The sequence below is a fragment of the Rattus norvegicus genome, chromosome 10 (genome assembly GCF_021556685.1).
Source record: "Rattus norvegicus strain SHRSP/BbbUtx chromosome 10, alternate assembly SHRSP_T2T, whole genome shotgun sequence".
Classification (NCBI taxonomy): Eukaryota; Metazoa; Chordata; class Mammalia; order Rodentia; family Muridae; genus Rattus; species Rattus norvegicus.
Window position 1 is genome coordinate 61,141,718 of NC_141543.1, and position 274,382 is coordinate 61,416,099.

At 48.6% G+C, this 274,382-nt stretch overlaps 19 protein-coding genes, 3 long non-coding RNA genes, 2 other non-coding genes and 2 pseudogenes across 77 annotated transcripts; 14 read left to right on the forward strand and 12 right to left on the reverse strand.

Moving 5' to 3' along the window:
- The first annotated feature begins 941 nt into the window (after positions 1–941).
- Positions 942–7,344, forward strand: Tm4sf5 (transmembrane 4 L six family member 5). Its single transcript, NM_001107015.1, is given in 5 exon segments — positions 942–1,167; positions 5,951–6,031; positions 6,399–6,535; positions 6,751–6,934; positions 7,025–7,344. Coding segments are annotated over 5 exon segments (591 nt in total). The 5' UTR covers positions 942–993; the 3' UTR covers positions 7,040–7,344.
- A 2,202-nt stretch (positions 7,345–9,546) lies between these two features.
- On the reverse strand, positions 9,547–10,632 carry Vmo1 (vitelline membrane outer layer 1 homolog). The gene is made up of 3 exons (NM_001191823.1): positions 10,441–10,632; positions 10,214–10,329; positions 9,547–9,900 (listed from the first exon to the last, which is right to left on the reverse strand). Exons 1-3 carry the CDS (start codon positions 10,630–10,632, stop codon positions 9,603–9,605), a joined length of 606 nt encoding a protein of 201 aa, NP_001178752.1. The 3' UTR covers positions 9,547–9,602.
- A 3,036-nt stretch (positions 10,633–13,668) lies between these two features.
- On the forward strand, positions 13,669–17,649 carry Gltpd2 (glycolipid transfer protein domain containing 2). Of its 4 annotated transcripts, XR_015630903.1 has the most exons (5): positions 15,063–15,100; positions 15,336–15,400; positions 15,595–15,761; positions 15,850–16,439; positions 17,055–17,649. XR_015630903.1 is itself a non-coding variant. In XM_087573663.1 (4 exons), exons 3-4 carry the CDS (start codon positions 15,676–15,678, stop codon positions 16,385–16,387), a joined length of 624 nt encoding a protein of 207 aa, XP_087429789.1. In that variant the 5' UTR covers positions 14,918–15,100; positions 15,336–15,400; positions 15,595–15,675; the 3' UTR covers positions 16,388–16,695.
- A 3,121-nt stretch (positions 17,650–20,770) lies between these two features.
- Psmb6 (proteasome 20S subunit beta 6) lies at positions 20,771–23,097 on the forward strand. Of its 2 annotated transcripts, none has more exon segments than NM_057099.4 (6): positions 20,771–20,895; positions 21,285–21,352; positions 21,694–21,825; positions 21,946–22,075; positions 22,644–22,788; positions 22,902–23,097. In NM_057099.4, coding segments are annotated over 6 exon segments (717 nt in total). In that variant the 5' UTR covers positions 20,771–20,796; the 3' UTR covers positions 23,045–23,097.
- Positions 23,098–28,373: 5,276 nt separating this feature from the next.
- C10h17orf114 (similar to human chromosome 17 open reading frame 114) lies at positions 28,374–35,119 on the reverse strand. Of its 3 annotated transcripts, none has more exons than XM_087575112.1 (2): positions 35,045–35,119; positions 28,374–28,634 (listed from the first exon to the last, which is right to left on the reverse strand). In XM_087575112.1, the coding sequence occupies exons 1-2, from the start codon at positions 35,049–35,051 to the stop codon at positions 28,471–28,473; spliced, it is 171 nt and encodes a 56-aa protein (XP_087431238.1). In that variant the 5' UTR covers positions 35,052–35,119; the 3' UTR covers positions 28,374–28,470. The 3 variants fall into 3 exon arrangements, with proteins under 3 accessions (XP_087431238.1, XP_087431237.1, XP_087431239.1); XM_087575111.1 differs by lacking the exon at positions 35,045–35,119 and adding an exon at positions 33,845–34,477; XM_087575113.1 differs by lacking the exon at positions 35,045–35,119 and adding an exon at positions 29,089–29,339.
- Tomm7-ps4 (translocase of outer mitochondrial membrane 7, pseudogene 4) lies at positions 35,090–35,256 on the reverse strand (annotated as a pseudogene).
- A 2,484-nt stretch (positions 35,257–37,740) lies between these two features.
- Positions 37,741–39,773, reverse strand: LOC148002942 (uncharacterized). The gene is made up of 2 exons (XR_015631770.1): positions 39,502–39,773; positions 37,741–38,795 (listed from the first exon to the last, which is right to left on the reverse strand). It is a non-coding gene; the product is annotated as an uncharacterized LOC148002942 (long non-coding RNA).
- Positions 38,198–56,220, forward strand: Pld2 (phospholipase D2). 6 transcript variants are annotated; one of them, XM_087569901.1, is made up of 26 exons: positions 38,198–38,370; positions 38,619–38,779; positions 39,013–39,122; positions 39,218–39,348; positions 39,452–39,594; positions 39,963–40,068; positions 40,149–40,214; positions 40,510–40,568; positions 40,687–40,779; positions 40,872–41,024; positions 41,996–42,145; positions 47,889–47,972; positions 48,095–48,173; positions 49,259–49,369; positions 49,630–49,800; positions 50,353–50,479; positions 51,049–51,167; positions 51,252–51,365; positions 51,516–51,620; positions 51,815–51,903; positions 52,005–52,118; positions 52,285–52,334; positions 52,547–52,681; positions 52,858–53,011; positions 54,257–54,371; positions 54,585–56,220. In XM_087569901.1, exons 3-26 carry the CDS (start codon positions 39,014–39,016, stop codon positions 54,807–54,809), a joined length of 2,802 nt encoding a protein of 933 aa, XP_087426027.1. In that variant the 5' UTR covers positions 38,198–38,370; positions 38,619–38,779; position 39,013; the 3' UTR covers positions 54,810–56,220.
- Positions 56,221–60,379: 4,159 nt separating this feature from the next.
- Positions 60,380–113,078, forward strand: Mink1 (misshapen-like kinase 1). 16 transcript variants are annotated; one of them, XM_087571924.1, is made up of 34 exons: positions 60,380–60,660; positions 94,750–94,815; positions 96,752–96,808; positions 96,892–97,017; positions 99,426–99,536; positions 99,771–99,861; positions 100,301–100,431; positions 100,829–100,883; positions 101,044–101,122; positions 101,358–101,533; positions 101,778–101,847; positions 102,533–102,743; positions 105,015–105,131; positions 105,596–105,682; positions 105,885–106,145; positions 106,349–106,522; positions 106,766–107,029; positions 107,371–107,456; positions 107,620–107,730; positions 107,866–107,984; positions 108,199–108,287; positions 108,434–108,457; positions 108,586–108,749; positions 109,068–109,173; positions 109,253–109,390; positions 109,588–109,696; positions 110,211–110,378; positions 110,487–110,630; positions 110,873–111,007; positions 111,134–111,234; positions 111,315–111,464; positions 111,556–111,715; positions 111,802–111,941; positions 112,239–113,075. In XM_087571924.1, exons 1-34 carry the CDS (start codon positions 60,604–60,606, stop codon positions 112,320–112,322), a joined length of 4,161 nt encoding a protein of 1,386 aa, XP_087428050.1. In that variant the 5' UTR covers positions 60,380–60,603; the 3' UTR covers positions 112,323–113,075.
- Positions 91,442–99,442, reverse strand: LOC148002943 (uncharacterized). Of its 6 annotated transcripts, none has more exons than XR_015631771.1 (5): positions 99,225–99,367; positions 98,710–98,811; positions 97,982–98,051; positions 94,106–94,796; positions 91,442–93,991 (listed from the first exon to the last, which is right to left on the reverse strand). It is a non-coding gene; the product is annotated as an uncharacterized LOC148002943 (long non-coding RNA). The 6 variants fall into 6 exon arrangements; XR_015631776.1 differs by lacking the exons at positions 91,442–93,991; positions 94,106–94,796; positions 99,225–99,367 and adding exons at positions 96,670–96,887; positions 97,494–97,613; positions 99,378–99,395; XR_015631775.1 differs by lacking the exons at positions 98,710–98,811; positions 99,225–99,367 and adding an exon at positions 99,378–99,442.
- Positions 113,079–113,506: 428 nt separating the features above from the next.
- Chrne (cholinergic receptor nicotinic epsilon subunit) lies at positions 113,507–128,254 on the reverse strand. Of its 4 annotated transcripts, none has more exons than XM_087571096.1 (13): positions 128,151–128,254; positions 120,998–121,167; positions 117,369–117,511; positions 117,252–117,296; positions 117,041–117,150; positions 116,786–116,941; positions 116,239–116,339; positions 115,766–115,966; positions 115,574–115,688; positions 114,283–114,397; positions 114,022–114,208; positions 113,832–113,941; positions 113,507–113,752 (listed from the first exon to the last, which is right to left on the reverse strand). In XM_087571096.1, the coding sequence occupies exons 1-13, from the start codon at positions 128,198–128,200 to the stop codon at positions 113,597–113,599; spliced, it is 1,659 nt and encodes a 552-aa protein (XP_087427222.1). In that variant the 5' UTR covers positions 128,201–128,254; the 3' UTR covers positions 113,507–113,596. The 4 variants fall into 4 exon arrangements, with proteins under 4 accessions (XP_087427222.1, XP_087427223.1, NP_058890.1 ...); XM_087571097.1 differs by having other exon boundaries at positions 113,832–113,938; positions 128,151–128,251; NM_017194.1 differs by lacking the exons at positions 120,998–121,167; positions 128,151–128,254 and adding an exon at positions 117,740–117,826.
- Positions 114,540–115,495, forward strand: C10h17orf107 (similar to human chromosome 17 open reading frame 107). The gene is made up of 4 exons (NM_001145538.1): positions 114,540–114,628; positions 114,723–114,923; positions 115,017–115,295; positions 115,377–115,495. The coding sequence occupies exons 1-4, from the start codon at positions 114,563–114,565 to the stop codon at positions 115,473–115,475; spliced, it is 645 nt and encodes a 214-aa protein (NP_001139010.1). The 5' UTR covers positions 114,540–114,562; the 3' UTR covers positions 115,476–115,495.
- On the forward strand, positions 125,742–126,143 carry Rpl36al-ps2 (ribosomal protein L36A, pseudogene 2; annotated as a pseudogene).
- A 6,840-nt stretch (positions 128,255–135,094) lies between the features above and the next one.
- On the forward strand, positions 135,095–137,961 carry Gp1ba (glycoprotein Ib platelet subunit alpha). The gene is given in 2 exon segments (NM_001109654.1): positions 135,095–135,179; positions 135,370–137,961. A coding segment is annotated over 1 exon segment (2,154 nt). The 5' UTR covers positions 135,095–135,179; positions 135,370–135,375; the 3' UTR covers positions 137,530–137,961.
- A 1,776-nt stretch (positions 137,962–139,737) lies between these two features.
- On the reverse strand, positions 139,738–142,589 carry Slc25a11 (solute carrier family 25 member 11). The gene is made up of 8 exons (NM_022398.3): positions 142,332–142,589; positions 141,655–141,807; positions 141,363–141,569; positions 141,099–141,189; positions 140,915–141,005; positions 140,731–140,830; positions 140,602–140,653; positions 139,738–140,466 (listed from the first exon to the last, which is right to left on the reverse strand). The coding sequence occupies exons 1-8, from the start codon at positions 142,424–142,426 to the stop codon at positions 140,311–140,313; spliced, it is 945 nt and encodes a 314-aa protein (NP_071793.2). The 5' UTR covers positions 142,427–142,589; the 3' UTR covers positions 139,738–140,310.
- A 193-nt stretch (positions 142,590–142,782) lies between these two features.
- Positions 142,783–147,075, forward strand: Rnf167 (ring finger protein 167). Of its 4 annotated transcripts, none has more exon segments than NM_001008361.1 (9): positions 142,783–143,478; positions 143,555–143,635; positions 144,767–144,892; positions 144,991–145,078; positions 145,241–145,331; positions 145,511–145,616; positions 145,727–145,820; positions 146,409–146,489; positions 146,573–147,075. In NM_001008361.1, coding segments are annotated over 9 exon segments (1,050 nt in total). In that variant the 5' UTR covers positions 142,783–143,394; the 3' UTR covers positions 146,872–147,075.
- Positions 147,076–147,410: 335 nt separating this feature from the next.
- On the reverse strand, positions 147,411–150,115 carry Pfn1 (profilin 1). Its single transcript, NM_022511.2, is given in 3 exon segments — positions 147,411–147,785; positions 148,307–148,499; positions 149,867–150,115. Coding segments are annotated over 3 exon segments (423 nt in total). The 5' UTR covers positions 149,999–150,115; the 3' UTR covers positions 147,411–147,687.
- Positions 150,116–152,706: 2,591 nt separating this feature from the next.
- Eno3 (enolase 3) lies at positions 152,707–158,094 on the forward strand. 3 transcript variants are annotated; one of them, XM_087569941.1, is made up of 12 exons: positions 152,707–152,798; positions 153,384–153,470; positions 153,705–153,800; positions 153,930–153,988; positions 154,135–154,204; positions 154,603–154,736; positions 156,211–156,433; positions 156,550–156,747; positions 156,943–157,144; positions 157,519–157,627; positions 157,770–157,828; positions 157,944–158,094. In XM_087569941.1, exons 2-12 carry the CDS (start codon positions 153,386–153,388, stop codon positions 158,011–158,013), a joined length of 1,305 nt encoding a protein of 434 aa, XP_087426067.1. In that variant the 5' UTR covers positions 152,707–152,798; positions 153,384–153,385; the 3' UTR covers positions 158,014–158,094. The 3 variants fall into 3 exon arrangements, with proteins under 3 accessions (XP_087426067.1, XP_087426068.1, NP_037081.2); XM_087569942.1 differs by having other exon boundaries at positions 152,707–152,778; NM_012949.2 differs by having other exon boundaries at positions 152,717–152,765; positions 157,944–158,092.
- Positions 158,095–159,421: 1,327 nt separating this feature from the next.
- Spag7 (sperm associated antigen 7) lies at positions 159,422–165,601 on the reverse strand. The gene is given in 7 exon segments (NM_001107016.1): positions 159,422–159,936; positions 160,034–160,190; positions 160,293–160,382; positions 160,484–160,568; positions 160,684–160,772; positions 160,974–161,041; positions 165,380–165,601. Coding segments are annotated over 7 exon segments (684 nt in total). The 5' UTR covers positions 165,465–165,601; the 3' UTR covers positions 159,422–159,826.
- A 45-nt stretch (positions 165,602–165,646) lies between these two features.
- On the reverse strand, positions 165,647–183,668 carry Camta2 (calmodulin binding transcription activator 2). 9 transcript variants are annotated; one of them, XM_087570475.1, is made up of 23 exons: positions 183,599–183,668; positions 182,076–182,170; positions 181,808–181,911; positions 179,884–179,951; positions 179,667–179,802; positions 179,077–179,163; positions 178,700–178,853; positions 178,302–178,436; positions 176,791–177,731; positions 175,629–175,755; positions 174,235–174,369; positions 172,120–172,235; positions 171,243–171,427; positions 170,854–170,932; positions 170,495–170,717; positions 169,740–170,041; positions 168,054–168,250; positions 167,625–167,808; positions 167,209–167,280; positions 167,096–167,116; positions 166,741–166,928; positions 166,518–166,592; positions 165,647–166,426 (listed from the first exon to the last, which is right to left on the reverse strand). In XM_087570475.1, exons 2-23 carry the CDS (start codon positions 182,104–182,106, stop codon positions 166,363–166,365), a joined length of 3,624 nt encoding a protein of 1,207 aa, XP_087426601.1. In that variant the 5' UTR covers positions 182,107–182,170; positions 183,599–183,668; the 3' UTR covers positions 165,647–166,362.
- A 403-nt stretch (positions 183,669–184,071) lies between these two features.
- On the reverse strand, positions 184,072–196,804 carry Inca1 (inhibitor of CDK, cyclin A1 interacting protein 1). Of its 3 annotated transcripts, none has more exons than XM_087572920.1 (7): positions 196,129–196,804; positions 192,193–192,277; positions 186,457–186,570; positions 186,215–186,254; positions 185,775–185,968; positions 184,873–185,032; positions 184,072–184,464 (listed from the first exon to the last, which is right to left on the reverse strand). In XM_087572920.1, the coding sequence occupies exons 2-7, from the start codon at positions 192,234–192,236 to the stop codon at positions 184,321–184,323; spliced, it is 696 nt and encodes a 231-aa protein (XP_087429046.1). In that variant the 5' UTR covers positions 192,237–192,277; positions 196,129–196,804; the 3' UTR covers positions 184,072–184,320.
- LOC120095492 (small nucleolar RNA U3) lies at positions 193,548–193,762 on the reverse strand. The gene has a single exon (XR_015632441.1). It is a non-coding gene; the product is annotated as a small nucleolar RNA U3 (small nucleolar RNA).
- On the forward strand, positions 196,494–225,887 carry Kif1c (kinesin family member 1C). Of its 5 annotated transcripts, none has more exons than XM_087569295.1 (23): positions 196,494–196,694; positions 198,421–198,600; positions 198,821–198,953; positions 199,342–199,418; positions 199,753–199,932; positions 200,534–200,599; positions 200,962–201,140; positions 201,233–201,344; positions 201,696–201,773; positions 201,917–201,982; positions 202,072–202,147; positions 202,700–202,778; positions 202,959–203,104; positions 204,678–204,844; positions 205,016–205,095; positions 205,187–205,262; positions 213,328–213,407; positions 214,786–214,880; positions 220,082–220,165; positions 221,083–221,269; positions 221,394–221,466; positions 222,128–222,742; positions 224,594–225,887. In XM_087569295.1, exons 3-23 carry the CDS (start codon positions 198,848–198,850, stop codon positions 225,269–225,271), a joined length of 3,300 nt encoding a protein of 1,099 aa, XP_087425421.1. In that variant the 5' UTR covers positions 196,494–196,694; positions 198,421–198,600; positions 198,821–198,847; the 3' UTR covers positions 225,272–225,887.
- On the forward strand, positions 204,119–204,221 carry LOC120095361 (U6 spliceosomal RNA). Its single transcript, XR_015632535.1, has one exon. It is a non-coding gene; the product is annotated as a U6 spliceosomal RNA (small nuclear RNA).
- Positions 225,888–243,799: 17,912 nt separating the features above from the next.
- LOC148002944 (uncharacterized) lies at positions 243,800–246,582 on the forward strand. Its single transcript, XR_015631777.1, has 2 exons — positions 243,800–243,920; positions 246,149–246,582. It is a non-coding gene; the product is annotated as an uncharacterized LOC148002944 (long non-coding RNA).
- A 14,301-nt stretch (positions 246,583–260,883) lies between these two features.
- On the forward strand, positions 260,884–269,123 carry Zfp3 (zinc finger protein 3). Its single transcript, NM_001109034.1, is given in 2 exon segments — positions 260,884–261,595; positions 267,385–269,123. A coding segment is annotated over 1 exon segment (1,512 nt). The 5' UTR covers positions 260,884–261,595; positions 267,385–267,392; the 3' UTR covers positions 268,905–269,123.
- Positions 269,124–274,382: the final 5,259 nt, after the last annotated feature.

Sequence of the window (274,382 nt, forward strand, 5' to 3'; positions counted from 1 at the left end):
TGGATACAAAATGGCTACAGTTATGTTCAAAGGAGCTGGCCTCAACATGGAGGAAAGGGTTTGCTCAACTTATATTTCCATATCACAGTCCACCATTGGGAAAAGTCAGGACAGGAACTCAAGCAGGGCTGCAACCTGGAGGCAGGAGTCGATGCACACGCCATGGTGATGCTTACTGGCTTGCTTCTCCTGGCTTCTTCAGCCTGCTTTTTTTTTTTTTTTTTTTTTTTTTTTTTTTTTTTTTTTACAGAACGGAGAATCATCAGCCCAGAGATGGCACCACCCAGCATGAGCTGGGCCCTCCCCCACTGATCACTAATTGAGAAAATGGATCTCATGGGGGCATTTTCTCAACTCTTTCCTCTCTGATGGCTCTAACTTGTGTCAGGGTGTCGCATAGCCAGTACACCCGGGCAGGCCTCAAACACACACTCTTCCTGAACAGCTCTCAGTTACCAGTGTGAGCCCCTGCTTGGCTCCACTGTAGTCTTCTTAGTTTCTTTACAGAAAAACCTCTCCCTGTGGGACAGAAATCATAAAGCCACCGTACATCTGTCCCGCACTTCCCCGTTGACAAGTCCTTAACTTGTCCCGTCCAATCCTTATAAACAGCTCTCTGGGCAAGTGGCTTCAGCCAATCTTTCTCACAGATGGAATAACTGAGACTTCCAGAGGTGAATGGTTCAGCTGAGTCTTCAAGTAGATGATAAGGGGCTGTGGAAAGGTGTACACAGACCAAGGAAGAAGTCGCTGACCCCAGCCATCTTCCCTTGTGTGACCAGCTCCCACAGCTCCTATTGCCACACAGCCCCTTCGCCTCACCTGCTGCAGCCCCTCTGCCTCCTCAGGGCCTCTCTCTTATCACTTCGATTCTACCTGTTGCTGCCACTCCTCTCCTCAGACCTTTGCTCCGAGCTCCAGCCTTTTTTCCTCCGGAGCCTGGTACTGCCAGCTCACTTTCACTCCGCACCTGCCTTTCCGGACGCCTCAGGCATGTGTACTGGAAAGTGTGCTCGATGCCTGGGGCTCTCCCTCATCCCTCTCTCCCTGATCTGCATCGTGGCCAATGCCCTCCTGCTGGTACCTGATGGGAAGACCACCTGGACGGATGGCAACCTCAGCTTGCAAGTTTGGCTCATGGGCGGCTTCATTGGAGGGGGCTTGATGGTGAGAGCTGGAGCCCTGGCCAGGGACCTGGGTACTGAGTTAAGGGACAGTGGCTGGAACTGAGAAGAGGGGGAAAGAACTCATTTGCTCTGGATGAAATGGCAAGGACTTGGTGGGGACTAGGGGGTCTGTCCGTCTGCTCATATACAGCAACCATTCTGTAGAAGGTCCAGGAGGGGCCCTAGGGTCCTGAGTTGAGTGTCTGAAGAGTGGGAGGAAGGAGGGGTTGGGGATTTAGCTCAGTGGTAAGAGGCCCTGGGTTCGGTCCCCAGCTCCGGAAAAAAAAAAAGTGGGAGAAAGGGAGGGCTTCCCTACTAGGGAGTACTTCTCTGAGCCCCTCCTTGCCTCTACTACTGAACACATGCTTTTTAAAATAATCATTATGAGGGTAGAAGCTAGTTGTGTGGGAAGTTTCAGAGCAGTGTCACAACTCACTGGCAAGGGTGGGTGCCCAGGTTGATATCTCAGATTAGACACTGCACCAGACAGTTCCATGTCGCTTCCCTTCTCTTTCCACAGCTGTTCCTTCCCAGCCTGTCTCCTAGGATCCCCAGTCTCTACTAAGTTAAGCTTAAGGATAATAATCCTAGACCTAGGTCGGTATATTAGAGTAGATGTCCCAGTCTTCCTGCGGACTAGGGAGGGAAGAGCCAGTCATTACAGTGCACGCCTTTAGTCCCAGCACTCCAGAGGCAGAGGCAATCGAATCTCCGAGGCTAGCCTGGTCTACTGAGCAAGTTTCAGGACAACCAGGGCTACCCAGGAAAAACCCTGTCTTGAAAAACCAAAAGCAAGCGAGGAAAAGAGAAACACAAATATTCTATCTAGATTTCCCTCCTCCTTCCAACTCCCTCCCATTTAGAGAATTTTCTTTTTCCTTTTTTACTTTTTGTTTGTTCATTTAGAAGCAACATCCCAATTGTATGTCAGGCCAGCCGGGGACTCCTTATATAACCTAGGTCAGCCTAGAACTTGAATTCTTCCTGCCTGAAGCTCTCAAGTACAGGTGTGTGGTACCATGCCTGACCATTTGGGAGGACTTTTGGATGGTTAACCTAGTGTATCATCTCCATGGGATAAAGAGATCTGCCTAGCATGGTTCCCCACCTTTAACACAACCGACTGTTGAACTTCTCTGGGTGAAGCTACACTTTGGTCCCCTCTGCTGGTCACATTTTTGTAAGCTGAGTGGAGATACCTCTCCCTTAGCAACTCCCTTCCCTTGCCCTCTGACATCATGTTTTCTACTCTTACTGGGTGAGATCCTGACTGGCCTAGATGTCACTATGTAGACCAGGTGTTCCGAGATCCATCTGCAGAGGCAGATGTTCGCCACCACCCCCTACACAATTTTTTTGGTTATTGTTATTGTGGTTTGTCTTTTGTTTTGTTTGGGGTAGGTTTCACACCATCCTTGCCTTGCATGTGAGCATGTGTAGATGAGGACAGACTTGAGCCCAGGAAGCCACTTCCCTCCTAAATGCTGAGACTGCAGCCATGCATCTCTAGGCCCAACTTTTTTTTCTTTCTGGTTTTTAAGACGAGGTCACATGAAACCCAGTATGCCTTGAACTGACTCTGTAACCAAGGAGGAGGTTAAAGCCCTGGATCTTCCCTTTCCTCCAAAACACTGGAATTGTGAGCATACAAGACTGTACCTGGCTCTCAGCTGTCTGAAGACTACAGCAGAGCTGAGAGCTTAAGCCAGCCTGTGTAAGAGGCAACACAGAGACCCTTCCTTTAAAAGGAGAAGAGTGCATGGGAGAGATGGCTCAGTGGTTAACAGCACTTGCAGCTGCTAGATATGGTGGCACACACCTTTAATCCCATCACTTGGGAGGCAGAGGCAGGTGGATCTCCGAGGCTAGCCTGGTCTACTGAGCAAGTTTCAAGACCAGCCTGGTCTACATATTGAGTTCCAGGGAAACCATGGCTACATAGAAAGACCCTGTCTCAAAAGACAGACAGACAGACAGATAGCCAGACAGACAGACAAGTACTTCCTGCTCTTGCAGAGGAACCAAGTTTGGTTCCCAGCACCCCTATGGAGGCTTTACTGCCTACAACTCCAATTCCAGGCAAGGACGTGCACGCCAGGCACAGGTGTGGTACACATACATACGTAAAGGCATTCACACACACATAAAATAAAAAGAAATCTTTTTAGAATGTATGTGTATGGATATTTACTTACATGTGTGCCTGAGTGTCACACTCATGTCTGGTAACCACAGGGATCAGAAGCCCATCAGATCCTCTGAAATTGGGAATGAATATGGTTGTGAGCTACCATGTGGGTGCTGGGAATTGAACCTAGGTCCTAGACGAATAATCAGTGCTCTTAATCGCTGAGCCTTCTCTCCAGCACCCATAAATCTGAGACAGAGACAAAGACAGGAGAGGAGAGGAGGGATTTGGTGTCTAAGATCTGTAATTCTAGCACTTGGGAGGCTGAGGCAGAGAGGACTATTGCAAGTTCAAGGCCAGCATGGGCTACATAGTGAAGTCCAGGGCAACACAGGCTACAGAGTGAGACCGTTTCTCAACAAACAAAAGGAAAAGACATTGTTAAATCAAAAAAGGCAGTGCTAGCCAGGTGTGAGGCACATACGTGCCTTTAAATCCAGCACTCAGGAGGCAGAGGTAGGAGAATATCTGTGAGTGGGAGGCCACCCTGGTGTCTACCAATCAAGTTCCAGCCCAGCTGAGGCTACACAGTGGGACTCTCTCTTAAAAAAGAAAAGAAAAGAAAAGAAATGCAATTTTAGGTGTCTGCTCATGTGACATCACTAGAAAGGCAAGAAGGGGGTTGGGGATTTAGCTCAGTGGTAGAGCGCTTGCCTAGCAAGCACAAGGCCCTGGGTTCGGTCCCCAACTCCGAAAAAAAGAAAAAAAAAAAGGCAAGAAGGTGTCATGTTGCCCTTAGATCAGTCATGAGGCAGGAGAAAGGAGAGAGCACTGAGAAATGGATTGAGCTAAGCAGATCTCTCAGGTTGCAACTGATGGTGGGACTAAAACTTTCAGTCCTTTCTTTGGAAAAAGACGACCAGGCTGCTGTATGCATGTAATCCTTGCACTCTGGAGGCCAAAGCGGGAGGATCTGGTGTTCACATCCTTCCTGGGTGCTAGAGAGTGAAAACTTTGGGGCCGGGAGGGGAGGAAGATAAGAGGAGAGGACAGAGGAAAGAAAGAGAAAATGGTGGGGTTTGGGGTGTTGCTAGGAGACAGCCCGGGTACAGTGACTGTCTAGAACCAAGCACTTTGGAGGCAGAGGATCCTGAGTTAATGCCAACCTTGGCAATAGTAGACCTTGCCTCAAAATAAATTATTAAGAGAAAAATGGGCTGGAGTTAGGCTCCATGACAGTACATTTGCCTTCTGTGAGCAAGGCTTTTGGGTTCAAGTCTTAGAGTAAGACAAAAGAACAAAAAAAGGCAGCTGTGGAATTCCATGGACACGCTGCTAGAATGTGGTCCAGTGGGACTAAGGTACAAGGCAAGGGCAGTTGTGGTACATGAGGTTGGAGGCAGAGTAAGGGAGTCTCAAATGCCTTGTGAGTTCAGTCTTGGTGAGTTCTTGGATAGCCTGGAACTTGCTATGTAGCCCAGGCTAACTTGAGTCCCCACCCCAGTGTGAACTGGGAATGAAATTACAGGATGGAGAGCACACACACACACACACACACACACACACACACACACACACACACACACCAGCCTAGGATATCTTTGAAGATACCTCAAAGGAATTGGGCAGATAAAAGAATGATTAAACATGAAGTTAATCAAATGTTAGCATGTGCAATGGAGTCTGGGATGGTATGAAACATGGGAGTGGTGAGAATCTATTAGAGAAGCAGAGGACATCTTCCTCCTGGAAGGGGAGTGGGGGCTGAGTGCATGAAAGAGTTTAAAGGACTAAGAGATTCAGATGCTATTGAGGGAAAGTACAGGAGACTTGAAGTAAGGCCTCGCACAGGAGGCTCAAAATCTCCCAGCCTAGGTGAAACGATGGGTATTTTTCCACTGAAGAAGACAAGAAAGACAAAAGGCAGATGAATTTGGGGGCTATTGTGAGGTCGGCATGAGGCTTGCTGAGGCTGAGTTGAAACTAAGACAGTCAGATGAGCAGATCCTTCAGGCGGTTTAATATGGCTGCCTGGGTACCTGCAAGTGACTCTTAACAGGTGAGCGGTTACCTGGGCAGGTATGAGCTTCATAATAAAGGCCACGAGGGGGAAACAAGACAAGACTGACTCTTAGGAAATCCTGCGATCCAAGGCAGAGTCTCTGCGCAGATCCTTACACAGTGGACCACCAAGCCTGCTCATCGTACCCTCTAATAGCACTGTCCTATGGTACCGTTGAAGGTGTGTGTCAGCGTGGGGCATTCTCTCTGACTCTGATACCCTAAGAAAGTAATCAAGTCACAGAGAGGGTGAAGCTCTTGACTCCCTTTCAAGTAGGTACCTACCATAGGGCAGTATTTGTGCAGAATAGACATTGCCCCCTCTGACCCAAAGGTTTGGTGGCCTTCTATCTAAGATAGCTGTAGTGTATTGAACCCAACCCTCCAGGAAGCTATAGTCTGGATAGAGATAAGGCAGGCATATAAATAATTATACATTAAGGTTGAGTCCAACAGTGATTCAGAGAAATTTAGATAAGGTTTTGTAGTCCAAAGGGCTCAGGGCATCATGGGCAGCTTCCCTGAGATGCACAGTGAAGCAAATGTAGCCTTGTGGACCTAAGGGAACCTGCTAGCACCAGTTCTCATCCCACAGGTGCTGTGCCCTGGAATTGCTGCAGTCCGGGCCGGGGGAAAGGGCTGCTGCGGTGCAGGCTGCTGTGGGAACCGCTGCAGGGTAAGAACCAAAATCACAAGTTTAAGCCTTGGTTTTTGATGCCTTCCCCCACAGAACCGAAGCACTGTCTACATGCAGCCTCTAGGAGGTCTCAGGAGCCACCTCCCTCCCAGCCTTGGGTCTCAAAGGAACCTGACCAGAGGGGCCTAACAAGCCCCGTGAACCTCCACGGTAGATGACTTTTAGGATTCGCTTAGGCTCAAACTCGAGGTTTAAAGACAACTGTATTTTTAGGCAGGCTGAACAGGAACGCTGCAATATGCGGAAGGAATTGGGCATGGGTGTCTCTCCAAGGGCCTACTTGATGTCTACATGGGTGTCTTTCCAAGGCGGGCCTACTCACCTTACCTTTCCATGCCGGGTTTAGATGCTGCGCTCTGTCTTCTCCTCCGCCTTTGGGATACTTGGTGCTATCTACTGCCTGTCAGTGGCAGGAGCTGGGCTCCGAGTGGGACCCAAATGCTTAATAAATAACAAATGGGACTACCACTTCCAAGAAACCCAGTAAGTCCTTCTTTTTATTTGTATGCCCCGTTCTGTGCCTCTCCCCACCTGCTCTTCCTACGTGGTCCAGAAATGATGGACCAGACTGAGCTCCTAGAGAGTTCCTTCCAAATGGCCCATCCAGCCCTTTACAGATCTTAGTAAATCCTTGCACTGGGTGGTAGTGGGGCCTGCTGTGTGAGCAGCTTCTCTTAAATGACCCTGTCCATCCACAGAGGCGGTTACTTGCACAATGACACTCTTTGGAATTTATGTGAGGCGCCACCTCACGTGGTACCCTGGAATGTGACGCTCTTCTCAATTCTGGTGGTCGCCTCAAGTCTGGAAACAGTGTTGTGCGGAATACAGCTGGTGAATGCGACCTTGGGCGTGTTGTGTGGCGATTGCCGGAAAAAGGAGGTAGGACGGCTTGGCGAGCATTTCTGGGTGCACGGCTGAGAAATCTTGTTTGCTCTTGGCTTAGTCTTTACTCTTTCTTTTTTCTTTCAGGGCTCAGCTCACTGAGTTCCATGGGCCACCCCTAATACCTCATTTCTGGAAGTCGGAGCGGTCACCCACTCCCCTGGGTGGCTAGAAAAAAAACCTTAGTGGAATAAACAGCCCTGAGCACCCTTCCCCAGTTCTGGTTCAGCCTTCGGAAGGAATGTGCATGGGCCTCCAGAGATATGTGTCTAGGCTTGGGGTTTCTATTTGTACCCTACTCCATCCCCCAAGCCCCCACCCCGGCTGGTTATTCTCTTAACAACAACAACAACAACAACAACATATTATTGTTCTGGAAATAAAATTATGTGCTCTCAAGGAAATTAATGTGCCAATGATGAAAGTTGAGCGATTTTGATTTTAATTTTCTTTTTTTTTTTTTTTTTTTTTTTTTTTTTTTTTTTTTCGGGGCTGGGGATCAAACCCAGGACCTTGCGCTTCCTAGGCAAGCGCTCTACCACTGAGCCAAATCCCCAACCCTGATTTTAATTTTCTTTACATTTGTGTGTGTGTGTGTGTGTGTGTGTGTGTGTGCGCGCGCGCGCGCGCGTGTCAGAGAACCAACTTGTAGGAGTTGGTTTTCATACCATGTGTGTTCTGGGGATCAAACTCTGGTCCTCAGGTTTAGCATCAAGCAGCTATACCTACTGAAGCCCCACTTTCCACTGTTGGGTAATAGCCTCCAGTCATGAGGTCATGAGGTCATGAGGAATTGAGTCAAGCTGTCCTGGACAAATAGCTCCAAGCCGTAAAGTACAGCTTAGCCCCAGCCTGACCCTTCTACTTTACCGGCAGAAACGAAATATGCTCAGGTACTGAAAACAGCACATGCTGCTCTAGTCAAACCCCACCCTTCATTCCCCCCAACCCCTCACCCCCACCCACAGACATAATCCGTAATTTCCTGGTAGCTCCCTGTTATACAGAGAGTCTGCCTGCCCCTGTCTCGCTTTTCTTAAATCTACCACTGGCAATTTCTTTTTAAAGAAGTGAAGGATCATTTCAGTTGATGGGGAAACGTTCTCAAACCAGGGACAAAGGGTTAGCTGAGCTGCCTATTTAATATATCAAAGTGGACCTGGCCACCAGATTCTCCCAGCATCCTCAGTCCTTACCGTGTTATAGGGTACTGGGTGGCAGACCCTGCTCCTTACCCTACACATTTCCAGCCCAGGGGTTGGACTGCCCATCCCCCAGCTTCCCTTCCCTATTTAATGTAGCCATTTTGGTTACCTGCCCCCCCCCCCACTTTTTTTTACCTTCCTAGTCTCTTGGTCTGGCTTTCTCTCCCCTCTCCTCTCCCTACCTTCCTCAAATAGCCTGGCTCAGGGTCATGGTCACTCTGGACTTTCACAGATGTCCCTGCCTCTGGCCACACACCTCCCTTTTATCTATAATAAACCTTCTCCTCTGTCATACCGAGGAGCAGTTATTGTTGTGTTTTATAAAAAAGAAAAAGAAGTCAGGGATGTTTAGAGGTGCGGTATGGTCCAGGAGAAGGGGCTACCTCTGCAGACCCATGCTGAGGCATCCCTTTCCCCTGAGGTACCAGCCACATGAGTATGGTATAGAAGTAGAGTTTATTTAGGGCATGGAGAGGGAAGTTGATGGGATAGTAGAGACAGAGAGAATAGAAGAGTAGAGAAGTAGAGGCTGGCCATGAAGTGCAGAGAGAGAGGGGAAAGGGGAATAGCGAGAGAAGGGACAGAGTGGGAAAAGGGTAAGAGAGCAAGAAGAGAGTGGGGGTTGTGGGGGCAAGCAGCCCCTTTTATATTGTCAAGCATACCTGGCTGTTGCCAGGCAAATGTGGGGTGGAGCCTAAAAGGAATACTAACAGTCACGTCTTTCCTTTTTTATTCAGTAAACATTTTAAAAACCTGTTGGTAATGAGATACGTATTGGCTGGTGGAAGGAAATACTTGCCATGATAGGGAAAGCTTGATTTCTGAATATAGATAGCTGGGGGATTGATTCCAAGTAGAGAAAACAATGAGAGTAAGTCTTGGATGACAATTTCTATTAGGAAAGCCACTATTTGAAACTAGCAAGGTGAGGTGGGGATGAGACAGGTGGTAGAAACTATGGGAAAAGATTCTTTAGTCTCAAAGCTCTAAAAACTAAAATGTAAACCATTTGTATTACCATGCAACTAGGTATACTGGCTCTGTGAGCACCTCCCACCCACCTGGGGACTTCCAAACCAGGTGCTGCCAATAAGGGGTAGATTGGGTCTACTCATCCTGTCCCTCTGAGTACGGGGTTTGGGAGTGGACACAACTTCCATCCCACTCCTTAATCTGATGACACTGATGGTTTGGAAGGAAGACAATGTGGGCTCTTACAAGGGACATATTATCTACAGATGTCTTCAGAGAGCCAAGGCCCAGAAATTCATGTGTCCAAGTTCTTTGTTCTGAACTATGTGACCCTGAAGCCAAACCTGAATGCAGGCCTTGAGCCATGCCAGGTCAAGAAAGAAGAGGCAAGGAAGCAGGCAGCTTATTGTCTCTAAATCAAGGGACAGCAAAGCCAAGACCAGGAAGAAGCTTTAATAGTAAGAGGCAGTGCTGGCAGACTGACAGCATCAGCTGTTACAGCAGAATATTCTGACGTCATTAAGTGCAGTGTCATCTCGGAGGCCTCTAGGCTTCTGGATTTTGGTCTGCAAGCCACAGACACCTTTGGGACACGAGTCGCTCCACTCTCCATAGTCTCCCCAGTTCAGCCCAGGCCCTTCCAGCTCCACACCGTCCGAGCAACGGAAGCGCACGTTGTTCACTCCCGTGTTGTCCCCTGGAAACGTAAATGGCTCCACCCGAAGGCAGAAAGCCACTAGGAAGCTAGTGCCAGGGCACCACAGAGGCTCACTCCATGAGCCCCAGCTGCAAGAGAAGGAAGGAGTTGTAATGGCTCTGTGAGCACCTCCTACCCACCATGGCGACTTCCAAACCCAGCACTGCTGAAAAGGGATGGGCTGGGTCTAACCGCCTGTGTTTCCCAGAGTACTCGGGCGGACTTCCACCCCACACCTCTACAACCTTAATGGAGTTTATCTCAAGAAAGGGAATTAACAGAAGGGAAGGGGTTTACCTTCATACTAGGGAGAGTGTCCTTCCCATTGGAGAGTGAACCTAGAGCTTTACAAACACTAGATAAATGCTCCACCCCACTGTGGTTTTTAGTCCCTAATCTCACCTCCCAGACTGGGACTCCACGACATGGGTGTTTTGCTGTGCGTTCCCTCGAGTGCAGTGCAGCCGGATTCCATTCAGGGCTGTGTCATCTCCAGGAATGCCTTGAGGGGGCTCCACCTAGGTCAGGAGGGAAGCAGAAGTAAGGTCCACTGAGGGGATCCTCCTCATTTTCAGTTCTGCAATTTGTCACACCTTTGCCCTTTCCAAGACCCAACTCTGAACCTTCACCTTGACAGAGAACCCACTGGCAAAGTATCCATCAGGACACATCTCAGGCCAGGCCCAGTCACCCCAGGTACCACCGTTGGTCACTTCAACAATCGATGCATATCGTGGTTCTACGTGAATAAGTTTCTGTGCGTGTGCACAGCTCATCACCCACAGCAGCAGTAGCAGCCCAGCTTCAGCCTGCAACTTCATCCTGCATTACCTGTGAATCTGGTCATTTAGCTGGATTTATATCCGTCCTGTCCCCATCAAGATTCAGGTTGCAGCTCTATACCAGCCCTCTCCTTTCATGGCTCAGATTGCGGAAGAATGACCAAGATTAAGTGACACTCAAGACTAATCTGCTCCGATCCAGGAACCCTGAAGATTTGAGGCCCCCAGGAGTTAGGGAAGGAGGGGCAGTGGAAGCCACTGAGTTTAAATTAGCACTTACCGCCCTGGGTTCGGTCCCCAGCTCCGGGAAAAAAAAAAAAAGCACTTACCGAATACTTACCGCTGGTTGTGATAGGCACTCCGCAGGCATTTCATGTCATCGTCGCAATGATTATAAGATAGAAATTATATTTCCTAGCTAGTAGACGAGAGAGCTGCGGGTGACTTGCCCCCCAACCCTCCACTGCCCCAGTGAACTGAGGGAAATCCCAGCACCTGAGCCAAAGCTGGAGACTGCAGCAATCCTAGGAAAAATCTGCCAGGGACAGGATTAGGCAGGGGACAGTGTGAGGATGACAGTATTTACAGGACATAAAAAAGAATACCATTAACATAGATCACGCCTGTGAAGGATAGGGGCTGGGAAAAGGTCTTTTTTTTTTTTTTTTTTTTTTTTTCGGAGCTGGGGACCGAACCCAGGGCCTTGCGCTTGCTAGGCAAGCGCTCTACCACTGAGCTAAATCCCCAACCCCGGAAAAGGTCTTTTTAAGGCTGTGGCTGATTCCTTGAGAATCTTGGACACCAAATATACCCAGAGAGACAGGGACTCCCTCTGTAACCCAGGTTGTTCTAAAATACTGTGTGTAGCTGTCTTACTTAGGGTTTCTATTGCTGTAATGAAACACCATGACCAAAAGCAAGTTGGGAAGAAAGAGTTTATCTGGCTTACACTTCCACTGGAGGAACTCTAGCTTGGGAGGAGCCTGGGGTCAGAAGCTGATGAGAGGCCATGGAGGGGTGCTGCTTACTGGTTTGCTCCTCATGGATTGCTCGGCCTGCTTTCTTATAGAACCCAGGCCCACCAGCTCAGGGAGGGCACCACCCACAGCAGTCTGGTCTCTCCCCCATCAATCAGTAATTAAGAAAATGTCCTACAGGTTTACCTGCAGCCATATCTTATGGAGACATTTTCTTAATTGAGGTTCCCTCCTGTTAGATAACTTTAGCTCATGTCAAGTTGGCAGACAATCCAACACAGTAGCCCAGGCTGACCTTGAATTGTCCACCATCCTCCTGCCTCAGTCCTAGGATTATCAGCATGGGTCACCACATCCTTTGAGACAGGAATAATTTTAAGACTTTATGGACAGGGACTGAGGTGGCTGCTCTTCTTCTGCTTCTTGTATTCTTTAAGACAGAAGAAATGCCATTCACTATGTAGCCAAGGCTGGCCTGGGACTCTTGATCTTCTGCATTGGCTGCCTGAGTTCTGGTATTATATCCCCTTTACCTTGCCTTACTTAATAGTCTTGAATCTTTTCCCAGAATGCCTTTCCTTCTTTGACCAGCAGATGGACCCCTAATTCACAAAACAAGAAAACAAAACTTGGCTAAATTTGTTAGGGGGCACCACCCCTGATCTGCTGACCTCATACACATTCCTCTGTTTCTTTAACGCATATTTATTTACAAGGCATTTGGTTTAAGAAATATTCTAGGGCTGGTGTGATGGCTCAGTGGTTTAAGAGCACTGACTGCTATGAGTTCAATTCCCAGCAGCCACATGGTGGCTCACAACCATCTGTAATTGGATCTGATGCCCTCTTCTGGTGTGTGACTGAAGACAGTAACAATGTACTCATATAAATAAAAATAAATAAATAACATTTTTTAAAAAAGAAGAAATATTCTAAATGCCGACAAATGGCCAAAGAAAGTAAGGTGCCCGGCCAGGCCTAGTGGCTCAAGTCTGCCTATGATCACAGGGGCTCAAATAGCTAAGTCAGAGGATAGAAAGTTCAAAATCAGCCTGGGATATAGGGCATGATAATGCACGCCTTTAATCCCAGCACTCAGGAAGTAGAAGCAGGCAGATCTGTGAGTTTGAGGCCAGCCTGATGTATATAGTGAGTTCCAGGACAGCCAGGGATATGTAGAGAGACTCCGTCTCAACAAACAAACAAGTAAGTTAAGTAAGTGAATGAATGAATGAATGAATGAATGAATAAAAGAAACTGGGGCTATGTAAAGAGATCCTGTCTCAAACAAACAAACAAACAAACAAATAAATAAAATGAGTCAACCTGAACAGTTTAGATCCTGTCTTGAGAATAAAAAGGGGAAGGAGGAAAGGTGGGGTTTGATGACACTTACAACCCAATGCATCCATAAAGTCATGGATTCAATCCTCAAAGTACACAGAGGGAGAAAGTACCTGTCTTCACCACAGCTCACACTCCAGCACACAGGCGCACACACACACACACCACACACACAGAGAGAGACACACACACCACACACACACACACAGACACACACCACACGCCACACACAGAGACACACTACACACACACACACAGACACACACACACCACACACACACAGACACACACACACCACACACAGACACACACCACACACAGACACACACACACACACACACACAACACACACGGTATTGGGACTGAACCTACAGTCTTGCACATTGTACGAAGACACTCTACTCTGAACTATATCCCTAACCCATTTTATACTTTTTTCTTAATTTTTCACAGAACAAGGCTTGATTTTTATTTATTTATTTATTTTTTTGGTTCTTTTTTTTCGGAGCTGGGGACCGAACCCAGGGCCTTGCGCTTCCTAGGCAAGCACTCTACCACTGAGCTAAATCCCCAACCCCGATTTTTATTATTTTAAAAAGCTTGATATTTATTTTTCTGACTCTGTATTTGTGCCTTCAAAACTTACACACTGGTTTTCTGCTCCTCAATAAGGAAAATGCACTAGAACCTGTCATGGACACATTTAGCACAAGTGGGATCACCATATACACTGCTACAGTTTTGTTGTTTTAGGCAATGTCACAGGGACTTTAGATCTCAGAGCACAAACTCCTCGAAGTCAGCCTGGGCATGCGCCTTATGTGGATTTTGGTGCTTTCCTAAGTTTCTTTGAATAAAGATTAACAATTCTGTTACAAGGGTTCTGGATAGACATTTTTTGTTAAGAGTCTGTATTACAGGGTTGGGGATTTAGCTCAGTGGTAGAGCGCTTGCCTAGCAAGCGCAAGGCCCTGGGTTCGGTCCCCAGCTCCAAAAAAAAAAAAAGAGTCTGTATTACAGACAATGCTATACCAAATACTGGGCTGTGCTGAGCACCTCTAAACATTATTACTGGAGTTGAAATGGTCTTTTTTATAAAAATGTTTAAGACAGAGTCTAGATAAGTTACCCAGGCTGGCCTTGAACTTTTAATATTCCTACTCCAGCCTCCCAAATACCTAAGGTTACATGGGCTACTGTGGCCAGCTATGAGAATGCTTTTGTATTCTGGGGGGCGGGGGTCTACCATGGGAAAGTAACGATTGAGTTAATGAATGAAAGCTAATGTGAAGCTCAAAAAAATTAAATCATGACATCTAAGAATCGCTGAAGGGAGACCTCAGACTCAAATAGTATGCAAGGGCAAAGAGCGTTTATTCTGCAGAAATTACCGGCACGCAGGGGCCACGACAAAATGGCAACAACTTGAGGAGCTTGCGAGGTCCCCTTTTAGGCAGGTCTAGGGCAATTTTCCAGAAGGATTAGGTAACCTCTAACATGATTGGTAGGGCTCACAGTAGTAACATTAGTACCGTTTTCATTGGTTGCTGTTAGTTCTGCTATAATTGGTGAGACCTTGAGGAATTTTGGAAACCGGCTCAGTTCTGGCCTTGTTATCTCCTCCAGCTCGGTGTGTCCAGGAGCTGACTCAGCTCCCAACTATCCTACCTAAGTCAGGGCATCGTTGACTCAAGGCTCTTGGTCAGTGGCTCCCTCTGAGAAGCCCGGTATGCTTCCTGGGGAATTGCAATTTTTACTCCCAAGGTTTCAGGACCTCTCAGTAAGAATGTAAAAGAAGAGAGTCTAATGCCCCATCACCTCGCCTTAACCAGGAAGATGTGTTGGGCAACTGTGATCAGCTTTCCACTTGGAATGTTTTCACAGGGGTTAACACTTGATCCTCACATGAGACTTACAAAGACTCATTATCCGCAGTTTACAGTGGATTGGTGCCCAGAGTTTAAGTAGAACTCACAAGAGGCCACCTCTTACTACAAGCTAGCCCCACAGGTAAAGGCAATGCAGAGACCGGTCACACACTATGTCCCCCAAATCTTCATTAGGTCTCTCACCCCAGGATCTGACCTCTAGGGCAAAGGACACAGGGGAGGGGGCCTTAATAGATTAATTATTAACCCTCTGCACCTCTGGACACCACGGGAAGAGAAAGGCCACCACCTAGCTAGGTGAGGTGTGCCAGCATGGTCCTGGGGGTCTCACTGTCCCCAGCCCTGGGACGCTGGTTCCGCCATGCAATCCCTTTCGCTATCTTCACGCTGTTACTTCTTTATATCAGTGTATGGCTCTTCCATGAGTGGCCCTTTGAGTTGCCAGCTCAAAGAACTCAGCAGTCCGGCCTGTGGGAACTCAAGCTCTCTTCTCCTTCTCCAGCCCTCACCTCTCTGCTTCCTGTCACCTCAGGTGTTTTACCAGGCTGCAGGCCTGGGGTGCAGTCCTGCAATCCAGAGAGAGCGCTACCTTCCCAGGTATGTTTGAGTTTTAAGGCCAGAGTCTGGGGACTCTCGAACAAGGAAACTGGGGAACCAGACTGAGAATCTAATGATAGGAGGCTCTCTTTTCCCTTCCCCCTTCAGACGCGAAGAAAAACCAGGAGGAACCCCAGCTAAGTAGGCTTAGCAGGCTAGGAACTTTTCATGTATCTCTTATATCTATCTCCCAGATTGGCCCAGCATTGAGACCCCTAGTGGTCCCAGAGAAGGAAGAACCTCCCTGTCTGAGGCCTCATGGGTTGCTGGGTCGCATGGTGAGCCCTTTCCTGGCCTGTATGAGCCCTGAAGGCGATGTGGAGTTATCTCAGTATCTGGCAGGTTGGCGAGAACTACTTAGGTGAGTGGTCTCCCTCCCCCAAGCCCATCTTCTCCGAAATAATTCTATGCTCTTTCTCAAGTCATCTCCCCACTTCACTACCAAACAGGCTCCTAACCCCCCTTGGCTCTGTCTTCGCCTTTGCCACCAGCGAGGCCTCCAACAAGGTGACCGCCCTCGAGGCTCATGTGCACGGCCCCGATGCTTCACATTATACATCGCTGGTGACTATGGCGACGTGGGAACGGCGAGCAGTATTGCTAGAGCGTCCGGGGACCACACCCCGGCACCTAGCGAGGCCCTCCGGCTCTCAAACGCTGCTTTTGCTGCACCGCGCGTTGCGCTGGTCCCAGCTCTGCCTCCATAGGGTGGCGACTGGGAAGCTCGGAGGTCCAGAGGCTGGCGCGCAGTGTAGGGACGCCTACAGCACCGCCCTAGCCCCGTACCATCCATGGCTTATCCGTCAGGCCGCTCGCCTGGCGATCCTGACCCTCCCGAGCCGCAGTCGCTTGCTCCAGCTGGCGTGTCCTGGAACCGGAGAGGCGGACGCGCGGGTTGCTCTGGCCCGGGCCGCCCGCGTCCTGGAGGATGTGTACAATCGTACCCAGGGCCTCCTGGCCAGCCACGGCCTGCTTCAGCTGGCTTGATACCGCGACGACCTGAGACTGAACAGGAAGGCTTTTCTGGGGTGGGATCTAGGTACTCATAGTTACGGGCGGCTTGGATAGTGGTCCTCCTCCGTGACGTCACCACAATTAAGGCCCGCCCCCAACAGGGCGGCCCAAGTTAATGTACGAGGGCCTTTCATCTTCAACCTTGGGAAGCTGGAAGAAGCAATGAAGAATAAAGAATTCTGGAGCGATGGCTCAGCGGTTAAGAGCACTGATTGCCGGGCTGGGGATTTAGCTCAGTGGTAGAGCGCTTACCTAGGAAGCGCAAGGCCCTGGGTTCGGTCCCCAGCTCCGAAAAAAAGAACCAAAAAAAAAAAAAAAAAAAAAAAGCACTGATTGCTCTTCCAGGGGTCCTGAGTTCAAATCCCAGCAACCACATGGTGGCTCACAACCATCTGTAATGGAATCTAATGCCCTCTTCTGGTGTGTCTGGAGACAGCAACGGTGTACTCATACATAAAATAAATCTTGAAAAAAACTAAAAAAAGAAAGAGAAAGAAAATGTTTAAAAAAAGAATTTTCTAATAACTGTCGGCATTCGGCGTTGTGTATGGTGACTGTAGAGCTAGCTTAAGGGGGAGGAATGTGGGAATATGCCTGTTCTCTGTGTCTGAAAGCCTCATGTTCCCCTTGCTCGTTTCAGCTGCTCCACGGCTTCAGTTGCCAGCTCTATCCCAAGTCTCAGTCCAGATCTGCCCTCCACACAGCCAACGCAGCATGTCCGGCCTGAATTCTACCTTCCTCCACCAGAAGTGCATTTCCTTCTGCGTTCTGCTCCAACCTAAAGCCTCTCACCATCAGGCACTCCTCCACAAGTTTATGTGAAAGAAAGAAACCATTTCCTAGACTAACTCCCAAATTGTACCTCAAATCGACTTTCTTCTGAACTCCAGAACGCTATGTATCAATGGGATATTTGGCATTTCCATTTGGATGTCAACTAGGCATAGCACACCTGACAGGTTCAGACTGAGTTTCTAATGCTTTGTTCTAAAATATTACCTTCATTGTCACATTAGCTCAGTAAGGAATTCTATTTTCCAGGTCCTCAGATCCAAAATCTTGTTAAACTGACTCTCCCCATACCAACAATGAATCTATGGAAATCTGACTACTCCCCACATTTCCCAAGTTTCATTGTCTAAATGAGTCTTATGTATCTTCTGGATTATCTTTTCCTTTCTTACAATTGCACTGTCACTGAACTACAAAAAACGGTGATTCTTTTGTTTGTTTGCTTTTTTGGTTTTGTTTGTTTGTTTGTTTGTTTTGTTTTATTTTGGTTTTTTTTTTACACTGAGTTTTTTTGTTTTTTTTTTCTTGTGTAGCCCCAGATGTCTTGGAACTTGCTTTGCGGACCAGGCTGGTCTTGAACTCACAGAGATGTGTCTGCCTCTGCCTCCTGAGTGCTGAGATTAAAGGCATGTGCCACCACTTCCCAGCAAAAGGTGATTCTTTTTTTTTTTTAAGATTTATCTATTTTTAATGTATGAGTACACTGTAGCTGTCTTCATGCGCACCAGAAGAAGGCATCAGATCCCATTACAGATGGTTGTAAGCCACCATGTGGTTGTTGGGAATTGAACTCAGAACCTTAGGAAGAGCAGTCAGTGCTCTTAACCACTGAACCATCTCTCCAGCCCCAAGGTGATTCTTTAAGATGTCAACATTGGGGGCTAGAGAAATGGCTTAGCCAGTAAAGTACTTGAGGTGAGAACCAGGGTTAGGATCCTCATCACCCACATAAAAGTAGTGTGGGCACCTGGCGTGGTGGTCCATGCCTTTAATCCCAGCATTCGAAGGCAGAAAGAAGCTGTCAGATCTCTGTGAGTTCCAGGCCAGCCAGAGTTATGTAGTGAGTCCTTGTCTGGAAAACAAAATAAAACAAACAAAACAAAAAGCAGAGTAGGGCATAGCAACCTACCAGCAAAAGGAATGTAGAGGAAAGAGGATCAGGAGTTCAAAGCCAGCCTGGGCTACATATCAAGTTTGAGACGTAATGAGATCCTTTAAGACGAACAAAAACCAGAAAAGCCATGCCTGGTAGTTTGTAATCTCAGCTTCTTGGGAGGCTCATATAAGAGTTCAACAAGCCTGTGCTTGCCTAGGACAGTACCTGGCTAGGCTACATTAGTTCAGGGCTAGCTTTCGAAGTCTAGGGATTCCTTGCCTCAAAATAAAAAAAAATTAAATTAAATTAAATTAAAAAAAAGTCAAAAGGGCTGGAGAGATGGCTCAGTGGTTAAGAGCACTGACTGCTCTTCCGGAGGTCCTGAGTTCAAATCCCAGCAACCACATGGTGGCTCACAACCATCTTAATGAGATCTGATGCCCTCTTGTGGTGTGTCTGAAGACAGCTACAGTGTACTTATGTGTAATAAATAAATAAATCTTTTTTTTTTTTTTTGGTTCTTTTTTTCAGAGCTGGGGACCGAACCCAGGGCCTTGCGCTTCCAAGGCAAGCGCTCTACCACTGAGCTAAATCCCCAACCCCTATAAATAAATCTTTAAAAAAAAAAAGTCGGGGCTGGGGATTTAGCTCAGTGGTAGAGCGCTTACCTAGGAAGCGCAAGACCCTGGGTTCGGTCCCCAGCTCCGAAAAAAAGAACCAAAAAAAAAAAAAAAAAAAAAGTCAAAAGAAGCCTGTGCTATCACTTAGTGAGTGACAGAGTGCTTGCCTAGCATTCATGCACACGGTTCTGGGTTTGAATCCAGCAACAAAGGCAAAACAAAAACAAAAACCTTAGTAAGTAGTGTATCAATGTGGGAATTTGGGGTATTACTGCAGAAACAAAATCAACCAAAGGAAAAAAGTGAACAAATTTGGCTTCACCAAAATTTGAAGTTTTGTTTTTTTTTTTTTTTAACATTTGGTTATTTGTTGAGGGAGGGAAGGGTGCACTAGAACCACAGTGATTGTATAGAGGTCAGAAGACGACTTGGAGGTGTCGGTTTTCTCCATCCACCATAAGGGAGGAGCACCTTTACTGACTGAGCTATTTTATTTGCCTAAATTTTAAAACATTTCACTAGGGTCTGGAGAGATGGCTCAGCGGTTAAGAGCACTGACTGCTCTTCCAGAGGTCCTGAGTTCAAATCCCAGCAACCACATGGTGGCTCACAACCATCTTAATGAGATCCAATGCCCTCTTCTGGCATGCCTGAAGACAGCTACAGTGTACTCATTTATAATAAATAAATCTTAAAAAAAAAACTTTTCACTATAATCCATTGGTAGAAAAACATCTGCAAATCATATATCTGATGTTTCTAGTATCTAAAATATAAAATAACACAATATAATAATAAAACTCAGGCAATTCCTTTTTAAAATGGGCAAAACCCTTGAATGGACATTACTTCAAAGAAGATACACAAATGACTCACTAGTCATGGAAATATGCTTAACTAATTACTCGGGGAATCGAAAATCATGCGATCACACCTGCATGCACTAGAATAGCATGATTTAAAAATATAATACGGGCTGGAGAGATGGCTCAGTGGTTAAGAGCACCCGACTGCTCTTCCAGAGGTCCTGAGTTCAATTCCCAGCAACCACATGGTGGCTCACAACCATCTGTAAAGAGATCCGATGCCCTCTTCTGGTGTATCTGAAGACAGCTACAGTGTACTTATATATAATAAATGAATAAATAAATCTTTAAAAAAAATAAAAATAAAAATATAATACATTGGTGAGAACGCTTAAAGGTGGGAACCCTCAGATATGGCAGGTGTGACTGTCCAGGGGTATAGATACTCCAGAAAACAATTGTAGCTTCCTCAAAAGTTCCTGTGAGACTCGGAAATCAACTCCTAGCATACACTGCTTAGTATGGACCCGGGACTAATGAAAACACAACCTGACCATTCCAATTTGTACTCTTATCCTGTGGGCTTTTCGAACCAGGACAACAATCAGGTTACAGCGAATCCTACCTGTTAACTTTGCTACACAATGTTTTTATTTACAAAACCTTCATACTCCAGACTATATAATAGAGTTACAAAAACCAACAACAACAACCACACACACACACACACACACACACACACACACACACTTATAATGTAAATTAGGCTTCATTTGCAACTATACTTCGCCTCAGGGAGCCACAAGCCTCTGGTTAGGTACATCTTTAAGAGAAGAGGCTCCGCCCCGCTTTCCCCTCCCTATACCAGTCCTTTTTTTTTTTTTTTTTTGGTCGTTGTAATTTGACACACTGCCGTAAAGTAATCACTGTCGCTAACGACAGTTCTTTCCTCTGTATTTTCCCTTCTGCCGTCAACCAGCTTCGCTCCCAGAAGGCCGCAGAGACGTACTAAAGAGAGTGACGGAGCGCTTTACGACCGTTGCTTTGTGGCAGCTGTAGAAGAGGAAGATGGCGGCCGCCTTAGCTGTTCGTGGAGCCGTCTCTGCACCGGCCTTTGGGCCGGAGGCGCTCACTCCAGACTGGGAAAACCGAGAAGTCTCCACAGGGGTGAGGAAAGAGCTAGAGTTCAAAAGACATGTACTAGGCCCGACGAGAGGGAAAACATGAAGCCCGAGTGGGTTTGGACTTAGCGTGTTGGGGAAGAGGTGAAGAGTTGTTCTGCGAGAGGAGAGGGATTCCTTGGATGTTGGAATGGGGCGATACCTTTCGTGATGAGAGGTGAACAGTGGACTGAAGCATAAGATTCTGAATCCTGGGCTTTGGAGATTGGAGTTTTTATATTCTCTAAAGTGTTGAGCCCCCCATAAGATTTGATAGTAGGTTCGCGGAGTTCGAATCTTGTATTATAGAATCCCGGGTGAGGAATCATTGCGGTTGATCTGTGCTCGAGAATGAGATAAGACTCAGATTTACCCATTTTACACTATTTTTCCCAGACCACGATCATGGCTGTGCAATTTGACGGGGGCGTGGTTCTAGGAGCAGACTCCAGAACAACCACTGGGTGAGCTCAAAACAGAAAGCCTTCCTGTTTCTCCTACTCCATACGTACACCCCATTCCTGCCTGTCATCCCGTCCTTACCCTCCTCTGACCACTATGGCAAGTGAAGTTTCTCCTCTACCTAGAGATGATAAGGATTTCTTCCCAATTCTGTGGCTTCCAATTCCCCTCACCTTTTGGTGAACTACTAATAAAGGTCTGGTGTCCATTTTCCAGCTTCATTTGCCTCAAGAACTAATAGGTAGTAACAGTATTTCTATCCCTGAAGCTGGAGGGAGTAGGCAGTGATGTGGTGAAGGAGGACGGCAAATGGGCTCCTTCTCACTGTTCCGCCATCCTGCAGGTCGTACATCGCCAATCGAGTGACTGACAAGCTGACCCCTATCCACGATCACATCTTCTGCTGCCGCTCAGGCTCGGCAGCTGATACCCAAGCAGTAGCTGATGCTGTCACGTACCAGCTTGGTTTCCACAGGTGCTCGGGGGCAGGGGGAGGCACAACTATCCTAAGGGCTCTGGAAAATAAAGGCACTAGAAGGCCTGACTCCAGATCCTGATGTTGCTTTCTCTATGACCTTCCAACCCCACCTTCTAGTATTGAGCTGAATGAGCCTCCACTAGTGCACACAGCCGCCAGTCTCTTTAAGGAGATGTGTTACCGCTACAGAGAAGATCTGATGGCAGGAATCATCATCGCAGGCTGGGACCCTCAAGAAGGAGGGCAGGTCAGGCCCTCCTCACCAGAACACTGGAGTCACAGCTTTGATGCTCCACCCCCTCAGCCATGTTGTGTGTGTGTGTGTGTGTGTGTGTGTGTGTGTGTGTGTGTGTGTCTGTCTGTCTGTCTGTCGTCTGTCTGTCTGTCCAGTATGCACATAACTCTTGTGAATGTTTGCATGTAGTTGCAGGCAAGGGTGTGTGAAGGCCAGAGGTCTACCAGGGCTGTCTTCCTCTTGAGACAGTCTCACTGAAGATAGAGCTTCCTTTTAGCTAGGCTGACTATCCTGTGAGCTCTAGAGATCATACCCCTTCCACCCTTCTCCTAGAGCTGGGGTCACAGATAGGCATGCCTAGCTTTTACATAAGTGCTCGGGATTTGAAATCAGGTCTTCATACTTGCCTTAGCAGACCCTTTACCATCCGGGCCATCCCTAGTCCCCACTCCAGACACTTTAAGTCTGTCGTTACCTTACCATTAACTTTCCCCAGACCAAAATCAAAAGGGACAGGTGAATGTATACGTGTTGGGGAAGGGTGCAACTGGTGACTTTTCCTCTCCCTCCCATCTGGCAGGTGTACTCTGTTCCCATGGGAGGTATGATGGTAAGACAGTCCTTTGCCATCGGAGGCTCCGGGAGCTCATATATCTATGGCTATGTTGATGCTACCTATCGGGAAGGCATGACCAAGGATGAATGTCTGCAATTCACTGCCAATGGTGAGAATCTGTGCTTCTACGCCTGTGGACCTCAGCCCTCATTCCCAAGCCATGCCAAGATTCCTTAGTTTCAGCACCTAATTCCAAACCCAATCTCCCTGTTTTCTCTACAGCTCTTGCTTTGGCTATGGAACGGGATGGCTCCAGTGGAGGAGTGATCCGCTTGGCAGCCATTCAACAGTCGGGGGTAGAGCGGCAGGTGCTTTTGGGAGACCAGATCCCCAAGGTCACCATCTCCACTTTGCCACCTCCCTGAAGCCTAGGATTCCCATCCCGACGCACAAGCTAATAAACAGATTGTCAAAGACCTACCTGTGTGGACGTTCTCTCAATTTCACATCCATTCTCTTGTGCAAACTACTGCACTGAGCACAGTAGGAATTAGAGAGGCAAGGAAGGTTTATTAGTTCTCTGTTCCTTTATTATTACTATTATTGGATTATTTTGGGGGATGACTGATTGCATTCTCTTTTTTTTTTTTTTTTTTCAATAAAATAGTTTATGTGTACTGGTGTTCTACCTGCATGTATGTTGGTGTAAGGGTGCCAGATTACTAAAACTGGAGCTGCAGGCAGTTGTGAGCTGCCATGTGGGTACTGGGAATTGAACCAGGCCTTCGAAAGAGCAGCCAGTGTCTTAACCACTGAGCCATGCCCCCTTGTTCTTGGTTTGTGCTTTTTTTGGTTTTTTTTGAGACTAGATCACTTACAGTTCAGTTTGGCCTTGAACTTGTGGCAATTCTCCTGCCTTTGCTTCTTGAGTGCACAGATCACAGATGTATACTAATGTACTTGGTTGGGAGTGGTGGTTTCTGCATCTTTCTGTAGATGATATTTACTCTACATACCCAGGTATCTGAACGGCCAGTATGTGGTTGGTTAGGGACTGCAGCAGTGGCCGAAGTCCAAGCTAGAACCCAGAATTAGAATGGGGTCACCTCCCCTGCTCAGTCTGATGCTGATCATCATGGTGATTGCTGACCCAGAGATTAAAACTGTCCCCAGGCCAGCCTCGTGATCCTCTTTCCCTCTGTCACTTAACAATCTTACAGCAATGTGACTTGTCTACAAGTGGGAATAAATATGGATGATGAGTGGCAGAAAGCAGCCATAGGGAGTGCTTTTGGAGAGTTCTATAAATCACAGTCCTCAGAAGGCTGAGGATGGCCTCCAGCTCCTTTGCAGCTATCCCTATTCAAACCAGGGACCTAAAGGAGCTCAGAGGTGCCTCAGTGACTCCACCTTCCAGTCTTATTTCTCTAGTCCATTGGTCAGGGAGTCAGAAGCCGCATCTACACACTGTTCAGAGGGCAGAAAGGATGAGTCCTATGGGAGGAGGGTAGAGGAAGAGAAAACATCCTAACAAGCAACTTGGGGAAGGTTGATTACAGCTCAGTCTGAGATTATCACGGTGTGAAGCCGCTGGTTACTCTGTACCCATGAGCAGGAAACAGTGGATTGCACTGCTTGCCTCTGCATTTATCTAGAACTCCAGCCCATGGAACAGTGGAACCTCCATTTAGAATGGGTCTCCCCACCTTAGGTAATCTAGACAGTTCTTCACAGATCTGCCCAGAGGTTTCCTCCCACAGTGATTCTAAACACCAAGTTGACAGTATAAACCATCACAAGCCGTCAGGTGCTAATTAAGTGAAAGAGCAGAAAGGGATCTCTGTCTTAACATTTAACTAAGAATACTTTAGCTGTCCCGCCTAAGTCCTCTGTTGTACTTAACAGTTCAGCTCTAAACACTGCAAGTATCTAGTCATCTCTTCCCCGACCTCATCCATGCCTGCCCTTACAGAGTCTTTCAGCCCTAGAGCAGCCTCAGGGGTCTGTGTGAGGGAGTGTGAGCCACGCTGCTTCTCTGCTTCACAGTCCTAAGTGTCAGGCCAAGTGTACCGCTCACCTTTAATACTGGGCAGAGGCAGAGGGGTGTCTGGGGTCAGCCTGGTCTACATAGAGAGTTCAGAGTTAGCCAGGACTATCTACAGAGGCCCTGCTTCAAAACAATTAGTAACAACCCCCCCCCCAAAGACATTCCTCAATACCTTGCTGTTCCACCTAGACTAGTATACTACTGCTACTACTACTGCTACTGCTACTGCTACTGCTACTGCTACTGCTACTGCTACTACTACTGCTACTACTGCTACTGCTGCTGCTACTGCTGCTGCTACTGCTACTGCTACTGCTACTACTACTGCTACTACTGCTACTGCTACTGCTGCTGCTACTGCTGCTGCTGCTGCTGCTGCTGCTGCTACTACTACTGCTACTACTGCTACTGCTACTGCTGCTGCTGCTGCTGCTGCTACTGCTACTGCTACTGCTACTACTACTGCTACTACTGCTACTGCTGCTGCTGCTGCTACTGCTACTGCTACTGCTACTGCTACTACTACTGCTACTACTGCTACTGCTACTGCTGCTGCTACTGCTGCTGCTGCTGCTGCTGCTGCTGCTACTGCTACTGCTGCTGCTGCTGCTACTGCTACTGCTGCTGCTGCTGCTGCTGCTGCTGCTGCTACTGCTACTGCTACTGCTACTGCTGCTGCTGCTGCTGCTGCTGCTGCTGCTGCTACTGCTACTGCTGCTGCTACTGCTACTGCTACTGCTACTGCTACTGCTACTGCTACTGCTGCTGCTACTGCTACTGCTGCTGCTGCTGCTACTGCTACTGCTGCTGCTGCTGCTACTGCTACTGCTACTGCTACTGCTACTGCTGCTGCTACTGCTACTGCTGCTGCTGCTGCTACTGCTGCTGCTGCTGCTGCTGCTGCTACTGCTACTGCTACTGCTGCTGCTGCTACTGCTACTGCTACTGCTACTGCTGCTGCTGCTGCTGCTGCTGCTACTGCTGCTGCTGCTGCTGCTACTGCTACTGCTACTGCTACTACTACTACTGCTACTGCTACTGCTACTGCTACTACTACTGCTACTACTACTACTACTGCTACTGCTACTGCTACTACTACTGCTACTACTACTACTACTGCTACTACTACTACTATGCCTAGCTACTTAACCGTGACAGAAACAGCCAGACAGCTGCCCCAACTTTGACAGTCATCACTGGCGCTTTTTCTGTTTTCTAGAGTTTATGGGATTTTGTATTTAGATATTTGCCGGGTGGATTGTGTAATTTTTGTTTTGAGATGAGATCTGAAATGCTAGACAAGTAATTTACAACTGTATTACATCTTTGTCCCATTAATTTAGACAAGGGTTTTTTTCTGTAGTCCAGGCTGGCCCTGAGCTAATGACCCTTCTTTGCTGTCCAGAGTGCTGGGTTACAGGTGTGTGCTGCCATGTCCAGCTCCCCAAGTCTCTTAAGACATCTCACTCAGACTAGAGCTCACTATGTAGCCCAGGCTATCCTGGAACTTGTGGCAACACTCCTGCCTTAGCCTCCCAGTGTTGAAATTTTAGACAAGAGCCATGGTTGGTGCCTAGGAAAACTTATTTTTCATAGTATCCAAGGCTTGCTGCAGAACTGAGCCGAAGTTAGAGATTTCCTAACTATCGCTTGTCTATACACATGGGCGGCCTCCCTGACTATCAACGCCTTACAGCAGAGCCAGACTGCTCCGTTAGAACCAACGACCCACACTGACGCATCTCCGGCTTCCCCCAGCTGCCATCACCATGGTCTCAGCTCAGAGGTCACCTCATCAGGAAAGCCTTCTCTGATCTGACTAAGGAAAAGCTCCTGACCCCTGACTCATTCTCTGCCTTGTTTGATTTCCATCCTAATTTCTATTTCCTGTTAGCCTGCTTGCTTTTTTTAAAAAATTGCTATGACCTGTCTTTACCACAAAGTCACTGGGTACAAGAAGAAATTCTTCCTGATTCACTGATAAATCATCATCGCCTAGCTGGGAATAGACACTACATTTTTTTTGATTGATTGATTGATTGATATAAGTATACTGTTGCCATCTTCAGACACACCAGAAGAGGGCACCCGATCTCTGTTGCAGATGGTTGTGAGCCACCATGTGGTTGCTGGAATTTGAACTCAGGACCTCTGTTAGAGCAGTCAGTGCTCTTAACCACTGAGCCATCTCCCCAGCCCGACACTACATTTTTAAAAATATAAATTTCTTCCTTGACAACTTGCTACATCTGCACACTATGCCTTCATCATATCCACCCCGCACTGTGCCTTCTTTCTCAGTTCTGGACCCTCCCCAACATGTCCCTCTTCTAGTTTCATGTCATCTATATCTACACACACACACACACACACACACACACACAGAGAGAGAGAGAGAGAGAGAGAGAGAGAGAGAGATCACTGAGTCTCTTAGTGCTGCCTGAATGTAAATGGGTATGGAGCAGTCCACTGGAGCACTGGAGCATGGGAAACATACCAGGGGCCACACCCCCAGAGAAAACTGACTCCCTTAGCAGACCACAATTGCCAGTACCTTCTCCTACAACTTCTGTGGGTTCATGAGTTCAAAGACCGTGTCACCTAAAAACATCTCTCAGCATTCCTTCCTATTCTCCATCTCTTACATTCTTTTCACCCTTCTTCCAACATTTTAAAGGTTTTATTTAGTGAGAGAGAGCGGTACATGACATAGTACACATGTGGAGGTCTGAAGACATCTGTCTGTGTGTGTGTCTGTGTGTGTGTGTGTGTGTGTGTGTGTGTGACACATGTTCATGCCACAGCACACGTGGAGTTCTAGGACAACTTCTGCAATTCTCTTTTCCCTTGTTAAGGCCGGTCTAGCGAGTTTCTTGCTATACCGTGTACTGTCTCCACCTCCCACTTCTCTGTAGGAGTGCTGGGATTACAGCTGTGCTTTGGGTATCTGGCTTTTTACAAGGGTTTCAGTGATCAAACTCAGATCTTCAAGATTCTTCCCCCCCCCCCCCGGGGCTGGGGACCGAACCCAGGACCTTGGGCTTCCTAGGTAAGCGCTCTATCACTGAGCCAAATCCCCAACAGAATCAGACCTGTGGGGCACACACTAGGCCCTGTTAGTTCTTGGGGACTTTTTGCTGACTGCTCCCAGGGCCCCCACATGAGCATGAGGCTTTCTTTTTTTTTTTTTTTTTCCTTCGGAGCTGGGGACCGAACCCAGGGCCTTGCGGTTGCTAGGCAAGCGCTCTACCACTGAGCTAAATCCCCAACCCCCAACTCAGATCTTCAAGCTTATTCAGTAAGCATCTTTACCCACTGGGTCATCTCCTCAACTCAGCCCTAGATAAAAAAGACTCCGGGGTTGGGGATTTAGCTCAGCGGTAGAGCACTTGCCTAGCAAGCACAAGGCCCTGGGTTCGGTCCCCAGCTCTGGAAAAAAAGAAAATAAAAGGAAAAAAAAAGACTCCTTAATTCTGTTTTCTGTCCTGCCCACCCCCAGCCTCTCCCAGTTCACTTTCCTCACACTCAACTCTGAAGCCTGATTTCAGCAAACTTAACTTTCCTATCAGCCATACTTGGGATCTGCCTCCTAACCACCATTCCCATTTGATCAGACACTTTCCACCTCAGCCTTGTACCCCAGACCTGGTCTATTGGTCCCCAGTAACCCTCACCCAACACTCAAACACAACCCTTTGCAACTCCGAACAAATTTAATGAGGTTATGACAGACTTGGGCCCACTGAGAACGTGGTGTCCGAGGTTGCCAAGAGTTCTTGGAAGCTGAGCCCCTGGTTGTGCTTTTCAAATGGTAGAGTCATTTGCTGATGCCACATCATGCAGCTGGTGGCGGAAGGAGAGTCGAGCTTTCCGGCTTAAGTAGGCACCAGCCTCTGGGGAGGGCAGTTCTCCGGTCACATTGGGGGCTACAGCTGGACTAGGATCTGGAGGGGAAGCTGCTTCCAGGCCTAAAAGGGGGTCAGAAGAGGAAGAAGGGTTGGAAGGGGTAGGTCGGGATTCAGCTCCCCTGCACGTCCCACCACAGCCATGAGGGAAGCAAGAAAGGAGTGAACAGGTCCAGATAGCAAGAGGGTGGCCGAGAGGGAGCATCTGCAGTGGGGCCAGCCTCCCCAAGATAGGGCTCGAGCTGTTGTAGAGAAACCGCTCCAAATCCCTCTCCTGCTCAAAAGCACCCCATGCTTGAGGCAGTAATCTGCTATCACCGTCTTGAAATTCTCGCACTCTACCACAGGCTTCCATCTTTCCATTTTGCAAAACCTTCCGGCAGCCCTGAGGAGACATGAGATATCCACTTCCCACCTAGGTAGGCAGCAGGATCCTTCTCCTATCCTGGTCTGAGTGTATATCTCCCCACCCCCCCATTCATGCCAGTCTGCCCTTCCCCCCAGTATAACCCCCTACCTGTTTCCCTTTCAGTCTCCCGCTGTCTCCGGCACCCACAGCATGGGAAACACCAAGCCCCCTTCAGACCCATCTCAATAGTGGAGACTGGGACTTTGGGAAGGGCCAGGAGGGCCCAGGGGGAGGGGTGTGGTTTTCAAGTCCCCCCACAGTGGGCAAAACTACCACTTAGCCTCAGACCGCCCGGTGATTATAGGCGCCAGGGGATAGAAGGGGGGAGAGGGAGGGGAGAAAGGGTGGGGATACCCCATTCAAATACCTATATTTGGTGCCCTCTTGATTCGGGGTTCTTTTATCCCCATGTAAAAGGAGGATGTTGGTAGGCATTTCATGCCAGAGGCAGCCCAGAGGATGCCAGGACAATGAAAATCTGGTAGTGCGATACCCCTCAACTTGGGGTCAGGCTACACACTGCTGAGAATGGGAATCTGCCTCGTTCTGAATTTTTACCTTTGGTAACAGAACCCAGGGTCTCCTGTATGCAGGGCGAGATCTCCATCACCGAACTCTCTCCTCGCTGTCGCCATTTTCTTTTCTTTTTAATTTTTATTTTAGGATGCAAATTTAAAAGGCCCAAGGCATAAAAAAAAATACTAAGGAATACTAAGGTTTTAGCATGAGAAACTTTATCCTGAGGAAAAATGCATTCTCACTAAATGGCCTGGTGTCTTTTTTTTTTTTTTTTTTTTTTTTTTGGTTCTTTTTTTCGGAGCTGGGGACCGAACCCAGGGCCTTGCGCTTCCTAGGCAAGCGCTCTACCACTGAGCTAAATCCCCAACCCCAATGGCCTGGTATCTTTGTTTTTGGTTTTGTTTTGAGACAGGGTCTCTCGATGTGACTCAGACCGGCCTGGAACTCTTGGTGATACTCTTAGCCTCAGCCTCTCACTGTTAGGATCACAGGCAAACACCACCAAGCCTAGTTGGTTTGGCAGCTTGTCTGTGCTGTTTGTCATTTGTCATTGTTACCGTAGTACAGTGTGGATCTCGTAGTGTTGCCCCAGGTCTCTCTACAAGAGGCAAGGGCTCTCTACGGCTGCTGATCCTTGGAGGCGCTGTTACTATCCTGATTTTACAGATGAGGAAAGGGGGTCACTGAGAGAGAAGGTCTTTACAATTGTGTCAGATGCCCAAAACAAAGTGAAGATGCACAGTGAAGTGCACAGTCTCATACATCTCAAACCCCGTCTCCCTGTCAGTGATGTCTGTTCTTTATAAGACATATGTGGGTTTTGGTTTGATTTGGTTTGGTTTGGATTTTTGAGACAGGGTTTCTTTCTGTAGCCCTGGCTGTCCTGGAACTCACTCTGTAGACCAGGCTGGCCTGAAACTCACAGAGATTCACTTCCCTGTGTGTCCAGAGTGCTTGATTTAAAGGCATGTACCACTACCTCCCTGGCCTGTTCAGTTCTTTGAGACAGGGTTATGTGTAGCTCAGGCTAGCCTCAAACTCTCTATGTAGTCAAGGGTAGCTTTGAACTCTTGCTATTCTGCCTTTGTCTCTCAAGTGCTGCTATTATAGGTGAGGGATACCACACTGGGTGGGCGTCTTAGGGTTTCCATTGCTGTGAAGGGATACCAGGACAAAGGACAACATTTAATTGGGGCTGGCTCACAGGTTCTGAGGTCCAGACCGTTATCTCAGCAGAAAGCTGAGAAAGCAGTGTCGAGGTAGACATGGTGCTGGAGGAGCTAAGAATTCTGTACATCTTCGTCTGAAGATAACCAGGAAGAGACTGTTTTCAGGCAGCTAGGATGAGTGTCTTAAAGCCCACTCCCACAGTGACACACTTCTTCCAACAAGGCCACATCTCCTAATAGTGCCACTCCCTGGGCCAAGCATATTCAAACCACCACACATTGGGTTTTGTTTTTTTGTTTTTAAAGTGAGCTGACAGGGGTGGTGCATCCTTGAAATTTCAGCAATATTCAAAGGCTGGAAGCAGAGGATTTCTACCTCAACCCCAGCGTGGACTGTCCATCGAGACCTTCCTCCTACCTCTTAGAAAAGAACCATATTGAAACTAAGCGTGTGCCTGAGTATTTTTTGTCATTTTGACACAATTGGGAAGAGAGAATCTGGACTGGGAAGAGGCTGTCCCTCAGATTGGCCTGTAGGCAAGTCTGTGGGAGGATTTTCTCGATGGGTGATGTGGGAGGGCCTGGGCAAGTGGTCCTGGGATGTCACAGAAAACAAACTGAGCAAAGTGGAGGAGCAAGCCAGGAAGCAGTGTTCCTCCACGATTTTCACTTCAGTTATTGCCTTGGCTTCCATCAGTGGATGAGTCTCTGGGATGTGTGAGCCAAAGAAAGGTTCCATTTTGTTTTGTTTGAGACAAGGTCTTTCTGTGTAGCCCTGGCTGTGCTGGAATTCGCAATGTAGACCACACTGTCCTGTCTCTGTCTCCTGAGTGCTGGGATGGAAGCCATGCCATCCCAAGCTGCTTTTTTGGTCATGGTCTTTAATATATCAACATAAACTGAACTGAGACACTAAGTATGTACATCTTGAACACCCATATCTTACCATACAGTTTCACTGAGTTTTGTAATCAGACATTTCAGGGGTCTGTATGTGCGTGTGTGTGTGTGCATGTGTGTGTGTTTGTGTGTGTGTGTTCATGTATGTGCATGTGTGTGTTCATGTGTGTGTGCATGTGTGTATGTGTGTGTGCATGTGTGTGTGCATGTGTGTATGTATGTGTGCATGTGTGCATGTGTGTGTGCATGTGTGTATGTGTGTTCATGTATGTGCATGTGTGTGTTCATGTGTGTGTGCATGTGTGTATGTTGTGTTCATGTATGTGTGCATGTGTGCATGTGTGTATGTGTGTGTGCATGTGTGTATGTGTATGTGTGTGTGTTTGTGTGTGTGTTCATGTATGTGCATGTATGTGTTCATGTGTGTGTATGTGTGTATGCGTGTGTGTATGTGTGTGTTCATGTATGTGCATGTGTGTGTTCATGTGTGTGTGCATGTGTGTATGTGTATGTTCATGTGTGTGTGCATGTGTGTATATGTGTGTGCATGTGTGTATGTGTGTGTGCATGTGTGTATGTGTGTGTTCATGCATGTGTGCATGCATAGGCCAGAGGTTAACATCAGGTAACTCCTCTATCATTCTTCATCGTATTTCTAAATTACACTTCATTCTGTGTGCATGTTTGGAGGGGGAGGGGCGTGTGAGTGTGCTACCACATAAGTTTGTGTGAATGTCAGAGGTCAGTTTGCTGGAGTCAGTTCTCTTCTAACACCCTGTGGGTCTCAATGATTAAACTCAGGCGGTCAGGCTTTGTAGCAGGTGCTTCTACCCTCCGAGCCATCGCACTGTCTCCCCTCCATCTTACTCAGTAAAGAAGGGTCTCTTTACTGAACTTAGAGTTCTTGAGATCCTCCTGTCATTAGCCCCCAAAGTGCTGGGGTTACCTGCCACCATGCCTTGGTACGTATGCACACTCACTGACACCTCTCCCCAGGCCCCAGGCCTGGCCTTTGTGTGGCTACCTGGCCTCTGAACTCAGGTCTTCATGCCTGTGCTGCAAGCATTTTATCTATTGAGACATCATCTCCCCAGCCCCGGAACATTTCATTATTCTAGAAATTTCACTCATAGAATGCCCTTTTCAGTCAATCTCTTCCACATGCCCTGCCTCAGGTGACAACCGATTGGTCTGATTTCCATTGCTATCAGTTGCTCTCGTCTGTTTCAGAACTTGGTGTAAATGCAATCATACTCCATTACTCATTTGTTTGCTTTCTTTCAGCATAATGGTTTATCTATAGTAACGGTTTGTGTGGTTTATAGTTTATCACAGCGTAATTCAGAACATACATACAATTCACCCTTTTAAGACAGAATTCCATGGTGGTTTTGCTATATTCACACAGTTATATAACCATCACCACTAATTTTAGATTTTCCATTACCCTCAAGAAACCCTTGTACTCATTAGAAATCATTCCCCAATCCTCCTTCTCCCTATCTCTGACAGCCACTAATCTATTTCCTGTTTCTCTGTGGACTTTCTTTATCCTGAGAATTCCATAGTGTGATGGTTAGGCTTGTTGTTTTTGTTTGTTTGTTTGTTTTGTTGTGTTCTTTCTTTAGGTTAATCTATATTGAGAAGATACTTACCTGCTATGTTTTGAAGCAAATAATAATAATACAAAATACAGCTGGCTCATCCCCTTCCGTCTTTTCCCTGCCTACCCTCCCACCCCCAAATATGCCCGGAACAGGGCTTAGAGCAGTGATGGATAATTTGTCAATTTGATTAGATTAAAAACCACCCAGAGCAGGGCAAAAGAGACGGTTCAGCAGTTAGAAGCACTTACTGCTCCTACAGAAGGCCTTGGTTCAGTTTCTAGCACTCAGAGCAGCTCTCATTCCCCCCACCCCCATACCTCCAATTCAATCCCACAGACAACTGATGCCCTCTTGTGACCTCCTTTTCTTCCTGCTCTTGGTGTATGTGTGTATGACATACATCAGTATATATATCATGCACACATACAGGTATATATATCATGCACACATACAGGTATATATCTCATACACACAAACAGGTATATATATCATGCACACATACAGGTATATATCTCATACACACATACAGGTATGTATATCATGCACACATACAGGTATATATTTCATACAGACATACAGGTATACATACACACATACAGGTATGTATATCATACACACATACAGGTATATATATCATACACACATACAGGTAAAATGAAGAAAACTCACCTGAGCTTGTTGTGGTGGCGCACACCTTTAATTCTAGCACTGAGGAGACAGTGGCTGGTGGATCTCTGAATTCCAGGCCAGCTTGATCTACAGAGCAAGCTGTAGACCAGCCTCTAAACAGCAGCAGCAGCAGCAGCAGCAGCAGCAGCAGCAGCAGCAGCAGCAGCAACAACAACAACAACAACAAAACGCCTATGGCATAAATGAGCATACTTTGGGCAAGCCTATAAGGATGTTTCCAGAGATGGGGTTGGTTGGTTTGTTTGTTTGTTTGTTTTAAGGCTAGAACCTCACTTTGTAGCCCAGGTTGGCCTCAAACTCATAATGATCTTCAGTGGTCTCAGCTGAGAATACAAGTGTGACTCACGACTCTGCTGTCCAGAGACACTGATCTGAGGAAGATTTACTTATTTAATGTGTTTCTGAGGACACTGTAACTGTCCTCAGACACACCGGAAGAGGGCTGCAGGTCCCATTACAGATGGTTGTGAACCACAATGTGGTTGCTGGGAATTGAACTCATGACCTCTGAAAGAGAAGCCAGTGCTCTTAACCTCTGAGCCATCTTCCCCAGCCCCGATCTGCAGAAGAAAGGCCTGTGCTGAATGTGGACGGTCTCACCCCATACACTGGAGTCCTGCAGTGAAGCAAAGGGAAACAACAGGAAGCCAGCTTAGTATCAATATTCACCTTTCTGTTTTCTGGTCTCCCCAATGAGCAAACAGTCCACCACCACACCTTTCCTTCTGCAGTGGACTGTTTTCCCTTAAACCAGGAGCCAATAACTAACTAACTAACAACTAACTAACAAACTAACTACACACCTCCGGTGAATTGCTTTCTGCCTGTATTCAGTCTCATCAAGGAGGAAAGTAAAAAAATGTCCTGTGGAGTCTTACAACATGGCTTTTGTCTCTCTCACTGAGCTCAATCTTTTCAAAGTTCCTTCATGTGAGGAGTATATGCATCAATACATAGCTTCTTTTTTTAACGTTGTTAAAAATATTTATTCCAGGGTTGGGGATTTAGCTCAGCGGTAGAGCACTTGCCTAGCAAGCGCAAGGCCCTGGGTTCGGTCCCCAGCTCCGAAAAAAAGAAAAAAAAATATTTATTCCGATAGCCTATCATAAGTCAGTGCAGACTCCACTCTGCCACAGATATGTTGAGATGTCTCCTTTCTTATCCAGTCGGAGCACACACCTTCCATGTTGCATTGCGTCCAAATCCAGGTGACCGAACAGTCCTTTATCCCCAAAGTAGGCTTAAAACTGATGATTCAGGCATTCCAGAATCCGCACCCCTTATAAATCCCAGGTAAATCACGAGAGGAATAAAGCCCCAGCGGGTAGCAAACGGCTGGCCTTGAAGAGCTGCTGCAGCCTCTGTTTGGCTTCTTTGCTCAGCTTCACCATGGCGACAACTGACCAGCGGAACAATGAGCCCCCACAACCAAGACCGTGTACATAGCTTCTCTTTATGGCTGAATAGAGTGGTGCGTGGTTATATCTTCATCGGTGTCCATTTGTCTCCTTTCTACTCTCTTTTTGGCTTTTTCAAGATAGGGTTTTACTACGTAGCCCCAGCTGTCCTAGAACTCAGAGATCAGTTTCTTTGCCTCTGCCTCTGCCTCTCGATGCTGACATTAAAGTTATGCCCCACCACCATCTAATTCCTTTCCACTTTTTGCTTATTAGCAATAATGCTGCTATGAGCTTCTGAGTATACATGTTTTCTATATATATATTCTTATTTTGAGGGAGGTGGATCAAGACAGGGTCTGTGTAGACTTGGCTGTCCTGGAACTCGCTCTGTAGACCAGGCTGGTCTTGAACTCATAGACATCCACCTGAGGAGCTGGAGAGGTGACTCAGTAGTTAAGAACACTGGCTGCTCTTGTAAAGGACCTAGGTTCGATTTCCAGCATCTACATAGCAGTTTACAACAGTAAGACTAGTTCTAGGGTCACACCGTCTTCTTGCCTCCACAGGAATTAGGCATGCACATGGTGCACACACACACATGCAGGCAAAGTACCCATGCACATACAAAATAAACAAAGAAAAATAAATAAAGAAAGAAACCCACCTGCTTCTGCCTCCCAAATGCTGAGATTAAAGGCATGAACGACTACTGCCCAGCTGGATATATATTTTTTAACTTAAAAATACTTTGTGTGTGTGTGTGCGTGTGTGCGTGTGTGCCTGTGTGCGCGTGTGTGTGTGTGTGTGTGTGTGTGTGTGTGTGTGTGTAGGGTCTGGAGCCAAAGGTAACATATCTCTTCTGAGTTTGAGACCAGCCTTATCTATGTAGTGATTTCAAAGCCAGCCAGGACTACATGGGGCAGTAGTTCTCACCCTTCCTAATGCTGTGACCCTTTAATACAGTTCCTCATGTTGTGGTGATCCCCAACCATAAAATTATTTAATTATTTTCATTGGTATTTCATAGCTGTAATTTTGCTACTGTTTTATGAATTGTAATATAAATATCTGATATGCAGGATATCTGCTATGTGATCCAGGAAAAAAGGGTCATTCGACCCCCAGGTTGAGAACCACTAACATAGAGGTATCCTATCTAATATGTAGATATGCATATATGTATTGAGGTTTTTAATTAGGAAGAGATGAACAGATACTTTATCAAAGATACTTAAGCATATGTGTGATGGTTTGTATATGCTCAGCCCAGGGAGGGGCACTATTAGATGGTGTGACCCTATTGGAGTAGGTGTGGCCCTGTGAGTGTGGGCTATGAGACCCTCATCCTAGCTGCCTGGAAGCCAGTATTCTGCTAGCAGCTTCCTCCTGCACCATGCCTGCCCGGACACTGCCATGTTCCTGCCTTGATGATAATGGACTGAACCTCTGAACCTGTAAGTCAGTCCCAATTAAATGTTGTCTTCTTAAGAGTTACCTTGGTCATCGTGTCTGTTCACAGCAGTAAAACCCCAACTGAGACAATATGAAATGCAGTTAGCATCGCTAATATTCAGAGATGTACAATTAAGATTGCATGCCTTTCACCACCACTGGAATAGACAACGGTAAGGACTATGGAATTGAATGTGCAGCTGCAGCAGAAGTATCATACACTGGCTTTTAGAAGTGTAAAATAGAAGAGCCATTTTGGAAAGTTTTTTTTTCTCTTTTTCAGAGCTGGGGACCGAACCCAGGGCCTTGTGCTTGCTAGGCAAGTGCTCTACCACTGAGCTAAATCCCCAACCCCCCCCCCCCTTTTTTAAAGATTTATTTATTATCTAGAAGTACACTGTAGCTGTCCTTAGACACCAGAAGAGGGCATCAGATCTCATTACAGATGGTTATGAGCCACCATGTGGTTGCTGGGATTTGAACTCAGGACCTCTGGAAGAGCAGTCAATGCTCTTAACCACTGAGCCGTCTCTCCAGCCCAGGAAAGTTTTTTATTCTTCATTTCTTTCTTTATTTTTATTTTGTATGTATGAGTGTTTTGTGCGTGCAGTGCCCATGGAGGCAAGAAGAGAGCATCATATCCCCTGGAACTGGAGTGACTATGTATGAGTGTTTTGTGCGTGCAGTGCCCATGGAGGCAAGAAGAGGGCATCATATCCCCTGGAACTGGAGTGACTATCAGTGAGCAGCCGTGTGGATGCTAGGAATCAGACTCAGGTCTTCAGCGAGTGCTCTTAAGCACAGAGCCGCCTATCTCTCCAGCCCCAGGTTTTGTTTTTCTTGGCAGTGTTCTGTTGGGTAGCCTCAGCTGACCTCAATCCCCAAGCTTCACAATACTCTTGCCACATTCCCCCGCGCGCTGCTGAGCTACAAACTGCCAAGCCCAGGTCTTGACAGCATCCTGTAGGTTAAACATACATTTATATGACCCAGCAGAGAAATTAAAATGTAAGTCCACAAAAATCACAGGTACACAAACGTTTATTGGAAGTCCATTTCCAGTGGACAAAACCTAAAACAATTCGAATGCTGATTCAGTGGCAATTTGGAAGAAAAGGACAGCCTTTAGGATCTGGGGGGAAAAAAGTCTTTTCCAGACTTAAACTTACAGGCGATTAGGACTCAGGTTCCAAGACTGGTCTATTATTGTACCTCAATGTCTGATTAATCGCTCCTGCGAAATAAACCTTTCATGAATGAAGAATGTGATTTCTCATACAGCAACGAGCTTGCAGTCACTAGGCTTTTTATGCTCGTATTACCTCCCATCAACAAAGGCTGTCTGTACCGGGCCCACCGAGGGGATAACAGCAGGTCCAACCCAGGCCAGTTCCGCCCTGATCCTGGCAGCGCTGGGGACCAGACTACCCAATGGCCGCGCGTGCACGCGCAGTAGAGGAATGTGCGCTGCGTGGCTCGCACACTGCGGGGTGCTGGACCTAGCCAGCCAGGTGCCCCGAGGGCAGCCGGAGGAAGAGGACAACTCTGGGGAGTGGGTGGCCCTGGAGTGGGCGGCCTGGGCCCGGGCGTCTCTAACGCAGGGCGGGCAGAGGACGGCGGGGGCGGGACCCAGCTGACGCGACAGCTGTGGAGGTGAGCCCTGGGGTCCTTCCCGCCCCCGAGGGCAGGCTCTGAACCCCGGCCCCGCCCAGGTCCTCTAGGGTGTAGGCTCCTTGCTGAGTTCTGCTCCCTCTGCTTCCGAACCCGCTCGGGCGCCGGGGCCCGCATCCAAGGTGCTGGGCCCCGGACGTAGTGCCGCTGAGGTCCGGAGCCCCGGGAACCGGGCGGGGACGTTGTCAGGCTGGAGCTGCTCGGGCCTTCTGACTCAGCCGCTCATCCAGATTTCAGGATTTCTCTTCTGGGCGGGGAGCGCGTAACTTCCTCATTCCCGCCGGGACCCTCGCTTCCAGTCAGTCTGGCCTGACTTTGAGCCCTGCTGTCACCAGGGCTCCTCCCTTGGACTTAACCTCGCCCCAGTTCGAGGCCATCCCATCTTGGCTAGGTGCTTTTTCTGGACCCTGGATATGAAATGAGAGGCGGGGCTGAGAGGCTCTGGTTGAAAGCTGAGGGAGGGAATGGAGGTTGCAGGGGTGGGTGTTAGAGGGGCGTCGGTCTGCAACCCGTGAAGCTGAGAGTCACTGGGTAAGACAGGAGAGGACCGACGGGGGCGTTAGGATGGAGAAGGGGGTGTTTCTGTAGGGCGAGTCCCTTTCTGAGGCTTCCTCATATTCCTAGGATGACTGTAACCCAGACGGACCTCTTTCCCTATGGGGACTACCTGAACTCCAGCCAGTTGCACATGGAGCCAGATGAGGTTGACACTCTGAAGGAAGGAGAGGATCCAGGTACGCGGGGAGATGGCTTCCAGAGAGGGGAGGAAAGGGATCTGAGGCCTCCTGAGGTCTTTACACCCTTGGGCTTTTTTACCTCCCTGTCCCAGCTGATCGAATGCATCCCTTTCTGGCCATCTATGACCTTCAGCCTCTGAGAGCACACCCCTTGGTGTTTGCTCCTGGGGTCCCTGTTATAGCCCAGGTGGTAGGCACCGAAAGATACACCAGCGGATCCAAGGTCAGCCACCAGCTGATACCTGGGAGGGTGGGAGAGGGAGGCCTGGCCCAAGTGGAGGGCTGGGTTGGGCCGGAAGACATACTTCAGATTTTCACACCCCCAGGTGGGAACCTGTACTCTTTATTCTGTTCGATTGACCCATGGCGACTTTACCTGGACAACCAAGAAGAAATTCCGACACTTTCAGGAGCTGCATCGGGACCTCCAGAGACACAAAGTCTTGATGAGTCTGCTCCCTCTGGCTCGGTGAGTGGGTCTAGATTGCTTCCTGTGAAAGGCAGATGCTTCTCTTCCCATAGCAGCCTCCCTCCTGTCCACCTGTCTCCCATCCCCTAGGCATATTCCTTCCCCAGCTCTTGTTGCGCCCTCTCCCTTGTCCCTGGTTCCCTGGAAACTTTCCCTGTTTGGTTCTCCTTCTCCATAGTACTGTGCCAATATTTCAGCCAGGCCGGATGCCCAGAATGTCCTTAACAATCCCCTCCTCCCAGTTGTCTCATTCCCAGGATAGAGACCCTTTCTTCTGCCAGCCTCCCTCCCTCCAGGGCCCTGTCTCCAGTGTTTCAGGCACATAGCCTGCCAGCTCTTTCCTGAGCCTTCTCTCATCTCCTCTATAGCTTTGCTGCGGCCCATTCTCCAGCCCGAGAGGCAGCCAATGAGAATATTCCCTCCCTACCCCGAGGAGGTTCCGAGGGCTCTGCCAGACACACAGCCAGCAAGCAGGTACGGAGCAGGTCCTGTAGCAAGGTGTGCAGTATGCAGAAGGTTCTGGCTACATCTGTTTCTTCTTCACCTCCCTGCAGAAGTACCTGGAAAATTACCTCAACCGCCTCCTGACCATGTCTTTCTATCGAAATTACCATGCCATGGTAAGGTCTAAAGTCTATGGCCTAGATGCCTGGGGAGATCCTTCTTCTCTCTCCCTCCTTTTGTTTTTCTTAATAACAAAACAAAACAGAGTCTTACTGTAAAGCCCTGGCTGGCCTTCAACTTATTGAGTAGACCAGGCTGGCCTTGAACTGACAGAGATCCATCTGCCTCTGCTCCCCAGTGCTGGTATTGTGAGCCATCATACTCGGATCCCTAGGGGGGAAGGGGGCAGAGTTAGTAGGGCGGAGAGGCTGAAAGCCAAATCTCCCCCTAAGCTTATTTTTTCCTCTGCAGACAGAATTTCTGGAAGTCAGTCAACTTTCCTTTATCCCAGACCTTGGCTCCAAAGGACTGTGAGTGTGGGAACCCCTTACCCAGCCTTCAGCAGGCATCCATCTCCATCTTCCTGTCTAAAAATAAAGTGTGGTACAGTGTGCCTAGGGTCCCCAACTATCCTGGTTGTCCCTGTAGGGAAGGGGTGATCCGGAAGCGCTCAGGTGGGCATCGAGTTCCTGGCTTCACCTGCTGTGGTCGAGACCAAGTTTGTTATCGATGGTCCAAGAGGTGAGTGAGAAGTGGAGGTAAGCAGGGGTCAGTGGGCAGGAAGAGGGTGATCTGGAGGACCTGGATGATGCCACGAGGCTCTCCCACTCCAGGTGGCTGGTGGTGAAGGACTCCTTCCTGCTGTACATGCGTCCAGAGACTGGCGCCATCTCATTTGTTCAACTTTTTGACCCTGGCTTTGAGGTCCAGGTGGGGAAAAGGAGCACAGAGGCACGGTATGGGGTGAGGATCGACACCTCCCACAGGTAAGACTAACCTGGTTGTAAGAGTAGCCTATGGCCCTGAGGGGAGTTGAGGAGAGACCATAGGGGAAGAGGGAGGCTCTTCACTCCTTGTGCCCTGGCCCAGCCAGAGCTTTGAGTCAGGGAATTAATCTATCCATATATTTAGGATACTCCTAGAGTAAAGGATTATAGCACAGGTGCTTGGAATTAATAGGGATAGGAAACCTCCCAGTTTTAAAAGGGGGAGGGCGGATGCTAGAGAGAAAAGAGTGAGTAGCACTCTTGCAGAGGCCTTGGGTTTCACTCCCTACGCCAGCATGGGGATACCCACCTGTAACTCCAGATCCAGGGAGGCCGATGCCCTCTTCTGGATTCTGTGGACATCTTTATTTGCATGCGTGCACACACACGCACACACACACAAACTAATAAAATGTAAATAAAAGAAAAGCAGCAGAGCATGGCCATGCACACCTGTAATCCCAGCCCTTTGGGAGGCTGGGCTGGAGGAATGGCTCTGCAGAGCTTGACCTCCATAGTGAAACTGTCTTAAAAAGGAGTGGCAGAATAGTAGTGGTGCACATCTTTAATCCCAGCGCTCAGGAGGCAGAGGTAGGCAGATCACTGAGTTCAAGGTCAGCCTGGTCTACAGAGCAAGTTCCAGTGTCCTGGGCTATACACAGAGAAACCCTGTTGGAGGTAGGGTGGGGAAAAGAAGAAGGGAGAGATGGAAAGGGGAAGGGAGGGAGAGAGAGAAGGGAAGGAAACTAGAACTCTGTTTGTTGATTCAACAATAATGAGTTCCTAATACAGTATCGGTCACTGGGAACCCAACTAGGAATAAAGCAGATACATTCACTGTGTCTGTGGATTCTAGCTTAGAAGCTGATGCGGGAAGAAGGCAAAGGTTGTAGCCAAAAGGACAGGTTTCTGGGCAAGACTGTAGGCATGAAGGAGAAGGATTAGTGGTACAACTTTTTGTTTCTGTCCAGGTCCCTGATCCTCAAATGCAGCAGCTACCGGCAGGCACGGTGGTGGGGCCAGGAGATCACGGAGCTGGCACAGGGTCCGGGCAGAGATTTTCTACAGCTACACCAGCATGACAGCTATGCCCCACCCCGGCCTGGCACCCTGGCCCGGTGGTGAGACCTTTCTGTCCCTTCTGGCTTTCTTGCCCCCTTGACTGTTGTCTGAGTTCCTGACCCTCCCTTTTATCTCCTCTGACCTCATGACCCTACTTTTATATCTCTCATCTCTCTGACCCCATAACCTCTCTAACCACATTGATTTGCCTGCTTTCCTGATCCCCTAACTCGGCCATCTCCTCTGTCCTCTTACAGCTCTGATTCTTATGAGCATTTCAACCACGGGGAGCCTCTGTTGAGGAGCTCCCCAAATCCTTTTGATTTGGTCTCTCATTTAAATATTTAATACGCATTTGAATCTTGAGCATTTGCTATGTGCTCCAGCCGGTAGGGCAATAAGACACAGGCTTCTCTGGTTTAGACAGGGCGGTGATCTAATTATAGAACAATGTGAACTCGACACCCTGGTGGTAGCCATAGGGAAGGGTGCACAGAGGGGGCACCTGTCCCAGGGAGGATGTCAGGACAGGTTCCAGAAGGTGCAGCTCTCAGGTTCCTTTAGAAAGAAAGTGAAAATGGAGGGCACAGAAGCTTGGGGTATTGGTGAAGAAGAGGACTTGTTACTGTTGGAGTGGGGAGGAGCAGTCAGAGAATGGGTGAATCAGTAGCTCCGATGTGCTAATCTGGGAGATTGAACTCTACCAGAGGCCAAAGTGGGCATGAATGGAAATTTTCTATGAGAGAGTGGTATTTTTTTTTTAATTGCAGTGTTGAGTTGGGAATTTAGCTCAGTGGTAGAGCGCTTGCCTAGCAAGCGCAAGGCCCTGGGTTCGGTCCCCAGCTCCGAAAAAAAGAAAAAAAAAGACACATTTAATTGCAGTGTTGGGGGTCAAAACAGGGTGCCACATGTGCTAGGTAAGCATTCTACCTAAAACTCTGTGTGTGTGTGTGTGTGTGTGTGTGTGTGTGTGTGTGTGTGGTGTATGTGTATGGTGTGTGTGTATATATGTGTGTGTGTATATATGTGTGTGTGTATGGTGTATGTGTGTATGGTGTGTGTGTGTGTATGGTGTGTGTGTGTGTGTGTGTGTGTGCTGATGTGGGTGTGTACACATGTGTATGTGTGCACAAGAAAGCCAGAGGACAACTGAGATTTTCCTTGGTTACTCTTCACCATAGTTTTTATTACTTCTCTATTAGTTTATTTTTATGTTATGAATGTTTTATCTGTATGAATGTATGCATGCCATGTATGTGCTTGGTGCTCAATGATGCCAGAAAGAAAGGTGTCAGATCCCTTGGAACTAGGCTTACAGATGGTTGTGAGCTGCTGTGTGGGGTGAGTGCTGAGAAGCAAACCTGGGTCTTCTGCAAGAGCAGTGAGATAGCTGTCCAGGTCCAGTTCATTTTCTGGTCCTAGGGTCTCTCTCACTGAACCTAGAACTTACTAATTTAACTGTAGTGGCTAACACGCAAGCTCCAGAGATCCGCTTCTGTCTTCCTCCTCAGTGCTGGGATGATAGACATGTGCTGGGCCCGTTTTGTTCATTCATTCATTCGTTTGGTTTTCAAGACTGTCTTTGTAGCCCTGGCTAGCTTGGAACTCACTCTGTAGACCAGCTGGCCTGTGACTCAGAGATCCTCCTGGTTCTGTCCCCACAGTGGTAGGATTAAGGGTATGTGCCTCGCCACACTGGCTTTTTATGTGGGTATTGGGGATCTGAATTCAGGTCCTCGGACTTACGAAGGAAGCGTCATCTCTCCAACCCTTCTGGCTTTTACTAAACTTTTTTCTTTCAAAGATAGTGTTTCATGAAGTTGAGGCTGACCTCAAGCTTTTGCTTCTTCTTGCCTTAGTTCCTCTTGTAACGGAAGTGACACCGATACTAGACCTGCCAATTTATTACCCATTCATTTGTGGTTTTTGAGACTGGGTCTCATGCAGTCCAGGATTATGGTGTACTTAGCGATGACCTTGACCTTCTGACCCCTACCCCTGCCTCCACCTCCCAAGTGCCGGGATTGAAGGCATGTGCCACCGAATCTGGTGCTTACTTCTTTATGTGTGTGGCATAGGCAGGGTCTCACTGGGATGTAACCCTAGCGACTGGAAGCCAAAATGTAGATCAGGCTGGGCTTGAACTGGCGGTGATCCTCCTGCTTCTGCCTCATGAGTGGGGATTTTAGGTGTGCACCATTAGATCTAGCCTATTTATTTAAGACCAGGTCTGACTATGTGATCCCAGATGGCCTGGAACTTGGAAATCTTGCTTCAGTTTCCTAAGTACTGGGATTACAGATGCATGCTGCCACATATAGCTGCGATTTATTTAAGATTTATTTATTTTATGCTCATGAGTACTCTATTCACATGTACGTCTTCGTGACAGAAGAGGGGATCAGACAAAAAAGGGGATGGGATTCCATTACAGAAGGTTGTGAGCCACCATGTGGTTGCTGGGAGTTGAACTCAGGACCTCTGGAAGAGCAGTCAGTGGTTTTTTGTTTTTTGTTTGTTTGTTTGTTTTTTTCTTTTTTCGGAGCTGGGGACCGAACCCAGGGCCTTGTGCTTGCTAGGCAAGCGCTCTACCACTGAGCTAAATCCCCAACCCCGTGGTCAGTGGTCTTAACCACTGAGCCATCTCTCCAGCCCTGGTTTATTTATTTTAATACATTAGTAATAGACACTACTTATGCAGAGCTTACTCTGTGCCAAGAATGAACGAGTTTCACATATCGGATACTATGAACTCTACTAGGAGAGTACGGTTGTTATCTGGGGCTTTGTACACGAGAGAACAGAGGCAAGGCAATGCTGAGAAACTAACCCAGGGTCCTACAGCTGTGAACAGAGGAACTGGGATTTTCATGCAAGCAATGGGAGTCAAGACTGCTCTTTCTCACCCTCGGAGACTGAGAAGTCAAATGAACAGGTGGAGCTCAGTGGTAGGGAATTTGCCTATCGCCAGGGAGACCTTGCTCTTGATCCCCAGCAGTACAGTAACATATTAAATATAAAAATTCCAGCTGCACTTGGTGGTGGACACTGTGATCCCAGCAGCACTGGAGAGACAGATGGGAGACTGATACAAGTCTAAGGACAGCTTGGACTGTACAGAGGACTAGGTCAACCAGGGCAAGATTCTGTCTTAAAATAAAAGCAACCAGACACACCAAACAATTGAAATTACCACTCTTTACCTCACACTGTTCTTGTGTAGTCCCCTCTGATTGGTTGCATTTCTCTTTGCAGATGTAACCTTGGCAACAGTTTTGTGTCCTCTCTCACCAGCGGCACGTTTTTTGTACGCATGGGCACATGTTACTTTTCACTTTAACATAAATGGGACTGTCAACTCTTTTGTGCTTATTTTTCCTCTATTTAAAGATTTAACATTGGGGCTGGAGAGATGGCTCAGTGGTTAGGAGCACCAACTGCTCTTCCAAAGGTCCCTGAGTTCAAATCCCAGCAACCACATGGTGGCTCACAACCATCTGTAAAGAGATCCGATGCCCTCTTCTGGTGTGTCTGAAGACAGCTACAGTGTACTTATATATAAAAACTAAATCTTTAAAAAAAGAAAAAAAGTACTTAACATTTAGGGTGTTTTTCCCCCCTGGCTTAAACATAATCTTTGCCTAAGTATTTAAAATATGTATTCCTAGAAATGCAATTACTGGCTGGTGAAGTGGCTCAGCGGGTAAAGCAGCTTTGCCAAGCTCGATGACCTGTGTTCCATCTCTGGGATCCACACAGTGTAAGACGACTGAAATTGTCCCTGGCCTCCACGGATGTGTTGTGAAACATATACATCCAAAAATAAATCAATGTAATAAAAAATGTTTTAAAAATATGGGTCAGGTGTGATGTCACACACCTTTAATCGAAGTACTCGGGAGGCAGAGGAAGGTGTTATCTCTGGGAGTTCAAGTCCAGCCTGGTGTACATAGAGGGTTTCAGATTAGCAAGATGCATAGTGAGATGATGTAAAAAAAACGCTATATGTATTTAATGGTATTAAAGAGTAAGCATTGAAAAAAGTGGAGGTGGGGTTGGGGATTTAGCTCAGTGGTAGAGCGCTTGCCTAGGAAGCGCAAGGCCCTGGGTTCGGTCCCCAGCTCCGAAAAAAAGAACCAAAAAAGAAAAAAAAAAAGAAAAAAAAAAGAAAAAAATGGAGGTTTATGTGGGGCTGGACATGGCCGTGCAGTAGCATGCTTGCCTAGCATGTCCACTGTCCTGAGTTTTATCCCCAGCAGTTCAGAAAACAAACCAAAACCAGAGCATGTACTTTTTAACATTTTAATGCCAACTTAACTACTAAATAAGTCAGTGTAATCAACTGCTGCACATGGTGGTTTCAAGCCTGTAACCCCAGCACTCAGAGGCCAAGCAGAGTTGAAACTTCAAGGCCACCCTGGACTGTACAGTGACACCTGTCTCAAAATACCAGGAAAAAGTCAATAGCCAGTTACTGTGGTCTGTGAGAATGCCCACTTCTTCATGCTCTGACACTGTGTTAACAGATGCTTTCCCTTCCTGGTTTCTGGGTTGTTTGATTGAGACAAGGCCTCACTATGTAGTCCAGGCTAGTCCAGGCTAGCCTCAGCTTCACAGTAATCTTCCTGCTTTCGCCTGCCGAGTGCTGAGATTATAGACACAAGGCACCGAGCAGGGCAGAATGCACTGATTCCTTTTAAAAAGTTATTTAATTTCTTGTTTTTGTTTTTGTTTTTTTTCAGATAGGGTTTCTTTGTGTAGCCTTGACTGTCCTGGAACTAGTTTTGTAGACCAGGGTGGTGGCCTCAAATTTACAGAGATCTACCTGCCTCTGCCTCCTGAGTGCTGGGGTTAAAGGCATGTGCCACCACTGCCCAGAAAATTGTTTAATTTTAAACCAGGCATGGTTGTACATGTACTTGGAAGGCAGAGGCAATCCGAGTTCTGTGAGTTGGAGGCTAGCCTGATCTACACAGTGTTCCAGGGCATCCAGGACAGCAGGGCTACATAGAGAGACTTTGTCTGAAACATATCAAAAACCAAATGAACAAAAAGCTTATTTAATTTTCATTTCTTGGTATTGTATATTGTGTATGTGATATTGTGTATTATATATACATATGTGTGTATGTGTGTGTACTACACATATATGTGTGTGCATATATATTATATATTATACAGATAATATATATATTATATATATAATATACAGATCCCCTGCCTCCCTGTCTGCCGTCCAAGTGCTGGAATTAAAGGTATGTGCTACCATGCCCAGCCTTTTCTGGTATTTTGAGACAGTCTTACTATGTAGCCCAAGCTTGTTTCAAACTCTTAATAATCTTCTGGTCCCGGCCTGGGATTACAGGCCTGTGTGCCACGCCCTGCCCTAATTTCTTGTTAATTAGTGAACTGAACGTCTCAGCCTGTGACTGCCCGGCTCAGTATCTGCTCTGAGCTGCCAGTTCTCAGGTTGCTCATTACTCAGCTGCTTTCTGCTTTTTCTGTGTGTTTGCCCTTCCTTCCTGTTTTCTGGAGCTCTTTCATATATGTAGTAGTCCTCCCAATCTTTGGTCAGTTTCTTCAATTTATTGTGTGTCTTGTCATGTTTATTTTGCTCACCCTGGCCCATGGCGGGTGATTACTGAGTAATCCCACCTGATGTACTTGATGTACTAACCTCTCTGATCATCCCTGACCTTTGACCCTGCTGTCACCTCTGACCCATGGCTGTCCTCCGGTCTTCACTCTCCAGAACTTTCTGGCTTCTGACTCCCTGACCTCCTTGGCTTGGACTCCCCCCAGGTTTGTGAATGGGGCAGGTTACTTTGCTGCTGTGGCAGATGCCATCCTCCGAGCTCGAGAGGAGATTTTCATCACAGACTGGTGGTGAGTGAGGTCAGGTCCACCCAGGAAGGGAAGTGGGCGGCAGAGCAGCGCACAGGCCCGAGGGAGGAGGGGCTGTTTGTCTTCAGCATAGCTTGCTCCTTATCCATTGCCCTGGTTTCTAGGCTGAGTCCTGAGATTTACCTGAAGCGTCCAGCCCACTCAGATGACTGGAGACTGGACATTATGCTCAAGAGGAAGGCGGTGAGAAGTGGTTAGCGCTGAAGAGTGTGTTCAAGGCGGGGAAACGTACCCCTTCTGATTCAGTGTCTATCAAATATCACCTCCTGGTTCCCGCTTTAGGGTACTAGTCTAGACTAGGTTCCCACTACTCAGACCCTTCCCCCTGTGTACTATCTGGGAATGTAGATACTCATGTGTCTTTGCTAAGCAATGTCACAGGTTCCAGTACAACAGCACAGCACCTGTCATGCATCAAGCATTCATGAACGTTTTGTTGTTTTTTTTAAAGATTTATTTATTCATTTATTATATATAAGTACACTGTAGCTGTCTTCAGACACACCAGAAGAGGGCATCGGGTCTCCTTACAGATGGTTGTGAGCCACCATGTGGTTGCTGGGAATTGAACTCAGGACCTCTGGAAGAGCAGTCGGGTGCTCTTAACCGCTGAGCCATCTCTCCAGCCCGAACGTTTTGTTTTTAAGACAAGGTCTCACTAAATAGCTTCAATATGTAGACCAGGTTAGCCTCAAACTCATGGAGATCAGGCCTGCCTGTGCCTCCAGAATGCTGGGCTTAAAGTTGTGCACCACCACCTCACCCGGCATTTATGAATTTTGACAAGAGGAAGCTTCCGTAGATGATGGAGGATGAATGGATAGATGATAGGATGGGTGTGGTGGCACTCCTTGTAATCAGACCCAGCACTTGGGAGATAGAGACAGGAAGATTAGGAGGTGAAGGCTAGCCTTGGCTACTACTGAGTATTATGCCACCATGGACTAAAGACTGTGTTACAAAGGGGAAGAAACAAGGAAGAGGGAGATGGATGGGAGGATGTGAGTTGGGAAGGTGGAGGGTACAGGGAGGAATTGTAGACAGTAGTTAGGATGATGAGCAAATGGTTGGGAAGACGGCTGGGAGATTATGAAAGGTAGGTGGATAGATGAGTGGGCGAGCACATGTTTACTGTGAGCATCATTTTGGATGCAGGTAGGAGAGCACCCAGGTAGGGTGGAGGTGCACACAGGAATCCTCAGCATGGGAGCTGGATAGAGGCCACTCAGGGACAGGCACTAGGATTTGGTTTTCCCACTCACTGCCAGGAAGAAGGTGTCCGTGTTTCCATACTGCTGTTTAAGGAAGTGGAACTGGCCTTGGGCATCAACAGTGGCTATAGCAAGAGGACACTGATGCTACTGCACCCCAACATAAAGGTGATGAGGGCCTGTGTCCCTTCCTACATAACAGCCACTTCCCATCCCCTTCAACCCTTCCCTTCCCTAAAAAGTCTCATCCCCTGTCCTATCCTCTTCTATCCTTTCATTTTTTTTTATTTATTTATTTTTTTCGGAGCTGGGGACCGAACCCAGGGCCTTGTGCTTGCTAGGCAAGCGCTCTACCACTGAGCTAAATCCCCAACCCCTCTATCCTTTCATTTTAACCCGCTCCCATGCACTCATTCACCCTACTCTAGGTGATGCGACACCCAGACCTTGTAACATTGTGGGCTCATCATGAGAAGCTCCTGGTGGTAGACCAAGCGGTGGCATTCTTGGGTGGGCTGGACCTTGCCTATGGCCGCTGGGATGATGTGCAGTACCGACTGACTGACCTGGGGGACCCCTCCGAATCTGCAGATTCACAGGTAATTGCCCCAAGGCTGTCCTGAGTCCACCCCACCCCGCCCCCAAACCCAGGTACTCCAAATTTACACCTTTCCCGGAACTGCCAACCTCTAGGCTTCCTCAGTCTTTCAGAGGCTCCAAGAAGCTACTTTGGTTGTTGTTTCTGAGACAGAATCTAACTGTATAGTTCAAGCTATCCTCAAATTGGTCATCCTCCTATCTCGGCTTCCAGACTGCTGAGATTATAGGCACCTGCCACTACGTCGGTCAAGACTTACCTATCAAAATACTACAGCCATCTTGTCACATGGTTCACATCTGTAATTCCAGCGCTGAGGGAACTCAGGCAGGAAGCATTTCAAGTTTATGGCCAGCCTGGGCTACACCATGAGACCCTGTCTCAAAAAAAAAAAAAAATCTAAAACTCCCTCTCTGCCCTCATTTTTGCTGACTCTAACTGCAGTTGAAGAGGGAGGCTGAGGGATCAGACTCTCTGGTGCAGTGCACACGTCTTCTCTTTGGCCTGGCCCCATGACCTCACCTTGCCTGACTGTGGTGTACTCTTCATACAGACTCCCACGCCAGGTTCAGATCCTGCAGCCACTCCAGACCTCTCGCATAATCACTTCTTCTGGCTGGGAAAAGACTACAGCAACCTCATTACCAAGGACTGGGTACAGCTGGACCGGCCTTTTGAAGGTAAGGCTCCCTTCCCCCGAGGCCTCCAGGAGCTGGCAGCTGGGACAGAAGGTAGGATGAATTGGGTCAGGAACAGTACAGCCTTCCCTCTGGAAGGTTCCTCCTCTGAATGTTCTTTTCCTCCTTGTGTTAGTTAAGGTTGCCATGGTTCTGAGGAAACACCCTGACCAAAAGCAAGGTGGGGAGGAAAGGGTTTCTCTGACTCATGCTTCCACAGCACTGTTTGTCACTAGAGGAAGTCAGGACAGGAACTCAACCAGAGCAGGAACCTGGAGGGCTGCTGCTTCCTGGCTCATTCCCTGTGGATAGCTCGGTCTCCTTTCTTCCAGAACCCAGGACCACCACCCCAGGTGGACCACCCACAGTGGGCTGGGCCCTCCCACATCAATCACTAACTATAAATAAATGCCTGTCACGCTTGCCCAATCTTATGGAGGCATCTTCGCAATTGATGCTCCCTCCTCTCTGATGACTCTAGCTTGAGTCAAGTTTACATAAAACTAGGCTAGCCACAAGTATCCTCAAAACACCAGCCCTAACTTCTCCCTTGACTCTCCTGGGATTCCCAGATTTCATCGACAGGGAGACCACACCCAGAATGCCATGGAGGGATGTTGGAGTGGTTGTACACGGAGTAGCTGCCCGGGACCTTGCCCGGCACTTCATCCAGCGCTGGAACTTCACCAAGGTGCTGACCCCTCCCAAAGGGCCTGGAGGGAGGAGGGGCCAGGTTCAGGTTACCTTCTACTGACTCTGCTGTTCTTCATGGCAGACCATCAAGGCCAGATACAAGATACCTCAGTACCCCTACCTGCTGCCTAAGTCCGCCAGCACTGCAAACCATCTTCCCTTCATAATCCCAGGCGCGCAGTGCGCCACTGTGCAGGTGACAGTCCTGATCAGTCAGCTTCTTCCTTCCCTCCCATCAGCCCATCTTCTACCCTGAGAGTACCTCCCACTCCCCCTGCATCCAACCCTTCCCTCCACCCCTCCTCCTCTCCTGGACTTAAACACTATCCTATTCACCATGCCATAGGTCTTGCGGTCTGTGGATCGATGGTCAGCAGGGACTTTGGAGAGCTCCATCCTCAATGCCTACCTACATACCATCCGAGAGAGCCAGCACTTTCTCTACATTGAGGTCTGACTGAGGCAACAGTGGAGGGCTGGGGGTGGGGTGAGGTGGGAAGGAGGTCACAGGCCAGGGACTGAGGGTGGCAGTAGGATCAGTCTTTGAGGGCTGGCCTGGCTGGAGATGAAGCAAATGCAGGGTCTGAGGACAGAGCTAGAGGTCAGAGCCACAATGCTGATGTCTCTCTTGGATCCCTGCCCCAGAATCAGTTCTTCATCAGCTGCTCAGATGGGCGTACAGTTCTGAACAAGGTGGGCGATGAGATTGTGGACAGGATCCTAAAGGCTCATGAGTAAGGAAGGTGGAGGGGTTGGGAGTGGGGCACTGGTTAAGCCCAGATGGAGGGGTGGAGTTTGTTTTGGGGGGGACCTCACACCTCTATTTATCTCCCAGACAGGGGCAGTGTTTCCGAGTCTACGTGCTTCTGCCTTTGCTCCCTGGCTTTGAGGGGGACATCTCCACAGGGGGTGGCAACTCCATCCAGGCCATTCTGCACTTCACCTACAGGTGACCCACTCCCTGCCAGCCAGGTTCACCCTTTCTGGCTCCATCACACCACAGCCGGTCCACCCTGTCCTGACCCCTTCCTACAGGAACTTTAGGTCTGCCTCTCCCAGTTCTCCCCTTCCTCCTCCTCCAGCCTCTGCCTTCTTCACCCTCTCTTTTCTCTCAGGACCCTGTGTCGTGGGGAATATTCAATCTTACATCGTCTCAAAGCAGCCAGTGAGTGCTGGGGGCTAAACCCCTAGACCCCTGGCAGGGAGGCAGCTTGGGTAGCTGGAGTCCTGGGAGCTGGGGAAGGAAACTGTCATTCTTGCATGCTATTCAGACTACAGGTGGCTTTTCACTGCTGGGAGTGAGAGGTGGGACGGAGCGCCATCTACTCACCGAGGATACCTCTCACTTTGCTCCTCTCCAATCCCTCCTGTGTACAGTGGGGACAGCATGGCGGGATTACATGTCCATCTGTGGGCTTCGCACACATGGAGAGCTGGGCGGGCACCCGATCTCCGAGCTCATCTATATCCACAGCAAGTTGCTCATTGCAGATGACAGAACAGTCATCATCGGTTAGTGTGACTCCTGGTCTTCTGTCTAGAGCAGGTCTGGGAGGGCCAGAGATGGGTGATACAGAGTTGCAGGTGAAGCTTGCAGTAGGGGCTTCAGGCTAGTGCTCTGGTAAAGGGGATGAGGTGATGGGGAGGCCCCCCCTCGGCCCAAGCAGACAGTGTGCCCTTGAACCCAGGCTCTGCAAACATCAACGACAGGAGCTTGCTGGGGAAGCGCGACAGTGAGCTAGCCATACTGATCGAGGACACAGAAATGGAGCCATCCCTCATGGATGGGGTGGAGTACCAGGCAGGCAGATTTGCCTTGAGTCTGCGGAAGCACTGTTTCAGGTAGGAGTCTGGGAGTGTAGATGGATGCAGGGGCATTGGGAGGGGCCGCCTTTTGAGCTATAGGTGAGGGTTTCCTAGAACTGGTACTAGATTTCTTCCCAGACTAATTCAGTTAAGGTATCAGCCAACTAGGAATACACACACACACACACACACACACACTCACACACAAATACACACACACAAATACACACAACACACAAATACACACACACTCACACACAAATATACACACACTCACACACATATACACACTCACACACACAAATATACACACACACACAAATACACACTCACACACACAAATATACACACACTCACACACACACAAATACACACACACAGAGAACTTTTTTTAAATTAATGTATTTATTTATATGAGTACACTGTAGCTGTCTTCAGACACCCCCTGATAAGGGCATCGGATCTCATTACAGATGGTTATGAGGCACCATGTAGTGGCTGGGAATTGAACTCAGGACCTCTGGAAGAGCAGTCAGTGCTCTTAACCACTGAGCCATCTCTCCAGCACCAAGAAAAAAAAATGTTTCATGGTTTTATTTTTTTGAAACAAGAAGTTGCTATGTAGCATAGGCTGACCTTGAACTCTGATCCTCCTGCCTCTGGCTTCCCAGTGCTGGGATTATAGGCACAAGTTATCATGCCCGGCTAAAGTAATTGTTTTTTTTTGTTTTTTTTTTTTGGTTCTTTTTTTTTTTCGGAGCTGGGGACCGAACCCAGGGCCTTATGCTTCCTAGGTAAGCGCTCTACCACTGAGCTAAATCCCCAGCCCCAAGTAATTGTTTTTTAAAACATCAAAGTAAGGGCTGGGTGATGGTGGCAGTGGTGGCAGCAGCTGTGGACGCATGTAATCCTAGTACTTGGGAGCCAGAGGCAGGCAGATCTCTGGTTCAAAGTCAGCCTGGTCTACAAAGCTGTTCCAGGACAGCCAGGGCTACACAGAGAAGCCCTGCCTCAAAAAGACAAAGAAGGGGGTTGGGGATTTAGCTCAGTGGTAGAGCGCTTGCCTAGCAAGCACAAGGCCCTGGGTTCGGTCCCCAGCTCCGGAAAAAAAAAAAAAAGAAAAAGAAACACAAAGCCAAAAACAAACAAATCAAAGCTGAACCAACGCTCCATTAGGTGTGCCGACATTTACTGTTCTGTCTGTCACAGCTGTTTTGAAAGATCAGCTCCTCAGATTCTTTTAGGATCTTAATTTGGCCCACTGGGACCACTCTTCCATAGTGTCATTCTTGGGGCAAATACCTGGCCAGACCTGGATCTCCGAGACCCTGTCTGTGATGACTTCTTCCAGCTGTGGCAGGAAACAGCGGAGAACAATGCCACCATCTATGAGCAGGTGGAAGCTGTGGGAAGCTTAGCCTGAGGGATTGGTGGGTAACCCCGGGGAGGAAGGGAGATAAGGGACTGGGGAGATTTTCTGTTAGGAGCCTGTAGCCCGGGGGTACTGAGAGGTGGTGTAGGGAATGAGGAGTCCAGCCCAGGCAGCTCAGAGTCCAGGGGACATATTGATCCTAACCTCCCTTCCCTCATGTCCTCCCTCCCACCCCAGATCTTCCGCTGCCTGCCGTCCAATGCTACTCGTTCCCTGCGGGCTCTCCGGGAGTACGTGGCTGTGGAGTCCTTGGCTACAGTCAGCCCTTCTTTGGCTCAGTCTGAGCTTGCCCACATCCGGGGCCACTTAGTTCACTTCCCCCTCAAGTTTCTGGAGGATGAGTCCTTGTTGCCTCCACTGGGGAGCAAAGAGGGGATGATACCTTTAGAAGTGTGGACATAGCTGGGGCTTCCGCTCAGCGGCAGTTGCTAGCCGTTGGGCCCTATCGTGCCTGGATCCTTGCCCCACACCCTGAGTTCTGAGGGCAGTGCCCTTTGATCCTTGGGGAGGACATCTCTGAGGACTCCTAGAGAATCACAGAGGACCTTTACTTGAGAAGTAGCCAAAGGGAGCACTCCCAAGCCTGGCCTGGGAAAGCAGGAGAGAGTTCTAGAGAGGTTTGCCTTCTTGTCACCATGTTCAGACCACTATGCCACAGAACCCTAATCCTACGAGGAGGCCTGAGGTCAAGCCTTTTATTCCAGGAAAAGGGACTCCTGCCCTGGGTCGTCTTCATCTCACTCTTCCTCCTGCCCTTGAACCCCTACATGCCCTAGGGCCTCTCCCAGCCCGTTGCTGCAAAGATGGGGGGGGGGAGTATAGAGCCACTTTGACTGCAGTCCCCACCAGCGGTGGTGAGGACACCTTAACTGCCTCCACCAGCCTGCTGACAGACACTAACTCTGTACCGGTTCACCAAGCATTTCATAAATAAATGTGTAGAAAAGGCCATGCTTCTTCTTGGAGATGGATGTTGTCTTAGGTGCTCCCTGCCTCAGTTCTAACTTCTTTCTTCTGCTTGCATCTCTGTGCTTGCTTGCCCCCCCTTTCTCCCTCCCTCCCTTTCCTTCTTCCTTTTCCTTCCTTCCTCCCTCCCTTTCCTTCTTCCCCTTCCTTCCTTCCTTCCTTCCTTCCTTCCTTCCTTCCTTCCTTCCAGGGGGTGGGGTGGGGTTGATTTCCAAATAGAGTTTCTCTGTGTAGCCCTAGCTGTCCTGGAACTCTGTTAACAAGGCTGCCCTCGAACTCGGAGAGATCCACCTGCCTCTGCCTCCTAAGTGCTTGGACATAGGCTTGGGCCACAGCTCCATCTCTGTGCTTCTCAGCAGCTTCTGAGTTCATTCACCTAACTCCTGAAGATCTGGGCTAATTCTGTGTGTGTGTGTGTGTGTGTGTGTGTGTGTGTGTGTGTGTGTGTGCGTGATACATATCTTCATAACTTTTCATATGTCTGAAGTATTTTGCAATTAGAAAACTGCTGAACACAGATAGCCACAGAAGCAGGAAGAAAATAAGGAGAATGGAGAATTAGGAAGGCATCATAGAAGGCAGTGGGGGTGGGTGAGAATGTGACCAGAAGGTATTAGGTTGCTCTCCCATCCCTCTAGTTCTCTTGAGAAGTGAATTCTAGGGTTAGTGAGAGATGCTTCAGCAGAGGAAGATGCTTCCTGTTAGGCTTAACAACTTGAGTTCGATCCCCAGGACCCACAGTCTAGGAGGAGAAAACAGTCTCCTGAAAGTTGTCCTCTGACCTCCACACACAGACCATGGCATTCCTGTGTGTGCTCACAATAAATAAATTCATTTTCAAAATCAACTAAAAGTGTTGTTTTTGTTTGTTTGTTTGTTTGTTTGTTTGTTTTTTAAAGAGAGTACCAAGCTGGGCAGTGGTATCCCAGCACTCAGGAGGCAGAGGTAGGGGGATCTCTGAGACCAGGACCAGTATGATCTACAGAGTGAGTTCCAGGACAGCCAGTGTTGGGGTAGAAATCTCAGCTGGTGTCCAGACAAACCACACCAGGCCAACATGGATCCACATGGAGAAGTTTAATGTAAGGATGAGACAAGGGAGAGAGAGGACAGTAGAAGAGGAGAGGAGTAGAGGTCGGCCATGAGCACGTGGAGGGAAGTGGGCAGGGGAATGGGGAGAGAAGGGACAAAGGAGAAAGAGAAGAGCAAGGAAGAACAAGAGCGGGGTTGGGGATTTAGCTCAGCGGTAGAGCACTTGCCTAGCAAGCACAAGGCCCTGGGTGGTCCCCAGCTCCGGAAAAAAGAAAAAAAAAAAAAAAGAACAAGAGCAAGTGAGTGAGGAGGGGGCAGGCAGCCCCTTTTATAGTGTCAGGCGTACCTGGCTGTTGCCAGGTAACTGTGGAGGTGGAGCTTAGAATGCTAACAGCCAGGGCTACATAGTGATATGTGACCAGAGCTACATAGATATCTAAAAAAGAAAAAAGAAAATGATGAAATACCCCTAACTTCTTTTTCTTTTAATTTATTCTCTTATATATTACATCGCAATTGCAATCCTTTCCACATCCTCCCTCCACATCCACTCCTGTCTCTCTTCAGAAAAGGGCAGGCCTCTCAGAGCTATCAGCCAAACATGGCATGTGAAATTTCAGTAAGATTAGGCACCTTCCCTCATTAAGGCTGGACAAGGCAACAAGTAGGTGGACAGGGGTTCTTCTCCCTTATTCGCCAGCCTTCACTTGTACATGTGTATACACACACGTGTACCTCCAAATAGATGCATATGCACGCGCATACACCACATACAACAAAACACTAATACCCCCTCCTACACACAGGAGTTCCAGGTACTAATTGGCTTCCCATTAATTAGTCTCATTGTCAGCACTAAATATCTCTTTCCCTGGGGGACCATTCCTTCCTTAACTGTAAGGTGAAGGCTGCAGCTGCCCAGGAGCTGGGCCAGGGGATAGCCTGGGCTGTTTCACGTAGGGGCCTTCTGGTTCTCAGTCTAGCAGTGTTTGTCTGAAGATAGGGTCTTACTACGCAGACCAGCAATCTACAGTTGCAGTAACCTTGCCTCTGCATTGTGCCCAGCTAGGACAGGGTCTTGCTGTATAACTCGGCCTCTAATTCATGAGCCTTCAGCCTCCTACCCTAACCTCTTTAAGACAGGAATCGCAGGAGTCAACAAGCCCACCCTTGGTCCAGGGGTCTTGATGAAAGGCCAACCATAGCATAGGGGAGGAAAGCAAGGTGGCAAAACAAGCAAAGGAGAACCAGCTCCCTCCAGTCTTGTTTCTTCCCCTTCCCACCCCAGGGATTGTGAGGTGAAGGCGGCCATTTATTCCATCCTGAGATATTGATTTGTTCATTTATTAACTATCTTTATTAAACAGCCCAGAATCTGGCATTAGGAAATTTATTGAGTATATGCCAAGTCCCTCTCTATTATTTAATTCATTTTAGAATCTCACAGGCTGGCTTGAAATTCACTGTGTAGACTAGGCTGGCCCTCAATTTGCTGTGATCCTCCAGTCTTTGCCTCCCAGGCATTGGGATTACAGGTGTGCACTGTCACACCTGGATTTTTTTTTCTTTTTTTCGGACCTGGGGACCAAACCCAGGGCCTTGCACTTGCTAGGCAAGTGCTCTACCGCTGAGCTAAATCCCCAACCCCGTCACACCTGGATTTTTGTTCGTTTCTTAAGACAAGCCTTCATAGGACACAGGCTGGTCTGGCACTCACTCAGTAGTCCAGGCTGGCCTGTACTTTCTGGGAATCTTTTTGCCTCAGCCTCCAGAGTATTGAAATTAGAGGTTTGACCCACCACACCAAGGAGACCTCCACACACTGTGCAGTATAGCACCCCTGCATGCATACAAATCCATGTAGCAAAATATTGTAAAATAACATGCATAGAGAGGTGATTTCAGGGAGCTGGAGAGATGGCTCATGGGTTAAGAGCACTGACTGCTCTTCCAGAGGAATCCCAGCAACCACATAGTGGCTCACAACCATCTGTAATAAGATCTGATGCCCTCTTCAGACAGGCGGGTGTATAAGGCAGCAGAGCATTAAATAAATACATTAAATAAATAAAAATGCATAGAGAGGTGATTCCAGCAGATCAGGCAAAGCAATGGCCAATGAGATTGGTCATGGCTGGTGTCTCGGTCAGATTTCTCCTTTGTAATAAAACACCATGACCAAAAACAACATGGAAAGGAAAGTGTTTACCTCAGCTCACACTCCCTCACTGAAGGAAGTCAGGGCAGAAACCTGGAAGCAGGAGCTGAAGCAGAGACCACAGAAGATTGCTGCTCACTGGCTTGCTCCACCTGCTCTCTTACACAATGCTGGACCACTTAGTGGGCTGGGCTCTCCCACATCAATCACCAGTTAAGAGAATGCTTCACAGGCTTACCCACAGGCCAACCTCGTGAGGGTGTTTTCTCAGTTGAGGTTCCCTCTTCTCAAATGGCTCTAGCTTGTGTCAAGTTGACATAAAAGTAGCCAGCATAGCTGGAAGTTGGAGAATACTCCAGGGGAAAAAAAATAAGTGCAAAAACAGGTAAGAGATGTTGAGTTCTGGGAGCTTTAAGTAGAGTATATTTTAGTGCATCTGGAGCAAGTTTAAGTGTGGTTTATTAAAATATAAGACCAGAAAAGAACATGTATATGTATATGTATCCAGAGAAACAGGCAGAATCTTGAAAATCTTTGCTCTCGCACAAGGCAGTGGGAGCCATCAAACGGTGTTTTTATTTATTTCAGGTTTTTTCCCAGTCCTTACATAGCCCAGGCTAATAGAAAATGTAATACTCCTGCCTCAGCTTCCTAAACGGCGGGGTTCAGAAAACTGTTTTTAAACAGGAAAATGATGCCAGATTTAAGGTTTTAGAAAAAAAAATCACTTCTGGATATGAAGAATTGATTTGAGTGTGCCAGGCAGAGAGGTTATGTGGGAAGGCCAATCGGGGATTGTGGCTTGCATATTAGGGGCAAGGTAAAGAGTCAGGAGAGTATCCAGAGCAAGTTTGAATGTGCATCCAAATGTGCCAAGAAGCCTCCAGAGAATTCAAGCTCACCTAAGCAATGTTTATGTTAATTTTCAGAGGGAGTATTAGTGTTGGAAGAGCTCTTGAAACACTCAGAACCTTTCCCCCTGGACTTAATAGAGAAAGAAAAGCTCAGAGGCAAATTCACTTGTTCAAGGTCACATAACGCATTAGTCAGTGGCAGAACATGTCTGTCTATGTTTACAGAGCATCATCCATCCTCTAGAGAGACTAACCGGCTGGAGGTGCTGTGTCAACATGAGGAAATCTAGGGAGCTGGAACAAAATTTGAAGGGATTGGATACAGTTTCTTCTTCTTCTGCTTTGCTACTAGCAACTCCAGCAATAGTTCCTGAAGAACACTGTGCTAAGAGAAGCAGATATAAACGTGTGCAGTAGGAGTGCCTATCTGCTCCCAACATCCCCACTCCAGCCAGAAAAGGGAGTAAAGGGCAGACAGTACCCCATCCTTTCCTCCCACGTGGTTTCTCCAGCCAAGTTCTCACGGAGAGGCCCCTCCTTCAGCGGCTCCACTGTTACCATGGCAATTGGGTGGGTGGACAGCCCGTCCTATCTAGAGGCCAGCAGCCCTCGCGTGGGGAGTTACCATAACAACCCCCCTAGTAATAGAGGGGGTTCGGTCCCGCCTCCCTTCCCCCGCAAATAGAGAGGTGGGTGGTTTGATTGGCAGCTGGGCACACGAAAGAGGGAAAGGGAAGGAAAGGAGTCAAGTAAAGATCAACGAAGGAACTAGGAGAGGAAGCAATAATAATAAAAGGGGAAAGGAAGGGAAGGTGTGTGCGCACGCGCACCGGCGGGTGGGCGCACTCCTTCCAAGCCAGGTTCCAGCGAGGCTCGGTCCGCGCGTGCCCTCCGCCAGCTCTCCTGCGCCTGCGCGCAGGTGTCGGCACCCCGCTGGAGGGGGTGCCTGGCGCGTTCGCGTCACGGTCCGCTCCGCGCGTGCGCAGGGCAGCGGGCGGCTCGGGTTGCAGGCGCGCGGGTCAGAGCGCCTGTCAGCCGCTGGGTCGGTCCTCCCGCTGGCCCTCCCCCTCCCCGGCCTTCGGGGCAGGCGCGGTGGAGCCCGCCCCTCGGGTCCCCCGATGGGGGAGAAGCGGCAACGGCGGCAGCGGAGTGAGCGAGCCGGAGCGTGAGTGGCCCCGCGGCGGCCATGGGCGACCCAGCCCCCGCCCGAAGCTTGGACGACATCGACCTGTCTGCCCTGAGGGTGAGCACCGCCCCCAGCCTCGCCCCCGCGACCCCTGCCCGGCTCCGGGGCTCGCGCCGCCCAGGCTTTCGCCCTCTGGAGATTCTGGAAGCCGGTTCGGTCCCCACCCTGTGCTGCCCTCCCCCACACTTGCGTACCACCCCTACCTTGCTGCTGGGATCCGAGTCCCCTCCTTTATAGGCGTTTGAGGGTCACCTTTGGCATTCCTAAACACAGCCCTGCATCACCTGCAGAGCCTTTCTTGCTCCCCCAACCCCGTCGGCCCTTATGTCTGCTTCCTCCACCTCCTCCTCTGGCTCCTGGAATTTTGACTTTGCAACTGCCTCAGCCTCCCCCTCATCCCTCGTTTTCTTCCTCGCCTACCCCTGAATTGCAAGTTGGTCGGCATTTCACCTCTCACTCCACCCCACACACCTCCTACGTCTACATCCCACGTTCACTTTATCCCTTTTCTCGTGTTTCAAGTGCAGCTTTTCAGACCCAGGCATTTCCGGTCTCGGGGTCCCTGAATATTACATTACTAACTCTGCAGCCGCGTGGGGCTGGGAGGACAGACAAGTGCACAGTGGGAGGAAGGGAAGCCTGGATTTCCTCGCAAACTCGGACCGGAAGACGATGTTTACATACATGTACAAACACACAATACATGCTGCCTGTGGTCAGTAGGGAGGACTTGGGGAAACTCGTGGGAGTGGAGGCCAAGGAGAGTTGGAGGGAGGGGCTCATTAGGGAAGCGGTTAGGAGGAAACAACTGTGTCAGGAATGCTTTCAAATAACCCATTTATTGTTCCACGTGGGGCACTTACTCTCTCTCCTTCCGGAATTTTCAATTCAGCAGCATTTGTATGTTTTTCTTTAGCGGGCAGTTTTGTCTTAAGGGCAACATAGAAATTTCAAGGTGAACCACTCCAGACTGTCTCTCTCCCAGGTGGTGTTTGGATTCCGTCCCCTTCGAGCTTTCCCAACCTGCGTAGGTGTAGATAGAGCAGGGTTTCCCCACCTCATGCTTATCTTCGCAGAAGGTCTCTCTACACATTGTCTGCTGACTTTTAAATTAACCAGGGAAAAGGCAACCACCCCACAAGTGCCCCGGATATGACTGGAGGGGAGAGAGAATTGAAGAGAGCAGAGTCATGTTGTTAATTGGGTTTCTCTAGGTGACACAGTTTTGTTTTGTTTTTTTTTTTTCCCCTCCTCCCTTGCCATTCAGGTCATAATTTGTCTGGTGCAACGTTGGGTTTCTGGAGAACAAGATTGAGCATTAGATCTCTCTCTCTCTCTCTCTCTCTCTCTCTCTCTCTCTCTCTCTTTCTCTCTATCTCTCGCTCTCGCTCTGTGTGTGTGCGCACTTTGACAGAGAAGGCTTTAGGAGATAAGCTTAGTCCGTGTTTAAACTAGGATACTCAAGTCCATTGGGATATAAGATGTAAGTCCAGGTTTTGAGTAAAGTTTTAATGTGCTTGAATTTGGAATGCAATTGCAGATTGAAGTTGTTAATTAACTCTGGGCGCAGGTTCTCTGGCTGTGGTGACCATAAAGAAACACTGTTACTCCGTGGGTAGGTGCAGACCGTGACCTTTGATTTTTCCCTTTGGTCCTCTGCTTCTCTTTTCTTTTGGTTTCTCTGGTAACTTTATCTGGGCCCCCATCTTGGCGTTTCCAGCAATTCTGCAATTACTGTTTGACCTTGGCCATGGTATTTCCCTTCTGGACTTCCCTCCATGAAGTATGTTAGCCTCCTTCCATGCTTACTTCTCCTGGGTTTCCTCTCCTTCCCTTCAAGAGAACCGGGTGACCTGTTCCTTATACTTCTATCTGTCCTGCCTTCTGCTTCTGAAGAAAACAACCCATTTCTCTCACAGTGGTACTTCGAGACCTGAGGAAGAGCTGCAGTTTCTTGAAATGGGGCTGAAAGGCTGCTCTTTCCTTACTCCTGGCTTCCTTTGCCATTGCCAGTCTGGTCCAGCACACCTGTGAGAAGTGCTATGGCCTATCAGGCAGCTGGCCCAGTCACACCTTGTTCTGTTGATGCTTTCTAGATAGGAATGGAAACATTGGGTGAATTAACCAAGTATGCAAGCCTGGTGTTGGTTGTGTTAGAGTGAGAGAAGAGCATCCTTAGGGTTGAGTAGCTAGCCTCTATGAGCCTCAGATGTCTTTCTCCTCTTGTTTCAAGATAAGGTTTGGCTTTCAATTGACAGTAAGAGCAATAGTCTGATATTAGAGGAAAATTGAATTGCACTAATCTCTTAGTAAGGAGGCCAGAAGGACCTGTTACTTTGTAACCACACCACCCTTGGCTTCTTGGGCTGTTCATCCATCAGTACGGTGGCATAATGTAGAGGGGGAGGAACATGAGTCTGGTGTTGCTTTCTTGAATTGAAGTCCTAGCTTCCTTACTTCCTGTAAAATGCAGACCTTGGTTCTTTATCCTTACTTCCCTTCCTTCAGACTCTGCAGTCTAACTTCCCTAAGCTCCATTTTCTCGCCTGTGTGATGGGAACGGCAATAGCGTTAGACATAGTTACTGAAGTTAAATGAAATGATGCACGTTAGTCGGCTCAGTTCCTAGCATAGATCAACTGTATTACCAGTCAGAAAAGCCTCCCAGGAGAACTCTAATAAATAACACTCTCTCCTTGCTTTATGTTTCTGTAAAATTCTGTTTTTCATACTTCTTATCACTAAGAAGGCATAGATCTATTTCTGTCAGTCTTGACTAAAACATGAATTAAGGCTGGGGGGACTAACTCAGTAGTAATTGTCTGTTTAACATGGGCGACACACTAGGATCTTCAGTGCCACAAAAATAAAAGCATACTGTAAGCTAGAATTCTGACTGCCCTGTTCCCTGTCCTCAGTGCCTAGAGCGTTTTATGCAATGGGACTCAGAGACTTGTTAAGTGAGTGCACGCTGGAACAACTGGAAGCTGTTAGTGTAATGCTTGCTTAAAGTAATAAAGAAATGCGGGGTTGGGGATTTAGCTCAGTGGTAGAGCGCTTGCCTAGGAAGCGCAAGGCCCTGGGTTCGATGTCCAGCTCCGAAAAAAAGAACCAAAAAAAAAAAAAAAAGAAATGCTAGACTTGGCCAGAGGAGATGGCTCAATGGGTAAAGGCAGTTACAACCTGAACTTGACCCTCAGAACCCACCTGGTAGAATAAGAAAGTGGGTTGTCCTCTGACTTCATATGTGTGCCAGGATGCATGTATGCATGAAGCCATATTAAAATATACATACATATATATATATAGAAATATAAATAAATATGAAATATGCTAGGTGTTGTAGCACAGACTTTCAACCCTAGAAGAAAAGTAAGTGGGATCTTTGAGTTATATGACAGCCTGGTCTACATAATAGAGAAACCCTGCCTTAAAAAAACAAAACAAAAAAAAAGTTCAAGGGTAGCCTGGATCACATGAGAACCTGTCTCAAAAACAAGGACAGAAAGAGTCTTTTCTGAGATGCTCTGGAATCAGCTCTTGCCTGTGATAAAGCAGAGTTCTGGATGCTTCTGATCAAACAATGGCTAAAATAAAGTTTGTATTATCCTGGGGCCTCTACTATGAAGTCATCTTTGCCTGTGTCCAAACTTGGTTCTATTCCAAAAGAGTCTTCTGACTTGAAACTGTTGGCTTCTCACAAAGGATAAAGCATGGGCAAAAGAAGCCAGGAGAGGGAGGAGCAGACCCCAGCTGATCTCTTTCTTGTACATCACTGCTTTTGGTTGACCCACTTCATAAATCAGTTTCTTCTTACTGTCCAGCAGCTAGAAGTTTTAGACTGCAGTGTCCCTGCAGCTCTGGGGCCAGGCAGTGCGGCTCTATTGAAGTAATGCCACGGCACACCTTCATGGGATTTCTTATTGGGTGGTAGTTGCTGACAGGTGTTTTTTTTTTCTCAGATGATTGTGCATGTTTTGTGTGTCTCAAATGATTATGCATGTTCTCTGAGGAAGCCGTTGCTCCTCTGTCTCTGCTGCTGTAGAGCCAGCACCACTAGAAAGCTGGCAGCGGGCCTGTGTCTAGGCTGCGGAGCAGTGGGATTGCTGCTGTGTGCTGAGATGCTAGATGTCCACATGTTGATGACAGATGTCCTAGGCAGAGGAATGGGAGGACTGACCTCCTGCAGCAGCAGCGAGGGCATTTAGTGACTTTCCCCCTAGAGAATGACAGGAGGAGGGGGGATTTGAAAGCTGTGGCATTTGAGGTGATGTAAAATGTTGCTTTGGTAAAGTGATGGAAGGATGATGGGAGAGAGCATGGCTGGAACTGGGTGTTCAGCCATTACCCTGACAGGAGAAACATCACCACCCTTCATGTTGTAGAGTTGAACAAACCGCCATAGCTTAGTGATGCATGAAGGAACAGTTCTGTGGGAAATCGGAGTGTGCGTGTGTATGTGTTCATGTAAGTCTGTGGGCGTACATAACCTGCGGAAGCTAGGGAATGCTGGATGTCTTTTTTCATTCTCCACCGTACACCCTTGACACATCTCACTGACCCAGAGACTCTCTATTTTGGGCTAAGCTGGCTGGTCATTGAGCTCCTCTTATTTATCTACTGTTTGATCTCCTCCCCGCAATGTCGAGGTTTCAGACACACACAGCTATGCCTAACATTTTGAGTGGTTGCTGGGGATTCAAGCTTACATCAAGTGCTGTCAGCTGCTAACCCATCTTTGTAGTGACCAAAAGTGAGGGTTTGACAGTGACAACAACTGGGGGCTGGCAGGGGGGTTAGTCAGTGAGGTGTCTGCTGTGCGATTATGAGGACCTGGCTCCAGGCATGGGCTGATGAGGGACTGACTCTGGGTCCACAGCACCCATGTAAAAGCCAGGTGAGTTGGCACATACCTGTAACTCCAGGTGGGGCTGAGGCAGGTGGATCCCTGGAGCTCATTGACCAGTTAGCCTAGCCAAATAAATGAGGTGGAGAACCATCAAAGAAGAAAGATACTGATGTTGACCTCCCCCAGCCCCTCAACTGCATGTGTACCCATATGCACATGTACGCATATGTAACCGCACCCCACCCCATAACAGGAAGGAGGGTCAGCAAGACATCGATCTGGTCCCACTCTCTCCCCAAGAGCTCATGATGCTGAATAAGGTGCAGATTTGGCCTTACTCCATTGAGCTACAAACTGTGCCTAAGACAGAATAAATAAGACACAATTTGGGCTACTTAGAACACTTCATCACTCGGGAAAGGATGGCAGGAAGTGTTTAACGTCTGTTGATGAGCTTGCTGTTTGGTTTAGGTCTGTAAACAAGGAATGTAGTAACCTGTCCACCCAGTCCCATACAAACGTTCTGTCCTGGAGAGCATCTCCAGAAGCCGTCTGAGTCTACCTGCAGAGGTTTCTGTCTCCAGAGTCCTGTCAGCCCTGACCTTTCCTTCATCAGCTGTCATTAAGCATTCCCTTGCTGTTGATAGCCAGGTCTAGACTCTATGGGAAGGATGTGATATTGTACCTAAAACTGTACTAAACATCTGAACCAGTACTCTGTGAGCATCCACTTAAGAAATGCCTTTGCAAACTCAGATCTTAGGAGTACTACCCCTTCTCCGGCCAGGGGTCCTGCTATATTGTTCAGGCTGGCTTCAAAGTCCTGGACTCAGTGGGCCCAGGTGGTTGGTACTACAGGCATGTACCACTGTGCCCTCCTAGGTTGTCCTGGTCTTTCTGTCTGTTTTTATGTTTTTGTGTGTATGAGTGTTTCGCCTGCATGTGTGTCTGTGCACCTTATGTGTTTTTATGTGTATGAGTGTTTCGCCTGCATGTGTGTCTGTGCACCTTATGTGTATTTATGTGTATGAGTGTTTCGCTTGCATGTGTGTCTGTGTACCTTATGTGTATTTGATGCCTGCAACATCCAGAAAAGGACATAGGAATTCCTTGGAACAGGAGTTACAGTTGTGAGCCACCATGTGAGTTCTAGGGTTTGAACCTGAGTTCTCTGGAAGAGCAGCCAGTGCTCTTAACCTCTGAGCCATCTCCGACCTTGCTCTTACCTTAACGGTTAGTGTTTTCCTCAGTATCTTAGAGCTTTCAAAGCTAGGCATTCTTGCTAATCCTGATTGTTATGAATTTAAACTCATTTTCTGCTGTATTGTAATTAATGAGTGGCCAGTCATCTTGAAATTCAGTTTTCAGCCCCACACTCACACCTACCATATAACGGTTCATGCCAGTAGCCCCTTAGCCTCTCCCCAAGCCCCATTGAAAACTAGAGCAGGAAGTGGTTAAATTAAATGAATAGAATTTTTTAAAAATCCGCTTCTATATGAATGTGTGCATGCATTTGTGTGTGTTTGTCCTGTGGTGTGTGTGGTTAGAAATCAGGACAACCTTGGATATGGGTCTTTGAGTTCCACCTTGAGGCAGCCTTTTACTCATTGCTACCCATGCCAGGCTAGCTGGTCTGCAAGCTTCCAGAGGTTCTCCTGTCTCTGCCTCCCATCCTGCCATAGGGTTACTGCACCTGTCTTTACATAGGTTCTGGTGGTTTGAACTTGGTTCTATGCCTGTGTGTTAAGTGCTTTACCCACTGAGCCATCTTCTCAGTCCCAATTGACCTTTTTGTTAATTGCTTTTTCTGGTTTCACTCTGTCACCGAGACTGGTAACACTATATAGCCCAGGCTGACTCAAACTCAGACTCTGGTGATCCTTATGTCTTAGTTTCCCAAGTGCTGGGATTACAGCATGACTGCACAAGCTTTGTTTTTCTGGTCACTATTCCCTGACAGTATGGTATGGCAACTGTTCTATAGCATTTATATTTATGTTAGGTATTAAAAGTGATCTGGAGTTTAAAGTCTGCAGGGGACTGTGTAGGCTCTGTGCAGACACGCATGGTTTTAGCTGTGCTTGTCAGCGAAAGCATACAGTCCTAGTAGCTTCGCCAGGCTGAGATGGAAGAACTGCCAGTTCAAGGCCTGCCTAGCTTCAGAGTAACTTAAAGTCGGCTTTGGCAATTTACTGAGCCGTCTTCCTATCCAGATTATTAGGAGGACTGGTGAAGCTGGGTGTGGTGCTGCAGGGAGGCAGAAGCAGAGGGGTCTCTGTGTTGAGTGAGTGCAGCAACAGCCAGAGCTACATAATGAGACCTTGTCTTGGGTATGTGTATGGAGGGATGGCTGGTGAAATGAAATGTCTTTGTAGGTAAAGTCACTTACTGCCAGGCCTGTTGACTCAGGTTCAGTCTCCAAGACCCACATGGTGGGAGTAGAGGACCAACTCCCCCAAATTGTTCTCTCACCTCCTCATGTACATACACAAACATATAAATAGATAAATGTGATTTAAAAAATTTTTTGGCTTTGCAAGATGAGATTTCTCTGTGAAGCTCTGGCTGTCTGCCTGCCTCTGCCTTCTCAGTGCTGGGATTAAAGGTATATTCCACTACTGCCAGCCAATAAATGTGATTTTATGGGTGTGGGGGGTAAAAAGAGAGCGTAATATCAGTATGGTGGCAAACATCTGTAACCCCAGAATTTGGGTGGGAGGGAGAGATCAGGAATTGAAGGCTAACCTGGGCTACATGAGTTCTTATCTCAACAAAAGAACAAAAAATGGCCTGGGGTGTGTCTCTGGTAGAGCGCTTGCTTAGCATGTTTAAGGGTTTAGATTTAATCTTTGAAACCAACTGCACTCCTCCACAAAACGTAGTGTTTGCTTTGTTTCTGTTTCAAACTAGAGTCTGGTTATTTAGCTGAGGTTAGCCTTGGAACTGCCAGATACACTACACACACACACACACACACACACACACACACACACACACACACACACACACACACACGCAAGCTGGTCATAAACTTGGAATTCTCCTGCTTCTGCCTCCCAAATGCTGGGTTAGGTTTATGGCTCTGTGCCAACCTTTTCCATTGTTTTTGTCTTCTGGCTGGCCTAGAACTTAATTTGTAAGTCAGGTTCCCTAGTCTTCCTGCCTTAACCTTCTAAGTGCTGGGATCTCAGATGTGAGTCACACACCTGGCTTATTTTCACAAGACAAAAACATTTGGTTGGTTGATTGAGAGGCATAAGCCAAACTGGCATTGCTTTAAGAAAATAAAAGACACTAAATAGAAATGAAGCCACAGGTAGAACTAGTTAGTGGCTAAAAATGAGACAGTGTCACTGGTGAACAGTTATGAGCCATGAATCTGAGGTGTTGAAAACTTCACTTTGGTCCAAAAGAACTTAGTCTAAAGTTCTGTGGAGAAAATGTTTTATAAAATAATGGATTGCTTATGGGAAGGGCTCAGAACTGTAACCCTCATGTGTTTATTTGGGGAGGTTCCTGAGTCTTGGGTCTGTGGACTCACGTGTGGTTTTGTAGCAGGTGAGTGTCCTGCTCTGGGAGCTGGGTTCTTAGTCTGAGCAGCGGCTTAGGTAAGCGAGTCTCTCATAAGAACAATCCGACTTGGCCTTGACTTAGCTGTGAGAAGCAGGATTCTCCCTCTAATGTGAGACAGATTCTGTGTATAAATAGACAGGCTCATTTACATTGTGCTCACATATAGGATGAGTGGGGTGTGTTGGGGAGTGTCAGTGAGTTCTGCATGCTTGAAAGGAAATAGGGTTAGGGCAGCCACAAGTCTTGGGCTTATTGGAGGAGCCAGACTCCAGAACCAGCTTGAATGTCAGGTGGATGTAGTGAGATGGTAGGATGGGCCGTGCGGAGTTTGGTGGCACAGCTCACAGGAGTCTGAGAGGTTTGAATGAGGTAAGTGGAGGAAGTAGGGACATTTGAGAAAAGTGAGGCTGGCCGGGGGAGGGAGACCTTCCACAGAGGAGGCAGCTCAGACCTCATACTACAGAAGGTCAGAGCCCCACAGCCAGAGACCATTGAGGCTAGAACTGACCAGTGATGGAACATTCCTGTGGCCTGGGAACCCCAGCCAGCAGCATTCAAGGCTCACTGCATTCGTATGGCACTGAATGCATTTGATTTGTCTCAGGTAACTCTGCCTCTTCTGTGGGGCCTCATAATACTTGGCCTTCTGAGGGAACATGGAAAATTTCTCACACCTATTTCCACCAGCACCACCGGAGCATGGAATTTGTTGGGGTGGACTGTGAATTGCTCCTGGACCCACAAGGAGTTTTCCATGGACAGTGATTCTTACAGAGAGAGACTGAGGCTCAGAAGGACTAAGTGAGGAAAATTCTACCTTCTTTGAGACATACCACACCACCTTTGTTTTTTTCCCACAAAGCCTTTGTCATAGTGCCAGCCCTTAGGTGGTTATCTTATTTGCTCCTCGTAGACCATATGGTTTAATTTGATTACACATTTCTGTAGATCAAATAATCTGTTAGTCATCTTTCCTATAGCTTTCTTATGCATGGGGATCATGATCTGTATTTCCTATTGATCTGTAACTGCCTATAAAGATTCTGAATACAAGCTAGGGATTCGGTGATTATTCAGTTGGTTGGAGGCCGGGCTCTTGACTTGTTCTTCCTACTGGTTTAGTTCCTGAGCCATAACAAATGGTTAGAATATGGTGGGCCCAGGGGATATAGAGCAGTACAAGTTAATGCTCAGTGATTCACAGCTGAGTGGCACTGCCCTCCAGGGTATGCTTGAAAATGTTGAGGAGGGAGTTTTAACTGTCACTATGTCTTGGGAACACTAAAAGCACTTAGTATATGGGGAGCAGGGACATCAGCCATCCTACAGTCTTGCAGGCATTGTATGAAGAATTGTTTTTCCACTTTTGGTTATTTGTAAAACCTTTGTAAGTTTGTTATGGATGTTAGGCCACAGAAAGACAAGTTAGGTTTCCTCCACAGGGAGGAAGGAGTGCTTGTCTCCTGCTTACCTCTCTCTGGGAAGAGCTTTTGTACATGGCACATGTCTCTCAGACTAAGAGCTTTGTCTGCCAGTACACCTCTGAAGGCAAAATAGGTAGGCTCTGTGCCAAACGTGTGGACAGGTCCCGTGTTCTCTTCACTACCCACCAGTTCTTTCAAGACACATTTGGAAGATAGTGGTGGAAACCTGCAGAACTAGGACTTTAATTCTCAGTAACTTAATGAAGAGCCTTCAAGAAAACTACTGAACAGGGTACCATGAGAACAGAATGTATGTGGTATGTGTATGTATGTGGTATGGGAGCGAGGGGTGTAGAGATATCAGGCTATTTGTTTCTTCTCTCGGCCTGGTCATCTTCTGCTTGTCCCTCAAAGGTAGAAGAATGAGTCTCATCCAGGTGAACCCCTAATAAACTGAGAGGTGTGCCTGCTCTTGCCCTCTCAGTTTTCACCCTAGCCTTCCTCCTACTCTCCAAACCTTACAGGGACGTATGGGAGGGCAGAAGGCCTTGCCATAGTGTCTGGGGCTACAGAAGCCAAGGATGTGCAGCAGAACTTGTCAGGCACTGGTTCTGTTCAGCTGAGGTCCAAAGAAACTGGCAGAGTCCCCCCAGCTTTCACAAATGTGTGGGCACTGTTTGGGACATACGGCAAAGCAGAATTGGAAGCAAGGGAGCATGTGTGCCAGAGCCTGGTTTTTCTGGCCCTCAAATCCTCTCTCATAAGCCCTTCTTTTTCTGCTTTTCTTCAGTTCAGAACAAAGAATGCTTTGATACCACTCATTTGTATTTTAATGTGTTCATTTCAGAAGGGGATTTGGGAGCTGGAGCAAGGAGCACTCACTGAGCAGTGAGTTCTGTCCTTGTGTGATCTCAGTTTTCCTCACAGTGGCCCTTTGAGGTGGATGATGAGCCAGGTTTTCAACAAGAGAAACCAAGAGAAGCTACTTGGAAGTTCAGTAACCCATCTGAGATCTGAGATCGGGTAGTCAGGGAGCGGCTAGACCTGGATTCAGTCTCAGATCTGACTCACTGTAGAACCAGAGCTTTTGTTAACTACCTGCAGTTGGAGGCAGGGAATATGGGGGTGGGCACTGAGGGAAAGGCAGGAGGGCAGTGTGTGGCCAGCACCTTACATTGTTTTCTGCTTGTTTCAGTTGCAAATGTGTAAAATTTCTGTGATCTGTGGCAAATGGATTTTGTAGGTTTGCCCAGGACTTGTAAAGTCCTCAGTGGCTTTTAGAACATGGCTCATTTAATGGATCAGAGACAGCCAGTGTGAAAATGGCTCCAGAAGTGCATGATTCAGAGCTCTAGGTCTGTGCCTTTTTAAAACAAAGATTTATTTTTGTTTTACACTTCTGAGCTACAGTGATCATGTGTGAGTGTTTGCCTGCATGTATGTGTGTGCACTGTGTGTGCCTGGTGTGCACAGAAGCATGAAGAAGGGGTTGGGATCGCAGCTGGTTCTGAGCTTCCATGTGGACGCTAGGACTAAGTCTGAGTCCTTTGCCGGAGCTGTAAGTATTCCTAACCACTGGGCCATCCCTTCAAACTTTTAAAACGTTTATAATATTATACTTTTATTTAGCTTTTTTGCTTTGTTTTTGTTTTGATCTTTGACACTTTCAAACAGGGTTTGTGTCAACCCTCCTGGAACCCACTATGTAGACTAGGCTGGCCTCAAACCCTCAGAGATCTGCCCACCTCTGCCTCCCGAGTACTGGGATTAAAGACATGCGCCGCCACTGCCTGGCACATTTATCTATTTTTAAATGTAGTTTTTGGTATTAAGTAAATTCTGTTCCCATCCTCCAGATGTTCTCATGTTCCCCAGCTGAGTCTCCTGTGTCCATCAAACACTCACTCTGCCCTGACTCCTCAGCCTAGATACAGACTTCTTTCCTTCTGTGTGTAGAATTGAGCAAGTACTAGACATGGGCAGATGGATGGTTGACATTTGTCTAGTCAGGTGAGGTGAACTGTTTCGGACTCACTGTTGACTTGGAATGTTGGCCTTCTTGCAGGCTCTTCTGTGCAGTGACAGGTCTCTGAAAGGGCATCTAGGCCATAAGAGGATTGGGTGGGCAGTAAGAAGAGAAGTGGTTTCCATATTCAGCACCACATAACTTGCAGGAATTCTCATATCTGTCACCAGCCTTTTACTTCATTTCATCCTGAGCTTGGAAGGTATGTGTTGGAAGCAGTGCTTCTCCACTTTCCTAGTGCTGTGACCCTTTAATACAGTCCCCCAACCATAAAATTATTTTCATTGCCACTTTGTAACTAATTGTGCTACTGAGTCATAATATAAATGTCTGTTTTCTGATGATCTTAGGCGACTCCTGTGAAATGGTCAGCCCCAAAGGAGTCTCAACCTGCAGGTTAAGAACCACTGTGTTGGGGCTGGAGAGATGACTCAGTGGTTAAGAGCACTGACTGCTGTTCCAGAGGTCCTGAGTTCAATTCCCAGCAACCACATGGTGGCTCACAACCATCTGTAATGGGATCCAATGCCTTCTTCTGATGTGTCTGAAGACAGTGATAATGTAGTCACATATATAAAATAAATAAATATTTAAAAAAACATTGCCTTAGAGGAAGTTGGAAAGAAGACCATTTAGAGGGTGAAAGATAATAAATTGTAGCAGCTTTCTGCATTTGTGCATGAGGGGTGGGGTGCGTGTGCCACTGGAACAATTTAGAATGAAGTCAGGCCCTGCCTTCCTCTGAGGTGTTCACACTGGTGGAAGTTCACACCAGTGGACAGACCCAAAGCATGACCCAGGAATAGTTTGGATACCTTAGAATGGAGCCCTGCTGATCTAAGTTTCCCCTGTCTGTGCTACCTAACACTTTATTCTTTGATTTTTAGTGGGATGTGGAAACATGAGAGAGAGCTAAGATAGGCTTGGTTATTCAAGTGAGCCAGCAAAAATGGAAGAAGTTGCTGCTTAGTGCTGACTACCTAGGAGGTCAAGAGCCGGGCAATAGAAGCCTGTAGGTCATACTTTGGAAATAGTAACTCAGGAGTGCAGTGGTTAGGACTGTGCCTGGGAACTGCCTGTCAGAAGCCTGTCCATGTCATGAGCTTGAGTCCCAGGGTTCTGTAGCTCCTGCTTGCTTGTCCAGGAGCTCTCCAAGAGCTCTATAAAATCCTTTTTCTCTGTTCTTAGGGGCTGCATGCACTCAGCCTGGTATCAGTTGAGGCAGTTCTTGGATGGAGGTTACCCATGCCTACTGCTCAAAGTTTGAGTGAAGAAATGTTCTATTGCTTTCCTGAGAACCTACCTTTTTTTGTATTTCTCGGTAGTCTGAAGCAGCATCCACTGGCCACCTTACACTTTTGAAGGTGGCACCAGAGGCCCAAGGCTCTAGAGTTAGAGCTGATTTCTGATACTTGCGTGCTTAGTAACTTTGTTGGCTTGCCCAGTCCCTGACATATTTGAAGTGTTTGTGTGTGCCGTTCATTCTGGGGTCCTTGGTCTAGTCTGTTCAGCAGGTTACAGTGAGCATTTTACTCCTGCCAGATGCCCTATCCTGGCTTCATGACCTCGAGTAAAACTGATGTTTAGAGAGTTCCCAGTTGGAGACCTGTTCATATACCTTTCCATAGCTGCTTTTGAACATGCTCCATGGGGTGGATGTGGTGCCAGGAGACCTGGCTCTCCATTCCAACTCTAGCATAAGTTTCTCCTGGACTTGGTTTCCTCACCTGCAAAATGAGGGGTTAGGGATTGAGTGACTTGCAGTCAGAGACTCATTCAAAACCACCTGTGCATAGCCAGGCCCTGCCCAGGGGGTGATTCACTACACTCAGGGTGGGGCCCTGGTATCTTGGTTTCTTGCCCAGAGCTGTGGAAACAGACTTGAGACCCAGAACTCCTTCCTGTCTAACCTAACTCTGAGCTCTGAGTTCATATTATAAGGTGTTTGTTTGTTTGTTTTTAGGTAGGGTCTCACTGGGTCCCCTTGATTGACCTTGCACTCATAGAAATCCACCTGCCTCTGCTTCCCAAGTGCTGTGACTAAAGCTGTATACACTACAGTTGGCTGTGCCACTGACTTAGACTTACAAATCAGCCAGATGGGGACTCACGGTGTTCTTTGTTGGAGGAAAAACTCCTCTGCGTGTTAAGCCAGGCAAAGGAGGAGTTGAGAAAAATGATCTTGGAGAGGCATGGGAAGATCTCAGGCAGGGATGGTGTTGGAGCATAGGGATGAGATGGAGCATCCGTGCTAGAGACACAGGTAAAAGGAAGGTGACCTTTGGGACACTTGATACCCAAAGGCTATCCAGATCCAGACGGGTGGTGCTAAGGGAAAAGAATTGACAGATCCAAGTGAGGATTGATTTTAGAAGACAGAATTTTCACTTGGGCTTTGAGGATTGGGGGTAGGAGCTGGAATGGGTGCAGCCTTTTTTCACACAGGCCTTGACAACAGGCTTGGATTTTAAACCCTGCTAATCACTGTGTGATCTTTGGCAAACAGCCAGTACTCCACACCTAATTTTTTATCCTTTGTAAAATGAGGATAACAAAACCCATATAATAGGGCTGTTGAGAGTATTAAATAAAAGTGCTTAACCTGGTAAATGCTTATTAGATAGGGGGTAGTTGTGAAGCCCTTTCTCCTGTGGAAGAGGGAATTTTGGACAATTCAGTTAACTTTCTCTCCTGATTAGTGTTTTCTTTAAGGAGGAGAAAGCCAGCCAGTCAATTGATTTCATAATAGCTGTGATGAGTCACAGCCCCAGGTGTGGGTCTGGAATTGTAGAGCTTGGTTCCCTGGCTCCAGTTTGCTTGTCCAGGAGCTCTCCAACAGCTCCTGAAAGTCTTCCAGTGTCCCTGAGAGAAAGAATGACTTGAAAAATCTTATCCAAACACGAAACTCCTGTTAGACTTGCCCCTGAGTCAGGGTTCCCAGTAATCCCTGGGCAGTCTCTCTGCCCCTGACTGCTTTTGTGAACACTGTGGGCCCACCCAGAGGAAGCACTCAGCCCGAGGGGACAGTTTGGTGGGGCTACACTTGGGATGCGAAAGGCGGGGCTTCTGTATAAACATGCTAGAGCTTTGTGTAAGCTGCAGACTCAGGGTTGGGTAGTGAGGATCCCTGGCTCCTTCCTGGGAGTCCTTGTCCTCCCTCCCCATAGCCTCAGCTTGGTTAACTTACTGCCCCTGTGGCTTCAGCTTAACTATCGTGTCCTTTGTTGGCCTTCCTTCCCTATCAGTCTTTCATTGATCTTTCTAATAGTCCTCAGTCCTTTTTTTTCTTGGGCTTAGAGCTGTGAAACTGTAACTTCCTTCAGTGGATGTCTTGTCAGTAAGCTCCCTAAGGGAGGGCTCTTTCTACTCTGGGTATTACCTGCCACGCTCTAGTCCCTGACACCCTCCTTTCCCAGCCACTTCATCCGTGTTTGCCTGCATGCGTGTCTGTGCATCTCATGCATACCAGGAGTCTACAGTCAGAAAGGGGTTTGGGAAGCCCTGAAGCTGGAGTTGGAGATGATGGTGAGCGTGAGCTGGAGTTGGAGGTGATCGTGAGCGTGAAGACTGTGGTTGCCACAAGCACTTCCAACTGCAGAGCCACGCTCTGCTGTGGCTCCCACTTAAGAACAGGCTCGCTCTAACTTGTTCTGCCACTGGGGGACCTTGAACTTCTCTCTCTGCCTTTACCTCCTGAGTGCTGTGAGCACAGGTGTGTACCACTTCTTCCAGTGTTCTAAGATGCTGAGGATCGAGCATGCTTCATGTGTGTTAGACTTCATGCGTGTTAGGCAAGCACACTCCTAAATGAGGAACATCCCCAGCCCTAGGCACTAGATGTTTATTGGTGTGTGTGTGTGTGTGTGTGTGTGTGTGTGTGTGTGTGTGTGTGTGTGTGTGTACACGTGCAGGAGTATGTGTGCCATGACACACATGAGGATGTTTGAGGACAACTTTATAGAGTCATTGTTTTCCTTGCACTTTCACATGTGTTTCGGGTTACCAGGCTTTCCCAGCAAGCACCTTTATCCGCTGATGGATGTTTGGTGAGTGAATACTGAATTGACTCTTACAGTGGGTGTGAGAGGAGTCAGAGGGGGTTTCTTAGGCAGAGCGGAGAGACAGCCTGGTGGAAAGATGGGTGACTGCTGGAGCTACCCTGCTGGTCAGGAAGTTCCTCCTTACCTATCTCCCTTTAGCTGCAATTCCTTCTGGGTTGGTTCTTGGTGGAGCTGGGAATGCATGGTCTCCACCCTGTAAAAAGAGTAACCCTGGCCTTCCTTTCTAAATTTGTGATTCAGACAGTCAATCTCCACACCCTGCTGTCCCTACCCTCCACCTGCTCTTCTTCCCCTGACTCAGCCTGGCACCTCTGTGCTCATTTTTGGTTTTCTTTGTTGGCCTCTGAACACTCTAGAACCTTCCAGCAGGCTGTTGTCTGTCAGAGGTTGGGGTCGTCACCTTCTGCTCTTCTCATCTGGCCTCATCTTTCTATCTCCAGTGGTGCTAGGGATCGTACCCTGGCCTCCTGTGTTAGTCGGCAAGTGCATTCCCACTGAACTACATCCCCAGCCCCTTCACTTCTTGTTTGAGACAGGGTCACAAGTTTGCCCACACAGGCCTTGAGAGAGAGAGAGTGTGTGTGTGTGTGTGTGTGTGTCTGGAATGACAGGTGTGTGCCATCAGACACAGCTGCTCACTTCTTTAACTTTTTTCTTACCCTTTCTTATGGCATCCTGTTGGACTTCTTGGACTATTAGAAGCAATATAGAGCTAGGACACGACACAGGTCTCTTCCTTGGCTCTGTGGACACCTGATTCGACAGTAGGAGGCTGGCAATGAGGTATAATGATTTGTTTGTGCTGTAGTTGAAAATGAGCAGGGAGAAGCCTTGTTATTACCCAACCCCTGATTACTGGTGTAGTCCTCCTCCGTTAACTTGGTATCTGCCAGAGTGAATGGGCCTGGTGTCTCCTGCCTCCTTCCTGCTTCTAGGCCTGCCCCTCCCCACTGGGACAGAACCATCCGCCCGTCTGTCTGTCTCTGTCTCTCTCTCTCTGTGTCTGTCTGTCTCTGTCTCTCCCTCCCCCTTCTCTCTTTCTCTCTCCCTACATCTTCTCAGTTCTTCTCATCTTCATTTTCTCCTAAGCCGCTCTTTTTCACTCTAAGTACTAGAAACATCAAGTGTCTTAGAAAACCTCCTCTTGCCACAGTTTCTCTGTTCTGTGGGGGTCGATACTTCAAGGGACTCATGCAGGTCTGTAGCATGTTATGGACAGGAAGACGTTTTTACGTCTGTGAGTTCTTGTGAGAGAGAAGGGGTGGATGAGAAAGGCAGTATGAGGTAAAGGACCTGCTCACCTATCGTTGCTCCTTCGTCTGACTTCCTGTCTGCACCAGCTACAAAGGCTTGCCTTTCAGCAGCTTCTTAACACGTTAGGACCTTCCGATGTCTCAAGGGGGAGGGGCTTGCCTTCTGTCCTCATGCAGCTACATTGCCAGCCCCATTCTTGTTTGAGACAGGGTTACAAGTTGCCCACACAGACCTTGAGTGTGTGTGTGTGTGTGTGTGTGTGTGTGTGTGTGTGTGTGTGTGTGTGTGTTCTCTTACTGCCCCAGTCTCCTGAGTAGCTGGGATGACAGGCATGTGCCATCAGACACAGCTGCTCACTTCTTTAACTCTGTTCTCCAGAAAGTCTGAGTTTCATCTCTTCTGCCCTCCTGTTTCCTGTGGTCTTTGGGCATTACTCTCTTGTTACTGCTTGGGTTTTACCAACTATGAGAATGGTCTCCTCCTTTTAAAAAAAAAAATCTGCTTTCTGGTTATACTTACCTATGACCTCCCCATGCTTTTAGAGAACCTTGTTTTTCTCCCTCCTTCTCTAGAGACAGGGTCTTGGGTAGCCCAGGCTGGCTTACACTGTGTTTCTAAGAATTGTCTTGAGATTCTGATCCTCCTGCCTGCTGAGTGCTGGGATTATAGGCAGGTGACACAATCTGCATGGTGTTACGTGGTGCCCCTTTGCCTCTTGCTTATGTGGAAAGAAGGCAGGGCAGAGGCCCAGCCGTTACTGGGTCTCAGTACTACTGCACCATCCCTCTAGACTTCAATTTAAACATGGCTACCTACTGCAACTGTCCCATTTCCAGAATGCCCTGCAGCTACCCTTTCAGGGTACCAATCACACATTTATAGAATAATTCCCCACCTGTCCTGGTGTTTGGATACTGGCAAAGCTCCATGTGATTTAAAGCATTGTGAATTTATTTGTTGCATGTGAGTATGTGGAGGTCAGGAGCTTTTGCCTATTAAATTCAGGTCATCAACCAGATGGTGGTAGTACATGTCTTCAATAATTCCTGCAAAGACAGGCAGATCTCTGTGAGTTTGAGGCCAACCAGGGCTACACAGAGAAACCATGTCTAAAAAAACAACCCAAATTAAAATTGAGGTCATCAGGTGTGTGCGGCAAGCACTTTTACCTGTTAAGCCATCTCACTGACTGGAAAGTCTCCACTTAAATCACACTATGAGGTCAGATACAAGGCATCTAAGTGTGAAGCTGCCGTTCTGTCTCATGGATGACAAATAAGACCAAGTGGACAGAGCTAGCAGGAGCAGTGTAGTATTGCCCTCAGAACACTAGACTGGCCTCAGTGCTGGCTTTACTCGAGACCAGAGGTTCTCAGTCCGTGGGTCTCGACTCCTTTGGAGTGGTGGTGTGAGTGTTGAATGATCCTTTCACAGGGGTGCCTAAGACCATCAGAAAACACATGATTCATAACAGTAGCAAAATTACAGTTATAAAGTAGCAACAAAAATAATGTTATGGTTGGGGTCACCACACCATGAGGAACTGTATTAAAGGGTCTCAGCATTAGGAAGGTGGAAAATCATCGGACTAGGCAGACATTTCACTTGTAAGAGCCTTGGCTTTTTCATCTGCTCAGCTCTCTATAGGTCTGAGGCACAAATGAAGTCACTTCAATTGACTGCAGAAGCTGGGTAACAAGGAAAAGGCAGCAGCCATGGGATGATAAATCAGCTCTCCTCACTGTGGACACACTGAGTGTGTGGAAAGCTTGTTGCGTTTTGAAAACGAAGGCCTTTACTTAACTCAGGGCACTTGGGAAGGAGGGCTAGAGGCTAAGATACTGCCTCAGCTGCCCAGAGGACTTGCAGAATTTCCTGACCGAGGACGGTCATCCCTTTCAGACTTGAGGCTGGAGCCTGGTCTCCCTGGCCTGCAGCTCTGTTTTCCCTTAGAAAGCTCTGTAGGCAGGCGGAACCTCAGAAGCAAGCTGTTTATCTTTCGGGCTTTTCAGTTTATTTTTAAATAACTGACTGATGGTATTTATTTTTTTCCTTGTCCCTTTCTCCACTTCCCCAGCTCAGAAAGGGACCATCTGTCTTTGCCTTGCCTGCGGCCATTTTAGAACCCTATCATGCTGCTTGAGTTTTGGGTCCTTCTCTTTTGTTCCCTCCCCTACTGCCTGGGTGTACCACAAGCCTTCCTCATGTAGATCTCAAGTGTGGGACCATTTCTGAAGACCTCTAGATTATTGCAAGCAGCCATCTTGGGGCCCCTTCTGAGTCTGCAAAGTCTGAGGAGTCTAGGCATGGGGATAGTAAAAACCAAAGTGTGGAATTAGGGGAGATTCCCCCACATCCTTGCAGCAGGCAGGGAGCGCCTTTGCTTTGACTAATTTCTGATGAGAATGGCATTTGTATTCATAGATGTGTTCTGTTCTAACTTGTTTCTGTTTCCCCATGTATCTGCGTGTGTGTGTGTGTGTGTGTGTGTGTGTGTGTGTGTGTGTGTGTGTGTGTGTGTGTATATATACACGAGATTCATATCTCCTGGCTTACAGACCTAGGAGGAATGCATTACACCACCCTTGCCCTCTATGTAAATACCCATCTTGTTTTTTTTCCTCTCCCCTACTCCTAGAGCATACTTGATTACTTAAAAAACAAAAACAAAACAAAACACTTCAGAATGTGGATACGTGGAGGGACTGGCACTTTACAGTGTTCAGTCAGAATCCAGAGAGAGCTGATGAAGTTTCCCAATGTGAGAGGGAAGCCCATAGAGTCGAGAGTCCATTTTTCACAGAGAGGAAATCTGGGAACCTGAATTTTGGAAGGCTTCATGAGAGCTAGTTAATTGTAAGTAGGTGTGCTGAATACTGAGTTTGATGAGAATTTTAGCCTTCAGAACATTTATGCACTCTCTTCCCTTCTTCAGGTACAGGCTCATTGAAAAGGGGTCCTCTAGGGAGCCCTTCTCCATCCACTTTCTTTTCCCCTAAGGATGTAACCTGTCCAGTGCTTTGGCCTGAGGCCTGCTTTCCACACTTAGCCATCTGGGCTGGGAACAATATGTTGTATGTCTTCTGAGGTTGATAGACGAAGACCCACTCAGATCCCCCAGGCCACCTGTTGAGAAGGCTAGAGTCTTACTGTACATTTCCTTTGGGTCTTTGGAGCTGTATGTCTCTCTGCTTAGGCATGAAGGCAGAGGTGAGCTCATGAGACTTTCTTGTATGTCCTAGCTCCCCCGAAGCTCCTGGTTTCTCTCCTGTGCACACGCTCCTTCTTGCTGTCTTTGTCACACTGCTTTTCTTTCTTCTCCAACATCCTTAATTACTCATAGCTAAGCGAAGGATGTGAAGGACTACCAGGTTTTACCACAACACTTGTCTCTCCCTCCAAACTTCTGCCTGGACTGAGAAAGGTGTGTGGTCTGGCGGGCCATGAGCTGTTGGGAAACCATGTTAGATGCTCCTCTGTGGTAGCTGCAGACACCCCCAATAATAGTGGTTTAAAGTTGTGATCCAGTGAGGGTGGAACTGAGGGGTGGATTTCAGAGTTGCATTTGCACAGGGCTCACTCTCAAGTGCTCAGTAGTTAATGCTTGCAGTGGCTTTGAAGTAGCCTATGAGTTACAGGAGATCAAAAACTCCTTCTCCCAGGAGGCACCTACCCTTGCAGAGACTTGTGCCATTGTGGGAGAATATCCAGGGGAGCCCCCACCTGCTCAGAGGAGAAGGGGAAGGGGTGGGGGAAGGATTGTGGGAGGAGGTGACTGGGAGGGGGCATGAATGGGATGTAAATGAATAAGTAATGAATAAATGAATGAATGAATGGATCCCTTCGCCCAAGCTGCCTATCGCTGTTCTGCCACTACCTTTTTAACCCCCCATCCCACCCCACTTTGTGCAGGCCTTCCAGATCACAGAAGGGCTGAGGAAACAGGCCCATTGTTTTCATTCAGGCATGGAGGCAGGCGCCTGCTCTAGCCTCTGAAATGGTAGCATAGACTTCCAGGGTGAGTTGCCCAGCTTGGGACTTTGTGCCACCTCTTGTTCATCTTAGAGCTCAAGTTCCCAATCTCTTCCTGTACAACCGTGGTTCTTCTCCTCTGTATCACAGTTCCCCTAAGTCTATACATCTTCTGTGCTGTCGGTCATCATGGCGAAGTCGGCTGTGAGTGAGGTTGGACTGCAGGAGAGCAGGGGTGTGGGGGGCGTTCCCATCCTCCAGGCTCACAGCTGGCTGGCCATGACTTGTCCAGTCCTCCCACACCCTGTGGCAGCTTCGCCTCCTGGCCCAGTTCCCATGGGGCAGGGAGAGGTGAGGCACTGCCTGCGGTGCATGGCCTGCTGGGCACAGCTAAGTGAGTAATTACTGCTGGGCTTGGAGTACATGTGAGACCTCTTGTTTCTACTTGGCTTTTTTGTCTTGTCTTGTTTTTAATGTTTCTTTCCTAAGGAATTTCTCCAGATTTTATAGTTCCAGATCTTTCTACTATACTAGCAGCTTCTCTGGATTACAGATAAGAATTTCTGTATTATAAGACTCTGAATCAGCAAAAAGACTGATGTAGCATCCTATCCTGTATTGCTTCCCAACCCATCTTACCCTTTACAATGTATCACTTGTAACTAGCCCTCAGGCTACCTTTTATAGTCTCCAAAAGAAAAATGATTTTTGTTTTGTTTGACAAAGTCTCACATAGCCCAGGCTGACCTTGAACCCTTGTAGCCAGGCTTAAACTCAATGTCTCCCTGTCTCTGCCTCCTGAGTGCTGGAACTACAGGGGTATGTCACCATACCCAACTCATACCAGAGGTTGACTGTCCATCTGTTGTCCCCTTTTGAGTAGGGGCTGACTGTGTAGATCAAACTGGCCTCAAACCTGGATTGTTGTTGCTTGCCTCTAGCTCCTTAGAGCTGGGATTTAAGGTATACACCGCCATACCTGGCCATATGTGGAAACGCTAGCATATGTGAGGGATAAGATGATGAATGCTTAGTCATAGAAGCACTAGTAAGAGGGTGGGAGCAGCAGCCAGAGCCTCACTGTACGTGCTCACTGTACAGCAAAGTAGTTTTGCATATGCCACAGATTCAGCGCTGAAGGGAAGACAGTGCTGTTTCATTCAGGCACAAGTCTGGCCAGCCCTCATTCTGTGTATAACACCTAAGTGCTGTCTTCATCCTGTCCTTGAATGGCTCCTGTTCTCCTGGGAGGAGAAACGTTATTGTGTAAGGTGGGATAGCAAGTGTCGTCCAGCTTACTCAGGTCAGGTCACATAACGGGATGGTTGACTCTGGAAGCAGCCACGTGCCTTTAACTCTTAAATCTTGCCTCTGCTACGTCATGGGCTTCAGCCTTGAACAAGTCACACACCTCATGTTATGTGACAAAACTTTTAACTTACCCCAGATAGGGAGTCCATAACAGACCAAAGCACAGATGCCACCTTAGTCCAAGTTGGTGAACCAGTGAGCTTTATTGGGGTTCCTTACAGGAATATGGGTGAGGGTCCCTTACAGGGGTAGAAATGACTCAAGGACAACTGCATCACCAAGGCCCACCCTAGCATGAATGACAGACAGCTCACAAAAACTGGAAACCTGGAGCACACTGGACAGCCTGCAGGCAGCTCAGCAAATTGGAGAGCGTCCTTTCCAAGTGACACAGCGGGTCTGACCCTCTCCCGACAGCCAGCTGTTTTCTGGGGTTCCAGGTCTGACCCTCTCCCGACAGCCAGCTGTTTCTGGGGTTCCAGGTCTGACCCTCTCCCGACAGCCAGCTGTTTCTGGGGTTCCAGGTCTGACCCTCTCCCGACAGCCAGCTGTTTCTGGGGTTCCAGGTCTGACCCTCTCCCGACAGCCAGCTGTTTCTGGGGTTCCAGGTCTGACCCTCTCCCGACAGCCAGCTGTTTCTGGGGTTCCAGGTCTAACCCTCTTCCCGACAGCCAGCTGTTTCTGGGGTTCCAGGTCTGACCCTCTCCCGACAGCCAGCTGTTTCTGGGGTTCCAGGCAGCCTCGGTATCTTCTTGGCAGCTTGGCTTAGTTTGTCTTTGAGGGACTCAGCTTTTATTGCTTACTCTGGCAGGGAGGGGCCTCATGAATCTAATCTAGTCAGTTTCGAGGGGACTTCCTAAAGTTATTTTGAGTTGTTTATCTTCCTGTTTAAGGAGTTACACAATACCTTTGTTGTGGCTTTTGAATCTACTGGGAAAGACCAAAGACTTAGATTCAATTTAAATTTTTTTTTCTTTTTTTTTGGAGCTGAGGGCCTAACCCAGGGCCTTGCCCTTACTAGGCAAGTGCCATATCACTGAGCTAAATCCCCAATCCCGATTCAATTTAAATTTAAATTAAATGAATTTATTCTTTTTTTAAATGAATTTATTCTTACTGCTAACAGGACAACAGCCTTAGAGCCAAATAGCATACCTTGCTACAGGAAGAGTTTATAAAGCTGGACATCAAAGTTGGACAGTACAGTTACCTACGGAATCCACACCGGGGCAAGAACATGGTTTTACTCCCCTCCCCTTCTCATCCCTGCTATACAGTAATAAAAAGACCACGGCATCCTCTAGCCGGCACAGGGGGAGGTATGTGTAAATTATTACCCAGGTCTGAGCGCTCTGGCAGAAATGTCACTAATGACTGGGCTAGAGCAGTTTGTTTCTGGGCAGGCAATAACACAGTGCCATCAGCTTAGGATTGCCTGTCACATCCCAACACCTTCACAATCCAGATTATCCGTGAGAATACTACAACTTTCTACCTTGTGGGTGTATCTGAAGATTAAATTGGTTGCCATATGTAAAACAGAACAGTACCTGTTAATATTGGGTCTTTTTGTTTATAACAAAAGTTTGGGGGGGTTGGGGATTTAGCTCAGTGGTAGAGCGCTTGCCTAGCAAGCACAAGGCCCTGGGTTCGGTCCCCAGCTCCGGAAAAAAGAAAAAAGAAAAAAAAAAGTTTGCTTCCTTGCTCTGACTGGCTTTGAACTTGAAATCCTCCTGCCTTAGACTCCCAAGCATTGGGATTGCAAACACATACTGCCTTGGGAGGTCAGTGGTTTTTACTTAAGGTCGGGAACCTTGTTGGAATCTTGCTAAGCACCAGAACGGTAACGTATGATTCCATGGACCACAAATGGTGCTGGACTTCTGGAAACAGCACAGGGTGGATGGCTGCAGTCTAAACTTAACTCCTGAAGCTCTCTGCCGTGTCCTGTCTCTCCCTGTCTGTTTTGATATCCATGTCTCTCCATGTCTGTTTTGATGTCCATGTACTCTGTTCCTTGACAGTTCCTGCTTTCCTTGGCCTGAGTAATAGTCCTGACTCCATTTTCTCTCTGTTATCTTCTCCCCTGGTTGGAATGCATAGGGGTAAGTTGCCCTAGCTGACATTTCCCCTCAGTCTTGGACTGGCAGTGTCCAATCAGGAACCCAGTTCCTCAGGTCTCGCAATCTCTTAAACGACAGGAGCTGTGAACCAGAGTATGCTACAGGCCCTGGACTTAGATTCTGATGTTGGCTTCATCCTTTTCTAGTTGTGTGTAACTCTGGGCATGAATTTAATCATTCTACCCTTCCTTCACTGTGAGGTGGTGACAGTTGTACCTCCCTCCCAGTCTTCTTTTTATTTATTTATTTTTTCAGTCGGGTCCTTTATTTCCTTTTGCACATTAGGCCATGAGTCCGTATGGAGTGGGCTCCAGCAGCTCAGGCTCCTTCCCGTTAGTCCTCACAAAGTGGGCTTCTCTGGGTGGCACAGGCTGGCGCTTAAGCTAAACCCAGGTGCCCTTCTCCTTGGTGTCCTTTTTCTTCTGATCGTTCTCCTTCACCCACTTCAGGAAGCTGTCTCTGTTCTTCAAGGGCTTGATATGCTCAGTCCGCACATTGATCTTCTTGGCTAGCATCTTGCCCTTAACTTGCTTGTTTACAATGATGCCCATGGCATGCTGGGTGACGTTGCAGACTCTTCTGGTTTTGCCATGGTAACACGTATAGGGCATTCCTTTATGAACAGTGCCCATTCCCTTGATGTCCACAATATCACCCTTCTTGTAGATTCACATGTGTGTGGCCAAAGGAACAACTCCATGTTTCCTAAAAGGCCTAGAGAACACCTACCGATTGCCTCTCCTCTTTCCCTTTGTGTTCATCATTTTGGTGAGTTACTCGAAGATGGCTGCCGCCACAGACCCTCCAAGCCTTCTTAGGAGATTATAGTTCTACACTGTTTGACCAGGAACAAATCAAATGCTTTCAAATTACTTCTAGTGTGGCTTCAATTACAGCGTAGTGGGTTAGCATTTATACTGCTCTTCCAGAAGATCCATGTTCTAGCACCCAAGTCATGTGGTACACAACCACTTGTGAACCTGGCTCCAGGAGTATTTAATGCCTCTCGCCTCTGTTGGATCCTCTGGAATTGGAGTTACAAATGGTTGTGAGCTACTGTATAGTTGCTGGGAACCAGACCAGATACCTCTACTGAGCCATCGTTGCCCTTCTAAATAAACTGCCTAACTTTTAATTACATGAGTTATTATGGGTTTTTTTTTGTTTGTTTGTTTTGTTTTTATTTTTCTGAGACAGGGTAGTAGTCAAGTAGTCAAGTCAAAACACTACGGTTTCTCATGTAGTCAAGTCTGGTTTTTATCTGAGGATAACCTAAACTTGTGATCTTCCTGCCTCCACCTCCCAAATGCTAGGACGATAGGTGTGCTTTCTGTGTTTGACTTGGGACTTTTTGTATGTGTTGATCAGAAACACTTCTTAGGTCACTCAGTAGTGGAGTAGTGTTCTTCAAGTGATGTAAATAATAATTGGTTGAGCATCGTGGTAGGCAGTCTACAGTAATTATTATTATTTTTGTTTGTGGTTTTATTTTGTTTGTTTTTGAGACAGGGTTTTTCTACATAGCCCTGGCTGTTCTGGAACTCACTCTATAGAGAAGGCTGGCCTTGAACTCAGAGTTCTGACCACCCTGCCTTAAAGCCTGGCTAGGGTCATTAAATCCTTTCTGAGATAGAATTCATGTGCCATAAAAACTAGCTTTTGAAAGTATCTTACTTACATGGGTGTAATACATTCAAGACCAGCCCAAGCTACGTATAAACCCCTGTCTCAAAGAAGTAAGTTAGTAATTTTAGAGTGGCTTTTGGTATATTCAAGATCTGTGTAATCATCACTGCATCTAATTTCAGAACACTTTCATCAGCCCTAAATAAAACTGTTCTCATTAGCAGTCACTCTCCACTTCCCCTCCTTGTTAAGCCCTTGGCAATCATTTTCCATGTATGAATTTGCCTCTTACAATGACACATATAATAGAGTCAGAAAACATGTGGCCTTCTGTCACTGGCCTCTTTCACAAACACATTTTTTCTTTTCTTTTTAGCAGGGTTTCAAACTGTAGCTCAGTTTACCTTACATATAGCCCTCTTGCCTCAGCTTCCCAAGTGAGCGTTGCAGTCACGAGCTGCCACGCATGGCTCATAAACATATGTCTCAAGATTTGTCTAGCTGCAGTCTCCAGTCCACTGTTCTTTTTTTTTTTTTTTTTTTTTCTTTTTTTTCGGAGCTGGGGACCAAACTAGGCAAGCTCTCTACCACTGAGCTAAATCCCCAACCCCCAGTCCACTGTTCTTAATAATGGCTCATTGTTTTATTATGTAGATAGATTTACCGATTGACCTTTGGCTGGTTCTGCTTTAGGATGTTTATGAACAGTGCTGCTGTGGACATTCATATGCAGACTTCTGTATGCTTTTCATATGCAGACTTGTATATGCTTTTCATATGCAAACTTCCATATGCTTTTCATATACAGACTTGTATATGCTTTTCAGGTATCTTGAGTGTGCATAGCAGTGAATTCTGCGTAACATTTGCAGAATTATTTCAGCCGCTTTTTTTTTTTTTTAATTAAAAATGGCAGGGTCTCACTGTGTAGCCCTGAGCTCACAGAGGTTTTCTTACCTCTACCTCCCCAGTGCTGGAATTAAAAGTGTGAGTCCCTGGGTATGGGAGTTGGCCGCCAGGGTAATCCGTGAGCAGTGTACCATTGTGTCACTATGCTTGGCTTAAATTGTTTTCCAATGAGGTGAACTATTTCACACTCCTCCCTGCAATATGAGGGTTCCAGTTTCTTCATAGCTAGCCTTCACCAACCTCTGTTGACGGGGCTTTCATTACAGCCATTCCAATGGGTGTGAACTAGTGATCATTACAGCTGTTTTGATGGGTGTGAACTGATGTCTTGTGTTTTTTATTTGCTTTCCTTAATGAGGACTGATGATAAGCATTTCCTATATTTTTATTGGCTACTGCGTAGATTTTTAAAGAAACATCTCTTCAGATCCTCTGCTTATTTTCAGTGTAAATACATTTTTATCTTTATTGCCTGGTTTAGACTGTCCTTGCGCTCAGCCTTACAGGAACAATAAGTGCTGCCTGTGGTATAGACTGGTGTGTGTGCATCCGTGCATCTGTGTTATTACATATTTACTTGGCATTTGTCTTGGTTTCTGTTCTATTATTGTGATGAAACATCATGACCAAAGCAGAGTGAAAAGAACCGTTTATATTGGAGTCTTCCTTACAGAGTCAGTACCTGATCGCCATGACGGGGAGCGTGGTGCAGGTAGAGAGAGTCAGATGGGGTCTGGCAAGGGCTTTGGAAGCCCACTTCCCGTAACAAGGCCACTTCTCCTAATCCTTCTCAAACAGTCTACCAATTGAGAAACAGGAATCCAAATACGATTCTATGGGGGCCACTTGCATTCGCACTACCACACATAGAATGTGGGGTGTGTGTGCCACTATGTGGATATCCAGTCAGAGGAAAGAAGAACTGAGGGGGAGTGGGTTCTCCCACTGTGTGGATCAGGAATTGAATGCAGGCCATCAGACTTGGTGGCAAGGCAAGTGTGTCTTTACCTACTGAGCCATATAACAGGCTTCAGGAGTAACTTTTTTTTAATGCTTATTCTTTGGGAATTTCCTACCATGCATTTTGGTCATATTCCCACTGCCTCCAACTCCTCCCAGCTCCACCCCCATTTCCCTACTTCTACACGTTCTTTTTTTAATGAGTGTTTTACCTGTGTCTATGTCTACCAGCTGCTTATCTGGTGCCTGGGAGGTCAGAAGAGGGCATCAGATACCCTGGAGCTGGACGGGTGCTAGGAATTGAACCCACACCCTTTTGAGACAGGGTCTTTCTCTGGACAGCCCTGCTGTTCTGGAACTTGCTGTGTTTCCTCCTCCTTTGTTTTTTTCTAAGAAAACAAAACAACCAAAAATTGTCAATTTTAAAAATTAAAAAATTTCAAAGTCTAATTTGTGTTGTTCAAATAAGGCCATGGCCTTAAAGAAAACTGACTTTGCCTTCCCTTTCCTTTCCAGTAGCTCCTTGGCTGTGCCGGGAAGCATTGTGCCCACAACCCCCCTCCAGGCTGGGCTTTTTTTTTTTTTTTTTTTTTTTTTTTTAATTTATTTTTTGGCTAGAGCCTGTGTAGGTCTTGTGCATGCTGTCACAACAATTGTGAGTTCATATGTGTCAGTGTGCTGGTGTATCTAGAAACCACAGTTCCCTTGTCATAGCCTCCTCTCCCTCAACAACCCTTGAGTTTTGGGATGGCGGGGTGTATGTGGTGTTTGAGCATTCTACAGTCTCTACAAGTCGTCCAGTTGTGGGTCTGCTGCAGAAGAAGTTGCTCAGCTGAGGGCTGAGAGAGTCACTGATCTATGTACATAACAGTAGGTCACTAGGAGTCTGTGTTGTGGTCTGTGGATGGTCGTGCATGTGCTTGTGGGGATGGACATTAACATCATAGCTGTTATCTCAGTATCTCCCCACCTTACTTTTTGAGACAAACCTGGGACTCACTGGTTGGCTAGGCTGGATAGCCACCAAGCTCTAGGGATACCAGTCCCCAGGCTCTAAGGCATGCACTGCCAAACCCACCTTTCTTTGTGGGTTCTAAATAGCTAATCTAGGTCCTGATGCTTATGCAGTAATTACTGAACCACCTCTCTAAGCACCCGCCCCCCATTGTGAGACACGTAGTAGACCCAGGCTAAGATTACCTCTGAGTAGCTTAAATATAAATGAGACGACTCACTCAGACTATGGTTGTTTTATTTGGCCTTGACAATCCTGATGGAACCCCCTAATGTACTTCCTAGCTACTGGCCTGGTTACCTCCCCAGATACTTGCTGTTTCTCCTGGCTGTGTGCTCGTGGTACATCACCTCTGTGGCACTTTCTCCTCTCTCCTCCTTATTCCTCCTCTTCCTCTGCTCTCCACCCTTAACCAAGTAACTCAGATCCCATCTACCTCTAATCCCTGCAGTAATTGGCTATAATCATTTTTATTTAACCAGTAGTTTTAAATTAAGGAACAAGATTTGCACAATAAAAGCTAGTAAACTTGAGAAATCACTAGTAAGTCTTCAGGTACAGAGTTTAGCATTAGTACATAGCAATAGACTAAACTGCCACAGAGACAGGGTCATATATTGTGTCCCAGTTAGCCCTGAACTTACTATGTTGCTGATGATAACCTTGAACTTAGGATCTTCCTGGCACCACCACTAGGGTGCTTGGATTCCGGGTGTGTATCGCCTCACTAGGTAGGTGCAGGGCTGGGGACCACAGCCTGGGCCTGCATGCAGGCATCCGTACCACATGAGCTACACTTCTGCTTAGCTTCTTACTTGCTGTTTTATCTGTGGGTATGTATTGCTCAGGCTAGTCTCTGACTCATCTTCCTGCCTTGGTCTCCTAGGTAGCCGAGGCTAGAGATGTATGCCACCATGTGTAGGTCCACACTCTAACTGGAGACAAGCTTCCACAGCTCCATCGCTGTCAAGGCTACTGAGTATCACTGAACTCTCTCATTTTCCTTTTTGTTTTCAAAGAGGTGTGGTGTGGTGTGGTGTGGTGTGGTGTGGTGTGGTGTGGTGTGTTTTATGTGTTCTACATGCAGGTACAGTTAGGAGCCCTCAAGAGGCCAGGAGAGGACATTGAACCCACCCTGGAACTGAAGTTTAAAATGGTTGTGGGTGCTAGGAGTAGCCAGTGCTCTTAACTCCAAGCCATCTCTCGAGTCCATCATCTTTTTAAAAGTATTCATTTATTATTTGTGTATAAGTATGATGTGTGTTGTGGAGTTCAGTGGACAACTTTGTGAAGATGGTCTTCTTCTGTGTCTATGTGGGCAAAAGGCTATGCAACACGCATCTTTTCCTGCTTAGCCATCTTCCTGACTTCAGCAAATCTCAGAATTTGCTCCCCTGGGCTTTAGTGTCCTTCTCTCCTTGAGTGGCTGACTAGATTAAAGCTGGGAAGACAGCTCAAGCATCCTGAGAGGAGGCTCAGAAGGACTACAAAGGTCCTCACAAAGCCATTGCCAGGCCAGCTAGGGCCAGCTGAGGTCTTTCTAGTAGCACTGCAGCCCTCATAGAGGTTCTTCACCTCTGAAGAGGGTCACCAAGGACAGAGAGTATTGGAAGGGTTAACTTTGTTGTCTAATCAATGCATACGTTGAACCTAAGTTCTTGGGTATCTGGGTATCTGGATCATTGGGTATCTGGCAGTGAGAGGATTGGGCACCACTGGGTTTTGCCAATACTACAAAGCAAAGAACAATGTTTACTTATTCAGAAATAAAAGCTTACATACGCCTGAGCTGGGAATATCACTCAGGAGATGGACCATCTACCTGACAAATACCAGAGAAACAGTAGCCACAGCAAGCAAAGCCTGGCAGACCTCTATACACACACAAATGTATTTAAACTCAATTCTTTTCTTCCCCCCTTTTGTCTTTTTCCCATCCATGGGCATGAGAGATCTGCCTACTCTGAGAAATTTGTCTGACCCATGGCCTCTTCTAGGTGTCATCTGATTTCCTTCTTCCGCTCTCAGGCTGTTAATGGGAGGGCTCCCCGAGCCCTGACTTCCTCACCCTCCCATTTCCTCCAGCCCCCACTCTCTGCTTTCTGCTCCCAGGAGTGCAGCTCCCTTGAAGCTCTCACTGGTCGTTCAGAGGCTAAGGCCACTGAGGTCTCTGCATTGTTCTCTGACTGCTCTGTCTTGCCGCTTTGTCCTCTATGGCTGCCCATCCTCTAGTGTCTGTCCTGTGTTCCTCAGGGGTCGCCTTGGCTTCTTTTGTTCTACCTTCCTGAGCTCTTTCTCTTCACACTTTGTCACCAGTTCTCACTCCCAAGTGTCTGCCGCTTCATCGGACCCTCATTTTGAACTGCTTGGTAGACCTGTGCTCCCACGCCTCTTGACACCTCAGCTATACACTGCTCACACACTGCGGCCTTGCCTTATCCGTGGCTGGAAACTTACCCAGCCTCTAAAATCCTCAGGTTTCATCGCCTCTTGAGCCGCTTGGACATTCTGAATTAAAGTTGTGGTAAATTGAGCTTAAGGTGGCATATCACTCTGCCTTTATAGCAAGCCATCATACTCAGAAAAACCATGCCTGTCTGTCTTTTTTCCTGACTCCCTCGCTGAAAGAATTGAAGTTGAGTTCAAGAATAGACTTCTCTCAAGTCAGTATTAAAAGACTAAGAGTGGATGAGCTCATCTTTCAGGAGGATCCTCAAGGAACTGTATTCTTTTTGACCCTCCATATCTAGAACTCCAGCTAGACAATCCGACTTCATATTCCTTGTAGCTCTTAGGTTCAGGCAGACCTCATTTGCTTCCATCCCCAACTGGTAGCACCAGTGCTCACTTCCTTTGAGTCCTGTTGATGTCTTTTTTTTTTTTTTTTTTTTTTTTTGGAGCTGGGGCCAAACCCAGGGCCTTGCGCTTGCTAGGCAAGCACTCTACCACTGAGCTAAATCCCCAACCCCCTGTTGATTTCTTAGACCTGTTGACCTGTTAAAGATTTTTTTATCGATTGGTCTGGTGAGTCTCCTTCAGTATAGCTGGATGTTCTTAACTTCAGAAACCCTGCACTGACTCTATGTTGGAGTTTTAGGTCACATACAGCTAGGATGTTTAGCACAGAGACATGAGGAAAGGCTGTCCCCCATCAAGCCTGATGACCCCAGCTCTGCTCCCTAAGACCCACATGGTAGATGGAGCGGACCCTAAAAGTCGTCCTCTTTCCACGCTCTGACAGGATCCTGTGTCAAACGAGGTGAAAGATGAGGACCTGTGCTTCATGTCATGCATGCACTTTTTTTATAACTAGTGAAAGTAACATGCTTGATGTCAACATGAGATCTGTAATCAAGGATTAGGAGGAGGCTCCTTCATTGCCGTGAGATTCTCGGGAGGATGGGGTTCGTGCTTCAGGCTGCTGAGTGCCAGGTCTGTTGAGATGCTGGACAGATTTGAAGAACAAGGAGAATTCAGGCACTTCCTCCAGGGAGTTTCCCAGCAAGTAAATGTGTAATCGCGATGCCGTGTGATCTCTGCTGTGAGGGAACCAGGACTTATTTCTGCCCTCCACTTCCTCTCTGAGAGCAAGGACAGAGTGCAGCACAGCATACATTTCCTAAAGTGCGCTAGGCAAGGGTCTCATGGTCTCTGTGCCTAGACCCTTTCCCTGTAGATTATTTCCTAAAGTGTGCTGGGCAGGGGTCTCATGGTCTCTGTGCCCAGACCCTTTCCCTGCAGATTCCTTCACCACAACAGGATGTTTTTGTTTCCAGAAATCCTCCATTGGCTCTTAAAATCAGGGAGGGGACTTTTAGGTTTTTTACCATTAGGCTGTTCAGCACTGAGACTGAGAATTGACACCACATTGGTGTCCTTGGTCTTTGCAGGGATTGGGCCAGACCTGCTCTTTCTGCAGTGGTACTGGGGGCCAGTCTCTTCACCTTGCAGCCACACCTCTCAGTTTGGGGTGGGGAGCAGTCCTGCCTGCTGGTTTAGGTGGCCTTAGGGTAGGGTGGCAGATGTGCCTGTGAGACCAGGCTGCCTGCTGTGAGCCAGCAGGAGGAGGGCATCTTTGGAAGCTTTGTCCCCTATGGACTTTCTCCTGGTACTGCGTGGCTCGGAAAAGGAGGAAGGGCAGGGTTCAGTCCAGCAATGAGAGGCCCTTTCTCTCTCCTTTTGTGGAGGATCCTTCATATGTCCCAAGCATTCATGTCTTACCAGAGGCCCTTATTTTAAGAGGACTAGGGAGGGGAAACTAAATGATGGCCCTGGCTCATCTCTGTCCCCCAACCCCATTTTTTTTTTTTTTGGTTCTTTTTTTCGGAGCTGGGGACCGAACCCAGGGCCTTGCGCTTCCTAGGTAAGCGCTCTACCACTGAGCTAAATCCCCAGCCCCTCCCCAACCCCATTTTTAAATTTTTATTTCATATGTGTTGTTTTGCCTGTATGCATGTCTGTGTTAAGGTGAGGGCATTGGAGGATATCTGGAACTCGAGTTACAGACAGTTGTGAGCTACCATGTAGGTCTGGGAATTGAAACCAGACCTTCGAAAGAGCAGCCAGTGCTCATAACTGCTGAGCCATCTCTCCAGCCCCTCCTCTCCACCTTTAAAGCAATATCAATAATACTCAACTCTTACTGGCACACACTGCCAGCCTGGGTCTGAGCGCATTGTGGGCATTACCTCACTGGAAGTTTAGCCCAACCCAGGAGTGTAATCTTGGGCACCCTCACTTGTGGTTGGGAACACAGATACATACAACATATCATAGGTCAGTGAGTTAGGAATCAAGAGTGTGTCTTTGAAAAGCCACCTGGGCTCAGACTTGCATGTTCCCTCCTGACTCTAGAGTACAGTTAACTCTGAACTGTCCAGGAAACCCATCCAATTATTCATTAGGGTTCTCTACAGTCCCCTAAGTGGTGGCCTCTTCTGTCACTCGTCACTCGTATCCTTGTTGACACCTTCTTCCCCTCCAGCATCACAGCCCTTGCTGAAATGATGACATCTTGCTCTTTCTTCTTCCTCCTCCCAGGACCCTGCAGGAATCTTTGAGCTGGTGGAGGTGGTTGGCAATGGAACCTATGGACAGGTGTACAAGGTGAGACAGGGACAAAAATACAGCCTTCAAACCTGTGCGGGCCTCTTGAGAAGAATGGAGGAAGGGGAGTTCTAGGTCTGGCAGTCTGAGGGAAGCTACAGGAGACGACAGAGGCTGTGGACCCCTCAGAGAAGGAGGAAAGCACACACCGCAGAGAGCAGCAACAGAAAGAAGAAGGAAGACATCTAAGTGTAGAAGTGCTTTTGGGTGTGGCAGGAACCAGTCTGCAGCAGGCAGTTGTGAGTAGGAAGCAGGAAGAGCATGTGGGGACATGAGTGTCAGGGCTCACCTGGACATTCACAGATCATGACAGAATTGTGGGTCAGCACCTCCCAAGCTCACAAGGAGACTTGGGGTTGATGGGACCTCACTGGTGGCCTGCAGAGAGGAAGCAGCTTTGGGACCTCCAGCAACTGCTTACGTCAGGGAGCCAGCAGAGCCCAAGCCTCCTGGTTTTGAGCTGCTTCTCCTCCCCACAGAAGTGGCATTTCCTCTGCCCCCCCCCCCCATTAGCCTTTTCAGCTTGGCCAGCTCAGCCCTCTCAGATAGCCAAGTCTCCTCCCCTACGTAAAGTGGCCACATCAGTGAGGGGATTGGATGGGTGCTGCCCCCAGGAACATTTTGTCTGCTTCCTTGTCTCAGGACAGCTCCTGACTTTTCCACAGATGCCCCTGCCTGTCTGGGCCAGCTAGCCTTTCACCTCCCATTTCCCTCTGTAGCATGAGTTGGGGGGGAACAGAGTGCCCAGCTCCTGTGGAGTGCTGTCCATCCAGAGAGCTGTGCTTCTCTGTGTTTGTGCGTGTGGTGGCTGTAGAAGACAAGACTCAGGGGTAGCAGTGCCCGTGTACTTCCTGTGAACAGTTCTTCTCAGGAAGCTTGGGATTTTCTTGTTCAAGCCATTGATTTAAAACAAAACAAAAAATATTTATTTATTTAATGTGTGTGTTCTGTCTTCACATACACCAGAAGAGGGCATCAGATCCCATTACACATGGTTGTGAGCCACCATGTGGGTGCTAGGAATTGAACTCAGGACCCCTGGAAAAGCAGTCAGTGCTCTTAGCCACTGAGCCATCTCTCCTGCCCCCTATTGGAGGTTCTTATCAAAGGATCACAGAAGGGCAGGTGGGTGGGGTAGGAATTGAGGCAGAGAAGCTGTGACACACACAGACATACCAGTAAGAGGTGGCATGCATCAGCTGGCCCTTTTGTTTGCCTAAACTCAGCTCTAGTTTCCCTGATAACATAAGACACCTGGGGCATAAGATTGATCCAGGGAAAGGCCTTCTGCCTAGAGTGGCTAAGCCAAGAAAGCACCATTTTACCTTACATAGATGAAGGAAAGGGTTAGCCCCTGCCTATCCTTCATCAGGATATGAAAGTTCCAACTTTCAGTCTGGTGAAAATCCCCTCCAGGGAGAATGGAACTCAGCAGTGATCTGTGCTGCGCCTCAGGTTCTGTCTAGGGGCCTTCATCTTTGTGGAGCTTTATCTTTATCACCTAGAAATGTCTGGGCAGTTTTACCCTAGCTGTGATGGCTCAGGAGCCTCCCTCCTGCCTTCTGCTTTTGTCAAGTGAGGCATCTAGCCACGTGAAGGACACAGTCTAAGATCGAAAAACACCGAGAGGGCTGGGGAGATGGCTCAGTGGTTAAGAGCACTGACTGCTCTTCCAGGAGTCCTGAGTTCAATTCCCAGCAACCACATGGTACATGGTGGCTCACAACCATCTGTAGTGAGATCTCATGCCCTCTTCTGGTGTGTCTGAAGACAGCTACAGTGTACTTATATATAATAAATAAATCTTTAAAAAAAAAAAAAAGAAAAGAAAAGAAAAACACCAAGAGACATGGCTTTTCCCAGAATCAATTTCTCTTCCTTATTTTACTAAGTAAGCAAATCCCCTCTACACCCTCCATACTGGACTGTCTTGCAGGGGCGGCACGTCAAGACTGGGCAGCTGGCTGCCATTAAGGTCATGGATGTCACAGAGGTAGGAAATGGAAATGGGAAGGATGGGGCTGGCATCAAAAAAGGATCTGTAGGAGCTCAGGCCTCACCTCCCTGTTTGCCTAGGATGAGGAGGAAGAAATCAAACAGGAAATCAACATGTTAAAGAAGTACTCTCACCATCGCAATATTGCCACCTACTACGGGGCCTTCATCAAGAAGAGCCCTCCTGGGAACGATGACCAGCTCTGGGTAAGAAGTGCCCTTCCTGCCCCTCTTCACGTGGGATAAAGCAGTGTCTGTTTTATCTGTTCTGACAACCCTGCCTTCACTGTAGATCTAAAGGAACCTCATGACTGACAGAACTCTTCGTTTAGTCTTGTATAACCGATGTCTTATCCTCTTGTGTGTCTAGTGATCCTAGTGTTTGTCTCCTCCTTCCCCCGGTTTATCCTAGCCAGTCAGCAAGCACTTCTTAATCAATAAACAGTAAGAATTTTGGCCATGTCGGAAGATGGGGATGGGGGTGGGGAAGCTTAGTCTGTAAGTTCTTGTGCCTTTGAATACAATATTGGAAAGCCATAGAATCAAAATATCTGTGAGAAACAACAGGACACAGAACTCAGACCCACCCTTGAGCACAAAGGCCTTCTGGGTGATAGTTTGAACCAAAACCTACCCAGATACCTCCTGACCCAGGAAATACCTAAGAGTCATTCTCTCCCTACCTTGGACATCAGTGCCACCGAGATTCCAGCTTCACCCTTTGTGGCTGGGCCCATACTTGAGGGAAGAGTGGCTAGGGGCATCATTGTGGCTATTGGGACAATATGCCAGGTCTCAACCCCCTGGAAGGACACTAGACTTTAGATATTCATTGCTTACTGAATACCCTGCAAAGATGAGCACGAGACATGATTACAGCCTCAGCGGTTCCAAGGATTTTGGGGGACACATATCACACACCAAATGTGTATAGTGGGAGGCCACTTAGAACTGGGAGCTAGTGGCCAAATGCTGTTGTTAACTATGGGGTACAGGGCCTCTACTCCACCCACTGTGGGATACATGGCAATTACTATAATTACACAGCAAATATACCACTCCCAGCCAGCCTTCTACTAAGTTAGATGTCAACTTTAGTGTTCCTAAGTTCCCCCAGCAGCACACTGAGTGGGACCCCATGGGTTCCCTAGCAATCTCAGCCCCGTCTTACCTGAGTCAAAGATGTTGAGACTGTCACATGGGCACATTTGCTGTTACCACTGCTCACTTCTGCTCACACGCTGAAAGCAATAGAGAACACATGAACAGCTAGCCACGGCTAGCCAAGCAGCATCTCACACCTAGTCCCAGCACTCAGCAGGCCGAGGACAGGAGGAGCATGTGTGTAAGGCTGCTCTGTAGGAAGACCCTCACTCAAACAGACCTAAAATGAGTGTGCCTGAATCTCAAACTTATATTTAGGTAATTAAAATTTCCAATTATTCTCATTTGTCATGAAATATTATTCTTTGGGTTTCCCCCTATCATTAAGCATAGTGGACACAGGCTGAGGAGTAGCTCAGATGCTTTCAAGTGTGGGCATGTGAGCTTGATCCTAAGAGCACACATAGTTGATCTTGGCAGTAGGTGTTTGTACCCAGTGATGGTGAAATGGTGAAAGGGGAGACAGACTGGGACCAGCTAGTGTAGCCTGCTTGCTGAAGTTTCTCTCTCTCTCTCTCTCTCTCTCTCTCTCTCTCTCTCTCTCTCTCTCTCTCTCTCTCTCTCTCTCTCACATGCGCATGCACACACACACAGTAGGGGATGGTATACCATTATCCATTGATTCAGGCTGAGTGTAGCTCACTGGTAGGTGCTCACATCGTGCCTTGAACACAATCCCTAGCACTCGTGTATACACAGAAGTAGCTCACAGGAGCAGATGGTGCTGGTGCATACCTTTAGTCCCAGCACTCGGGGGGCTGAGGTGGATGGATCTCTTGAGTTCAGGGCCAGCCTGGTCTATATAGTGAGTTCCAGCTAGAGCTACATGGTGAGACCCTGTCTCAAAACAAAACCAGTAAACTTTTAAAAAGCAAAAACCCACAAACAAAACAACATTCTTTGGCACCTGTACTTGCTATCCCCCGTTCTAGAGCAGTAGTTCTAAACCAGTTTGAGACTCCAGGGAAAATATGATTCAAGCACTGGACACTTCAAGGAAGATGATAGCCTGTATCACTGCCCTAACTTTGGGGATTCTTTCTTTCTTTTTTTTAAAAAGATTTATTTATTTCATGTATGTGAGTACACTGTCACTGTCTTCATCCACACCTGAAGAGGGCATCAGATCTCATTACAGATGGTTGTGAGCCACCATGTTGTTACTGGGATTTGAACTCAGGACCTCTGGAAGAGCAGCCAGTGCTCTTTACTGCTGAGCCATGTCTCCAGCCCTTCATTCTTTATATTACCAGTTCTTCTCCAAGTGTGTGCTTTTCTCGGTGACCTTAGGGAAGTCCTGTGGCTTCTGAGGATCATCTAGCCCCCGCTATCTGATGCACTCCTGTCTGGTCCCCAAACCTCTGGTCCTCCTCCAGGAGTCTGGTTGGGGGCAGAGGCCTTACCTGACAGTTTTTTCTCTTCCCAACTGTTTCCTTGGACCCGGAACCTAGCTGGTGATGGAGTTCTGTGGTGCTGGCTCAGTGACCGACCTGGTAAAGAACACGAAAGGAAACGCGCTGAAAGAGGATTGCATTGCGTACATCTGCAGGGAGATTCTCAGGGTGAGCTTGGAGCCTCTTCCCACTCCTTCCCCTCCACCACTCTGATCCATTCTCCACGCACCCCACACACCCAGGACAGCTCTGCCTGTACTCAGGCTGTGGGTGGGTGTGTTTGTACCTCAGTCTCACTCTGTCTGGACTAATAGCTAACCTCCCCTCAGTCTCTTTACACTGTCCTGCTCTTTCCCACCCACTCCAACACTACAGCTGATTGTTCCCACTCTTTTGTCCCAGGGTCTTGCCCATCTCCATGCCCACAAGGTGATCCACCGAGATATCAAGGGACAAAATGTGCTGCTGACAGAGAATGCTGAAGTCAAGCTAGGTACTATGGGTCCTTCTGAGGCCCTGTCACTGTCAAGACAGAAAACAAGGTCCCTTTCCTTAGATGTCTGGCTTAGGTCCGGCTGCATGTGTGCTTAGGCGGCTTATTCCCTGTCCCATCACCCACCCTGAGAATTTTGCCTCCTGTTGAGAATCTTGAGAGCTTTTCCCCTGCTACTCCACAGCGGGCAGCTGCTCAACGTCCTTCTGTGGTCGATAGGGCATCGGGTTCTCTCCTCCCTGGGATGCTGTCCTTTGAGCCCCAGGTTCCAGGAAGATTGGGTCAGGTTCTTCCAGACCTTGAAGGGTGGAAGAGGATGAGCAGCTTCTCAGTGGTGTGTGGTCTGGACCTCATGATTGAGACCAGGGTCATGAGTCCACAGGGTAGAATGAAGCAGAAGCTGGGGACCGTTCCTGCTGACCCTTCCTCATGCTTACAGTGGACTTTGGGGTGAGTGCTCAGCTGGACCGCACTGTGGGGAGGCGGAACACTTTCATTGGGACCCCATACTGGATGGCTCCAGAAGTCATTGCCTGTGACGAGAACCCCGATGCCACCTATGACTACAGGGTATGATGTGGGGAGTGGGAGCACTGTGGCTCCTGGTGGTAGGAAGGAGGTGGGGAGGACAGATTAAAGGTTTGGGAGCATAAACCGGGTGAGGGAAGTAGCACGTGAGCAATGAAGAGAGAAACTGGCATGGAGGCAGACCCGAGTAGCTAAAAACTGGAGGACCACAGCGTAAAGGCCTCCAGGACTTTCTAGCCACACCCTGTCACAAAGGAACTAAATTAAACCTAACATCGTACTTCAGGAAATGTTTCTATTGGAAGGGGGAATGATTTGTAGGAAGGGGGTTAGGGAAGGGATAAGGACATGGTAGGTTTGTATGGGCGCTGTGTGAAGGAAGTTACTCTGGAGTATTGTCAGAAGCATTCATAACTGTCCCTTTTGTCCCTTGTTTTAGAGTGACATTTGGTCTCTAGGAATCACAGCCATTGAAATGGCAGAGGGAGCCCCCCGTAAGTGCTGATTGTGCCTTGGGGTAGGATGGGACAGAAGGAGGGAAGGCAAGGGAGTGAATGTAGGGAGGAGGGGGGCTTCAGAGGCCATGTTAAGGGAGGGATTCCTTGGCCTCTAAATATGGCCAAGAAGATTGATGGTCTCTCTTCTGTGTCCCAGCTCTGTGTGACATGCACCCTATGCGGGCTCTCTTCCTCATCCCTCGGAACCCTCCCCCCAGGCTCAAGTCAAAGAAATGGTATGTCTTTGAGTGCTTTCAATCTGGCAAGGAAGGTGTCTACGAGGGCTGCCCTCACCTTAGTACTTCCTGTGTCCAGGCTTTGGTGTATACCATGGAAGAGGTGTGGGGACTGCAGGTAGCAACTGGGATTGGGGTTTGGAGAAGTCAGTTTAGAGATGAGTGGCCCACTATCTTCTTCCTGTGACTTCCCTTCCAAAGGGAACCTCGCAGTGTAAACCGCCACTGTTTCTAGGTCTAAGAAGTTCACTGACTTCATTGACACGTGTCTCATCAAGACTTACCTGAGCCGACCACCAACAGAACAGTTACTCAAATTCCCCTTCATCCGAGACCAGCCCACGGAGCGGCAGGTCCGCATCCAGCTCAAGGACCACATTGACCGCTCCCGGAAGAAGCGGGGGGAGAAAGGTCAGTGGACTGCTGGGGCACAGGGGTTTTGGGTGATACCTCTTCCCTGTCTCCTCTCTAGCCATGGGGTCTTTGGGCTTGCTTTGCACCCTCTCTTACCTCAATCTCCCTGCCCAAGGAACCCTTTCCTGAACTTGTAACTGTAGGGTGGGGCTGTGCAGACAGATATTCCCAGCTGAGGTCTCCCTACCCAGGGTGGAGGCTGGGGCTGTGAGTGGAAAAGTATCCGTGGTCTCCTTTGCAGAGGAGACAGAGTATGAGTACAGTGGCAGTGAAGAGGAAGACGACAGCCATGGAGAGGAAGGCGAGCCAAGGTGGGTTTGGCAAGTAGAGCTTGGAGGTTGGGGTCTCTGTTGTCTGGAGGAACAACAGTGATGCTTGGCCTTGGGGACTCTCAGGTAATGGCATATAGTGATAGAAGCTTGTATAAACGGAGTCTCTAGACTGGTGGGTTGGCTCAGCAGGCAAGGCACCTGCCCAAGCTTGGTGACTGGAGTTTAGGTGAAAGGCGAGAATTGTCCTCTGACCTCCACTGGCATGCTATGGTGCACTCAGACACACACACATGGACCACTTACAAGCATTCATGCACACACAGTAAATAATGTAACTGAAAAAACAGAGTCCCTGCAGGACAAAGAGTGAAGTAGATGAATCTTGACGAGGAGGGTGTCTTAGGGCTGACAGAGGTGTAGGCTGGAATCTTGAAAACAACACCAGACTCTGGGCAGATGCCAAGGGTGATGATGCTCATCTAATCCTTGCACTGGGGGTCCTGAAACAGGAGGAGAGCAAGTTCCAACCAGTCTGGGCTACATAATGTAGGCCCTACTCAAAACAGGGAAGAGGGACGAAACAGAAGGCAGATTTCATGCCCCGTTTGGGATTGGCCATTGGCAGGATGGCTGGTACAGTTGGAGGCATCCACTCGGCAGGCTGCCCAGAGATGAGGACCACCAGTGTGCTCTGTCCTCAGTATGCATTTGTGCCACTCCTCAGTTCCATCATGAATGTGCCTGGGGAGTCCACACTCCGCCGAGAATTCCTCAGACTCCAACAGGAGAATAAGAGCAACTCAGAGGCTTTAAAGCAGCAGCAGCAGCTGCAGCAGCAGCAGCAGCGGGACCCTGAGGCACACATCAAACACCTGCTGCACCAGCGGCAGCGTCGCATAGAGGAGCAGAAGGAGGAGCGGCGACGTGTAGAGGAGGTGGGTCTCCATCCTGTGTGTTGAGAAGACACTGGCTATTGACCAGGGCAGGAGGAAGTGCAGAGTGAGACAGACTTGCCTAGCTCCTGTCAGACCTCACTGCTATTAGAGATTCAGTCTCCATGTCCTGACTCCCAACCTGGCCATGTAGGGATGGTTGTGCCATGAGCATCCTGTCAGAGCAGAGCCCTCTGAAGAGCAACAGTTTCTGCTATCTTTCCACTCTGGGCTTCTCCAGCTCTAGAGGCCACCCGTCTGGGCTGGCTACAGGTCTGTGTTCACGTATGTTGGTGCAGCTGATCTGTTCCAAACAGAGGCTGGGAAGACCTGCTGTACTCCTGATTATTTTGATTTTGACTTATTTTCTTATAAAGCATAGCTTTCCAATTTTGGACTAATTAAAGGCTGATAGAGGGAATTCATTTTAATTGAAGAGAATTTGTGTTTAAGTACAGTTTTCCATTTCTATATTACTCATTAAAGTAATATAGCTAGGTATGGTAGCTTTTGCCTGTACTGTTCATATTTGGGAGGTAGAGACAGGAAGATGAAAAACTCCAGACCAGCATATTCTCAAGACCAAAAAAAACCAAAAAACAATACAAAACAAAAAAAAAAAAAAAAAACAAAAACCGCAAAACAACCAAAAAGCTGGGAGTGTAGCTCAGTGGTCGAGGGCTTGCTAACATGCCTAAACCCCTGAATTCAACACAGCATTTAAAATTGGTTGTAGAGGCTGGAGAGATGGCTCAGTGGTTAAGAGCACTGACTGCTCTTCCAGAGGTCCTGAACAGCAACCACATGGTGGCTCACAACCATCTGTAATGGGACCTGATGCCCTCTTCTGGTGTGTCTGAAAACAGCTACAGTGTACTTATATATAATAAACAAATATTAAAAAAAAAAAAAAACTGGTTGCAATAGTACATACGTGTAACCCCAGCACTCTGAAAGAGGAGGCAAGGAGATGAGACGTTCTAGGTCAGCCTGAGCTACATAGCAAGTTTGTGTCCAATCTGATAAGTTTAAGCCTTGTTTACACACACACACACACACACACACACACACACACACACACGGTTGGGGGCTAGGAATACAGCTCAGCTCAGTGATAGAGTCTGTCATACATGAAGGTCTTGGGTTTGGTCTCTGGTAACACATGCAAAAGGAAAGAAGAATTTTGTGTGTGTGTTTGAATGTACTTACTGTTGGTGTGTAACGGAGAATGAGAACTCTGGACTTTGGGGTTTTTTTGTTTGTTTATTTGTTTGTTTCATTTTTTCAAAATTTCTAACTAAACAGTACAGACACTGTGCAGGAGACAGCAACTCCAGCATCTACACTATCTCTGCTCCTCAGAGTAGACTCTGTTCTTACTGAGGAAGAAGACATTTGTAAGAAAGCTTGACTTGAAAACTTTCTGCTGCTCTGATAGAAGTGGGGAGGACTTGACAGAGGCCTGGCCAGCAGCCTCACCACCACCATGGGAAATGTTCTTCTGTGTATAAGGGTCCAGAAGCTCAGCCTTGGCTGTTTTGATGTTTCTGTTGTTTGGAGTCAGAGCAGACACTGGCCAAAAAGAATGTCCTGCACATCTTGGGCTACCAATTTGTGAAGGTGGTTTCAGAAATCTGAAGGTCGCTTTTCGGTGCATGGGCACTTGGTGCCCCCTTTTGGCCAAAGGTTGACACTGACATCCATTTCTCAGTGTTCAAGGAACAAAGGCTTGGGATGCAAGGATTAGAAGGTGTTTATGGTGGCCATCTTAGGCTTTCAACTGCTGTGATAACACCATGACGGAAAGCAACTCGGAGGAGCTCACAGACTTGCTCCTCATGGCTTGCTTGATGATTTTCTTATAGCACCCAGGGCCACCAGTCCAAGGGTGGGACAGCCTACAGTGGGCTGGCCACTCCCATGGCAGTCATCAGTCAAGAAAGTGCACCACTAATCTCATTGGGGACATTTTCTCAATTAAGGTTCCCTCTCCTAAAATCACTCTGGCTTGTGTCAAGTTGACATAAAACTGGCAAGTGCTGTGGGCAGCAGTTTCCATCTAGCCCCATGTGCACGGCTACCTCACACTGAGCTCTTGGGGCCCAGATGCACAGCTCTAGCACAGGGCTAGGAATATATGTGCTTGGAAACATTGAAGCCTTTCCCTCCACCGTCTCTAACCTGCTCTCCATGGAGGGGCAATCCTTCCAAGGCTGTGCTGTACTAGCCCCTGTTACAGTCGGATCCCTAAGACATACTACCCCTGGTCTACAGCAACAGCGGCGAGAGCGAGAACAGCGCAAGCTGCAGGAGAAGGAGCAGCAGCGGCGGTTGGAAGACATGCAAGCCCTTCGTCGAGAGGAAGAGAGGCGGCAAGCAGAGCGGGAACAGGTATTGGCACCAGCGCACACACACACACCCGCCTCCACACCTGCCCTGCCCTGCCCTGTCCTGCCCTGGCCCTGCCCCTGCTCCTGCTGCCTGCCTTCCTGCTCCCGGTGCCCTGTCCCTTTGGCTCCCCTGCCCCTAGATTCCTCCTATCTTTTCTAGCTTCACTCTTTCTCTGTTTTCTCCTACCCTTCAACCCTACCCTGCTCCCTGCCCTCCTGTCTCTGTGCCTTCATTCCCCATCTCTGCCCACCCTGTCTCCTCCCTGGGGCACTATCCTTCATGTTCCCACCTGATTCCTCCTCATCCCATGTCCTCTTACTGCCATCTGTGCCTCATTGCCCCCTGGGGCTCATCTACCCCTGTCCCCCTCATCCTCACCCTGCTGATCCCTTCCTTCGCCGCTGCTGCCACCCTCCTGCCGCCTCCTTCCCTCCCTCCCTGCCCCGCCCACCCCCACCCCCCAGGAATATATTCGTCACAGGCTAGAGGAGGAGCAGCGACAGCTCGAGATCCTTCAGCAACAGCTGCTCCAGGAACAGGCCTTGCTGCTGGTAACGGGGTCCCTCAGTGTCCTCGGGAAAATGCCATCCTGAGTTGCTTTCCCGCACTGGGATGGAAACACATCAGGGAAAGGGGCTTCCCAAGACCAGGGAAGCAGCTCCTGTCTAGGCAGTAGAGGAAAGGAAAGGCCTGCCTGCTCTAGCTTACATGGCCACACTCTGCTGAGCCCTCTCTCCCTACTGTTGGGCCCAGGAATACAAGCGGAAGCAGCTGGAGGAGCAGCGGCAGTCGGAGCGGCTCCAGAGACAGCTGCAGCAGGAGCATGCCTACCTCAAGTCCCTGCAGCAGCAGCAGCAACAGCAGCAGCAGCTCCAGAAACAACAGCAGCAGCAGCAGCAGCAGCAGCAGCAGCAGCAGCAGCAGCAGCAGCAGATCCTACCTGGAGACAGGAAACCCCTGTATCATTATGGTCGGGGCATTAATCCTGCTGACAAGCCAGCATGGGCCCGAGAGGTATGCTGCCTCCCTTGTCTCCTAAGACCCCATCCTACCAGTCTTTGCCGGAGGAACATTGTGAGAAGTGGTTGCTCCACAGTAAGGGCACTGAGGAAGGGAGGGAGTGGAGGTTGTGGGACTAGAGCATGTGGAGGAAGTGAGAATCTAATGTTGAGACCAGAAGCAGCCGCTGACCTGCTGATGCCCTACTCAAATCACAGGTGGAAGAGAGAGCTCGGATGAACAAGCAGCAGAACTCTCCCTTGGCCAAGACAAAGCCAAGCAGTGCGGGGCCAGAGCCCCCCATTCCCCAGGCCTCTCCTAGCCCCCCAGGACCTCTTTCCCAAACTCCTCCTATGCAGAGGCCTGTGGAGCCTCAGGAAGGACCACACAAGGTAAGTCCATCCCACCCATGTCCTAACACAGACATGGGTGGCTTTGCTTACACCCATGAGCACATGCTTGCATTCACCGGTGTCTTCTGTGCACCACAGGGCACATCCCCTGCACAGGTGACTTCTCTAGCTTTAGAGTCCCCTTATCTTTTGATGGGAGCAGGAACTTTTCTCATCCCAGACCCCAGTCTGCAGGATGTGCCACAAAGCAGGCAGTCCACCCTTTCTGGTCTTTCCCTGCAGAGCCTGGTGGCACACCGGGTCCCACTGAAGCCATATGCAGCACCTGTACCCCGATCCCAGTCCCTGCAGGACCAACCCACTCGAAACTTGGCTGCCTTCCCAGCCTCCCACGACCCTGACCCTGCTGCTGTCCCCACACCCACTGCCACACCCAGTGCCCGAGGAGCTGTCATCCGCCAGAATTCAGACCCCACCTCTGAAGGGCCTGGGCCTAGCCCTAACCCTCCATCCTGGGTCCGGCCTGATAATGAAGCTCCACCCAAGGTAAGTATAACCCCAAAACCAAGAATATATCTCTGAAGTGGGAGGAAGAAAGCCAGGCGGCCATGGAGACACTGCCTGTCAGGGTCAGCATCCAGTGGGTAGAAAGACAGACCAACTATAGGAATGTGAAATGGCCAGAAGTCTTAAGGCTTCCCTTATCCCAGTGTAGCCATTCTTCAGCCTCACAGCCTGCTGGACATAGTAACTTCTCTGAACCTGTTTGTTTCTCCACGAATGCTGAGGACTGCAATCCTCAGGTTGACAGTGGAATCGAGTGTGTGCCATGTCCATGTCTGCACAAGACTGACAGACAGAGCTTGTCAACTGCGCTCTCTCTCCAGGTTCCTCAGAGGACCTCGTCTATTGCCACTGCCCTTAACACCAGTGGGGCTGGAGGGTCCCGGCCAGCTCAGGCTGTCCGTGCCAGGTACACACCACCAGGGGGGTCATGATGTGGCAGCCTAGGGAGTGAGAGATAGAGGGACTTGGCCAGGTTATCTGCATAGGGTCGGGGCAAGCCCCAAACCAGGCACCTCATCCCCTCCCTGTGCCACCACGACCCGCCCCGGCACCCTGTGCTCCCTCCACAGACCTCGCAGCAACTCCGCCTGGCAAATCTATCTGCAGAGGCGGGCAGAGCGAGGCACCCCCAAGCCTCCTGGGCCCCCAGCTCAGCCCCCTGGCCCGCCCAACACCTCTAGGTAATGGAGTTGCCCCCCACTTACTCTCACCTCTCACTTCTGCCACCTGCTTCCCTGGTGATGGCTCCTCCTGCAGTGCAGCTTGACACTCAGGGCTGGAAGAACGTCTCTGATGTGAATTCTGTCCCTTCATAGTAACCCTGACCTCAGGAGGAGTGACCCTGGCTGGGAGCGTTCAGACAGTGTCCTCCCTGCCTCCCACGGCCACCTCCCTCAGGCCGGCTCCTTGGAGCGGAACCGAAACCGTGTGGGAGGTATGTCAGCCCAGGCCCAAGCCTTCCCTGGGTCTTGGCTTTTTCTTGACCAACACCAAAAACAGAGTCCATTTCCTTCAGTTGTTTAGGACCAGAGCACCAAAGGAAACAAGAGGGATGTGAATGGGTTTAGTGCCCGTGGTCAGCCCAGGGCATGGGCCTGGCACTATACTGTAGACATCTGTGACTTTCTGTCTCCCACCCTGCCATGCAGCCTCCACAAAACTGGACAGCTCCCCAGTGCTCTCCCCTGGGAACAAGGCCAAGCCTGAAGACCACCGCTCAAGGCCAGGCCGGCCCGCAGTAAGTGATCCGGGGCAGGCTGTGGAGCTTTCCCTAATGTGAGAGGCTAGGGGAGCTACTGACCTTACACAGCACAGCCATGTTACTAACCTCACCATCTCTCCTGCTTCCTCCTGGCTGCCTTTCTTCCTCTGTGACCCTCCCAGAGCTATAAGCGAGCGATTGGTGAGGTTAGTGAGGGGCTGCTGGGAAGCTGTCCTTTGTCCCCTGCCTGTGCCTACACTGGCAGGCAGGCACCCTTCCTTGGTGGTGCTTCTGCCCGAGCCCTACTGCTTCCCCCATCTCTTCTTCCCTGCAGGATTTCGTGTTGCTCAAAGAGCGGACTCTGGATGAGGCCCCTAAGCCTCCCAAGAAGGCCATGGACTATTCCTCATCCAGTGAGGAGGTGGAGAGCAGTGAAGATGAGGAGGAGGAAGGCGATGGGGAGCCATCAGAGGGGAGCAGAGACACTCCCGGGGGCCGGTATGGGGTATCCTAGGGCAGGGCCTTCCTCATCAGGACAAGCAGAGGAGAGATTTAGGGAAGGAGGGAGCAGGGTTGAGCCAGGTTGGAGGGATCAGAGTGAAGTTGGTAGCTCCCCCCTTCCACTGCTGTCACTGTGGGACCCTGTCAGATGCCCCTCTGTTTCTTTATCAGCCTGGCTGAGGGCCACTCAGAAAGGACCTGAGTCAGTAAGGGCTTTTGAGGAGGCTGAAAGCCAAGTCTCTGGCTGTCACCTGCTTCCTGTGGCATTGTATGGCAGGCAGGACCTGGAAGGCCCCACCTTCATCTTTCCCACAGCAGTGATGGTGACACAGATAGCGTCAGCACCATGGTGGTTCATGATGTTGAAGAGGTATCCGGGACCCAGCCTTCATATGGAGGAGGCACCATGGTGGTCCAGCGTGTGAGTGGGTCTCCTTACCCTTGCCTTTTCCTGCAGCATGCCCTCTGCGGCCCTACCTGACCTTTTCTCTGTTCTCCAGACTCCTGAAGAGGAGCGAAGCCTGCTGCTTGCTGATAGCAATGGCTACACAAACCTGCCAGATGTGGTCCAGCCCAGCCACTCACCTACTGAGAACAGCCAAGGTCAAAGCCCTCCAACAAAGGATGGAGGCGGTGATGTAAGTGTGCTGGGGCAGGCGGGTCAGCAACTGAAGGAAGAACCCTGGGGTTTGCAGAAGAGTGGGTGCTAGGAGCACTGTGACAGGTGCAGCCAGGACTGTGACCTTAACGGGGACCTGAGATCCATCCCATAGAAGAACGAGGGCCACAGACCAGGGCCACACGTGTATCTTGACTATTCCCTCTCCCCCCACAGTACCAGTCTCGTGGGCTGGTAAAGGCCCCAGGAAAGAGTTCATTCACCATGTTTGTGGATCTAGGGATCTACCAGCCTGGAGGCAGTGGGGATACCATCCCCATCACAGGTGAGGACAGGAGGAGCCATCTGCCTTGAGGCTGGGGTACAGAGCGAGCCTAGATAGGAGCTCTCTGAAAATAGGCATGGGGCTGGAGAGATGGCTCAGTGGATAAAAATTTCTGCTCTTCAGAGAGCCCAGGTTTGGTTCCCAACATTCACTTAAGTCAGCTCACAACCTCCTGAAACTCCATGTTCAGGGAATCTGATGCCCTCTTCTGGTCTCCATGGGTACCAGCATACAGAGACAAGCAAACAAAAAAGAGGGTTGGGGGTGTTGTCAGCGGGGGACTTGGGGGTTGCTCAGAGTGGCTGAGGAAGCCAGGCAGAGGTGGAACTTGTGAGTGTTGGAGGCAGATGTTGAGCCAGGCCTTGGCCTTAAGCTCAGGAGTTCTTCTCTCAGTGCACCTCTGTTCTAAAGTCTCCCCATTCAGAGGATCTTGATGTGCCAAGATAGGTGGAGGGGCATAGGAATAAAAGTAATTACTGAGGGGTTGCAGCCCACCCTCTCTCTTCTTTGGTAGCCCTAGTGGGCGGAGAGGGTGGTCGCCTTGATCAACTGCAGTTCGATGTGAGGAAGGGCTCTGTGGTCAACGTCAATCCCACCAACACTCGAGCTCATAGTGAAACTCCCGAGATTCGCAAGTACAAGAAGCGATTCAATTCCGAGATCCTCTGTGCAGCCCTCTGGGGTAAGCCAGGGCTGGAAAAGGTGAAAGTGGTCTGGGCACAGCCTCCATGCTCCTGGTCAGGGGAGAGCCTGGATGTGCCTCTGACCTGTCCAAGGATTCCTGTTGCAGGGGTCAACCTCCTAGTGGGCACAGAGAATGGGCTGATGTTGCTGGACCGAAGTGGGCAGGGCAAAGTGTATGGACTTATTGGGCGACGACGCTTCCAGCAAATGGATGTTCTGGAAGGGCTCAACCTGCTCATCACCATCTCAGGTGTGTGTGAAGTTTGGGGACGGGCTTAACTGTGGCTTGCTTGTCCTCGTCCTGGGAGGAGGACAGTGGTGGTCAGACAGCACCATGGGATGCAGCAACAGGGCCTTTGATAAGAAGGGATGAGAGAGAGAGAGAGAGAGAGAGAGAGAGAGAGAGAGAGAGAGAGTGTTTGTCTGTCTGTCTGTCTGTCTGTCTGTCTGTCTGTCTGTGTGTCTATGTATGCTTGTCGGTTCATCTTCCAGGGAAAAGGAACAAACTGCGGGTATATTACCTGTCCTGGCTTCGGAATAAGATTCTACACAATGACCCAGAGGTGGAAAAGAAGCAGGGGTGGACCACCGTGGGGGACATGGAGGGCTGCGGCCACTATCGTGTTGGTGAGGATGCCACGGCACGGTAGTCAGGGAGCAACAAGTTCTGGGCTAACCACTAAGAAGTCCTCAATGCTCACAGTGAAAGTCACTGAATCGTGTGTCCCCTCACCCCCTTTTCCTGCCCTCCAGTGAAATATGAACGAATTAAGTTCCTGGTCATTGCTCTGAAGAACTCTGTGGAGGTGTATGCCTGGGCCCCTAAACCCTACCACAAATTCATGGCCTTCAAGGTAATCCCAGCCTCAGCCACCAGCATGTTCCAAGGTTCTGCCCCTCCACCTGTCTTCCCTGAGCCTTCTCTCCTCCACAGTCCTTTGCTGACCTCCCTCACCGCCCTCTGCTGGTGGACCTGACAGTAGAGGAGGGCCAGCGGCTCAAGGTCATCTATGGCTCCAGTGCTGGCTTCCATGCTGTGGATGTTGACTCTGGGAACAGCTATGACATCTACATCCCTGTACATGTGAGCTTAGCAGGACTGTGGGACGAGGGAGACCAACCCATTCTAGACATCAGACGTGAGGACCCCACCCAGTCTACCTTCTTCTCCCTAGATCCAGAGCCAAATCACACCCCACGCCATCGTCTTTCTCCCCAACACTGACGGCATGGAGATGCTGCTTTGCTATGAAGATGAGGGTGTCTACGTCAACACTTACGGGCGGATCATCAAGGACGTGGTGCTGCAGTGGGGAGAGATGCCCACCTCTGTCGGTGAGTGAAGGACACCCCAAGCTGCTTGTTCCAAGGTGATTAGGACCAAAGCCTCCTTACAGCCCTTCACCATCTTCTCCCTTCAGCCTACATCTGCTCCAACCAGATAATGGGCTGGGGTGAGAAGGCCATAGAGATCCGCTCTGTGGAGACAGGCCACCTAGATGGGGTCTTCATGCACAAACGAGCCCAGAGGCTCAAGTTCCTGTGTGAGCGGAATGATAAGGTGAGGCAATGTATCTCTGAGAGGAGCCTAGTCCTGGTCATGGGCCGCTCTCCAGACCTTGCTCTGGGCAGGGATCTGGAGTGTGGAATGGTTCTGCTGTTCTGAGGCTGTCAGAGCCACACCATCCCCCCTTACCCCACCCCGTGGGCTCTGTTGCCTTTACCCCAGGGACCTGATAACACTTTGCCTTTCCTTGGGGATGGAGAGAAACAGGTGTCATCCACTTCCTCTTTCGTCTCTCTTCCCTGCCCACCCCCACACTTTAGCCCTTGGTGATGTCTTTTCTATTTCATCCAGGTGTTTTTTGCCTCAGTCCGCTCTGGAGGAAGCAGCCAAGTTTACTTTATGACTCTGAACCGTAACTGCATCATGAACTGGTGACGAGGCCCCTGGGCTGGGGCTCCCCACATGGACCCAGCTCTGTCCCCACAGCCAGACTACCCAGGCCGCCCCTGCCCTCCCACCCCCCTTGGGCTTTTGCTTTTAATGGTTTGATTCACTGGAGCCTGCTGGGAACGTGACCTCATATTCCTGAAGCTTTTGTGATCACGTGACCATCCTTTCTCCCGACATTCTCAAAACTGCCTTTCCTTAACTTCTGGGGGATGACACAGCTTCCTTCCCCTTACCAGGAATTGAGTGGGACTTGCTCCTCCCTTTTCTCTACAGAAGAGAGTGCTTGGGGCTTGGACCCCTTACCCCATTGCTGCTGACTGAGCAGGGCCCTGACCCCTTTTTTGCACGCCAGGGGAGCCGGCTCCCCCCTTGAATGTACCAGACTCTGGGGGGGGTATTCACTGGGCCCTGGGTTGGGGGGGGTCACCAGCCACTCCAGGGGCAGGGACCATTTCCTCATTTCTGAAAGCACTTTAATGATTTCCCCCCTCAGTCCCCAGGGAATGGAGGAGGGACCCCATAGCCAAAACATTCCCCCCTTTCCTCCCCACCCCCACCCCATCTTTCCTCTTCCCTTCCCTAGAGGGAGAGGGCTCAGAGCTCCCACCCTCTATCCTCCCTTGCTTGCATCTGTATATAGTGTGAGCAGCAAGTAGCCCTTCTCCCTCCTGTATCCTTTCTCAATGTAGTGGCCTTGGATATCCCCTTTGTTAATAAAGACAATTCAACCAGCTTCCACCATTTTGAAGTCCTATCATTGTTCTCTCTCAGTCCTGGATGCTTTCTAGGGAGAGCTTTGAGAGTTGGAACTGCAGAGGGTAGAGGAAGTGCCAGAGATGAAGAGATAAGGTGGACGCTGCGAGGCCTAGAATCCTAGACGACATGGCAGAGGGGGCCAGGTCATTCTCAGTCCTATCCCCGAAGGATCCTTTGAGAATATTTAGTTTTTACCAGCCCCAGCAGGGCCAGGCCAGACTTCAGGCTTCAGTGTTTCTATATCTAGGTCTTGTAAAACCTCATTGGCTATCAACTAGATACACATTCTTTAGGTTAAAAGGAGCCAAGAGCAAAACTGAACCAATTGGCTCCAAGTGCCTGACCAAACCACCCACTCATCTTCTACTATCCCCAAGGAGTCAGACCCACTCACGTGACCACACAACCTCTCCTGCAAGTTCACAAACCAGATTTATTGTCAGCAGCCTGTTTTCAAAATCTCTTTCTTGGGGGGTGGGGATGAGGTGGGTCCTGGTGCAGGCTCATGGTTGGATGCACGGTGGGTAGGGGAGATCAGGAACTTGGTTGAAGTAACCTCCAAGGAAGATGAGCGTAGAACCGACGCTGAAGAGCACCAACGCTGCCCAAAAACAGACATTGTCGAGGGCCTTCCCCATACGCACCCAGTCAGACAGTTCCTGTGAGAGAGAGCTTATGGAGGGAGGTGCCTGGAGGGCGGGGCATCTAGCACCGCTCCGCCTCAATCTCCCAACCCACCTCTCCAGTGGCTTCCTGGTCCCTTGTGCTCTCAGCCACAAAGTTCACAGCATCCACACAGCAGCGGACTTCAGGGGCTGCAGCACCCAGGTTCTGGCAGAGGGCGGCTGCTAAGGCGACACCAAGCGCTGGGTCATAAAAGAGCGGCCCCAATTGGCAAGTGTGTATCTTTGACCCACCAAGAGCTCACCGGTCCAAGTTCCATGCCGATGCCTCTGTCCCTCAAACACGAGTTCGCTCCGCGGCTTTTTCAAGATGAGCTCCTCCGCTCTAAGCAGAATGCCCACAGATGAGGCACGCCTCGCTGGTGAGGCAGCTCCGGGATCCTCTGGGGGTGGGCTCAAGCCGAGGAGGCGCGGCAGTAGCTCTAATAAAATCTGCAACCGGGGCAGAAAGAGGTTCCAAGTCCGCTTCCTACCCCTGGGCAGTACTTTCTTCAACCAGCGCTTACCTGGCGCAGCCGAGGGGATGTGGCGTGAGTCGTTGGCGTTCGCAAAGATACGTTGAGCACGATGACGCAATTCATGACAATGAGCGTGGCAACCACCATGACAAAAATAAGATACCTGATATACAGGAAGCATGATGTCACGGCATCCCACAAACAGAAGGCGCTAGCTGTCCTCTACCTCACAAATATCACCTCTGCAGAACTGGTGGTGTTACTTCTTGCCACCCCTTGATGATGCCAGTATTGTCCCGTCCGTCTGCATGTACCATCTGTTGCAGCCATGAAGGGGGTTCCCAGCAATTTGGACACCCTGCTGTGGGTCTACCACTTCCACAGCTCCACTGAGGTGAGGATATGAGAATGGCCCATCCAAAGGCAGCATCTGGAGAGGTCTCCAGCGCTTCCTGCTGTGACCCTTTCCACTACCCCTGCTCCTCCAGGTGGCCCTACAGCCTCCACTTCTCTCTTCCCTGGAACTTGCTGTGGCTGCGGCTCACGAATATCTGGTACAAAGGTTCAGAGAGCTTAAATCCCAGGACCCCCTAGAATCTGACAAGCTGCCTACGCAGACAGCCTCCTTAGGACTGGTGCTAAGAGAAGCTGCAGCCAGCCTCATGAGCTTTGGAGCCACCTTGTTAGAGGTGAAGCTCTGGGAAGTTGAGAGATGGGAAGAAAAGGGGGAGAGGACTATGCCAGAAAAAGGAGGGACCTCTATCCCATGTGCCCCAATGCAGATCTCAGCCCTGTGGCTACAGCAGGAGGTGCAGCGACTGGAGAGAGGCAACGGCTGCCCAGACCCAGCCCTGGACACTGGGGATCCTGGTAGGGCGCTGGCCCGTGTAGCCCTGGCAGCAGGGCAGGGGATTCGGCAAGCTGGAGCAGCAGCTGGCGCAAGTGCCCGGTACCTGATCCAGGGGGCGTGGTTGTACCTGTGTGGACGTGGTTTGCACGGGTCTACCTCATCCCTGCAACAAACCCTTCGCCAACTGGGCCTTGGGGTCCCTGGGGATCCGGTGCGTTTGGGATAAAGGGTATGATGAGGGTCAGAGGAGGTATGATTAAGGAGATACTGAGCTATACTGTCCTCTCAACAGAGATACTCGGGAAACCTCAAGGTGTCGTCCAGCAACAGTGAGGAGAATGGGGGGACAGATAATCCATCACTGTCCCAGGCCCACCCTGTGTCCAAATAAAAGTCCAGAACGGGATGATACCAAGTCCCTGTGCAAGCCTTCTTTGGCACCATCCTCCATGCAGGCCCCCATCTCTGTGGGACCTACTTTGAGATTACCTGCCCAGCAGCGGCACGCTCAGAGAAGTCTCTGGAATTTTCTGGGCAATTAGGAACAAGAAGACAGTCTGGGCTAGCAGGACGTTGATAGAGACCGTGCATTTCTGGCCACCAGCTAGAGGGAGCAAGCTGTGAGAGGTAAGCCAAGGAGCAAGCCCAGCCTGGGGTTCAGGAGTCAGGATCACCCCTTACCCTGCGCAGGTAGGAAGTAAGCGAGTAGCACCAAGCCAGAAATGAGCACACAAGGCACAATGATGTTAATGACGTAAAAAAGCGGCTTTCGACGGATGATGAGCGTGTAGATGACGTCAGTTTCTCCAGGGTCTTCTGTGGAGCCTCCCTCATAATGGCGAATCATGCCTGGGCAGTAGTCAATGGCCCATTCTCCATTCTCTGCAGGACATAGGGCACAGTCAGCCCACACACCTGTAACTCCAGGCCAAGAAGGCCACTTGAAACCTGGGTTGTCTGCTTAGGGGCAAAATGGGTAGAGAGGGGCATTTCTGGTGGGGTTTGGAAACAGCACATTTGATGACGACAGTCTAGACTAACTTCAAGAAGCTCAGCTTCGGGTTATGTGGCTCAAGTCAAGCCCTATACTGAAAGTCACCCTCCTTGAATCTTATCTGGGAGAAGGTTTTTGGGAAAAGGGTATATCCCTTCACCGGTAAAAGCTGCGGTGTCGATGTCAATTTTGTTGATGGCATTGCCATCGTCATCCACTGCAAAGATTAACTCCACCTCTTCAGCATTGTAGGTCTGGGAACTGTGAAACAGAGCCAATCTTTACTCCAGCAGCTGGGAGCCATCTTAGGCCCACCCTGGGCTTGGATCTGGCAGGGTAATATGGCTCTCTTCTGTTGCCCACACTCCCCGGCACATTCCCAACCCTGCTTCCTTTTTGTTTTGTTTTGGGTTGCTGACGGGCTCACCATGTTATCCAAGGGATTCTGGAACTCATATAATTTGTATGCCTCAGACTCCCCTGAGGAGTAGCTGGGACTACGGGCTAAAACTACAAGATGGCAGCAAGAAGCCTGTGCCCACCCCTACTGCAAACCTAGATCCAGCTTCCCACCCCTTCATTCCATTTCCTCACCCCACCTCCTTTACAAAGTCCTTCCAAAAAAGACCCCACCTACTACTCCATAGCAGGCCTTGTCCCGTGCTCTAGGCCCATCTCAATACCATGCTTAAAGTGATTCTTCCTACCGAAAAATGAGAGAGCAGTTCTGCCAGTCAAAGGGGAAATAGGTGACCTCCACTGCGCACGTGCTGCGGTAGATAGCTGGGGGCAGCCAGCTCACAGAGCCTCCCTCATAGACCAGAACATTGCAGTCGTAGGCCACTCCAAACTGCCCATCAATACTGTGGAAACCAAGCTTTTCACGTGTCTGAACCTCCTTCAACAACCAAATCCCCCCAAAACCAGTTCCCTTGCAGCCTGGGCTCTTGGGTAATCCTCACTTGTTTTCCAGAACAATCTCTGGCAGCCATACATGTTCGGAAGGGACCCGCAGGATTTCTACGCCTGCAAAATCGTCCTTGCTGAAGTTGAGCCGATAGTCTTGCCATTCCTAAGAAGTGGGGACAAAAGGGTACGTGCTCTCAATCTCCCACCTGGCAGAAAAGAAAGGCTGGCTGGGAACCCTCCAACTGCTCCCCACATCTGACTCACAATTCCAATCCAGACACTGGTGGTCAGAGTCTCTTCTTTCTCATTCTACAACAGAAAGAAGCCAGGAGTTAGAGGTAGAAGTGAGGGTACAGGATTAGAATTGGGGGAAAGTCTTACCAGTGAGATGAGGTTGGTTAGGGTGACCTTGAGGGTGATGGTGACAGTGTCCTCAGGTCTCCTAACTGGCCGGCATTCTGGGTCATAATTGTCGAAGAGATGGTGATACAGGCTCAGCTCTTCATTCTTGCCTTGGCTTCTGCCTATGATTCAAGAAGGAAGGGCCACTGCACATGAAGCAGCAGCCTGAAAGGCTTCTCTCTGCCCCTCAGGCCAGTGCACCCTCCTGGGTTTGTATTTCTGGATTTCTCCCAAACCGACATTATTGTACCTGGGGACCAAGTACTGTCTCAGTCTCCAACTCAGTCCTTTCCCTCCCCCCCTCATGTTGACATATGGATCCACCTGGCTCCCCTCACCCTTGTCCCTACCAAAGAGTGCCAGGAGAAGCAGGGTCCCAAGCAGAGCCATTGTCATCCTGATGTCTGGTTCTCAGGTTATTCTGAGCTTTGACAAGCTTGAGGGAGCAGGCCAAGGTGCCTGTGTGAAGGGGAGGAGGGTGCTAGTTCCGGACTAGGTTTAGGGACTGTCACCTAATCCTCTGCCCCTGCTGTGGGGGTGGAAGAGGCAGCTGCCTCATCCTGTGTCCCTTGCCCCACCCCATCCCAGCATCCTTTGCCCGAGCTTCAGCAGCCTCTGTAAGCCGCAGGCCTATCATCTCAGGAGAGAAGCAGGCTTCTAAACACTGGAAACCACAAGCCATTAGTGCTGTAGACCCCATTCTCAACGCATACTGGTATCTTCGATACAGCTGCCCTGTAATGGTGATTCTAATGGATGCATCTGAGGGAGTAAACATCCTGTACCCCTCATACTACCCCTGGCTTAGATACTTTTCTATTGCCATTCTAAGACCCCACATCCAAGGCAACATATAAAAGAAAACATTTGAAGATCGTGGTTCCTGAGGGTTACATTCCAGAACCATCATGGTGGGGAGCATGGCAGTAGGCATGGTGCTGGAGCAGAAGCTGAGAGGTCACATCTTCAAATGGCAGCATGAAGCAGAGAACTAGGAATAGTCTTTTGAAACCTCAAAGGCCAACCCCAATGTCATACCTCCTCCAATAAGGCCACATTTAATCCTTCCCATACAGTTCCACCAACTAAGGACCAAGCATTCAAACATGAACCTATGTGTATGTATGTATGGGGGGGTGTTCTCATTCAGACACCACAACCCCCACCCATGGACAGTACATGCTATCATACCCTGATGGGTCCATTCATACTAATGGTTACACAAAAAGTCTCTACGAAGACCTGGCAATAAGACAGGCGGCATACAGAATTACTCTGCAGTGACACCCTTGACCTGGCAAAGCCTATGTTCAGTATTGGGCACAACGCCTTCAACATGACCCCAGGATAAGCCCACTGTGACCTTACTTTGAACAGGAGACCTGCTATCCCTTCCCTTTTCTTGCTGCCACCTTATGGTGGTCATCAATGATACTGTCTTTCCAACTACTGTCCAAAATACACTGGTCTTCAGGCTGGCGCTGAAGTTTTGAACTTTCTGCCTTAGCCACCTGGGGCTGGGATGACAATCATGAGCCACTAGGCTTGTTTTTCATTAGTTCATTTGTTTTAAAGGTAGGTTTTGTAGAACTCAGGCCGGCTTTGAACTGATCCCCCAGGCCCTCCAGGGGCTAGGACTGCAGTGTGAGCGCAAGCATGGTGAGTACTCAGGGGTTTCTTGAAATAAGGCCTCACTATGTAGGTCTGTCTAGCCTAGAACTACATAAGCCAACTTTATAGGCCTCCTGACTCAACTTTCTAAGTGCTGAGATTCAGACATGTGCCACCAGGCCAAGCCGGAAGCTCTTTGTGTGTTACACCTTACAAATCACCCCAATCCAGGAAAACAATCACTTCTGTTCTGAATGCATGAAAAGAATCTGTAGCTGGGGATCATCACACAAGTGTGTTGGTAATAATGCATGAGGCTTGCTAATGTTATTGGTCATATACCTCTGTGATCATTTTATATTTCACAGAACAGTTACGTTCAACATTTCCTCATTTTTCTCCCTACCCATAAGAGTCCCTCCATCATCTGAGACCAGCATGGCCCTGTGGCCCTTGTCTATTTCTCACACTCACTTGAAGCCTCTGTCTCTGTTCCTCACTTTCCACTGCAGACCCCAGAAGGATTAGGAAGTGAGCTCACCACCTTGAACTCGGTGCTGAGCATCTTAATGCAGTCTCCGACTTAGGACCTGGCCAACGGGCACTGTGCTAAATGCAGACACTTGTCCAACCATTGGTGAACACTTACAGATACTATGACTACAGAGGTTAATAAGAATTGCTTCTGCTGAGTGCTGGTAGTGATAGCAAGCACCTTTAACCCCAGCATTCAGGAGGTAGAGGCAGGAGGATTTCTGTGAGTCTGAGGGCAGCCTAGTCTACAGAATGAAGTCTAGAACAGTCAAGACTCCACAGAGAAACCCTGACTTGAAAAACTGTAGAGGAAAAAAAAAGAAAAGAAAAAGAAGATTCTTGTTTGACCCACTGGTGAGCTCACCCAGCCCCACAGGATAGTTTGAAACCCGGGGTCACAGGAACAACCTTAGCAAGACTCAAACCAAAAAGACACAAATGGGGACCAGTGTATAGAATGTATAATGTGTAAACTGTGGGCTCAGGGTAAGGGTGCTGCCTGCCAAACCTGACGACCTGAGTTTGATACCCTGGACCCTCATGAAGAAAGGTGCAAGTGAACCAACTCCTATGAGCTGTCCTCTGCCCTTCACACTGTGCACAGAACAAGTCGGCTACTGACCAAGTTCATTCCTGAGCAGGAACAGAGCAGGAAGGGCGATGAGGATAACCTGGGGTGTCTCCAATTCTCCTAACCAGCTACAGGCGTCAGGAACATGTATTGGTTCTTGAGCCAGTCTTGGTTTTGTATTTATATATTGAAAATTCGGTTTCTCTGGGGGCTGACTTCCAAGCTAGCCACAAAGATCTTAGCTCAACAGGAAGCCACTCCCTTCTCCAAGTCCTCTTGGCTAGCAATCTGAACAGCTGCAGCTGCCCCTGCCAGGGCCGAGGGCTGTAGCTCTGATCCGCCCAGGACCTTCTCAAGGCACCAACCATCTCCAGCTAGTCACAGGAGAGCTCCTCTGTGTTTGGCACAAATAGCAGTCTCTCTGTCCTAGCAGGGGAAGTGGGTTAGCAGAGCCCGGCCAGGGAGCATCCAGTAGACACCAACCAACAGTGTTTCCCTCACTAGGACTCAAGCTAATTGCTAAGGCCTGCTGGTTGGCTGTGTCCAAGGCATTCAGTAGAGTTCGGCATGCTGCAGATACTTGTTATCTACTGGACAAATAGACTGAACTGCTGGCATCTTTTTACTGAGAACTGTTCTCTCCAGCTACATGTCCAGAAACATAATTGTGTGATCACCTGAAGGAGAATGACACCCACAGGCTTAAATATTTGTATGCTTAGTCTCCAGCTGGTGACCTAGTAGGAAGGTGTGGCCATCACTGCAAAGTGGGCTTTGAGGTTTCAAAAGCCCTTGCCAGGCTCATGAGTGCTCTCTCCATCTCTCCCTCCCTCCCTGCCTATTGTCTGTGGATCAGGATGTAAAGCTCTCAGCCATTGCTTCTGTGCTATACCTGTCTGCTTCTCACCATGATGATCACAGTGCCAGGCATCGGTGATGTACACCTTTAAACCCAGCACACAGGAGGCAGAGACAGGGGGATCTCTGTGAGTTTGAGGCCAGCCTGGTATACTAAGCGAGTTCCAGCACAGCCAGGGTTGTTGCACAGAAAGAAATTCTGTCCTGAAAAAACAAAGAAAAAAAAGAATTTTACTCATGATACAATATAGGAAAAGGGCCTTTTAACAATAAAAATAGACAAGTGCCAAGTGTGGCTGAAACCCACCTTTAATCCCAGCACTGAGAAAGGAGATTCAAAAACAGCCTGGGCTATAAAGCAATACTTAATCTCAAAAAAAAAGAGAAAGGAAGAGAGAAGCACTCGGCAGTCCCTTTGGGGATCTGGAGTCACCAGAGCAGAGCACAAGGGCTTTTAATTTCTATAACCCAATCCCAGGAGATCCAACACGCTCCTCTGGCCTCTCGGGGTCTGGCATGCTCACAGTGCACAGATATACACACAGGTAAAACAAATACAACACAAAGTTTGAAAAGAAGAGAGGTCCCCAGTACAGGCTGGTCACCTTGGATAAAAGATGTCTCAAAAACAATTGCTCACCTCTAGAGGTCAAGATGCCGTAACGTAAAGGGAAGTGTCATGCCAGCAGAAACTGGACAACGCACTCATGGGGAAAGCCAGGCATCATGGCTTGGGTTCAGAGAACGAGATGATGAGGCTACATGTGGAACAGGAAGACTCTAGTGAACTTGAAAGGCGGGAGGGAGGGGTTCAGAGTTAGAAAAACTTCTAAGAAATTATAGCCAGCAAGCTGGCATGTTGGCATGCACTTGAGAGATGTAGACAGGAGGATCAGGAGTTGAAGGCCAACCAGGGCTACATCAGACACCGTCTCAGTTGAACAAGTAACAAACAGATCATATCCCCAAAGCAGTTTGAGGTGGGACTCAAATAACAAAGGGGTGCAATAGGCAAATGACGCTAACAAATGATGCCTCAACGTGCTTTAATATGCTCACTCTCAATACTGAGCTACATATGCCACTCGCTTGGAAGCAGACGCTGCCAGGAGTAGTGGTATGAGTCTCAGTCCTAGCATTTGGGTAGCAGAGGCAGGTGCAGGCGTCTCTGAGTTCTGCAGCCTGCTCGACCTAGCAAGCTCCAGGTCAGCCTGAGCTTTGTAGTTAGACCCTGTCTTAAAACAACAGTCACCACAAAAAGAAAAAAACAAAACCAGTGAGCTAGACAGCCACTTTGGAAATCTGGCAGCTGTTTTATTTATAATTTATTTAACTTTTTATTTTTCTAAGATTTATGTTATTCATATGAGTACACTGCATCTGTCTTCAGACACATCAGAAGAGGGCATCAGATCCCATTACAGATGGCTATGAGCCACCATGTGGTTGCTGGGAATTGAACTCAGGACCTCTAGGAGAAGAGTTGATGCTCTTAACCATCTCTCCAGCCCCTTAACATCTTTCTAAACTTAATATTTACTATATCCCAAATGCCTCCCCTTTCCCGCCCCATCCTCACAGAGTCTCTCTCTCTCCATTCCCCTCCCCTTCTCCTATGAGAGGGTACCCCCCCAGTCTGGCACTCTCCCACTGAGGCCAGACAAGGCACCCCTGTGGGGATCAGATACCACATTCAGGCTACAATGTTAGGGAGAGCCCCCACTCTACTTGTTGGGGACCTGCACTGAGACTGAGCTGCACATCTGCCACATATGTGCTAAGGGCTCACCCAGCTCGAGGATGTTCTTTGGTTGGTGGAGCAGTAGTCTCAGAGCTCCCAGGTTAGCTGACCCTGTTAATCCTCCTGTAGGTTGCCATCCCCTTCCAGTCCTTCAATCCTTCCCCCAACTCTTCCATAAGAGTTCCTGACCTCCAGCCAATGTTTTGCTGTATGTATCTGCATCCATTTCATCAACTGCTGGGTAGAGCCTCTCAGGAGTTATGCTGGGTTCCTGCTGCAAGCCTAACAGAGTATCAGTAATAATGTCAGGGATCCCTACAGAGCCCTTCACAAGCATCTGTGACTCCAGGGGATCCTAGGCCGCCTCCTGGCCTCTGTATGCACATGGTGTAGAGATATTCAAGCAAACACTAAGATAAAATAAATAAAATCAAGAGGAGGAGGAGGACAAGGAGGAGGAAGAAAATTATTACAGTGGCATCTATATAAATTAAGTAATTGATACCTATGTCTATGTCAATGAGATATCTTAATATTATAAAGATGTTCATTCTCCCTAACGTAATCTATAAATACTTTTTTAAAAGAAACTTAATACTCATTTTAAAATATACATAAAGGTCTATGAACAGCTTTGTCAATTTGGAAAAGGGCCATAGGAGGGACTCAGCCTACCCGGCGTACAACACACGAAACCTCACAAACCCACAGCAGCACTGTAGCAGCAGGAGTGCCAGTTCCAGGGTCCTGGGAGAACCAGGAGGGAACCACAAGCCAGGGGCACTCTCTGGACATCAGTGGGAGAGGCCATTATCAACACAGTGAGCAATGGCAACTATGGTGAGAAAAGCAAGCAAGCTCCTCCCACACCTCACACCAGATAAAAAGCAAACCCAGGTGAATTAAAGAGTAGCAAAAAGAAAAAAAGAAAAGAAAGAAAACTAAAACCAACTGAAGAGACTGTAGGAGTCTTTTGTGATTTGGGAGTGGGAATTTTTTCCAAACAATGTATCAAAACCACAGCTATAAAAAAGAAACATGGGATAGGGCGGGGCGGCCCACACCTTTAAGCCCAATGCTCAGGAGGCACAGGCAGAGGCAGTTGGTCCACAGAGGGAGTTCCAGGACAGCCGAGGTTCCAAAACAAAACCCTGTCTCAAATACATACATTCTGCGGCTGGAGAAACCGCTCAGTAGTTAGGAGCACTGGCTCTTAACTGGCTTCCAGAGGACTTGGACCTGGATTTAATTCCCAGCACCCGCATGGCAGCTCACAACTGTCTGTAACTCCAAGATCTAACACCTTCACACAGACACACAAAAGACAAAAACAAAAACAAAAGAATGCACATAAAATAAAAATAAATTTTAAAAAGTCTTATGCTGAAGCTGGAGAGATGGTTCAGCAGCTGAGACTGCTGCTTTCTAGAGGTCCTGAGTTCAATTCCCTGCACCTACAGTGGCTCATAACCATCTGTAATGAAATCTGATGCCCTCTTCTGTCATTCAGGCAAAAATGCTGACACAACACTCATATTCATAAATAAATCTCTAAAAGAAGGAAAAACCCATGAAGGTGGGAGTGGGGGTAGGGGAGGAAGATGGCTCAGCCAATAAGCACAAGCCTGACTGGCCCAGGTCAAGTTCAACAATCCATGACTAGATCGAAGACTCCACAAAATTGTTCTGGACACATACATGCCTTCACTCACACCACACCACACACACACACACACACACACACACACACACACATACACACACACACACACACACACACACACTGCTGTTTTAGTGGGTTCTCTAGAGGAATAATAGAACAGGGCATATATAAAAAGTGAGCTTTAAGATAAAGACTGCAGAATCACACCTGAGCTGCTGAGAACCCGGTACTTGATCCTGAGACTGGGCCTCAGCAGTCAAACAGTTCCTGAATTTCTGTCCTCAGTGGAGGCCAAAGCTGGTAGTCTCTCAGTGCACAAGGTGGGATGCTTCAGTGCTCCCAATCCAGTGCTGAAAACTTGAAAGTTCTTTGAGAACTGCTGATCCCTATTGCACTATGAAGGCTTGGAATGGTGACTTTACTATCAAGGAAGGGGTCAGCAGCAGAGATGGGAATTGGGGACAGGGAGGCCAATCCAGCACAAGGCAAGAGGATGAATGTCCTTCTGAATATCCTTTTTATCTGGACTGCTGCCTGAAAGTCTAGTCAAGGTGAGCAGGGCAGTTCTTCAGGTAAGGCTCACTACTCAGGTGATTCTAATTTGTGGCAAGCTGACATCGAAACCAACCATAATTCCTGTAATTCCACTCAGGGAGACTGGGGTAGGAAGAACCATCCCTATGACCTTGAAACTATCATGTTCAAGGTCAGCCTAGACTCAATAGTGAGACTCTTGTCTTAAAAAACAAACAAGGCCGCAGATGGGTCGGCAGACAGAGAGGCACTTGATACACAAGCCTAAGGACCAGAGTCAGACCTTTGGAACCACTAGAGCAGCAGAAACAGGAGAGACTCAGCAAGGCAGAAGACAAAAACCCACTTCCAGAATTGTCCTCTGACTCCACATATGCAGTGTGGCATGCACGTACCTACTCTCTCTCTCTCTCTCTCTCTCTCTCTCTCTCTCTCTCTCTCAATTAACTTTTTTTTTTCTTTTTTTCAGAGCTGGGGACCGAACCCAGGGCCTTGTGCTTGCTAGGCAAGCGCTCTACCACTGAGCTAAATCCCCAGCCCCTCAATTAACTTTAAAACAACAAAACAAGCATGGACTTTAATTTTAGCACTCAGGAGGCAGACACAGGAAGATCTCTGAGTTTGAGGCCTAGTCTATGTAGAGGGCTATGTAATGAGAGAAAGAGGGAGCTGGGGGGAGAGACCAAAAGAGAAAGGAAGAGAGGAGCGGTTTAAAAAGATAAAAACAGGGGGTTGGGGATTTGGCTCAGTGGTAGAGCGCTTGCCTAGCAAGCGCAAGGCCCTGGGTTCGATCCCCAGCTCCGGAAAAAAAAAATAGAAAAGATAAAAACAAAGAAGACGGTTGCTGCTCTAGCCTCTCTCTCTTTCTGAGCTGATAGCGCTCCTGCAAACATGGTGAACGTTCCTAAGACCCGCCGGACATTCTGCAAGAAATGTGGGAAGCACCAACCCCACAAGGTGACGCAGTACAAGAAGGGCAAGGATTCTTTGTATGCCCAGGGAAAGCGGCGTTATGACAGGAAACAGAGTGGCTACGGCGGGCAGACTAAGCCCATTTTCCGCAAAAAGGCTAAAACTACAAAGAAGATTGTGCTGAGACTGGAGTGCGTTGAGCCCAACTGCAGATCTAAGAGGATGCTGGCTATTAAGAGATGCAAGCATTTTGAACTAGGAGGTGACAAGAAGAGAAAGGGCCAAGTGATCCAGTTCTAAGCTGATTTTGTTATGAAGACAATAAAATCTAAGCTGATTTTGTTATGAAGACAATAAAATCTTGACCTTTCAAAAAAAAAAAAAAAAACAAAGAAGACATTAAAACATGTGTGTCTAATGGTGAAGAAGGTCTGGATTTAATAAGGATTTAAACGCCTTTGTGATAACAGGAGGCCCACACAGCTCAGAAAACCCACACTGATAGCTACAGAGCTCTTAGGCTTCCAGATAATCCCAAAACTGAGTTCCTTCTGGTTTTTCCCAGCAGCTGAGCACTGTGGCTTTGCTAATTAGGCCTGCCTTTTTTTTTTTTTTTGAGCTGGGGATCGAACCCAGGGCCTTGCGCTTGCTAGGCAAGTGATCTACCACTGAGCTAAATCCCCAACAACCCCGGCCTGCCTTATTTTTAACTAGCTGCATGTGAATCTTTCTGGGAAGTCTTGGCTCTATGAAATACCTGGACAGCAAGTCCAAGGATGCTGTCTCGTCTTTTCAGAAGCATTGCTAGATGCTTTAGTCCATTATCATAGCAGCAGGCCTGGCGTTGGAGCAATAGCTGAGGGTTACATCCTAGTCCTCAAGCAGAGGGGAGTGGGGGATGTTTTGCCTGTATGTATGTCAGTGTGCCATGTACCATGGAAGTCAGAACTGGAGTTACAGATGGTTGTGAGCCACCATGTGGATGCTGGAAACTGAACATACATCCTCTGAGAGAGCAGTCAGTGCTCTTGACCAGAGCCATCTCCTCACCCTGTGGAGAAAGAAGTTTTAAAATCTCATTTTATGTATGTATGTGAATCATGTACATGCCCTGTGCCCAGAAAGGTCAGAAGAGGGCAGTGGATCCCCTGTAATTGGAGTTACAGACAGTTGTAAGCCACCTTATAGGTGCTGAGTCAAACTCAGGTCTTTTGCAAGAACAAGTTCTCCTGTCCATTTAGGGTGCTCCTATGTGCATATGTTTGGAGCTGACCACAATGCTTGGATAACCAAACAGGGGCCTCATCCCTGGAGAAAAGTCGTTCTCGCTCCTCAGTAGCCACTGACTGTAGCTTTTCATCTAGGGGTGGGGCCTTGTGAAATTTCCCCCATCAATACCAAGTCAACTGGTATGATTATTATAAGGGTTTTGTTTATGCCTTCTTCCGGCCCCCAGAGGGCACCAGACACATGTACATGTAGGCAAATACATACACATATAAAACAAAACAAATAAACCTTCCAAACAAGTCTCTAAAATTCAATCCCAGCCCCCCCAATCTGTAATCTGCCCCCTCAAAAAACCGCATTACAATAAAATGACATTAGAAACAGCATAAAAAGTCAGACCTACAGCTGAGTGTTGTGGCAAATGTAATTAATCCTAGCACTTGAGACTGAGGCAGGAAGATCTTGAGTTTGAGGTTAGCCTGGGTTACAGAGCAAGACCCTGCTTCAAAACAAACAAACAAACAAAACAGCAAAATAAGCCACAGAGGAAGCAAAGTGTCCTGGGGTGTGGGCAGAGGCTGTAGGACTTTATACAGTAACTAATCTGGCCCAGAGTGAGCAAAGTACAGTTTTCCTCCTGGACTTGACCCAGAGCTAAAGCCGAGAGAAGCACAGAAAGCCCTGCTGAGAGACCGCTCCAGTCTAGAGTCCAGAGAGACCCCAAGTAGGTCTCAGGTTTCAGCTTAATTAGTGACTCAGCCATGCAAACATCTGCTGGAAACATTTCACTTCACACACACAGACTTTTATTTGGACTCAGAATTGATCCCTTAAACCCCACTGAGAACTAACACCAGGGAGAACACACTTAAAACAAAAGCCCTGACGACTCTAGGCTGATAAAGGAAACAAACCATTTATAACTCAGGCCTGGTGGTGCTCCTAGAAAATCCAGCACTCTAGAGGCTGAGGCAGGAAGATCATCTGTAACTCCAGATCCAGGGGATCTGGGGCCTTCTCTTGGCCTCAGAGGGCTCCTGAACATGTGATTACTAAAACTTCACACATATATGCATAAATAAAAAAATAAATAAAAGCCAGCCATGCCTGAGCATACGCGGGAGCCAGAAGCCAAGCCAACAGCAAAGCCCCTTCATGGTTCCTACTTCGTGTTTCTGTTTCAGCTCCCGAGGACTTGCCTCAGTGATGAACTGTGACCCGGAAGGAAAAACCAAATAAATCTTTTCTCTCCTAGGTGGCCTTTGGTCAGAGCCAACAGAGATGTTTTCTTACAGCAACAGAGGCAGAAAGATTGAGAGTTGTAAGCTATCTGGGTTGCATAGTGAGACTCTAAGAAAGGGGATGAACGAGAAAGAGAATGGAAAGGAAGGAGAGAGAGAAGAGAGAAGGGAAGGGAGAGAATTACAGCAACAAAGATGAAACTATGACAACCGCAAGTGGGCTAAGCCCAAGGAACTCCAGTCTAAGACATCATGTAGCCCAGGTTGGCCTAAAGCTCTCACACTCTTCCTACTTCAGCCTCCATAGTGCTGGGATTACAAGCCAGGATGACTATGCCTGGCTCATGACTGAATTTTTCTCCAAACTAATAATGTTTTTTAAATGTATGTGAGTACACTGTAGCTGTCTTCAGACACACCAGAAAAGGGAGACATGGGTTCCCATTACAGATGGTCCTGAGCCCCCATGTGGGTGCTAGGAATTGAACTCAGGACCTCTGGAAGAGCTTTGAGCCCTCTCTCTAGTCACACCTCCTCACCTGTTTTTGAGACTTCATGTATGCCAGGCTGGCTTTAGCCAAGGATAGCCTTGAAGTCCTGATCTTCCCCCTGCCTCCAACTTCCCTGGGCTGGGATTATACATACGTTTACACCACCACTCTCATTCTGCTCAGAGTGGGCCTCCAACTCAGGGGTCTATGCATATCAGGCAGGCACTCTACCAAAGAACACTTTCCAGGCCCTAGCAATGTTTTCCAACTGCTAAAAACCAGAACAGAACAGAACTACTAACATAGAATCCTATTTCTAGCAAGAGTATTCTCAAGGAATGAAGTGAAATTAATAAAAAAAAAAAAAAAAGACCCTAAAACATTGATTTTTTTTGTCTGTTTTTGTTGTTTGTGTGTTTTCTTGAGACAGGTCTCTATATGTCCTGGACCTCACTGTGTACTGCAGGCTGGTTTTGAAGTCACAGAGATCTGACTGCCTCTGCCTCCAGAGTGCTGGGAGTAAAGGTGTGCTTCATCATGCCAGGCCATCCTCTATTCTTCTGTTTTGTTTGTTTGTTTGAGACAGGACTGTGTAGTCCTGGCTGTCCCAGAATCCACTCTTTAGAAAAGGCTGGACTCCAGAGATCTGCCTACCTCTCTGTCTCCCAAACGCTGGGATTAAGAGCATGCGGGGCTGGAGATTTAGCTCAGTGGTAGAGCGCTTGCCTAGGAAGCGCAAGGCCCTGGGTTCGGTCCCCAGCTCTGGAAAAAAAAAGAACCAAAAAAAAAAAAAAAAGAGAGAGCATGTGCCACCATAGCTTGGCCTGATGTTTTCCTAAACACATCTAAGAGAATTTACACAGTATTATGCAAAATCTTCAAAGGGCTGAGATGCACAATACAATGGGTACAAGTGAAGAAAGGATTAGCAACAGTAATACTGTCAGCCACGATCTAAGGGGCTGGTAGAGCGTGCTCTCCAGAAACAGAAAGGAAGGAATGGAGTGGGACTTGCTCAACCTAACGAAGAGTATCTATACAAACACTCTGCAAATGTCACACCTCATGACAACATTCCCTCCTAAGCCCAGGAACCAGGTACTAGGGCTCTTACTCTATAAGGTCCGCAAGTTCTCGCCAGTGCAAAAGGAAGAAAATGACGGGCATACAGACTGCTGGTGTTTTAGGTTTTGTTTTTGTGTTTTGAGACAGGGTCTCAATATAACCCTAGCTGGACTGGAACTCACTGTGTAGACCTGGCTGGCCTCAAATTTACAGAGATCCTCTTGCCACTATGAGTACCATACATGCATGTGGTACATACACACATGCAGGCAAAGCACCTATATGAGTAACATGAAATAATTTTAATTTTTTAAAAGAAAACAACAACAACAAAAAGGCCTAAATAAATGAGCTCAAGACTAGTCTGGGCTAATGAGACCCTACTTCAAATAAAAAATCCTGAGGGAACTAGAGAGGTGGCTCAGTGGTAAAAAGTTCCCAACACAACTCAATAAAGAAACTACCAGTTTTATTCAAATTGATATGCAGATTCAATAAATTTACATCAAAATCTTAGTAAGAGCCAGGTGTGATGGTACCACCATGTCCCAACTCTTTTTTTTTTTTTTTTCCCCCCGGAGCTGGGGACCGAACCCAGGGCCTTGCGTTTGCTAGGCAAGCGCTCTACTGCTGAGCTAAATCCCCAACCCCTTAAATGTTATCTTCTTTTTGGAGCTGGGGACTGAAACCAGGGCCTTGCACTTGCTAGGCAAGCGCTCTACCACTGAGCTAAATCCCCAACCCATGTCCCAACTCTTGCTGGGCAGGGGTAGCTGGATCTTTATGAGATCAAGGTCAGCCTGGCCTATATAGCAAGTTCCAGGACAGCCACGGGTACATAGTGAAACCCTGTCCCAAATAAAAGGAAAAAACTTCTAAAATGTTCACTTTTGACTTTTTATATATGTGCATGGGTATTTTACAGGGACTACAAAGTGCTAGGCCAACTAGTACATAATAAGGCCCTGTCTCGAAAGCAAGGAAACAGCTGGCAGGCTACTCAGCTCTTAAGAACACTGGCTGCTATTGCAGAGAAGCCAAACTTAATTCCAGCATTCACATGACAGCTCACAACTGTCTGTAGCTTCAGTTCCCAGGGATCTTCCAGGCTTTGGAAGCTGAAAGAGGAGTCTATCAGCTAGAGCTGAAGTTGAAGACATTTGTGAGCTGCCCATCATGAATTCTGAGAACCAGAACTCCAGTCCTCTTCAAGAGCAGTGGCACTTTTACAGGCTAGACCATCTCTCCAGCTGTAGGAGTGAACAAGGTAGGCAGTACTGTACACATCTACAGACACCACCATTCTTTTCCAGGTCAGGCCACTGCGCACCTCCTCCTAGTTGCCCATCCCTGGTGTCTTCCACTCACTTCACATAGCATACCTGGATCCAAGCAAGCTGACCAGCTTAAAAACCGATGAGATGATAGCATTCCTGGAGGAAGGGCACCAAAAACAACACTGAGACTCTGAGTGTCACTTCTCTAGTTCCTAGATGTGGAGTTTTGGACAACTGAAGAAAGCACAAATGGCTATCAAAATGAACTGTGTTTGTTTGATCCCTGGAACCCACCTAAAGGTGGAAGGAGAGAATTGATTCTACAAAGCTGTCCTCTGCCTCTACATATGTTCTGTGACATGTGGGCACAGAGAGAGAGAGAGAGAGAAAGAGAGAGAGAGAGAGAGAGAGAGAGAGAGAGAGAGAGAGAGAGAAGAGAAGAGGAGAGGAGAAGAGAGAAGAGAGGAGAGAGAGAGAACAGAACAGATGGTTAAAAGTATAAATGTGGGCTGGAAAGATGGCTCAGTGGTTAAGAACACTGACTGTTCTTCCAGAGGTCCTGAGTTCAAATCCCAGCAACCACATGGTGGCTCACATGTGTAATGGGATCTGGTGTGTCTAAAACAGCTGCTGTATACTCATATACATTAAATAAACAAATAAATCTTTCTTTTAAAAAAGTATAAATGTAACAATAAGTTTGAACATCTACATGAAATAGATCATTCTATTAGCAATATAAATCAGGGCTGGCAAGCTGGCTCATCAAGTAAAAGAAATTTGCCACCGGCCTGGTGACCCGAGTGTGATTCCTGGGACCGCATGGTAGAGAGTAACCAACTCTCACAAATTGTCCTCTTGTTTTCACACGGGTGTTCTGGTATGTGTGCTCCCACCTTTATACAACAGAGGAGTTAAGATGTCACCAATCAGCTAGCTAGTTTCTGTACTTGTGCACTATGGCAGGGAACCCTATTGTTACTTGACCAAAACCAGGATCCTGGTACAGGAAACTGACCCTTGAGGAGAGTGAAACACAGCACCCCTTAGGTACAGAGAACACGAACCTCTTTCATGTTTAGAAATTTCTTTAACTTAGTATCTTTGAAGTTGCTTCCTATTTCAGAAGTTGAAAATAACCAAAACTTTGCCTTGGCAAAGTTTTCTTGGCAGTTGGGTCACAGGCACATGACCAACCAGACTCACATCCAGGTTTGCCTTCATTCATAATCACAGAGAAAGAGGGATGGTGTGGGAGTCTCTGCAGCACTGGAGGTTGTGGAACAGTATTTGGCTCAGCAGCTGTGCCGAGGCAATCTTCAGTGACTTGGTCTTGCACCATGGGCAGTCACGCTCACCAGACTGGTTCTACAGCATGGTTCTGGGCACTGTTCCTGGACACGTAATTCTACGTCTAGCATATCTGCCCAGAAGGTTTTTGAGGTAGCTGATGTTGTTTTGCTTTCATTTGGAGATTGAGGCAGAGTCTTATGTAGTTCAAGCTGGCCTCAAACTCGTGTAGCCCAAATCAACCTCATTTTAGCAATCCTCCTGCCTCAGCCTCTTCACAGTTGTTGGGATTACAGGTATGCATCACAATATGCAGTGTTTTAAAAACAGAGTATTGCTATTTGCCCAGTTGAACTCTCATCTCAGCCTACAAATTAACCAAGGCTACAGACAAGTAGCTCACTGCCTGGCTCTAACCAATGTTTTTTTTTTTTTTGGTTCTTTTTTTTTTTTTTGGAGCTGGGGACCGAACCCAGGGCCTTGCGCTTCCTAGGCAAGCGCTCTACCACTGAGCTAAATCCCCAGCCCCTCCCCAATGTTTTTTTTTTTTAAGATTTATTTATTTTTTCTATTCTTTTTTTCAGAGCTGGGGACCGAACAAGATTTATTTATTTATTATGAGTACACTGTAACTGTCTTCAGACACACCAGAAGAGGGCATCCGATCCCATTACAGATGGCTGTCAGCCACCATGTGGTTGCTGGGATTTGAACTCAGGACCTCTGGAAGAGTGGTCAGTGCTCTTAACTGCTGAGCCATCTCTCCAGCACCAATGGTTGTTATTATTATTATTATTTATTCATTTTTACAAAAGTGCTGGGATTAAAGATGTGCAGCTGAGCATCTGACCTAGGTAATGTATCCCTTTCCTGTAGCTTATATCTGAAGACCAATAGCAGCACAGTAAAAAAAAAATCTTCAAAGGTTCCCCATAATAGCTTCTACCAATGCAACCTTCTGTCTCATCTCCTGATACTTAGTTCACATAGCAAATTATATAAGTGGCAAGTCTATGAATTAGTTGCATCTGACTTATGTCTACCCAATGTCCAGTCATCAGCAGTAAGCAGAGAGGGGCCGGCTCATGTCCATGATACCCTTTCTGGGTAGGTCAGATCTTTAATCATTAGATGGGGCAGTGGCCCCACAAACATGGCTGACTTTCTGTAATAGACAACTAACCCAGGCTTGCAAAATCAAAATAGAGTTTCCAGAGGAATGGGTTTCAAGCTGGGCCTTGCCAGATGTGTAAGAAGACAATGAGTGAAAGTCCAGTATGAGAGCAAATGATCAGGAGAGGGCAAAGCACTGAACAATGGGGATGAGTAGGTAGGGGGGCAAACTTCAGGTCACCTCCTGAGAGCTGTCAGGAGGCACTGGTGAGTTCTAGTAGTTGAAAGATTAGCAAATTTGCACTTCTCCCATGGGAAATAGAAGTGAAGTTAGAAAACTCAGAAGCCAACCAGGCTACTGCAGCAAAAGAGTGTGTTGGACTGGGGAGTGGGAGAGGGAAGGATTTGAAAGAGTCCAGAGTTAAGATTAGGACTCCATAGCAGGGTGAGTGCTAAGGGAGATGTAGTACCAGGAGTGTTTAAATGGACCAGTAACTGAATAGTGTGGAGAACAGAGGAGGAGACGCTACTTTCTTTGTGGGAGGCTCTCTTGTTTGGTTTGAGATAAGGTCTCGGCATACAGTGCAGGATGGCTCTGAACTCATGCTCTTCCCACCTCTGCTTTCCGTGGATTGGTATTATAGACAGTCCTGTGCCTCATGGCCAGCAGATGCAGCTGTTTGCATAATGAACTCCTTTTAATGTACTTGAGGTTTGGATGTTAGCTTGCTGTTTTGTTTAATGGGAAGGGTCTTCTCTTTTGTAGCCCAAACTGGCTTCAAACCCATGACCTTCCTGTCAGAACCTCTCAGTGATATACACTGTTTTCACACTTGAACATGTAGGAAGAGAGGCAATCTAATGTTAAGTATTTAGGCCTCAGGAAATGGGGTCTAGAGTAGAGACAAAGACTTAAGTCTAGGACAGAAGTGGTGATTGAATGCACAGCAAAGTATATCCCAGGCACTTATGGGGTTATGTAACAAATCCTATGAATTCTCTGGAAGCAGGTTTACTGCTCCAGAAAGCTAGAGGAAGCGGGAGCCACAGAGGAGTCTAAGGACCAACCACACAGGTAAGAGAGAAAGCAAGAAAATGAGTATCAGTTGTCACATACATCTGAGGGATGTATGTCACATACATACAGAGGGAATAGCTCTGAGCATGGAGACTGTAAATGGTTTAGAGTATCAGGAAGTGCCCACAGGAGGCAGATAGAGGGTGCCCCAGACTGGCGGGCAGGGGGCAGGGGGTTCAGCTTAGGGTAGGAGAGGTGGCAGTGCAGTGTAAGGAAGCAGAAAAGAGGAATTGAACATCTCTAAGAACTGCTATGGCAAAGAGAGGGTAGCATGCAAAGGGGCGTTTGAATGCTGATGGTTGGTGGCTGCAGTCTCTAGATCTCTCCAGGGTGGAAGGAAAATGAGAGTGTAAAGCCAAAAGGAGGGCTTTGGGGAAAGCTGTGGAGAGAGGAGATAAGAGCCTGTGCCCTCAAGGGAGACTGTTCCCTGGGTCACAGGAGCTCATTATCAGGTTGTCACTTCCTCCCCATCTCTATCTCCTTCCTGCCCTTGGCCTGGCTCTCCTTGGAGCTAGTAGAGAGGAGGACCGAGTCATACCCTGGAAGAAGCTCTGTGCCTTCGGAGGTCTTTCTGCCTGACTGTAAGCTGGGGCTGGGAGCAGAGGGGGAGGAGGATCTAAGGAGGGACTAAGAACCAAGGACTGGAGGCAGGGGTCTAGGATGGGTAGAAGCTATTTCTAGATGGGATCCTGAGAACTACAGCAGTGAAGGGCTGGAACCTGGGGAAATGATGTAATGGGTGGCATCCCTTCAAACTCCCTTTGCCCACAGGTTCACATGGCTCTCCTCATCTTGCTGTTCCTGCTGCCAAGTCCCTTACACTCCCAGCCCACTTGTGATGTCTCCAAAGTGACCAGCCTGCTGGAAGTAAACTGTGAGGACAAGAAGCTGAAAAAATTGCCTACAGACCTGCCAGCCGACACAGGCATCCTCCACCTGAGCAAGAACCAACTGGGCACCTTCTCCACATCATACCTGGTGCATTTCACTCACCTTACTCACCTGTACCTGAGTAGATGTGAGCTGACCAGCCTGCAGGCCCATGAGAAACTGTTAAAGCTGGAAACCCTGGACTTATCCCACAATCACCTGCAAAGTCTGCCCTCCCTAGGACGGGCACTGCCTGCACTCACTACTCTAGACGTCTCCTTCAACAAGCTGGGTTCACTGTCTCCTGGTGCCCTGGAAGGCCTGGGCCAACTCGAGGAACTCTACTTGCAGAACAATGATCTTAAGAGTCTGCCCCCTGGGCTCTTAATGCCCACAACTAAGCTGTTGAAACTCAGTCTGGCCAACAACAAACTTCGTGAGCTGCCCCCTGGGCTCCTAGATGGACTAGAGGATCTTGACACCCTCTACCTTCAAGGGAACTGGCTCAGCACAATACCAAAGGGCTTCTTTGGGTCCCTCCTCTTGCCTTTTGTTTTTCTCCATGCCAACACCTGGTACTGTGATTGTGAAATCCTCTACTTCCGTAACTGGCTCCAAGAAAACCCCAACCGTGTCTACTTATGGAAGGAGGGTGTAGATGTCAAGGCCATGACTGCTAACGTGGCCAGTGTACGATGTGCCAATTTGGGCAATGCGCCTGTCTACTCCTACCCAGGGAAGGGCTGCCCTACCAATGAGGGTGACATAGACTATGATGACTATGCTGATACCCCTACCACAAGGACTGAGGTGAAGTTCTCTACTAACACTAAAGCTCATACTACCTACTGGGGCCTATTCTACTCAGAGTCTTCCACTTCTCCAGACAGCCAAATGACTTCTTTGCCTCCCATCCACGAACCCACTAAGAAACAACCTACATTTGCCCACACAGAGATCCCAGGTTTCACCACACTCCCAGATACCATGGAATCCAACACAGCCTTCTACAGTCTAAACAATACTGTACCCACCACCACCCCAGAGCCCACCTCCACCCAGGCTACCCCAGAGCCCAGCAGCACCCCAATGCTTACCACTCCTGTGCCTACCCCAGAGCCCAGCAGCATCCCAATGCTTACCGTTCCCGTGTCTACCCCAGAGCCCAGCAGCACCCCAATGCTTACCACTCCCGTGTCTACCCCAGAGCCCAGCAGCATCCCAATGCCTACCATTCCCGTGCCTACCCCAGAGCCCAGCAGCATCCCAATGCCTACCATTCCCGTGCCTACCCCAGAGCCCAGCAGCACCCCAATGCCTACCATTCCTGTGCCTACCCCAGAGCCCAGCAGCACCCCAATGTTTACCACACCTGTGCCTACCCCAGAGCCCAGCAGTACCCCAATGCTTACCACTCCCACCCTGACTACCCCAGAGTCCAGCAGCACCCCAAGTATTCTAGTGTCTACTATCCCCCCAGTGCTCACTACCACCCTGGCCCCTCCAGAGTCTATCCCAAAGACCGTTTTAGAACAATTTTATACCCTAGAGCCCACTTTACCCCGTACCTTAGAATCCACAATAATAATCCCAGAGCAGAATAGTCTAAATTCCCAAGCGGTGCCTCAAGCAAGTTCTGATACTCCTAAAAGCAATCCTTTTCTCAACTCTGACTTCTGTTGCCTCCTCCCCCTGGGCTTCTATGTTCTGGGTCTCCTCTGGCTCTTATTTGCCTCTGTGGTCCTCATTGTGTTGCTGACCTGGATCTGGCATGTGACACCGCACAATCTAGACATGGACCAATCTGCTGCACTGGCCACAAGCACACACACCACAAGCCTGGAAATGCAGAGAGCAAGGCAAGTAACTATGCCCTGGGCCTGGCTGCTCTCCCTTCAAGGATCACTCCCTACTTTCCGGTCTAGCCTTTTCCTGTGGGTAAGGCCTAATGGGCGTGTGGGGCCTCTGGTAGCAGGACGGAGACCCTCAGCTCTGAGTCAGGGTCATGGTCAGGACCTATTGGGCAGAGTGGGTATTAGGTACTCAGGCCACAGTCTGTGACAGTGAATGCTAAGACTTTACTGGACTCTCCTAGGACCTAGCTAGGACAGGAGGTTGAGAGCATTACAGGACCTCCTATTTACTTCTCGTTTATCTGAAGCCCCTTCTTTACATCTAGGCACCCAAATCCAAACCTTACAAATCAAGAGGTAGTGAGGTGATGTATCCCTGTGGTCACAGGACCAACCTCCCTCCGTTGCTTAGAGCATTGCCAGGCTACATGGTCACTACCACTTTGTGGGGGGAAAAAAGAGCTGGAAAAAGCAGATAGGAATAGTGTGGCTCCCAAATGTTCACCCATGGAAGAAAACGTGGAAAGTCATTCATCAGGATGGGAGCACTACCCCTAAGTATCATGAGTACTTTTCCCTTGGTTAACACTCTGGTTTTCTACCAGTGTTATCATTTGTATAATAAAACTATTTTTTAAAAGAAGATGTAGCTTTTTGGAGGGAATGGGAATGGCTGAAGCACCTGTTCTAAGAATTCCCAAAGTCTCAACTGCCACCACCCTAATCCCAAATACCCAACAACCTCTGGTTGTAGCTGAGGGTGGTCAGGTAGGACACCTCCACTTTAGTGATTCATATCCTGCAGGGTTTGGCTACCCACCAGGGTACTTCAAGTATCAACTCCAGAATAGAAAATGTTCTACAGCTGAGAGGCAGAGCTAAAGACTGCCTGCCCACCGCAGAGGTGGGTATGTTCCCCACACCCACAACCTTTAGAACACAACTCTCTTGCCGGCCAGGTCAGTGTGACTGGGAAAGGGTGTGGCAGCCTGTTGGATTTGACTGTAGTCTTAAGTCTCATGCTTTCAAAGCTGGATGTAATAGCATCTCTCCCAAAATTCCACCAATTCTCCCAGCGAGGCCTTGTTCCGTACCCCATTTTAGTTTAATCCAGGCTTGGGGCCCAGATGAAGGAAGGTTGCATTTTTCTGGGTCTACAGAATACCCTTTTTCAGATGATTCTAGATTTTTCTGTGAACCTGACTGAATCTCTTTCCAAACTCTTCCAAGTAAAGGACAAATCTTAGAGAGGTTAGCCATCAAAGACTTCTCTTCATGGACTTTACCTACCAGTCCAGCTTCCTCTCTCAAGGTATCGTGTACCTGAACCTCTACAAATGTGTCATGGGTCACTGTGCCAACAGTTCTCTTCTGCGCCCATTCTCACTTCAGCTACGAGTTCTAGCTCTTTAGCCTATCTCACCACCATGAACAAGTCTCTCTCCTAAGCAGTCAGGGTGCAGTCCACTACTATAGCCATTTCCAAATGTTCCCGCCATCTTCTTGATGGAGTTTAAACTTAAGGTGCAGGCTTCATATGCCTCCAGGTAGCACCTTGAGTAACCTAAGACACAGTGTGCTGGAATTAAGGAAAGTAGCAACAGAGGTACCAGGATGCTGCACTACCATCTCTTTGTGTTAAGGCTCTGCCAAGGGGACAGCTTGCACCTGCTGCCTGCCTGTTCTCTGGCCTGGCACCCAGCCCCCCCCCCCCCCCCCGGCTGCCTAGCACTTCTTCTGGTTTGACCTTCCCATAGCTCTTTATAGAAGTCTGTAGGATTCTTGAAGGCCTGGTAAACACACGTCTTAAGAAATGAATGAAGAGGGTTGGGGATTTAGCTCAGTGGTAGAGCGCTTGCCTAGGAAGCGCAAGGCCCTGGGTTCAATCCCCAGCTCCGAAAAAAAAAACCAAAAAAAAAAAAAAAAAAATGAAGAAAATCACTTTCCCTAACCAACCCAGTTTCTGAATAATATTCTTCTTTTGCCTCAATCCTTGGGTTTGACTCCAGTGTGTTCCCTTAAGAGCTCTCACTCAACCACTGTGCTTCTAGCCCACCGAAGTCCATGGTTTTTGTTTGTTTGTTTTGTTTTTCTTCAAGACATGGTTTCTGTGTCCCTGGCTGTCCTGGAATTCACTTTGTAGACTAGGCTGGTCTTGAACTCAAAATATGCCTCCTGGGTGCTGGGATAATAGGTGTGAACCACTATGCCCTGCTCCAACTTAGACTTGTTATCCCTTCCCTCTTTTTGCTGAAAAGACGGATCCCAGAGACTTCTCCTGAGAACTGTGATGTAATTTGTGAGTCAGCTGCATTTTGGGGCAATGGCTTGAAAGCATGCACATGCACAAGGCCCAGTTTTCTTTCTTCTTTTTTTTTTCCTGTCAGCTGTTGAGTTACGACTTACTTAAATAGCATTTTCATAAAACTGGTAGGTGATTTTCTTTAATAATTTTGTTAAAAACTCCAGTTTTTTTCCCAGAGATATCAGCTTCTTTATGCAGCTAGCTCCCCCTCTGATCCTCAAGACTATCCAGATTTAGGGTTGGGGTTATCAATCCAATTTATTAAGTCCTCAGGGAGGAGGAAGGCCACATCCTTCCATCATAGACCCTTTGGCCATCTTGACAGTTTCTGCTTTCTCCTGTCTACTCAGATCTGCCTTTGATTCCTCAGAGAGAGGGATCTGCTGTCTTGTGTGCCCTGAAATTAACACCCAAAAAGAGACTAGAAATCCTCAGGGTGTTTCTTAGGTCTCCTCAGGAACAGCCAGGGACAGAATGATCCTAAGTATCAGGCCAGGCACAGCAAGCTGGAGCAGGGGTAGAACAGACTAAAGTTCTTTACCACAAAGGAGGGGACCACACTGTAGAGGGAAAATAAATAGAATAGCCCAGGGTAGCAGAATCCAGGCCCCCCAGGGCACAGCAACTGTAATAGCAGTGGGTGACTTGGAAACCCTGGCACACGAGTCTCAGGACCTTGCCAGATCAGCCACCGAGGAAGAGACGCTTGTAGGCCTTGTTCATCTGTTCCAAGAAGATGAAGGTGAGGACAGTGTGGGGGCCCAGTCGGGCATAGTATGGTGTGAAGCCCTTCCACAGGCTGAAGAAACCCTCATAGCGGACGACTTTCAGCAATACATCCTAGACAGACAGGCAGGCAAGTGCTGGGGCTAGGACCTGGCCTCAAGCACTCTGTTCCGTATACCCAGCTCCCTTCACATCCCTCCCAGGGCACCCAATACACTTTGATCCAGCTCCCCCTCCCTGCCTCCTCACCAGCCCATTCTTGTACTCTGGCTTCCCATCAATCATTCGCATATTTTGGATCCTGAAAGAGAGGAAATATGAGCATGAAAGATAGAAGGGGACCCTCCCGGAGCTCTCCATCCCAGGCTAGAGACTCACCTAGTTTTGACAATATCCACAGGCATGGAAGCAGCAGTGGTGACCAGGCCACTGATCATGCTGGCGCAGAAGTGGCACAGAATGTTGTCAGAGAAGTAGCCTGGGAGGTGAGGCAGAAGGAGGTAGTCAACTCTCAGGTAGCTCAGGCCGGACTGGGCAGCAAATGCTCAGCCTGATCTCTCACCTGAGTCCAGCAAGAATTGCTTGGATTGGGAGTAAGAAGCAAGTTGGGCAGCATTGACGACAACAGCTCGAGCCATGGTAGGGATGCAGCCCTGGAGGTGGGAAGATGGAGACAACAGAGACAAGAGTCAAAAAGGCCAGAGATCTAACCCAACATCCCCTAAGACTCCAACCCTTTCGCTCACCCGCCACAGTGTGGGGACTCCTTCTTCCCTTGCAATTCTAATTAGGGCATTAAACACATTTTTGTAGCCACGGCGCTGGTCAGCTGGAAGCCTGGGGGAAGGGCAGGGAAAGGCCAAGATCAGGACAGCCCATGGTCCATAGGATCAAAGAAAGGGAAGCCTGAACAGTTAAGTGCCCTGATGTAGACAAAGACAAACGACAACAAGGAAATCATCCTAGATTCCAGGAATGGGGCTGGAGTTCAGCTTAGCCGTGGAACTCACCGGCCATCAGCAGTCATCCTGATGAGGGCCACCTCAGCTGGTGTTCCCACAAATGCACCAGTTGCACCTGCAGTCATGCCAATCAGGGCTTTCAGGAGAAAGCCAGGGGGTGTACCGTCAGCCCCAGTCAGGCGCTCAAACAACACTGTATATATACCAAGACGTGTAGTGGTGTAGGTGGCCTGGCGCAGTAGGCCGGCTGACAACCTGTGGAGTAGAAATGTCAGCACATCCGGCCAAGGTCTGAACCTGCCAACCAGCAACCTCCCTCCCCAACTTGAGGCCACAGTACCCAGTGTAAATGCCCCTCAGCCCTTCTGCCTTCAGGATGCTAGTGAGGGCATGGAAACTGGTTTTGTACTCTCGAGTCTTGGCGCCTTCACCACTCAACTGCATCCGGTTCTTCACCAGGTCCAGGGGCTGCACAAAAACGGTAGCGCCCATCCTTAAGTAAGACAGGGAAGAAATCAGAGGTCAGCTGTTCCAGCTCTACTGTAACCTGGCAGCAAGAAGTTACAAAGGTCAGGGACTGACATGCAACTAAGGATTCAGGAGGCTGGTGGGAATGTGTTTAAGTGTGTGCATCAAGGGAAATGTGCCAGAAAAAGTCCAGTTGCCCAGTAAAGACCACGCAAATCAAAATACTTCGGGCAGTTCTTTAAGGTTCAAGCAGAATTAGGACTACAGGAAGTCTAAGGAAGGGTGGAAAAGGTGTCCTATGATAAAGCCTTTAGTGGCCTCGACCCACAACCCAAACAGGCACAGTGAAGCAATGGTGGTGGAAACACGGGGCAATGACCCTTGAATACAGCCCAGTTGGGCCCCTGCAATGGGTGAATAGATCTTAGCAACCCATCAGGGACCCCGCACCGGCTCAATTTACTGCAACATACTCCCAAGTTGCACTGGGCCCAGTTGCTTGCTCCCATCCCTTCCTCCTTTTTCCCCAATCCTGGGGCCTGAGCTTACCCAGCCAGGCCCCCAAACAGGAACTTGACAGACTTAGGGGAGGTACGGGGTTTCCCGTCCATCCGGCCAGCCCCGGGACTCGCCGTCGCCGCCATCGTCCCTTGATGGCCCTCGGCTTTGGGTCCCGTGCACGCACAGCCCCGCTCGCGCCCAAGGTGACACCAGCGCGCAACAGGGGGAGGGCGCGCGCGCGCACGCCCCTCCGACAGGCAAATCTGGCTCCAGCTGGAAGCTAGGGCGGGCGCAGGCTCGTAGCGCAAAGGCAGCCGGGAATAAGGCGGGGCTAAGATGCAAGGCGAAGGGGCGTGGCCGATTTAGGAAGCTACCCTGTAGCTCCCGCCCCCCAGAATTGGAATCGCGGGAAAAATAGTTTGTTTGAAAATATCGCGAGAGCAAGTGAGTCAGTCGAGTTCGAGCTATGAGGCCTCTCGCGGTAATTTCCAGCGGCGAAGGAGGGGGTAAGAGGCTGGTGAGCATTCTCGCGATACTTGAACGTATCGCGGCGGCCAGAAGAAGGAGAGGTTTGTAAACAGGTAGCTCCAAGATCTCAGGGACTAAGGGAAAAAAATTAGATCGTTTGCTGAGCACCGGAGCTCCCTTCATCTCCGCAGGCACGCTCTACGTGTCGAACATTTCTTTCAACCGGCCTTTTTGGACCGGAAGTCCTCCGTCCTGAGCGTCCAATACTGGAAGCGGCCTTTCTTACCGGAAATCCTTTTCCAGGGGCATAGGAAGAAGGCCTACCTGGCCGGAAGTCCCACCTCCTTGAGATTTCTCCCACCCAGAAGTTATTTTTTGTTACCTGTTTGCCTTCGTTCCTATTCTGTTCTACTTCTGTACCAGAGAAAGATACATTGTCTCCCTTTCCAGCTCCACTAAGCTGGTTTGATAGCTCACTTCCCGAATCGGAGTTCCTTCCCCGACGCCCCCATGTAGCTGAGAAGTGGGACCTAGGGGTGGTTGGACCCCTGGGATCCTGAAGGAGAGGCAGAGAAGGCGCAGGACTTGGCTTCTGCTCCTGCTATCAGGACGCGACCTTCCCAGCTTTACCCCTCCTGCTGCCATGCACCCTGCGGCCTTCCCGCTCCCTGTTGTTGTGGCTACTGTGCTGTGGGGAGCAGCCCCTATCCGAGGGCTTATTCGAGCGGTGAGTCTGAGGGTCGGATGGGGAAAGGGTGTTGAGAATGGGTTTCAGACTGGAAAATGTACTGTTTTATCTGCAGACTTCGGAGCACAATGCCAGCATGGACTTTGCAGACCTTCCAGCTCTATTTGGGGCCACTCTGAGCGATGAGGGACTCCAGGTGATGCTTTCCTCATTTCCCTACGTGTATCCTGGGCAGGGGTTAAGTATCCGTGCTCAGGAGGTAGGAAATGGTTGAGATAGCAGTGGAATACATTGGACTGTGGGATACAGTTCAGTGATAGGGTGCTTTTCCTAGTATGAGTGAGATTCTAGGTTGAATCTCCAGCAACCCTCCCCTCCCCCGAAAAAACATGTGCATGATCGTGTCCAGCCCAGAGTCCAGAATCTAGAGATAAAAGACAATGTCCACCCCTAGAACTCCCAGGTATTTTTTTACTTTATGTACTTAGGTGTGAGGGTGTCAGATCCCCTGAAACTGGGAGTTACACTCAGTTGTGAGCTGCCATGCCACATGGGTGCTAGGAACTGAACTCAAGTCCTTTAGAAGAACAGCCAGTGCTATTAACCACTGAGCCATCTCCAGCCCCTAGAATTTCCAAATTTAAGAGGAAGTCTGAGAACAGGTTAAGATAAGGAACAGGTGCTTATCAGCCATGTCTCTGGAGCTACTTACTATCTGCATGGATGGCTGTGGACAGTCTTTTATTGGAAAACAAGTAATAGAAATTAGTTTAGGGCTATTGTGCTAACTAGTGAGATAAGCATGTCTGTAGAGTTCATTACGAAGTTCTTGCCACATAACTACTGCCACAGCAGTAGAGTTGTAAGATGGCTAATTGGAAAACGAAGCAATTGAATATGCTGTGAAAGTCAAATAAGTAGCAAGCTGAATCACTGTCCCTGGGAAACTTAAAAGCAGAACTAAACTAGCCTTGAGAAGTCAAGGGAGCCTCTGGGTAAAGGGATGTTGTTTACTGTAATTGCATCTTCAGGAAGCTAAGAGATCTTTTCTGTTTTTTTGAGACTGGACTCTAACTCTGGCTGTCCCTAACTCACCGACCGTGCAGGTCAGGCTGGCCTCCCAACTCATTGCACTCCCACGTGCTGGGATTAAATGCATGTATCACCATGTCTACCTGAGTTGTAGATTCTGATTTGGGTGGGACCACAAGAATGAGTAATGGTAGAGTTGCCGAATACAGGTAGTATGTGTACTGTTATGTTTAGTAGGTCCTGTGGAAGACAGAATACTAAAAGATGGAAAAATCTGTTTGCCTTTATCCCTCAGGGGTTCCTTGTGGAGGCCCACCCAGAAAATGCCTGCAGTCCTATTGCCCCACCACCCTCAGCCCCAGTCAATGGGTCAGTCTTTATTGCACTGCTTCGAAGATTCGACTGCAACTTTGACCTCAAGGTTGCTGAATGGGGAACGGGTGGTAGTAAGCAGGGTAAAATGACACCAGGAATGAAGAAAGGCAAGGTTTGCAACTCTGTCCTGCTTTGTCTTTTTAGGTCCTAAATGCTCAGAAAGCTGGGTATGGTGCAGCTGTGGTACACAACGTGAATTCCAATGAACTTCTAAACATGGTGTGGAATAGTGGTGAGGATGAAGAAGTCTGTACTGCTGGGTCTCTCCATATAGTTCAGTGGGAGGGCTAAAGACCTACAGGGCAGTTGGTTGAGACCTGCAAAATGTGCCTAAAGCCAGTTTCAGGGGATTGAGGAATGGAAGGTTAAATCCCTAATCTCCTGCTCCCTACAGAGGAAATCCAACAACAGATCTGGATCCCATCTGTATTTATCGGAGAGAGAAGTGCAGAGTACTTACGAGCTCTTTTTGTCTACGAGAAGGGGTAGGACATATGCTTTCTTCCGTCTTCTTTTGGGTTCCATGCCAGTCTGGAACCCAACTTCACTGCCCTATCCACTCAGGTTCAGGGTCTTCCTCATCTGTTTTGATTTTCTCATTTATGCCTTGTCCCAAGCCAGTAACCTTAGTTTGCCTGGCTTGAGACTGTCTTTTTTTCCTCAGGGCTCGGGTGCTTCTGGTCCCAGACAATAGCTTCCCCTTGGGCTATTACCTCATTCCTTTCACTGGGATTGTAGGACTGCTGGTTTTGGCCATGGGAACAGTATTGGTAAGTACCTAAGGAAAGAACTTAGAAGGTCAGACTGGATCTGTAGATGGGAGGTCTTATTGGATTTTCCAGTTATTTCTTAAGCCTGGTCCACTTTTCCTTACCCCTAGATAGTTCGTTGCATCCAGCACCGGAAACGGCTTCAACGGAACAGACTTACCAAAGAGCAACTGAAACAGATTCCTACTCATGATTATCAAAAAGGTAAGGGCAGGGTTGGGGATTTTAGCTCAGTGGTAAGTGCAAGGCCCTGGGTTCAGTCCCCAGCTCCGAAAAAAAAGAGAAAAAAAAGGGTAAGGGCACTGGAATGGGACCCTTTCTCCTGGCTGCCCTCGCCTTGAAGGATTTTTGAGCCCAGTAAGTAGACCAAGGGTTCAAAGAGCCAGAAAGATGCCCCCTTTGGTTGTTTCTTACCAACAACTAACCACAAGCAAAGGAGCTAGGGTAGGACGGGCTAGAAAGCAAAGATGAACAAAGGAAATTTCTGGCCTTGTGTATGGGGGTGTAGAGTAAGATGTAAAGAGCTGAAAGAACTCAGAGCAGGTGAGGGCTTGGGTTTTCTAGACTTGTAGCCTCTAGGACCATATAAGGTTATAGCAAAAGCCTTGCCCCTCCCAGTTCTGCTTCCCCACCCCCACAACCCACTTCCCTTATCTCTGCTTGTCCCCTCTAGCCCCAAGGTTTTATGTGCCCTAAGTTTGCACTGGCATAAAAAACTGGGGAAATAAGCCTTGTGTAGTGAGCTTTCTTAGGTTTGATTCCCAGCAGCTCAAAATCCTTTCCCTTTCCCAGGAGATGAGTATGATGTCTGTGCCATCTGTCTGGATGAGTATGAGGACGGGGACAAGCTTCGGATACTTCCCTGTGCTCATGGTAAGGCTCCTATTCTGTGTGCCCAAGCCTATGCTCCTGCCCAACCTGCAGGAACCAGGTGCTTCACACATGCTACTCCACAGCTTACCACAGTCGCTGTGTGGACCCCTGGCTCACTCAGACCCGCAAGACCTGCCCTATCTGTAAACAGCCTGTCCATCGGGGGCCTGGGGATGAGGAACAGGAAGAAGAAACTCAAGGGCAAGAAGAGGAAGGTGATGAAGGGGAGCCAAGAGACCAACCTGCTTCAGAATGGACCCCACTCCTAGGCTCTAGCCCTACTCTTCCCACCTCCTTTGGCTCCCTAGCTCCTGCTCCCCTGGTCTTTCCGGGGCCCTCCACAGACCCCTCACCTTCTCCTTCATCTGCTGCCCTGGCCTGACCCAACCCCCATATTTGGCACCTCTGGTGATCTCTTTGCACAAACTTTTCCAGTCTAATAAGCTGAGGATGAGGGATAGGGGACATTTCTACCCCAGGTTCATGAACCCAGCCTTATCCTTTTGAGGGGGCTAGAAGCCATAGGGACATGGTCTTCACTTCTTGGTTCTTGAATTAATAAAATTGTTTTTGTGGATGAAAAAAAGGATAAGATCATCTTTACACAGGTGAAATGCTGGAAAAATAATCACCTCATAAGATTAACTTGTCAGGGGGACAGCCCTGGCTGCATTTGCTATGACTCAGGGAGGGGGAGCCCCACCTACACAGGATGACTCAAGTGGCCCTGCCTCACCCGCAGGCTTGGACCCATTCTCTGGTCTGGGTGGCTATGTTCCATTACATACTAATTCAACTGGACCTGAAATGGAAATAACACTATAGAGGGGCCTATGTCACATCAAGACGCAGATACATAATTGAGGTGGGTCACAGTGCCTGTCTCCAACTAATGCGAAGTGCAAACCACACAGGTCCTTGTTAGTAGAATCTTTTTTTATTCAGAAAAAAAAAAAGAACAAAACAAAAAAAAAGTAAAACAAAAATGAAACCCAAAAACAATTTTTTCCCAAACACACACAGGAGGGGGTATGGGTAGGGGGAGGTATCTGTCCATCCAGCCCCAGCCCCCAGCCCATGTGGTTTTGGCAGCAATAAGGGAAATGGGGTAATGGCCCAAAAAATAATGGTGTGTGTGTGTATGGAAAGAAGGGGGTGCAAAAGCCAAAGGGAGCGGTGGGGGAAGGGACAGATGAGGTCAGTACTGGGAACGCCGCAGGTGAGAGGCCATTTCATAACATTTCTTGTTGATCAAACCACCGTGGACACCTTCTTTGCCCATCAGCAGGACTAGCGCTGGAGGAAAGAGAAAGGAAGCTAGGACCCAGGTGTCACAATTCAACCCAGCCAGCTGTTCAGCAGCTGTCCAGCCCCGGGGGTTGTAACCTAACCTCATTCCCTCCTCCCCTTATACACAGGCAGGCTGTCAGTCACCCTAAAACAATAGAGCTTTTCAAAGAAGAAAAAAAGCTTTAAGACTAGTAAAGAAAGAACAAAATTTAGAGGTCATAGGCTTACAGGTTGTAGACTGATGTGGCTAGGAACTGCTTCCTACCTCAGGTCTTTACAGAACTCAAGATTAGAGCCAAATGCTGACTTAAGATTCCAACAGTCTACTCCCAACAAACTAATCTCAAAAAGCTCAAAGCAAGAAGACACTTAAGAGGTAATGTAGTTTCTTTACACAATGGGGATATGGGGAGCCATCCAAGGTTCCCATATCCAGCAGAGTAAATACTGTTTTGCAGCTCTGACACACATAAAACCAAGTGACTAACAGGAAGTTAGGGATTTCAAAGCCAGCGAATCAAACTTACTCTTGGCAGTCATGGTGACAGTGACATTGAAGGTGGGGGCTCCCCCGGTGCTCTTGGTACGAAGATCCATTGTAAATTCCCCGTCTTGCAGCAGTGAGTCCCGGATCACAGAACATTTCTGGCCCCCAAGTGTCAGCCCATTCACGAAAAAACTTGACCGGTCTTTGCCTACCAGGACACCAACCTCAGCTGGCTAGAAGAATCAATCACCTCATTAAGTTAGTGCACCTGCATAACTTGTCCTCTTATGTACTGTGGAGTTGGAGGTGAAGGTGTTTCATACACACCATCAAAAGTTGGGGAAAACAGTACTGTGGGTAGTGTAGAGAACGACAATGATCCTAAACTCTATTAAATGAGTCCAAGGAAGGAAAAATATTCCTTTGAAGAATTAGATTTTCATGCTTAATAGAAAAAGCAAAGAAAGAAATGTTGGGTACCAAAAACGGATCAATGATCGAGGGGGGAGCCTTTGGATGCTCAGAACAGTCCTTCAGGAAAAGCAGAAGCGGAGAGGGGAAGGGAGGGGGTAGGAAGGGAGGAGAAGTAACTTTGTCCTTATTTGGTCAAAGGTTCTGCAGGCGTTGTTAGGAGCCGGGACTCCTGGGTCTCCCGGTGAGCTAGAGTTTAGGTCTAGGTATCTATGCCCCAAGATAAGGAAGCTGACCCCTGGGGGCTTTCTAATTAAGTTTAAAAAGTTTATAAGGGCAGGAGACTAGTCTTTTGAGTCTAGACATCCCAGAGAACCTTACTCCTTCTCCCCCTTAAACCCCAAACCCCATATCCGGTACCCTCCCGCCCGGAAATCCCCTTCCCCCCATTCGAACTTCCGCTCCCCCTCCCCACTTCCGGGCAGTGTGGTCAGGGAAGGTGGTGGCAGGGACAGCAGCAGCCTTATCCCTTCACTTTTACCGTCTCAGAACTTCTCGCAAAGTTCCCCTACTCCGAGCCCTGCCGGATGGCGGGAAGGGAGGGTGAGGGGACTTCCGGGATTGGCCTCACAGGAATGTTGAGGCTAACGTGCCGAATTGGGGGTGTGTGTGGTGGCGGCCTCGCCCTCTCTAACGGAGTTGGGAGGGGCAGGGTGCTACCGAGGTCCTGCAGGGCCCAAGGCCACGCGCCTGGCGCTCCCATCAGCATAAGGGGAAACAATGGTGGAGGGAGAGCGAGCAGTCGGCCCAAAGGGGAGTCCAAGCTCCCCAAGCCCCTTATCAATCATAATCCCAGGCTAAAATTGCAGCGCGTGCCTGCCCCGCCCTGGAGGAGGCGGAAGTGGGCCGCCGCACCGGGCGACGCGCCCCTCCCCGCCCTGTGCCCCGGATGTAACGCCCCGTCGCAGAAAGCGGGGCGGCGGGCGAGATGGGCGCCGCCGCCGATGGGCGTAGAGCTTGGGGGGCAACAGAGGGACCTAGTTTCATGCAGCCGCCATTCGCGCCGCTTCAGGAAGAGGACCGGATCACGGCCTCTCGCTGCCCTCGCTAGACTGCGCCCGCCCCCACCCAAGTCTCCCAGAGGGTCTAAGCCTGATCAATGCCCCGGACCGCACAAGCCTCGCAGTACCGTAATGCTAACGAAGGTCTTCCCGGGGACAGCGGCCCAGACGGAGGGCGAGTCCTTGTAGCCTACGATGGCCGCGTCCTGACAGGTCCCGTCCGCCATAAGGCTGTCGATGTAGGCGTTCCACCCGGCCATGGCGCTGCTGCTGGGGCTGCTCTGCGGGCTGCTGCTGGGATCGCGGGCTGGGCTCGGGCTGACGGGCGGGGGAAGGCAGAGAGCTCGGGGCACGCGCTGCCGTCCGGAACGCGGCTGTGTTAGCTGTGCAGCAGCCCTCGCACCGCCACTTCCTGCTCCTCCCCCCCCTCTAGATTTTTATTTGCAAAGGGCGGCGGGGCGGGGCCTGCTCCCCATTCCCTCCCTCCGTCCCCCCCTCTTGCCAGGCCAGATAGCGAACTTTTGCAAATGCAATTTTAAAAAGCCCTCCCCCCTTTTGCAAAATTTGCCGAGTTCGATGGAAAGCCACGCGAAAGGCTAGAGTGGTGGTGGCAAGAGAGAGGCTAAGGTTAGGGCTCGCTCCAATTCGTACGGGATACAAACCACTTTGCCGCAGAAGGAGGAAACCAGAGGAAGAAGGGGGAAAAGAGGAAAATTAGTAAAATTGAGCAAATTAAAGTGGGTTCCGGGAACCCAGGGTTAAACCGAATCATTCCTCCACCCCCCAACCCCCACCTCCGCGGGAGGGAAGGAACGGCGGGCGGCGGCGGCGCGTGCGCCCGCGCCTGCGCCGGGGCAGTGAGAAGACAGCGCGTGGGGCGGTTGGGGCTAGCGGCTTGGCTGCGCGAGCGCGCGCCTGGCAGAACAGATTTGGACCTTCGTAACCGGGAAGACGCGTCCCCAGCAGGCGGGACGGGCAGACGCCCTGGGTTTTGTGGGCTGCACCCTTCTCCACATTTTACTTAAACGATAAGGGAACAAAAGTGAAATTGACATAATACTCTAGTAATTTTCAGTACTAAAGGTCTCCAACAAGGGCACCTGTCCCAACCGTCTGCCGTGGACGCACTTGGGTTCATTCGAGCGCGTCCCTATATTCCAGAGGAATCATTCCCTTCGCTGGATCCGCTCCAGCTCAGAGCCTCGCCCCATGCCTGAACCCTGACTACAGAGGTCACTTGAATAGGGGCGCCAGCCGGGTGACAAGACGGGACTCATTTTTCAAGGCGGAAGAATACTAAAGTACCAAGAATGACAACTTTTATAAGAAGAGGAAAGTCCCCTCTACTTTGGACCCATTGGGGCTTTCTTCTTTTCCCGTAAAACTTTTGCTAAGTATTTGTGTGCGATCAGGTCACTTGCCGCCGTGCAGGTCTAGGGGGGAATGGCAGGCCAGTGAGGCTGGAGGGAGTGAAGGAATCACTCGGGACCCTAGCCTCCGAGGGGCTCGGCCGCTTCCGGTCCCTCGGAGGAGGGGCGCCGGGGTATGCAGCCTCTCCCAGTGGAGGGATTTGGTTCGCTGCCTCTCTGGAGCCGGGTTAGGCTCCCTGATGTTCATCTCAAAATTCTGGCTCCCCACGACCCCCCCCCCCCCCAGCCCTAGTTCTTCGACAGCCGCGTGGCTGAGTCACGGGCGGGGCCGCGCTGGGGCACGTGGCGGTCTGCGCCCGCCATCCCTTGACCTCTGATCTGCGCGCCTCCCGCCCGGGGGTGAAAAAATCCTGCCGGGAGTGGCAGGATGATAAGAGGGGAGGGGCGGGACGGGGACGCGACGGCAGGTGGGGACCCTAGGGTGGAGGCAAGAAGGGCCACCCCGAGGGTAGGGCGGAGGGGAAGGAGCGCTCGAGAGCCTGCCGCTGCGTGAGTCACCCGCTCCAGCGCCGGCGAGTGAAAAGCTGAGGCGCCCTGGGAAAAGAGCCGGTCGGCCCGCCAGGCTTCCGCGGAGCGCGGGGCAGACCCCACACTAGCCCTGGCCCTGCCAAGGAGGAGAGAATTACCGAGTGCAGAGATTCATTTCCTGCGGTGCTGCAAATGGATGGACAGAGTGGCCACAGGCGTCCAAGAGCTTACAAAGGGTCATCCCCTTGTCCCGTCCATTCATAGTTTTTTGTTTGTTTGTTTTTTTCCATTCGTGGTATAATACCATTCTTTGACAGGCAAGGGTTGAACGCTGAAGCGCCCACAGTCGGTGGGGAAAAGGACTCCTCACCACTTAGGCTTCACGCAGGGACATAAATGCTGTCCCAGCAGTATCTGTCAGGCGCCAGGCCAAAGCTCAGTGCTGGTCTATATTCGTCTCCTGGCCTCTCATCGCTCATCACTGGCCAAGAGAGGATAGGGCGGAGTGGTGCCGAAATGGCTGTTGTGAGGACCCTGAGAGGTGAAAGCGCTGGCCTTCTTTGGTCGAGGGGTGTCGACTTTAGACCACAGAGCTTGCTCAGCATCACTGATGCCTTCCCCCAACTGCGTGGCCTGCACCGCCTGCCTCCAAGTCGAGCACGTGTACATGTCAGTCTTGCAGCCCCTTTTCTAGGCCCCCTCCTCAGCCTGCCGGGCTCAGATTACCCCTGGCCTTTTAAAAAGGGCACTTGGTTTCTCTTTAACCTTTGCAAGTGGGGAATGTAAGTTTGAGGGGGAAAGACCCTTCCATCAGAAGCCTCTCTCCTGCTTTCCCAAATAGTGGACTTCAAAGTAGAGACTTTTATTTGGGGACAGAAAGAAAATGCATGAGGGTAGTCACTAACTTTTGAGAAGGGGATACATGCCCTAGGCCAGAGTCTTCTGCTTCAGGCTGTAGTGGGCACTTGGCTATCTGCCCCGTGTGAGGGGAGGAGGATGGAATGAGAGGCGGGGCTGGCTGGGGTACAGGATGGCTTGGAGATAAATGCCCAGCCTGAGAGGGGTGAGCTGACACTGTCCCAGCTGCTACCTAGGCACTCTACTCAAAGTTCCAAAGAAGACATTACAGGTTTGGAAAAAACGTCAGTTACGCGGTGTGCAGGTGCGGGCGGGGTGGTGCTTGCTTGGAAAAAGTGAGGGGGATTTTGGCTTTTTTCTTCCTAGGACAGAGGGTACTTGAAAGAGAGAGGCCAGGTTGGAGGAAGCAGAACTCAATACAGAAGGGTACTGACAGATATAAGAAAGACTCTGAAGAATGGGGAAGGAGATAAGACACAATCGAGCCAGGCAGAGAATCTGGGATCTGGGAGGATTTGGGAATGGACAGTGAGAACCAGATAGGTATAAGGTGTAGGAAGATGTGGCAAGCAGATTACTTAATCATAAAGGTGCAAGGAGGCATAAACTTGGTGAAGTATCCAGGGAGTGGTGTCGTCTGGGGAATTATAAAGTTATGAGCCCTTGATTTTGAGATTGGGAGGGTGCAACAAGAGCTATTCCAGTGTGGGGGGGGGGAGGGGACCAGCCTGCCTTCCTCTTTGGTCTGTGACCTTTTTATAGGGTATTTTTAGCTCCAGCACCTGCCTTCTTCGGGTGGAGAAGACTCTTAAAAGGGCAAGGGATTTCTAGTTCCTTAAGGGATCAACTGTCCACACTTGCTCACTCACTCACATCTCTTGTGGTGCAGCCATGGCCATGCAAAAAATCTTTGCCCGAGAAATCCTGGACTCCAGGGGCAACCCCACAGTGGAGGTGGACCTGCACACAGCCAAGGGTAACACAGGCCTGCTGAAATGGTTTGCCTCAGAAAACCCTCAGCCTCACTGGCTCCTTCCCCAAGAGTTCTATGCCACATCCTCTCCTTCGTCAGAGGTTCCTTCCCCCAGACTTCTTTGCAAAGCTGGGGGAAGCAGGAGTCTCTGTATTTGCTCCTATTCCTGGGTCCAGGGAGGTGACCCCAGACCTTTGTGGGTGGACTCCTTCTGATCCGCCAGTTCCTCCTGCCCAGGTCGATTCCGAGCGGCTGTGCCAAGCGGAGCTTCCACGGGTATCTATGAAGCACTGGAGCTACGAGATGGAGACAAATCACGATACCTGGGGAAAGGTGAGCAGAGACTCACCCAGCCCGGGAGGAGCTGACTCAGGGAGAGAGGACTGGACCCCAAAGTCAGGGGCCCCACATGGGAAGAGGCCTAACCCACTCAGTCATCTGAACCTGTTCTCTGGACTCCAGGAGTGCTGAAGGCTGTGGAGCACATCAACAAGACTCTCGGCCCTGCTCTGCTGGAAAAGGCAAGTCGAGGAGCCAGCTCCCCTTCCCTCGTCCCTGAGACCCCGTGCCTTCCCCCAGGTAGCCCCACTCTGAGTATTATCCCTCATCCTTCATCCTGCACATTACCTGACTGATTCCTGAGAAACCCAACCTCTGCCTCTTTCAGAAACTAAGTGTTGTGGATCAAGAAAAAGTTGACAAATTTATGATTGAGCTGGACGGAACCGAGAATAAGTGTGAGTGAGATTGCCAGAGGTGGGGAGGGTGCCGTGTGCATCGAGGGTGGAGGAGAAACCACTGACAGCTGGCTAGGCTCTTTCTGCCCCACATCTTGGGGCACACCGTAGCCGTAGCTGGGTAGCCTTTTATTCATTCCACAGGCATTTCCTGATGCCTGGCTTCTGCCAGGCCTGGCTGGCTGGCAGTAGACACATATGAAACTCTTGGCCCAGGGAAGAGGGAGGGGGTGAACGCCCAGAGATCCACAGGCTAGGAAAGAGAGATGAGTTAACAAAACCTTAATATCAAGTGGTTTAGGAAGCTTCTTCCTGGGGTGACAGGAGGGAATGGTCCAGGAATTAAGCCCCAAACCTGTAAGAGCTCTTATCCTTTCTCCTTGCTTGCCTCTCTCTAGCCAAGTTTGGGGCCAATGCCATCCTGGGTGTGTCCCTGGCTGTTTGTAAGGCTGGAGCAGCTGAGAAAGGGGTCCCTCTCTACCGACACATTGCAGACCTCGCAGGGAATCCCGACCTTGTACTTCCCGTGCCTGTGAGTGTGTTCGTGCTGAATCTCTCTGACAGCTGCCCCTCCTTAGCTAGGAATGTTTGAGCACCCCCCTCCCCTGAAAATCTACCTTTTCAGATCCTGTTCCAAAGAAGCATTTCCTGAAATGAAGTCTTTCCTGCTGGGCTCCAGCCCCTCCTTCTTTCCCACCATCTAAAGTTAAGCCTCTTGAGGCTTCCTTCCCTTGCCAGGTCCCTTCCTTCACACCCCAGGCTTAGGCCAGCTACTCAGACCTCACTCCTGTCTCGTTCCTGCAGTCAGATGTGAAAGCGTCTTCAGGGCAAAGATCCCAGTCTATCTTTGTATCTTCTGAAACTTCTTAGAACGTTGTCCTCTTAGTAGTAGCCCCTTGGATTTTGTAGGGTGCAGAAAGAACTCCATTTACCTGGGTAAATGTGTGCTGTGAAATGAACCAGCCTTGTCAGAGACCCCAGGGCCTCAAACTCATTGAGGAATGTCAAAGCCTCCCCTAGGCTAAGGTTCAGAGGCATGATGAAGCCTTCCTCCTTCCTCGGTGACCAAGTGCAAGTATTGAGAGTAGGTGCATAATATGTCTACCGTAGCCCCTTCCTCTTTGGGTGTTTATGGTCTGAAGACTGCTCCTCTCCAAAGACTGCTCTTACCAAGATCCCCTTAACCTGCTCCTGTGGTCCAGCCGTATACCATAAACCCCACTCCGTGTTTATATGTATGCAGTGACCCACTTCTCTGCTCAGCTCCATATAATAAACATGTGAGCTCTGTGTAGTAAACACATCGAGCTTCTGGAGTGCTGAGGTTTTTCCATCAGAGAGCTCACTCTGTCCTGTCTGTGTGTCCAGTCTGTCTTGTCTTCATTCTCTTGCTACCCCAGTCACGTCCATCCTTGGAGCCCTGCCTGGGCAGGACAGAACATAATAACGTTACCATTTATTGTTACTAAGAAGACTGTCTTACAATTCCGGAGACACCTGCTGGGTTCAGACCCTTGCCTTTCCCATTGTCTAGTTGTGTGATCTTAGGCAAGTTATTTAACCTCATGCCTCACTTCGCTCATCTGTAAAGAAAAATTAGTAAGGGTGTACAGTTAATAGAGGTTTTTTTTTTTTTTTTTTTTTTTGGTTCTTTTTTTTGGAGCTGGGGACCGAACCCAGGGCCTTGCGCTTCCTAGGCAAGCGCTCTACCACTGAGCTAAATCCCCAGCCCCAATAGAGGTGTTTTGAGAGTGAAACAAGCTCATTCGTTTAGAATACCATAAAATTATTCCTTGTCGTATTAATATTTGATTTCTCTTAATTGTCAGAACAGTAGGGAAGTAAGCATTGTTACCATTTTGTACAAAGAGGGAAAGGCTCTTAGGAGTACAATGATGCATCCTAGACCATTGAGCTAGGGGGCAGAGTGCAGCTTCCACTTCCAGTTCCCTCTCACCTTTGACCCCTATGCCACCCAGCTCTGAGCACCCACTTCTGTGTCCCAGGCCTTCAATGTGATCAACGGGGGCTCTCATGCTGGAAACAAGTTGGCCATGCAGGAGTTCATGATTCTGCCAGTGGGAGCCAGCTCTTTCAAGGAAGCCATGCGCATTGGCGCTGAGGTCTACCACCACCTCAAGGGGGTCATCAAAGCCAAGTATGGGAAGGATGCCACCAATGTGGGGGACGAGGGTGGCTTTGCACCCAACATCCTGGAGAACAATGAGGGTCAGTGCTGAGCATCCTGGGGCGTAGACGACCTGAGTCCTCCTGAGGGGGTGGGGTGGGGAACGGCTGCGAATACAGGGATACCAGAGCCTCAGGTCATTTCTTGTCCCTCCTAGCCCTGGAACTACTAAAGACAGCCATTCAGGCAGCTGGTTACCCAGACAAGGTGGTGATTGGCATGGATGTGGCAGCATCTGAATTCTATCGCAATGGGAAGTATGATCTGGACTTCAAGTCACCTGATGATCCTGCGAGGCACATCAGTGGGGAGAAGCTCGGGGAGCTGTACAAGTCCTTCATCAAGAACTATCCCGGTGAGACTTCCACCTGCCTTTTCCCTGCCTGTCTTCTGCAGTTACCTAACACGGCTTTCAGTATTTAGCGTTGTCACAATTCCGGTGTTTCCATCCTTAGCTCATTCATCACTGCCTCCCTTTAGTCTCTGCCACCTGTCACCCCTCCATCAGGTCTCTGTCTCTAACCCATCTATGCTCCCAACTCCCTACCAGTGGTCTCCATTGAAGACCCCTTTGACCAGGATGACTGGGCAACATGGACCTCATTCCTCTCTGGGGTGGACATCCAGATTGTGGGAGATGACCTGACAGTCACCAACCCCAAGAGGATTGCTCAGGCTGTTGAGAAGAAGGCCTGCAATTGCCTGCTGCTGAAGGTCAACCAGATCGGCTCTGTGACAGAATCCATCCAGGCGTGAGTGCCTCCTGGCTCAGGCTCACTGTGGCCACCCCTCAACTCCAGCTCAAGCCACTGCGGCGGCCCTTGCCATGAGTGCCTTTCCCTGGGCACCTGGCCTACTCAAGCTTCTTAACCCCAAGGCTATGACTAACTCTTGGCTTGTTTCTCAGACTTTGGCCACTGTGGCTCTGCCATGTCCCTTAACCTCCCTCCTGTATTGTGTTCTTCTTACCATCTTCTGACCACCCTAATCCAAGACCCAAAATCTCTCCTACTTCCAAAAGAACTCAGTCACTGTCCAAAACAAATGGCAATCCTACCTTGCCTGCCCCTGGCTTTCTTATCGAGGTGCTCACATTAAGGCCTCATCAAATGTCCTTCCCACACAGCTGTAAACTGGCACAGTCTAATGGCTGGGGAGTGATGGTGAGCCACCGCTCTGGGGAGACCGAAGACACTTTCATTGCTGATCTTGTGGTGGGACTCTGCACAGGACAGGTACTCAGGGTTTCCCTCTACCGAGTATTTCACCAGGTTCCTTGGTCACCTTGGTATCACTTGGGCCACCTAAGGTAGATACTACTACAGCCTGTTCTTTTGGGGCCCAAATCAACTCCTCCAAATCTTTTTCCCACCTCAGATCAAGACTGGTGCTCCCTGCCGTTCAGAGCGTCTGGCAAAATACAACCAGCTTATGAGGTACAGTTTGTACAGAGGCCTGGACAGAGGGGTGAGGAAGGAGCGCCTGGGTTAGAAGGTAGTAGCTCTGATTTTCTTTTTTTTTTTTTTTTTTCTTTTTTTTTTTGTATTGTAGGATTGAGGAGGCTCTCGGAGACAAAGCTGTCTTTGCTGGACGAAAGTTCCGTAATCCAAAGGCCAAATGAGAAGCTGGAGATTCCAGGATTCCACAGGACAGACACAGGCCTTCAAGCCCTTCTCCCAGAAATAAACACTGCCAAACAAGACCATGGTGTGCTCCTTGGTGGAAGGAAGGAGGGAACAGAAGAGCTCGCCAGGAAGGACAGAGAGGGGCTGGGGCTGTGGAGTGGAAGGGGCGGGGGGATGGGTAAACAGGTAGCAAGGAAGAAGGCAGGGAATATCATGTGACCTGCTCTGACAAGGAAGTGAGGGATTTGAAAACTCAGTGGATGTAGAACAGAGGATTTTGAATTTTGAAATGAAGCTAGGGACAGCACAACTGTTTGTGAAAAGGAGCTGGAGGGGAGTCAGTGGAAGGTAGAAGCGGCCCCGGGGTAGGCAGCTTGGGATAGAGAGGGACTGAGGGTCCTGTGCTTCCAGTCTTGGAGGGATCTGGATCAGGCTGCAGCCAGACTGAGTGCATCTCGAGGATTAAAGGATAATGAGGTCATTTACCACTTCAGTGGAGCTTGTGAGGATCTGAAGTGTGCAAAATACTTGACATTATTAACCCACATGAGCTTTGAAACAGCTGTATCAGACATTTACCTTTTTTATCCCCCCTTTTATGCACCAGGAAACCAAGGCATAATGAGTTGAACATAGCTTATTCAACACAGCAGAGTTAGCACTGCTAAAGCCAGGACACAAAGCCTGGCTTTAGCCTTACAAATAACGTGTTTTAGCTGGGTATGGTGGCTTACATCTGTAAGCTTAGGCCTTGGGAGACAGGGAGGGGATAGTAAGTCTCAAGACAGCTTGGGCTTAAGCTTAGGGGGCATCAGTGGCTAGGGGCATTTGTTGGCTCTTACAAGCACCAGGCTTCAGTTCCCAGCACCTAGCAGCCCACAACTATTAGTAACTGCAGTTCTAGGGACTCCATTGCCCTCTTCTGAGCACCACCAGTAGCAGGCATGCACATGGTGCAAATCCTTACATTCAGGTAAAACATTCATACACACAAATCTAACAGAAGTATCATGCTGGCGTAGTGATGAGTGCCCAGTAGTCATAAGGACCTGAGTTCAATCTCTAGCATCACAAAAATTAAACAGTGTGAAAGCGGCCCAGGAGCAGTGCTCATTATCGGCCATCATTAGCTCACACAGACAGCAGCTTTACACTGGTCAATCTAACTCGTTTCTCTGCCAGTGGAAGTAACATCCACCATTTATTCATTCATCCTTCCTTCCTTCTTTCCTTCTTTCCCCTCTCCTCCCCTCCTTCCTTCCTTTCTACAAGGTTTCTCTATGTAGCTCTGGCTGTCCTGGAACTTTCTCTGTAGATCAGGCTGGCCTCATCTGCCTGCTTTACTTCCCAAGTGCTAGGATTAAAGGCATGCGCCACCACTAGTTTAGTATCCACATTTCTATTTACAAGTCAGAACATTGGGTCAAACTGTTTATTCAATGTAAAGTAACCCAGGCCCATGGGGAAGAAAGTTCCAAGGGTAATAGAGAATAATACAGATTAAATACCCACTCACACATTTACACACTCACACATTTACACACATGCATTCTCTCTCTCTCTCTCTCTCTCTCTCTCTCTCTCTCTCTCTCTCACACACACACACACACACACACACACACACACACACACACAAACCATACATCCAAATTCCAGCAGTGATAAACACCTGCTTCTCCTCCAGCCTGAGTGGCAGCTGGCAGGGCCTCATAGTTTAGAGATGGAGCTCCAGGATGGGTCCTGATAGCAGCAGCCTTGTCCCTCCATGCCCCTGCTTTGCTGGAGGTCAAAGCAAGGTGGGTGGGATGCCTAGGAGGTGGTTGGCAACTCTTCCCCACTCTGCCGAAGACGTTTCTTGGCTCTGATCTCATTCATGGCCTCTTCTATGGAGCGTGTGTCCCGCTTGTTGGCCACAGGCACTGGCAGCAGAGGGGAGAGTGGGCAAGATCTCAGTCTCTGCTCACTTCCCCCAAACTATATTCTCCCCCATCTCCCCCAGCTCCTGCCACGGCTCACCACAGCCATAGGTCTTGTTGGCCTGTAGCATGTGGGCTGCATCTTTGGCTGCTCCCTTGCCAATAAGGTGGCTATACTTGTCCTTGTAGTCGCTGGTAGGACTCACAACCGCAGGTCCCTGCTGGGCTGCCTCCTCCTCCTGCTTCTGAGCTAGCTCCTAAGGGCACAGAGGTAGGGTACCTGTGCTCAAGGCCCTGGCGCCAGCTTGCTTCTTCCAAGTGATGGTTATGGGCTTCAGGGCCTGCCAGGATCAGCTCACCTTTAGTTTCCGCTTCTCCTCAGCCTTCTGGGGGTCCCACTCTTCTCCATGACGGTAGGAATCTAGCTCTTCATCTGAAGGTGCAAACTCCTAGAGATGAAGAGAAAGACAGAGTCAAGGTCCAAATATGAGGCGTGTCATTTGCTCAGGTGCAGGGATAGGCTGAGCAGGGAGTGGGCCAGGCTTGTTACCTTTTTGAAGATCATGACATAGCGACAGTCATCATCTTCTCCAAAAGAGAAGGATGTGAGGCCAGCCACCTCTACCACATCATGTCTGCAAAGAGAAGGCAGGACAGTATGTACGTGACCATGAGGAGTCTAGTCCTGAGTGGCTCGTTCATGTCCCTTTGTTGCTCATTTCTTGCCTCCCCAAGCGCAGAGGCACTCACAGTATGCTCCTCTCTATCTTGTTCATAGGCTGAAACCTTTTCTTGATCTGTCCACTGTCCTGGATGAAGTCAGACACCTCTCTCTCCATCTTAGGAGAGACGGAAAGGGGAGGACATGAGATGACAGCTCCACCACACTTTTTAAAACCTCCCACTGCTTTCCCAGTTCCCGGCCATGGGCTTTGAGCTCCACCATCTGGAGACACTGTCAGTACAACCAAGTCCTCAACTTCCAGCTCTTACTGCAAATCCTTCCAGAAGCTGCCTCTGATCTCTCCAGTTGCTCTCACCCTTTTACGAAACTCCACTTTTTGCTGTTTGTCTTGCTCTTGCAGTTTCTTCAGGCGGGCAGCCTGTTCTAGGGGCGAGAAAGGAGCACATGAGGCCGGGGCTGATGCATGGGTAGTGAGCTGGTCAGGTGAAAGGATGTGTGATAACCACTGGGAAGCACTGTGCTTAAGACAGTAGGGCTACTGTTCACTTACCAAGGATTCCCTGATGTTCACTCTGCAACTGGGCTAAGACCCAGAGTACCAAGATGGCAGAAAGTTTTTCCCTTCCAGAGCTTAGTGTAGTGCGAGTCACATAGAATCACACACACCCAACTTACCAACTCTACCAGACACCCAATTAGCATTCACTCAATACCTACAATATACACTGGCTACAGGGGAATGATTTATCTTTACCTCTCTCTATATATATAATTACTATTTTAGAGATAGCGTCTCCCTATACAGTCCTGGCTGGCCTGGAACTCATTATGTAGACCAGGTTAGACTCAAAATCAGGTACCTGCCTGCTTCTGCCTCTGAAAGGCATGCACTTCCACAACCAGCTTTTAACTTCCTATATTGTATATGCATACATACATGTGTGTATAGAACACACACACACACACACACACACACACACACACACACACACACACACTCTCTTTTCTTTCTTTCTTTTCTTTTTCTTTTTTTTCTTTTTTTTCTTTTTTTGAGACAGAGTTTCTCTCTATGTGGCCCTGACTGCCCTAGAACTCTCTATACAGATCAGGCTGGCCTTGAACTCATAGAGATCAGCCTGCCTCTGCCTCCTGGGTGTTCCAATTAAGGCAAACTTCCTATATTTTATAGTGCCCCCCTCCATGTCAAAGATGGGGATGAAGCTAAAATGGCTCATCTGTCACCTTTCTCACCTGTCCTGTTTTTGTTTTGTCAACTTGACACAAGGTAAAGTTACCTGAGAGGAAGGAACCTTAACTGAGAACATGCCTCCATAAGACTGGTCTGTAGGCCAGTCTTCGGAGTACCGTCTCGACTGATGATTCATATGGGAGGGTCCATCCCATTGCGGGTGGTGCCACCCCTGGGCCGGTAGTCCTGGGGTAAGAAAGCAGGCTAGCAAGCCATGAGGAGCAGGCCAGTGAGCACCACTTCCCTGCTTCAGTTCCTGCCTTGACTTACTTCCTTTGATGATAGAGCACTGACTGCTCTCTCAGAGGTCCTGAGTTCAATTCCCAGCAATCACATGGTGCTCATAGCCATGCAGGGATCTGATTCCCCCTTTGCTGGGTCTGGAGACAGTTGACAGTGTACACAAATACATAAAATAGTACATAAATCTTAAAAAAGAGAAACCCTAAGATAGAAATTGGTAAGAAAAGAATCAAGGACCTCTAGTTTGTCAGGCCTTGAACTCTGAAGTCTTTAACTGGACAGGAAGTGAACAGAGTTAACCCTCCAGCAGCTTATAGCCTTGTAAGAGAAGTGGGTATGTATATGTATACATATATACATATATGTATATATGTATGCATATACAATATAGGAAGTTAAAAGTTGGTTGTGGGAGTGCATGCCTTTCAGAAGCAGGCAGGTACCTGATTTTGAGTCTAGTGTTGTGAGAGGTTTGGCCATGCTGGGTTTTCTTGGGGACTGAGGTCTGGGTGCTGAAGAAATCATGTGCTTCCTCACAGCAATAGGAACCCTAAAACATCACCCTTTTCTTTGGGGGTATAGGTGTCTAAAGTTAGCCATAAATAAACTCTCCTCTTTTACTGACTGCTCCTTCCCTTTCTCAGCTTCTGCCTTTATACCAGATCATCCTCTCTGCCCTTAGGGGACAAATGGACCCCAGGGAATATACCTAGACATGAGACTGAGGTGCAACCCCAACTATAAGCAGTACCTGCCTGCCTGCCCTCTCTCCCTACCGCCTAGCTTTGAGACTCCTGGGATGACTTGAAACTCACTAAGAAATACATGCTGGCCTCAAACTTACAGATAATGCTAGCCTAGGATTGACTGATGTGGTATTGAGGATTGAACCTAAGGCCTTCCACATGCCAAGTAAGTGTTTTACCACTGACTAACATTCCTAGCCCTCAGACTACCTTTTTTCATTAGATTTATCTTTATCTTGTTGTTTTTTTTAATTATTTATCAATTATTTTATAAGTACACTGTTGCTGTCTTCAGACACACCAGAAGAGGGCATCAGATCCCCTTACAGATGGCTGTGAGCCACCATGTGGTTGCTGGGAATTGAACTCAGGACCTCTGGAAGAGCAGTCAGTGCTCTTAACCACTGAGCCATCTCTCCAGCCCCCGATTTATCTTTATCTTAATTATGCATATGTGTATATGTATGAATCCAAGTGCCCACAGGGGTCTGAAGTGTCAGATTCCCCCCCAGGAGCGGGGTTACAAGCAACTGTAACCTGATGTGGGTTCTGCGAATCTAACTCAGGAAGTGCAGTTTAAGCTCATAATCACTGAGCCACCTCTCCAGCCCACCGAGCTACTTTTAACTGGGTCTCTTACCCTGCCTGTCTTTTTCCATGGTAGGTGTTTGCTGCCCCTTGTGATTTGGACACAGGCATCTTCCTCCTGTTCCTCAGCCTCAAATGTCCCTTCCTCTTTCTTCTGGTATTTCAAAATCCTAGGCCCACTTCTTCCACAAGACTGAGTCCCCAAAGTGATACTGAACTCTTCCTACTCTCTAAGTCACCCCATGCTTCTGCATGTTGTTCCTTTTCTCTGGAATGTTCTTCCTCCTCTTGCAAACACCAATTCCTCACCACGAGTCAAGACTTCTTCCTCCATGCTCTAAGCACATTCACTGCTTAAGACATGCTTTTTTTGTTTAGTTTTGTCCCATCTTCCCACCCCCACCCCACCCCTACCCCTCTTACTTACTGCTCCTTCCCTTTCTCAGCTTCTGCCTTTCCCTCTATAAGCTGCTGGAGGGTTAACCCTGTTCACCTCCTGTCCAGTTAAAAACATCAGAGTTCAAGGCCTGACAAACTAGGAGGTTCTTGTCTGTCTGACTTCACTATCTTGGCCTTTTATTGTTTTCTAATTGCTTTTCCAATCTTTTCTGCATCTTGGGAGGTAGAATTAAGAACTTTAAGGCTGCGAAGTCACATCTGGGTTCCAAATTCAGCTTAGTAACCTGAGACCCAAGGCAAGTGGCTAAAGCCTCCTATTCTGACAGCTGATGTGAGCACTCCTGTTACTCATCTGAACATTAAGTAACTCTAACTCCTGTTTCCTATTAAGTTCTGCTTTCCCATAGCTTTTGAACGGACTTCACCCCCTTTACTGAATTGAATTACCTATTCTTTGTTGCTCAGCTCACTTCAGGCAAGCCTGGGATTCCCAATTAATCTCTCCTACACATATATTTCTTTCAAAGGACTTAATTGGTTATTAAAATTCTGTGTATCATTAATAAACTTCCCAGACATGGTCTGTAATCCCCTCGATGAGTACCTTTGGCTCCACAAGTTTCGTAAATAAGGGACTAAAGATATTTAAGTCTTTGAACATTCTGAAAGCATCTTGTCTCCTTTGGGCAGATGGGGAGTAGGTGCCGGTATGAGACTTGCCCAAGATCAAGGCTCACGTGGTTGGGAGCTAGATGCACCTGAGGCTGTCCTTCCCACAGGGTCCTTCCCATGCTCTCCGAACCAACACTGAGTAGGCCTCTTCCGGCCTCACCCTACCCTGGCTGCCAAACTCCAGCGAGCTTTCTGGTTCGCTACTGAGCGAGGGGGTTGGGGGGGAGGGGGAGAGGTGGCGAATCTGAGCCTGCGGGGTATTCTCATCTCTCCAATCAACATCACGATCTAGTTGGGTAGCACAGGAATTTAAGGCTGCAGTTAGGGAAGGGCTGTAGAAGGTATGAGGGACTGGGTTAACTCAAGGAGGGGCATGGATCCAGCCAACCAATGGGAGGAGCTAAAGTTGAGGCCGGTCAGAAGAGGCAACACTTTAAAGGTAGAGCTTTTGGTTGAGCTAGCCAATAGGGGGGAACAGACGGGTGGATGGGCGTGCCCTAAACCCAATCGTAATAGAACTGGAGGTACGCGGGACCGAGGCTATGAATAAGACATCCTCCAATCGGAAGAAAGGCATCCTACTAATCAGAGCTCACCAACAACAGACAGGCAGGTCCATTGACCAATCGCAAACAAGAACTCAGGATAGGGACAGGAGACAGGAGGCAGGAGATAGGCTAAGGTAGCCAATCATTGTTTGCAAAGAATAGCGGGCGGGCCGGCAGGCCTTTTAGGGACTCTGAGGGTCTCAGAAGTGGCCTTGGGGGGTGTCTTTTAGGGCAGGGGGTGGCATTATTCAGAGAGGGAAGAGTGTAGTCCCAAGAATCGGGCGAAGATACGCGGCTGTGAATTTGGGATCCTCACCTCGGGCCTTGCGCCGACTCTCCTGGTCACCGAGGCTCGGTGGCTTCTCCATGGAGCTCAGGATGGAGCCCAGTAGGTCCGCCATCTTGGGAATGAGTGAGAAGGGGGCGGTGCGTCTTAAAGGGAAGGGCGAAATGCCTTTAAGGCCGGAAACACGTCGGAAGCGAAAAATCGCGCTGCTCCGCCCCGTTTAAGGCAGCGAGCCGAGGCCGGGCGACTTGCGTGGCGACCTTCCCGCCCCGCCCCCAGCAGACATAAGCCGGAGGCTAACTGGTGCAGAGACGTTTAATGGCAATTCGTATAAACCAAGCCCATGCACAAGTAGAAAGTGCTCGTGGAGCCAGCCCGGGGGGCTCCCGCCGCGCAGCGCCTTAAATAGATTCTTCACTATACTCTGTATGTTACAGTTATGTACAAACCCCTCCCCACGGGAGCGGGACTCCGCCTCGCGATCCTATGTACACCCCCTCCTCTTTGGCCCCTAAGTGGGTGACCAGAGTCAGGGTGATGGGGAAGACAGGGCCAGGAAAGGAGGAAACAGACGCAAACATGCGGAGTCAGGGTGGGGCAGAGTCACCCCTGAAACACGAGGGCGCGCGCAGCGAAGGCAGCGGTGGGGACCGAGGCGGATACATTCATCAGAGACTCGTCGAACAAATAAATAAGGCAAGTCAGGAAGGTCCGAGTCAAGTGCAGGCAGGAACGGGGTTATGGAGAAGGTGCAGGCAGGGCTCCATAGTCACAGCTGAAGATGCAGATATGTGGGGCACGGGTCTTCTGGAGCCAGGGACCAAAAGAGGAGGCACGACCAGTAGGGGGGAAACGTGTAAGGCTGGGAATAGGGGCGGGGATTCTACGAAGGGCTCCCAAAAAGGTGAAGGGGGAAGAGCTGCCGACAGGGGGCTCCCCTAGTCCCGAAAGCCCTCTCCTTGTTTAGACAGCCAGAAGGGGCCCCCAGGGTGTGGAGAAAGGCGGTAGAGAGGTCAGGTGGCCAGTCCTGGCTGGGGCAGCCCCTCCAGCTCCTGGTTCTGCTTCAGTTCCCTCATTCTGCGGAGAGACAGAGATGAGTCAGAGGAGATTGATGAACCAGAAAAGGTGACAGGGCAGACAGAGATCCAGAGAGGTAAGGGGCTAGAACCTGTGTCGGCAGCGCCGCAGGAACCTCATTATTTTCCGGGCTGCCTGGTCCTGCTTCTTCGTGAGAAAGGTGCCCCTGGTAGGAAAGAGACCTCATAGAACTCAGGCAACCCCAGTCCCCACCTTAAGACCATTACAGGGAAAGGCTGGAAGAGAACAGGGAGTGGGCATGAACAAAGAGGTAAGCAGAGGGCTATAGAGGGGCGGGAAGGGGTGGTCCCTACTTGTTTCGAGAAGGAAGGGGGCCTGAGGGCCGGTGAGGAGGCCCCGGCCTGCGGCGGTAGGAGCGGTAGTGCTGCTGGATAAGCACAGCTGCTCGGCGGCTCTGCTGAAACCTCTTCTGTTCATAGTAGCTTCGGAACTTGCTCTGAATCAGGATGGCTGCCTGAGTCATTTTCTTATAGAGTGCAAACTGCAGGGAATGAGAGGGGGGGACAGGAGCTGAAACGGAGAGACAGAAACCCAAAGCTCTGAAGGTCACCCTTCAATTAGGTTGATACAGATAGATCCCTTTCTCTGACCCACACACGGACCGAAGGCTGAATCAGACTACTCACACCCAGGTCTCATGCCTAATACCTTAAGTGCAATCCAGGTCAGCTTGTGGAAAGAGAGGGGAAGTTAGGGCTCTCATAGCACAGACACAGGTTGGGTGGACATGTGTTGGTATACTTTTGAGAAAATGCTCTAACCTGCTTGTACTTCCGATAACAACGCTGAATCACCGCTGCGGCTACCTCCTGCTGTTCCTTCAACCTCCGACCCTAAAGGAAGAGAAGGAGTTGCCTCATCTGAGCATCTTACAGCCCATCTTGTAGACTCTGGACCTCTTCCTTCCTCCCACAGTCTCCTCCTTAAACTTCTTAAACAATTGTTTATTTTGTGTGTATATAGGTTACCTGTGTGTGGACATGAGAAGACAACTTGAAGCAGTCAGTTTTCTCCCACTATGAACTCCAGGGATCAAAGTTAGGTTGTCATGTTTGGAACCAAGTACTGTGATCTCACCCCCTATTCTTTCTCATTCCTATTTAAGGCCTCTGGATGAGTGGGAGTTCACAGTCTTCTCTGGTCAAGGATAATTTATCCCAAGAACCTAGGCTCTGACCTTATACTTTCGAAAAGCCGTCTGGATGACTCGTGCTGCCTCATACAGTTCCCGCTGCTCATGATCTGAGAGTGTCAGGAGGGCAAAGTCACTTTCCATCTTGCCACTGGTAGATGCAGAGAGGAACTCTGCCCAGGAAGGTGCTGGAGGGATAGCTGGGCGACCTCGTTCAAAGGGCAGTTCACTGTGGGGGATAAGGAAAGGGATATCATGAAGCATTCTAAATCCCCCTTACCCTAGCTAGAGGTGGCTATTAAGGACAGTATTCAACAATAGAGTCTGCACAGTGGCTCTAAAATTCACCAGCCTGCTCAGGCCCCTTCTCAAACACTTCAGGGCCTCAGTCAGAACTATGCTTTAGGAAGCCCACTTTCTCCCTCCCATCTTTCCCTGAGAAAGAATTGGGAGGCTTTATTCTGAGCTGGTCACCTAGGAAAGGCTGAGCTGGGGAAATGGTCCACATTCTCCAGGTAACTGGCTAGCCAGGACATGGTCTCACTGAGCCCCACAGTGCCTGTGTGCTCCCTTGGTGAGGCTCCAGCTTCAGGTAACTCTGAGAAGTCCTCTCGTTTAATCCGTTCCGGTGTGGCTTCGATGATCTGCTTGGCCAGTGAGATCATGTCCACCTGGATGAAGGGAGATGTGTGAGCTCTATGGAGCCCTAGCTATCCATGTTGCAGCACAGCCTAAGCTGTAGCCTTAAGCCCTACTCTCCTATCTTCTTCTTTCTAGATACCAGCAGGCAAAGGCCCCAGGAACTGCTTTTCTGATCACCAGTTCTGGACTAAAGTTCCTCATTCAGTCTTTCTTACTGATTTCCTCCGAGGGACACAGCCCTCTGTGCTGTTTTGTCCTAGCAAATACAAGATACGAAGAATGAAGATCTTAGCACCCTTCTACATGGTCCACTATCCCACTTGGACCTGTTCCATATAACACGACGAACATACATCTCCACAGGTCTAGCCCAAGCTCTTCACTCCACTCTCTTCAGGTCTCCAAGAACCAGTGCAGGGTGCACTGACACTCTGGTGAATGGCTGGCTGTAGTGCAGGGTGCACTGACACTCTGGTGAATGGCTGGCTGTAGTGCAGGGTGCACTGACACTCTGGTGAATGGCTGGCTGTAGTGCAGGGTGCACTGACACTCTGGTGAATGGCTGGCTATACAGCCTCTAGCATTCCCCACTTCGCCATACTCCACCATGTTGCCCTTGTGGAGTTTTGTTTTGAGACAGCATCTTACTATGTAGCCTTGGCTGTCCCGGAACTCACTATGTAGACCAGGCTGTCTGGGAGCTCAGAGATCTTCCTGCCCCTGCTTCCTGATATGGAGTTCTTGTTTTTTGTACTTAAATGACTCCTAATTAGACTTACCTTTCTAAAGGAGACATGTCCACAGGTTTTAGCAGTTGGCTGTATGGGAAGATTCATTCTTTCTCACTCATTATGTAACACCTTCCTTAACTTTTACCATAGGCAAGCTTTCTTCCTACTCCAAGTCATTGTCAAGTGTCTCCGTCTTGCCAGTCTTTACTCAGACATACTTCCTAGCTGCCTTCCATACCTTGTTTCTTAAGAACCTTTTTCTTCAGCTGAGTGTAATCACATACTCTTAATCCCAGCACTCAGGAGGCAGAGGCAGGTGGATCCCTGAGTTCAAGGCTAGGCTGGTCTACATAGTGAGTTCTAGGACAACCAGAGCTACTTAGTGAGGCCCTCTCTTGAATAAATAAATAAATAAATAAAACAAATAAAAAGAATCTTGCCCTTCATGGGTCCACAGGTAATTACAACAGTACAGTTCTAAGTGAAGATATTCTCCAGAACTCTTTTTTTTTTTTTTCCTCAGAGCCCAAACCCAGGGCCTTGCGCTTGCTAGGCAAGCGCTCTACCACTGAGCTAAATCCCCAACCTCTCCAGAACTCTTAACCTCGACTATCACATGACTGCAAAATCAGAATGGTCCTGGGCCTACACCCAAAAAGTAAATAAATGATCATTCCCCTAAAACTGAGGCCAAGCTGATTACGCTTCATGGAAATCTGTCACTCAGCCACTGCACCCTGCTCCATTCCTAGTCTTTTGAATCCAGTCCCATCAACAGAAGCAGTACCGGGATCACATCCACAGCTGGTGGGCTGTCAGCATCCTCTGGAGCAGCCCTGTCATCCTGGGCTAGAGGGAGGCCAGAAGGGGAGGGAGCAGATTCTTTGGAGTTAGTGGCTTCGTAGTCCATGAGGAGTAAGGGTGTCTCAGGGGCACCAAAAGAAAGCTGGCCTGGGATGGTCTCCATAGAAATTTCAGAGGCCAGCATGGGAGCAGGGGGAGGACTGCCATCTGGGGCACTTGAGTAAGCTGATGTCACAGAGAAAGTGCCATCTGACAGCTCCGAGGGTGAAGAGACGCTGCTCAGGCCTGAGAGAAGGGAAATAGGTAAAAAGAGCAGGAGCTGCAGGCTCCTCCGGTCTCTCACCCCAACTCATTAGTTCCCTGCCTATTCTTTTTTTATTAGTATTTTTTTATTTTTTTTTCAGAGCTGGGGACCGAACCCAGGGCCTTGCGGTTGCTAGGCAAGCGCTCTACCTCTGAGCCAAATCCCCAACCCCTATTCTTTTTTTTAAAAAAGATTTATGTGTATGTATTTTCCCCCAAATATATGTAGGTGGAACTGGAGTAACAGACAGCTGTGAGTTGCGATATGGGTGCTAGGAACAGAACTCAGATCCTCTGGAAGAGCAGCCAGTGCTTCCCTGCCTGTTCTCAGTCCTGTTATCCACCCCATAACCCTTACCTCCTGTCTCACCATTTAGCTTTGCTCTAGACCTTTTTTGACTATGTCCTCTAAAGGGACCCAAAGCCAGCTCTCACCAGTGTCTGGGCTCGAAGACTGTGGAGATAGAGCGAGTGGGTGCTCAACTGAAAGCTCCTGTCTCTGTAGTTCTTCAAGGCAGCGGGCAAGGCGCACATGACCCCGAGAATGAGCCACAGATAGGGGTAGCCGGCCCAGAGAGTCAGGAATGCTCAGTGCTTGTCGGTTCCAACAGAAAAGGAGCACAGCTGCTTCTAAGTGTCCCAGAGCACACGCCCACATCTAAGGAACAGAAGGGGACAGTAAGGCCTGTCCTCTTCCAGGTAGCCAGTTGTCAGGCCCTGACCTACCCCAGTATTTCCCTGCATCCATTCCAGTTGCTCATTGCACGGAGGTAACTTGGGAACAACATCCTTACCAGAGGGGTGCAAGAGAAATGGTCCACATTGAGCGGGTCAGCCTCTTGCTCTAAGTCCAGGCTTCCCGTTTCCACACTCCTAGAGGTTTGGGGCAGCAACAAAGCTCACTCAGGTTAAACACAAGGGGTAGGGGACAAAGTAGGAGCATCAGAACCTGAAGGACTAGAAGTGACCTCAACTTAAGTTGGTCAAGAAGTCCATGTCTTCAGTCAGGATATTATGAATCCTCCAAATACCAATCTTCCCCAAGCACATGCCTTCCCACAGTGACCTCCGATCCTTCCACACAGGGAACCAAGCTCCTGTCCTCTGGTGCTTCAGTCTCAATAGTTTCCCAGTGCCACCCCTTCCCCCCCAGCACTGCCCCAACCCTGGCTGCCCTGCTCACCGCCACTGGCTCAGAGTCTCAATGAGCCGAGCGTAGCCCTGTGCAGCAGCCAGATGCAGAAGGCTCATGCCCCGGAAGGGGCTTCCATGCATCAGACGTTCAGGACCCCTCCAAGTGGACCGTGGGATCATGCTCTCTACCAAGACCACCACCCGTGCTTCGAAGCCAGGGCCCTGGCCTTCATCCTGCAGTACACACCCATATACAGAGACGGACATATGGTCCTGTAGGCTATCTTCCCAGAATCCTGCAGTATACACACCCATACACAGGGACGGGCAAACTATCTTTCCAGCTTCAGCTTTTGGTACAGACACGTTTCCCACTCTGAGTTCCCACCACTAATAACTCACTGGCTCTAGTTTGAGTCCCTGTGGCCTCACTATCTGACTCTTCTGCCCACTTCTAACTCTTCTGCGAACTGACCTTACACAAAGCTTCCATAATAGCTTTGGCTGGTGCCATGTCCACATATGCTTTTCTGCCCCAGGGGCCAGAGTCTTCTCTATGCCCTTCCCCAACCTTTTCCTCCCCAGACTCTGAACCCAAAGAGATTTTAGCCCAACATTCTTGATCCTCCCTCACCCGCACTTTTACTTCCACACTCCATCAAATCAGGAATAGTCCAAACCTGTCATACCATGAGGTGCCCACAATAGCCACTCTTGCTACAGAGTGTGTGTGTGTGTGTGTGAGTGTGTGTGTGTGTGTGTGTGTGTGTGTGTGTGTGTTGCAGCAAAGTGACAGCAGGAAGAGGGAAGAGAGCACTGGCTGGTGAGGCTGAGGGAGGTGAGTGAGGGAGGAGAGTCATGCTTGAACCACTCTCCCTGAGATCCTGTGCTCCCCACGGTAGACCATGGTCTTTGTTTAGAAGTACCTGAATTGGAGGAGCCTCTGGACCCTGGCCAGGTGCCTGTCCAGCTGCTGCGATCTCTGCCATCCGCTTCTCCATCTGCTCCAGCCGCTCTAGGATGGACATCCGGAACTGGCTGTCTGTAGGGTGGGCATGGGAGCTAAGTAGACAGGATCTGTGTGATGCTAGGAACACTACTAGCAGTTGTACTCAAGATCTGGGGGTGAAGAATGGGGTGACAGGGCTTGTTCTTCCTCTACCCAGTAACCCCCTCACCCACTCATCTAAATAGAACTCACCAGGAAGACTCAGCTCTTGAACTAGGGCTCTTAGTCTCATAGACTAGAACCAGGATTAAGAACCAAGGCTGTGGGGTTGGGGATTTAGCTCAGTGGTAGAGTGCTTGCCTAGGAAGCGCAAGGCCCTGGGTTCGGTTCCCAGCTCCGAAAAAAAGAACCAAAAAAAAAAAAAAAAAAGGAACCAAGGCTGTTTCCTCTAATATAGAGACAGTAGGAATTCCCAAGGGCCCATCTGGTCCTCAGCTGACCGAGCCACACTGGCATGTCTTCTTGTAGCCTTTTCCTAAACAACATGCTCCCCAATACCATTGTCCCCCATGTTGGGTTAAAGTTTTCCAAGGTCCCCCTCCTAGGTTAACCAGGACCCCAAAGTTGAAAAGCACTGCCTACTCCAGCAGGCCCCCTGCAGCTGTCCACAGAGGACGGGTGGGAAGGGAGAGTGACAGAGATGGACTGATATGTTCATCTTCCTCCTCCCTATTCCACACACAAATTTACACACACGTATGTGCACACATGAACATGAACTGTATCCATCCCCTTCTGAGATCAAGTAAGGACAAGGAGAGGGGAGGGAGGGGAGGGGAGCCTGGGGAAAACAAGCACAGAAAAGCCATGAAGACGGGATGTTCCACAACACCACGACAGACAGAAGGGAGTGGTGAACGGAAACTCAGAACAGACGACGGGAACAGAAACTTGAAGGTGACAGTGAGGAAAGAGCAGAGCCACAAGTCCCAACCAAGGGATCAGAAAAGATAAGCGTGATCAGATAGAGGTCAAGGAACCTGGAAAGAAGAGAGGAGGCCCAGCAGAGAGATGGCACAACTAGAATAAAGTGATAAACAGCCAGAGCAGGACAGTAGGACAGGGAAGGCTGCTGGGGCCTACGGAGGGCAGATTAACATCACACAGACAACCCAGCACTGCCTAGGCTGTGACAACTATAACACACACACACACACACACACACACACACACACACACACACATACACACACAGCAGGGGCAGATTAACATCACACAGACAACCCAGCACTGCCTAGGCTGTGACAACTATAACACACACACACACACACACACACACACACACACAACACCAAGGAGTGAGGCAAGAGGAGCAACCAGAAGCTCTAAGAGGAGGAACAGCAGGAGACAAGAAGACTAACGGACGACAGCAGAACTGGGAAGAATCATGAAGCAACAGATGTACCAAGAAGAAGAAAAGCAAACTCTGAGGAAGCACAGGCTCAGACAGAATTCTCAGAGCTCCAGGAAGGAAACAGGTAAAAGCAGAAACCGGACCAAATACACATGTAAGCATATGGATTTGTGTGTCCCTATGGGTAAAGGATGCTTCAGTAATAGCCATGCCGATACTACTACACATTTCCATTTTCTGTAATTTCAATAATCAAATGATGAAAACATCTTTATCATCCAAAAGAAAAGCATAAAATTAAGAAACCTATAAGGGGGGGTTGGGGATTTAGCTCAGTGGTAGAGCGCTTACCTAGGAAGCGCAAGGCCCTGGGTTCGGTCCCCAGCTCCGGAAAAAAAAGAACCAAAAAAAAAAAAAAAAAGAAACCTATAAGGGGCTGGGGATTTAGCTCAGTGGTAGAGCGCTTACCTAGGAAGCGCAAGGCCCTCGGTTCGGTCCCCAGCTCCGAAAAAAAAGAACAAAAAAAAAAAAAAAAAAAAGAAACCTATAGCTTTTTTTCTTTTAATTTTTATTTTATATGCATGGGAGTCCTGACTGCATGTATGTGTGTGCACCACTTATATGCAAACATGTCAAACTTGTATGCAAACAAAAGAGCCCTTGGATCAAAGTACTTACCATCCAGTGACAACCAGTCAAGCTGTGTACTAGGCAGAGACAGGAACCGGCGAGCTCGATACTCAAAGAGCACAGAAGCAGAGAGTGGGCCTTCCCGCCCTGCTACCTGCAAAGACACCAGCCCTACCTCATGGGCTGGGGAGAACAGGTCAGGAAGAAGGGCTCTTTCCTTGGCGCCTTTATTACCTATATTAGAGCCAATGATGATTGTTCCATATTTCTCTTGCTGTAGGCCAGTAGATCCCTAGCTTTAGTATGTAGACTCGTATTCAATAATATACCTTCTATGGATCAGAGAATTATTGCATGTAGACCCTCAGCAAAGGTAATGGTGGTTAACTCCTTTAATCCTTTAGACCAGAATTCAGAGGTCATGACCCTTACTGAAATGCAGGAAGGGGATCTGTCTGTTTACCAGCAGTGTCCAACAGGAGCTATGTCCAGAGTGTCAATGTCTGCCACCCTGAGGGTAAAGCTGTCAGGTCTCAACCTCCAGGTCAGCGCCTGAGACTTCCCCAATGCCTTCTCTCTCTGGTTCTCTCTCTCTCTCTCTCTCTCTCTCTCTCTCTCTCTCTCTCTCTCTCTCTTTCTCTCGATTTATTTAATGTATATGAGTACACCATTGCTGGCTTCAGACACACAGAAGAGGACACTGGATCCCATTACAGATGGTTGTGAGCCACCATGTGGTTGCTGGGATTTGAACTCAGGACCTCTGGAAGAGCAGTCAGTGCTCTTAACCCTGAGCCATCTCTCCAGCCCGTCCTGTTTCCTTTCTTATCCCCTCCCCTTTTGACTGGGGCTGTGGAGACTAGGAGAGAATGCAATGCGGTCCCCCAAGGGAGACAACTGTTGAGTGTTGGATTGCAGGAAGGGGCAGTGGCAGAGCAGGTATAGACCATTGCTGTGCAGCACTTTCCACAGTGAGGGAATGCTCTGTATCTAAAGTACTCAGCTTGGGAGCCCCTGAAATACGGCCAGTGTGCCTGAGGAAACATTTTAAATGTAGTTAAATAGGTACATATGGCTGGTGAGACTCCCAGGTTTACTGTAGAAGACCCTGGCTCCATCTCAGCTACAGAGACAGCATAGGCATTAGAGACCCCCTTTGGCCAAATGCTTAACCTTAGAGGAAGGAAACAAGGAAGGTATAGAATTTTAGAGAAGATCGCTGGTTAGCTAACAAGTAGGCTTCTTAGATCTGATCCTAGATTTGCTGACATTAAGGCCAAGCTCCTCTATCTGCCAGAGGAACTGTGTACTGTGCTTCAGGCTGGAGGGGGTCTTTGTCCTCAGAATGACCTATTTGTTTCCAGTGCTGAAATCTGGAGGTCCTCACCCACCCTAGCTGCCCACAGTGCAGTCCCTTCCCCTGTCCTTCCCAATCTCCATACCAGGACAGTAACAGCGTAAGACACCAGGCTGGACCAGGGAGGCCGGCACTGCGATGTGATCGAAGACACAGGAGTAATGCTCTGCGGCCTCTGTCCAAGGGCCTGTGATGAGCACCTTGACCCCACCCTGCAGACACAAGCCAGACGTCACATGACTGGAGTTATGCCAGTGGTTAGTAATCTCATCAGAACTAAAGTTCCTTTCGGTTTTTTGTTTTTTTTGTTTTTGTTTTTGTTTTTTTTTAATTCAAATAGAATCTCATGTAGCTTAGGGTGGTCTCAAACCTAGTATGTAGCTAAGGATGGCCTAGAATTCCTGATCATCTGGCCTCTGTCTCTTGAGTACTGGGATTAACATGCCCCACCTTGCCCATGTTTTAAAAAACAAAAACTTTCCAGGGCTGAGGATCCAGACCAAGCCCACGGCCTGTCTGTGCTAGGCAAGTGTCAAACCACTGAGTTTCACCTCAGCCCTTTATTAGAATATTCTACCAAGAAGCAGAATTTGGGGGCTCCTAAGAGTGTCAGCTCTGCTGTTGAGCTACTCCTCTACACTGCAGTTCCCCTTTCCCTCTCCAAGCAAAGTAGGAACTTGTCCACTGCTGACCACAGTCCCTCATCTGCCCAGAGCCTGCAGGCATCTGTGTGTGTGTGTGTGTGTGTGTGTGTGTGTGTGCGCGCGTCTGTCTGTCTGTCTGTCTGTCTGTCTGTCTAGGATTAAAGGCCCCTGTATCCTCCCCTTAAAACAGTCACCAAGGGGTTGGGGATTTAGCTCAGTGGTAGAGCGCTTGCCTAGGAAGCACAAGGCCCTGGGTTCAGTCCCCAGCTCCGAAAAAAAGAACCAAAAAAAAAAAAAAACAGTCACCAAAAATGAGATCCCTGAAGGTGCTCTGGGAACATGGGAAGGGGAGGCATGGGAAAAGGTATGTGGAAAAGCTGCAGTTTATGTAAAAGTAAAGGTTAGGAGAGCCAGGAGGAGGAAGGACTTGGCAGACTCGCTTAATGACCGAGTATACACCTAAGAAGCTGGACTTGATTCCTAACATTAAAGGCAAACAAACGAAAGCTGTGAGAGAAAGCAGGTCACAGGCTACCGGTAAGGGTTAATAAAATTCATTTTGAAAAACCCGAAAACTAATGGGAGAAGAAAAACCTGACTCACCTCTGGGTAGGACCACTCTGGGGAAAAGTCTGTGATGGTGTTAAGCACAGGAGAAAGCTGGGGGCTTGGGGCAGGGACACCTGGGGCTTCATCAGTGATGAGTTCTCCCATAAGGTCTGGGAATGATGAAAGACTGAAGGGCTCTAGCTCACTGGTGCTGCCAGCAGAGCCTCCAAACAAGGTTTCTCCTCTTGTAGCCCTGCCTGACGGCTGCAAGGCAGCAGGAGAGGATGGGGATGAGGGAGGGGGTGAAGGGACAGGTGGCACTGTTCCTGGACCCTTGAGTTCCTCCCCACTATCATCATCTTGGATAAAGAATTTGTTTCCTCTTCTCCCACTTGCTCCCGACTGTGGAGGGAGACCCCGTGCAGCGGCCTGGGGCTCCAAGGCAGCAGCAGGTTCTAGGGCAGGGCAGGGAGTGTGAGTGCCCTCTGCCTCAGGGAAGTCCGGATTCACCCCTTGGCCCCCTCCATATGTCTGGCCCCTTTGGGGACTGTTGAGAAAACGATCAGGGTCAAAGGCAGGGCTGGGAGGAGCTGGCGGGGCAGAAGGCTCAGAACCTACAACCACAGCCAAGCTCACAGGAGGTCTAGGCTCAGCCTGTGAAGCCAAGTGTCTGGTGGGTGTCAGGCCCCCAGCACGCTGCTCTAGTCCCGTTAGGAGAAGAATGGCAGTGCCTCCTCGAGATGAACCCCCTCGAGAGGTAGGAGGGCTAGGTCTGATTTCTAGGGGTTCTGCAAATCCTGAGGAGGAGGAAGAAGAGGAGGAAGATGGGGAGGTATGTGCCTTGGGGAGCTCGGGAGGAAGTGGAGCTATCAGTGGTGGAGGTTCAGGGGGCTTGGAGTGGGAGATAGAAGCCAAGGTTAAAGCTCGAGGCTCCACTTTAGGAGAGATGATGCGGTGTTTCGTGCTACTGCATTTGTGGGTAAGGCTCCCAGAACCTGGAGTGGAGAGAGTAGGGAGAAGAGAAGGGAGAGTATACATTTTTTTTCTAGCAGTCCTTTCCTGGAAACACCCCAACCCCCACTCTTCCACTTCCCATCTCCATCCCACCCCATCCCCCCCCACACAGAGTAAACCTACAGTGTAATACTGATTATGACCACTAGGAGGCATCAAAAGTGGGTCTCCCCCTCTCCTCCCTTCAGTTTCTCCTCATAATAAACAGGACTAGAGGAACAGAGTAGGGGTGACCCTGACTTGAGGCAGTAGTTGATAACAGTGGCTAAAGGCAGAGCAAAGGACAGAAGAACCAAATAGGGTCAAACCTAAGGTTAGTCTGGGGTAGTAGGGGGCTGGAATTACTGAAAGCAGTAGGCAGAAGAGCTGTGGACTGCCAGGATTGTAGCGATGCACTTCTGGGGCCAGTGCTCCCAGATAAGGAGTTCTTTGCTCATCTGGCCCATCTTTCTGGACATGTAAAGACTTGCAAATTAGTATGCAAATTTCATCAGGGCAGTTACTAAGCAATGTGGCAAGATGGGAAGAGTTCCAGACTTGGGGTCACTTACCAAGGCCCCCACTGCAGAGACAAGCATGGGTTCGGGGTGCTGGTTTGGTTGGATGGGTGTCCAAGATCTGCTGCACCAACTGTTCCACAGAGAATTCCTCCAACCCATTCCCACAGCTCCACTTGATGCCATGAACTACAGGGGATTTGGGGAAAATATGGTGAGACTTCACAAGCACCTTGATGGTTCCTCCAAACCTCGGATATGCTGAACTGAAAGCTGCTCAGACATACAGCCCACAACTGTCATTCACTCCCCTCCCCATACTGCACAGCTTAGACTGCAGAGGCTCAGTGTCCAAACAGGAAAGTGCCCTCCTGGCTTAGAGACAGTGACCCACGGGGTTTAGGAGTTCCACTCTCACTCTCTCTTAGAGTTCATCCCTGCTGGTTCCTTACACATGGGCTTCAGCTGTCCCAATAGCTCCTCACGTGACCACTTCAGCCATTCTCGCCGGTCGCTACTAATGGAACAAAAGATGGGGCTACAGCCCTTTCCACAATCCTCCAGGGCTGGGACATTCAGGTAGTGCACAAGGACGATGTCAGGGTTCTGGGGACACAAAGGCACACATGGAGTCTAGGACTTAAGGGCTTAGCCTCCTAGTCCTCACTTTCTTCTGAGCATCACCCCAATTCTAGTCACCCCCAATTTCCAGTATGCTCTATCCCTAATTTCCTTTCTGCTTTTCACACTCAGAATCTATTTCACTTCATCTTTTGAGAACCTGTTTTCCTCAAAGAGCCAGAGATCTGGCTGAGTTCTCAGTTCTTACCTGGAGCAGCCAATAGCAGCGCCGATGGAATGTGGGGACGATGGAAGAGTGAACGTAGCAGCCATAGAGACACTGCCAGGAGACAGGCTGGGGTGGGGGGAGGGCTAGTCTGCTCCCCAACTCTTCCTCTGTTCAGTTCCTTTGCAGGAATCCCAATCTTTCCACCAGCTCTCCTTCAGTCCTCTCCCTACCCCCACCTTCTTCCCATCCCTTCCAAATTCCAGCAGGCTTTAAGTCATGGGTGAGGGACAAAGAGAAGGGAACAGAGGAGCTGGGGGTGGGGTGGGAGTGGGGTCTTACAAAAATGGCCCAATTTAAGATGTGGGAAAGAAATTAAGGGCAGAGAGGAAGTGCAGAAGAACAGGATTTGGGAGAGAAGCCTGTGTTTACAATATCATCATTTGGACCCCTGAGGGAAATGCAGGGGAAGTGAGGGGAGCTGGGTCATGATGGGCACAAGGGAAGCTGAGAGTGAGCTCAGCCACCAGTCAGCTGATCCAGACTGATGAGAGAAGGCTGACTGAGAGGGGAGGGCAGACAACAGCCCTGCCCACACCCTGACAGGCTAGAGTGTGGGCAGGGGCTCTTACCTCCATGCCCTGGACCTTGAGTTTCATGTGGTCTTCTCGGGTAGTCTTCCCATCTTTCCGCTTCTTCCAAAGGTAACCATCCTTCCGGTATTTCACCTTCTTACGATTGTAGAGGATAATGGAGCCATTTTGAGGCCTGGAAATGGGGGTGAGGAGGCTTGAGTTTTGTAAACACAGCCCAGGATTTGTTACTCTTCACACTGGAGAGCTTTCTCACCTTGTCTTTGGGGCACAAGACAGCCACTCATCATGTTTCTCAAAGGTGATCAGGTAGGATGCAATCTCCTGTAGGAGAGGAAGCACTTGGGTAGGTGTCCCAGTGGTCATTGTCTCAGGGCCTCTGCCAAGGTATGCCACCTACTGGAAGGCTCTTCCAGGTATCTGGACCCAGCAGGGCCTTATAGCCCTCAGAGCCCTCTTAGGAACAGCATGTTCTATCTCAGATGAAACCTGACCTTGGGCTGAGGATATAGCTGAATAACAGAAAAAGACAATGCTTGTTTAGCATGTGCAAGGCCCCAGGTTCAAGTACTGGAAGGAGAAAAACACCAACCTAACTTCTTATCTCTTTCCCTACTGGAGCCTACACCATGGGGCCAGCTTCAGCCTTATCCTGTTTGTATTAGGTACTTTCTCTGTGAGAACCATCAATCATTTGACATTAACAATAACTCCAGGTTCTCTGTCTGATTCCAAGGCTTTCAGACAAAGTATCCAACAATTATTTCTATTAATACTCAAATTCAAACCATAGGTCCTATCATATGGGTTCACTGATTACTTCCTGAGCACATTTCCAACAATCACACCCTTCCTGCTAGTGCCCTCCACACCTACAGGACCATGGGAGTGCCTCTCTATGTCTAGAAATTCCGTGTATCTTGATGCCTCCCAGACTCTGTGAAGCCCTGTTGCTTCTCTGAACTTCATGAAGGCTCTATAGCACTTACAATATGCAAACACACCCATTTTTATTGACAATACAGCCTCACTAAATAACCTTGGCCTGCCCTGTACTTGATATGTAGACCAGGATGGTGATCCCCCTGCCTCTGCCTCCTGAGTGCTAAGATCATGGGTATGAACCACTACTCCCCAGCTTTACAGACAATTCTAGTACTGAATCAATAGTCACCAGTCACCAACTACATACAAGGGAACATGTACACAGAATGCAGAATGTATGACAAGAATTCTAGGCCCTCCAGAAGGTGGTAAAAAGGAGGGACTCTGAGAGGTATGTGGATATACAGCTGTAATCCCAGCACTCAGAAAACTGAGACAGGAGGATCAGGAGCTCCAGGCCAAGTGAGACCCTATCTCAAAAAGGTTAACTTAGGACTGGGGATATGACTCAATCAGTAAAGTGCTTGCTATGTAAGTGTGGACATACATTCAGATCCCCAAAGCCCACATAAAGAGCTAGGCACAACTGTTCATGCCTGGTGTCTGTAGCCCTAGTGCTGGGCTGAGAGACAAAATGATTCTGGGGCTGGCCAATTAGTCCAGCAAAGCAGTGAGCTTCAAGTTTATTAAAAGACCTTGTCTCAAAAACTAAGGTTGAATGAGGAAGACATTTGGCATAGACCTCTGACCTTCACAAACATATGCACCTGAGCAAGGACATGGAAGCAGGAGGATCAAGAGTTCAAAGCCAGGGCAGGGGAGTAGCTCAGTCAGTAGAGGGCTTGCCTCTCATGAACAAGGCCTAGGGTTCATCCCCCAGCACTCATTAACTAAGTTTTATGGCACACATTTGAATCCCAGCACTGAGGCGGTAGAGGCAGGAGGATTGGCTATTTAAGGTCATCCTTGACTACATAGCAAGTGTGAGGCTAGCCTGGACTACACGATACCCTGTCCAAAAACAAGCATTTAACACATGGAAACAAAATCAATCACTTCCTCTTCATTAACATCTAGAGTGAGATGAGATGATACAGAGCATGGTGCTCAATGTGAAGAAATACTAAGCCGTCGGTTGTTTTGTATGGATGGATTATACCGAAGAGAATGGCCTCCCTAAGGTCCAAGTCTTTGCAATGCTACAGTCTCCAGAAGGCCTAGACTAGTGCTCAGCAGTGATGTCCTCCAGCCCATGAGGGTCTGCTGGGTCCGGGTCCCCCAAGCTCCCTAGAAACCTCATTTGTATTCCATCGGAGCCGCTCTGGAGGCAGCAGTGGGCATCGAGGAAGACACTCCAGCAGTTTCTTGGGGAGGAAGATCTTCAGGTGGTGGCTGTTCTCTAGAGAGAACCAGAGGAAGAGCTTTGTTAGAGGGGAAACAGAGGAAGGGAGCTGAAGATCAGCCAGAGCCTGGGGAAACCCGCACAGGACAAGAGAGGAGGGGAGCAGAGAATCAAGGGCCAGGCAGTAGCAAAGCAAGGCTGTGCCCAAACTGAGAACTTACCAGCAACCTCAGTGGTGTCCTTGGTATTCATAGTGAAGGTTCCAGGGGGCAAGGTCACCCCCGGCCTGAGGGGCCGGGGGGAGGGGGAGTCTGTGCTGGAAAAGGAGAGAACAAGGTCATGGAAGAAGCCCCCACATTAATCCAAGGTGAGGAGCTTGAGGTAAGGTAAGGGATTTAGAACTCAGTGCTGATATCTGGGAAAGATTGAGAAAATGTGGAACTAGAATGTGACAGCAGAACCAGAGAACAGAGATGATAGAACATAGTGCCAGGAGCCAGCATGAGTGGGGAGACAAGAGAACAGAGTGATCAGGAAGAAAGGGATGAGTGGGGGATGCTGACAGTGTTGGAGCATTTCCCAGGGCAGGAAGCTGGATCCTACATGTCTAACCCAGATTCTCCTAGGCCCTGACTGACCTGAAAGAGAGTAGGTGAGGTCAGTTAGTAGATATTTCCTCCGAAAAATCAAACAGAAAAAAGAACTCAGACTGCATCTGGGAAGGGAGAGCAAGGCTAGAGCTAAGGGTGGGCCAGTTCTAAGAGCTAGGGCTCTGGTCCTAGGACGATGGCTTGGTGAGAAAATCTGGACACTGGAAGAAGGCAGATCTAAGTCTGGTAACAAGCTGGGCCTTTGAAGACACACCCCGATTTCCTTCTCTATTTGACTTTTTCTAAGAGGAAGGGTAGATCTGATAACTGACCTCATATTCTCTCTCGAAGGTTGGTCAGGGGCTGGGAGAATTTGGAATAGACAGGTTGGAGCAAGCTTCCGGGTGGGACATGCTGGCTTCCTCTTTGCAGCTAGAATTTCACTTCACCCCAACACTCCTTTCCCAACCTCTGCGTCTTCTCTGGCTCCCAGCCTACCATATCCCCTCTACTGCTCTGGCTCCAGCCTGAGCCTCCGCCCTCTTGAGAAACAGATGGAACTGGAGGAGGCTCTCTGCGCGGGCTCTGCCAGGTGTCCAGGGATGGAGAGGGGGTGGAAGCCCGTTCAGGATCGGAGGTGTGCAGAGAGGCTAGGGTTGGGATAAGGAACCCACTCTAGAGTGCAGGTGCGCAGCTCTGGCTAGGCAATTTGCCAGGGTGCAGAGCTGGAGCCGGATGAGACTGCGGGCCTGAGAGTGGTGGTCTATGACAGGACTGTCGCCGGGGTTGGGGTGCTCTCCCCAAAGGGGGCGGGGGTCCTGGAAGAATCCCGGAGGTGGGAGGGGGTCCCGCCCGCAAACCCGGATGTTCTGGAGAAGCAGCTGAGCTGAGTTCATGGACACCTGGCAGGCAAAGAGCAGTACGGGAGCCTGGTGAGGGGGGTCTGGGGACTGTCCCCGCACTCTCTGAACCGTGATGGGGCCCTGCGTCTTGCGGCGCCCCCTGGCGCGGGGAAAGAGGACGGAAGCGGTGAGGTGGGGGCGAACGGGGAGGAGGGACGGTGGTCCCCAGCGCCACGCTCCATACCCGGGCCGCGTGGAGCTGCGCCCCCTGGCGCGGGGGCGGAGAGGCGGGCTAGAGGCCCTGGCTCTTACCTCCCGGGGTCCCGCGGGTGACGGCGGCAGCGGCCATTCTACCCCAAACCGACCCCCCCTAGCGCCGGCTGACAGTGGCGTTCGACGTCAGTGCGCACGGGGCGGGGCCTCCCAATTAAGGGAACGGGGGTCGGGAAGGGAACCTGGGGTCAGCACACTTGGGGCTCTGGGCCAGTCTGTGAGACGCGCTGCTGGACCGTCCCTAAAGAGGCAATAGCGGTGAGGAACCGGGATCCGGAGGCGGAAGCGCGGCGGATTGACGTGACTGTGGGCGCAGGAGGATGGGGCGTGGGCAAAGGTCCAGAGCCAGAGCCCTGGAGGCAAATGAGAATGCTTGAGAATGCAGAACTCTTCTGGCCTCGGGCGAGACTCGGCAAATTTGGGGACCTAGCTTGACTTCATTGTAACTGGGTCCTCAAGAAAATCAAAGGAGTCCTCCTTTCCATTCCCCTTCGATCATTATCTCGCGCAGAAACAAGTCTCCTTGGGGCTCTTTAATAACAGAACAGACAGAACACAAGACCAGGGTCTGGCCTAGAGAAAAACCCGGCTATGAGTGGACCGAACAGTTGGATAGGAACTCAAGTGGGGTGTGAATGCCTACGCTATGGGATGGAGACAACAGTTAGGAGAGAGAAAACAACCGCCTTGAAGCCGCAATGGGGAGTCTTGATGTTTGAATTGGTCTTGGGTCCTGTAGCTTGGGCCTGGATGATTTCCCACTACTCCTCAGACTCCAACTCCATCCTCTGGGGACTGTAAATAGGGTTCTTTCTGGCTGTAACAGTGCTGTAGGCCAGAGAGTTTAGCTGCCCAGAGGCGTAAGTCCCCTGCTGGCCTACAGGAGTCCAGGGAGACCAAAGCAGCTGTAGGTGAAAGAAATTGAGAGCAAGGTGGTTAAAAAGGCAAGAATGGAAAAATAGGTCTCTCTCCAGAATTCTTTTTTTTTTTTCTTTTCTTTTTTTTCGGAGCTGGGGACCGAACCCAGGGCCTTGCGTCTCCAGAATTCTTAATTGCTAAACTCAGAACACACCCTCAAAAGCTCAGGTTCTCGTGGTAGAGCGCTTACCTAGGAAGCGCAAGGCCCTGGGTTCGGTCCCCAGCTCCGAAAAAAAGAACCAAAAAAAAAAAAAACAAAAAAAAAAGAGCTCAGGTTCTCAACCACTCTTTGTTCTTAAATCCAGCTATCTGACTTTGCTCTAGGCTTCTGCCGCCCCCGTTTGATTATGAATTGACTTCCTCCCTAACCTTACCAGGTTCCTCTCCAGTCATACCTGATCCCTGGGAGTGACAAAATAATTCTCTCCCGGTGGATAGGTTGCCCTCTCTTCTTCCACATCAAGGTATTTTGTAGTGCTGAGGAGTTCACAGCCCTCTTCAAACACTGGGAGTTCAGGTGTAGCCTCTGAGCTTCCCCACTGGGCCTTCTTCAGTCTGTGGAGACATTAGATTGAGGAGAGAAGTATCTGGAGGTCAGGCTTCCAGTCTTTCTCTTCCTCACACCCTGGTCTGAGGCATGGCTTGCTGAGACTCGAAGGTGCTACCATTTGACCTTCAATTCACCCCCTCCCTTTTTTTTTTTTTTTCACAGACAAGATTTTCAGTCCAGGGACCAAACACCGACCCCCATTAACCCTAGTTCGATAATGTGCCTTCTCGTCATCATGGGCTGTTCCACTGCTTCCAGGTTCTATGACTTCCACCCTCAATTGCTTCTTTCCATATTATAGAAATCTTGTTTGAGGGTCAGCAAGATGACTTAGCAGATAAAGGTCACCAAGCCTGATGACCTAAGTCAGGACCCAGATGATGGAAGAAGAGGGCCAATTCCCATAAATTGTCCTCTGACCTCCACACACATGTTGTGACGTGCACTACACATGAATACACATAATTTAATGCAAAAAAAATTATACTCGAGTCACACCAAGGACACAGTTGATTGGCACAGTTCTAAGTGCCAATGAATTCTCTTTTTCTTTTTTTCTTTTTTTTTTTTTTTTTTTGGAGCTGAGGAACGAACCCAGGACCTTGTGCTTGCTAGGCAAGTGCTCTACCACTGAGCTAAATCCCCAACCCCATGAATTCTCTTAAAGCTCTTAACTTTCTTTAGTTCAAACTGTCCTATCTCTGATCCCTGCTTGGCTCCCAGAGGCCCAATGCCATGCCTCCTTACTCGTTGATGATTCCCTGGCGCCTCCTCAGGTCCTCCAGATGATAAGTAACTGCTCTAACACGGGCTGGAGTGCTTCCAAGTCCCTTTTGCATTCTTTCCAAATGCAGCTTCTTTCCCTTTCTTCTCCAAAGCTTCTCAGGAGGAGGGAGCCCCTCAAGAGGGTGCAGGCCAGGCTGGGAGCAACCCGTGGCCCTCTGTGTGAAGGAAGAATAGTTACTAAATTGGTAGACAGATGTTAGTTTCAGGGGAAATTGGGCCAAACTGGAGAATGTGGGGTCTTTGGAAGCTTAGGTGTGATCTAGAAAACAGGATGCTTGGTTTATAGTAAAAGCAGGGCCTGCTTAGTACACGGATTGGGAAATACCAGAGAGAAATGGTAATAAGGATAGGAAGGCAGTGGGTACAGTTCTAACAGAAGGCGGAAAAGCAGTTGGTCCTACCAGAATTGGTGGAATGTACTGTTCTATCATCCAGTTGGAGCTGAGAAGAACAAAAACAGGAGCTGGAGTCAGAAAGGACACCCTGATAAATACCATTTCTTTTATAAACTCTCCAAATGTCCTGTTGGAGCCTCAATTTCCACCAAGTAGTGTGAGATGGCTTCCAAACTAAGGATTTGTGACCATTAAAAACAGCATAGCCTCACCTTTCCACCTCCAGTTCCTGGGTTCTCTCTACTCACTTAGACCTTCGGCTGAGATTCTCCCAGAAGATCTCTCCATAAGGCTGAGGCATTGGTCTGCTCTTCTGGGAAGGCAGGCTGCAGGGTGAAGATCGGCTGACCACTCTGGAACACCTGAGAGAGAACAAGGTAGACTCTTGCCTGCATCAGCCCTTAAAGCAGTGGTTCTCAACCTGTGGGTCTCCACCCTTTTGGGGGTGTCAAATGGTCCTTTCACAGGGGTCTCCTAAAACCATTGGCAAACACAGATACATATTATGATTCATAACAGTAGCAAATTTATAGTAATGAAGCAGCAATGAAAATAATCTTATGGTGGGGAGCCACCACAACATAAGGAGCTGTGTTAAAGGGTTGCAGCATTAGGAAGGGTGAGAACCACTGCCTTAGAGAATCTACTGACCCACCGGATTCAGAGGCAGTTCTTTCAATGGGATCATACAGCTGTTCACGTGCTTGCAAGCCCTGTCTTTTCATTCATCCTCTCCTCTTCCTTTCCTTCCTCCCTCCCTCCCTTCCACTCCCTTCCACCTTTCTTTTGACACAGGGTCTCACTATGAAGCTCTGGCTGGCCTGGAACTTGCTATATAGACTAGACTAGCTCTAAACTTAGAGATCTGCCTGTCTCTTCCTTCTGAGTGCTGGGATTAAAAGCATGAGTCATAATGCTTTCTCTCTCCCCTCTTTAAGACAGGGTCTCATGTATCCTAGGCTGGCCTCAAACTTGCTCTGTCACAGAGGATGACCTTGCACTTAAGATCCTCTTGCCTCACAGGGGAAGAAAGATGGTTCAGAGGTTAAGAACACATGCTGCTTTTGCAGAGGACCTGAGTTCAAATCCCAGAACCTAGGCTTGGTGGCTCACAACTGCCCACCCAGATCTGTAATTCCAGACCTGTGGGACCCAACCCTCTTCTGGCTTCTGCAGGTACCTACATACATGTGCACATATACATGCAGATATACATAAATTAATAAAAAAAGTTTTAAAAAGATCTTCCTGCCTCTACATCCTGAATGCTAGGATTACAGGCATATGCCACTACACCTAGTTTTTTTTTTTAAGATTTATTTTTTTTATTTTTTTAATTTATTCATTTTTTAAAAATATTTTATTTATTTATTATATATATGAGTACACTGTAGCTGTCTTCAGACACACCAGAAGAGGGCATCAGATCTCATTACAGATGGTTGTGAGCCACCATGTGGTTGCTGGGATTTGAACTCAGGACCTCGGGAAGAGCAGTCGGTGCCCTTAACCACTGAGCCATCTCTCCAGCCCCCTCATTTATTATGTATAAGTACACTGTAGCTGTCTTCAGACACACCAGAAGAGGGCATCGGATCTCTTTACAGATGGTTGTGAGCCACCATGTGGTTGCTGGGAATTGAACTCAAGACCTCTGGAAGAGCAGTCGGGGCTCTTAACCGCTGAGCCATCTCTCCAGCCCAAGATTTATTTATTTATGTGAGTACACTGTATGTGTACATGTGGTTGCATGTGTACACATGTGTACATGTGGTTGCTGGGAATTGAACTCAAGACCTCTGGAAGAGCAGTCGGGGCTCTTAACCACTGAGCCATCTCTCCAGCCCTACACCTAGTTTTTAATGCAGTGCTGAGAATCAAACCCAGCGTTTCCTTAATTCTAAGAAAGCACTGTACTACCTAAGCTGTATCTAGCTGAGCTATAGCCATAGAGCCTTTTGCCCACTTAGCTAAAGAGGTTAACAAATCTGATTTGATTGGAGATAGGAGCTAGGGTGAGGGTGGAGATGGGCTATGGTTGAACCCTTAGAACTCACAGAATCTCAGCTGCTTCTAGTTCTCTCTCTTCCTCTCCCTGTCCCCCCCCCTTTTTTTTTTAAAGATTTATTCATCCATTATATATAAGTACACTGTAGCTGTCTTCAGATACACCAGAAGAGGGCATCAGATCTCTTTACAGATGGTTGTGAGCCACCATGTGGTTGCTGGGAATTGAACTCATGACCTCTGGAAGAGCAGTCGGGTGCTCTTAACCGCTGAGCCATCTCTCCAGCCCCCTGTCCCCCTTTTTTTGAGAGAGACTATCTGGCTGTTCTGGAACTTACTATGTAGACCAGGCTGACCTCAAACTTACTGTGATCTTCTTCCTACCTCTGCTTCCTGAGTGCTGGGATTAAAAGGCAAGTGGCACCATGCCTAGCCTGAATCTCAGCTTCTATATTTCATCGACAGAGAACATAATATTTAATGAGCAGAGTTGTTAAGAGGAAGGCTTTGGCTGCTTTGATGGACAGGGTTCCCTAAGTCAGTGCAAGGGATCCAAGAAAGAGAAACTATGTTTACCCCTTAATGTGTCTTCTTCTGTATCTCAGAATACAGAATGTCCCTGTATGTAGGAAGGGTATATAGAGCTGTTTGACAACAGTGGTCATTACTTTCTTGTTCCCAGATTGAATGATACCTACTCTTCTAATTTTTTGTTGTTTTTGAGACATGATCTCACTATGTAGCTATGGCTGCCCTGGAACTTGCTATATAGACCAGGCTGGCTCTGAACTCACAAAAATCAATCTGCATTTGTGTCTTGAGATTAAAGGCATGAGCCATCATGCCTGGCTTAATCTCCTGGTCATTAAGAAGTGAAATATTAGGGAGTGTTTTATATTTTCACCTCTGTTTGTCTTTAGGTGATCTCATTCACTTTCATGACTTTAAATATCTACAGTGTGCCAATAGTCCCAAATCCATTCAAGCCCTGGGTCCTCCATAGGCTCCACTCAACATCTCATCCTTCAATTTAATAAAAGATACACCTTATATACCTAGTAGCTGTGACCAAAATCCTGATATATTTTCCCTGGCTTCCTATATCTAGTCTATTGGCCAATCCAGTGAGGTGTAAAACTGAACAATGTCCAAACCTGACCAGTGTTTCCATTTCCTTCTCATCATATGCAGATCATCTATCTTTTTCTTCCTGGACTATAGCAGTGGCCTCTCTCTCTCTTTCTCTCTCTCTCTCTCTCTCTCTCTCTCTCTCTCTCTCTCCACACACACACACACACACACACACACACACACACACACACCTATTCTTCTAAATGTTTTGAAATTTTAATTTATTTTTATTCCATATTGTGTTTTACTTGTATATGTGTCTGTGTATCACATATGTAGAGTGCCCGCAGAACCCAGAAGTATGTATCAGATCCTCTGGATCTGAAGTTATGTTTTGTGTGTGCTGGGAACTAAACCTGGGTCTCTGGAAAAGCAACCAGTGCTGTTAATTTCTGAGACATTTCACAAACCCCCATATTTTTTATTTTTTATGACGCATTTTTTATTTTATGTGTATAGATATGCTGCCTGTATGTATGTCTGAGCACCACATTCATGCAATGCCCACAGACACTGGAAGAGGGCATTCAATCCTCTAGACCTGGAGTGGCAGATGGTTTTTGGCTGCCATGTGGGTGTTGAGGACTGAACCCATATCCTCTGCAAGAACAAGTGCTCTTAACTGCTGAGCCTTCTCTCCAGCCCCCGCTTCTATTCTTATTTCCTCTCCAGACGCTACTACACAGAGGAGGAGAACGTAATCTGTTCTTTCCTTTGCCTCTGCCTCCTGAATCCACTGATGCTTTTAAAGTGGTATGGCATTGGCTCAGTGGTTAAGAGCTTTTACTGCTCTTCTAGAGAACTGAGGTTCAGTTCCCAGAACCCACACCAGGCAGCTCACAGCTGCCTGTTGACTTCAGCTTTAGGAGATCTAACACCCTCTGGTGCGTATGTGTAATCTCAGCACTTGGGAGATGATGACAGGAGGAGTTTAAAGTCATTTTGGCCTACATATTAAGTCTGAGGCTAGCCTAAACTGTCTCAGACCCCACTTCAAAAACAAACAAACAAGGGGGCTGGAGTTAGTGCTTGTTCAATTATGAGGACTGGAATTCAGCTCTCAGCATCCATGTAACAAGCTAAGTGTCCCTCATGCATTTGTAGCCCTACCTTGGAAGGGGCTGGATACAGTATTGCTGGGACTTGCTGGCTTCTACTCTGAGAAAATGTGAACTCCAGTCTCAGAGAGAGAGGTGGGGGAGGAGAGAGAGAGAGAGAGAGAGAGAGAGAGAGAGAGAGAGAGAGAGAGAGAGAGAGACCCTGCTTCAAGGGAATGTGGTTTGGCTAGAGAGACAGCTCAGTGGTTAAAAGCACTGTTGCTCTTACTGAGGACCCAGATTAGGTTCCCAGAACCCACATGGTACAAACATATACTGCCAAATTCTAACACACATAAACTTTAAAAAAGTTTCCCCAGTGGTGGCACATGTCTTTATTTCTAGCAGTCAGGAGGCAGAAGCAAGCAGATCTCAGTGAGTTCAAGGCCAGCCTGGTTTACATAGTGAGTTCCAGAGCTATATAGTGAGACCCCTTGAAACAAAACAAACAAAACAGAAAAATAACCAACCAACCAACCAACAAACAGCCAAACCAAACCAAACAACAACAAATTTTTTAGAGAAGAACAGGCAGAGTGTGCTAGAGGATACTCCTCACCTTCAGGCACCCATGTGTACAATACTGGGGTACACACCTGCACATATATGTGTGTATAAACTCACAGACACATATAAATGTAATAAAAAATTTTAAAAATTGAGAATTAGGAGGATGGATAGGTAAATAAAATTCCCTATAATGAAAATTATTTAATCTTCCTGAAAAGAATACATCAATTCATAACACTATTTCTCTAGTATATTTATTTGAAATTTTCCACAAAAAGAGGTTGAAGGAGGGCTGCAGAGATGGCTCAGCGGTTAAGAGCACTGACTGCTCTTCCAGAGGTCCTGAGTTCAAATCCCAGCAACCACATGGTGGCTCACAACCATCTGTAATGAGATCTGATGCCTTCCTCTGGTTTTCTGAAGACAGCTACAGTGTATAAATAAATAAATAAATAAATAAATAAATAAATAAATAAATTGATAGATAGTTGAAGGGAATAGGTGTGCTTGTTCATTGCTTAGCTTAAACTTTCTATCCATTCCCACCATCTTCAGAATGAAAATACAAAAGTTTGTCTAAGGCCTATAAGTTTTCTATGAACTGGCTTTTGTTTAACTCCCTTAACTTTATTTACATTTTCTTCAGTTAACAAGTTTTAATTACATTGGCCTAACCTGTTACTAGAATATACCAAGTTTATTTCATTTCAAATTCACTCCTACACACTCGTTTTCTACAATGATCCTAACCTTTTATCTCCTGTTTTCCATTACTTTATACTTATGTATCTTTTTTGTGTAGTTCTCATAACTAGCTATAATGATGTTTGTTATACGTTCTGTCCTACCACTATCTCTGTGAGAGGAGGACCACTTCTTACTAACTGTTGAGTCCTCAATGCCTAATAGTTCCTAGACCATTACAGTGTTCAGAAACTGTCTGCTGGGGCTAGAGAGCTGGCTCATGGTTCAAAGTACCCATGCTGCTCATGAGTTCGTTTCTCAGCACCTTGTCGCTGGCTCACACATTCTCTTACTCTAGCTCTACAGCCTTACAATCCTCTGGTCTCCATGGATGATTTAAAACCAAATAATAATGGAAGCCATTTGTTGAATAAATGAACATCAATCCCCTAAACCCAGGCACTGAAGGCTCATGCTCTTTTGTACTCCTGAGAAGAATTCAAGCATCTTCCCTCCCTCCCATCCTTGTCTTCCCACCCAGTAGGGAGGACTCACTTGGCAAAAGGAAGGATGCTGTCTCCATCTTCCTGACCCTGCATGACTGGACTTGGCTAGGTAGCAAGACTGGATCTCCTTGATGCTGGGAGGATAATGGATATGAATCACTCACTCATATAAAGGCTGTGGGGATCAGATTGAAAGGGGACTGAATATCCTGAACAAAAAAAAGGGAGCTTAATAACTCTATGAGAGTCAATAGTGCTGTACTGTTAACTGAACATGTAAAGTTGGAGATAAAGACAACAGGAAAGGTGGATGATGTCAAGGGAAAAATTTTCTGGAGCTCAAGGTATAGAGTAAATGAAGATCACAGACACAAGTTAAGTTCATTGTAGCACAAGGTGATGAAACAAAAGGCTGATAGGTGGAGACTGGACGTGCAGAGACCTTTGGCAGTAATTGGAACAGAACTGGTAAGTGGGAAGAGAGAAGCAGAGGACTTCAGGATTGGTAATATATTGAGAATGAAAGGTTGGTGAAACTGTGGGAAAAAATAACGACAAAGGAGAAGATAGCTGAGACCGTCTACACTTCCAGCAGTGGTTCTTTTTTTTTTTTTTTTTTTTTCCTTTTTTTCGGAGCTGGGGACCGAACCCAGGGCCTTGTGCTTGCTAGGCAAGCGCTCTACCACTGAGCTAAATCCCCAACCCCCCAGCAGTGGTTCTTAACTGGGAGGTTGCAATCCTTGTGGAGGTTGAATGACCCCTTCACAGGGGCCACCTAAGATCATAGGGAAACACAGATATTTACACTACGATTTATAACAGTTATGCAGTAGTATCAAAAAATAATTTTATGGTTGGGGTCACCATACTATGAAGAACTGTATTAAAGGGTCACAGATTAGGAAGGTTGAGGATCACTGCTCTACAGTACAGTGAAAAGAGAAGTTACACAGAAACTTCTCGAGAAGGCTCTACCCATATTTGGGTGTATACAGTCCTTTTCCTAAGTTTTTCTTGTCTTCCTTTCAAGATTTACTTACTTTTATTTATGTGTGTGTTGTCAGCCTGTGTATGTTTATGTGTACCTTGTTTGGGCAGGAGCTGGAGAAGGGCAGAGCAACAAGTGCTCTTCTTAATCACTGAGTCAACTCTTCAACCCCTTCCCTTTCTTGTGTAACGCCTTTGGTTAAATCTATTTTAAAATATCTTCTTAATAACCTCCAAATGTGGAACTACAGAGATGGCTCGGCTCTCTTTTTTTTTTTTTTTTGGTTTTTTTTTTTTTTTTTTTTTTTTTTTTTTTTTTGGAGCTGGGGACTGAACCGAGAGGGCCTTGCGCTTCCTAGGCAAGCGCTCTACCACTGAGCTAAATCCCCAACCCCTCTTTTTTTTTTTTTTTTAAAGACCACTCAGACTGCGTTCCCTCCCTCTCACCCTCCGGAAGGAGAGAAGAACGATCATCAATGGCAAGAGGCAGCTGCACAGAAGCAGCACCTAGAGCCGGCTTCACGCTCAGGAGGGGACACTATGTCTCATCCTCATGGTTTCAGGTGTTCCACACAGTCAGAGCAACTTCTCTAGTAACGAACTATAAAAATGATCCTTGAAAGTATGGTCTTATGGCTCAGCTCTTAAGGGAACTTGTTGGTCTTGTGGAGGACCTCAGTTTGGTTCCCAGCACCCACAAGGTAGTTCCCAATCATCTGTAACTTCATCTGACACACTCTTCTGACCTCTGTGGGTACCAGGAGCACATATGGTGCATATGTGCACAGAAGAAAAACACACATAAAAATGAAATAAAACAATCTAAAATAAAATTTAAGAAGCCTTCCAACTTTTTTTTTCCATCCAAACAAGACAAGAAAATAAAAGCTCAGTTGCACGGAGCCAGCATTAGAGACAAAGATGACTTCACAGCTAGCCAAGATGGGTAGGAAGCTAGCTGGTTAAGAATACTAGATATGGGGAAAGGCAGGGGTGTGTAATTATATTAAAATATTAAAAAATATTAGATAGGAGAGTTGGAGAGATGGCTCAATGGTTAAGAGTGCTTGCTGCTCTTGGAGAAGACCTGTGTTAGGTTCCCAGCATACATGTCAGGTGGCTACATCTGATGTCCTCTTCTGACCTCCACAAGCACCTGAATACACCCGCATGCACAAACATGAGCACATGTGTAATTAAGACTAATTTTTCCCCCCTGGAGCTGAGGACCGAACCCAGGGCCTTGCGCTTGCTAGGCAAGCCCTCTACCACTGAGCTAAATCCCCAACCCCAAGACTAATTTTTTTTTTCTTTTTCGAGATATGGTTTCTCTGTGTAGCCCTGTCTGTCCCAGAACTGGCTCTGTAGACCAGGCTGGCCTCAAACTCATAGAGATCCTCCTGCTCTGTCTCCCTAGTGCTGGAATTAAAGGCATGTGCCATCACAGCCCAGCTTAAAAATACAATCTTAAAAAATATGGGGTTGGGGATTTAGCTCAGTGGTAGAGCGCTTGCCTAACAAGCGCAAGGCCCTGGGTTCGGTCCCCAGCTCCGAAAAAAAGTAAAAAGAAAAAAATATATATATACTAGATGGACCAATGGATAAAATTGCTTGTTGCCCCACCCTGATGACCTAAATTCGGTCTCTGGATCTGACCACTACACATAAGCATTTGCACATGCATACACATGAAACACAAAAATAAATACTTAATTCTTTTTAAAGAACACTAGAAAAGCCCCGAAAAATGAAATTAAATAAAGGAACAAATACTAGGTAAAAGCCAGGAGTGATGGTACAGGCTTGTAATCCCAAAGGCTCAGGAGGCTTATGCTTGAGTTTTGAGGCCAGACTGGTTTAAAACAGCGAGCTTTTGTCTAAAATGAAACAAATAAAAAAGCCAGGGAAGCAATAGAACTGTAGTTTAGTGGTAGAGAAGTTTGCAGGCATGCCCAAGGCTCTGGGACCCTAAACAATAAACTACCAGGTTAGTTGGGAGGCATGTTGGCTGGCATAAAGAACAAACAAAATCTGCAAACAACCAAAACCAAAACAATCAGAGAATGTTACAAGCAAAGGTTTTCCAAAGAGTGAGCTAGGCATAGTTTTGCAATCCTTTGACCTCAGCATTCAGGAGGCTAACACAAGATTGAGAGTTTAAGACCAGCTTGGGGTATGGGTTACAAAGAGAGATCACAAAATAAAACCAAGGGCAGCTAAACTGAGCTGAGAAATGTTGAAGAAGGTTAAAGGCAAAAGGAATATCTTGAAGTTGCGGATGGGATAGAGTTGGGCTGAAAGGGTGTGTGAGATCTAAAATGGGTATCCTGAATGTGTAGGGGGTCTAGAACTAAGGGAGCAATTAGGAATTAAGAGGTCTTCGGATGACTGGGCATGAGCGGGGAACCTAGATCGAAGGGGCTGGATAGGTTTAAGGCGGCCAGACAGAACGAAAGTTGACCAAGGGATAGTCAAGACCTTGGCAGACAGACACAGCTGAGAGGGTGAATGGGTATCTGAAAGGTGACTGAGCAGGCTGGTGTTGGGGTAACCTTCCTGTGAGGGAAGGACCGGGCCTGAGGGTGTGCATTGGGCCTAAAGGGGCCTAGGAGACCTCCGGCAGGAAGACTGAGGTCCACAGCCAAATCTTTGGCAATAGGCAGGAAGGCAAAATTGGAGTGGTGAAGTAGTAGCCCATGCTTAAGGACATGGGCAGACCAGGCTGGGCGGGCAGGGGTCTCCTTCCCCAGTCCTGAGAAGGCAACTGCGGCCTAAGAGGACACCTGAGCCTGAGGGGGCTGACTGGGGCTGACACGGGTTGAGGCGGCGGTCCGGGAGTCAAACAAGAAGGCTATCTGGGAAGAGAGGGTCCGAGCGGCTATGTCGGCGACGTCTCTGCATTTGGCCCCATCACCTGAGGCAACTGTGAAGCGAATTCTGGAACCTCAGGTCGGGCAGGAAGGAGTGGCTCTGCAGTGACCCGGGTCGCCCCACTTGCCTGGCTCGCCTGAAGGCCGGGCCTGAGTGGACTGCCTCCTGGGCGTGGTCTGCCAACAAGCCCCGCCTCCTAGGCGCGCCTCTGACGGCGACGACGTGCGCGGCTCCGACCTGAGTCCCCTCCAGGGTCCGCCCCCACCTTTCCCGGCTCCTCAGGAGCGCTACTTTTCCCACGTTCTGAGGATTTGCTTTCCCTGAGTGTCCGCAGCTCAGTTTCCTTGTCTCTGTCCGGTGAGCCCTACTGTCAGAGTGCACTGCCCCTTTAACTAGAGTGGCCCGGATAGCTCTTTCCCGGGACAGCGCGTGCCCGCTTGCCCGTCCGCGCGCGCGCCCGTCCGTCCGTCCCCCGCCCCTCGCTCCCGCCCCAGCTCGCGCTGCCCGGGCGGGCGCCGGCCGCTGGCGCCGCTTCTGCTGCCGCCCCCGGGGCGCGATCCGCCGCCCGCCGCCCGGGGACCCGGCGAGGGGCGGGGGCAGCCCCGAACTGGCCCCAGGTCTCTCCCTAGCCGGTCATAGACATCCCAGAAAGTTTGTCCCTTTGCTCTCTGCCGGGAGTCCTGCCGCGAGGAGGTGAGAGCCGGTGGGGGGCAGGGAGGGGACGCCCGCGGAGGAATGCGCTGTGGGGCGGGGAGCCGGGGTTCCGAGGTCCCGATTGCACGACCCGGCCGGGCGGGCTAGGCGCGAGAGCTCGGATCATGTGCTATTTATCCCGCGGAGGCGCAGAGAGGTGCCAGGCCCCGGGCAGCCGTCGGTTGGCTGGACTGGAGGACCCGGAGCTCATGGCCGCCCAGAGAGGACAGGCGGGGGCCTGTTGGAGACCTGCCAGTGGGCAAGGTGCAGGTGACCCGAGACCCCCTTTCGGGTCGGTCGGCCCCACCCTTGCGGCGGCCTCCTCCCCAGTGCGCCCTTAAAGCAGTACCTGCAGACTCTGCACCTACTCCCTATTTCTTTACCCCGCTTTACCCTATTCTTGCCACTCAATTCCCTGTTTTCTTAGCTTCGGACGGAGTCACATTGACTGTGCACCCTGTTGTCCTTCCCTCCCCTAGTCAGGGTTTTGGGGGTCAGGGCTAGTCTTCCTGAGCCAGTCTCTGTGATTTCGGCTACTCCCTTCCTGTGGTGGGATAAACCCAGTCCCTTCACCCCTCCCCTGCTCAGCCTAGGAAGGCTGGTGAGGCGAGGCCCAACTTAGCATGACAGAAGTTGGCGGTCTTGGGGGCTACAGGTGGGAGTGTGGCATCGTTGAACTCTTTTCTTAAGTCTTCACCCTGCTATCCGTGGGCGTGGGCTGCTCAGACTCTCCTCCCAGGGTGTGGGCACCCGGATCACCCACATTCCTAGGCTAGCGCTTTCCCCCGTGGACGCCATAGCAATAGCCCCAGGTTGGGTTTAGGACCAACCTGTTTCCTTTTCCCTTGGCATCCTTTTCAGGAAGCCCCCCTTCTTGTGTGCAGCGCCCCCCACCCCCCTCAAAGATACAGGTATTCTGGGTCTCCCTGTGTGGAGTCCCCGGGGTTGATACTATGCATACAGGATGACCCCACCCTCCCCTGCCCATTGTCCTGGATCCTGAGGAGGAAGTACTGGGGGCTGGGCAAGGGGTTTGGGGATCACAAGCAGGTCCTGTGGATCCGTGTTACTGGCTGTTCTCTAGCCCTTGGACTTTGCCTGTCAGTAGAGGCCCCTGCCTCATATGGGGGGGGGGGGTTGTCAACTCAATGTGAGAATTGCTGACCCCGGAGAAGAATTACAGATTCTGGTTTTATGATTTTTTTCTTTCTTTTCTCTTTCTTTCTTTCTTTCTTTCTTTCTTTCTTTCTTTCTTTCTTTCTTTCTTTCTTTCTTTCTTTCCCCCCTGTCTTCTCTTAACTGTTTTCTGGGTTTCCAGTTTGTGCTTTGGCCCCAGAACCCTCTCTCCCTGTCTTCTCAATATCTCTGTGTCTCTCCTTCCTTTTCTCCTGCCATACCTTTCTTTATAGCATGACCTCAATCTCATCTCTTGTCTGATTCCTCTCCTTTTCTTGGTGCCTGTAACTTTCTGTCCCTCCTCTTCCCTTCCTGCCACCCTCAGCATCTCTGCCCATGTGTTCTTCTGTCTGAATCACCCTCTGTCCAATCTGTGTTTCACTCTCTCTCTCCCTCTCCTCTAACTGAACGCTCAGTACACTTGCAAGTAACTAGGAATAAAAATATCACTGTGTCTGCCCTTGAATTCACATTGCGTTCAGCCACTCCAGAGGGGCAGCTTCCCCGTAACTTCCCTAACACATCCCTCTCCCTTGCCCTCTAAACACAGAATCCCCAGACAGACCTTTGAGCTACAGGTGCCTCCTGACCACTCTTCCCCCACAATCAGGGTTTCCCTTACAGCCTTGCTGGTGTGGCCAGGCCCCAAGTGTAGGATGGGGCTTCCCATACGAGGGCCGGTGGCAGCCAGAACTGATACAGCCCCGCTGATCTGGGGCCAGGACACCAGGTAACTCTGGGGTGATGGCCCAAGTCCCTGCAGACTGGGGTCTGGTTGGGGAGAGAGAAACAGGAATCTTTTGGGGAGTGGTGTTTGGGAGGAAGGCCAGGAGAGCAGCAACTGAGGGGATGGCCACCTCGTTGGGATGGAGTGTGGAGACCTGGTCTCCAGAAGCAGGAGGCAGAGTTTTCCCAGTGGCTTTGACCACCCCTTTCCTTCTGTCCTCCAGCTGAGGAGGGCAGGAGATTCTGAAGCTATGGCTGGTGCCTCCGTGAAAGTGGCAGTGAGGGTTCGGCCCTTTAATGCCCGTGAGACCAGCCAGGATGCCAAGTGTGTGGTCAGCATGCAGGGCAACACCACCTGTGAGTGAATCCAGAGGCCTAGCTGGGCCATCAGAGGGGAGGCCAGGCCTGCTGGCTTGTCCCGGGAGGAAGGCCATGCTGGGCATAGAGCATGTGCTAGCTGTAAAGGGGGGGGGGGAGCAGACTGGCCTTTCCATGTTCCTGTCCCTGGGAGGGGGAATGTTGGCCAGCAGTCCTCCATTGCCCAATCCAGGGAGGCAGCTCAGTGGGGGGCGGGTCCTGTGAAGCCAAAATTAGCTTTGATGCCTGGAGGGGGTGGGGATTATTAAAGGGAAGAAATGAGTTAGGAGAGAGGTGGGGAGTGGGATCCTGAATCCTCAGGGCTGATGGGAAAGTGGACAGAAGTTGAGAGTGTTTGACCTTGGTTTTTCTTTCTTTGTTTTCTCAGCCATCATTAATCCCAAACAGAGCAAGGATGCCCCCAAAAGCTTCACCTTCGACTATTCTTACTGGTCACATACTTCGGTGAGGTGGTTGGGGCTAGAGAAATAGCTTAGCCATATGAGACAGGGGGTTTGGGTCCTGAGAAGTGGGGTATTGCTGGGAAATATCCAGGAGACTGGATTGGGAGACTTCCACCTCTGGGTGGAGTGAGTACTCTTGAGTTGTGTTTAGGACCTAGGGGGGGAATAGGGTTTGTCTGAGTAATCAGGACCAGCATCTGGCGGGATCAGAACCTGGGAGGATGGTGAGGATGGTGTAGTCAGGATGAGGGCACACACCCTGGGTAATTCCAGCGGTCAGGATGTTCCGGCCATAGACACAAACTCATCCAGGGCTCTGCCCTCATTTTACCCAGGTGGAGGACCCACAGTTTGCATCTCAACAGCAGGTGTATCGAGACATAGGAGAGGAGATGCTGCTGCATGCCTTTGAAGGCTACAACGTGTGCATCTTTGCCTACGGGCAGACGGGGGCTGGCAAGTCCTACACCATGATGGGGCGGCAGGAACCGGGGCAGCAGGGCATTGTACCTCAGGTACATGCTGGGACCTAACCGGGCAGCCAGGGGAGGAACATCCTCAGTTACCACAGGGGGAGAAGGATTATGAGCCGCGACCTGGCTGTCTGGGGCTGTTTGTGACGGGAAATGTGATGGGATATAAGGCTTGGCTGCAACCTAACACCCAGGGCCCTTCTGGGAGAGAGGCTTTGCACCCACCAGGACAAGGCTCCGTGAGAAGAGCCAAGGTGTTAGCATTGCAGGAGCCCTGGCTTTGTTGCTCACCGCTGTTTTACTTTGCTTTGTACTGTTTTTAGTGTGGGCTTCTGTATTGCAGACTGTGTTAACTGTAGTTGTGAGTAACAGAGTTGTCTATAATTCTCTGTGGCTATGAACTATAGTGGCCTTGTACTAGACTACAGTCCAGGATACATGGGTTTGTATCCTAGTGGGATGAATACTAGCTTGTGACTCTAAGCATATGTGAAATTTGAGAGATTGTTTGCCTATCTATAAAATGGAACTGACCACTCCCTTGGGGCTGTGGAAAGGGTCATTTTCATTTGGGACAAGGTCTGGCCCGGGGCTGGGAGCTGCAGGTATGCCATGACCACAGCTTTTCTGTGTCCCCTGCCAGCTCTGCGAGGACCTCTTCTCTCGAGTTAATGTGAACCAGAGTGCTCAACTTTCCTACTCTGTGGAGGTAAGCCCCAGTTTTGGTGCAGGCAGGCAGCCAGGCAGGCAGGCAGGAAGCCTGGTGCCCAGGGCAAGAATGTAGGAATGTAGATTTAGACTGAGGTCTGTCTCTGGAGTCAGCTTGGGACCTCATTCTGGTACTGCTGGTGACTAACCTGACCTGTGACTTTAGGCATTGATTTCGCCTTGTAACTCCTGAGTATGTGCCTCTATGGGATGCTTATGATTAGACTCACTCCCCCGGCTGGAGAGAGACTCACTGAACCAGCATATTCATGCTTGTTATATCTGAGTTGCAGTAGAGCTTAGGGTTAGTTTCTACAGTGGCGTCACTAGCTCCCTCACTTCCTATCTGCTTTTTCCACTCAGGTGAGCTATATGGAGATCTATTGCGAACGAGTACGAGACCTCTTGAACCCCAAGAGTCGGGGCTCTCTGCGGGTCCGGGAGCACCCCATCCTGGGCCCATATGTACAAGACCTGTCTAAGTTGGCTGTGACTTCCTATGCAGACATTGCTGACCTCATGGACTGTGGAAATAAGGCAAGGTGAGGTGGCCTTACCTGGGAGTGGGAAGGAAGGGAGGCAAAATTGTGGGGTGGAGGAGCTGGAAGCCTCTGACTTTTCCTTTCAACTCCAGAACTGTGGCTGCCACCAACATGAACGAAACCAGCAGCCGCTCCCACGCTGTCTTTACTATCGTCTTTACCCAGCGCTCCCATGACCAGCTTACTGGACTGGATTCAGAAAAGGTAGTGACAGAGGTGGCTGGTGCATTCACTGCCCCACAGGTGGTGCCTCCTCGGGGCTTCCACAGTCCCCTCTACCTCCTGCCAGATAGTGTATTATAACCTGTTTGCTCGTGTGTCCTTAAAGGGTCTCAGGCAGGGCTCCAGTCCCACTGTGTCCTGTGTTGTAAGTGAATACATGAAGACATGGATGAGTGACCAGCTCCTCACTCTTGTGTCATCTGTTTTCCTGTGTCTCCTCCTGAGTTTTTCTAGCCTGTGCTAAACACCCTGATTGCTGCTGGCTATTCCACTATTCGCCTTACCATCCCCTGACCATCCCAGCCACAACCTGCGTCTTTCCCCCAACCCCAGGTCAGTAAGATCAGCTTGGTGGACCTTGCCGGGAGCGAGCGGGCCGACTCCTCAGGGGCTCGGGGCATGCGTCTGAAGGTGAGGATGGGTAGAAGCCTTAGGGGCTGTGTAGGGAGGGAGGCTGCTGATCATCCCCTAGGACCCTTGCTGGCAAAGCAGAGGGCACGTGGATCTGATTGGTAGGGGAAGGTCTCAATTCCACATTCCTTGTCCTTTCTCAGGAAGGTGCAAACATCAATAAGTCCCTGACTACTCTAGGGAAGGTGATCTCAGCCCTGGCAGATTTGGTAAGCCCTGAGGGTTGGGAAGAGAAAAGTCTCAGGAAGACAAGGCATGGACTGATTCACCCTGATACTGTCCCCTTTTTATCCTTCAGCAATCAAAGAAGCGGAAGTCGGACTTCATCCCTTACAGAGACTCTGTGCTTACCTGGCTACTCAAGGAGAATTTGGGTAAGGGACACCTTCTCCTCTTTGCTAACCCTGTCATCACCCATCTGATAGAATCTTGCCACCTTTAGACTCTATAATGTAGTCAGTGTTGTTCCACCGTTCCTCCCCCTGACTGAGGGTTTGTCCTCTAAGGAAGTTACCTATGCTGATGTCACGGCAACACACTGCTAAACCAGAGGCCTCCCTGAACTGTTTACCCCTGACCCCAAATTCTGCTGAGTTCATCTCCTTCCCTCAGGCCTCTGAGTGCTCACAGATACCTGACAGTTCCCTGACCTCACCTTTCCCTACATTTCTGGACCTCATGGAATTCTCAACTTTAGCTTGCCTCATATGTTGGCTTTTCAGACCTTTATCCTGGGGCACTCTTGCTTTATAACTCAATCTGACTTTATTTGTTTGTTTGTTAGTTTGCAAGGTATCCCAGGCTGGCCCTGACCTCTGTCCCCCGGCTCCCACCTCCCGAGTCCTGGGATTGTAGTCTTGCAGTAGCTCACCCAGTCCAGTCTGACTTTTCTTCGGCTCCAGCTCACCCATAGTTTCCTTTCGTAGGTGGGAACTCACGCACAGCAATGATTGCAGCCCTGAGTCCCGCTGACATCAATTACGAGGAGACACTCAGCACTCTCAGGTGGGGTTTCAGCTTTGGTAGCATAGCCAAGGTACCAGGAGCTCTGAGGCTGGTTAGTCATAAGCGAGGGAGAGCCTCTAGCCCTGTCACAATGTCCTGATATCTGGGAAGGAGAGAAGCAAGATAGACAGCAAGGTTCTCCTGAACCTGCCTTCCTTACTTTTACCCTTCCTTGCCCAGGTACGCAGACCGCACCAAACAGATCCGATGCAATGCTGTCATCAATGAGGACCCCAATGCCCGGCTTATCCGGGAGCTGCAGGAGGAGGTGGCCCGGTTGCGGGAACTGCTGATGGCTCAGGGGCTTTCAGCCTCTGCTCTAGGAGGTAGGGCTATGCTACACACACTCACTATCCTCTTGCTGAGAAGGCCTGCTTGCTCACCCTTTCTCTCTTTCTCTCCCTTTGCTCAGTCCTAGAACGTGTGAAGGCCCGTTCTCCATTAAACCCTGTGCGTGTTCAGTGACATGGACACATATCTGGAGAAGCCATTTATATCTTTTGAAATTCTGGAGCTGGGACAGATTTAGTTTCTCAGGGAGACTCAAGACAGGCTTCTAGAACTAATAAAATGGCAGGTACAAGGAATGTATAGCAAATCATGAATGTATGATTCACATGGAAATGTAGAAGACACTTCAGTATGTGTCTTAGAGAAATTCTTGTAAAATGACAAGTTTTTCTTTTCTTTCTTTGTTTTGGTTTTGGGCCTCACTGTATGAAGCCTTGACCCTTCTGTAGTTTAGTGGTTCTCAACCTTACTGAGGCTGCGACTCTTTAATACAGTTCCTTGTGTTGTGGTGACCCCCAGTCATAAAATTATTTCATGTCTGTAATTTTCCTTCTATTATGAATCATAATGTAAATACTTGATATACAGTATATCTGAAATGCAACTCCAAAGGGGTCACAACCCACAGGTTGAGAACCACCACTGCTGGAGTCCCTCCTATCACGGGCTGTAAAGTGCTGGAATTATAGGTTGGTTTTTTTTGTTTGTTTGTTTGTTTTTTGTTTTTTGTTTTTGTTTTTTTTTGTTTGTTTGTTTGTTTTTTTTTTTTCGGAGCTGGGGACTGAACCCAGAGCCTTGTGCTTCCTAGGCAAGTGCTCTACCACTGAGCTAAATCCCCAACCCCTATAGGTTGTTTTAAGACAAGGTCTCATGTAGTCAAGGTTACCACACACCCACTATCCTCTTGCCTCAGACTTCCAAGTGTTAGGATTATAGGCATTTGTCCCTGTGCCTGCGAACATAGCATTTCAATGAACTGTAGCGGGAATAGTCAACAAGATGGTCTTTAAATGTAGTGCTCAGCCTCACTGGTAAGCATTAATGCCCATGTGCTCACTTGGGCAGCACAGATACCAAAATTAGAACAATGCAGAGATTAGCATGGCCCCTGTGCAAGGATGACACTCAAATTCATGCAGCTTCCATATTTTAACAGGAAAACAAAACTACCAAAAAAAAAAAAAAAGGAATTAATGTCTATGTGGGAAGATACGTAATCCATGTTAACTGGATCGAGTTCACACTCTGTTCAGTGTCAGGGTCCATTGCGCCAAGGATAGAGTGCTGGGGGCACCGTGGAAAGAACGAGAAACTTTTTGGGATGAGAAGGAGATGGAGTAGATAAGTTGTCTTGCTAAAGGAAAGTGGATGGCATCTTATCCTAGGAGTAGACCGTGAAAAGCTAGGTGCACACGATGGCAGGATACCTCAGGCAAGAGCGAGGCTCTCCATCCCCGGGGCCTCAGCTGCTGTCATCGCCGACAAGGAGGGCCATCTCCCTGGTGGCAAGTTGCCCAGATGACTTCTGCAGTTCTCTGTGTCTTTCTTGGCCTTCTCATCTCCGGTCAGTTCTGTCTTAGCCTCCTCTTCTCCCTTTCTCCCTTCCAGGTCTAAAGGTGGAAGAGGGGAGTCCTGGAGGTGTTCTGCCTGCTGCATCATCTCCCCCTGCCCCAGCTTCACCCTCATCTCCTCCACATAACGGCGAGCTGGAGCCGTCATTTTCACCCAGTGCTGAGCCCCAGATTGGGCCTGAGGAGGCCATGGAGAGGCTGCAGGTGGGAAGGAAGGGAAGCTAGAACTGGCAAGGGGTGGCAGCCTGGGCACTGTTCCAACTTTCTTTCTTCAAAACCAAGGTCGAAGTGTAGAAAGGAATCTCAAGTGTACGGTGGTCTTTGTGGTAGGTATTGGTCCTGACCTTTGCTTTCTGTCTATCGTAATGCCTGCAGGAAACAGAGAAAATTATAGCTGAGCTGAATGAGACTTGGGAGGAGAAGCTCCGTAAGACAGAAGCTCTGAGGATGGAGAGGTATGAGGGGCCAGGGCGGCCAGGGCACCTTTGCAGGGTAAGATATGGCTGGCAATGATAAGGTTGACATTTGCCTTTCCCTTGCTTGCAGAGAAGCATTGCTGGCTGAGATGGGCGTGGCCGTCCGGGAGGATGGCGGTACTGTGGGTGTCTTCTCTCCAAAAAAGGTGTGTGAGGGGTTGGGCAAAGAGGCTTAGAGAGCTCTCTGGATGCCTGGAGAAGAGGGTTGGATGTGGTATGATGGAAGTCCTAACCTAATTCTCGGCTTCTATGCTTCTCACTTGTCCCTTTGTTATCTCCTTTCCATTCCTCACACCTGTCTGTGTTGTGTGGCCATCTCAGGCAGTCAGCCGGAGAGTTCAATGCTTGGTAAATGTTTGTAGCCAACTTCTGTAGGTCCATTAATGACGACAGTCCCTATCCTTTATGGACTGCAAAGCTCTGTCAAACCTAGCTTTTTACATACACGTGTGTAAGAGTCCTCTCAGACTCAGTCTCAGGATTCACTTGGAGAATGGCTTCTCAGGAGAGGAGAGGAGCTGGGAAAGCATTGGTGCATAAGCTGTCTGCTTGAAAAGTTAACTTAAAAAGCTAACTAGGGAAGATGACTGGAAAAGAGATGGAGGAGAAATGACAGGTGCGGGAGGGTTGGTCTTCAGCAGAAGCATCCCTGTGGCCTAGAGATGCAGCCGCCGCTTAGGAAGCTGCTTAGAGTGCATCTTTCTTAGGAAGGCAGTTTGCAACATGGAGCTGGAGAAAGAGACAAGACTTGGGTAGAGAGAGGTCGTTATAACGTGAGGCTAAACAATGGAAAGTGTGTTAGGCAACATGAGACGTGCTGCCAGACATCAGGTAGGTGCTCCATAGAACTCTGAGGAGGAAGGAAGCAAGACCAGTGTGGTCAGGCCCAACCGGGAACAGAATAATACTTAAGACACTTCACCAGGTGCCATAAGACTGGCTGCAGAAAGTCAGCATAGCTGCCAGGCGTGGTGGTGCATGCCTAAATCCCAGCAGGATTGGGTGGCAGAGGTTGGAGGAACTGAAGGTCAGGGGAGCCTGGGCTCCATGGTGGATTTAAAGTTATGTGAGCTTTATAATGAGATTCTGTCTCAAAAAAAATAAAGGTTGCCAGGGTGTGGTGATGCATGTCTTTAGTCCCAGCACTCTGAGCTCAAAGATAGTCTGGTCTATGTAGTGAGATTCAGAGCCATATAGGAGACCATGTCTCCTAAAAGGAGCTCTAGTTCAGTGGTAGCGTGTTGCCCATTCTCAAGGTCCTGGGTTAAATTCTCAGCAAGAAAGAGGAGAGAGGTAGAGATTTGGGGGCTGGGGGTAGGAGACTTACAGTCAGAAACAAGGCAGCGCAGCTGGGGTGTACACAGATGGTGGGATGATGCAGAAGGCAGTTTGAACAGAGCAGGAACTTCCAGTCCCACCAGGAAACCAGCCTGGCGTGTCTGGGACATAGTACAGAATAGGCTAGGATCAGGCCCTAAGTCAGACATACTGCTCTGGCTAGTCAGTTAGAGGTTCCACAAAGAGGAACCTACCTGGTTTTGGGTAGGCCGCAGAAAAGAGGCCTACTTTATTTTGTGATGTCAAGAGCATCTAGAAAATTCAGCAAGCAGGAATCACTGAGCCTTTAGTTACACATTTGTATGCACACATTACATTACTCTCTAGTTTTTGAGATTTACTTATTTTTTATGTGTTACTGATGTTTCACCTGCATCATGTCTATGTGTACACCATGAGCATTTAGTGCCTGAAGAGTTCAGAACAGGACGTTGGGACCCCCGGAACAGGAGTTACAGAAGGTTATGAATAGCCATGTGGTGCAGGGAGCAGAGCCCTGAAGAGCAGTCAGCGCTCTTAACAGCTGAGCCGTCTCTCCAGCCACACTCATTACCTCATTCTTTTTTCTTTTTTCTTTGTCTTTTTTTTTTTTTTTAATTCAGTTTACATCCTGATTGCTGTCCCCACCTCCTGGTCCCCCACCTCTTCGTCCTCCCTCCCCTTCTCTAAGATCGGGGACACCCCCCTTCTTTTTTTATTGCATTATTTGTGTGTCTGTGTATGGTATGTGCACACGCACACGCATGGGCACCATGCGTGGTGATCAGAGGACAGCTTGCAGGAGTGGATTCTCACCTTGCACTGTGTGGTTCTGGGAATTGAACTTAGATTGTCGGGCTTGGCGGCACGCATCTTCACTTGCTAAGCCATCTTGTTGCTCCCACGCTACCCCTTCAATTACAAGCTTTTTATTATTGTGTGTGGGCGCGCACAAAATGTGTGTTAGGGCATGCGCACCACCATGCTCGTGTGCAAGTGCAGGTCAGTGACGGCTTCGACGTCTGTTCTCTCCTCCCAGCTTTACGTGGTGCTCTCGTTTCATTTCTGTTGGTGTCCTAAGGCACCCTGACCACATAGGCAAGGGAAGGGTTAATCCAGACTACACTTCCGGGTTCTAGTCCTTCATTGTGTAAGTCAGGCAGGAACCCACGGTCCACACATCACATCCATAGTGAGGAGCAGAGAGGCCATAATGCCTCGCTTGGGTTGCTGCTTGCATCTGTCCGTCTTCTGTCTGTCTGCGGGTCTGCTACACAGTGAGCCAGAACTCCCTACATCAGTTAGCAGTCAGGACTGTCCCTCACAGACTCGTCCACAGGCCGGTCTGACCTGGATAACCCTCACTCACATTCTCTTCGTAGGATTCTGGGTTGTGTCAAGTTGACAGTAACCAGTACGCCTGGGTTCAGGGCATGGGACTCCAGTTGCCAGACTTGGGTGGCAAGCAGCTTTACCCACTGAGCCATCTTGCTGGCCCCGGCCTTAGTCTTTTAACAGTAGTGTTTGCATACCTTTCATTTCAAACGTTGTATTGTTTTTTGTTTTTGTTTTGTTTTTTTCATGGAGCCAGGATATTTTGCTGAATGAGGGCAGTGTCTTTAGTGAGTTTCTACTGGCGGGCATTTAATTTTTTTTTTTCACATTCTCTGATACTGTAAATGGTGCTACAATGGATAATCTTGCAAATAGGTGTTAAAAATTAGGCATGGCAGATGGTATATGCCCATAATCTCAGCACTCAGAAGGCCAAGGCAGGAGAATTGCCAGAAGTTTCAGATCAGCTGGGGTTACACAGACCTCACCCCCCCAACCTCAAAACAAAAGATTGTCACCTGTAACAGTAGACGCTTAGAAGTAGGTAGAGTAAAACAATAGCTTTTAATTTTTATTTAATAAAATTAGTTATTTTTCAAAACAAAGTTTCTCTATGTAGCCTTAGCTGTCTTAGAACTCTGTAGACCAGGCTGGCCTTGAACTCAGATCCGCCTTCCAAAGGCATATGCCACTACTGCCCAGCTTGGTTTTATTTTTTAAGGTAAGGTCTCACCATGTTGCCTTGGCTAGCCTGAAACTTCTTTTTTTTTTTTCCTTTTTTTCGGAGCTGGGGACCGAACTATCACTGAGCTAAATCCCCAACCCCAGCCTGAAACTTCTTATATAGACCAGGCTGGCTTTTTAAAGTGCCAGGGACTGAACCTATGACACGTGTGTGTGTGTGTGTGTGTGTGTGTGTGTGTGTGTGTGTGTGTGTGTGTGTGTGTGTGTGTGTGTTTGGAACCTATAACCTGTGTGTGTGTGTGTGTGTGTGTGTGTGTGTGTGTGTGTGTTTGGAACCTATAACCTGTGTGTGTGTGTATGTGTGTGTGTGTGTGTGTGTGTTTGGAGGCCAGACATTGCCTCTGTGTGTGTGTGTGTGTGTGTGTGTGTGTGTGTGTGTGTGTGTTTGGAGGCCAGACATTGCCTCTGTGTGTGTGTGTGTGTGTGTGTGTGTGTGTGTGTGTGTTTGGAGGCCAGACATTGCCTGTGTGTGTGTGTGTGTGTGTGTGTGTGTGTGTGTTTTTGGAGGCCAGACATTGCCTGTGTGTGTGTGTGTGTGTGTGTGTGTGTGTGTGTGTGTGTGTTTGGAGGCCAGACATTGTCTGTGTGTGTGTGTTTGGAGGCCAGACATTGCCTCTGTGTGTGTGTGTGTGTGTGTGTGTGTGTGTGTGTGTGTGTGTGTGTTTGGAGGCCAGACATTGCCTGTGTGTGTGTGTGTGTGTGTGTGTGTGTGTGTGTTTTTGGAGGCCAGACATTGCCTGTGTGTGTGTGTGTGTGTGTGTGTGTGTGTGTGTGTGTGTGTGTTTGGAGGCCAGACATTGTCTGTGTGTGTGTGTTTGGAGGCCAGACATTGCCTGTGTGTGTGTGTGTGTGTGTGTGTGTGTGTGTGTGTGTGTGTGTTTGGAGGCCAGACATTGCCTCTGTGTGTGTGTGTGTGTGTGTGTGTGTGTGTGTGTATGTGTGTGTGTGTGTGTTTTTGGAGGCCAGACATTGCCTGTGTGTGTGTGTGTGTTTGGAGGCCAGACATTGCCGTCTTTTTTTTTTTTTTTTTTAGTTCTTTTTTTCGGAGCTGGGGACCGAACCCAGGGCCTTGCGCTTCCTAGGCAAGCGCTCTACCACTGAGCTAAATCCCCAACCCCCAGACATTGCCGTCTTTCTCAATCTCTTCTCCACCTTATTTTTTTGAGACAAAGCCTCTGGGTAGATGTGGAGCTCACTGATTAATTAGACAGTCTGGCCAGGCGTCCCCAGAATCCATCTGTCTCTACCTCAGCAGTGCTGGCATCATGGGCACATGCTGTTGGCCCTGGTTGTCCATGGTTGTTGGAGATCTTTGTGCCTGCATGGCGAGTGGTTTACTGATTAATCCATGACCCTCCCTCTCTATCTCTTCTGATTTTATTTCCTATCTCAGAATTGCTAAGCAGTTCAGGCTGCCCTTTAAAATTTTTTTCTCTTTAGTACCTTTACTTACTTTAGGTATTTCTGAGGGCACTTAGTGCCAGTTATACTGTAACTCAGCCTTGGCTAGAAATCACTATGTAGTCCAGGCTGCCTCAAGCTCAAATTTAACAGTAGTCCTCTTCCTTGGTCTCCCAAATTCTGGGATTGCAGACATTCACTACCACACCCAGCTGTGGTTCTAAAGTTCATTTAGAGAGCGGCTCTGTGGCTCAGCAGGTAAGGGCACTTACACCACGCCTGAGGCTCTGACCTCAATCCCTGTGACCCATGAGGTAGAAGGAGAGAACTGACTCCCGAAAGCTGGCCTCTGACTTTCACATGCACACTAGGGCACTAGTGTACCCTCCCGTGGTTAAGTAATTAATTAATAAACATAGATAAATAAAAAGAAGGTCTTGATCTATTAAGCTGAAGTGCCCTCTGACGATTATATTCAGGCCAATTTATACTCCCAAGGGCAACCTGTAGGAAAGCCCATTTGTCTTCATCACTCAGTGCCCCAACCCTGGCTTTTTGTTATTGTTGGTTTAGTTTTACTTGTTGTTTTGGGGATTTTTTTTTCTTTTTTGAGGTATGGTTTCATGTAGCTCAGGCTGGCCTTGAAGTTGTTATAGCCTAGGTTGATCTTAAACTCACTGTGGAGTTAATATTGGTTTCAACTTCTGATCCTTCTGCTTGCCTCTCCCTGGTGTGACAGATATAGCCATGTGCCATCATCTCTGGCTTCCCTCATCCATTTCAATACCCTTTGTTGGTCAGACTTTATCAATGTGATGGGTGAACAGGAGTCTTGGAGTAGTTTGTACTTCCCTAGGGTGATGGGGATGAACATTTCTCAGATGTTTAAAAGACAGGAGAGCTGTTAGGTTTACTGGCAAAACGGGTTTGGTAGGGCTAGCTTTAACGCAGGGATGGAGGGGTGCAAAGTTGGGTGAAGCTGTAGTCGTCTTGGAAAGAGTAAATACCCTAAGGGAAGACTCCTCTTGCCAGAACCCCTATTATTGAGCCCAAGGACTTCCTAAATCAGTGGTTTCCAAAGCTGAGCTTCCTTCCCAAGGGCTGCTGTTGGGAGTGGGGAGCAGGACCTCCCTACATCACCCTGGCTGATTGGCCCCTTGCTTATCTGCTTGATATCCTAGACCTCTAGATAAGGTTTCGTTTGCACAGAGAGTCCTTGGGCTGAACAGAAACCGAAAAGCACTGCCCCAAGTCATGTCCCCTCTCCCAAGGGATAGGTCACTTTCTGCTGCCAGAGCCCGTCAGTGTCCGTTGTCTCAGGACAGCTCTGACACCGTGATGTAGGAGATGCAAGTGTCCCTCGAGACAGTTCTGGCAGCAGCCGCTGTGAGCTGCCTAGGGAGAAGCAGGCATGGTCCTGGGCTCACACTGCAGAGCGGACCCCAGAGAGACCTTGGGCCTCTCCTAGCTGTCTTGCCTCTATGCCCTGTGCTTTTTGGCCTCAACACTTCTGCCAGTCTTTTCCTTCCGAATCCTTTTCCTTCTGCATGTCAATGCCTTCATCGTCCCCCGTGATGCATCCTGTCTGCCTTTCCCAGAGTCCTGCGCAGCTCACGCGCCCTGGTTGCCCTTCGTTCCTCTTTGCACGTGAGTTCCTGCTGAGCAGTGGGGTCTCAGTTCGCTGGGAGCAAGCCAGTGAACATATAATCCAAGCAAGGGTGTGAGAAAGTCTGCAGTCTATGGCTACTCAAACCTTTTTATTTTTGAGACAGGGCCTTGCTATGTAGCTTCAGATGGCTTGGGACTCCTATATAAACCAGGCTGGCCTCTGGGTCAGAAATCCACCTACCTCTTTCTCTACAGTGCTGGGATTAAAGGCTTGTGTGCCCAGGCCCAGGTCATTTTCCCTGTTTGTAATGAGTGGTGTTTCCACACCAACTCTTGCTTCCCATGCTGGCTCTGATTGCCTGATAGGCCAGCCATGACTATATCTGACTCATCCCAGTCCCGCCCAGAACCACCCTGAGGTGAGTTAGAAAGCTGAAGCAGATCCTTGTATAGAATGGAGGCTTCATTGGTTGGAGGGCTTTGGAAAGCTTCACAGACGGGGCATTTGAGACAGACCCAGAGGGACATGAAGTGAATAATTTTGACAGTGCTGGTGGAGATGGTATATAGGCTGTGCTGGGCGTGGGAACATGGTGGGGCTAGCAGCTCCCTCTGCAGCCAGAGATTCCCCAGACCTGCTTCTGGAGTGCTGAGCTGGGGAAAAGACCCTCAAAGGGCTTGGACATGTGGGCTGGGGCTCTCATAGGGAGGAGGCCCAGGAAAACCAGACTGTAGAGCGGAGCTCTAGCCAGATGGGAGTGTCCATCGAGGTCTCTGGCCATCAAGTGGTGTGTGCAGGAGGCTGGGAACCCAAGACTCATGCAGGTCTGAAGAGGGATAGTCCAGGGACATGGGCCCAGGCAGCAACCATAGGGAAAGGCCTTTTACTGGGGTGACAGTATGTGGCCTAAAAGAGTATGGAGGGAACAAGTTCAGTGTGTTACCCAGAGGTGCATACTTGGAGAGGGTGAGGGTGACATGAGAAAGACAGGGGATGATGTACTGTGTAGGCAGGGAGTGGGTTACGTGCTCACCGCAGAGCAGCCTAATGACCGGCCAGATGTGTGTGAGGCCGTGGGCAGGAAGAGCTGCAGGAGCACGTGACCCTGGCCTTGGGTGAAGTGGCTCAGGGAAGGGAAGGAGTCTGCTGCAAGAATGTTTTTTTTTGTTTTGTTTGTTTATTAGGCAGAGCCATGCTACCTAACCCAGGCTGTCCTTGAACTTGCAACCCTATTGCCTCTGCCTGAATTATAGATACACATCAAGCTCAATTTCTGTTTGATTTTAAAATGGAGGGTGACATTTTTACGTTATTAAAAGGAATCCATGCTTATAGAAATTCAAGGCGTAATGTAAGGTGGGGTGTACCCATCTCCTGACCCTGCCTTGCTCTTCCTTCCCTGAAGTTATAGGCAGATTTGTGGGAAGAAGCAATGGGGCCGGGAGATAGAAGGAACACAAAGAGAACAATGTCGGTGCCGGTGGAATCCAAGGCTTCTAGCCAGGGAGTCTGCGTGGCTGAGGCAGGACAGACAGGCTCCGGGACAGCTACCGGGACGTGGGGGGCAGGGCTGGGGGTGGCTTTTTAGGCCTGGTTGTGAGTGAAGATCCTTTCTGAGAGTTGGGAAACCAAGGTGCTTGGGGAAGGCTGAGGGTGGAGCTCCCCAGCGGTAAGAGCAGAATGAGCAGTGGGCAGTACCAAAACCAGAGAGATGCCCACTGCTCCCCTCTCCCGCCTCACCTGTGGCCATTCTTGCTGATGATCATGACCCTTTAGCTCTGACACCGCTGCGTCTTTACCTACAGACTCCCCACCTGGTAAATCTGAATGAGGACCCCTTGATGTCTGAATGCCTTCTCTACCACATCAAAGATGGCGTCACCAGGTAAACACTTTAGTACCCTTCAGGGTGGTGAGTGACTGCAGGCAGACTGACACACTGACCATTGTGGCTCTCTCTTTGGTGGCCACCGCAGATTCTCTAGGTCTCTGGACGACAGCCTCTCTGATGGCTTTCAGCCCTTTTTCTTTCCAAAGGTTTTATGTTTATTTATGTGCCTGTGTCTGCATCAGGGGATGCCGAATGCGTGCAGGTGCCCACCTAGGCCAAAGGAGGCACTGGATTCCTGAAGCTGGAGTTATGGCTGCCTGACCTGGGTACTGGCAACCAAATTCAGATCTCCTTAAGAGCAGTACATGTGGCTGTGTGACTGGACATGGTGGTGCACATCTTTAATTCCAGCATTTGAGAGGCAGAGGCAGTTGTATTTACAGAATGAGTCCAGGATGGCCAGGGCTATTGCAGAGAAACTCTGTGTCCAAAAGAAAAAAAAAAGGCAGTACAAGTACTTGCTCTATGCTTCTCTTAACCAAGGAGCCTTCTCTCCAACCCTGCACCGCCCTCCCACTTTGAGGCAGGAGCTTACCATGTAGTCCAGACTAGCCTCAAATTCAAAATTCTCTAGCCTCAGCCTCCCAGATATTGAGGCTGAGATAGGCGAGATGGGTGTATAATGTATAATATGTGTGCCTAACTCCTTTCCGATCTTGAGAAACTGCCGAGGCCCCCAGATCAGTGACCAGTGTTCAGTTTGGTGAAGGGCTGGTACTTCTTGGCACCTTGGTGGGGGGTGGCTCCTGGGGCAGAAGAACTAGTGGGAAATGGACTGCTGCTCTCTTAGCCTCTAACATTGCTTGGTAGCCCTTGCTGAGCCCCTGGGGAAGGCAAAAGGAAACCTTGCCTGGCCCCATGTTGTTGAGACTCAGCGCTCACACTAGGCTCCAGGGTTGAGCCAGGTGGCTGAAATAGCTGCTGCTAAGAAAACCTCCTGTAGGTAAAGGCATAAGCCTGCCCACCCACACCAACCAGGCTGCCCACCCACACCAGGCTGCCCACACACACCAACCAGGCTGCCCACCCACACCAGGCTGCCCACACACACCAACCAGGCTGCCCACCCACACCAGGTCGCCCACACACACCAGGCCGCCCACACACACCAGGCTGCTCTTTCCCCTTTGCTGTATAATGGGCAGAAGTGGGACTTGGCCTTAAGGATCAGGGATGCCTCTGCTCAAACCCCAGCTTCAGTATTGTTTAGCTCTCCAATCTTGGCGTCCCCTCCCTGGACCCCAGCGTTCTTGTCTGTGAAATGAGATTAACATTTGACTCGAAGAGCTGGATGAGCTGGCACTCCTGGTACTCGGGAGGCAGTTGACAAATATTGAACATGCTTAGAAAATGTCGGCCATTGCTCCCGCAGGGTTGGCCAGGTAGATGTGGACATCAAGTTGACTGGCCAGTTCATCCGGGAGCAGCACTGCCTCTTCCGCAGCATCCCTCAGCCTGATGGAGAAGGTAATGGCCAGGAGGGAGAGTGGAACAGCTATGATGGAGGGGGTGCTGTGTGTTCCACCCAGAGCGAGCCATACAGAGGAAGGGTGCATCCTCTCCCTCTGCAGCTCTAAGCTCATGGGTAAGCAGTGTGGGCGTGGGGCTCTATGCGTGGCTGTGGACAGCTGGGGTCTTGAGACACGAAGTAGCACGTTGCTGTACCTTGAATTGGATTGGGTAATGAGGAAATAGAAATACTGCCTTCCTTCATTCTTCTTACCCCTTAGCACTGTGGTCATTATGTTTGGAACCCATATTTGTTTCAATGGGATATCTGAATTTGTCTCTGGGAAATGGATGGATACGGCTAAGGTGACAAAGATTTCTGAGAGCTAGGTGACCTAGGTGTCTCTGTGGTTCCAAAGCTGTGGGGACCTTTAGCCGTTAATATACTGGTGAAGCTTTTAAGAACCCCAGGTTCTAGTCAGGCGTGTTGGTGCACACCTTTAATCTCAGCACTTGGGAAGCAGAAACAGAAGAATCTCTGTGAGTTCGAAGCCAGCCTGGTCTACACAGTAAGTTCCAAGACAGTCAGGGCTACACAGAAAAATCCTGTATTGAAAAACCAAACAAACAAAAGAATCCCCGGTTCTGAAAGTGACAGCCTATTGGACATATCAAAACATTGCACAGTTTAGAGCGTTTGTTTTATGCTGTTGGGGATTGAACCTGGGGCTTCAGCCATGTGCCTGCTGGAGAAGCACTTTTTTTTTTTCTTTTTTTTTCGGAGCTGGGGACCGAACCCAGGGCCTTGCACTTGGTAGGCAAGCGCTCTACCACTGAGCTAAATCCCCAGCCCTTGGAGAAGCACTCTTAACGCTGAGCCCTGTGCACCACCACTGAATCTTCCCCCCCAACACATGTTCTGTTTGCTTTGTGTTCTCTCTGTGTAGGTCAAACTGACCTCACACTCTTAGTCCTATTGCCCCAGCCTCTCAAAGACTGGGAATACAGACAATACCTGGCTTTCAGCACTTTTTATGTGTATGTGTCTGTGTGGGTATTCATGTATGATGAGTTCATATCGAGGTCAAAGAGTGACGTCGGTTGTCCACGGTGATTGTTTCCCAGATTGGTTTTCGGAGACAGTCTTTCTGTGAACCTAAAAGCCTGAAGATACAACAAGACTGAGTGGCCAGGGAGCTTCAAAGAGCCACCGTCTCCACTTACCCCAGCCCTCTGGTGACATTGTGCATTACCACAGTCCGCTCTTACTAGGGATGCAAAGCTCAGGTCCACATGCTGGTGCAGCAGGCCCTAAGAATTAGCCAGGAATGTGCACTTGGAGGCAGAGGCAGGAGGCTCCTTGAGCCCGGGAATTGGGTACCAGCCTAGGCAGTGTGCAGAGACCATTAAGTTAAGACATTCAGTTTCAGTTTGGTTCATGGTCAGAAGATTGGTGCAGTCAGTCAGTCTGGTTCAGGTCCCCATGGTGAACAAGTGCTTCCTTTTTAAGGGCTGGAAGCTGTTGAATCACTTCAGAACAGCGAACTATTGCCAGATCCCTGTTCTGTGGTTACCTCAGGCCATACATAGGCTTGGGAAGGGAAATAGTAGAGTATGTGAGGCCTTGTAGAGCAAGCCCACATTCCAGGAATCCATAGTGTGTCAGAGGAGGTGACACACACAGCATGTGGCTGTGACGCCTGCGGGACAAGCCCACGTTCCAGAGTGCATACATAGGAGGTGTCAGAGGAGGTGACACATGTTTTGTGTGTAAGACTATGACATGTGTCACAATAAAAAATAGTCAATGTGTCTGTGCTCCAAAGGGTAGTCTGTAAGGTTTAGTCCATCTGGGCTATTGTTCTAACAACAGACTTAAGACTTACCAGAGACAGGTGGAGAAGATGAAGGCATTGGGGACATACAGAAATTATAGACTGACCATCTACTTTTCTCTTTGAATTGTCTCAGCTCACAGGACAGAGCTGAGGCATCCAGGTTAGGTAATCTGCTGTGGTAAACAGCAGAGCTGGATCTCAACAGATTGACAGTTGCAGGGGCTGTGCCCTTGGCTGCTGGATTCCTGAGGGTTCGAGAACCGGGAAATGAGAGCTGGGAATGTGACTGCTGTGGTAGAATCCTCTTGTAGCTTGTATGAAGATGGGAGTTTGCACTTCAACACTGCACACAGCCGACACTTGTGCTAGCATGTGTCTGTGATCTCAGCTCCCCAGGGAAGGAAGTGGAGGTGTGCGGGGAACAGAGAACCAGGAGTTCAAGGCCATCCTCCCTGTCTCAAGAAAGGGTAGTAAAGTCTCCTCTGACTGGTCTGGAGCAGTCACCTTACCTGGTCCTGTTTTCTTTCTGTAACACCACACCTGCTCCATTCTTTAGATAATCTTTAGATAATCTTTAGATAATCTGCTTTTAAAAATTGTTAGAATTCCCAGGCAGTGGTGGCATACACATTTAGTCCCAGGACTCAGGAGGCAGAGGCAGGCTGATCTCTGTGAGTTCAGGCCAGCTAAGACTACAGAGTGAATTCCAAGACAGCCAGGGCTACACAGAGAAACCCGAAAAACAAACAAAAGTTACAATCATCCTGTTGAAATATATTCTTATTTATTGTCTGCGCATGCGTGTGGAGGTCAGAGGACAACTTTCAGGGATCAGTTCTCTCCTTTCACCATAAGAATTGGGAGGATTGAACTCCTATCAGGCACGGCAACAAATGCTTGTACCCTAAGTCATCTTCACTGGCCTTAAATTATCCTAGTCTGCATCCACCTTACCAGCCAGGTATGGGTCTGTGAGAGCAGGGATTGGTGGTTTTGACCTGGCATAGGTAGGAACATAATGAATGTGTATTGGGGCATGGTGGGAAATAAATGAAGGCAAGATAGACTGCTCCCCACCCACCAGCCTATTGCTGCTCTCAGTCATGCAGTGATGCCCTAAGTCACCCATCAAACCTCAGCTGGGAATCTCCCCCCGCCTCCATGGGAACCGCGCCTGTCCTCTGTAAGCTGGGGTTATTTTTGCTGCCATGGTCCTCCCTCTGCATCACTAGTAGGCCAAGTACCTGTCTGTCTCTCTGTCTGGTGCTGGAGTCCGTGCTACTTTCCCTGTTTTTCTATTACTTGTAGTGTAAATATAAACAAATAAAAACAAACAAACAAAATGGGGCTGAGAGCCAGGCTTGGTGCCTTTAATCCCAGCACTTGGGCAGGTGGAGCTCTGTGAGTTTGAAGCCAGTCTGGTCTACAGAATGAGCTCCACAATAGCCAGAGCTACATAGTAGACCCTATTTAAAAGATACAAAAGTTGCTGTGAAATGAAATCTGATGTCCTCTTCTGGTGTGTCTGAAGACAGCTACAGTGTACTCATAATAAACAAACAAACAAACAAACAAATAATCTTTTTTTTCTTTTTAAGATTTATTCATTTATTATATATAAGTACACTGTAGCTATCTTCAGACACACCAGAAGAGGGCATCGGATCTCTTTACAGATGGTTTTGAGCCACCATGTGGTTGCTGGGATTTGAACTCAGGACCTCGGGAAGAGCAATCGGTGCTCTTCACCGCTGAGCCATCTCTCCAGCCCCCAAATAATCTTTTAAAAAACAAGTTAGGGGGCTGGGGATTTAGCTCAGTGGTAGAGCGCTTACCTAGGAAGCGCAAGGCCCTGGGTTCGGTCCCCAGCTCCGAAAAAAAGAACCAAAAAAAAAAAAAAAAAAAGTTAGGCTGAGGATATAGCTCAGTGGTAGATCCTTAAGTTTAATCTTTTGTCTACCTGTCTGCCTGCTTGTCTGTCTGTCTGTCTGTCTTTCTCTCTCTCTCTCTCTGTTTCTCTCTCTCTCTCTCACATACACACACACACACACAGAGAGAGTAAATAAATAGGAGAAGTCTAGACATGGCGGCACACAGCTTTAATCACAGCATTTGGAAGGCAGAGGCAGGCAGATCTCTGAGTTTGAGGCTAGCCTGGACTACATAGTAAGAGTTCCAGGACTACACAATGAGACCCTGACTCAACAAATAAAGGAATAGTTTGCATAATATATTATATTTTCAACTACTCTATGAATAAATTCCAAAGCCTAGATTGTTGAGTATCCCTGGCTCAGTAGTCATAAATTCTGGGCCTTTGGAACTGGGTCCTGCAGTGACAATAAGAAACCACTTAAGGGGCTGGAGAGATGGCTCAGTGGTTAAGAGCACTGACTGCTCTTTCAGAGGTCCTGAGTTCAATTCCCAGCAACCACATGGTGGCTCACAACCATCTGTAAAGAGATCTGATGCCCTCTTCTGGTATATCTGAAGACAGCTACAGTGTACTTATATATAATAAATGAATAAATCTTTTAAAAAAAGAAAGAAAGAAAGAAAGAAACCACTTAAGGGAGGTTGGGGATTTAGCTCAGTGGTAGAGTGCTTGCCTAATAAGTGCAAGGCCCTGGGTTCGGTCCCCAGCTCCGGAAAAAAAACAAAGAAACCACTTAAAGGGGCTGCTTTGTGTGTCTTTGTGCTCCTGCAAGCAGCAGGCTCAGCGATAGACAGGTGCTTGGGTTGGGATTTTTTTCTTTGTTTTCTGAGGTAGGTTCTTAGCCGTGAATTGAGACTGAGCTCAAACTCACTATGTAGTTCAGGCTGGCTAACCTCAAATGTGCAGCAATCTTTCTGCCCCAGCCTCCAAACAATGGGCATTCAGATATGTGGCACCCTGTCCAGCTAGAGTTGGGCTGACTTTATTTATCCTATGTTGGCTGTTACTCCAGAAGATTAACCAGATGGCAGCCATTTGCAAGATGTAGTAGACAGAGTTCCCACCAGAGGCACGCAGATCTGGATGGGATAATGTTAAGGAGACAAGTGGGAATGGATACCTGGAAGGCAACAGTGTGGGGCTCTGTCTGGTCGACTCTAGCCTCTGAGAATGATAACTGCTAGGCCGTGGTTAGGGAATGTGGTGGTGGGTCCGTAGGAGCTGCTACAGAGGCTTCTGGGAGTCACAGTAGGTCTCTAACCCTCCTTCTGCTCTTCTTTTCCTGTGCTGCCTGCCACCAGAGGGGCTGTGGCACCCCTGCAGGTACTGGGGTGGACCTGGTGGTGCATGTGTGCTTTGGGGGTGAGACAAGGTGGGAGTCTAACCACAGTGCATTGTTCTGAGAGTCTGATCTTTCCCTGTTCTTCCTTTATCCCTCCACTCAGTGATGGTCACATTGGAACCTTGTGAAGGAGCTGAGACATATGTCAATGGGAAGCTTGTGACGGAGCCGCTGGTGCTGAAGTCAGGTAGAAGACGTGTCGCAGAGGCTGGGGACATAGCTCAGAGGTAGAGCGCTTGCCTAGCATGCGCAAGGCCCTGCATTCAATTCCCAGTACCATAGACGCACACAAAAGATGTGTTACAGAGTACAGGTCTGGGACATGGCCTTCCTAGGAAGTTCAAGGACAGGGCTTTCTGGCCTTCTAGGATGAGACCTAGGGATAGATCAGAAAGAGCAGAAAGAGGGGACAGAAAGGAGCTGGGAGAAAAGATTAAGGTGTGAAGTCTTGGTTTCTCTTGCTTCCCTGGGGACATGGGAAGAGGATGCCTTTTCCAGCAGCTCACGTGAGTGACTAGGTGCTCCCTGGGGTCCACACCTGAGTGAGCAGGTGCTCCTGGGGTCCACACCTGAGTGACTAGGTGCTCCTGGGGTCCACACCTGAGTGAGCAGGTGCTCCTGGGGTCCACACCTGAGTGACTAGGTGCTCCTGGGGTCCACACCTGAGTGACTAGGTGCTCCTGGGGTCCACACCTGAGTGACTAGGTGCTCCCTGGGGTCCACACCTGAGTGAGCAGGTGCTCCTGGGGTCCACACCTGAGTGACTAGGTGCTCCCTGGGGTCCACACCTGAGTGACTAGGTGCTCCTGGGGTCCACACCTGAGTGAGCAGGTGCTCCTGGGGTCTACACCTGAGTGAGCAGGTGCTCCTGGGGTCCACACCTGAGTGAGCAGGTGCTCCTGGGGTCCACACCTGAGTGAGCAGGTGCTCCTGGGGTCCACACCTGAGTGAGCAGGTGCTCCTGGGGTCAGCGAGAGGTGCATTGACTCTGTTTCAGTTTTGAGGTGTAGGGTGGCAGGTCCCCTGGAATCAAGGGTAAGATCTGTACTTGGGCCAGGGTATGGCTTTGCTGCTGTGGGTAAGCAAATCTCTTCCTGTTTCCAGGCAACAGGATTGTAATGGGCAAGAACCATGTGTTCCGCTTCAATCACCCGGAGCAAGCACGGCTGGAACGAGAGCGAGGGGTCCCCCCACCCCCAGGACCTCCCTCTGAGCCTGTGGACTGGAACTTTGCTCAGAAGGAGCTGCTGGAGCAGCAAGGCATAGACATCAAGCTAGAGATGGAGAAGAGGTGCGAGGGGTCCCCCATGGGTCTCTCCGACCTCTGGGACCCTAGCATTCTCCTGTTGGTAATGCCCACTGAGGTAGCTCCAGGGACTCTCACAGCTTTTCCATCCCTCTCTCTCTGATCCCAGGCTACAAGACTTGGAGAATCAGTACCGGAAAGAAAAGGAAGAGGCTGACCTTTTGCTGGAGCAGCAGCGGCTGGTGAGGGGCAAGAGGGAGTCCAACAGAGCCTGGAGATGGGCAAGTGGGCAGACTAACAGTGAGGGTGGCATCTAGCAGGAAAAGCTAGGAGAGAAAGGTGAAGTAGAAGAAACCATTGCCATGTACAGGGAACTAGCACTCTGCCCAGTTGATGACACTCCCTGGACTGCGGTGGTCCTGGCCCCTTGAGATCACTTCCAAGTACCATCATTCATGTAAGATTGTGCCTTTAATGGACTTTCGAGTCTTTAACCTCATCCTAAGAGTAATACATAGTCATTTGCTGCATAATGACAGTACTGTCAATGACAGACCATGTATACAGGGGTGGTCCCACGAGATGCTATCACCTAATAATGTGTAACTGCCTGACTTATTTCAATGCAGTCTGCAGTGCCCACACAGTGATGGAATCATTTTAGGACACACCTCTCAGAACACATCTCTGTAGTTACGTGGCTTATGACATATTCTCTCAAAACCCCAGACTCAATTAACTGCTAGCTCGCCAGCTGCTGTTGTAAGTGCTTAATCATCAGACTTGGCTTTGCTGTCCAGACCAGTCCATGAGAGGCGGAACAGGTCCTGGGTCCAGGTGTACTGAGTGGTCCCCTGTGTCTGGTCTCTGAGGTAGCCCTAGTTCTCTTCTCTCTGGCCCTAGTATGCAGATTCTGACAGTGGGGAAGACTCTGACAAGCGCTCTTGTGAAGAAAGCTGGCGGCTGATTTCCTCCTTGCGGGAGCAGCTGCCCCCTAACACAGTCCAGACCATCGTCAAGCGCTGTGGCCTGCCCAGCAGTGGGAAGCGCAGGGCCCCTCGAAGAGTTTACCAGATCCCTCAGCGACGGCGGCTCCAGGGCAAAGACCCCCGGTGGGCCACCATGGCTGACCTGAAGATGCAAGCAGTGAAGGAGATCTGCTATGAGGTGGCCCTGGCCGACTTCCGTCACGGACGGGCAGAGATTGAAGCTCTGGCTGCTCTCAAGATGAGGGAGCTGTGCCGGACCTACGGCAAGCCTGAGGGTCCTGGAGACGCCTGGAGAGCTGTGGCCAGGGATGTCTGGGATACTGTGGGTGAAGAAGAAGGATGTGGAGGTGGTGGAGGTGGTGGTGAGGAAGGAGCCCGTGGGGCAGAGGTAGAAGACCTCCGGGCTCATATTGACAAGCTGACAGGAATTCTGCAGGAAGTGAAGCTGCAAAACAGCAGCAAGGACCGGGAGCTGCAGGCCCTGCGGGACCGGATGCTCCGCATGGAGAGGGTTATCCCGTTGACCCAGGTAGGAAGCCTGCTGGCTATGTCTTCCCTCCTCGCCTTCAGCTCTTGCCTGCCTGTCCGGCAGCTTCCCCCTCACATCCCAGCTTCCTCCTCTGTCTTTTGGAAAGGCTTACTGAGGTTCAGCAGGCACTGTTTCTGTCTGTTGAGAGTGTGAGTCACATGCTTCACAGTCTCCAGTATCCACTGCTGGGCAGGCCACAGCGCTTGATACTGAAGGTAGATTGTCTATGGACTGGCGAGATGACTCAGCTATTTAGCTGTTCTTTCAAAGGACCCAAATTCAGTTTCTAGCACCCAGTTAGTTGCTTGGAACTCAAGTGCCCTCTTGTGGCCTGCATGGTACATGAACACACATGCAGTCAAATGAGAAATAACAGATTCTACAGGCTTCAGCTGGTAACTGCTTGCCACCAGAACATGAGTATGTGAGTTCGAGTCCCAGAACCCATGTTGGGTACAGTGGTGCACCTTTATAATCCTAGTACCTACCGTAGGCAAGAGGGATGGAGACAGGCTGATCCCTAAGGTTGTCGGCTGTCTGACTAGTCTACTCCGTGAGTTCTAGGGCAGTAAGGGACCCTGTGTCAAATAAGGTAGACACACCTGAGGAGGACACCCGAGATTGTCTTCTGCCCTACACACACACCCTTGGGCCCATGCACATGCACACATATGAATAAAATATCTGCACAAAGCCACAGTGGCGATTGTGAACTAGTTGGTTATTATAGCACATGACTATAATCCCAGCACTTGAGAGGCAGACACAGGAAGGTCAGTAGTTCAAGACCAGTGTGAGGTAGGTCTCAAAAAAAAGTAGAGCTACTGACATCCACCAAGCCCAGCATACCAAGTGTGTCTCTGGAGATCTGTGTCTAATGGACTCCAAGGTGCTCTGAAGTACATTTGAGAACCACTAACGGAGGGCCGCACACAGTGGTTACTTAAAGCCTGTTCTATGTGTACACATAACTGGCCTCTGATTACTCTGCACAGATAGAATGGGATACTCTCCTTTTCCTTCCTTTGCATGGATTCACTCAAGTGCCCAGTAATGTGCCAACCCCTGGGGTTGTTGCAAGCATCTTCTCTGTTGCAGCCGCCCTCTAAGGGACACCACAGACGGTTATAGTTAAGACTTGAGGTTACCAAAGGCTTCTTCTCCAGGGGGCCTTCTGGTCCTGTCCCCTCACCTACCCCACTCCAGCCTCTCCAGCTTGCTGGGCATGCTCACATCTCAAGGCCTTGGGCCTGTTGGTCTGTTTGCCTCCCTGGTTCTCCCCCAGCAGTCATTCTGCTGGCTTCTCACTTCCTCCAGGCCTTGACAGAAGTACCGACCTCTTGGTGAATTCATGGAACCACCCTTAGCTGGCTTCCTGCCCTTCCTTACTCTGTTCTGTGCCTGAAGTGGAGCGCACTTAGTTGGTTTTTTTTTGTTTGTTTGTTTTTTGTTTTTTTGTTTTTTTTCTATCTTTTTCTGATCTGGGGACCAAACCCAGGGCCTTGCACTTGCTAGGCAAATGCTCTACCACTGAGCTAAATCCCCAACCCCGCGCACTTAGTTCTTAACAGCACTCGGTGGCGGATGCTGTTATTGCTGACATCACTATACACATGGGGCTGCTGAGGAAGAGAGAAGTAACAAGCAGTGATGGACCACACAGCTAAGGGGTGGCAGACAGGATTGAGTTCATACCGTTTAGTGGGTAGGCCCATGCTAGCGTCGTTATTTCCAAACCATACTCAACATGCTGTCAGTCACTCTGGGCTCTTCTAATGAACTCCTTGAATCACATGCACTCAGTACTCGGCTCGCCCCACCCCACATCTCTTTTCTCCTATTCTCTCCCAGGATCTTGAGGATGATAATGAAGAATCTGGTTTGGTCACCTGGGCCCCACCCGAAGGGTCAGAGGCAGTAGAGGAGGCAGTGTCCAATGACCACTCACCAGCTGTCCGGCCCTCCTCACCACCCCAGTCCAGCTGGGAGCGTGTGTCAAGACTGATGGAAGAGGACCCTGCCTTCCGTCGCGGTCGCCTTCGCTGGCTCAAGCAGGAGCAGCTGCGGCTGCAGGGACTGCAGGGCTCCGGGGGCCGGGGTGGGGGACTACGCAGGCCCCCAGCTCGCTTTGTACCCCCGCATGATTGCAAGCTGCGCTTCCCCTTCAAGAGCAACCCTCAGCACAGGGAGTCCTGGCCAGGAATGGGGAGTGGTGAGGCCCCAGGTCCCCAACCCCCTGAAGAGGTCACTGCACCCCCTCCTCCCCCTAACCGCAGACCTCCAAGTCCCCGAAGGCCCCACCGTCCTCGCAGGAATTCCCTAGATGGAGGGAGCCGATCTCGGGGAGGGGGTTCTACACAGCCAGAACCCCAGCACTTACGGCCCCAGAAGCACAACTCTTATCCCCAACAGCCCCAACCTTACCCAGCCCAGCGGCCAGGGCCCCGCTACCCACCATACACTACCCCTCCACGAATGCGAAGGCAGCGCTCAGCCCCTGACCTCAAAGAGAGTGGGGCGGCTGTGTGAGTCCCACGCTGGGCAGACAGGGCCTAGTGGGGCCCTTGCTAGGAGAAAGGTGCCCGCTGCTTCCCCAAGAAGCCCGTGGCAGGGAGACCAGAAAGCAGAGAGCAAGAGAGAGGGAAGGTCCGAGTAGGTGGTAGAAGATGCTGAGAGAGAGCTGGAGGCTGAGGGAAGGAAGAGGGCGCGGAGTTGCCAGGAGCAAACCAAAGTCAGGGAAGAACCATAGGAAGTTGTCTTGGGGCTACCCGTTTCAGGGGGGAGTCCCACAAACGCTGCTATGGGTGGGTGGGTGGGCTGGGGTCTGCATAGCCAGTGTTTGACTTTCTTTTTGAGTGGATGCAACGGGGAGAGAACCAAGAGTGAGGTGGGTTCTCCTCCCCGGCTCTTGTCCGTCCGTCTGTCCGTCTGTCTGTGGTGGAGTTCTGTTTCCAGGGTGGTGTGGTGGGATCCTAAGTCATTCCCTTCCCCTTCCAGGCCTCCTGCTATATTTAGGGGACCTGTCTGGTTTGGCTGGAGTCCCGCAAGAATGTGGGACCTCTTAATAAAGGATAGCAAACAGCTTGTGGCTGGCTGGGTTTTAGTAGAGGTTCAGGTTGTGCGAGTAAAGTGTATCATTGTTTTACTAAGCGTGTCATCTCACGTCATTTCTGCACGTGTGTCCACTCAGCACTCGAAGCCGGCAAATGCTGCCATCCAGTTACCTTGAGTTGAAAACCTCCTGTTCCTCTCTTCAGGGTACACAGCCTGTTCTTTCATTTCTGTTTGCTCTGGGTCTCTGCCCAGGTCCTGTACCCTCAGTGACCTTACAAAGGAGGGAGGGCTGTGTGGGGCAATGGGGTCTTTAAGCCTGTCAGCGCCTAGGTGGAGGATTTGGGGTTCTACCTCATTGACTTAGCTCCTTGTTTGAAAGGTGTCTGGGCGGTGAGTGTTGATCAGGCTTCTGCACCTGTTGTGTTTTCATTTTACCTGTGTTACTTGCCCGTTCAAAAGGCCACATCCACCCTTCTGAGTGCCATTTCAAGACTCATTTTCTAAGCCGGGCATTGCGATGAACACTTTGAATCCTCACAGAAATAGGCAGATCTCTTGAGTCAGAGGCCAGTCTCATCTACAGAGTTAGTTCCAGGGTAGCCAGGACTACACAGAGAAACCCTGTCGCCAAAAACAAACCAAACCAACAAAAAAGAAAAAGAAAATCACTTCCTACCTAGTTAGGTGTCATGTGGCCCTTCTTCGAATGACTCATTGGGATGCTGAGACAAGAAAATTGACACAGGTTCAAGGCCAGGCTAAGCTGCACAATGAGACCCTATTTTAAATGATTCCTCCCCAACAGTCTAAAATGGTTAAAACTTTTAAAAATAATTTAGACGGTGAGTGTGGGTTTGTGTACGTGAGCACCATGCCTGTGGGGGACAGGACAGTGCGTCAGATCCATGGAACTGGGCTTGTGAGGCATTGTCGTCTATGCTGTGCGATGCTGTGCTGTGCTGGTATCAAGCTCTGGTTCTCTTCAAGAATAGTATGTGCCTTTAACCACTGAGCTATCTGCCCACCCTAGAGTTTAAAAAAAAATAATAAAAATTCGGAAAGTACACTGTGTTTGTTTTTAGCTCTTGTTTGAGTAGCAAGCATAGCAGTGCCACATGATAAGTCTGCAGGGTCAATTGTACCCAGCATGGCCCCACGCTTGCTGAGTCCCTGAGTCACTGCATTTTTATCTTGTTACTTAACATTTGAGCTGCTACTCTGCAGCTTCCTGAAGTCAGTCAGACTTGTGCAAGCAGGCAGATTGACCCAGATCCTCCGAACTGACCCAGGGCTCTGAGCAGGGATAACATGCGGTTTCTTCTTCCCCCTGCTGCTGGGACCTTGATTTTGACACTTTTGATTGCTGGGTTTCTAGAAAGCTGTTGACTGTGATTTAGGACCTGGAGTGTAATGGGTACTTTGGGGGCAATGTTTACTTCAGCGGGTTTATGATGTGGTTGGGGAGAGTAAGTGTAAGCAAGAAAATGATAGAGTCCGAAGCTCTCTGCAGTCAGGGTGAGCTGTACGGTACAATGCAGGAGTCCAGATGGGCGGTGGCAGGCAATGGCAGTTTCAGCTACAACTGGACGCCTTTTCTCTAAGGACCGCATTATGTAAATAGGTGGTCTTCAAAAAAATTGAATTCAGGGGTTGGGGATTTAGCTCAGTGGTAGAGAGCTTGCCTAGCAAGCGCAAGGCCCTGGGTTCGGTCCCCGGCTCCAAAAAAAGAACCAAAAAAAAAAAAAAATGAATTCAGTCTTCCACATCTGTCTTTAACAAAGGTGAATAGACAAGATTTTATTCAGAGAAGTGCCCATGTTCTCATGTACTTATGCCAACCCGTGCCATGCATCTCAATTCGTCCTTAACCCTGCTCCCATTTCAGGTGGGGAGGCAGGTTTGATTGGAATGAATTGCTGAAGTGTGTAGTTCTTCAGTGATGAAGTTAGGGCTCTAATCCAGGCTAACCCAGACATCATCCAGCTCTTCAGGATACAAGGGTATTGTTCCCTCCAGGGTCCACACTGCCCTGTCCCCTGTATCCTTCCAAGTGTACCGTAAACCTGCCTCTAGCCGCTTTGTGCTGTGGACAACTGAGAGCCGCTATTTCAGGAGCCTGCTCTAAAATCATGGGATGTTGCCTGAGCAGTCCGCTGGCTTTCTGGCCCTCTCAGTTCTGGCACCGCTACAATGTCTCCCTTGGTTTCCCTGGAGATCCAGTTAGCTTTTCCTCCTTTCCCTCTCAGGGGTTTCTTTTGGTTAGTTGCACAGACTGGGGCGCTACCTGAGCTTTTTGGATCGTGAATACATTTAGAGATCTTCCGTTTCTTTTTGCCCTTCATACACTGGTACGTCTGGGTTTGGTTTGAAATTGTTCTTTTCCTTTTTTTTTTTAAAAAAAAAGGAGTTTTGTTTTAGGTAGGAGACATACAACATTTTTTAAAAGGTTTATTGTATTTATATGTGAGTACACGATAGTTGTCTTCAGAAGACAGCATCCCATGTGGTTGCTGGGAATTGAACTCAGGACGAGCAGTCAGTGTTCTTAACCACTGAGCCATCTCTCCAGCCCAGGAGACATTTATATAGTCCAGATTGGCTACCAACTTATGGCCTTCCTACACCAGCCTCACAAATTCAGGGATTACAGGGGTTCACTACCAGGTCTAGCATTTTCTTTTTCTTTCCTTTTCTTTTTTTTTTTTTTTTTTTTTAGACAGAGCCTCTCTGTATAACCCTAGCTGACCTGGAATCTGCTATGTAGACCATGCTAGTCTCCAATTTTCCTGTCTTCTGAAGGGAGCTGCGATTATAGGCATGTGTCTTTTTTTTTTTTTTTTTTTTTTTTTTTTTTTTGGTTTTCTAGTGGGATAGAGTCCCTGCTACTGGCCTAGAATTCTTTATTTATACCAGGCTGGCCTTGAACTCATACAAGTCCACATGTATCTGTCTCTCAAACTCTGGGGTTTAAGTCTGAATCACCATGCTCAGACTGATTTCACCATGCTCAGACTGATTTTATTTTTGTCTGTCTGTCTGTCTGTCTATCTTGGTTTTTCAAGACAGGATTTCTCTGTGTAGCCTCAGCTGTCCTTGAACTCACCTTGAAATCAGAGATCTGCCTACCTCTGCCTCCTGAATGCTGGGATTAAAGTCATGAGCCACGACTCCCTGGATCTTTGATTTGTTTTGAAACACTCACACTGTGCAGCCCAGGCTGACCCTACATGGCCTCAGTTTTCAGCAGTTGTCCTGGCTCAGCCTCCTGAGCTTGTATCGTTGTGCAGCCACTGCCCAGAGCCAGAGGTATTAATGAGGCAGCAGAATGCCTAGGACACCAAATTTGTGCTGGTGAGTCATGCTCGTTTAAGGAGGAAACTTAAAACTAGCCTGCCTTGGGTGAGGTTCCCTATAGTTTTATGGGCGTATGAAGAAGATGTCGCAGACTCAGGTTTCCAGAGATTCTGTGTGAAAGAGTAAGTTGATAATACTGATGTGATTAGTCAGAAAGTGGAACTCAGGATGACAAGAATATACCCATAGTTCTGAAGCAAAACAATATTGCATAGCTGGTGACATCGACTCTTTAAAAGGGCAAGGAGGGCCCAGTGACATGTGTAGCAGGTAAAGGAACTTGCCTCTCAAGCCTGATGACTTGAGTTTCATCCCAGGACTCCCATGAGCACATGCACACCAAATAAAATTATTTATCTTTTTCAGCTTGCTGTGTTTTTCAAGAAAGGGTTTCTTTGTGTAGCCTTGGCTGTCCTAGAACTAGCTTTGAAGACCAGGCTGGCCTCAAATTCACAGAGATCCACCTGCTTCTGTCTTCCTAGTACTTTAATCCCAAGTGTGATCGAAGGTGTGCGTCACCACTGCCTGGCTCAAAATAAAATTTTACCGTAATAAAGACAGCTGGGCAGTGGTGATGCATGCCATTAATCACAGCATCCAGGAAGCAGAGGCAGGCAGATTTAGTTTGAGGCCAGCCTGGTCTACAGGATGTGTTTCCAGACAACCAAGTCTACACAAAGAAACCCTGCCTCAAAACCACCCTCACCCCCACCACCACTACCATTACCACAACAAGATAAACAAAGAAGACATCTCTGGTTACTTGGTTAAAGATGGCTTGGTGTTTGCCTCTTCACGTCAAAAGACAGCAAGCAGTCTCTGAGTCTCTAAGAGAGATTCTCACTCTTTCCCACCTCTGTCTCCACCCTCCTCCTTTTGTTTGTTATTGGGACAGGGTCTTACCATGTAGCTCTGCCTGGCCTGGACCTTGCTATGGTAACCAGCTGTGCCTTGAACTCACAAACATCTGCCTGCCTCTCTGTGCTGGGGTTAAAGGTATAAGCCACCAGCTCATACTCCACTCCTGTGGTTCTTGGAGGGCAAGAGGAGGCCATGGTACCATCCATCTGGTGGAGTATCCTGTGAGGTGACTGGTCACCATATGGGCGTTTCAGAAGCTGCTTCTCTCATCCCTAAGCAATTCCATGCATGGAGCTCCACAATAGCCTCCTCCCTCCAGCTCCCTTCTGTCCTCCTCTTCCTCCTGAAGACGGAATGTTTTCAGACATGGGGGGAAGTCTTGCTATGAGCACCGGTAACTTGTAGGCTGTAGCTTGTTGGTGGCCTGCTACCCTTAGACATGATGCCTGGACTGAGAAGTGCAGCCAAAAGCTGTATTAGGGAGTGACCCCATGGTCGCTATAGTGAGCCTCTGCTAGAAGCCCACTGACGCTTTATTTTTAAATTTTTTTTCCTTTTTTTTCGGAGCTGGGGACCAAACCCAGGGCCTTGTGCTTGCTTATTTTTTATTTTTATTTATTTTTTTTTTTTCAGAGCTGGGGACCGAACCCAGGGCCTTGCACTTGCTAGGCAAGCACTCTACCACTGAGCTAAATCCCCAACCCTGCTTGCTTATTTTTAAATTTTTAATTTTTGTAAATGACCACGAGAAATGCTCTTGCAAAGCTGGAGAGAAATGGTCTCCTTCCCTGCAGTTTAGACCCCATCCCTATAGCTGATAAACCTGCATATAGCAAGGGACTTCAGAGCTCACAGTCTGGGCTCCAGCCACCTGTGTGCCCTGAGGGCATCTGTAGACCTCAATTTTCTCCTTCTCAGTCCAGAAGCTCTAATAATTCAGTGGAGCTGTTGGGAAACACCTGTGGGAAAGAAGGGAGGTGTTGCAAAACAAGGGGAATCCTACAGGATGTCACAGCCTCTCTCCAGCCCAACCCTCATCAAACAGGTATCCCTCCCGTCACCCCTCCCCCAGGCCTGCTTGTTCCATGGTGGTTGTTGTCCGCTAGGGGGAGAAAAGTCACAAGTTCCTTTAAACGGCGTCTGTGCTTTGAGAGCGCCTGGCCGTGCCTGTGCCTGTCCCTGTTGCTACAGTGACCGCCGCCGCCTTTTCTCCCGTAGAACGAAAAGTGCATGTGCAAAGAAGCGGGCTGGTATTTCTGCTTCTTGCCTGTCTGTACCTGGGACTGGGGATGAACTGGAAGACCAGACAAGGGGAAAAGGAACTTGCCAGAGTTCTTCCTCTTGGACTTGCCTTCGTCTTGGTTATTACGGAAGGGAAAACATGACTCCCTTTGGAGTTACAATTCCATTCCCTTAACGGATGCTGCGATGTGAAGTTTACAAGATCAACTAACTTAAGGAAAAAGGTGCCTCTCTGCTAGAAGTTTGGACTGAGTTTTGCTTTGTCTGAAATCTAACAAAGTAGAGGGGGCTGGAGAGGTGGCCCAGAGTGGTTTAAGAATACTTCATGGGCTGGAGAGATGGCTCAGCGGTTAAGAGCACCCGACTGCTCTTCCAGAGGTCATGAGTTCAATTCCCAGCAACCACATGGTGGCTCACAACCATCTGTAAAGAGATCCGATGCCCTCTTCTGGTGTATCTGAAGACAGCTACAGTGTACTTATATATAATAAATAAATAAATCTTTAAAAAAAAAAAAAGAATACTTCAAAAGAGGGGTTGGGGATTTAGCTCAGTGGTAGAGCGCTTGCCTAGCAAGGGCAAGGCCCTGGGTTCGGTCCCCAGCTACGGAAAAAAAAATACTTCAAAAGGACCAGAATTCCGTTTTCAACTCCCTACACAGAAAAATTCAAAATTTCTTTCAACTGCCGCTCTGTGGAATCTGGCGCCCTCTTCTGGCTTTCACAGGCATCTGTGAACACAGACAGACATAGACATATAGACACAGACACACACACACACACAGACACACACACACACAGACAGACAGACACACACACACGTGAAAAGTGGCGTTAAAAGTATAGTTTAGTGAAAGAAAGCTCACCTAGCATGCCTGAGGACCTTGGCTCAAATCCCAGGACTATTTAAAAAACACTTAATAAGCTGGGTCTGAAGCTGGAGAGATGGCTCAGTGGTTAAGAGCACTGACTGCTCTTCCAGAGGTCCTAAGTTCAATTCCCTGCAACCACATGGTGGCTCACAACCATCTGTAATGGGATCCGATGCCCTCTTCTGGTGTGTCTGAAGACAGCTACAGTTTACTCATATAAATCTTTAAAAAATATAAGCTGGGTTCGGTAGCACATGCTTTTAATCAGAGCACTCGGGAGGCAGAAGCGGGAGAATCTCTGTGAATCTGAGCCCAGCCTGGTCTACAGAACAAGTTCTAGGATAAACAAGGGCTATCTGCCTGGAAAAACTAAAAAAAAAATTTCACTTAGTATGTATATGTATATGAAATTAATTATCTGGAATATATTTTTAAAATGCATAACCTTATCTCATGTGTGGTTCTTTACAAAGATACCTTGTTCAGTACCCATGGGTGAGTCATTAACTTTGTTCTCATGGGGACTTAGTGGTTAGGAACATTTGCTGTTCTTGCAAGAGAACCCAGGCTCGGTTCCTAGCACTCATATCATGCCAACAACTATCTGTCACTCCAGTACAGGAGATCCCATGTCCTCTTCTTGCCCCCGAAAGTACCAGTCATATACACAGTGTGCATTTAAACATGTAAGCAAACACTCATGCACATAATAACAAATAAATAAATCTTTTAAAATATGTACTTTTGCATGCCTTTAATCCCAGCACTGGGGAGGCAGAGGTAGTTGGATTTCTATGACTTCAAGGCTAGCCAGGACTACATAGCAAGTTTCAGGACAGCCAGGGCTACATAATAGAGAGACTCTGTCTAAAAATAGATAGATAGATAGATAGATAGATAGATAGATAGATAGATAGATAGATAGATAGTATTCTTGGCCAGATATGGTGGCACACTTTTTAATTCCAGCACTTAGGAAGTAGAGGCAGGTGGATCGCTATGGGCTCTAGGCTAGCCTGGTCTACGTGATGAGTTATAGGTTAGCCAGTGCTACACAGTGAGACCTTGTCTCAAAACAAAAAACAACAAAACAAAACAAAACGAAATGAAACAAACAAAAAACCCAATGACAACAATAAAAACCTATTGCAAAAATATGTTGTCGTGACAATTTTGGAATTAAAAAAAACCCAGAAATATTATAAGAACTTGTTTTCATTTTTAATCCCAGGTGTGGGGATATGGGCCCCTTTGGACTGTCTGCTACAGCTATGATTTGCCTCCTGCTTGTACAGAGCATGGTTTTGTCAGCTGTAGAGTTTCTGTGATTGTGTGATGTTTGGAATTTAGGGACTTCTCAGAGGGTCCAAAAACGTGAGGGCAGGGAGAGGCGGGGTTGGTGGCTGCTGCTCATTTAGTGACCTGGGGGATGGGTTGGTTGATGTTTGTTAGAAGTTGTGCTCAAAGAAGAAACAAAAGGAAAGACGTTAGATTCAGGGAATCTCTCTCTCTCTCTTTGTCTTCGTCTGTCCCTCTCTGTGTCTCAGTCTCTGTCTGTCTCTGTCCCTCTCTGTGTCTCTGTCTCTGTCTCTATCTGTCTCTGTCCCTCTCTGTGTCTCAGTCTCTGTCTGTCTCTGTCCCTCTCTGTGTCTCTGTCTCTGTCTCTATCTGTCTCTGTCCCTCTCTGTGTCTCAGTCTCTGTCTGTCTCTCTCCCTCTCTGTGTCTCTGTCTCTGTCGTGTGTGTCGTCGGTCCGTCATCGTGTCCCTCCCACACCCACCCCCACCCTGTCCTTTTTTCTCCTATCTAGTGATAGGGACTGAAGCTAGCGGGAGGGGGTAAAGAACGGGGGAAAAAAGAACCCAGGAAGTAGCAAAGCCCAGCTACAGTGTATACTTTCATCGTTTTGAGACAGGGTCTCATGTACTCGGGTTAATCTTGAACTCACTCTATTCCTAAAAATGGCCTCTTGCCTCTACCTTCTAGGTGCTAGAATCATAAGTAAGCAGCCCACCCCAGGCTTTAAAGGGGTGTTGCTGTCTATTGTGTTTGTTTTATGTGCATAGATATTGTGTTTGCACATATGTCTGTGCACCAGTGAATGTCTGATACCACAGAGATCAGAAGAGGGCATCAGACCACCTGAAACTGGAGTTCGTGTGCCTCATATGGGTGCCGGGAACCAAATCTGGGTTCTCTGCAACCACTGCCAGTGCTCCTAACCTCTGAGCCAGCTCTCCAGCCCCCAATTTTCTTTCTTTCTTTCTTTCTTTCTTTCTTTCTTTCTTTCTTTCTTTCTTTCTTTCTTTCTTTTTTTTTTTTTTTTTTTTTTTTTGCCATAAACTTCCCAGGTGGTTCTGGTGAGCAATGGCTTCGGTCTTACTGCTAAAGGGAAAAGCTAAATCACACCCAAACATGGTCAAATTTAGGCTTTCACAGAAATGCCACCTCGTAGTGTTTCTAGCATTCTGAGAGGACCGGAATTTTAAAAATATTATTTCCCTGACATGTTTTTTCATTGTTCTACACAGCCCACTGTGTACAAACTTAATTCTAGCAGTCTCACGAATGGGCCACTGTAGTTGCTTTATTTGTACATATAATTTTTACGTTTCTTGCCTAAGTGTGCACAGGAGGTGAGCAGAGCCAAAGTTTGAGTTTGGGCAATGACCTAACTAATACAGCCTGTGTTTCCACCTTAAGTCCACCTCTTTTTGGCCAGAAACTGCAATCCTGCCTATGTGAGACCAGTTCATTAGCAGCACATTAGAGACCTAGTTGTGTCTCTGCATTGAGCTTTCCAGGGGAGGGAGAGAAAAATGATAAAGTTCAGGTGCTCCTCTTGAGAGGCCGTGAGACAAGAGACCCCTGTGTTGTTGGAGATGATCTGTGTGACTGGACAGAGGCAGAGTCCTAGGACAACTGCATTTGCAGCAAGAGAGACCAGCCCCCCCAAGGAAAGAGTCGCCGAGCAGGCTGTGAAGGGCCATTGTTGGAAGGGTGACTGGGGTGGCTGCGAATTGTTGGGCTGTAAGAGCCCGTTGTATGTGGGGACTACTGAAAGATGGACACTTGGAGGAAGAATCCTCATGAAGGGCTCATAGGTGTGAGAGCTGAAGGCTGAAAGCTCACTCACTGTAGCTTTGAATGGCAAGCACCTAAAGCCGTGATTTTTCCCAGAATGGAGGCTGGGGTGGGACCCTTCTTACCTAGAGGATCCCTGTGCTTCTTGGTGGCAGGCCCCTAGGCTCCTCCACAGAGCTAAGTTGACCTAAAGTTATCGCTTGCATCTGAGCTCACCCTAATTCCACAGAATGGCTTGTCCCTAAGAACATAGCGCTCTCTAGAGAAGGTGTAGGAGTCTTCATTGACCCTCCAGGCAGGCAGCACCTCAGTTGTTCCCTCCTGTTGAATGGGCAGCTAGTGTGGCGATGGGAAACATTTTCCCACATTTCCCACTCCTGATTGCTTGCCTTCTCTGCCTGCTCTATTAGGCTAGACCGGCTGTTCTCAACCTGTGGGTCACAACCCCACAAGGGTTGCATATCAGATATCCTGCATATCATATTTACTAAGTTATGAAGTAGCAATAATGCTTTCTGGGAGAGGTGGGTTTTTCTGTGACAGGGTTTCTCTGTGTAGCCCTGGCTGTCCTAGAGTCTACTCTGTAGATAGACCAGGCTGGTCTCGAACTCAGAGATTAAGGGAGTGATTAAGGGCTGGGATTAAAGACATGAACCACCACCACCTGGCCCACAATGAATTTTATGGTTGGCGATCACCACACCTGAGGGTATTGAAGGGTCGCAGTGTTAGGAAGGTTGAGAACCACTGGCCTAGACAGTCGCTGGGGCTCTGGGTTTTCCGAAGCCTTGAACACTGTGGTGCTGAGAATGGGTAGAGAGCAGATGACACCCTTCGCTTTCGAACCATTGGGGTTGATGGATTCTTCTCCCTGGTTTCAGGGACTCATGTGTCCCAGGGCTGTGACGTCAACCCAGATGGATTTTGCATCTCAGTCTTCACCCTTCACTATGGCTGCTGCCCTTTATCCACCCTTCTCTCGGAGCACCTGGTGCAAGAGACCGCAAGCGGAAGTAGCAGCCGGAACCCTCATCTTTGTTTTCCTGTTTCCTCCTAGCTCGGCTCTCTCTCCCTGAGGGTGGCTGGGAAGGGTCTCAGTTCTCAACTCTTCCGCTTCCAGGTCTGGTTTTTGTAAGTCCTAGGGGAGACTGAAAACCTACTCCTTCAGTCTTAGCCTCCCACACCATCAAGGAGATACCTTCAGGGGACAAACTTTCTAGAAAATAAACCCACATGTGAAATTTATTCTTGCCCATTACTGACTTTGTAACATTGCTACTTGACTCTCTCTCTCTCTCTCTCTCTCTCTCTCTCTCTCTCTCTCTCTCTCTCTCTCGTGTGTGTGTGTGTGTGTGTGTTGCCTGCAGAGGCATCAGAAGATGGAGTTAGACTTCTGGGACTGGAGTTACTAACCACTGTGGTGCCGGGAATTGAGCCCACGTCCTCTGGTAAAGCACTCAGCCATCTCTCCAGCCCCTTGTTTTTCTCTTTTCCTGGAAGTCCTTGATACCTCACAGCCTCCTTGGCTGGGTTGTTTCTCTTCACCTGCAAGTCTCAGCTTAGCTGCCGTTGTCACAGGAAACCGGGACCCCTCGGCGTGATTAAGTACACTTCTCTTCAAGCTCACGCTGGGCTCACGTGTATTACTGAGTTCATCATATGAGATATTTTGTGCTTGGCAGCTCCTTGACACTATGCTTGTTGGGGCTACAGAATGAGCCACGTTCACCTTTGACTCAACCATCAGTCTATCAGGAGAGAAGCCATCTTGAGGCTAGGAAGTCATCTATTACGGAGGGTGTGTTAAACACCAGGAGGACAGGTTAAAGGACACTCCAGTCTTTGATTTACCAAAAGCTGCTCTTGATTTCCTGGCAGCTGACCAGAGACGGATGCCTGTCTACTTCCAGCTGAAGGAAATATCTCAAGAATGAGTCTAAGATCAAGCCAGCCCAAGGGCTCTGGGCTCAAGAGCCTTAGGGGATGCTTAAAGGAGCCATGCATCCATAAACAGGCAGATGTTCTTGCTGACAGGACAGTTGTCTTGGAGTGGATGGAACCTGAGACTGAGTAGTGAAAGACTGCGTTACCACTTTATTCTATCTCAGTTGTTTTCCATTTGTTTAATTATATTTTTATTTGTTGACAATTTCATACATATACACCATGTATTTTATCACACTCACACCCATTCCCTGACTCCAGCTTTCCCTAGACCCATCCCAAACCTCCTCTTCCCAACTTCATGTCTCCTCTCCTTCTCTCCTCCTACTCCTTTTCCTTCCTCCTAACCAAATCCGGTTAGTGCCTGTACATGGATGGGTGGAGTGCTATCCCCAAAGGGAAAGAAATGCTTCTCCTTCCCCCAAGTACCATAAACTTCAAGTAACTTCTCAGTCAGGAGTGGGCCTTGCACACACATCTGCTAGGACCCTGCACACACATCTGCTAGGACCCTGCACACACAGCTGCTAGGACCCTGCACACACAGCTGTTAGGACCCTGCACGCACAGCTGCTAGGACCCTGCACACACACAGCTGCTAGGATTTGGAGTGGCTTGATCTTGCACAGGTCTTGTGCCAGTTCAGTTAGTGTGCGTTTATGAGTATGACAGCCATGTCACATCCAGAACCCAGAACACAGCACTTCACAGCTCCCCTCCCTGCCTTCCAGTTCTTACATTTCCCCCTCCCTCTGTTCCAGTATTCCCCAAGCCTCCGTTGGGGACACTACAGATGTCTCATTTAGGGTCGAGCACTCACAGCCATTTCTCAGCTCGTGGAGCAGTGATGACTCTGCATTAACCACCGTCCACTGCACAAAGAAGCTCTTCTCACCAAGGCATAGAGCAGCTCAGATCTATGCATATAAACACAAATATTTTGAGGGCTGTTTGACAACATAAACATTTAAAACATAATAGTGGGCTCCCTGCTAGGACCTATGATTTCCCAGCTCTGGGCTTTTGACCAGGTTTGTACTATTAGGCATGAATCCCCACCTGTGAAGCAGGCTATAAATGGCTTCCATGTCCAGCCTGAAAGCAGTTGGTGACCCTCATGACTGTGACTGTCATGCCACTATTACGCCTGTGGGCACATACTGTAGCATGTAGGACCAGTGCCAGGTAAAACTGTAGATATCTGTTTTCCACCCGTAGCCTGCTCAGTAGCCCGGCAGTATAAACTAGCCTGGCAAGGCAGGAAGTATCCAGGTCGGTTTCAGATTGGTTTTTCTTTGTGCTGAAAAGAAAGTGTATGGTGTCTTCAGTAATTTGGTATTATTTAGTTATAGTGGACAACCAAGAGAAATGACAGGAGCCTGAGTTGTTAGAGGGATTAGGGTGGGTGTTCAATTTTGATCTGTTTTGTTGTTGTTGTTTTGATTTTTCTCTCTTGAGACAGGATCTTCCTGTGGCTTGGGCTACTCTAAAACTTGTGGCAATCCTCCTGCCTCAGCTTCACAAATGCTGTAATTATAAGTGTGACATGATATATGCCTTCCTCGCTTGCATTTTTGCCTTGTCACCTTCTTCATTCCATAATAAAACCTCACTGGGCAAATGGAGCCCTTGCCAATCTTCCTGAGCTTAGAATGACTTCCATTTGTTCTCTGAGAGAGCCCTTCTTTGAAGTCCTCCTCACATCCCATTTTCTAAGTGAAGCCTTCTTCACCATCATTAGCAGATGTGGTGAGAGTTCTCTTTCCTCCTCTGGACTCCCATAGAAAGAATTCAGACGCCTCTCGTAGGAAGCCATATTGTTCAACTTTACTGTTTACATATGAGCTCATCATGCTTTTGGGTGTCCTCTGAGCAAAGGCCATATTTATTTGTGCAGCTCCCTTATTACCTAACGCATGGCAGATGCTCAACTGTCTGTTGACTGAGGGAATGACTTCCTTTGTATCAGTAAAGTACGATGGCCACAGGCATGGACTCTGGGTCTCTTGCTGGCAGTGTGACTATAGACAGATGACTTGAATTTTCTGTGACACAGTTTCCATAATGGTAAATGGAGATATGGGGACCTGCCTCGAGGTAGCAGTGGTCACTTAGCCCTGAGCTTGGCACTTAAGCATTTCATCTGCTTCCCGGACAAAATGTATTTGGGTAGCAATTGCTACCCTCAGCACTGAGACACTGCAAGTCCTGAGACCCTTTCCTCTCTGAATTGGAGTTCATCCTCCTCTCCTGAATCTTCCCTGATAGACCCGGGACTGCTGAAATCCTTCCAGAGAGCTTTTATTATCCTAAGTATTGCTTTGTGTATGTGTGAGTGCCTGCGTGCGTGTATGTCCTGATGTCCACAGAGGCTGGAAACGTTGGCTTCCCTGCACTAGAGTGACAGGCAGAGTCGTGAGCCAGCATGTGGGTGCTGGGAACTGAATCCCGGTCCTCTGGAAGAGCAGTCAGTACTTTTAACCACCAAGCCATCTCTCCAGCCTTGCTAGTTTGTTTTTGAGATAGGGTCTTGCTGTGTAGCCCAGGCTGGCCTCCAGTTTGTGATCTTCCTGCCTCAGTGTCCAAAGTGCTAGGGTTACAGATGTTTTGCCACCAAGCCCATGAGGGTCAGACATTTTCACATTCTACAGGGCGAGGTGAATTGACTTCATATGAAAGGACGTGAGGGGACTGATGAGAGGAAAAGGAAGATAAAGTAAACAGACGCAGGGCCACAGGCAGTGCAGGGGAGAGAAACACTACTCTGAGGCTGTCACCCACACATCAGCCCTGAAGCTCTATGCCCTGGAATTTCTCTTGTGGTTTTCCCTGTTTAAGGTTGCCACGACAACTGCCTCTCTTCCTGATGCTTGCACAGGCCTGCAGGGACAGGGGGGGGGGGGTTTCCTCGGCGGCTTTCTTTCACAGAGGGGCTGAGCTCCAGGCATCCATCCTGGGTGTCTTCCCAGGCACAGACCGCTGAAGTTGGCCTCCCTTCTGTGTGGGCCAGGACGGGTGGGGAGGCAGCACCAGAGCAAGCAGTGCATTCTTAGGCTGTCGATGGTCTCCATTTAAGGGCATCTATGTTGTTTCTGTCCTGACAAACGAATAGCATGGTTTTCTGGTGATGATTGGAGCATTCGGTGCCCCCCCCCCACTAAACTCTACAGCACTTGTCTCGCGCGTGGATGGGGCAGGGAAAAGGGAGGCTTGGAAAATTTCCCGGAACGTTCAGGAGCTGTTCCGTGTTGCGCGACCTCCTTGGCGCATGCAGTAGGCTCCGCAGATGAACAGGAGTTCCAAACGGTAACCGCCACGGAGACTGGATGCAGATGGTGTCCCACCCCTAAGAGCAGCACTCACCGGTGGCGACGCTAAGGCGCATGGGGAGTTGGGAAGACAGTCAGTCAGCTCGGGACTCAGAGCTTAGACTGCTCTTCACTGCGGGGCACCGGACTACATCATTGAAAAGACACCGAAGGAGCTTTTCCGAGCTGGTGACATATGCTTAGTCCTAGCATTTAGGAGACCAAGGTGGGAGAACTAGGGCAAATTCCAAGCCATCCTAGAGCACTTAGTGAGTTTGAGGTCAGTGTAGGTAAGCAAGGGCCAGTCTCAAATCCCGGGAAGGGGAAGCTGGCAATAGGGCTCAGTGGCACACAGCACTTGTTGCTCTTGCCGAGGACCTGGGTTGGATTCCCAGCACTCACATGGTGGCTCACAAGCATCTGTAACGCATGATCCAGGGGCTCTGACACCCTCTTCTACCTCAGTGGTCACCCAGCATGCACACGGCACACAAACATGCAAGCGAGCAAAACACTCACACATGCAACCGAATGAATAAGCCTAAGGAAGGGAGGGAGGGGGAGGGAGGGAGGGAAGAAGAGAGGGAGGGAGGGGGGAGGGAAGGAAGGAAGAAAGGAAGAATTCCAATATACTGTGTATCCCATTTCTTTTTTTTTTTTTTTTTGGTTCTTTTTTTTTTCGGAGCTGGGGACCGAACCCAGGGCCTTGCGCTTCCTAGGTAAGCGCTCTACCACTGAGCTAAATCCCCAGCCCGTGTATCCCATTTCTAGAGATGTTTCAGCCTTCAGTCTGAAGGTGGAGCTGGGTCAGGGGGTGGACAGTGACTGCCCCTGGATTCGGTTCCTCCAGGCAATGGCAAGAATGCTCTGAAGTTAGATTCCAGTAGTGATCACACAATTCTCAAGGAGTGAGAACTGTTTTAATCATAAAAATTCCCTTCTGAAGTGGAGCAAGAAGTATAATCAAGGAAGAGAATTCTCCATCGGAGGCTGGGTGGGGAGAGGACGGGGAGGGTCTGAGCGGTAAAAAAATGCAGGTGATGGGCTTGGGTGTGGTCGTATTCTCCATTTTGAAAATGCTTTCAGAATTTCCCATAATAACAAGTTAAGTGGATTTAAACAAAACAAAACAAAACAAGCAAACAAAACCAACCCTAAAACACACGTGAGAAATAAAAGACAGGAAATAGACAACAGCCAAAGCTGAAGCAAATCCAGCCGTTCCTTCAGAGAGCTGCTTCAGGAACACACGCAGCGACGCAGCGACGGTCTGGTTTAGGGCGTTTAGAACCGACCAACAATACAGAGGAATCTAGAACATCCACAGCTGATTGGTTACAGCCTTAGTGATACTTTGTTCTCCTAAGGTCAGGGAGATGGCTTGGCAGGGAAAACTCATGCTGTGCAAGCTTGAAGGCCTGAGCTCAGATCCCCAGGACCTCTGGACTAAAAGCCAGATGGGTGGCTAGTGTCTGTGGGAGGCTGGATGGCAGATACGAGAGGACTTCCCAGCTTTCAGGCCAGCTGTGCAGTGCCAAACAGCTAGAAAGCCCCTGGACACATGAGGATTTCTTCTGACCTCAACATGGCGTGCATACACACACACACACACACACACACACACACACACACACACACACCCCTAATGCATACACATAAACATGCTTGCACACCTCCCACCCAACCACAGACACACACACACACACACACACACACCCCTAATGCATACACATAAACATGCTTGCACACCTTCCACCCAACCACACACACACACACACACACACACACACACACACACACACACACATAAGAAAAGCAAATCAAAGCACCACGATGCCATTTATCATCTACAATAAGGAAGTAAAGCCCTTGACAAATACTTCAGTTAGAACTCCGTGAGTCTCCAAGTCTTCTGGTACAAGTTGTAAAAGCAAGCGCTGCTGTTGGAGGGGCTCCAAGTTCAGTTCCCAGCACCCACCTCGGGTGGCTCACAACTGCCTGTACCTCCCGTTCCAGGGGAAGTCTGTTGTCTCTGGCACCCTTTGGTTCCCTCCATAATTAAAAAAATAAGTCTTTTTTTTTTTAAGTAAAAAGAGAACAGGAGTTGTAGCTCAGTGATAGAACATTTGCCCACTGTGTGCAAAATCCTAGCTTCAGTCCCTGTGCCTCAAAATAAATAAATAAACGAGTAAAAGAAAAAGAAGGAAGGAACAAAGCCGGGTGCTCTCCAGGCCAAGAATACCAGGACCATGAGACTCGAGCTAAGGCTACAGAAACTCTCCCTCATAGAGCCCGGGATCCCAAGGAACACTAGCTGAGCTCCATTATCTGGACTCGATCGCTTATCCTAAGCCTGGGAGGTATCCGCATATTCTCTCCGTCCAGGGTCTCAGGATGTGCTGGCTTAAGGTCAAGACTCAAACCAAAATCTGCAGCTCCTCATTCAGTTCTGGCTCTGGCTTAGGCTCACAACAGTACCGGGCTCACACGAAGACCCCAAATGTTCTTCTTCCTCCTCTCCTTTGCTTTCCCCTTCCCTCCCCATCTCCCCCTTCCACCCCAAGACTTTCTCTACCTGAATGTTTGTGTTGAAATAATTCCGAAACAACTGTTTGGATTAAGAAAACTAAGAAATCGACTCCTGGACTGCAGTTTCTGCTCAAGGGGTGGACTGCCTTCCCCTCCACGCCCATTCCTGTGATGGCAAGTGTCACCTGCCGGGCCCACCTGCCTGGGCTCATCTCACAGGCCTTCGCAGTAAGGACAGATAAGATGGGGAAGGATAGAGCCCAGGCGCATACCTAGAAGCGTGGAGGTCGCGAAGGTCACCGTACAGCACAGTGAGGCTGTGCCTGGGCCTAGGGAAGGTTTATTTAATAATTAAGAATTCATGGGGGCTGGGGATTTAGCTCGGTGGTAGAGCGCTTACCTAGGAAGCGCAAGGCCCTGGGTTCGGTCCCCAGCTCCGAAAAAAAGAACCAAAAAAAAAAAAAAAAAAAAAAAAAAGAATTCATGGACATACATGTACCTGATAAACACATGGAGAAGTGCTCTCCCTGACATGTGACCGAAGGAAGGCAATTCAGGGCCACCAAGAAGCAGCAAAGGCACCCAGAACCTGAGTTCTAGCTCCAGGACCCACGTGGTGGAGAAAGCAAATGAACTTTTGCAAGTTGTCCTCTGGCCTCTACATGTGTACTGTAGACACACACACACACACACACACACACACACACACACACACTTAAAAAAGAAACCAAAACACGAAAAGTATTTGATTTGACAAATATTTTAGTTGGCTCAGTGACTCTCAATTCTGCTGATCCATGTGGTGGACGACAGACGGCTAAGCTACAGGAAGAGGAAGCGAGGCACCGACAGAGCCCTGTTACAAAGCTGTTCCGATACTGGATGTTTTCTTCCTTGGGAGCTCAGTTTCTCTGCAAGAACAGCCAGTGCTCGTAACCACTGAGCCATCTCTCTAGCCTCTCTCTCTCTCTCTCTCTCTCTCTCTCTCTCTCTCTCTCTCTCTCAGAGTTTTATTTTTAGTGGGCTGGTGATGAGGCTCAACGCCCACTCTTCTCAGCAACCCCACAGGTTGCTTTTCTATAGAATCTGAGTTTGAGTCCTGGGACCCACATGGTGACTGACAGCCATCTTTAACTCCAGTCCCAGGAGATTCAATCTCCTGGTCTCCGTGGGTGCTAGGCAAGCAAGTGGTACACAGATACACATGCAGACAAAATACCCATAACCATAAATTAAAAAAATAACTATATATTGTGTGTAGATGTTCGTGCAGGCCACAGTGCACGTGTGGTCAGAGAACAAGTTTCAGGAGTTGGTTCTCTCCTTCCATCTCTCTCTCTCTCTCTCTCTCTCTCTCTCTCTCTCTTCCCCCCCTCTGCCTCTCCCTCTCCGTTTTTTGAGACAGAGCTTCTGGGTGCTGGGATGGAAGGAGTATGCTGGGTAAAGCAGGCTTGCTGACCTATGAGCTTCCAGGTCATTCTCTCGACTCTGCCTCTCCTCTCGTACTGGATTACACCTGAGTAAGGGACTACAGATGCGAGCCACCACATCCAGCTTCTTACTGAGTACCGGGATCCGAGCACAGGTCACCAGGTTTATACCGCTGGCATCTTTGCTGGCCAAGCCACAGATTCACTTATTTTTAACAGATGACGCTTACTGTATGTGTGGGTGGTGCTGGGGCTCAAACCCAAGGCTTCACTCCTGGGCATCTTTAACAGCAGTATTAGTGCGTTCTAATTTTATAATGAGGGGTCCTCTGCAGCTTTAAACAGTTTGGAACATTTAATGTAAGAATAACAGTTGGCAGTCATCTGTTACCAGCAACCAGACAAGTTAGAACCTTAAGACAGGAGTCTGAAGGAGGAAAAAAATCGCAGAAAGTAGCTCGTGTGAGCGAGCCCGCAGCCAGCCAGAGTTGTTCATTAATGCATGTGCAATATCCTTTGGTGACTCATAAAAATACTTGGGGATGGCCTTGCCTGGATCTGTAGATCTTTGACCTGCATTGGATTCTGCCAGTTAGGGTTGAGCCATTTGCTTGTGGGACAGGAGTTAGGGAAACATGGGTTAGGTCAACACACCCAGATTGAAATCTCCTCACCTAGCCCACCCTTTTTTACGTGCCAACTGTGTCACCAACTTTTCTGTGACTCTGGTCGCAGCCTTAGTGTCATTTTGACTTCTTGCCTCCTCTCTCTGGGTATAGCAGCAGCCCAAGCTACCCCTGTACAGCCTGCTGAGTAAGAACTTGACAGATGGGGTTGGGGATTTAGCTCAGTGGTAGAGCACTTGCCTAGTAAGCGCAAGGCCCTGGGTTCGGTCCCCAGCTCCGAAAAAAAGAAAAAAAAAAAAAAAAAAAAGAACTTGACAGATGCTCTCTGGCACCTGCTCCGGCTAAACCATCAGTAGCGTCAACTTAGCATTGGTTTCTGTAGGAAGGATCTTTATGTACTGTGTGGAGGCATCACCTGCCAATAAAAAGCCTATGGTCAATGAACTGAGTCAGGATTAGAAGGTGGGACATCCAGCAGAGAGAGAAAGAGAGGATTCTGGGAGTAGTCAGGCTGGGGAGATTTGCCCCAAATGCTGAAGGAGATAGCTGTGTGAAACTGAGGACAGGTAACCAACCATGTGGTGGGACTTAAAAAGGAATAAACGGGTGATTAAGTTACGAGCCGGTCGGGGAACAAGCCAAAGCTTTTGACCTAGGCATTATTTATTCGTGAAATATTAAGGCCCAGAGCCATTATTTCAGGGAACAAAGAAGCTCGGTGGAAAAGCCCTATGGCTACAGATTGCACTGTCCATTCCACATGGGTGCATCTACCTTGACTTAACTAGTGAGTGGCTTCTCTAGGCAAAGATACCATCTCCTACTCGGTTGTGTCTTCCCAAGTACATCCCTCCTCACCACCCCGTGGATCCCCGGCTGCCCTGAGTATCTGTAATTAAGTGTACCTAGATGATACTTGTGGCGCCTTGACTGAGGATGTGCACCGCAGGCCCAGGTTTGAACACTTGGTCTTCAGTTGGAGGTGCTGTTTGGGAAGGTTTGGGAGGGGTGGTCTTGCTGGAGGATTTATGTCACCCGAGGAAGACTCTGAGGTTCCAAAAGTCACATGTAATTCGAGTGTGTTGTCTCTCTTTGTTCCTGCAGATCAGGATGTGAGCTCCGTGACTCATGTTCTCGCTCCTGTGCCTTTGCTCCTCCGTCAGGTAGTCCAACCCTCTGGGACCACAAGCCAAAAAAACTCTTCTTTTTATAAGGTCCTTTGGTCGTGGTGTTTTGTTACAGCAAGTAGTTAATGCAATGCTGTTCTAGTTTTTAGGGGCAGAGTGGTAGAAAAACCTAGACAACAGTTGATCAGGAAGTGCATGGCTATGCCAGACAAGAAGCCAAAGGGTTGTGTCCTGCTAGGTTTCACCTTGGCTTGACCATAACTTCCTCTGTCATGCCTGCGTTCTTCCCTTTGGGATGGCTATGCCATTGTGCGTTGGAAATGTGAGCCAATGGGTTCATGGGTCCGACCACCATCGCTGAGGGCCACTAATGCTGTTATGTCGTCCCATCCATGGTAGAGTACCTCAAAACGTGAATCAAAATACCCTTTCTTCTCTCAAAAGAAGAAGAAGAAGAGGAGGAGGAGGAGAAAGAAGAAGAAAAGAAAGAAAGAAAGAAAGAAAGAAAGAAAGAAAGAAAGAAAGAAAGAAAGAAAGGAAAAGAAAAGAAAAGAAAGAAACGAAAATTTAGAGCCACTTGTTATGGAATATATCTTTAATTCCAGCACTCAGAGGCAGGGGCAGACCTCTGTGAGTTCAAGACCAGCCTGGTCTATTTACTAAGTTCTCAGTCTGCTTGAGTTATATAGTGAGACTCTCTCTGTCTCAGAAAGAAAAACGACGTATAATGGGAATTTAGAGCTCATTAGACATTGTTGAACGTATTGTGAATATGGAGAAAGTGGGACACACTTTGTGTGTTAGAGAATCACAGTGGTGATGAGGAGTGAGTGTGGACAACTTTCTGTGGGAGGCTTAGACATGTGCACCACCAGAGGGTTCATTTGGGAGAAGCCATGGGAGCACACTGAGTGTGGAGGAGTCTTTAGCTGTGGGTTTGATCTTCTTCAGTGTCAGCAAACACACCTGGGGAAATCTGTGTAAGACAGAATTCAGCCTTGCTCGTCTCACTGGCCCCTCATGTTAGAAGAGGAACTCTGACTTTTTTTTTTTTAAGATTTATTTATTTATTACGTATAAGTACACTGTAGCTGTCTTCAGACACACCAGAAGAGGGCATCAGATCTCTTTACAGATGGTTGTGAGCCACCATGTGGTTGCTGGGAATTGAACTCAGGACCTCTGGAAGAGCAGTCAGTGCTCTTAGCTGCTGAGCCATCTCTCCAGCCCAGGGACTCCGACTTTAACAACTGCAAGACAAACTTCCTCAGCGTGCCTGCCTTATTCCACATCACCGAGTCCTTGAGAGAGAAACCCCATCACTCACCGACGGTGGCAAGCCTCTCAGAACAACCATGGAGGTTAAACATGGAGTGTCAAAATGTTGGAAATCTGTCAGTTGTAGTTCACACTTTGTTTCCACCCCAGAGAATCTGTATCGCTAAGAAATTCTTTACATGTAATGAATGGAAATGCTGGCTGGTCTAGGTCAAGCTGTATAACATTGAAGAATTAATTTCAGAAAAGAAGGTTGGACATGTAACAAAAGTGAGGATGCTTTAGCCAAACTCCTTTTGAGAATGTACATTGAATATATATATATATATATATATATATATATATATATATATATATATATATATATATATATAAAATCAACTCAAGTGACTCAAATGTATATATAGATTATTATTGTGATGAGCCAGAGAGAGGACTCAGGGGTTTAGAAAAGTTGCCATTTCCGAGGACTAGACTTTGGATCCCAACACCCAAGACAGATGTCTTACCTCCAGCTGTGACTTCAGCTCCAGGGAATCTGGCATCCTGTAGATACACATCACACATCTCACACACAGACACACACAGACACATACTCACACACACCATATATACACATACACATCACATACACTCTCACTCACATACACTGTCACACACATACACTCACCCACACACATGTACACTCACATACACACCACATACACTCACACACCATACATATACACCATATGCACGCATTCACATATACACCCACCACGTACACATGTACACTCACTCCACACATGACACCTCCCTACACACACACGCTCACTCATACATACATATATACTCACACACATACATACATATACCACATACACTCACACACATATACATATACAAGAACACACACACACACACACACACACACACACACACACACGTCTCATTCTAGATAGAAGAGCAAAGAGTGAAATTCTTAGGAAGAGATGGCAAAGGCTTCTTGTCTTTCTGTAACAACCCAGCCATGGTGTGAGGACTGGCAACCTCACAGGGAAACTAAAGCAAGAGGCAGACAGATCCAGGATGACTGACACAGAATTCTCTCTATTCGGGGACTTACTGACCATGATGCATGACCCTGGGTGGCAGCAAGATCATTTGGATCCCCACAATTTGGGTCAGAGTGAAGGGTATTTATTGATCAGGTCAAACATGACTTCAGGGCTGGAGAGATAGCTCAGTGGTTAAGAGCAGTGGCTGCTCTTCCAGGGTACCTGGGTTCAATTCCCGGCACCCACACGGCAGCCCACCACCCTCTATACCTCCAGTTCCAGAGGATCTAATGCCCTTTTCTGGATTCTTCTGAGTACCCGGCGTGTGTGTGGTACACAGGCAAACAGAAAGACAACAAACAATTATTCAATATAAATTATTATAAAATAAACAAAAAGTGGGCTGAGAAAATGCAAGGAAAACTGAGTGGGGTTACTCTGAGGCAATCATGGTGGTTACAACTCAAAATGGCAGCAGTCATGTCAAGCTGAACACAAGGCACTTTCGTAGATCATAAACGGTTTAAATGTCTGTCCTGTGGGACTCTGAGATCCTTGTATCTCTTTAAACCACTTTTGCTCTCTATAAAGGAAGTGCAGAGTAACTGTGCAAGTTTTCCAGCTCTATTGAGGGAACCGGTAAATTTGCTATAACTAAGGCTTGTGAGTAGGAAGATGGAGTCCAAGACCCTGTGCAAAAAGCCCTCGTGCCTCTGACAGGCAAATGGCTACTGGATGAATCTGAGAAATGAATGTTGACTCTTGGGGCCCATTTCCATCATGTCCTGGGATTTGGAAGTGGATCGAATCACCTACCCTTTAGGATGAAACATGTTAGATGGGTTTGTGCGGACACACGGTTGTCGCCTGAGCTAATACTCAACTCCATTCTAAATTCTAGAAATCCCCCTGTGAGCCCCTCACACCTTCCCATTCCCTCTTAACGTGCACACAAATGAGGAGGAGGAGCACCGACCCAGACACACTGACTCAAGACACACTGTGAGCAGCACTAGAACCAGGGCGGACAATGTCACAAGTGCAGCTTCCCAGAGGTGACTCTGAGAGGGAGTGCCACCTCAGGCTTGTATTCCCAAGTCTCAGCTCTGCCTCGCCTTCTGCAAGGACAGAGGCTCTGCGGCCCCAACCACCTGTGTGGAGGGGATTTGTTAGAAATGGTGTCTGGTGCTTGGACATATTGGAAAAGCTGGATCCGATGGAAATGGCTGGAAGGAGGTCAGGAGGCAAAATGCTTGGATACTAGCCAAGGGGGAGCGCGAGCGAGCTGCAGGGACTGCCTTAGTCCACAGAGGGGAAGCTGGGCATCTCTAACACACAGCTCTATCTTCAGGTCTCCATGCATCTGCTCGTAGACCGAACGCCCACCATGCTAGACAAGTGTCAGGTGTTAGGAGCATGCTTTGGTTGGACTCTATATGGGGAGTGGAGGCCTTCAGAAGTGTCTCAGTTTATGGGGTTTGCAGTAGAGGACTACCCCAACAAGTCTACGCTGCCTAGTCCAAAGGTCTTCGGAACTAGCCTCTGGGTGGTTCCTGGGAGATAACCCCTAAGGCCTGTAATGTTCTGCTGATAAGAGGGACTTTGTATGCCTGATAAAGACTTATGAAAACAGTGTGCTATATCGTAAATGGCCATTTGAGTGTGACCAGGGATCGGGGCCAGGCTGTCCGAGTCGATGTTTTAACAAGTCTAGAGACTAAGGAGCCAAAGGTTTGCTTCTTGAACTTTCCAAGCCACGACCCCTCTAAAAGCAGAAAACAGAGACTGAGTGCCAAGGCTAGGGTGACTTTTCTTGCTTGGTAACTGCATTGTCACCATTGTCACACACTGCTGCTGGGAGAAAAAGTGGTGTTCGTGTGGTTTTCCTGGGAAAAGACAACCGGAAGCTGGTACCTGGAGTCTGCGCTGTGCAGACAAGGCCTTCAATGATTCAGGGGCCATGTAATGTAATCAGGAGCTCCAGGAACCCCAAGAACCTGAGGGTTGGGCTTGGAGGCCTCATTATATGTAATCATACTGAGTTTCTGGGGCGAGCTGGACAGACAGACTCTGGATCCACTGTAGTCCAAAGGGTGTCAACAGTAAGACCTTGTAGGTAGATGGGTCTGGTGGCACAGTCCTGGAATTTCAGCACTCAGGAGGGCCAGCCTGGGCTGTAGGATGAGAATAACAATCGTTTCAAAAACTGAAATATATACCTTTTTTACGCTGTTGTAGTGTTTCTTTCTTTTTTTAAATGGAGTGTATGATATGTGTGTGTAGGCATATATGTGCCACAGAAGTCTGTGCATAGAGACCAGAGGACAACTTTTAGAAGCCACTGTAGGGGTTGGGGATTTAGCTCAGTGGTAGAGCGCTTGCCTAGGAAGGGCAAGGCCCTGGGTTTGGTCCCCAACTCCGGAAAAAAAAAAAAAAAGAAAGAAAAAGAAGCCACTGTGGATCTGGAGGTCACTGGGCTTGCCTTAGTGGTCGAACCTGTGGCACCATCTTGCTAGCCTTCCCCTTCTTCTATTTGTGATTTAACCTGTATTTTAAGCTGAAAGTTGTCATTGCATTTGTCTGGGGGTGGGAGATTGTGGTGCACACTTTTAATCCCAGCACCCAAGAGGCAGAGGAAGGCAGCTCTCTAAGTTTGAGGCCAGTTGCTCTATTTACTGAGTTCCAGACCAGCCAAGGCTACGTGGTCTCGAAAAATAAAATAATACTAAATTAAAAATGTTAAAGTTGGGCTGGAGAAGTGGCTCAGCGGTTAAGAGCACTGACTGCTCTTCCAGAGGTCCTGAGTTCAAATCCCAGCAACCACATACATGGTGGCTCACAACCATCTGTAATGAGATCTGATGCCCGCTTCTGGTGTGTCTGAAGACAGCTACAATGTATTCATATAGAATAAATGAATAAATAAATCTTTACAAAAATGTTAAAGTTGTTTTTATATTTTGTGATCTCTTCCCTGTTTAATCTTCAATTCTTTTTAATCCATATTTTTCCTACAAATCTTTTTTGGGTTTTTGGCGTGTTTTTGGAGACAAGATCTCATGAGTCTCAGGCTGATCTTAAACTCGGTATAAGATGAGGATGGCCTTGAAAATCCAATCTCCCTGCTCTACCTCCTAGGTATTGGTATTACCGGCATCACCCTGATGTCTGGCTGTACAAAACTATTTTTTAAAAGTTAAATGGGAGATTCTGGAACACTGCAGCAGTTTGATTGTGTTTGGCCAGGAGTAGAAGAAAGCTGAAGTACAGTGAGGTTTATGTTTCTCTCATCTGAAAATCTGCAGTAGATGGTCGGGGCCCCAGGAAGCCCACACGTGCTGCTAGCGTTCTAGCCCCGCCTTTGGTCCGTGTGGAGTGTCTCACACCACCTTCTGGCAGGAAGTAAAGGAAGGTCTTTGTCCCTTGGCTGTCCAGGAAATCCCCTGAAGGGGCTGTCTCATTCCTGTTCCACAGGTCACACGGCCGCCCTCAGCTCACAGAGCCTGGGAATTGTGTTTTTCATCTTAAGCTAAGTTCAGACGCACTTCCTCCTCTTTTGAAAATACAAAAAGCCACCCTTGGACATCAGAATAAGTAACGGGAGAGAGCACAGCGACCGAAATTAGACATCTGTATGAAAAACTTGCAAAGCGCAGCAAACATGCCCACAGAACATTTGGTTATTTAAAACAAAACCAGACAGACAGTCCAAAGCTCATCACATGCTTCTGTAGAATCAACATTATGTCCCCACCAGGAGCACCGAGGCAGGTGCCATCGGAAGGCTTCCCTGTACACAAACAAATGCCAATCTGCTGTGAAAATTGGTGACTTTTGTAGAAACTCCATGAAGGTGACAAGCTCCCCCATGTGGTTCAGTTCATTTCCTCTGCTCTATCTCCATGGCCAGCTCAGCCAGTGGCAGAACCTGGGACCTGTTGCCTTCCCATTCTAATAACTTCTCCGTCCATTGTGTCATTTTAATTGACGCAGATACCCGCCACACCCTGAGACTGAACAATGGGCAACAGCCATGATGAAGCTGCCATACATCCACAGGGAGAGTATTCTTCTTCTATTTTTTAAAATTTATTTTTACACTCCAGATTTTATTTCCCCTCCCAGTCCACCCTCCAACTGTTCCACATTCCACCCCCACCCCCAGTCTTCTTAAGACAATTCCAGCTTGAAAATTATTACTACTTTTCCAGTTAATGGAAGAGGGGCTCGACATTGTTGCTCAGTTCAAATTCCCATTCAGGGAGCAGCTGTGTGGCCTCACTGGTTCCCCCTGGCCAGGTTGGGAGGGGAGGTGAGTTCCAACAGACTTGGGACCAGCAAGACCTCACATCTGGATAGGGTTCTCACACTGTCTCTTCCGGTCTGGGGTCATGATTGTTGGAAGCTGTATATGCCACGACCACTTGAAGTATGGTACCACTGTCTCATTGTGGATACTATGGGAATCATACTCCTTCAAAAACATCTATGCATGTGATGTGTGCATTTTTGTGCCTGGATGCATGCATGCACACCATATGTTGCATACAGTGCCGGGGAAGCCAGAGAAGGGCATGGGATCTTCCAAAGCTGGCAGTTGTGAGCCATCGATGCGCGTGCTGGAAACTGAACCTGGACCTTTGCCAGAGCAGCAAGCACTCTAAACTCCCAAGTCACCGCTCCGGCCTCTGGGAAGTGTACTCTTTATGGTGTATGTCAGGGAGAGAGGGGTAATTACCAGATCCTACCCCTGCTGTTGATGGAAAGCCACACTCTACTGCTGTCTGCTGGCAGGATGGTCTGTCATGTTTTGGATGTCAGTTATGGTTGTGTTTATAATGGGCAACGCACATGCGTACTGTTATAACACAGTGCATGGATTCTTTAGCTTTAACCTGGGCACCTTAGAGAGCCAAGGCTGTAGTGGTAGTTTGCTTGCCTAGCACGTGCAGGGTCCCAGGTTTATGCCCCGACACTGCTTAAAGAAAACAATCTCGGGGCTGGGGATTTAGCTCAGTGGTAGAGCGCTTACCTAGGAAGCGCAAGGCCCGGGGTTCGGTCCCCAGCTCCGAAAAAAAGAACCAAAAAAAAAAAAAAAAAAAAAAAAAGAAAACAATCTCGTAGAGGTGTGGTATTTGACTTGCCAAGGTGTTGCTAAGGCTGGTCTTGAACTCCTGGACTCCAGCTATCCTCCTGAGGAACAGGAAGCAGGGGTACCACTGTGCCTGGCTTATACACTGGATTTTATACAGTCATTGGTATGCTAATCCCTTGACTGAAAACGTTTCATCTGTACAAAACAGCAGCTGCATCAGATTGACAAATACCCTAAGACTCTGTTCCTTTTTAAGCCTCTTCTCCAGGCACAGTTGGAGTAATTTTCATTCACAGTCTCCTGGTGCCCTCTGGTGGCCGGCCAGGGAACTGTCAACATTGTGTTGAGGCACAAAGAGAAAACGCCTCAATGTGTACCGGTGCCTTCCTCTTTCAGGCAAGTTCTCTGAATTCCATACCAGATAATCTTTCTTACACAACATCCTTGGCCCCCTACACATTTCTTCAAACCCTTGCCTTCTATCTCCAGGAAATCTGTCTCCTTCTGGGGCGGCAAACTTCCGTGGTAACTGCCATTATGCACAGCCTAAGGCAGGTGCTGCGTGTCTGTCATGGAGCAGTCTACTTCTCCCTCGTTCTTACTACCTTTCAGGAGAAGAAACCGTAACTCTCCCCTTCCTCCCCTTCCTCACTTCCTAGACTCCTCCCCCCGCCCCCGACATCTCTGTCCAAGTCAAAGACGTTTCTGTGAACCCACAGGGTAGCTCAAAACTGTAACTCCAGCTCGAGGGGCTCCGATGCTGGCTTCTGGACTCTGTGGGCACAGCACATACGATCATACATGCAGACAAACCCCTCATACATACAAAATAAAAATAGATAAAGATCTAAAAGTAAGGACCAGTGGAATAAAGAAAGGACCGCTACCTGCTCCTGTCTCGATTACATTAGATTTGAATTTAATTGAGCTGGATGAGGCACGGTGTTGTGAACTCAGCTGGTCATCCTCCCTGTCGGGTCTATATGATGAAGGCCTAATTCCTAATGCGACTGTGTTAGGAATAAAGAAGAGAAGGAGGAACTGCTGTTCCTAGGTGGTTCCCACTCACGGCAGCTGGAGTGGTCCTGGTCCTACCTGTAAGCCACAGGCATAGTGTACCTGGGTGCTGGGTGACAAGGAACATTCCTTCAAACGACCTCTCTAGCCAGAGAGCCTGGTTATCTAAGCTCAGGAAAGATGCACTTTTTCTGGGTGAGGCTCAGCGCTGGCCTCTCTGGTCTCCCTGGTGTGGCAGTTAAGCACGAAGAAGGAATTGCCCTTCGGGAGCATTCATCCCATCTTCCCAGAGGGAGGTGGGGGCTGGGCACTGAGGACTCAGCTAAGCCTGATGCAGCACCTGCAGTTACGTAGTGTGCAAGAGTGCGACAGGGGTGCTACATTCAACATGCCAATGGCCCCGGAGGGATCTAAGTGATGAGTTACACGGTGTGTGTGTGTGTGTGTGTGTGTGTGTGTGTGTGTGTGTGAACAGCCTTTTCTGATGGTGCTATCTATCCTTAGGAGATGGTCACTTAAAGCATTTTGTGTCACATCATATAACGTTGGGAGGGAAGACTATTCTGAGGTCAGCCAGGCTGATAGGAGAAACTCAGAGTGTGGAGACATTGGATGGACAGTGAAAAGAATAGCAGCAAGAGAGTAGCTAACAGGAAGAGAGAGTTGTCTGAGCCTAGAGCATCTCCTATCTGTAGCTATGTACCCAGGGGAGAAGTGGCAAACAACCAGAGCGTCCCAGGCCATTCAAGCCTTAAGATCATTCCTTTTAGCATCGCACCACAGTGCCATTTAAGCCCCAGAGGCCACTGAAGGGAAAGAAGATGGGGGATATGGCCCTCAGGTGACTGAAACTGCAGTAGCACCAAATCTGAAACAGTTGTAAACTGTTTGAGAAATGTGATTTTGAAACGTAAGGAGCCAGGCGTGGTGGCCCACGGCTGTAACCCCTGCTCTGTCAGCTGCTTCGATAGGACCAGGAGCTCTAGGCTGGCCTAGGCTGTGTAGATCTACTCTAAAAACCTGAAGATAGGCAGCCTGGGCTTGAAGCTCTCTATCCCAGATGTTTCACAGCCAAGAGGGGAAACGGGGAGCAAAGCAGATGATATTTTATTTTATTTTGTACCTGTCCCTCTGAGAGTCTAGAAGTATGTCCAAGGTTTTAGTCCTACAATTTTATTTTTTCAAGAATAAAACTGTTCGGGCTGGAGAGATGGCTCAGTGGTTAAGAGCACTGGCTGCTCTTCCAGAAGTCCTGAGTTCAATTCCCAGCAACCACATGGTGGCTCACAACCATCTGTAATGGGATCTGGTGCCCTCTTCTGGTGCATCTCAAAACAGCTACACTGTACTCAAAAAAATTAATAAAAAAAAAAAATAAATAAATAAAGGTAGCTCTCTCCTGGAACTCCCTATGTAAACCAGGCTAGCCTCAAACTCAAGACATTCTCCTTCTTCTATGTCCTGAATTTTGGGACATAAAGGTATGCACCACCACTTCTGGCAAATAAGGTTTAAAGCTTAAGATTTAAGTAAAATTTAAAAACTAAATGTTGTACCTCCAGCTCCAAAAGGATCCAACGGCTCTAGCCTGCTCTGGCCTGCTCTGGCCTGCTCTGGCCTGCTCTGGCCTGCTCTGGTACCTACCCTCATGTGTAGATGCATTCACAGACCCAATGGACACATACACAGAATTTAACAAAAATAAAAATAAATATTTTTTAAAGTTAAATAAAATCTATGTTCGTCTGGTTCATTTGTTTTTCTTATCTTAAAGAATTTCCTTTTGTAAGTAAAGTGGTTTTATGAGGTGTGTGCTTAGATTTAGGGAAGAGAAAAGAGTACTCATTCAGCAAACTCAAAATATCAAACATTCTGGCCCCAAATCAGCTTTCGTTATTTATTATTTATCTATTATTTTTACATTTTATTATTTTATGTGGATGGGTGTTTTTCCTGAATGTCTATCTGGGTACCACATGTGTGCCAGGTGCCTGACGGGGCCAGAATAGTGTAACAGACACTTGGAGTAACAGACGGTTGTAAACAGTTATGTGGTTGCTGGGAATCGAGCTCTGGTCCTCTTGACTGCTGAGCCATCTCTCTGGCCCCTATTTTTTTAAATGTGTATTTGTGTTTTGTCTGTGTATTTGTTAAGAGCACAGTGTACACGCAATGCCTAGAGAGGCCAGAGAGTCTGCTGGAGCCTCTGGAACTGGAGTTAGGGACCGGTGTGGACCACCGCGTGCCGGGAACCAAATCGGGTCCTCTGTGAGAGCAGCAAGTTCTTTAACTGCTAAGCCATTTCTCCTGTCCACTAAGACTTTATCTTTGTAGGTGTGCATCTAACTGTGTTTGTGCACAGGAGTGCAGAACCCTTGGAGGCCAGAAGAAGGTTTCAGTTCTCCTGGAGCTGGAGTTACAGGTGTTGAGTCATTTGATGTGGGTGCTAAGAACCAAACTGGGGTCCTCTGCAAGAGCAGTGTGCACTCTTAAGCACTGAGACATCTCTTGGTGGCGTTTTTTTCTTTCTTTCTTTCTTTCTTTTTTTCGGAGCTGGGGACCGAACCCAGGGCCTTGTACTTGCTAGGCAAGCGCTCTACCACTGAGCTAAATCCCCAACCCCGGTTTTTTTAAAAAGATTTATTTATGTATTTGTTTGTATGCCTGCATGGCAGATAAGGTATCAGATTACCATTACAGATGGTTGTGAGCCACCATGTGGTTGCTGGGAATTGAACTCAGGACCTCTGGAAGAACAGTCAGTGCTCTTAACAGCTGAGCCATCTCTCTGACTGCCTCTTTTGTTGTTTTTAACAGTGTTGCTTGAAACATCGTTAGGAAATACACACTGTTTTTATAGGTAACTTTCTTGGTCAGCAGGGAAGGCCAACTAGATACCAGGATAAGCAACTTCTTTCCCATCTTTATGATGCATGATGGAAACAGGAATTGCATCTGAATCATATGTCCTGGTCACCTTCCCCCAGAAGAGCCCCACTGCTCCAACCTTGATTACTATTAAAAAAAAAAAAAAGATGGTGGGCAGGAAAATAGCCAGGATGAGATAATGCATTCCCTTTTTTTCTAAGTCACTTAGTAGGGTTGCACAAATGAAGCTTTACAGTGCAAGGGGAGAACTCTGAAGGGCCTCTCAGCACACAGATTGCTGTGTTTTGATCCCACAAGTCTGTGATTCAGAAAGTGTGTAGGAGGGGCCTGAGAACTTTTGTTTGCAGCCAATTCCCAAGTGATATCAATGTTTCTGGTTTGGAGATCAGAGTTTGTTATTGACTTTCTATCCTGGCCTTGACTTAGAATCATCTGTAAAGTTAAAACAAAAGGCAACCGGTGTCTAGATCTCTCTCTCCCTCCATCCCTCCATCCCCCCTCCCTTTCTCCCTTCTTCCTTCTTCCTTTTTATTTTTTTTTCTGAGACATGGTTTCTCCATGTATCCTTGGCTGTTCTAGAACTCACTCTGTACGGAACTCAGAGATCGACTTGCCTTGCCTCTCGAATGCTGGGATTAAAGGAGTGTGCCACCACTGCCCAGTGACATATTTTTCTATCAGTAAGAGAAGGTGACATAACATATAAAGAAATAGAAACACCAATTTATTTACAGGTGGGGGCAAATTCCCAATCTCTGCCTTCCCACAATAATGTCCCACTTACTAAAAAGATAAAGGGAGTAAATGCTGATTAATGAGTCCTCCCCTCCTCAGGGCTCCTGTGTGTGGCCCAAATCCACTCTCAGTATGGAGGCTCCTGGAGGAAATTTCTAGCATTCTATCTCCAGTACAGCATAAGACTCCATACTTTTAAAGACTCCCAGGTGAAGTTAGGTATGGCGGCACAAGCTTGAAATCCTAGGGTTTGGGAGGTAGAGGCAGACCTCAGGTGTATTGAGTTTAAGGCCTGCCTAGGTAACTTCAGTCTGTACGAGGTTTCAGGCTGTTGCAAGCCTGGTCACGCTGGTTTTTGAAGGATTCAGAAGACTTTGGAACTTTGGGCTAGAAAGGCAGTTGAATGTTTGTAATGAGACGTCCTAGTGGGAGCTTGGAAAACAGTGCTGATGACTCTTCAGACTGTGGAGGCCCAGCTCAAGGGGTCTCACAGAGCAGCAACGTTAAACAAGTGGACTAGAGACTTATATTTTTGGCAAAAAATTAATGTTGCTGCCTTCTGTGCACGACAGGAGTTTTCAAGGCAGCCTAGTACTGTATCTGTCCTGTGGTTAGAAAGAACTCTTTTATGTGGATTACAATGAAAAACAGCAAATGGGGCAGACAGTTTTTTAAAAACGTACAATTTGAAGAGGAAAAACATGAGTAACAGGAAACATAAAGTTACACCCAATTCTTGTACTGAGAGAGATAATGAAATTAAGGAGACCCATTGTCTGCACTGAGCAAGACCCCTCTGGTGAAGCTTCCAATTTGTAAATAAAAAAGATCTGAGGATTTTTTTCTCTTTCTGTTCCTAGACAGGAACGGCAAACAAATTCTGCTGCAGATGTGACTAAGTGGGCCACCATCCATCCCAAGCTGGCAGTTGAAGTTGGCAGTGTCATCCCCATGGCGCTGACTTTAAGGTCATGAAGACCTGAGTAAAGCGGCCATGGGAACTTCCTCTGTGGTTTCAAAGAGCTGCTGAGGCTGGTGTAAGGCAGAATAGTCCCTGTGTAGGCCCTGAAGCCCACTGTGTGAAGCTGTGAAAGTGAAGCCTGCATTGTGTTGGAAACCCCATGCTGTTAGGGAGGCCAGGGAGAAGAGAACTGGGCAAGGAGAGCTGCATCTTGCAGTCAGCAGAGCTGGAGGGGCAGGACAGCCTCCTTTTATACCAGAAACAGAGCTAGAGAAGTTGGTGCTTTCTTGTTTTGGTTCAGTTATTTCTTCCCGGTGCCCCCATCTCTCCCTTTGGGAATAGTCATGTGTATTCTGTACTAGGATATGTTAAAGCATTGGGATTACAGTACTGGGGGTTGAATTTAAGGCCTACCTAGCACATTCTAGGCAAGTGTTCTACCTCTGAGCTATACCTTAGCCTCCTCTGCCTTTTCTCTGTTCAGATCTCCTTGTTCGGGCCTATTTCTTTCTTCTTTTATTTTATACACACCAGAAGAGGGCACCAAGATCACACTACAGATGGTTGTGAGCCACATCTGTTGCTGGGAACTGAACTCAGGACCTCTGGAAGAGCAGTCAGTGCTCTTAACCGCTGAGCCATCTCGACAGCCTGTTCAGGCCTATTTCAGAGACCATTACTTCAGAAAAGACCAGATTCCTCACAATGTCGTCCCAAACTGCACTACTCTTCCCTGATAGCAACTGTAAGAACAGTAAGGAAGTACTGTTCAGTTCTGTTTCTATGTAATATTCACCTCTGGACCAGTTAGAAGGAAGGATCATGTGATTAGTCAAGCCAGGGCCACCACTGTGCCCCAAAGGTGGGAGCTAGCGTCCATGTTTGCCTAACTGCAGACTATTGTGATATATGTCCAGTACATGGCCCTCAAAAAGGAAATCGATCACCTTGAGTTCAGCATTGAGACAAGGTATGAGGGTTCAGAGTCCCTCAGGCTAGCCTGTCTTACACCAATACCTTTGATTGGCAGCCCTACTATCTGCAACAACCTATAATTTTAGTTGACTCTGTTTAAATGCTCATATTAGAGTTGGGTGTTAAGTTAGGATGTTATCGAAGTGAAGAGACACCATGACCACTGCAACTCTTAAAAAGGAAGACATTTAATTAGGGCTGGCTTACAGTTCGGAGGTTTAGTCCATTATGATCATGGTAGAAAACATGGTAGCCTGTAGGTAGACAAGGTGCTAGAGAGGTAGCTGAGAGTTTTCTATATGTGATCACAGGCAGTAGGAAGAGACTGTGACACACCACCCAGGTTTGGGCTTGAGACCTCTAAGCTGGCCTCCAGTGACACAATTCCTCCAACTAGGCCACACCTACTCCAACAAGGCCACACCTCCTAATAGTGCCACTCCCTATGGGCCTATGAGGGCCATTTTTATTTAAACCATCACAAGTATATCATTTTAGGCCTCTAATCCCAACACCTGGGAGTAGAGGCAGGAGGACTGCCTTAAATTCGAGGCTAGGTTGAACTATTAATACACAATTAATTCAAGACCAGTCCTAGATGCAGAATAGGACGCTGCCTCAACCTCCCCACACACAGAGGTCTATTTCACTGGGCATGGTCGCTCATTTCAGCACTTGGAAGGCTGAGGCAGGAGGATCACCACATTCATAGTCACATACGTGCTGTACTAAAAGATCAAATTTATTCAAGAAGACAGGAAGGCCAGCAAATAATGCAGTTCCTATTGCCTGAACAGGCTACGGAAATCACACTCGATCTTGAGATTTTTGTCAAAGCATCACTCCCTGAAGCCTTCCTAACCTCAAAGCAGGTCTCCCCCCTCGCTCCTAGAAGATGACATGCGCACCCTAAATCTAGGGTCCTCGGTTGACAGACTCTTGGAAAGTGGTAGGGAAGGCACAAATACCGCTGCTCAACACGTCCCCGCGGGAAGAGTTGCGGAGCTTCAAGTTTTCCAGCCCACGGAAACGCCAGGGGCGCGCAGAGCGGCTGCTGCGGGGCGGAAGTGCATTCCCGGAGCCGTTCTAGGAAACCGGGAGGACCCTGTGCGTCAGTGGTCCGGGGACGCAGTGGGTTTCGCAAGGTGCACCGGGACATTCTCGTAAGCCGACCACCCCTGCCCGGCCCGGCGAAGATGAAGTGAATTAGGGCGAGAGCAGCAGACGGGAAAGCTGGGACGGGTATGGAGGTGTGGACCCGATGGCCACCTGTTCCTCCCGCGAGTGGGACTCTCTCGGATTGGCCGCAGTGCCGCCCGGCACCGGAAGTGGCCGGTGTGGGTCGCCCGTGACACCAGACGACAGCTGCGGTTCTGTGCGCGCCGCGGTGCAGCGCCCCAGGCCCAGTGGAGTGAGCGTGGGCGGCATCCGCCAGCGGTGAGGCCTCTTTGGTTCCGTCATGCCCGGGGGAGGAGGGCGTGGGGCTCCCAGCTTGGAGCTGGAGTCCTGACTGTAGGCTCGCCCCTGACTGGGGTTTGCTGTACGACCTTGGACTTTATAGCACCCGGGGCTCCTACTCATTTGCACACGGAGAGGGTGGAGCCTGGGCACTGTCAGGGACGATACTAATTCTGCTTCCAGGCCTTGTCAGCCAGGGAAACTGGAGAAGCAGGGTCCAATATGGGCATGCCTACGACTTACGCCTATTCTCTCTCTCACACACACACACACACACACACACACACACACACACACACACACACACACACATTCATATATTCTCTCTCTCTCTCTCTCTCTCTCTCTCTCTCTCTCTCTCTCTCTCTCTCTCGCCCCCCTTTGGTATTGCATTCCGTAAGTATACTGCTAGAATGAGTAGCCCTCGTGACATGTTGTGACCTGTGCCGGCAGGCAGAACATTGTCTTATTAAGGTTAAAGAAAGACGATAGAATTGACTAAAGAGACGGCTCAGCAGTACTTGCCGCTCTTTCAGAGGACCCCGGTTTGGTTCCTAGCACTCCTCATATCATCTGTAACTCATGTGCATACACATCTGTAACTCATGGAGCAACACACATCTACACATAATTAAGAGTAATAACAATCATAAAGGAGACTGAATTGAGCACAGAATTGACGAAGTTCCCTTGATTCCGGGTACCAGAGAAGGAAAATAATAATGTCTTGGGAGAAAGAACTTTTTCTTTTCCTTTTTTTTTTTTTTTTTTCGGAGCTGGGGACCGAACCCAGGGCCTTGCGCTTGCTAGGCAATCGCTCTACCACTGAGCTAAATCCCCAACCCCCGAGAAAGAACTTTTGTTGTTTTAGTTTGATTTTTTTTGAGATAGGGTCTTGCTGCATATCTCTGGCTAGTCTAGAGCTCACTATGTAGATCAGGTTGACCTCAGACTTTCAGAGATCCACGTGCTTCTGTTTTCCATGTGCTGGGATTAATGGTTTGTGCCACTATGCCCGGCTAAGAACTTATTCTTATATAAAAAAGCAATATCAGACACTGCCCTGGTCTCTTTAGGGACAATGATGAATGGAAACTCCAGTTAACCTTCAAAACAGCTGCAGACTTGTCACCCAGATAGCACACAAACCTCACTTAATATTTACCAGGTATCAGAAATGTGCTAAGCACTGAAATTAACAAGATGAGTAGAACATCATCCTTGTTCATGGTCTAGAGTAGTGCAACTCCTCTGAGAGCTGAGTGTCCCTGTTATAGGGTTGCCTAAGACCATTGGAAAACACAGATCTATACATTATCATTCATAGCGGCAAAATTATAATTATGAGGTAGCAATGAAAATAATTTTATGGTCGGGGTTCACCACAACATGTGTATTATAGGGTCGAAGTGGCATTAGGAAGGTTGAGAACCTCTGCTCTAGAGAAAAGCAAATGCATAATACGGTGGCATATTGTCTGTATGAAGAAGTAACACTTGTTGGGGCCTGCAGGTCAGAAGGAGGATGGAGGGGGGCTGCCCACATCAGCTGCATCTCGATGTTTGCTAAGTGCACAGGTGAGCAGCAGTATTCCAGGAAGTGAGAATGGTTTCTTTGCAAAGGCAGAGACATTTTAAAGAATAGACAGTGTTTGGCCTGCAGGATACTGAGCACACCTGCACCTGCTAGTTGTTGTTGGGGAATGTGAGGTGGGATGTGGGGAAAGGAAACAGGCTTGATTAGGAGAGCATTGTGAGCCGTAGGAAATAATTCATTCTGGAAGCTTCGAAAAGCATAACAAACAGGAAGTAACATGGAAACTGTAGTTAAGGAAAGGTGAGAAAGGGACTAGGGGAAAACCCGGCTTCAGAGGACCAAGGGCTCCTTCCTGCAGATGTTAGTGAGGACTTCCGGAGGAGGTGGGCCTTGTGCCAGATGAGTAATGGAATTTGGTTCACCCTGGCTCAAAAATATGCAGTTTTCATTAGCTGCTGTTCGTTAGCAGGTGTGCCCATCAGAACTTTCCGAATGAGGTTTCCGAGACTTTTCTCCTCCAGTGCTTTGCTAAGACAAGTCCAGGTTTGCAGAGTTGAGGACCCTATCCTAAGCTGTAGAGACCAGGTAGAGGTCTGCCTGTCATCCCCCAACATGAAAACCGACTGCTTTCAGCCTCCCTCCTCCATCTTCAGGAATAGCTCATGATTTAGCAAAGAGATGGGAAATGCTTGGGGAATATGCATTTAGGCCCTGGGGGCTTCTATATGAGAATGAGGGCTCATGTGTGGCTTTATTTCTAAGACCCTCTATATGAGTGGAGAGTGGCTCTGATTTCTATGTGAGAGGACACCTAGAAATTACACTCATTATATTCACTGGCAGAATACAAAGTAAATATAATAATGCGGAAGACTGAATTTGAGTCCCTTCCCCTTCGTTAGTTTTGTTTGTTTGTGATAGGGGCTCATTGTAGCTCAGACTGGCTTCAAACTTGTGACTTTTCTGCCTTAGCCTCCTGAATTCTAGGATTACAGATATGGGGTACCACACCCAGCTCCCATATCTTTTATTGTCTTGTTTTACTCTGATTAAGTGATTTTCCATATCTTGTGCAGGTATAGATTTCCCAAGTGCTGACTTCCTTTAAAACAAAACAAACAAACAAACTCTAGAAGGTGCTGAGCTAGGCATGACACTGATGTCTGTAATCCCAGGCACTCAGGTACTCTGGGGGGGCTGAAGCAGCAGCATTGTGAGTTGGGGGGCCAGCTTTGGAAACTTAGTGGAGTTTGTCTCAAATAACATAAAAAATAAACAGGGTGTGATGACACGTGCATTTAATCCCAGTACTTGGGAGGCAGAGGCAGGTAGATCTTTATGTTACAGGCCAGCCTGGTCTACATACAGAGTTCTAGGCCAGCTGGGACTATGTACTGAGACCCTGTCTCAAAACAAAGGAAGGGCTAGAAGTACAGCTTAGTTGTTGAGTCTTGGATTTGCTCTTCAGAACTCTTAGGAGAAAAAAAATCCATCAAGACCAAAACTGTAAGATAAGCAACTAGAGAAGACCTGAAGATTTGAAAAGGAAGGTCAGAGGGAGGTGGGAAGTCCATAGATACTGAAATACCAGCTCCTGAAAACTTCTTGGTTGAGTATTTGAGTGACATTCACTTGTGGCAAGAATAATTCTCTTCTATTTTTATTTCACACAGCATCCTGAATGTAATCCAGACTGGCTTCAATCATGTGCCTTCTGCCTCATCCCCTTAAACGCTGAGATTAAAGACACTAGGAGGGAATTTCTGTAAGACAGTGCTTCCAGAATGGAATGATGCCAAGGATAGAGAAGACAGCCAAAATCTTAGCATGGCTGTGGGCCTTTAACCCCAGTGCTCAGGAGGCAGAGACAGGCCATCTCTGCAAATTTAAAGGCATCTTGTGAGTTTTAGGCCAGCCAGACTTGCATAGTTCCAAAAAAAGATAGCCACAACTCCATAATCTATCCTTATAGTTACACAGATTTTGACAGGAAAAAGAGAGAGAGAGAGAGAGAGAGAGAGAGAGAGAGAGAGAGAGAGAGAAATCTAGCTTTGGGGGTCTTTCCTTGCTCCATGGGAAAATATGAGAAGATGCTGGGGGCTTGTAGCTCACTTTGAGGGAGACAACAAAGAGGTTCCTAGGCTTCAGGGTTCCAGTAGAGATCAAGTTCTTTTTTTTTTCTTTTTTTTTTTAACTTGAGTATTTCTTATTTACATTTCGAGTGTTATTCCCTTTCCCTGTTTCCAGGCCAACATCCCCCTAATCCCTCCCCCTCCCCTTCTTTATGGGTGTTTCCCTCCCCCTCCTCCCCCCTTGCCGCCCTCCCCGCAACAGTCTAGTTCACTGGGGGTTCAGTCTTAGCAGGACCCAGGGCTTCCCCTTCCACTGGTGCTCTTACTAGGATATTCATTGCTACCTATGAGGTCAGAGTCCAGGGTCAGTCCATGTATAGTCTTTAGGTAGTGGCTTAGTCCCTGGAAGCTCTGGTTGCTTGGCATTGTTGTTCATATGGGGTCTCGAGCCCCTTCAAGCTCTTCCAGTTCTTTCTCTGATTCCTTCAACCGGGGTCCTATTCTCAGTTCAGTGGTTTGCTGCTGGCATTCGCCTCTGGAAGAGCAGTCGGGGCTCTTAACTGCCGAGCCATCTCTCCAGCCCCCAAATCTACTGTTTTTGTTTTGTTTGTTTGTTTGTTTGTTTGTTTTGTTTTTTTCCGGAGCTGAGGACCAAACCCAGGACCTTGCGCTTGCTAGGCAAGCGCTCTACCACTGAGCTAAATCCCCAACCCCAATCTACTGTTTTTAAGGATTAAGTTCTTTGCCCTGCTCATTCCCCAATGAGGGTCACCTTTGGATTTATTTAGTGATCTCGTGTGTGTGTGTGTGTGTGTGTGTGTGTGTGTGTGTGTGTGTGTGACATACCTCATCTTCCTTTACACATTTAGTCATTTGACCAAACTCTGGTCAGTGAGGTAGTGACAGGCAAAGGAAAGCACATGGCAGTATTGTTTTCCTTTGCATCTGTTCCCAGGGCATGATGTGATACTTGGGGCATCATCTTCGATTATGAGTCTTAGAATACCAACAAACTCTAAGACTGGGAATCTGAGCTGGAAAGAGCCAGAGGCCGTCACTACTCTGTCACACTCCCGAATGCCTGCCTCTGGACTTCTTTTATGCAATACAGAAATAAGTTAATGCCTTGGCTAAGTCATTATGGTTCTTAAAAATCTTATTATTGCCAGGCATGGTGGCACGTGCATCTAACTCAGGAGGCAGGGGCTCTGAGTTTAAAGCCAACCTGGTCTATATAGCGAGTTCCAGGACAGCCTGTTTCAAAAAATAAATTATATTCAGGCGTAGTGTCTATAATCCTGAAGCAGAAGTAGGGAAATCCTGAGTTTGAGACTCTGTTTATATTGTATATGTGTGTATATCTATATCTATATATCTATCTTATATATAATTATTATATGAAGTCAAGCCTAGATCTAACTAATATAACAGTTCTGGGAATTTCACTATCCCTGCCCCAGAAGTGAGTTCCAAATGACAAGTACATGAACCTGGCCTTGCTCAGCTGGCAAACAGCGTAGAGAATCCTAAAACGCTCTTTTGGGTGGGTCAGAGCGCTGGTGCAGTTCAGCAAACTTCTCTCACTTCACCTAAGAGTAAGGGCTAAGAAGTTACTTTTGTACAGATTATAGGCTGTCATATCAACCCTTGGAGTGGGTAACCCCTCTCCACCATGCACTGCTCTATAGGACTGTTGGTAATATAGATAAATTTTATATATATGCGCACATCCTCTTGTTAAACACTGTGTGGCTTTTTCGTCTTCAACTCAAAAGTTATTTCTGTTCACTTATCACTTTGCTTTTTCCCAACCCTTTTTGTATACACTTGTTAATATGGCCATTAGCTGCCCCGGGTGCTTTCTTTATCTCTTTGAGTTCTCCTGTGACTCTGTCAGTGCCACACAATTCCTGCTGGTATCTTTGCACCACACACTTCCTGTTGCTGTCTCCTTCTGCCTCTGATGGGTTTTCTCACTCCTGGAAGCCAGTATTCACCATGCAGACAGTCTGCAGCAGGCTCTCATTGCCTCATCGGCGGGGCGGTCTTTGAGTCTTAGCAGTGCCATGTCCAGGCCCTGTGTCGTCTCCCCCTCTCCCCCTCAATGTCATTTAGGTAGGACACAGAGCAACCTCACATGAGCGCCCTCTCTCATTTCAGGTTGTGATATGGGGACTGAGGAAAAGGAGGTGCTTCCCAAGGAAGACATTTCTCAAGACTGTGAATCACATGGGCCAACGTTAGAAAAACTGGCACAGGAGGTTTACCAAGGCCATGAGTTTGGAGCAGCAAGTGAGGAAGACATACTAGAAGGACATTTGAGAGAGTCTTCGCAAGAGATTATAGAACAAATGTACCCTCAGGAGAGAGACTTTGCATCAGGGTTAATTATTTTCAAGAGGTCTTCCTCAGGTGAGAAAGACCAGAAACACAGGGAGAGTCCAAGGGGCTTCAGTCCTAATACAAGTGTCCTGATGTGTCATGGAGATGCTACAGCTGAGAGGGTCAGCACATGTGCTGCCTCTGGCCAGAACTTCATGGAGAGTATAGAGCTTACTAAAGCACAGAGGACTCCTGTGGGAGAGAAGCCTCACACATGTAAAGAATGTGGGAAAACTTTTAATCAGAACTCACATCTCATTCAGCATATGAGAGTCCATAGTGGAGAAAAACCCTTTGAATGCAAAGAGTGTGGAAAGACCTTCGGGACTAATTCTAGCCTTCGAAGGCACCAGAGAATTCACGCCGGAGAGAAGCCCTTTGCCTGCACCGAGTGTGGCAAGGCCTTCATTCAGAGCTCACATCTGATCCACCATCACAGAATCCATACTGGAGAAAGACCTTATAAATGTGAAGAGTGTGGTAAAGCCTTCAGTCAGAACTCAGCCCTCATTCTGCACCAGAGAATCCACACTGGAGAGAAGCCGTACGAGTGTAATGAGTGTAGGAAGACCTTCCGGGTTAGCTCACAGCTCATCCAGCATCAGAGGATCCACACAGAGGAGAGGTACCATGAGTGCAGTGAGTGTGGGAAAGCCTTCAAGCACAGCTCCGGCCTCATCCGACATCAGAAGATCCACACAGGAGAAAAGCCCTACCTCTGTAACGAGTGTGGGAAAGGCTTCGGTCAGAGTTCAGAGCTTATCCGCCATCAAAGAATCCACACAGGGGACAAGCCCTATGAATGCAGTGAGTGTGGGAAAACTTTTGGCCAGAACTCAGAGATTATTAGACATATCAGAATTCACACTGGGGAGAAGCCCTATGTGTGCAAAGAATGTGGGAAAGCTTTCAGGGGTAACTCAGAGCTCCTGAGGCACGAGAGGATTCACACTGGGGAGAAACCCTATGAGTGCTTTGAGTGTGGGAAAGCTTTCAGACGGACCTCTCATCTGATTGTCCACCAGAGAATACACACGGGAGAGAAGCCCCATCAGTGTAATGCATGTGCAAGAACCTTCTGGGATAATTCTGAACTGCTGCTTCACCAGAAGATTCATATCGGAGAGAAACCTTACGAGTGTAGCGAATGCGAGAAAACGTTCAGCCAGCACTCCCAGCTCACCATCCACCAGAGAACTCACACTGGAGAAAAGCCATATGAGTGTCAAGAGTGCCAGAAGACCTTTAGTCGGAGCTCCCACCTCCTCCGGCACCAGAGTGTTCACTGTAGCGAGTGATCTGCAAACCAGGGAGGTGGTGTGGGGAGGCTTGGTGCAGACTTCTCCACTGCTCTGTTCCCAGGCTCTAGGATCAGATGAAGGGACAGGGCCTCCCCTGGCCATCCGCCGAGTGTGTGTCCGTCGTCGGCTGAAAGTGATAAAGCAGTTTTATGAACTATTTATTGAGAAGTTTCAGTGTACTAAATTAAATCATAAAAGTTGTTCCAGGCCTTAATCCTCTTCTGGCCTTTCCTTCCTCCTTTCTATCTCCACAGGGGTCTGTACACATGTCTGGCCTAAATTGTTGTTCTTAATGAAAAGTGGGGGCAGGGTTCACCACTCCTAAGAACCAGAGTTGACTCAATGTCTCCTGAAACATTAGAAAGTTATAGCCTATGCTGTCCACTGCTTAGCTTTGGGATTCTTTAGTTAACCCTTCCCTCCATTTCTTTTTTAAGCCTCCGACTCTCCCAACCATAACAAACTTGTTAGCATTGATGAGAAAGCAGGAAGCTTGAGTCTTTTCACAACCCTGATAGGGTCCTCATTCATTTGAAGAGGTCCCCTTGGAAAGGAAACAGTTTACAGGACAGGAAGCAAAAGCCTGAAAACTCAGAGGAGGGTGGAGAAACAGTGGGAGCCAGGCTACTGAGCATGGGCCTAAGAGGCTTGTTAAGCTGTCCTTGCTTCAGCACTGTGTGCAGATGGCACCTGCTGCATGGTCTCAGCTCCTGCTGTTGGCGGCCATCCTGTCAGGAGGCAGTAAACAGGCCCCTGTGGCCTTTCTTTGCCAGACTGCTGGCTATGGTGTGAGCTGGATAACGCGGCTAACTAGGCCTGGCCCTTCCAACACCCGAGCTCTCGTGACCATGCAGCGGGGGCTCTGGGTAACGGATGGAGATGTGACAGCCTTTTTGGCTTGCCTGATGGTCGTAGGGTTTTGTTTGGACATCTTTGCTTGTCTTCTGTGTCCTCCATTTCTCATGTTTCCTTGCTAGGGGTGGGAACAGCAATGGTACTGAAGAAAACCTAGGAGCCTGGGCTCTCATCTGAGAGCTGTCCCTTCAGGAAGGCCTTTCAGTCCCTTCTGTCTGGTTCTCTCATCAGCAGAGCGAGGGGCACTGAGTGCCACGATCTCTCAAGTCTCAACCAGCCTCTAAGAAAACAGACTAATCGCCATTTTCAGCCCTTGTGTTTAACTTGTCTTTGGGCCAGGCAAGCACTCTACCACTAAACTATGGCCCTAACTTACCTCCCCCCTGTGCCCCACCCCCACTTCAGAGACAGAATCTTGATGAGTTGTCCAGGCTGAACTTTTACTCACTGTGTAGCTCAGACAGACCTTAGGTTTGTGATCCTCCTGCCTCAGCTTCCTAAGTAGATGGGATTACTAACACTTGTCTGCACACCAGGCTTCTGATTATCAGTATTTATTATTTTAACTATGTGTCAGGCTGTGTGCTGTCAGCTTATGTTTATTTCTTACGATATGTGTATGGTGTGGGCATACCTTTTAAAAATAGCTTTATTTAGGTACAACTTACATATCATAGGGTTCCAGGTGTTAAGTGTTCAGTTGAGTGACTTTGAGTCAATTACAGAGTTTCGAAATTTACCACAATGAGCCATTCTGGAGCCAACTTAAAGATGAAGAGTTTGGCAGGGCAGGGAATGTTAGGTGATTTGCCCGTGATAGTATAAGTCCAGAGCGAAGACTACTGACCACTGTCGTATTAGGCATTGTACCGTGCACAGGCGAGTCATTACTGCCTAATTTTAAACCCTTTGCACCCCCTTTTTCCCCTTGCCAGTCACCACCTAGATTTGAATATAAAGAATTTAAACCATCCCTTTGAAAATGTAACTCATCACAGCCCACACAGCGCAGGCTTGTTCTGTACCCTGGCAGCAGTTCTCAGGTTTACACACCGGCCTCTAGAAAAGGCCGATCACTCCATTGCCCACCTCCGCGGGTGGCTCCACTGGCTGAGGGTCTGGCAGGGGAGGCTCTCTGGCTGCCCAGGGGTGTGACCTCACTTTTTACTGATGTTTTGCTGGGGCTCAAAGTGAGCTGTGCTCACACTGCCTTCCTCACATGACACCAGAGCGTCCCCCACCACTTTAACTTCTGTTTTCTGTGTTACTTCCAAATCCATCCCTTCCAGTCTTCATATAGAACCAGCACCTTATAAACCCCATTTATAATGTGGTTGAATAATTACAATGAAAGTTAAAAAGCCAGGTGAGAACCCTGTCTGAAAAAGACACGAGGACTGCCCAGAGGAAGCTTGCACAAACACTGGGGGGCACTAAGGACTTCACTCAGGCGAGCGTGTCACGGAAGGTGAAGGCTCACACTGTCCCTCCTGTCAGACGGTTTCCTCAGAAGTCCCTTCATGTTGAAACTGATGGCACAGGGTTTGCTTTGTTCTGTTTGAGACAGGGTCTCTCCGTGTAACCCTGGCTGGCCTGAAATTTGCAGTGTAGACCAGGCTGATCTTGAAATCGGAGATTCACTTGCTTCTGCTTCCCCGTGGTTGGATTAAAGACATGGCCCACCACACTCGGCCCTTTCATGGCTCTGTCAGTTTGGGCTGTTACTGTCTGGCCTTTGGTTTTCTCGGATAACCAAATCCTTCCACCCAAGGTCAGCACACGGTTACTTTCTTTTTTCCTTATTTTCTTCTTTTTTAGACATGTCTCAAATAGCTCACACTGACCATGAACTCCATTTGTAGCTGGGGATGACCTTGAACATCTGAACCTCCTGACTCCAGCGTTCTGGGAGTGCAGTCATGCACTGCTATACTCAGTTCCTGTGTGCTGGAGATCCAACTCGGGGCTTTGGGCACGATAGGCAAGCACCAATGAGGCTCTCGGTTTCCTTAACCATCACCACTTAGCAAGAGAAAGGGCCCTTTACTCAATTTGTTTACTTGAACATTAGTGACATGTTTTTGTTGTTCCTGACATGCACAACAAGAAAGAGAATGAAGGCCTTATGCTCCCCAAAACTGTGTGTGTTGCCCAAGAGACAAATTCTGGTTGACAAAATAGTCTTCATTGTATGTTTGTCATACGTATATCCTCTGTCCTCAACTGTTGAACCCTCTACCTGTCACTTGGTTGTTTCAGGGAAATTTCTCAATTTTCCTCATTCGCTTTCCTTCCCTTTCAACTCACCTTGGTATCAAAGGTCCCACTGTAGCTGTGGCTAACAGTCGTAATTCTATGCAAGGAGAATCCTGCCAAAGACAAACCATGAATTCAGACCCACATTCAAGAAAGAGAGTAGGCCTCCCAATCGGAAAGCCGTTAACTACCCAGAGAAATTCTGCAGAATCTTCGAAGGTATGTCAGCACCTGTTCCCCCCCCCACCCCTTCCTTAACATTTTAAGCAAATAAACTATGTCTTTGCAGATGTTTTGATATGCCTTTCTGTTGTGTGTTTTCTAAGCCGCGTTGTATTTCCTTATGGTCTCAGCATAGTTTCGTACTGCTCTCATCGCCACCTTGGTTAGCCTTTCCCCAAGTGCTCCATTGTGCCTCGCTCTCAGAGTGTGGCTTTGCAGCACTATTCCCTCTGTCCTGCATCTGCTTTGCTGCTTCAGATTCTCTCTGTCATAACAAGGTTAATATCTTTTGAACGCTTGTGTGTATGTGTGTGCATGCAGTGCTCGTGTGTTCGTCCACGCAGTGCCCAAGATTGTGTGTGTATATATATGTATATACATGAAGTATCTGTGGAGGCCAGAAGAGGGCGTCTTGGAACTGGAGTTGCACGTGGTTGTTAGCCACCATGTAGGTGTTGGGAACTGAACCCCAAACCCCAGATCTTTGAAAGAGCAGTCAGTTCTCCGCTTACACTTGTTTCTTAACTGCTGAGCCATCTCTAGCTTCACTCATGTTTCTTGATTTAGAGTATTTGGGATATGCCTGAGACCTGCTGTCATTAAAACACTTGCAAAAACAGAGTGGTAGACAGTTGCCACTGCAACCGTGAAATACCAGCCAGAGGCGATAATTAAAAACAAACCAGCCAGGACTAATAGGCTGGAGAGAGGGCTCACCATCATCCCCACCATGGCTAATTTCAATACAGGTCAGAAACAGTTTGAAAAATTGGCTCTGGCAAGACTGTAAGTTGGTTCTAGTTTATCTCTGAAATAGGTCATCTGTGTGGTCTACACCTGTCTCAGCAGGCCTCAGCCATTCATGGACCAGAGAGAGCAGATCTTGGTGCACGGATCCCTGGCAGAGTTGAGTTAACCTATGCCTGTTGGTTGACCTTGCACCAGGATGCATTCGGTGTTAGAACTGTAAGAGACGCGGAAAGGCAAGCAGCAGGATGAAGGGCAGGATGGTGTGCAGCGAGCCCATCCCCGTGCACCCCGCACCTCTGTGACCTCTGGCCTTTCTTGGTCTAAGGATGCCAAGTCGGGTTCCCCTTCTTGCATACGGAGGAGAGCCTAGGGCCCCCACCCATGTCGGCGAATGCAGCAGTATCACTTACAGGCCACCCCAGCTTCCAGATCCACCAGGGACTGACATTGCACATCACTTTGAGGCGCCCAACCTCAGACTCCAAAACCCTGTGAACCTCTACTTCCCCGCACTCTCCAAGTCAAGGGCGGAGGTTCTCTCGAACCCTACCGTGCTGTATCCACCTGCGTGAGCCCTCATCTGCCCCCCACAAGATGGATGGCATGTGCTGAGAGGTCCTTGCTGAGAGCGCGGGCTGCGGAGACTTGGGTGTGTGGAGACTGCCCTCTAGCGTCCACACAAACATCTACCAGGGTACCGCTAGAGCTTCGAGGAAATCACCCTCCTCCTTTAAAAAAAGAATCTGAACATTGTCGGTGCATACACATATGTAGTGCACTCTGAGCATACTCTCTCCATACTTCGTCCCTTCTCCTGCTTCTCCTTAGACCCGTCTGTTCTTTATACAGTTATCCTCCCACTTTCATGTCGTATAATATCTATATGAAATCCAGGGCTCATAAAACTGTGATATTTGTCTTCCTGAGACAGATTCAATTTGTTTAATAGGATAATCACACACAACACATACATATCCCACTTTTCTATCCATTCCTCTGTTCAGAGAAACCTACGTTAATTTTATAACTAAGCTATTGTCAATTGTGTTGCAACAGACATGGGCATGTCTGTAAGTGTCTCTGTAACATGCTGGCTTAAGGGTGCTGTCTTAGTTAGGGTCTTACTGCTGTGAAGAGACACCATGACCACGGCAAGTCTTATAAAGGACGTTATTTCACTGGGGCTGGCTGACGGGTTCAGAGGTTCAGTCCATTATCATCAAGGCAGGAGCATGGCAGTGTTCAGGCAGGCAGGTGCAGTCTACCTTTTCATCTGAGGGCTGTTAGCAGAAAGACTGACTTTAGGAAGCTAGGAAGACAGAGGGTCTTAAGCCCACCCCCACAATGACACACCCAACAAGGTCACACCTCCTAATAGTGCCACTCCCTGGG

What these genes read in the sequence shown, in the direction of transcription:
- Psmb6 (XM_087571208.1), top strand. Translation starts at nt 20,797, where the DNA reads ATGGCGGCCGCCTTAGCTGTTCGTGGAGCCGTCTCTGCACCGGCCTTT. An exon ending in ACCGAGAAGTCTCCACAGGG is followed by an intron (nt 20,896 to 21,284) that starts GTGAGGAAAGAG and finishes TATTTTTCCCAG; the next exon opens with ACCACGATCATGGCTGTGCA. An exon ending in ACCCTCAAGAAGGAGGGCAG is followed by an intron (nt 22,076 to 22,643) that starts GTCAGGCCCTCC and finishes CCCATCTGGCAG; the next exon opens with GTGTACTCTGTTCCCATGGG.
- Pld2 (XM_087569901.1), top strand. Translation starts at nt 39,014, where the DNA reads ATGACTGTAACCCAGACGGACCTCTTTCCCTATGGGGACTACCTGAAC. An exon ending in ATCGAAATTACCATGCCATG is followed by an intron (nt 40,215 to 40,509) that starts GTAAGGTCTAAA and finishes TTTCCTCTGCAG; the next exon opens with ACAGAATTTCTGGAAGTCAG. An exon ending in GCTGGACCGGCCTTTTGAAG is followed by an intron (nt 50,480 to 51,048) that starts GTAAGGCTCCCT and finishes TGGGATTCCCAG; the next exon opens with ATTTCATCGACAGGGAGACC.
- Kif1c (XM_087569295.1), top strand. Translation starts at nt 198,848, where the DNA reads ATGGCTGGTGCCTCCGTGAAAGTGGCAGTGAGGGTTCGGCCCTTTAAT. An exon ending in AACTTTCCTACTCTGTGGAG is followed by an intron (nt 200,600 to 200,961) that starts GTAAGCCCCAGT and finishes TTTTCCACTCAG; the next exon opens with GTGAGCTATATGGAGATCTA. An exon ending in GAGACACTCAGCACTCTCAG is followed by an intron (nt 202,779 to 202,958) that starts GTGGGGTTTCAG and finishes TTCCTTGCCCAG; the next exon opens with GTACGCAGACCGCACCAAAC.
- C10h17orf114 (XM_087575111.1), bottom strand. Translation starts at nt 34,055, where the DNA reads ATGCTCATTTATGCCATAGGCGTTTTGTTGTTGTTGTTGTTGTTGCTG. An exon ending in CGCCACCACAACAAGCTCAG is followed by an intron (nt 28,635 to 33,844) that starts GTGAGTTTTCTT and finishes ACCCCCTTTTAG; the next exon opens with GCCTGGAAGCAGCTTCCCCT.
- Inca1 (XM_087572920.1), bottom strand. Translation starts at nt 192,236, where the DNA reads ATGCAGGGTCAGGAAGATGGAGACAGCATCCTTCCTTTTGCCAA. An exon ending in AGTACATTCCACCAATTCTG is followed by an intron (nt 185,969 to 186,214) that starts GTAGGACCAACT and finishes TCCTTCACACAG; the next exon opens with AGGGCCACGGGTTGCTCCCA. An exon ending in TTGTCACTCCCAGGGATCAG is followed by an intron (nt 184,465 to 184,872) that starts GTATGACTGGAG and finishes TTTCACCTACAG; the next exon opens with CTGCTTTGGTCTCCCTGGAC.
- Rnf167 (XM_087572916.1), top strand. Translation starts at nt 143,576, where the DNA reads ATGGACTTTGCAGACCTTCCAGCTCTATTTGGGGCCACTCTGAGCGAT. An exon ending in ACTGCAACTTTGACCTCAAG is followed by an intron (nt 144,893 to 144,990) that starts GTTGCTGAATGG and finishes TTGTCTTTTTAG; the next exon opens with GTCCTAAATGCTCAGAAAGC. An exon ending in AAACATGGTGTGGAATAGTG is followed by an intron (nt 145,079 to 145,240) that starts GTGAGGATGAAG and finishes TGCTCCCTACAG; the next exon opens with AGGAAATCCAACAACAGATC.
- Camta2 (XM_087570475.1), bottom strand. Translation starts at nt 182,106, where the DNA reads ATGAATACCAAGGACACCACTGAGGTTGCTG. An exon ending in CAGCTGTGGATGTGATCCCG is followed by an intron (nt 168,251 to 169,739) that starts GTACTGCTTCTG and finishes CCCTTCATCCAG; the next exon opens with GTGGACATGATCTCACTGGC. An exon ending in CCCCTTCCTTCTCGAAACAA is followed by an intron (nt 166,593 to 166,740) that starts GTAGGGACCACC and finishes CTTTCCTACCAG; the next exon opens with GGGCACCTTTCTCACGAAGA.
- Slc25a11 (NM_022398.3), bottom strand. Translation starts at nt 142,426, where the DNA reads ATGGCGGCGACGGCGAGTCCCGGGGCTGGCCGGATGGACGGGAAACCC. An exon ending in AGGATGACTGCTGATGGCCG is followed by an intron (nt 141,190 to 141,362) that starts GTGAGTTCCACG and finishes CCCTTCCCCCAG; the next exon opens with GCTTCCAGCTGACCAGCGCC. An exon ending in CAGAGTACAAGAATGGGCTG is followed by an intron (nt 140,467 to 140,601) that starts GTGAGGAGGCAG and finishes CTGTCTGTCTAG; the next exon opens with GATGTATTGCTGAAAGTCGT.
- C10h17orf107 (NM_001145538.1), top strand. Translation starts at nt 114,563, where the DNA reads ATGAAGGGGGTTCCCAGCAATTTGGACACCCTGCTGTGGGTCTACCAC. An exon ending in ACTTCCACAGCTCCACTGAG is followed by an intron (nt 114,629 to 114,722) that starts GTGAGGATATGA and finishes CTGCTCCTCCAG; the next exon opens with GTGGCCCTACAGCCTCCACT. An exon ending in TTGGAGCCACCTTGTTAGAG is followed by an intron (nt 114,924 to 115,016) that starts GTGAAGCTCTGG and finishes GCCCCAATGCAG; the next exon opens with ATCTCAGCCCTGTGGCTACA.
- Eno3 (XM_087569941.1), top strand. Translation starts at nt 153,386, where the DNA reads ATGGCCATGCAAAAAATCTTTGCCCGAGAAATCCTGGACTCCAGGGGC. An exon ending in ACCTTGTACTTCCCGTGCCT is followed by an intron (nt 154,737 to 156,210) that starts GTGAGTGTGTTC and finishes TCTGTGTCCCAG; the next exon opens with GCCTTCAATGTGATCAACGG. An exon ending in TGGGACTCTGCACAGGACAG is followed by an intron (nt 157,628 to 157,769) that starts GTACTCAGGGTT and finishes TTCCCACCTCAG; the next exon opens with ATCAAGACTGGTGCTCCCTG.
- Gltpd2 (XM_087573663.1), top strand. Translation starts at nt 15,676, where the DNA reads ATGGTGAGCCCTTTCCTGGCCTGTATGAGCCCTGAAGGCGATGTGGAG. An exon ending in GGTTGGCGAGAACTACTTAG is followed by an intron (nt 15,762 to 15,849) that starts GTGAGTGGTCTC and finishes ACTACCAAACAG; the next exon opens with GCTCCTAACCCCCCTTGGCT.
- Chrne (XM_087571096.1), bottom strand. Translation starts at nt 128,200, where the DNA reads ATGAAGGGGCTTTGCTGTTGGCTTGGCTTCTGGCTCCCGCGTATGCTC. An exon ending in TGGCTCCCGCGTATGCTCAG is followed by an intron (nt 121,168 to 128,150) that starts GCATGGCTGGCT and finishes TTGTTTTTTCAG; the next exon opens with GACAGAATTTCTTTCTGTGC. An exon ending in ACCAGGAAGCCACTGGAGAG is followed by an intron (nt 113,753 to 113,831) that starts GTGGGTTGGGAG and finishes TCTCTCTCACAG; the next exon opens with GAACTGTCTGACTGGGTGCG.
- Vmo1 (NM_001191823.1), bottom strand. Translation starts at nt 10,632, where the DNA reads ATGAAGTTGCAGGCTGAAGCTGGGCTGCTACTGCTGCTGTGGGTGATG. An exon ending in CCAGTGGGTTCTCTGTCAAG is followed by an intron (nt 10,330 to 10,440) that starts GTGAAGGTTCAG and finishes CTCCTGACCTAG; the next exon opens with GTGGAGCCCCCTCAAGGCAT. An exon ending in GTGGAGTCCCAGTCTGGGAG is followed by an intron (nt 9,901 to 10,213) that starts GTGAGATTAGGG and finishes CTTCTCTTGCAG; the next exon opens with CTGGGGCTCATGGAGTGAGC.
- Mink1 (XM_087571924.1), top strand. Translation starts at nt 60,604, where the DNA reads ATGGGCGACCCAGCCCCCGCCCGAAGCTTGGACGACATCGACCTGTCT. An exon ending in AGGCTCAAGTCAAAGAAATG is followed by an intron (nt 101,123 to 101,357) that starts GTATGTCTTTGA and finishes CACTGTTTCTAG; the next exon opens with GTCTAAGAAGTTCACTGACT. An exon ending in GCTCAGGCTGTCCGTGCCAG is followed by an intron (nt 107,457 to 107,619) that starts GTACACACCACC and finishes CTCCCTCCACAG; the next exon opens with ACCTCGCAGCAACTCCGCCT.